A 288,358-nucleotide genomic window follows, 5' to 3' on the forward strand; every position below is an offset into this window, starting at 1 on the left:
AGCTAGATAGATTCTTGATTAACAAGGGGTTAACAGGTTACTGGGGGAAGGCCGGAATGTGGGGTTGAGGTTACATTCAGATCAGCCATGATCTTATTGAATGGCAGAGCAGGCTCGAAGGGCCGAGTGGCCTACTCCTGCTCCTAATTAATTTGTTCGTATGTGCGTAAGTTCATGGGAGCTGCTAGGGATTGGGGTGTGAGGTACTGGCGGATGAGGTACTGAGAGGGTGAGGTACTGGAGGATGAGGTACTCAGAGGGTGAGGTACTGGGGTGTGAAATACTGAGAGGGTGAGGTACTGGGTTGTGAGGTACAGAGGATGAAATACTGAGAGGGTGAGGTACTTGGGTGTGAGGTACTGGAGGATGAGACATTGAGAGGGTGAGGTACTAGGAGGGTGAGGTACTCGAGGATGAGATACTGAGAGGGTGAGGTACTGGGACGGTGAGGTTCTGGGACGGTGAGGTACTGAAGGATGAGATACTGAGAGGGTGAGATACTGGGAGGGTGAGGTACTCGAGGATGAGATACTGAGAGGATGAGGTACTGGGGCTTGTACTGGAGGATGAGGCATTGAGAGAATGAAATATTGAGAGGATGAGGTATTGGGCTGTGAGGTACTGGGAGAGTGAGGTACTGAGAGGGTGAGGTACTCGAGGATGAGATACTGAGAGTGTGAGATACTGGGATGGTGAGGTTCTGGGACGGTGAGGTACTGGAGGATGAGATACTGAGAGGATGAGGTATTGGGCTGTGAGGTAGTGAGAGAGTGAGGTACTGAGAGGGTGAGGTATTGGGAGGGTGAGGTACTGAGAAGTTGAGTTACTGAAAGGATGAGGTACTGAGTAGATGATCAGCAATGGTGGAGCTTGTAACCTCTTCCCACTCTCCCATAAGGAGACTTTTTCTTTAATCCCTTGTGTAGTTTTTTAGTCATTTTGACCCAATATTTGGGCCAGAAGTCAGAGACTTGAGCACATATCCTAGGCTGATGCACCAGTGCAGCTCTAAAGGAGAGGCTCAGTGGGTAGCAATCTGGTTTCAGAGTCAGGAAGTCTTAGGTTCGAGTCCCACTCCAGCGATTCAACCCCATAATCTGGATTGACATTCCAATAAATTACTGCGGGAGTGCTGTACCGTCAAAAATGCCATCCTTTGGATGAAATATTAAACCAATGGCCCTTCAGCCCTCTCAGGTGGACATAAGGGGGAAAAAACAATCCCACGCTGCTATTTCAAAAAAGAGCAGGGGATGTTCTCCCTGAGGTCCTGGCCAATATTTATCCTTCAACCAACATCACTTAAACAAATGAACTGATCATTTTCATACTGTTGTTTGTGGGAGGTTGCTGTGCGCAACTGATTGCCCCCATATCCTACATTACAGCAGTGACTACACTTCAGAAGTACCTCATTGTAAAGCATTCTGGGACAACCCAAGGTTGTGAAAGGCTCCTCTTTCTTTTTCCTTCCCAGTCTTATCAGATGAAGTGTTAAACCATGACTCCCCTCCTGCCTGCTCAGGTGGATGTAAAAGATTCCACGGCACCATTTCGAACAAAATTAGCACGAGTTCTCCCAGCAAACGTTCTCTGCTTAGCCAAAGACGACCAGAGACAGGTTAATTGGTCATTTATCTCATTGCTGCTTATGGGACCTAGCTGTGTGCAAATTGCCTGCTGCATTTGCCTTCAGAACTACACTTCATAAAGTAATGTATTGGCAGTAAAGCAGTTAAGGGTGCTGGGTGAATGTGAGAAGTTACCCTAGTGTCTGTTCCACTCCGTAGGGAAAGAAGTTGGAAAAACATATGAAATTACACCAAGTCTAGAGCACAGAAATAGACCATTCAGCCCAAGTGGTCTGTGCCGGCATTTATGCTCCACACCAGCCTCCTCCCATCCACTGCATCTCTCTCTATTAGCACGTCTTTCCCTCAAGTACTTAGCCAGCTTCCTCTTAAATACATCTATGCTATTCCTTGTTGTTGCAAGCTCGGCCTTCTCACCACTCTGGGTAATGAAGTTTCTCTTGAATTCCCTATTGGATTTATTAGTGATTCCCCTACATTTATAACCTCTTGTTTTAGAGTCACCCACAAGTGAAAAATTCTTCTGTACATCGTCATCAGTCTTAAAGACCTCTATTAGTTCACACCCTCAACCTTCTTAGTTAGACAGAATTTTGATCTACAAGGGGATCAAGGGTTATGGGGTACAGGCAGGAAAGTGGAGTTCAGGCCACAATCAGATCAGCCATGATCTTACTGAATAGCGGGGCAGGCTCGAGGGCTGAATGGCCTACTCCTGTTCCTAATTCATATGTTCTATTTTCTACTGAAAAGAGCCCCAACCTGTCCAACTTTTCCTGATAATTATATCTATTCAGTCTGGTGTCATTCTTGTGAATCTTTTTTGCACTTTCTCTGGTACCTCTTTATCCTTTTTACAATATGGAGACCAGAACTCCTCACAGTACTTCGTCTGGTTGAACAAATTGATACACATTTAATGTAACTTCCCTGCTTTTCAATTTGATCCCTCTAGATGTGGCTCAGTGCTTGGACTGCTTTTTTTTTAAGGCCTTGTTAGTTTCCATTACTTTTAGAAGTTGTGCCTAAGTTGGCTGGCACTTTTCCTCCATTACTACACTGACTACACTTAAAAACATGAAGTACTTAGTTGACTGTAAAGTGGTTTTGGACAGCCGAAGATTATGAAAGGCACTGAATAAATGTACAATCCTGAATTGGGAAAGGAGAGAAGGTCAGAATTTGTAAAGGTTATTTTTAAATATGTCATGGGCTATTTTCACTGCTCCACCACATCCCCCACTGCCCCCCACCGCGCCATCCCCCTCCTGCCCCGACTCCAACCCTTCATCTCCCCTGTACCATGACTTCCAGGTCTGGCAGTGTGGCAGGCAAGTTGAGATCGTGCCCTCCTCTGTTGTGGGGCACGTGTTTCGCAGCGACACCCCATACACCTTCCCAAATGGATTGCAGGTCGTGTGTCGCAACCTGGTGCGACTGGCCGAGATCTGGGTTGACAAGTACAAAAGCATATTTTATCATCGGACCTGGAAAGCAGCAGAGATTGCGCAGAAGGTGACTCTTGCCGAGAAAGTTGGGATAACGCGGGAGCTGCCTCAGCAATGGACTAGGTGGGGTGGATTCAAACAAAGCAGTCGGGGCCATTTGTAGAGAAATTTCGAGAGCAGTGAATAAAGCGTATGGGATCCTGGGCTTTATAAATGGGGGCATAGAGTACAAAAGCAAGGAAGTTATGATAAACCGGTAGAAACACTGGTTTGGCCTCAATTGGAGAACTGCGTCCAGTTCTGGGGCACCATCTGGAAGGATGTGAGGGCATTCGAGAGAGTGCAGACAGTTTCACAAGAATGGTTCCAGAGATGAAGAACTTTAGTTGAGTAGATATATTGGAGAAGCTGGGATTGTTTTCATTAAAGAGAAGGCTGACAGGTGATTTGATGGAGGCATTCAAAATCATGGCAAGTATGGACAGGGTAGATAGGGAGAAACTGTTCCTGTTGGTGGAAGGATTGAGAATTGAGAGGATGGTGGAGACAGGGTCAGTCGAGGCATTCGAAAGGGAATTGAATCATTATCTAAAAAGGAGAAGTTTGCAGGGCTACAGGGAAAAGACAGGGGCATGGCAGTAGGTGAATTGCTCTTGCAGAGAGCCAGCACAGACACAATGAGCCAAATGGCCTCCTTCTGTGCTGCAAACATTCTATGGTTCTAATTGAATGGAACAGTTAAACTTGTATTGAACCTTAGTTAGAGCACACATGCATCACTGTGAGACCACACAAGTACCACAAGGTCGCATGTGGAGCGTCTGGGACCACACTAGGGATACTGCCCAAAGTTCTGGTCTTCATATTATATAAAGGATAGAGAGGCACTGGAAAAAAATGTTTTACAGGGATGGTATCAGGGAAGATTCAATAAACCGTGCCTGGTTTCTGTGGGAAAGAGGTCAATAGGTGACCTGATAGAGTTCTTTAAAATTATGAAGGCGTTGAAAGGACAGACATAGAGGACAGGGAGGAGTTGAAAACTAGAGAACCTAAATGTAAGATGGCTACTAATAAATCCTATAGGGAATTCCAGAGCATAAGGCACATAAGAAATAGGTGCTGGAATGGACCATATGGCTCTTCAAGCCTGTTCCACCATTCAGTATGATCATGGCTGACTTTGGGCTAAACTCCACTTTCCCTTTGCTCCCCATATCCCTTGATTCCCTGAGACACCAAAGAACTGCCTTAAATATGTTCAACGATGGAGCATCCACAACCCTCTGGGGTCGGGAATTGCAAAGATTCGCAACCCTTTGAGTGAAGAAGTTTCTCCTCATCTCAGTCCGAAGTGATCACTCCCTTACCCTGAGCCTGTGCCCCAGTGCTCTAGGTTCCCCAGCCAGGGGAAAACAGCCTCTGAGTGTCTAGCCCGACCAGCCCCTTCAGAAATTTGTAGGTTTTAATGAGACCACCTCTTATTCTTCTAAGCCCCAGAGAATATAGGCCCAGTTTACTTAACGTCCCATTATAGGACAACCGCCTCATCCCAAGTACCAAGCTAATGAACCTTCGTTGTACCCCCTCCTATACAAGAGTATCCTTCTTTAACTATGGAGACCATAGCTGCGCACAGTATTCCAAAGGCCTGTACAATTGTAGTGAGACTTTTTTATTCTTGTACTCCAATCCCCCTGCTCTAAAAGCCAAGATGCCTTTTCCTAACTGCTTGCTGTACCTGCAGACTAACTTTCTGCTCTTCTTGTACAGGGGCCCATCTGAACGTCAAAATCTACAAGCTTCACACCTTTTAAAAAATATTCTGCTTTTCTATTCTTACGACCAAAGTGAATAACCTCACATTCCATCTGCTACCTTGTTGCTCACTCGCTTAACCTGCCTATATCTCTTTGCAGCCTCTTTGGGCAGAATTTTGCCCTTGGATGTGGCGGGTGGGCCCCACCGGCTTGGCAGCGGGTGGCCAGCCGATCCTCGCCACTGAAACGGGGCCCGCTACCATTTTAAGTGGGCGGGCCTTACGCCCAGCGGCATCCCAAGCAGGAAGCACTTTGCGGGGGGGGGCGGGGGGGGGAAGGGATTCCCCATCTGTCAAAGTGCGTTCTTTCACGCGTTCACGAAAGAGCGCACTCCTCCCTGAGGCAAAGGTAAGTTAAGTGTAAAAATAGAAACATTAAAAAATTATTAACATGTCCCCCTCATGTGACAATGTCACACGAGATGGGACATTTTAATAAAAAACACATAAACTTTATTACTTTTTTAACAAAACGGACATGAAACTTCATCCCGCCAGTGGATGAAGTTTCATGAATAATCTGGAGCCTGCTTGGGGTTCCTGGCCTGCCCGCCAGCCTTAAGGTTGGTCGGGCAGGTTTTTAATTACTTTAATTAGCCTGTCAGTGGCCTCAGTTGGCCATTGACTGGTCGGCGGGCGGACAGTTGACTTCACTGTCCGCCCGCCTTCCTAAGAATTTAAAGGGACCGGGATGATGTCGGGGATTCCTCTCAACATCATCCCGCATGATTTTCCCCTGCTCCCAATTCGCTGAGAGGAAAATCCTGGCCTATGTGTCCTCCTCACATCTTGCATTCCCACTTCACTTTGTATTTTCAGCAAACCTAGATAAATTGCTCTCTGCCTCTTTGTCTAAGTTATTAAAACAGCTTAGGTCCTAGCACTGATCCTTGCAGCCGCTCCACTGGTTCCAATCTGCAGTTTGAAAATTCCCCATTCATCCCTACTCTCTGCTTCCTGTCTATTGCTAACCTTCTATCCATGCTAATGTATTACCCGCAGCTCCATGAGCCCTTATCTTGTGTATTAATCATTTCTGAGACACCTTAACAAATTGCTGGAGATCCAAGTGTACTAAATCTACTGGTTCCCCTTTATCTACCTTACTAGTTATATCTTCAAAAAACACTAATAAATTTGTCAAACACGATTTTGCTTTCAGAAAATCATATTGACTTTGTCTGATCATACTTTGATTTTCTAAGTGTGTTGTTAAGACTTCCTTAACAACAGATTCCAGCAAAGATAAAGGCAAAATACTGCTGATGCTGGAAATCTGAAGGAAAAACAAAAATTACTGGAAAAACTCAGCAGGTCTGACAGCATCTGTAGAGAGAAAGAGGGAGTTAACGTTTCGAGTCCATATGATTCATCTTCAGAGCAGATTTGAACAGATTCCAGCACTTTCCCAATAACAGATATCAGGCTAGCTGGCCTATAGTTCCCTGTGTTTTTCTCTCTCCTTCCTTGAATAACGGTGTTCCATTTCCTAATCTCCAATTCACTGGGATTGTTTTAGAATCCAGGGAATTTTAAAGTATCATAACCAGTCTCTCTGGCTATCTCTTTCAGAACATTAGAATGTTGGATGTCAGGTCCTGGGGATTTGCCAGGTTTCAGTCTTTTAGATTTCTCTGGTATCTTTTCACTACTTATCTGAATATGAATATGAATTACCTTAATTTCCTCACTGTTATTAACCCCTGGGTTACCCTCTATTTCTGGTATGGAACTTGTGTCTTCTACTGTGAAGGTAGACACAAAGTATTTCTTTGATGTCTCTGCCATTTCTTCATTCCCCATAGTAATTTCTTCTGTCTCTGTCCTTAAGGACCCAACGCTTATTTTAGCTGCTCTCCTATTTATATACTTGTAAAAGCTCTTACAATCTTCACAGAATTGTCATGGCGCAGAAGGAGGCCATTCAGCCCAACGTGTCTGCACTGGCTCTCCAAATAAGCATCATTACTTAGTGCCATTCTTCTGCTTTTTCCCCGTACCCTTACACATTTTTTCTGTTCAAATAGTCATCTATTGCCCTCTTGAATGCCTTGATCGAACCTGCCTCCACCATACTTTCAGCCAGTGCATTCCAGACCCAAGCCTCTTGCTGTGTGAAAAAGTTTTTTCTTACATCACAAATCGCTTCACATCTGTGCCCTCTCATTCTCAATTCCTTGACGAGCGTGAACAGTTTCTCTCTATCCACTCTGTCCAGCCCACTCATGATTTTGAACACCTCTATCAAATCTCCTCTTAACCGTCTCCTCTCCAAGAAGAACAGTCTCAACCCCTCCAATGTATCTTCAGAACTCAAGTTTCTCATCTCTGGAACCATTATTGTAAACCTCTTCTGCATTCTCTTCAATGTGATCACATCCTTTCTATACTATAGTGCCCAGAACTGTACACAATATTCCAGCTGAGGTCCAACTAGTGTCTTTTATAAGCTCAGAATAACCTACCTGCTCTTGTACTCTATGCCCCTATTAATAAGGCTCAGGATACTGTATGCTTTAATAACTGCTTTCTCCACCTGTTCTGCCACCTTCAATGATCTATGCACATATACTCCCAGGTCTCTCTGCTCCTGCACACCTTTAAGAATTGTACCCCTTATTTTATCTTTTTTTTAAATTCCGAGCTGGTTTAGTCTCACATTCTGTTTTTTTTCCCTCTTATATCAACTTTTTGGCGACCCTTTGCCAGTTTCTAAAACACTCCCAATCCTCAGATTTCTTTATAACATTATAAGCCTCTTCTTTCAAACTAATACTATCCTTAACTTCCTTAGTAAGCCACGGATGGATCTTTCTTACTGAGTTTTTGTTTTTCAATGGAATGTATTTTTGTTGAACATTTTGAATTGTTTTTTAAAATGTTTACCACTGTTCATTTACCTCCATTACTTTTAGTCTATTTACCCAACCAACCTTAGCCAGCCCTCCCTTCATACCTATGTAATTAGCTTTGTTTAAGTTTGAGATTCTTGTTTAGGGCTGAAGTGTGTTGCTTTCAAACTTAATGTGGAATTCAATTGTATTGTGATCACTATTTCCCAGTGGATGGTTTACTATGAGATTACTAATTAACCTTGCTTCATTACACAATACTAGAGCTAAAATAGCTTAACTCCCTAGTTGGTTCCACAACGTAACATATTGCTCCAGAAAAATCATGAAAACATTCTACAACCTCATCTTCCAGACCACCTTTGCCAATTTGACTTGTCCAATACATATGAAAATTAAAGTCCCCCACAATTATTGTGTTGCCTTAGTTATAAGCTCCAATCATTTCTTGTTTAATGCTCTGTCCAATGGTATGACTACTGTTAAGGGTGTTAACAGTATTAACTACTTTAACCAGCGTCTTCTGCCCCTTCCTGTTCCTAATCTCCACCCTTGCTGATTCTACCTGATCTTCTGAGCCAAGATGCATTCCCACCTACGTCTTTCTGTCACCCTTTACTATCAGAGTGATCCCTCCTTGTTTTTCACTCTGTGTGTCTTTTCGAAAATGTTGTGTACCCTGGAATATTTAGAATGCGGAACTCAATACCATAAGGAGTGGCTGAGGCAAATAGCATAAATGAGTTTAAGGGGAAGCTAGATAAGTATCTAAGTGGGGAGGAGTAAAGTAAAATGTAGAGAGGATGAGATGAAGGAGTTGGTAGGAGACTCATGGAATATAAACATCGACAGACCAGTTGGGCCGAGCAGGGCAGGATTGGAATGAGCCAAGGTGAGGGCAGCATATGGAAATAAGGCAAGTTAATATACCAATCAGGTATGATCTCACAGAATGGCACAACAAACGTGCAGCTGAATGGCCTGTTGCTATATTCCTTCCTATTGGTTACAGCCAAGGTATCCAGTATGATGAATCTGCGGGATACTGCCTTGAACAGCCCAGGAGAAACATGGGTCACTAATAAAACAAGTGTGTTTCCTTTGCCATTGTTTATCTCACACTTTCAATTAATTAGTTGTGAAAATATTGGAGACGGGTGGGGGACGGGTGGTGTAAAATGGCTGTTTGACTGACATTCAGATCTCGGGTAATGAAGAGGCTTAATGAAGAGGATTTCCAGCATCTGCAGTATTTTGCAATTATATATTATTAATGAAGAGACTGTTAGCTTTCCAGCTGGTGGTGGGAAGGAATGTGGAGCTCCCTGAGGTTGGACATGTTGGGTGACAAATGGCAGGACCGTGAAGTGTAGGGGCACTTGGAGGTCAGAGGTCATATGATGAGGCCACCAGGGTGGTGACCAACCAGAGTTGGCAACCTGGGTCCCAATGGCCAGTGGCCAGTCATCACGGGAATTTGGCGGGACACACTTGGAGGAAGAAAATCAGTATCTTCAGGAGAGGTGGGAATACTGAAGGAACCAGTGGAGCAAAGCGAAGTAATCTCTGGCATTTCTCTCTCTTTCAGAGTTTATTCGGTGACATATCTGAGAGGAAGAGGATTAGAGAGAGGCTGCGGTGTAAGGATTTCACTTGGTACCTCCACAACATCTACCCAGAGCTGTTTATACCAGACATCCACCTGACAACATTCCCAGCAGTGAGTTGGCTGGACTTTCCTTATGGATTGATAGCTTCAGGGTGTAGGAAACCCATGAAACTTCACTTGCAGGAGCCATCAGTGTCAATGTAAAACAGCAACAACCTGCATTCGCAAAGTACCCCTTAACATAGTGAAACATCCCAAGAGCACTGTCAGAAAAAAAAAATCCACACTGAGCCACATAAAGGGATGTTCAAACAGGTGACCTAAAAGCTTGGTCAAAGCAGTAGGTTTCAGGGAGTATCTTAAAGGAAAAGAGAGAGAGAGAGTTGGAGAGGTTTAGAAAGAGAATTCCAGGATCTAGGGTCTTGGCAGCTGAAGACTTGGCCACTGATAGTAGAACATTAGAAATCAGGGATGCATAAGAGGCCAGAATTAGGGGAGCACAGATACCTCAGGGGGATTCGGGACTGCAGGCGCTTACAGGAATAGAGAGGGGTGGGAACATGGAGGGATTTGAAAACCAGGTTAAGAAATTTAAATGTGAGGTGGGTTGTTGGATCATGAGCCTATATAGGCCAGTGAACACAGGGGTAACTGGATGAACAGGACTCGATGTGAGTTCGGACAAGGGCAGTAGAATTTTGGAGACTTCAAGTTCACATAGAGGATGAAATGTATTTGGCTGGTCAGGAAAGCACTGGCAATAATATTTCAATGTCCCCTGGATTCAGGGAAGGTGCTAGAGGACTGGAGAAATGCAAACATTACACCCTTGTTCAAAAAAGGCTGTAAAGATCTGCCCTGCAATTACAGCCCAGTCAGTTTAACTTCAGTGGTGGGGAAACTTCTAGAAACAACTATTGGGTTGATAGAATTAAAAGAAAAAGTGTGGATTGATATGGAAGAGTCAGAACGGATTTGTTAAAACAAAATCGTGTTTAACCAACTTGCTGGAGTTTTTTGAAGAGGAACAGAGATGGTTGATGAGGGCAAAGCCATTGATGTGTATATGGGCTTCCAAAAGATGTTCGATACAATGCCATACAACAGACTTGTGTGGAAAGTTATAGGTCATGGAATAAAAAGGACAGCAGCAAGGTAGATACAAAATTGGCTAAGGGACAGGAAACAGAGAGTAATGGCTAATGGGTATTTTTCGGGCTGGAAGAAGGTTTGTAGTGGAGTTCCCCAGGGGTCGGTATTGGGAGCCTTGCTTTTCCTATCAAATCTTGGTGTGCAGAGGACAATTTCAAGGTTTGTGGATGACACAAAACTTGGGAGAATTGTAAACTGTGAGGAGGACAGTGTAGAACCTCACAAGAACATTGACACATTGATAGAATGAGCAGATAGGTGGCAGATGAAGCTCAATGTGGAGAAGCGTGAGGTGATACACTTTGGTACAAAGAACATGGAGAGACAGTATAAAATAAAGGATATTATTCTAGAGGATGTGCAGGAGCAGAGAGACCTGGGTGTATATGTACATAAGTCATTAAAGGACATGTAAAGAGAGCTGTTTCTAAAGCATACAATATTCTAGGCTTTATTAATAGGGGCATAGAGTACAGAGCAGGGACGTTATGATGAACCTATATAAGACACTAGTTAGACCTTAGCTGGAGTATTGTGTACAGTTCTGGGCACCACATTACAGGAAGGATGTGAACGTGTTGGAGAGAGTGCAGAAGAGGTTTACGAGAATGGTTCCAGGGATGAGACACTTCAGTTAGGAGGAAAGGTTGGAGAAGCTGGGACTGTTCTCCTTGGAGAGGAGACCACATAGAAGTTTTCAAAACCATGAGGGGTCTGGACAGAGTTGATAGGGAGAAACTGTTCCTGCTTGTAATGGATCAAGAACCAGAGGGCACAGTTTTAAAGTGTTTCGCGAAAGAAGCAAATGCAAGGTGAGAAAAAACTTTTTCACACAGCGAGTAGTTAGGGTTTGGAATGCACTGCCTGGAAGTGTGGTGGAGGCAGATTCAATAGAGGCATTCAGGAGGGCATTGGATGATTATTTAAATAGAAACAATGTGCATGATTACGGGGAAAAGGCAGGAGATTGGCACTAAGTTAAAATGCTCAGAGAGCCGGTGCAGACACGATGGGCCGAATGGCCTCCTTCTACACTGTAACAATTCTGTGATTCTGAGAATATTCAAGTCTAGAGGTAACAAAGGCATTGGTAAGGGGTTTGTACTAGAAATGGTAGCAGGCAGGAATACAGATGGGCAGGATCTGAGGAGGGATTCAAAACAGAGACCCCACAAAGCGATGAAGTGTTCTTGGGGGTCACCACACTTACCTGCTGCAGAAGGTTGCTGTGAATTGTCCCCAGGCTGATTTCCAGCCCTAAAATAAAAGCAAAATACTGCGGAAACTGGAGATAAAAACAGAAAGCGCTGGAAAAACTCAGCAGGTCTGGTAGCGTCTATGGAGAGAGAGAAAAACAGAGTTGACCTTTCGAGCCCAATATTACTTTTAATATGGGTTCCCAAAAACAGTCATATTGGACTTTAAAAGTTAACTCTGTTTCTCTCTCCACAGATGCTGCTGGACCGGCTGAGTTATTCCAGCGCTTTCTGTTTTTATTTCTGAATTCTAGACTCTTTGAGTGTGAACCATGGCTCTGTGGGTAACTCACCTGTCTCTTAGTCAGAAGTTTGTGTGTTTGAGTCCCGCCCCAGAAACCTGAGCTCACAATCTAAGCTTTTGGAGGGGTACCGTATAAAATGTAATCTTTTTCTCTAAGCTTGAGAATGATTCACAGATGAAGGGGACATAATGATAAATTTAACAGTGTGGGAGGTAATATGTTGAGGAAGTTTCTTGGAATGTTTTAGGCTCCCTCGAAGACTTTGTTGGTGAAAATCCAGGTTTGAGACTCAGTCCCAGGTCAGTGCTAAATTAGCTGGTCTCAGCCGTTGCAGGTCAAGTCTCCAGGCATGGTCGAGGGTTTCAGCAGTGTTCTCAAGACAAATCTGCAATGCGATTTTACACCAGCGACTCCTCCCAGAAGAAATTTGTAATACTCCCGTGTGTATTACTGTTGCAGCTGATGAACCGAGGGACCCAGCTCTGTTTGACCATTGGACTGGCTGGAAGGTCTGTGTTAATGTATCCCGGCCACAGTCTCCAAGAATGTCAGGTAAACGGGCGAGAGGGAGCAGGAAGTAACAGCGAGGGAAACAATGAAATTTGCCCAGTGGTGAAGTTGACCGTGGCCAGAACCTGGCATCACTGTTTCTGAGCCGTGCAGACAAGAAAGTGCCCGATCCAATCCCCAGTCTGCATTGACCACAGTCACGGCAGCCGCCAGCCATGACTCAGTAGGTAGCCTCTTTCACCTCTGAGTCAAAAGGTTTGGGGTTCAAGACCCACTCAACAGACTGGAGCACATAATCTAGGCTGACATTCCCAGCACGGTACTGAGGGAAAGCTGCACTGTCAGAAGTGCCATCCTTTGGATGAGACATTAAACAAGGTCCCAATTGCCCTTTGGGTTGATGTAAAAGAACACATGGCAGTATTTTGAAGAAGAACAGAGATGTTCTCCCCAGCGCCCTAGCCAATGTCTATACTTCGACAAGCAGCTTAAAAAAAAATCAGATTATCTGCTCATTGTTGTTTGTGGGAGCTCCCTGTGCACAAATTGGGTGCCGCATTTCCTATTTTGCAACTGCACTTCACTGGTTGTAACTGATTTGGGACTTTCTGGAAAAGCTCTGCATTAATTCAGGTCTTACCTTCTATGATAGAAGTACTCAAAATGGATTCTCACCCTTCACATGTTCTCTCTCCTCCCTGACTCCCCATTGTATTTTGAGTACACGTTCCTTGGCGAAATTCTCACCAAATCCTCCCGCCGCCTGTGCCTTCAGGCTGGGATTTTGGTGGTGCTGCTGGCTAAATGTGCCACCTACACATGGGTCGTCAATGCACCGGCAGTACAGAGATTCCACAATCAAACAGGCGAGTGGGTGGGAGCTTTCCAGGACGTGGGCAGCTGTCGAAATTCTGCAGCAGACAGAGGTTGTGGGGAGTTTTTCCAATCTGGGGTGGCTTCCCCATCTACAAACTGTCCTGAAAACCCACTTCCTGACCAATCATGGAGAGCAGTCACACTCCCCCACATCCCCACCCTGCCCTCTCTGCAAATGGAAGTTTTGGAAGATCAGGCATGCACTGGGAGGAAGCTTAACATTGATTGAATTTTCAGACGGGACGATGCAGTTCATTGGACACTGGGACTAGGTGGGATAGTGGGTCAGACACTGTCCTTTCCCCCTCTGGGACTGGGTGGGACAGTGGGTCAGACACTGTCCTTTCCCCCTCTGGGATTGGGTGGGACAGTGGGTCAGACACTGTCCTTTCCCCCTCTGGGACTGGGTGGGACAGTGGGTCAGACACTGTCCTTTCCCCCTCTGGGACTGGGTGGGACAGTGGGTCAGATAGCTACATACAAATTCAGTGCATTAAATTAATACCAGTTAGAATTGGGAACTCCAGGTATAATGGAGGGGAGCAGAACTCTGGTTGACCCCACCTGGATTAGCTGCATTTAGCTCTGAGCACCTCAGGAAGGATATGTTGGCCATGAAGCAGGTGCAGTGCAGATTCACTATAAGAATAGCTGGGCTTGGCGGGTCAAATTATGGGGGCCATTGCATAGACTAGGGTAGTATTCCCTTGAATGTGGGAGAATTAAGCGGTGATCTAATTGAGGTGTTTAAGATGATTAAAGGAATTCATAGATGAAGCAAAACTATGTCCTCTATTAGGAGAGAACCAGAGTCTCGAGCCTTTACTAAAAAGGTCAGACCATTCAGGCGCAATGCCAGGAAGCAGTTGCTTTACATAAAATGTAGTGGAAATTTTGAACTCAAAAACCCAAAACCCACAAAAAGTTCCGGCGTCATTTGAAAATTTTGAAACTTGAGGTCGATAGAATTTTATCAGCTTTTAGTATATTGAAGGCTTGTAGGATCAAGGCAGGTGGATGGAGTTAAGGTACAATTCAAAATCATGATCTAATTGATTGGCAGCAGAGCAGTCTCCAGGGGCTGAATGCCCTGTTCCTTTCTTCGTAATTACCCAAAGACCTGCATGCTGGGCAGGAATAGTGGCACCACACTTTAGGAAAGATGTGAAGACTTTACACACTTTAGGAAGGGAGCTGAGGAGATTTAACTGAATGGTTCTGGGGTGATAGATTTCAGCCACAGGACTAGGTTGGAAAAGCTGGGGTTGTTCTCCTTGGAGCAATGGAAACTGAGTAGGGGGGATGGGGGGGATTTGATAGAAGTGTACAAGATTATGACAGGTTTGGATAGACAAGGAAAACCTGCTCCCATTAGCTGATGGTACAAGGGCTGAGGGACTCAGATTTAAGGTTTTGGACAAGAGGAGGATGAGGGGGGTGGGGGGTGTGAGCATGAACCTGTCTACGCAGAGAGTGGTAGTGAGTAGGAACCTGCTGCCCACGAAGGTGCTGGAAGCGGAGATGGTCGATGATTTCAAAAGGAAATTGGATGGGCACTTGGTGGAAATAAACTTGCAGGGCTACAGAGATAAAACGGGGGAATGGGATTGGTTGGATTGCTCCATGGAAAGCCAGCATAGACTGAATGGGCCGAGTGGTCTCTCTCTGTGCTGTAAATGATTCTATGATTCCTATACAGAAGGTGCAGGAAAGGTTTGCAGGAATAGTCCCCAGAAGGCGACTGATGCGGTTCTTCGTTATTTTTTTAACCCAAGATGGAGTGATACTGAATGCTGCACTGGGCCCCTGTCTACCTGCAAAGGGAGAATACGTGAAAATGATGCAGTGTGATCCAGCGGACAGGCAACAGCACTGGATTTTCATCAGGGAAGAGTTCGACTGAGTCACTTGCCTGTCACCTCCTGGGCAGCGAGACCTGATGCGCAGTACAGTGTGCCTGTACCTGTGGACTTTAGTGCTGCCAACGCTAATCCTGGAGGTTTAATCATATCACTAAACGCCTGCTCCCAGACATCTACGATTGTTCACCCAATATGTCCAATCAGAACACAAACTCCTTACCTGATTGGTCGATTTTTGGCTGTGAGAATTTCCCGCTTCCAATATTTTCAAAACTAGTTTATAAGCTTTTTTAAAGAAACACTTATTTGCCTTATTTTGAAGCCTCTGCAAATTTTCTCCTGGAAGTTGTCTCCTGGAGGTTAATATTTATTTCTTCGTGATTTGAGGGTGATTTTGCATGACATTGGCAACTCTATGTTGGAGATTTTGAGCTGTGTTAAAACAGGAGTGTACTCTCAGGCAGCAATCCATTACCATGCACTGATCATTGTCTTTCAGAAATGTTCATTGTTGAGTTCCATGACCAGAGGCCGGAGCTACAAACTGTACAAGCTTGAGGAGTGTTCCGAGAGATATTTTAGGAAGGGCCACATCCTCTCCCTGGTTTTCCGAGTGTTTGGTCACTGATTGTAACTTTGTTTACAAATAATTTTCATATGCTGTTTCTTGTCAAAGATTAAACTGTTAAAGTGGGAAAAATATTAACAATGATGTTATCATACTCATAGGAAAAGGAGGCCATTCAGCCCCTCAGACCTGTTCTGACATTCTATTACATCTTGGCTGATCTATAGGTGTTTAACACCATCTACCCATCTTGGTTCCGCGAAATGTATCAGCATTGCCTAACAAAAATTGATCGATCTCAATGTAAAAATTTTAAGTTGATCTCCAGCCTCAACATTTTTGGGGGGTCGGGGAGAGAGTTCCAGATTTGCGCTATCTTTTGTGTGAAGAAGTGTTTCCTGACTTCACCCCTGAATGGCCTAGCTCTAGCTTCAAGTTTATACCCCATTGTTCTAGATTCTCCCACATCAGCAGAAATAGTTACTATCTACCCAATCAAATCTTTTAATTGTTAAAAGCACTTCAATTTTGCCATCCCTTATATAAGCAGATAATTACAGTATTCACTCTTGATTTATTGAACTGGAACTTTTGGCAGCCAGTTACTCCTAATTGGAATTCTGCTCCAATACCTCTCCACCATCATCCAGTTGGGTGCATTGGAACTTGCCTGTTTCATTCTTATCATAGTCAGAGAATCATCTGGAATGGCTTTTCTTCCTGCTCTAACCCTGTTATTTCGATTTCCCCAAACAATCTATTCTTGACCCCTCCTATTTCTCATCTACATTGATGCCCCTCGGCAACCTCATCCGAAGTCAGAGCATCAGTTGTCACATATACGCTGACAACACCCATCTCTTCCCTCACCACCGTCTCTCTCAACTCCTTCACTGACTTTATATTATCAGGTTGCTTATCCAACATCCAGTACTGGATGAGCTGAAATTTCCTCCAATTAAATATTGGGAAGACAGTGCACAACTCAAACTCTGTTCCCTATAGTCGCCGACTCCATCCCTCTCCCTGCCAAATGTCTGAGGCTGAAACATGCTGTTTGCAACTTAGGTGTTGTATTCGATCCTGAATATATCTGTGCAATTTCCAAAGCTGCCTAAATCCACCTCTGTAACATAGAAACATAGAAAACATAGAAAATAGGAGCAGGAGTAGGTCATCCAGTCCTTCAAGCCTGCTCTGTTATTCAATGTGATCATGGCTGATCCTCTATCTCAACGTTGTACTCCTGCTCTCTCCCCATACTCCTGACCCCTTTAGAGTCTAGAAATCTACCTATTTCCTTCTTAAATATATTCAATGGCTTAGCTTCCACAGCCTTCTGTGGTAGAGAATTCCACTTCTCAGTCCTAAATGGTCTATCCCATATCCTGAGACTGTGACCCCTTGTTCTAGACCCCTCCAGCTAGATGAAATATCATCCTTGCATTCAGCTTGTCCATCCCTGTCAGAATGTTATATGTTTCAATGAGATCCCCTCTCATTCTTCTAAACTCCAGTGAATACAGGCCTAGTCGGCCCAATCTCTCCTCATACGACAACCCTGCCATCCCAGGAATCAGTCTGGTGAACCTTTGCTGCACTCCCTCTATGGCAAGTATATCCTTTCTTAGTTAAGGAGATCAAAACTCCGCGCAGTACTCCGGCCCTGTACAGCTGCAGTAAGACATCATTGCTCCTGTACTCAAGTCCTCTCGCAATGAAGGCCAACATTCCATTTGCCTTCTTTACTGCTTGCAGGACGTGCATGCTTGCTTTCAGTGATTGGTGTACAAGGACATCATCATTTCTCAATCTATCAATATTTAAATAATATTCTGCCTTTCTGTTTTTCCTACCAAAGCAGATAATTTCACTTATCAACGTTACACTGCATCTGCCATATATTTGCCCTTTCACTCAACCTAAGTTGCCTTGAAGCCTCTTAATACCCTCCTCATCGCTCACATTCCCACTAAGTTTCATGTCGTCAGCAAACTTAGAAATATTACATTTGGTTTCCTCACCATTGATATATAGTGCGGATAGCTGGTTTAGTTCTTTATTGGTTACTTCCCTCAAAAAAAGGTGGGGGGGGCACTTTTATTTGGTTCTTTAGTGTTCATTGGATGAGATGGAGGTGGGGTGGGGTGGGGAGGAGAGGGCACCAATTTCTCCTTATTTGGTCTTATAATTGCAGCAGCCATTCATTCATTCATTCATTTATTCAAAAAAGGACCCCACTCCCAACAACTCGTCCTCAAATGTGCCTGTGCGAAAAGAAATCCGATTTAAAAGAAACGAACCGAAGGAGTAAGTAAACGGAGGTTTTTTTTTGTTTCCAAAACCACCGCGTGGAAATAAAGTTTTAAAAAAATATATATAGAAATCGGCGTGAAATGTCGAGGCGAGCACAGCGGGCAGCTGCTGGGCTCGGGGTCCTGATGCCCTGTGGGCGCCACGTGGTTTGGTGCAGTTAGAGGTGCGCACCTCTAAAAGCAGCCAGCTGCAGCTGGGCAGACGGAGAGGTAAGAGGGAGGTCTGGAGGAGGAGAAGAAGGAATGAGTAAGATTCATGAGTGCCATCATTTTAATTTGCTTCAGTGCAGCAGTTGGAGCTTTTGTTTTTTGCAACGTGAGCTCAGTTGCAGTTTGCAAACCTTTAGATTTCTTCTTCAAAGTGCTGGTTCCTCCTTTTATTTTAAAAAAAAGCAAAGACAGCTCCAACTTCTGTTTAACTTCCTGGCAACTTATTTTAGTCCTCCTGGTTATTTTTTAAAGTTTTTTCTCCCCCTTTTTAAGGCAATTGTAAAGTATTTCACTGGGGTGGGGGTGGGGGTGGGGGTGGAGAGAGACCTTGAGAAGCACATTTCACTGCTTCAGGGATTATTTAATATTGTAATTTCTTTTTAAAATAAGCTGGTTCACCCCCACCCTCCCCCCTTCCTCTCTGGAAGAAGAACTTTGAGTTTTTATTGTTGAGCTTGTGGGGAGAGTGTGTATATATGTATGTATGTGTGTGTGTATATTTTATATATATATATAGATATATGTATATGTGTGTGTGTGTTGTTGAGGTTTTATTTGATATGTATGTGTGGGGGAGGTGGTTTCATACAAAGTCTATGTGGGCCCACATGTGGAGTCAGGCGCTTTTTTTTTCTTCCTGCTGACACTCTGGTTATTTTTTTGTTTTAAACCTGTGTTTTGGAATCTGCTTCTGTGGTGAAGGTTGTGAATTGGTCGTGTTTTCTCTCTGCTGTTTCACCCAGTGTGTGTGTGTGGCTGTGGCTGGCTGCAGACTGGAGGCTGCTTCAGAGTGGGGCTCCTGCGTCCTTTGCATTGGGCCCAGTGATCTGCCTGAAGGCCGGAGTCCATTTTGCTGGCAGGGGTCAGTTACCAGACACATCGCTTCCTCCACTGCAATACTACCAAAACTCGCTGATTAGATTTTTTTCTATTCAAACACTGCCTTAGACTTTTATGTGTTAAAGTGGGGAAAACTGGCTGCCTTTTTAATAAAGGCAGAAAACGTCCAACATATTAACTGCCACATAGGCTAGTGTTTCAGATACGAATCCCCCCCCCCCCCCCCTCGGAGCCAGTGAGGCTCTTTTATTAACGATCCATTCTTTTATGAGCTTCCTCTCTTTCTGTGTCTACCTTTTTGCAGTCAGGGTTTTTAAGATGTTTTGGTTGTCGATGCTGGGGGATCCACTTATTTCTTTTTAAGTCGTGGTTTGTGCTGTGTGTGTGTGTGTGTGTGAGGGAGAAAAAAAGACAATGGGAGAGGGTCGGAAAACTCGAAGGACAAAGCTGTCTGCCCCTGCTTCTCTTTTGGGCTGAGTTGAAATGTACAGTCGCTGAATTTGTTGGGAGTAGTTGCCCTCTGGTGGGGTGGGGGAGGTGAACACATCAAAATTACCGCAAGACAAAAATCCTGGCCTTCTCTTCCTGACTTGGCTTGTGCTGGGCTATGTTTTCAGGGCTCAGGCTGTGGTACATAGTGTCAGCTCTGATAGCTGGTGTCAATAGAAAGTTTAACAAGCGGTTAGGCAATAGCTGTCAATTCCCTTATACCCTCTAACCCACAGCTTGCACCGGAGATCCACCCAATCCCTCTTGGTCCAGCTTTGTGCTGGGTAAATGGGCAGCAATGCCAATCCCAGTATCCTATCCCCATGACTGCTAAGTAACCAGTTGAGTGCTGAGTAGTAACTCACATTTATACAGCACCTTTGGGCTGCCTCGAAGTGCTTCATGGTCAGTGAAAGTCTGGCTGTTTGTTTTTGCGGCAGTTCATTTGGGGACAGCAAAGACCCCCCCCACACACACACACACACACACACACACACACACACACACACACACACACACACACACACACACACACACACACACACACACACACACACACACACACACACAAACGTGAGAGCGGCCAACTATTCGACCTCCGTGTCTGGACTGAGGGTCAGGTTTTGGCCCAGGTCATTCTGAGATCTCTTCTCCCTCCAGCTGCTCTTGGCCAATTCCCCCCCCCCCCCCCCCCCCCCCCCCCTCCTGTGTTACCCTGACAGCCTCTTTATGTATCAGCAATGGAACTGTACCCTGGCGAGAGCAAAGTGAAACCATTAACTTTTTTTCTTCACGTCTTCTCTCTCTCTTCCTTCCCCCCCCCCCCCCCCCCCCCCCCCCCCCCCCCCCCCCCCCCGCTTCCAGCAGAACGATGATCGGTCGGGCAGAGTTTCCGGAAGCCGCTCCATGGCGCTGAGGTAGGTGAGACCCTGGTTGCTCGCGAGACTTCCTTTGGGTGTGATGATGAAGCTCCCAAGTTTTACTTTCCCTGAGTTAAACTGTGATGAGAACCCCGCAGCGCACTGAATGCTTCCAGCCACACGCTGCAGCCTGATCCGCTGCCACTAGTGACTGTCACCTGTAACCCCTGCTGCCTCTTTGTTTGTTTGGCAGGTTTTGGTGACGGAATCCGGAGCAGCGGAGAGATGCAGGAATTCGATTTCCATTTTTCCTGACGCTCTGCGGAGGTAGGACCTTGGACGCTCGATATTTGGTTGATGGGCTCCCGGTTCAGCAGATATATATATCCTGATTATTATTTTTCTTAAAAATTACTCCACCGTTTTGGTGGCCGTGCCTTCAGCTGCCTGGGCCCTAAGCTCAGGAATTCCCAGAGCTTTACAGCCTGTGAAGCATAAGTCACGGTGGTAACGTAGGCAATGCAGTAGCTCATTTGCCTGGAGCATGGTGCTGCAAACAGCGTTGACAAAATTGACCCCATTAATCTGCTTTTAGTGATGCTGGTTGAGGGCCAAGTACTGGCCTGGGACATAAAAGAGAACCCCTTCTTCCCCACTGCTCTCTGAACGGTGCTGGGGAAAGGTAGATGAGGCTTTGGTTTAATGTCTCTTTGGGGGTCGGGGGGGGTGGGGATTGGGCGGGGGGGAAATGTTTCCTTGCAGGTATGTTGTCCTGGATTCTGCACTGGGCCTCGAGCTTTCCAACTCTGAGGCAAGAGAAGTGCCCACTGAGCCACTGCTGACACAACCAGATCAGCTGTAATCTCATTAGGATGGAGGAAGCAGGCTCAAAGGGCCAAATGGCCTACTCCTCTGAAGTCCTATGTTCCTATGACACATACCGATGAAGATACAACTGATGGCATTGTATCCCCTGCTCCTGTGTTCCTGACGACAAGGGGGGAAATGGTGTCATAGTGCTAATGTCACTGGACTAGTAATCCAGAGACCCAGCTAATGTTCAAGGGACATGGATTCAAACCCCACCATGGCAGCTGGTGGGGTTTACATTCAATTAATAAATCTTGGAATTATAAAGAGGTGTATGTGGAACATTCCTTTATGGGGTATGTGGAACACTCCTTGTTGCAGTCCTACTCCGGCCCCCTTCCACAACTCTTTCTCCGGTACATCGATGATTATTTCGGTGCTGCTTCATGCTCTCGTCAGGACTTGGAAAAATTTATTAATTTTGCTTCCAATCTCCACCCCTCCATCATTTTCACGTGGTCCATCTCTGACACTTCCCTTCCCTTCCTTGACCTCTCTGTCTCAATCTCTGGTGATAGACTGTCCACCAATATCCATTACAAACCCACCGACACCCACAGCTATCTCGACTACAGCTCCTCACACCCCACTTCCTGTAAGGACTCCATCCCATTCTCTCAGTTCCTTCGCCTCCGTCGCATCTGTTCCGATGATGCTACATTCAAAAACAGTTCCTCTGACATGTCCTCCTTCTTCCTTAACCGAGGTTTTCCACCCACGGTCGTTGACAGGGCCCTCAACCGTGTCCGGCCCATCTCCCGCGCATCCGCCCTCACTCCTTCTCCTCCTCCCTCCCAGAAACATGATAGGGTCCCCCTTGTCCTCACTTATCACCCCACCAGCCTCCGCATTCAAAGGATCATCCTCCGCCATTTCCGCCAACTCCAGCATGATGCCACTACCAAACACATCTTCCCTTCACCCCCCTTATCGGCATTCCGTAGGGATCGCTCCCTCCGGGACACCCTGGTCCACTCCTCCATCACCCCCTACTCCTCAACCCCCTCCTATGGCACAACCCCTTGCCCACGCAAAAGATGCAACACCTGCCCCTTCACTTCCTCTCTCCTCACCGTCCAAGGACCCAAACACTCCTTTCAAGCGAAGCAGCATTTCACTTGCATTTCCCCCAACTTAGTCTACTGCATTCGTTGCTCCCAATGTGGTCTCCTCTACATTGGAGAGACCAAACGTAAACTGGGCGACCGCTTTGCAGAACACCTGCGGTCTGTCCGCAAGAATGACCCAAACCTCCCTGTCGCTTGCCATTTTAACACTCCACCCTGCTCTCTTGCCCACATGTCTGTCCTTGGCTTGCTGCATTGTTCCAGTGAAGCCCAACGCAAACTGGAGGAACAACACCTCATCTTCCGACTAGGGACTTTACAGCCTTCCGGACTGAATATTGAATTCAACAACTTTAGGTCGTGAGTCCCCTCCCCCATCCCCACCCCCTTTCTGTTTCCCCCTTCTCTTTTTTTTTTCCCAATAAATTATAAAGATTTTCCTCTTCCCACCTATTTCCATTATATAAAAAAAAACCCACTAGAGCTATACCTTGAGTGCCCTACCATCCATTCTTAATTAGCACATTCGTTTAGATAATATCACCAACTTTAACTTTAACACCTATGTGTTCTATTGTACTATTGTTGTTGACATCTTTTGATGATCTGCTTCTATCACTGCTTGTTTGTCGCTACAACCACACCAACCCCCTCCACCTCTCTGTCTCTCTATCTCTCCGCCCCCCACACACACACCTTAAACCAGCTTATATTTCAGCTCTTTCCTGGACTCGAACTCAAGTTCTGTCAAAGGGTCATGAGGACTCGAAACGTCAACTCTTTTCTTCTCCGCCGATGCTGCCAGACCTGCTGAGTTTTTCCAGGTAATTCTGTTTTTGTCTTGGAATTATAAAGCTGGTCTCAGTAATGGTGACCGTGACAACTATCATCGATTGTTGTAAAAACCCATCTGGTTCACCAATGCCCTTGAGGGAAGGAAATCTGCTGTCCTTACCTGGTCTGGCCTACACGTGACTCCAGACCCACAATAATGTGGTTGACTCTTAACTCCTCCTTAAAATGGCTGATGCGAGCCACTTGGGTTCCAGGGCAATTAGGGATGGGCAACAAATGCTGGCCTTGCCAGCGCCGCCCACATTCTCATGAAAGAAATTTTTTAAAAAAACTTCCTTTTAACTTTTTGTTTTGCAGTGTGAAGACCGAACACCTCGGGACTCTGCATTGTGGCCCAGGTACACACACACGATGAATTCTATCCAAAACTTTAAATGTGTTAAGCGGAGTGTTAATGATGACCCTTTACAGACTAGAGTTACAGAATTAAACTTGACGACGCACACAGTGCTCTGAACGCTCGTGAACCTTGTGCTGTACCTGTTTCTGTGGTTCCTCAGCACAGAGACCCTATTTAATCTTTTTCTTCTCTCTTTTTTCTCTCTCACTCATTGACCAGAATGGATGACTGGTGTTATGCACGCATCATTCGTGTCAGAAAGAGACCATTTGGTCTATGCCGGCTCCACACAATCTGGTCAGGTTCGTGGTAACTTATTACAACCTGCGGTTGACGGTGTAAAAATAGTATTAATGATGACACATTACAGACTAGAGTTACTGAATTAAACCTGACGACACACACAGTGCTCTGAATGCTCTTCACCACTGGATGCCACCTGATGGTACGTCTTGAGGGAAAGATCAGTTGTCCTGTTCCTATTTTGCAGGTTGTAGACATGGACTGAGGAGTTGAATCATTGTTGCATAGCGAGGTGAGTCACACTTTTGTTAATGCTCTGGGAACATGTATTCAAATCCCACTGTGGCAGCTGATAGAATTTAAATTCTAATTATTTACACAACAAACATCTGGAACTGAAAGCTGGGACCATGAAACACAGCATTGTTGTGAAAACCTATCCGCCTCACTAATGTCCTTTTAGGGAAGAAATTCCTTACCTGGTCTGGCCTACACGTGACTCCAGACCCGCAGCCATGGGGTTGACTCCAACTGCCCTCTGGAATGGCCTAGCGAACCACTCAGTTCAAGGGCAATTAGGGATGGGCAACAATTGCTGGTCTTGTCAGTGATGCCCATGTCTCATCAAGAAATAATGAAAAAAAATATTGAAAATGCTGCGAATATTCCAAATTGGCCCCAGTGAACTCCAGCAGGGACTTGTCTTTCAAAATGAGGGAGTTGTTTACATAATAATTACCATATGGGGATATTAATGATGATGCTTTACAGACTAGAGTTACTGAATTAACCCTGGTGATATACACAGTGCTCTGACTATCCCCCATTGGGATCTGTTACTTCACCCTGGTTGCGGGAGCGTTTTACAGATTCTTTCTGTTCACAGGTTTATATGGGAGAGTCTCCATTCCGTGATTCCAAGTCACGTGCTGTTAGGTATGTGAATGATTCCTTACAATCAGGACTTTAACTGGGAGCAGAGGCAGTAATGATGATTCTTTACAGACTAGAGTTACTGAATTAACCTTGTCGATACGCACAGTGCTCTGAACACTCTGCCACTGTGCAGTAAGCCCAGGTAATTCTCACAGCAGACAGCAGCTCACCCTCCTTCCCTCTCCATCTTTACAGGTCAAGGGAATGCACAGCATGAATGGAAAAGCTCAAACATGTGGCTCCATACGAGAGGCAGGTGCAGGAATGTAACTTTTTTTTATAATCAAATGGTTAATATTCTGCATGTGTTTGGTGCTTGAGTTAAACCTGCTACAACACACGGTGTTGACCACTCCTGCCTCTGGCACCCTCTGCTGTACGTTATGGGGGGTGTTTACGACCTTTGTCATAGGTTGAAGGAAGGGAAGGCACTGGTGTGCCAATTGGCAACTTGTTGACGCATTACAATTTAAAAAGAACACTCTTCAGTGCAGCAGGGACCTCTGCCCTCCTGGCTCGATGGGTAAACAGTGCAGCTTGGGGTCACACTGAACTCAAAAGGTCATCTCTTCAGTCTGTGCCAAGTTTATGTTTACTTGGATAAGGGAGGCAAGTGCACCTGAGGAAAGGGCATTTAAAAAAAAAACAATGGGAGCATTAATGTTATATAGATTTAGTCCAGTGCCTCTACTTTATAACACTCATCATTGATATACATCTTGATCTTTTTGTTTCTATTTTACAGGTTGGGGAAGTGAATGAAGAGTTGATTGTTGCACAGCAAGGTGAGCGAATTCTCAGACAAGCAACACCATCCTTTTAGGAGATTCTGGTCACATTTTTGTTCCACTGACATTTTAATGTTGAAATTGTTGAGATTATTCAGGATTGGCCTCAGTGAACTCCAGCAGGGATTGATGCTTTTTAAAGATGTTTATTTTTAAATGGGGATGTTAATGATGACACTTTTACAGACTAGAGTTACTGAGTTAACCCTGGAGATACACACAGTGCTCTGACCATCTCCTCCCACCTGTGTTGTTGCTTTCTTGCTGAGTGCAGCCTCCAACAGCATTACAAGAAACTGGACACCATCCAGGACAATGCATCCCATCCACCGCCTTCAACATTCCCTCCTTCCACCATTGACGCACAGTGGCAGCAGTGTGTACCATCTACAAGATGCACTGCAGCAACTCACCAAGGCTCCTTAGGTGGCCCCTTCCAAAGCTGCGACCACTAGACAAGGGCAGCAGACACATGGGAACACCACCACCTGCAAGTTCCCCTCTCAAGTTTCACACCATCCTGACTTGGAGCTAGATTGCCAATCCTTCACTGTTGCTGGATCAAAATCCTGTGTACTTGTACCACGCAGATTGCAGTGGGTCATGAAGGCAGCTCATCACCACCTCGAGGTCAATAAGGGATGGGCACATTCCTTGAATGAACTTAAAGGGTCCTGTTTTACCTTCTTTCTGTTTTCAGGTTTACAGAGGAGGATAATAGAACCTAAAGCCGTGTGCTGTAATGAGGTATGTAAATAATTCAGTGTTACACATTGAAATCCTTGTTAGAGAGTGTTTAATGAATACGCTACACAGACTAGAGTTACTGACTTGCCCCTGATGATACACACAGTGCTCTGAACACTCGCCGGTCTGCTGAATGGTCCACAGCTAATGCTGACAGCACTGAGTAGTTCTACCTGTCTTTGCCTTCCTACAGGTTGCAGGGAACACATGAGGCCTGAGATGTCTGCCCATGAACACTGTGTAAGTGGGACGAGAATGGGAGGCGTGAACAATCTCCCTTTTAAAGTTTCTACCACCTGTGCGTGAGCTGTGCAGTCCTTCCCTCTGTGATGATGTCTGTGACCTCGCTGATTTGGAGTTGAAGGGTTAAGCTGTGCTCAAGTTGAGTGCTGCTAGATTTGTGTTATCTATTGGGGACTTGTATCTATAATAAAGGTAGCATGACTTGTGATGTTTGTTTTTTATTTAAAGGTACTTTTCCTCGATGCACTCACACACATGATGATTAGGTAGATGGATTCTCAATATTTTTTCTCCCCTTCAACTCATATTTTAGCTCCTTACTGCTTCTTTGGAACCTGCTCAGCCTTTGTTAAGGGTATAGTGGGGAACTGATTTTTGCCCCCCTCTGCCATTTTTCTATAAGTAAAATTGTGACCATCTCAGCTGTGCCCCTCCCATTAGCCCACCTGCCTAGACCTCCTTCAATGCTCTCCCCTAGCTTCGTCCTAGTTGCTCTGTATGTCTGAGCTCATCTTGCCCATGAGACACCAGCTCCTGCTCCCTCGACCCTATTCTCATGAAACTAGTCACCCAACTTCTCCTTCTGGCCCCTATGTTAACCGATACTGTACACGGTTCCCTCTATTTAGGTGTTGTCCCTCCTTCAAATCTGCTGTCCTCACCCCTCTCCCTCAAAAAAAATCCCTTGTCTTGCCCCCCCAACCCCCATTGTCATTGCAAACTACTGTCCCTTCTCCAACCTCCCTTTTTTTTGATAGAATTAGAGTAGGCAATAGTGAGTCATTAGATGGGGTCAGCTTAAGGGGTAAAAAAGCCTAAATCGGGGCTTATGTGAATGTGGTTAATAAGATTGGTGAACTGTAGATGCAGGTAGCCAAATGGAATTATTATTGCTATAATAGAGACCTGGCTCAAGGAAGGGAGGACTGCATTAAATATTCCTGGGTACGAGGTGTTCAAGAGAGACAGGAAAGGAAGAAAAGGGAAGGGGGTGGCATTACTGATTAAAGATGGCATTATATGGAGAGAGGATGTTCCAGACGGGTCTGGGACCGAATCTCTGGCTGCAGGTAAAGAATAAAAAAGGTGCGATAGAGTTGATTGGTGTAGTAAATAGACCACCTAGTAAATAGTGGAAGGGATGTGGAGAAACAAATTTGCAAAGAAGTTAAGAGAGGGGCGCAAAAGTTAGTCATCATAATGGCGGGGGCTTCAGTGGTCCAAATAAGGACTGGGATAAGAATTGTGAAGAGGGATGAGAGTTCCTGGAATGTGTCCAAGATAATTTTCTGCAGCAGTATGTTTCTAGTCCAGTGAGAGAACATGCACTTTTGGAGCTGGTTCTTGGGAATGAGTTGGCCGAAGTGAATCAGCTCAGTGGGAGAGCCTCTAGGGGACAGTAACCATTGTATCATAAGGTTCAGGTTAATTATGGAAAAGGACAAGGCACAATCCAGAGCAGGGATAATTGTGGGGAAAGCCAACTTCGATGGAATGAGAATGCATCTGAGCCAAGTGCATAGGAATCAAAGACTGGCCAAACAATGGGCCATCCTCAAAGAAAAGGTATTGTGACCAAAGTTAAGGTATATTCCCTTGAAGGGGAAAGGTAGGACAAGTAAATCCAGAGCGCCCTGAATGAGAGAAAAGAGGTGAAGATGAAAAGGAAGAAGTGCGTGTATGACAGATATCAAGTGGAAAATACAATGGAGAATCAGACTGAATACATAAGGACCAGAGGGCAAGTAAGTAAAACAAGGAGAGAGCATGAAAAGAGGCTGGCAGCTAAAATAATATGGAATCCCAAGGCCTTCTATAAGCATATAAATAACAAAAGAGTGGTAAAAGAATGATAAGGGACAAAAAAGGGGACTTGCATGTGGAGGCTGGAGAAATAGCAGAGGTGGTGAACAAGTACTTTGCATTTCCTTGAGCTTTCCGACTGAGGCAAGAGAAGTGCCCACTGAGCCACTGCTGACACAACCAGATCAGCTGTAATCTCATTAGGATGGAGGAGCAGGCTCGAAGGGCTGAATAGCCTACTCTCTGAAGTTCTATGTTCCTATGACACGTACTGATGAAGACACAACTGAAGGCATTGTGTCCCCTGCTCCTGTGCTCCTGACGACAAGGGGAGAAAATGGTGGCATAGTGGTGATGTCGCTGGACTAGTAATCCAGTGACCCAGCTAATGCTCAAGGGACACTGATTCAAACCCCACCTTGGCAGCTGGTGGGGTTTCCATTCAATTAATAAATCCTGGAATTATAAAGCTGGTCTCAGTAATGGTGACCGTGACAACTATCATCGATTGTTGTAAAAACTCATCTGGTTCACCAATGTCCTTGAGGGAAGGAAATCTGCTGTCCTTACCTGGTCTGGCCTACACGTGACTCCAGACCCACAATAATGTGGTTGACTCTTAACTCCTCCTTATAATGGCTGATGCGAGCCACTTGGGTTCCAGGGCAATTAGGGATGGGCAACAAATGCTGGCCTTGCCAGCGCCGCCCACATTCTCATGAAAGAAATTTTTTAAAAAAACTTCCTTTAACTTTTTGTTTTGCAGTGTGAAGACCGAACACCTCGGGACTCTGCATTGTGGCCCAGGTACACACACACGATGAATTCTATCCAAAACTTTAAATGTGTTAAGCGGAGTGTTAATGATGACCCTTTACAGACTAGAGTTACAGAATTAAACTTGACGACGCACACAGTGCTCTGAACGCTCGTGAACCTTATGCTGTACTTCTGTGGTTCCTCAGCGCGGAGACCCTATTTAATCATCTCTCTCTCTCTCTCATTGACCAGAATGGATGACTGGTGTTGCGCACGCATCATTCACGTCAGAAAGAGACCATTCGGTCCAACTGCTCTATGCCGGCTCCACACAAACTGGTCAGGTACATGATAACTTATTACAACCTGCGGTTGACGGTGTAAAAATAGTATTAATGATGACACATTACAGACTAGAGTTACTGAATTAAACCTGACGACACACACAGTGCTCTGAATGCTCTTCACTACTGGATGCCACCTGATGGTACATCTTGAGGGAAAGATTCAGTTGTCCTGTTCCTATTTTGCAGGTTGTAGACATGGACTGAGGAGTTGAATCATTGTTGCATAGCGAGGTGAGTCACACTTTTGTTACATCAATATATGTATAGAGACAGACAGTAGCCTAGTGGTATTGTCACTGGGCTGGTTAATGCTCTGGGAACATATATTCAAATCCCACTGTGGCAGCTGATAGCATTTAAATTCTATTTATTTACAGAACAAAAATCTGGAACTGAAAGCTGGGACCATGAAACACAGCATTGTTGTGAAAACCCATCTGCCTCACTAATGTTCTTTTAGGGAAGAAAGTCCTTACCTTGTCTGGCTTACATGTGACTCCAGACTCGCAGCCATGGGGTTGACTCCAACTGCCCTCTGGAATGGCCTAGCGAGCCACTCAGTTCAAGGGCAATTAGGGATGGGCAACAATTGCTGGTCTTGTCAGTGATGCCCATGTCCCATCAAGAAATAATGAAAAAAAATATTGAAAATACTACAAATATTCCAAATTGGCCCCAGTGAACTCCAGCAGGGACTTGTCTTTCAAAATGAGGGAGTTGTTTACATAATAATTACCATATGGGGATATTAATGATGATGCTTTACAGACTAGAGTTACTGAATTAACCCTGGTGATATACACAGTGCTCTGACTATCCCCCATTGGGATCTGTTACTTCACCCTGGTTGTGGGAGCGTTTTACAGATTCTTTCTGTTCACAGGTTTATATGGGAGAGTCTCCATTCCGTGATTCCAAGTCGTGTGCTGTTAGGTATGTGAATGATTCCTTACAATCAGGACGTTAACTGGGAGCAGAGGCAGTAATGATGATTCTTTACAGACTAGAGTTACTGAATTAACCTTGTCGATACACACAGTGCTCTGAACACTCTGCCACTGTGCAGTAAGCCCAGGTAATTCTCACAGTAGACAGCAGCTCACCCTCCTTCCCTCTCCATCTTTACATGTCAAGGGAATGCACAGCATGAATGGAAAAGCTCAAACATGTGGCTCCATACGAGAGGCAGGTGCAGGAATGTAACTTTTTTTTATAATCAAATGGTTAATATTCTGCATGTGTTTGGTGCCTGAGTTAAACCTGCTGACAACACACGGTGTTGACCACTCCTGCCTCTGGCACCCTCTGCTGTACGTTATGGGGGGTGTTTACGGCCTTTGTCATAGGTTGAAGGAAGGGAAGGCACTGGTGTGCCAATTGGCAACTTGTTGACGCATTACAATTTAAAAAGAACACTCTTCAGTGCAGCAGGGACCTCTGCCCTCCTGGCTCGATGGGTAAACAGTGCAGCTTGGGGTCACACTGAACTCAAAAGGTCATCTCTTCAGTCTGTGCCAAGTTTATGTTTACCTGGATAAGGGAGGCAAGTGTACCTGAGGAAAGGGCATTTAAAAAAAAAAACAATGGGAGCATTAATGTTGTAAATTAGAGGCACTGAACTAAATCTATATAACACTCATCATTGATATACATCTTGATCTTTTTGTTTCTATTTTACAGGTTGGGGAAGTGAATAAAAAGTTGAATTGTTGCACAGCACAGCAAGGTGAGCTAATTCTCAGACAAGCAACACCATCCTGTTATGAGATTCTGGTCACATTTTTGTTCCACTGACATTTTAATGTTGAAATTGTTGAGATTATTCAGGATTGGCCTCAGTGAATTCCAGCAGGGATTGATGCTTTTTAAAGGTGTTAATTTTTAAATGGGGATGTTAATGATGACACTTTTACAGACTAGAGTTACTGAGTTAACCCTGGAGATACACACAGTACTCTGACCATCTCCTCCCACCTGTGTTGTTGCTTTCTTGCTGAGTGCAGCCTCCAACAGCATTACAAGAAGCTGGACACGATCCAGGACAATGCATCCCATCCACCGCCTTCAACATTCCCTCCCTCCACCATTGAGGCACAGTGTGTACCATCTACAAGATGCACTGCAGCAACTCACTAAGGCTCCTTAGGTGGCCCCTCCCAAAGCTGCGACCACTGGACAAGGGCAGCAGACACATGGGAACACCACCACCTGCAAGTTCCCCTCCCAAGTTTCACACCATCCTGACTTGGAGCTATATTGCCAATCCTTCATTGTTGCTGGATCAAAATCCTGTGTACTTGTACCACGCAGATTGCAGTGGGTCATGAAGGCAGCTCATCACCACCACCTCGAGGTCAATAAGGGATGGGCACATTCCTTGAATGAACTTAAAGGGTCCTGTTTTACCTTCTTTCTGTTTTCAGGTTTACAGAGGAGGATAATAGAACCTAAAGCCGTGTGCTGTAATGAGGTATGTAAATAATTCAGTGTTACACATTGAAATCCTTGTTAGAGAGTGTTTAATGAATACGCTACACAGACTAGAGTTACTGACTTGCCCCTGATGATACACACAGTGCTCTGAACACTCGCCGGTCTGCTGAATGGTCCACAGCTAATGCTGACAGCACTGAGTAGTTCTACCTGTCTTTGCTTTCCCACAGGTTGCAGGGAACACATGAGGCCTGAGATGTCTGCCCATGAACACTGTGTAAGTGGGACGAGAATGGGAGGCGTGAACAATCGCCCTTTTAAAGTTTCTACCACCTGTGTGTGACCTGTTGAGCTGTGCAGTCCTTCCCCCTGTGATGATGTCTGTGACCTCGCTGATTTGGAGCTGTGCTCAAGTTGAGTGCTGCTAGATTTGCGTTATCTGTTGGGGACTTGTATCTATAATAAAGGTAGCATGACTTGTGATGTTGTTTGTTTTTATTCAGAGGTACTTTCTTCGATGCACTCACACACATGATGGTTAGGTAGATGGATTCTCAATATTTTTTCTCCCCTTCAACTCACATATTTTAGCTCCTTACTGCTTCTCTGGAATCTGCTCAGCCTTTCTTGAGGGTATAGTGGGGAACTGATTTTGCCCCCCTCTGCCAGATTTGCCTGGACCACTTAAACACCCATGTTTTTCTGGTCTGCTAAAACTGCTCACTATTGCAGGATTATCACAGAATGCAGAGTGAACCCTCTACTGCAAATGTGCTTTTGAAAACCCCTATCCCCCTCCACGCTCACCTCCAAATATAAGTGCAAGGAACTTGTGGATTTTTCTGTAAGTAAAATTGTGACCATTTCAGCTGTGCCCCTCCCATTAGCCTACCTGGCTAGACTTCCTTCAATGCTCTCTCCTAGCTTCGCCCTGAACTCTCAACTTTGCCTAGTTTCTCCGTATGTCTTCCTATGCTTTCTCCGAGCTCATCTTGCCCATGAGACACCAGCTCCTGCTCCCTCGACCCTATTCTCATGAAACTAGTCACCCAACTTCTCCTTCTGGCCCCTATGTTAACCGATACTGTACACAATTCCCTCTCTTCAGGTGTTGTCCCTCCTTCAAAGCTGCTGTCCTCATCCCTCTCCCTCAAAAAAACAATCCTTGCCCCACCCCCCCATTGTCATTGCAAACTACTGTCCCTTCTCCAACCTCCCTTTTTTTTGATAGAATTAGAGCAGGCAATAGTGAGTCATTAGATGGGGTCAGCTTAAGGGGTAAAAAAGCCTAAATCGGGGCTTATGTGAATGGTTAATAAGATTGGTGAACTGTAGATGCAGGTAGCCAAATGGAATTATTATTGCTATAATAGAGACCTGGCTCAAGGAAGGGAGGACTGCATTAAATATTCCTGGGTACGAGGTGTTTAGGAAAGACAGGAAAGGAAGAAAAGGGGAGGGGTTGGCAGTATTGATTAAAAATGGCATTATATTGAGAGAGGAAGTTCCAGAGGGGTCTAGGACCGAATCTCTGGCTGCAGGTAAAGAATAAAAATGGTGCGATAGAGTTGATTGGTGTAGTAAATAGACCACCTAGTAAATATTGGAAGGGATGAGGAGAAACAAATTTGCAAAGAAGTTAAAGAGGGGTGCAAAAGTTAGAGTCATCGTAATGGCGGAGGGGGGGGCTTCAGTGGTCCAAATAAGGACTGGGATAAGAATCGTCAAGAGGGGCGAGAGTTCCTGGAACATGTCCAAGATAATTTTCTGCAGCAGTATGTTTCCAATCTAATGAGAGAACATGCACTTTTGGAGTTGGTTCTGGGGAATGAGTTGGCCCAAGTGAATCAGCTCAGTGGGAGAGCCTCTAGGGGGCAGTAACCATTGTATCATAAGGTTCAGGTTAATTATGGAAAAGGACAAAGCACAATCCAGAGCAGGGATAATTGTGGGGAAAGCCAACTTCGATGAGATGAGAATGCATCTGAGCCAAGTGAGTAGGAATCAAAGACTGGCCGAACAATGGGCCATCTTCAAAGAAAAGGTATTGTGACCAAAGTTAAGGTATATTCCCTTGAAGGGGAAAGGAAGGACAAGTAAATCCAGTGCGCCTGAATGAGAGAGAGGTGAAGATGAAAAGGAAGAAGTGCGTGTATGACAGATATCAAGTGGAAAATACAATGGAGAATCAGACTGAATACATAAGGACCAGAGGGCAAGTAAGTAAAACAAGGAGAGAGCATGAAAAGAGGCTGGCAGCTAAAATAATATGGAATCCCAAGGCCTTCTATAAGCATATAAATAACAAAAGAGTGGTAAAAGGGACAAAAAAGGGGACTTGTATGCGGGAGGGTGGAGAAATAGCAGAGGTGGTGAACAAGTACTTTGTATCTGTCTTTACAAAGGAAGATGATGTAACCCAGGCTGAGGTGAGAGAGAAGGTAACTGGTACACTAGAAGAATTTACAAGTGAGAAGGAGGAGGTGTTAGAAAGTCTATTTTTAACTAAAATAGATAAAGTTACCAGGGCTGGATGAGATGCAGTGGAAATTGCTGAGGTACTAGTGATAATCTTCCAGTCTTCCTTAGACATGGGACGTGCCAGGGGACTGGAGAATTGTGAATGTTATACCCTTGTTCAAAAATGGGTGCAAGAATAAAGCTGGCAACTACAGACCAGTCAGTTTGACTTCAGTGGTAGGGAAACTTCTGGAAACTATAGTTTGGGTTAAAATCAATAATCACTTAGACAAGTTTGCAATAATTAAGGAAAGCAAGCATAGATTCCTTAAGGAAAATATCATGTTTAACTAACTTGCTGGAGTTTCTTGAGATAACAGAGAAAGTTGATAAGGGAAACACTGTTGATGTGGTGTATATGGATTTTCAAAAGGCATTTGATACAGTGCCACACAACAGACTTGTGAGCAAAATTCCAGCTCATGGAATAAAAGGGAAAGTTGGATAAGAAATTGCTGATTTACAGGAAACAAAAAGTAGTGATAAATGGTTGTTTGTCAGACTGGAGGAAGGTTTGTAGTGGAGTTCCCCAGGGGTCAGTTTTTTTTTTATTAATTCGTTCACGGGATGTGGGCGTCACTGGCTAGGCCAGCATTTATTGCCCATCCCTAGTTGCCCTTCAGAAAGTGGTGGTGAGCTGCCTTCTTGAACCGTGCAGTCCATGTGGTGTAGGTACACCCACAGTGCTGTTAGGGAGGGAGTTCCAGGATTTTGACCCAGCGACAGTGAAGGAACAGCGATATATTTCCAAGTCAGGATGGTGAGTGACTTAGAGGGGAGCCTCCAGGTGGTGGTGTTCCCATATATCTGTTGCCCTTATCCCTTTAGGTGGTAGTGATCATGGGTTTGGAAGGTGCTGTCGAAGGAGCCTTGGTGAATTCCTGCAGTGCATCTTGTAGATAGTACACACTGTTGCTACTGTGGGTCAGTGGTGGAGGGAGTGAATGTTTGTGGATGTGATGCCAATCAAGTGGGCTGCTTTGTCCTGGATGGTGTCAAGCTTCTTGGGTGTTGTGGGAGCTGCACTTATCCAGGCAAGTGGGGAGTATTCCATCACATGCCCGACTTGTGCCTTGTATATGGTGGACATGCTTTGGGGAGTCAGGAGGTGAGTTACTCTTCGCACGATTCCTAGCCTCTGACCTGCTCTTCTAGCCACAGTATTCATTTGGCTAGTCCAGTTCAGTTTCTGGTCAATGGTAATCCCTAGGATGTTGATAGTGGGGGATTCAGTGTTGGTAATGGCATTGAACATCAAAGGGTGATGGTTGGATTCTCTCTTGTTGAAGATGGTCATTGCCTGACGCTTGTGTGGCGCAAATGTTACTTGCCACTTGTCAGCCCAAGCCTGGATATTGTCCAGGTTTTGCTGCATTTGGACATGGACTGCTTCAGTATCTGAGGAGTCGCGAACGGTGCTGAACATGGGGACCCTTGCTTTTCCTGATATATATTAATGACTTAGACTATGGTGTGCAGGGCATGATTTCAAAATTTGCAGATGATACGAAGATTGTTGTCAACTGTGATGGGGATAGTCTTGAACATCAAAAGTACATAGACATGTTGGTGGATTGGGCAGACAAGTGGCAGATGGAAGTTCAATATAGAGAAGTGTGAGGTGATCCGTTTTGGTAGGAAGAATATGGCGAGACAGTATAAAATAAAGGGAGACCCTCTAAAGGAGGTGCAGGAACAGAGGGACCTCGGTGTATAAGTATAGAGGTCAGTGAAGATGGCAGGGCATGTTGAGAGAGCAGTTAACAAAGCATATAGTATCTTAGTCTTTACTCATACGGGCATTGAGTACAAGAATAAGGAAGTCATGTTGAACTTGTATAAGACGCTAGTTAGGCCTCCCATGGAGTACTGCGACCAGTTCTGGGCATCATACTTGACGAAGGATGTGAGGCATTGGAGAGAGGAGATTCACAAGAATGATTCCTGGGATGAAGAACTGTAGCTATGAGGATAGATTGGAGAAGTTGGGGCTGTTTTCCTTGGAGAAAAGAAGCCTGAAAGGAGACTTGATAGAGGTATTCAAGATCCTAGGGGTATGGACAGGGTAAATACTGAGAAACTGTTTTCATTCAAGGGAGTATCAAGAACTAGAGGGCACAAATTCAAAATAAATGGAGTAAAAGTGATGTGAGGAAAGTTTTTTTCATCCACTGATGCTGGCTCAGCTAGCAAAGCTCACATCCCCAGAATGAATTTTTAAAAAAAATTCTTCAAATAGTTCCGGGGTGATGGACTTCGGTTATGTGGATAGGTTGGAGAAGCTGGTACTGTTCTGCTTGGAGAGGTGAAGGTTGAGAGGTGATTTGATAGTGATATTCAAAATGATGAGGGGTCTAGACACTGTTGATAGGGAGAAACTGTTCCCATTAGTGGAAGGATTGAGAACCAGAGGGCACAGATTTAGTGTAATTGACAAAAGAAGCAATGACAAGATGAGGCAAAACCTTTTATTACGCAGCAAGTGGTTTGGATCTGAGGGTGCAGTGGAGGCAGGTTCAATCATGGCTTTCAAACGGAAATTCCTGAAGGGAAATTATTTGCAGAGCTATGGGGAAAGGGTAGAAAAATGGGACGAGCTAAATTGCACTTGCAGAAAGCGGCTCAGAGCTGAATTGCCTCTTTCTTCCATTCCTCCTGCAGCGATTCTATGATTCTATGACATGGTGAGCATCCTATAGATTGTATACATGATACATGTACCGCTGTGTGTATGTCACACAATTATATATTGCTGAAAAGGGAGACATGTGGCTGAAGCTTTTCATCTTGTGCTCATCAGGACAAATGCCAGAATATCAAATTTTAAACAATCACAACAATTTATACTGCAGGAGAAAAGGGTGCTGATTGGTTGGCAAGTTAACTCTGATATTTTTTGTAAGTCAGGTAGCTTTAAGATCACAGTTGCACTATCCTTGCTCTGACCATCTGTCTGCACCGCCTGAGGAGTCATCTGCTTGTTAGTCAGCCTCACTCAGCGGAACAAGCTGTAATTGTGTGACATTGCAGTAACAAAAGCTCAGTCAGCCACAGGTTCAGGCTTGTTAGCTATATTCAAAGGTGATGTGTGATTTTTGGTATTGTGAGCTTAACCCTCTGAATGCTACTATTGAATCAAAATTGTCAGGTTAGTGTATCACGGGATATAGAGCTAAGAAAGCTAAATGGGGTGAGATACATATCAAATATGGCCTAACTGAATGGTGGGGCAGCCTTGGGGTGGGGGGGGGGGGGGTGGGGGGGGGGGAGAGATTGGGGGGGGGGGGGGGGGGTGAATGGCCTTTCACTGTTCCAATGTCTACATCATCTAGTTCCTTTACAATGCTAAAATCAGCAATCATATCAGCTCTCAACCTTTCTTTAGCAGTGCGAACATGCCAAGGTGCTCCACATTAACAGAGTCCCGAAATTCTCTCCAGCATTCTTGTTCCTCCCTTCTGTATCCATGCAATTGTTGCAGTATCCTTTCTGTAATGTGGTGACCAGCATTTCAAATGCCACTGCATTCGTGGATTTTTTAAGTACCTCACTCTTGCAGTTTAACCTTTTAAGATATCTCAGTCTCTGATTTGCTGTTTTGACAAGGGTCATCAACCTGATACATCGACTCAGTTTCTCTCTCTCCATTGCTGCTGCATGATTTCTGGGTATTTCCAGCACTTTCTGTTTTTAGATCTGATATGCTTTACTCATTGCCACTGCACCATACCATCAATTCATTGTCAGTCAGGTACCTGCCCCCACCCCCCAACTCATGTTATTTTCTTTCCATTTAAGTATACATTTCTTCCTGGATCATGTTTTTGTCCAAATGTGAAGCAATTTGCTATTCTCTTCATTGAACCTGATTGCCCAAGTCCTACATCCAGTATAGCCAAATCCTTTTGGCACTTATTTGGCCCAACATGGGAGATGGTAGTAGCATTGTGGTTATGTTGCTGGACTAGATCTGAGGCCTGGCTATGTGCCCTGGTGACACAAGTTCAAATCTCCAACATAACAATTAATTCATTTGGATTTAAAAAAAAAAACAAATGGACTGTAGCAAAGGAAATCCACCATCACTTTCCTGATCTGGCCTACATAAGTACTAGTCTACTGATATAACCACTACACCACTATTGCCCATTACATCCCTTTTAACATTAGTTTTGCTTGTGTACAGTTTGGTCCTTGCATTCAGAAGGAACTTCACAGCTGCTCCTTGCTGCCACCCATCCTAGGCTCATCTAACAAGGCTAGTCGAGTAGATAAAGTTGGTCTTCTTAAAATTTGGCAGTTGTGTTTGTGTTTTTAGTAACCACTCCAAAGTTAGCATGCAGGTACAGCAAGGGGATTGGAGTACAAGAATAAGGAAGCCTGGCTGTAATTGTAGAGTGCTTTGTGAAACCACACCTGGGTATTTGTGCAGTTTTAGTTTCCAAATTTAAGGAAGGATAAACTTGCATTGGAGGCGGTACAGTTAAGGTTCACTAGGTTGGTTCCTGGGGTGAAAGGGCTGTCCTATGATGAGATGCTGAGCGAATTGGGCCTTTTCTCTCGAGTTTAGGAGAATGAGAGGTGATCTCATTGAAACATAGAAGATTCTGAAACGGTTTGACAGGGTGGACACTGAGGGGTTGTTTCCCCTGGCTGGGGAATCTAGAACACGGGGCATGGTCTCAGGATAGAGGCCCCATCATTTTGGATTGAGATGAGGAGAAATTTCTTCACTTCAAGGGTTGTGAATCATTGGAGTTCTCTACCCCAGAGGGTTGTGGATGCTCCATCATTGAATATATATTAAAGCTGGGAATCTCAGGGAATCAGGGGAAATAGAGTGTGTGGGAAAGTGGGAGTCGAGGTAGAAGATCATGATCATATTGAATGGCAGAGCAGGCTTCAGGGGTCATGTAGTTTGCTCCTGTTCCTATTTCTCATGTTCTTGCCATGTCAAATGTGACCCCTTTCTGGTACTTAAAGCATCTCCAAGCATTGTGTCAATTTGATCGTTGTCACTCATAATCAAATCTAAAAATGTTCCTCCCCCACCTTGTGAGATCTTTTTATAAATGGGATGGTAAAACAGGCTACCCGTCTCTCCAAATCCCTTCACTGCCTTACCAATGGAGATAAATCTACCTCCCTGTTTCCTGCGCTGCCATGAATTTGGGAATTTAATTATAGATGATAATATTCAATCTAAGTATCACATAAAATAAGGATAGAAAAAAAATAGTTGATTTTACAGGAGGTACTGATTTTTGCAGAGCCTGCTCCAACTGTCTCCCACCCTCTAATCTCCACTTCACTGCGTCTCTCTTAGGCAGGTCCCCGGGATTGAGGATGACTCGCTTCCACACTGGTTCGATGGGTTCGGAGGTGGCTGATTAGTCCAGTGCACATTCTGCAGGCTCTGCCACACGCGGGCTGGGGGAGGGGTGTTGGGTTGGCAGGTTGTTTGGAGGTTTGTGCGTTCGACTTCACCTCTGCCGGTTCCCGACGGAGTCTCTCGACGTGCTCCCAGATGAGCCTTGTCCACTTTGGTTGGACTACCCATGTGCCGTCGGGGGTGTTGGACCCCTTCAGGGACGCTTTGAGGACATCCCTAAAGCCTTCCCGCTGTCCTCCTGCCCCGACCGAGTTCCGAGTATAGCAGTTGCTCCGGGAGTTCAGTGTCAGGCGTGATCCACCCAGCGGAGCCGGTTTTGAGTGATTCGCGGCTCGATGTAGCGCAAGTTGGCTTGGAAGAGGATGCTGTTGTGGGACCCTCCTTTCTTGCCACTGGATTTGGAGGATCTTGGGAGGGGACCGCTGCTGGGCCTTTTCAAATACTTTAAGGTGCCTGCTGTAGGTTGTCAGAGTCCTGGGGATCTCTGCTACCCGGTAAACCATGACCTTAATTGAAACATATTCGATCCTGAGAGGTCTTGACAGGGCGGATGTGGTGAGGATGTTTCCTCTAGTGGGAGAATCTACTACTTGTGGTCACTGTTTAAAAATAAGAATTTAGAATAAAGATGAGGAGGATATTTTTCACTCAGAGGGTCGTAAGTCTTTGGAACTCTTTTCCTGAAAAGGTGGTGGAAGCAGAGTCTTTGAATATTTTTAAGGCAGAGGTGGATAGATTCTTGGTAAGCAAGGGGGGTGATTGGTTATCGGGAATGTGGGGCTGGGGTTACAGTCAGATCAGCTATGATCTTAGTGAATGGTGGAGCAGGCTCGAGGGGCCGAGTGGCCTACTCCTGGCTTCTAATTCGTACGTTTTATGGCCTTAGTCTCGCGTTTGAGATCCAGGTGGCCCTCAAACACTCTTGTCCTCAGTTACCACGGCCACAGAAGCTTACTGTAAGATGGAAGCGGATAATGGAACAAAGAGAAGCAAAAAGCCACGTATCTACTCGTGGCTCCGTGGGTTACACTCTCACCTCCAACTCAGCAGCTCGTGGGTTCGTGTCTCTCTCCCCTGACTTTCAGTTTCTAACCCTGGCGGAGGGAATGCCGCCCTGCCAGGGGTGCAGCCAGAGGGGATGTTGAACTGGTGGGCCTGCCTGCTGGATGCTTAGGATGGGCGGTATTTGGAAACAGCGCGGAGGAGGAGGGACTGTGTGTCTTGCTTTATCCCTCAGCCAGCTGGTGCGCCGTGTGTGGGATCTTGCCGTGCGTAAAATCACAGCCACGTTTCCCTACCATTATAACAGGAGAGGGGCGGGGAAGAATGCCTAGAGGAGCCTCTTTGAGGTGAATACAGCAATGCAAAGTGAGGCAGAGAGTTGGGACCATGTACAGAGGGGGTGGGGGGGGTTGCAAGCTTGCGATGGGCCGAATGTTGTGCTGCGAGAGCCTTTTTTTTGTTGGGGGGGGGGGGGTGCGTGTGCTTAAAGGGCTCAGAGCGGTTGCAGAGGAGGTAAATGTCCAATTCGACGTGCAGTTGTGCATTTTGACCGCAATCGGCAGCTGAATAGCTCCTTCCAGTGTGTGTATGTGTGTGTGTGTGTAACATGAGCTTCTTACGTTTCCGTAAAGTCCCTCCCTTGCATTAACGTCAGGAAGAATTTCTGAACGAGGGGGAGGAGAGAGGAAGATCCCAGATTCTCAGCTGTTTCCTCTCTGGCGTTGGCGGAGTTTCACCCACCCCTCTTGTCCCCCACCCGCCCTGTTCCTCCGCTGTATGAGCTTTTATTGCTTTGCTTTCCTCCTGCTCAATTTCATGGGGCTAAGAGCGGAAAGAAGCAGCCGGGACGACGAGCACAGCCCCACTGGGACGCGGAGCCGGGGCTACAGTGTAGCGAGCTCTCCCGGGATGAAGAAGCTCCGCTGGCTCCTGAACTTGCTGCCCAACTTGGCTGCCCTGTTGACCAGCGCCGTGGGCTGGCTCAGGGCTCCCCTCCTCTGGCCCAGGAGGTGGTGGTGGCGGTGGAGGAGGAGGAGGAGGATGATGATGGTGGTGGTGGTGCAGGAGGGACCGACCCAAGCCTTGGAGCCAGAGGTCAGCTTGGAGGAAAAGGAGGGTCAAGGGGTGGAGGAAGTGGCTGCTGCGCCCCAAGCCCAGGCCGACTGGATTGCCCCCGCCAGGAGACGCGAGGTTCCCCCCGAGCACTTTGAGATCTCCTTCAACTTCGTCAGGCACCTCTTCGACATGACGGTGGTGGGCTTCCTCTGCCTGGCCTCCCCGGTCTTCCGGGTGGTCCTGGACGTACTGGGCCTCCGGGGCTTGCTCAAGCTCTGGCTCCATGGCATGGCGCTCTTCCTGGTGGCCTCCTACGGGATGGTGCTGGTCCTCTGGCTGCTGCAGGCCTACATCGTCCAGCTGGCCCTGCTTTTTGGCGCGATGCAGCTCATGGTGCTGGGGGTCAGCCTCCGGCAGCAGGAAGAGGTGGAAACGCAGGACTCGGAGGGCCCCGTCACCCCACCAGTCCCCTGAGGTCGGCCCGCCCGGGGTGGGGGGGAACGGTGTCCGAGGCTTGTGCGTGTCCGGGTGTGTGTGTGCACGCGCACCATGGGAATTAGTAACGTTTTTAAAAGACAATGGAAAATTCACGTGACTCCTTCTTGAGGTGAATCGCTGCCTTTATTTTTCACTTCAGCGAACATCTCTCAAAATGTGTGAGGGCACACACACAAGTTTCTATGATGACTTTGTGACTTTCCATCAAGATGTAAGATTGACACTTTTGCACATGTTGTTAGTGGGGTGGGGGGTTGGTGGGTGGGGTAGGGGGATGGGGGGGGTGGGGGGGTGGGAAGGAATTTAAAGGTCAACGGTTCCTGGTCGGTGATTAAACTTGCCCCTAGGCGCTGAGGGACGGACACCAGATGGGACCTGGTTCCACGATCCACACCAGGGGTGGTGATGTTGTTTGTGGGGTGGGAGGTGGGGGGTGGGGTTGGGGGTGGGGTGGGGTGGGGGTTTGGGTTGGGGGTGGGGTGGGGTGGGGGGGGCCTGGTCTGGGGAAAGGGGGCTGCCATTGAGATCAACTCCACTGCATTAGAGAGAACAGAATTGGGAGTGAGTGTGAGTGGGGGGAGTGGAAATCGAATACCTTTGGAGGAGGGTGGCCACTCTGTGATGCTGCTCCTTGTTGAGTAGTTGGTGACCCCTCCCCCCACCACCCCCAACCCCCAGCTCTGTAGAACATTGGAGTGTGTTTTGGGCGGGGTGGGGGAGGGGTGGAGTGAGGAGGCATTTGGCTGGCATACAACAGAACACAACAGAAATGTGCAACTTGCACCCAAATGTGCCGCGATATTGTTGAAAGGTGCCAACTGCATATGGTGTCGTGGCAACATATCTTACCTTGTGTTTTCCCTGTTGCCGATTCCCCCTTTAAAATTTGAAAATGACCTTTGAGGTGTACTTACAGGGTTTCTGTGATTGTCAGCGTTTGGCCTGTGCTTTCACCCCCTCTGCTGAGCATTTACTACCAAACCCGGGAAGGGAGGGTTGGGGATCAGAAAGGTTCCTTACCTTGATGTGGTGTTGGAGTAGGGGAGGCGATGGCATAGTAATCCAGACGTCCAAGCTAATGGGTTCAAATCCCACCAGGACAGCTGGGTGGCTTTTGCATTCAATTAATAAATCTGGAATTATAAAGCTAGCCTCAGTAATGGTGACCACAAAATTATCATTGATTGTCATTAAAAACCCATATGGGTTCTTTAGTAGTCTAAACCACCCTGCCATCCTTACCTGGTGTCCACAGCAGTGTGGTTGACTTTTGACTGCAATGACCTAGCAAAGCCACTCGGTTCAAGGGCAATTAGGGACGGGCAACAAATACTGGCCTTGCCAGCGATGCACACATCCCACAAAATAATAAAGGAAAACAAAAGTGTTCTGGGCCTAGTGATTAATTTTGTCAACTGTCTTAACACATGATATTGGAGATCCACGCCAGTCTGTGCCCACAGTCAGATTGGAAGATTGACAGTCTCTCCAGCTGGTGAGGGTAAAATTTAGGAAGCACATACAGTGGAAAGGAGCTGAACGTGGGCCTCTCCATGAACTTCTACCCATCTATTCCACTCGGTTCATGCTCCTGCTGTGCTTTCCCAGGGTTTTCTACTTTCATTTCCAATTCCCAGCACTCGAAGGGTGTTCTTTACTTTTGAAAAAAAAATTAACAAATACTCTGATTTACTGAAGGTTGCTGATAAACAGATTGCATCATTGTTCTGGAAATCTCTCTCAGCTGACCCTGATATCCTGGCTTCCGAGGGATTAATGCTGCAACTCCTTCTCCTGATTAGTCCGGCAGGTTTTCCTGTTTACGGGCCTGCTGGACGTGTTGGGGTGGGGGGGGTGGGGGGGGGAGGGAGGGGGGGCTTAGGTGGGGGAGGGGGGTGGTCCGAGGGATCGTTTGGATGTAGGGCTGCGGGAATGTGGGTGAGGTGTGTGTGGAGCACATGGCCCTATCTCGGCCAGTTTCTTGCTTGCCCTACACAGTGGAGCCCCAGATGCTGCAAAACCTGCCCCCATTTAAGTTGATTGGGAGCTCCCCGTGAGGGAGAGTTACGCGTGGGTGAGCTCAATGTGGGGGGACTGTTACTCATGGGGGAGCTCCGTGTGGGGGGAGTGTTACTTACAGGGGAGCTCTGCATGGGGGAGTGTTACATATGGAGAGCTCCGCGTGGGGGAGTGTTACATGTGGGTAAGCTCTGTGTGGGGGGGGTGTTACTCATGGGTGAGCTCCGCATGGGGGAGTGTTACTCATGGGTAAGCTCCGTGTTGGGGAGTGTTACTCATGGGTGAGCTCCGCATGGGGCAGTGTTACTCATGGGTGAGCTCCGCGTGGGGGAGTGTTACTCATGGGTAAGCTCTGTGTGGGGCAGTGTTACTCATGGGTGAGCTCCGCATGGGGCAGTGTTACTCATGGGTAAGCTCTGTGTGGGGCAGTGTTACTCATGGGTGAGCTCCGCATGGGGGAGTGTTACTCATGGGTAAGCTCTGTGTGGGGCAGTGTTACTCATGGGTGAGCTCCGCATGGGGCAGTGTTACTCATGGGTAAGCTCTGTGTGGGGCAGTGTTACTCATGGGTGAGCTCCGCATGGGGCAGTGTTACTCATGGGTAAGCTCTGTGTGGGGCAGTGTTACTCATGGGTGAGCTCCGCATGGGGCAGTGTTACTCATGGGTGAGCTCCGCATGGGGCAGTGTTACTCATGGGTAAGCTCTGTGTGGGGCAGTGTTACTCATGGGTGAGCTCCGCATGGGGCAGTGTTACTCATGGAGGAGCTCCGCATGGGGCAGTGTTACTCATGGGTGAGCTCCGCATGGGGCAGTGTTACTCATGGGTGAGCTCCGCATGGGGGAGTGTTACTCATGGGTAAGCTCTGTGTGGGGCAGTGTTACTCATGGGTGAGCTCCGCATGGGGCAGTGTTACTCATGGGTAAGCTCTGTGTGGGGCAGTGTTACTCATGGGTAAGCTCCGTTTGGGAGAATTGTTACTCATGGGTGTGCTCCATGTCTGGAAGTGTTACACACGGGTGAGCTCCATGTGGGGGAAGTGTTACTCATGAAGGAGCTCCGTGTGGGGGGAGTGTTACTCATGGGGGAACTCCGTGTGGCAGGGAGTGTTATTGTTGGCGGAGCTCCATGTGGGGGACTGCCCTATGTTGGGTGGTGGGGAGCTTTGTGTATAGGAGCACTGTCCATGGGGGGAGCTTTGTGTGTAGGAGCACTGTCCATGGGGGGAGCTTTGTGTGTAGGTGCACTGTCCATGGGGGGAGCTTTGTGTGTAGGAGTCCTGTCCATGGGGGGAGCTTTGTGTGTAGGTGCACTGCCCATGGGGGGAGCTTTGTGTGTAGGTGCACTGTCCATGGGGGGAGCTTTGTGTGTAGGAGCACTGTCCATGGGGGGAGCTTTGTGTGTAGGTGCACTGTCCATGGGGGGAGCTTTGTGTATAGGAGCACTATCCATGGGGGGAGCTTTGTGTGTAGGAGTCCTGTCCATGGGGGGAGCTTTGTGTGTAGGAGCACTGTCCATGGGGGGAGCTTTGTGTGTAGGAGTCCTGTCCATGGGGGGAGCTTTGTGTGTAGGTGCACTGTCCATGGGGGGAGCTTTGTGTATAGGAGCACTATCCATGGGGGGAGCTTTGTGTGTAGGAGTCCTGTCCATGGGGGGAGCTTTGCGTGTAGGTGCACTGTCCATGGGGGGAGCTTTGTGTGTAGGAGTCCTGTCCATGGGGGGAGCTTTGCGTGTAGGTGCACTGTCCATGGGGGGAGCTTTGTGTGTAGGAGTCCTGTCCATGGGGGGAGCTTTGCGTGTAGGTGCACTGTCCATGGGGGGAGCTTTGTGTGTAGGTGCACTGTCCATGGGGGGAGCTTTGTGTATAGGAGCACTATCCATGGGGGGAGCTTTGTGTATAGGAGCACTATCCATGGGGGGAGCTTTGTGTGTAGGAGTCCTGTCCATGGGGGGAGCTTTGTGTGTAGGAGCACTGTCCATGGGGGGAGCTTTGTGTGTAGGAGTCCTGTCCATGGGGGGAGCTTTGTGTGTAGGTGCACTGTCCATGGGGGGAGCTTTGTGTATAGGAGCACTATCCATGGGGGGAGCTTTGTGTGTAGGTGCACTGTCCATGGGGGGAGCTTTGTGTGTAGGTGCACTGTCCATGGGGGGAGCTTTGTGTGTAGGTGCACTGTCCATGGGGGGAGCTTTGTGTGAGGGAGCGCTTTGTATGAGGCAGCTCTGCATGGTGTGAGTGCTGTGCATTGAGCAACTCTGCATGGCAGAGCTCCGTGTGGGAGTACACTGTGGTGGGAAAAACTCTGCCTTGGGGACCACCCTGTGTGTGGTCTCAGATGGAGCACGCCTCACACAATACGCTGCAGACCTAATCCATACAGACAGGCAAAGCTCGTAGTTCGGTCCCTGGCCTTTGTTCTGCTCATTGGCCGAGATGTAGGGTGACACCTCCTAAAATCCAGCCAGGCTCCACTATCCAGTGACCAACCCCCAACCCTCTCCTTTGCTACATTCCTGGGCACTGGATGAGGTAGGCATTGGGTTTGATGCCTTTATAGTTGGAGGCCACGTCTCCCCCAACCCCACTGCCACTGGTTGACCCAATTTTGTGCATTGATGAATGCTTGGTGGTGGGAGGTACTGGTAGATAGGGTCAGTATCTCACCATCTTTAGGACATGGATGAGGGCCGGTGGGGAGTTGGGGGCGGGTGGTGGGAAGTCAGATTTAAACTGTTAAGCAATGAACCTCAGCTTTCAGACTGTGGCTCCTCTAATTACTGCCAAATTTATTAAAACACAGCCCCACCAACAAGATAAGAGCCAGGAGAAAGTGAATTGCGTTCTTCACCACTTGTGGGTGTGCTATTTGTTTAAAAGGCTCTGTGGCCGACAGGTTGGGAGACAGAAAATTCTAGAATTATTTGCCACTAGAGACTGCGCCCAGGGTACAGTGAAGCTTAACTAAATTGGTCTCTGGGATGTCCTGTGATGAGAGGCAGAGTAAATTGGCCCCATTTTCTCTGGGGTTTAGAAGAATGAGAGGTGATCTCATTGAAACTACAAAGTTCTGAAGGGGCTTGATAGGCTGAAAGATTATTCCTGCTGGTCGGGGAATCTAAGACATGGGGGCACAGTCTCAGGATAAGGGGCTGATTATTTAGGACTGAGATGAGGAGAAACCACATCACTGAAAGGGCTATGAATCTTTGGAATTCTCTACCCCAGAGGGTCATGAATGCTCCATCATTGAATATGGTTAAGGCTGGGACAGACAGAATTTTGGTCTCACAGGGAATTAATGGTATTGGGAGCAGCCGGGAGGCAAAATCAGCTATGGTTATATTGGTCCCACATGGGAGACTTATAAATAAGGCAAATACACATGGGATACAGGGCAATTTGATAAGGTGGATTCAAAATTGGCTTAGTTGTAGGAGACAGAGGGTGATGACAGAAGGCTGCTTTAGTGACTGGAAGCCAGTGTCCAGTGGCATGCCACAGGGATCTGTGCTTGGTCTCCTATTATTTGACATTTATATAAACGACATAGGTGACTATGTGGGGGGTAGGATTAGTAAGTTTGCGGATGACACAAAGATTGGCCGGGTGGTTAACAGTGAAGTTGAGTGTCTTGGGCTACAGGAAGATATAGAAGGGATGGTCAAATGGGCAAATAAGTGGCAGATGGAATTTAACCCTGAAAAGTGTGAGGTGATACACTTTGGAAGGAGTAATTTGACAAGGAATTATTCAATGAACGGCATGACCCTAGGAAGTTCTGAGGAACAAAGGGAGCTTGCCGTGTGTGTCCATAGATCTCTGAAGGTGGAGAGGCATGTTAGTGGGGTGGTGAAAAAGGCATATGGGACACTTGCCTTTATCAATCGAGGCATAGATTACAAAAGTACGGAAGTCATGTTGGAGTTGTATAGAACATTGGTGAGGCCACAGCTGGAGTACTGTGTGCAGTTCTGGTCGCCACATTATAGGAAGGATGTGATTACACTGGAGGGGGTGCAGAGGAGATTCACCAGGATGTTGCCTGGGATGAAACATTTAAGTTATGAAGAGAGGCTGGATAGACTTGCGTTGTTTTCGTTGGAGCAGAGAAGACTGAGGGGCGACCTGATCAAGGTGTGCAAGATTATGAGGGGCATGGACAGGGTGGATAGGGAGCAGCTGTTCCCCTTAGTTGAAGGGTCAGTCACAAGGGGGCATAAGTTCAAGGTGAGGGGCAGGAAGTTTAAGGGGGATGTGAGGAAAAACTTTTTTACCCAGAGGGTGGTGATGGTCTGGAATGCTCTGCCTGGGAGGGTGGTGGAGGCAGATTGCCTCACATCTTTTAAAAAGTACCTGGGTGAGCCAAGTGCTATGGGCCAAGTGCTGGTAAATGGGATTAGGTAGGTGGGTCAGGTGTTTCTCGTGCCGGTGCAGACTCGATGGGTCAAAGGGCCACTTCTGCACTTTGTGCTTCTGTGATTCTGTGAATGGCAGAGCAGGCTCGATGGGCTGTGTGGTTTACTCCTGCTCCTATTTCTTGTGTTTTTGTGACTCCATGTAAATACTGATGTACTCCTCGGTCCCTCTATAAATACTGACCCTACCTCAGGGACCTCCTGTAAATACTGACACACTCCTGGAGACCCCCGTAAATACAGACACCCTCCCCAGATAGCCCCCCGCCATCAATACTGACACACTCCCAGTGACCCCCGTAAATACGGACACCCTCCCCAGATACCCCCACGCCGTCAATACAGACACACTCCCAGTGAACCCTGTAAATACTGACACACTCCCAGTAACCCCTGTAAATACTGACACACTTCCAGGGACCCCATATAGATACTGACATATTCCCCAGAGACCCCCTGTAAATGCTGACACACTTCCAGTGGCCCCCATAAATACTGGCACACTGCTGGGAACTCCTGTAAATACTGACGCACTCCTAGGAATCCTTGCAAATTCTGGCACAGTCTTAAAACCCCTTGTAAATACTGATGTAATCCCGGGAACACTCTGTAAATACTGATGTATTCTCGAACACCCCCTGTAAATACTGATACACAACAAGGGATTGCTTGTAAATATTGACACACCCCCAGGGACCCCTTGTAAAACTGACAGACTCCTGGGGACCACCTGTAAATACTGACACAGTACATGCTACAAATATTGTAGGTATAAATTGTTAATATATAAGGAAAGGAGTGAGTTATGGTCTAGAATCGAGGGATTCAGGTGGCTTATGTATAGAATAATGGATACCTCAGGGGGTGTTCGAGTTACAGACTGGAATCTAATCGAGGGGTTCAGATGGTTTATATATAGAATAATGGATACCTGGGGGTAGTGAGTTACAGACTGGAATCTAATCGAGAGGTTCAGATGGTTTATATATAGTATAATGAATACCCAGGAGTGAGTTACAGACTGGAATCTAATCGAGGGGTTTAGATGGTTTGTATATAGTATAATGGATACCTGAGGGGAGTGAGTTACAGACTGAAGTCTAATCGAATGCTGAAACTTGACTGCTTCATGTGCATAGTTTGACATGTGAACCTAGAATGTAACGGTTTCACTCCAGTATTAAATTAGGTTGGGGATCAGATTTGTTTTTCTGAAATTTGATGTCCAGAAGGACCTAGGATAGTATTGCCAGGATATTCTCGGCTTATTTGTGAAGCCTGTTGTTTAAAAAGAAAACATCGAAGGCAAATCTCAACAAAGGTGGCAGAATGGTGAGTAGGGCTGCTATTAGAGTCAGTGAAAGCCTTTTGCTGTCAGAACAATACTAGGTGAGATCACAGGATGCTTTACTAGACCTGAATCTGGAATAGTCAAGACTCTGATTGTAAGTGGGAATGGACCCACATTCCAGAATCACACCAGTTGGGATCCTTCTCTGGTTTATTTGTAGCAGATTAGTCAAGGGTGGTGCTAAATTCCTGTCTGCACTGTGTGCATTCATTTATATATTGCAGTCAAGAAACAGTACAGGAAAGAGAGGGGAGGGACCAGGTAGAGGGAGCCTTACTCTGTATCTAACCCCATGGTGTACCTGCCCTAGGAGTGTTTGATGGGACGGTGTAGAGGGAGCTTTACTCTGTACCTAACCTGTACTGTACCTGCCTTGGGAGTGTTTGATGGGGACAGTGTAGAGGGAGCTTTACTCTGAATCTAACCCCGTGCTGTAACTGCCCTGGGAGTGTTTGATGGGACAGTGTAGAGGGAAATTTAGTCTGTATCTAACCCGTGCCGTACCTGTCCTGGGAGTGTTTGATGGGACAGCGTAGAGGGAAATTTAGTCTGTATCTAACCCGTGCTGTACCTGTCCTGGGAATGTTTGATGGCACAGTGTAGAGGGAGCTTTACTCTGTATCTAACCTGTACTGTACCTGTCCTGGGAGTGTTTGATGGGCAGTGTAGAGGGAGCTTTACTCTGTATCTAACCCCGTGCTGTACCTGTCCTGGGAGTGTTTGATGGGACAGTGTAGAGGGAGCTTTACTCTGTATCTAACCCCGTGCTGTAACTGCCTGGGAGTGTTTGATGGGACAGTGTAGAGGGAAATTTATTCTGTATCTTACCCGTGCTGTACCTGTCCTGGGAGTGTTTGGTGGGACAGTGTAGAGGGAGCTTTACTCTGTATCTAACCCCGTGCTGTACCTGTCCTGGGAGTGTTTGATGGGACAATACAGAGGAAGCTTTACTCTGTATCTAACCCTGTGCTGTACCTGTCCTGGGAGTGTTTGATGGGACAGTGTAGAGGGAAATTTAGTCTGTATCTAACCTGTACTGTACCTGTCCTGGGAGTGTTTGATGGGACAGTGTAGAGGGAGCTTTACTCTGTATCTAACCCCGTGCTGTACCTGTCCTGGGAGTGTTTGATGGGGACAGTGTAGAGGGAAATTTAGTCTGTATCTAACCAGTGCTGTACCTGTCCTGGGAGTGTTTGATGGGACAGTGTAGAGGGAGCTTTACTCTGTATCTAACCCTGTGCTGTACCTGTCATGGGAGTGTTTGATGAGACAGCATGGTGGGAGTTTTATTCTTGAATTTGTGCTGAACCTGCCTGGGTAGTGTTTGATGGGGACACAGTGTGCCTGAAAAGATACTTGTTCTAGCACCAAAATGTTTCACCTTGAAGTGTTGAAATTTCATAAAAAGAAACCCTGTATTAATGATGACGTGAGTGCAGTATTTCTGAACTGTTTGCTGCATTCTGCTTGTAGGGTGGAGTTGGGGAGGGGAGGAATACCTGCCTCCCTCTGCCTCACCCCAGCCAGCCCACACAGCAACAGCAGAGCTAATAAAGTCCATGACCAGACTTGTCAATGTAATGGAGGCTGCCAAGGTTGAATGGTACTCTGGTGGCTGATTAACCAGCATGTAAACCTGGCTCATGCTAAACAAAGGATTACATTATTAATGAAATAAAGTGTTAGCGCAGCTGGGATGACAGGATGAATTTGATCCAAGCTCCCAGTCGTCTTTATGGACTTCGGGTGGGGGGGTGTGTGTGACCGGGATTGTAACCTGACTCACTGGGCAGGAATCCCACCGTTTTACACCCCCACCACCTGAATTTACTCTCTGTAACATCAATTGTGTGGCTGTTCTCGTAAGATGACGACTTGCAGCTTGGTGGTCTACCCTGTGTTACAACATCAGCCCCACTCTGGTATGGCAGCCTGTGCCACACTTGGTGCGGAGGCCCGAGACGGTGCACGATCCACTGGCCTCAGTTTTGTCTGGGCCCTCTTCACAGCCAGCTGAGCTTTTCACTTACTAACCAGGGGAGGCGGTGGTGTAGTGTAACGTCACTGGACTAGTAATCCAACGGCCCAGGCAAATGCTGCAGGGACACAGGTTCATATCCCACTTCCCCAGCTGGTGGAATTTAAATTCAATTAAGCGAATCTGATGGTGACCACAAAACCATTGTTGTTAAGAGCCCATCTGCTTCATGAATGCCCCCCTTTGTCTGCCGACCTTACCCAGCCTGGCCTACATGTGACTCCAGGCGCACAGCAATGTGGTTGACTCTTAAATGGCCTGAGCAAGCCAGTCAGTTGTCACCACTGCCTTCTCAAGGGCAATTAGGAATGGGCAATAAATGGTCACGATTCTGGAACTGCAGCAGAGAGTGATATAGGATGGGGGAGGGTGCATGGTAAAGCCCCCTCCCCTTCCTGTCAGTTTTGGACAGGTTGGGCTCAAATTGAGCCACATTTTCTACAATTATCTGACACGTTCTCCCTTACCGAGGTGGCCATTTTGCTCTGATGGATCCCAGAATATTTGAACTTAATTTTTGCCCTTAGAGGGCGATGGTTGACCCCACTCTGCGATCTTTTCCACAACGTTTGCAGGGCTGCCGGGTTGATAGTGGTGTATGTGTCACTGAACTGGCCTTTGTTTATATAACAGCATCTTGGAGGGCAGATGTGTGCTGTGCAGGGATATTGTTGGAGTGGGAGCGGTGGGAGGCGGAGAGGGGGTGGTGGGTGGGGGGTGGGTTGGGGGGGGTGGTGGTGGGGGGGGTCCCTGATTTGCCAGGCGGGATTCCCGTACATGCTGGGTTTTTTTTTTTAACAAAAACACCCTGCACCCACTCCCATACCCTGTCACAGCCCTGCCCTCATGTCACTTTACGTTGACTTCATTATACCCCGATCGTGTCTTCCCGCACTCCGATTGGGTGTGGGAAGGCGGGGCACCTCGAGGAGGGATGTGCCGGGCGTCCAAAGGCGGGACCCTGAAGGTGCGGTGGGCGGCAGGAGGGTCACCTGCCGAATTGGCCCCTTGGGGAGGCAGCCAATCAGAGCGCAGCGGCCCAGAGCCTGATGCAGCAGCCATGCTGTGCTCAAGAGAACACAGCATTAAAAACACGCAACCTAGGAGCAGGAATGGGCCATTCGGCCCCTCGGGCCCTGCTCCACCATTTGATAAGATCATGGCCGATCTCCCTAATTTTTAAATGGTGCCCCCTGGCTCGAGATTGCCCCCAACACAAGGGGAAACACCCTCTCAGCAGAGAGAAAGTGGGTTGGACATGAGGATCGAGCTAAGTGCAAAACACTGGGGATGCTGGAAATCTGAAACAAAAACAAAAATAGCTGGAGAAACTGACAGCGTCTGCAGAGAGGAACACAGTTAACGTTTCGAATCCGTAAGACCCTTCATCAGAACTAAGGAAAAATAGAAATGAGGTGAGATATAAGCTGGTTGAGGGGGGTGGGACAGGTAGAGCTGGATAGATAGGCCAGTGATAAGTGTGGTGAGGATCAAGCTCCCAGGCTTTCAGGCAGTCTTTCTCCCTCCCTCTTTCTCCCATCTCTGTCTATCCCTGTCTTTCTCTTTCTCTCCCTCGCGCTCTCTGCTATTTACTGCTGCTGGACTCAACGGCTCTCTGTTTGTTTTGTTTTCCTTTAACGTGACTTCCCGGTTCCCAACAAAGGGCCCACTTCCGGCAAACCTGTGACCATCAGCAGCTGAGGAGCCAAAGGGTCTCGGGAAGCGGGGGGGGAGGCGGGGTTAATTCTCTAAACATCACTGAGAGACACTGTGAAGGAAAGTGCATGGATTTAGCTGTCATGGTTACCATGGTGCAGAGCTGTGACTGATTTATTTATTACTAACTGTTTCTGACCAGAGCCGGGGAATTGATTTTTCTTTTAAAACAGGCCTGCATCCCTGACAGAATTCCTTGGTACCAAGTAGGGTTGCCAACTCTGACCAGATCTATTCCTGGAGATGTCATTGCTTGATTCACTGCCCCGCTCGAGCGAACCCCCCTTATTTCCCCACCTCAAGTATTTTTATAATGGAAAGTGTTGGATGAAATTAGAAAATAAGACATTTTTCAACGCCTGTGCGGTTGTTTTCTCTTCCGTGTCTCTCTCAGCAGTGCCCCAAGAGACGGCTCTTCAGTTCCTGGAGACTCCAGGGCAATCCTGGAGAGGTTGGCAACCCGTGAGCACGAAGCTATTTGGGTTTTGACTAAACCGCTAACTTTGAGTTGCCATGTTGAAAGTTTGAGAGTGCAGAGGACTGACTGTCGCATCTCATTTACTCAAGTTAGAGAGTATGCTGACGCATTAATTGGCAATGTTTTATTACAGATTTTTAATAAAGGGTTGAAAGAGCGAGAGTTTTGCGGGGGTGGGGCTAGGGGGGTTGCTTGGCATGACTTCAGTTTGATCTTCAGTCTGTGCTGAGCTTGGGGTCAGATGTGAAACTATATTTAGGGGGGGTGGGCGGGACTTGAGACAGTGTTAAGGCAGAAGAGAGATTTGTATTGTTTTACTTTTTCAACAATGTGAAATGGTTTGAATGTGGAGGGAACTGTTTGTTCTGCTTGGGGAGTCAGTGATACAGAACATCAGGGGAACAGGAGGAGGCCATTCAGCCCCTCGAGCCTGTCCTATATTCAAGTAGAGCGAGGCTGATTAGCATCGCAACTTCACCCTACTTGCTTTGGTTCCCCTGACTGATAAAACCCGTCAATCTTAGTTTTGAAATTTTCAGTTGGCCCTGCACCCCCCCCCACCCTCAGACTCAACAGCTTTTTTACAGGGGGTGTTTGGTGGGTGGGTGGGCGGGGTTGGTGGGGTGGTGTGGCGAGGGTATCAGATTTCCACTACCCGTTGTGTGAAGAAGTGGGTGTGGGCATTGACCCGAACAGCCTAGCTCTAGCTTTAAGGCTATGCCTCCTTGTTCTAAGCTCAGGGGCAATTTGCTTAAAGGGTTTCTGTTCTAACCTTAACACGGTTCAAGTGTGGGTTGTGCTAACCGCAGGGAGTGTTTGAGGCAGAGGCATCTTTTGAGGGAAAGGTTGATCAATATTTAAAGTAGAGAAGAATACGGGAGCGAGAAAGGTGAGTTAAGGCATTGGGATTAGTTTTGGGAACTGCTGTAGCATCAATGCTGGCGTTGACCTGCACTTTGTACCACTGGATTTTAATCGGACGCAAGAGGGCCTGAGGGAGAGAGCTGAAATGTTCTGAAATGTGAAAGAAATGGCACTTGCTGGGAGGGGTTATTTAAGGAACTTGCATTGGTGTTGATACAGCCAAGGTTCACTAGGTTGGTGCCTGGGATGGGAGCATTGTCCCATGATGAGAGGCTAAGTAAATTGGGCTTGTATTCTCTGGAGTTTAGAAGAATGAGAGGCGATCTCATTGAAACATTCAAGATTCTGAAGGGGCTCGACAGGGTGGACGCTGAGAGATTGTTTCCGCTGGTCGGGGGATCCAAAACACAGGGGGGCACAGTCTCAGGATAAGGGTCATTTAGGACTGAGGTGAGAAATTTTTTCACTCAAAGGGTTGGAAATTTCTACCCTGGATGGTTGTGGATGCTCCATCATTGAGTATATTTCAGGTTGGGATAGACAGATTTTTGGTCTCTGAGGGAATCCATGGATATAGGGAAAGGGCGGGAGACTGGAGTTGAAGCCAAATATCAGCGATGATCGTGTCGAATAGTGGAGCAGGTTCGATGGGCTGTTTAGTCTACTCCTCCTATTTCGTGTGTTCTTGGGTGGGGAACAGGGAGTGTAAATAATGCACAAATTAGACCCATTGTTTCTGCTGTGATCTGTGAAAGGCATAACGGTGGATATGAGAATATTTGGAACTAGCTCGAGGAATCACAGAATCTAGAATAATGCAGCGCAGTAGGAGGCCATTCAGCCCATCGTGCCTGTGCCACTTTGCTGAAAGAGCTATCCAAATTAATTACACTCCCCCTGCTCGTCCCGAAGCCCTGCAATATTTTTCCCCTTCAAGTCTTTATCCAATTTGCCCTTTTGAAAGTCAACCATGAAATCTGCTTCCACTGATCTTTCAGACAACGCACTCCAGATCAACAACAACTACTCGCTGTGTGTAGGGAAAAAATTCTCCTCACCTCCCCTCTCTCCGATTACCTTAAATCTGTGTGTCATCTGGCGATTGATGCTGCTCGTAGTGGAAACAGTTTCTCCTTATTTACTCTTATCAAAACTGTTCCAGAACAGGGTGAGACAATGTTATCAGTGTAACATTCATCCAAACTTTGGCATTCATTCAATTGCATACCACTGTCTGTGTATAGGTCATGTGAGAATAATACATTTACCAGCACAAAAACTGACAACTCACAATAAATTCAAGAGAAACCTGGTGTCAGAGTTGTTCCTGACTACTCGTGAACTTTAATTTAAGGTTGGTAATGCTAATAGGAGGCCCCCCCGTATAAATATTAACTTGTCTGTTTGAAGATTGCTGACAGCCTCCATTGTGGTTACAGCAGGTTCTGCCTTCGTTTCAGGCTGAACAGGTTTGGTTGATCAGGTCTGAGACAGGATTCCGGGTAAGTCCTTGGGCTGTGCCGAGCCCTTGACGTGTCAATCTGTGCGGGATGACTCATGGCAGACAGAAGAATTTTAGACTGTGTCCGGGCGGAGTTTGTGCTATTTTCAGGTGGCTCTTTAAGGATGCCAGGAGAGAGGGCAAAACCCCCAGCATGTCCACACCAGAGCCACGGAGATTGGATCGAACTGCCTCAAACCAGAACTGAGGGACGCTTGGATCGTAGGGGCTTACAACACAGAAGGAGGCTTTTCGGCCCATTGTGCCTGTGCTGGCCCTTTGAAAAAAAGCAGCCCTGTGTGGCCCCCCCTCCACTTCAGCTTTTTTCCCCATAATCCAGCAATCTTTCAGGCAGTGTTCCAGATCTTAACAACCCTGTTATATTATTCCAGTATGATTTAGGAAGTAGGTGTTCATGCAGGTTGTATGTGGGCTCATGAAGAGGCCTAGAGGCTTGTATGCTTGAAAATAACTGTTCATTAATAACACATAACTATGGAGCTATACAGAGGACACGGTCCTGGCTAGGTGCTATCTTCATACTAACTTCTACCAGACCCACTACTATACTCTACTACTCCCAAGTGACTCTCTACACCATAATGTGGGTGGTACTGTTTCCCCAGTCCCACATTAACTCTTACAGTCCCGAACACCTTAATACTACAGTATACACAACTACGCAGAGAGTGCCACATCACCCACTGCTGTGCCATGGACTGGTGCTGTATCGGTCCGCAGCACATGGTGCGATCCAAGGAATGTGCTTGCTGAAGCTCCAGCGTTCAAGTTTAAAAGTGTGTTAATCCAGGGAACCAAAAGACATCATAAACCCTCTGCCTGAAGGAATTTCTCCTTGTTTTCCCTGGCGTTTATTTTCCAATTATTTTAAATCTGTGACCTCGAATTACTGGCCCATTTTCCAGAGGATAGAGAATAGAGTTTCTGCTCTATCAAAACCCCCTCATTATTTGGAATATGTCTGTTAGATCTCCCTTTAACCTCCCTCGCTCAGAGGAGAGCAATCTCTCCACAATACTGATCATAGCATGCTCGCTCCACTGGAGCCATTGGGAAGATAGGCGTTTGCAAACCCTGTGCATGTTTTGGTATAATGTGTGTGATGGTGTGTATGTGTGTGTGTATGTACGTCGAATGTAGTTTATATGCGTGAGAGACACAGGAACCGAGAAGCAAACTATTACTTCTAGAGCTATACCTTGAGTGCCCTACCATCCATTCTTAATTAGCACATTCGTTTAGATAATATCACCAACTTTAACTTTAACACCTATGTGTTCTATTGTACTATTGTCGTTGACATCTTTTGATGATCTGCTTCTATCACTGCTTGTTTGTCGCTACAACCACACCAACCCCCTCCACCTCTCTGTCTCTCTATCTCTCCGCCCCCCACACACACACCTTAAACCAGCTTATATTTCAGCTCTTTCCTGGACTCGAACTCAAGTTCTGTCGAAGGGTCATGAGGACTCGAAACGTCAACTCTTTTCTTCTCCGCCGATGCTGCCAGACCTGCTGAGTTTTTCCAGGTAATTCTGTTTTTGTTTTGGATTTCCAGCATCCGCAGTTTTTTTGTTTTTTTTTTTTGCTTCTATCACTGCTTGTTTGTCCCTACAACCACACCAACCCCCTCCACCTCTCTGTCTCTCTATCTCTCCGCCCCCCACACACACACCTTAAACCAGCTTATATTTCAGCTCTTTCCTGGACTCGAACTCAAGTTCTGTCGAAGGGTCATGAGGACTCGAAACGTCAACTCTTTTCTTCTCCGCCGATGCTGCCAGACCTGCTGAGTTTTTCCAGGTAATTCTGTTTTTGTTTTTTATTACTTCTAGTTTACCTATCATCCTGGTAATCTGATGACTCTAATTCTGGCCCCTCGATAATCCCCAATTTTACTTGGCGCTCCGAGTTCTGGATATTCGCTCTCTACACCTCTCCCTACCTCCACTTTCTTCCTTCACGACCCAAAACCTACCTCATCGACCAAGCTTTTGGTTCGCCTGTCCTGACATCTCCGTATGTGGCTCAATGTCAGTTTTTTTGCCTGATAACGCTCCTGCGAAATGTCTTAGGATGTTAAAGGTGCTACATAAATGCACCTTGTTATTGTTGTAATGGAGTCATTGAGTAATCATAGCAAGCAATCTCTAGCAATTGGATCAGAAGATGCTTTTACATCATGCACAGAGCTGCTCTTGTCCTGCTCCTTTTGGGGCTGGCTTTCCAGTCGACAGGCTTATATACACTGGGCAGGATCGCTTCCCTGGGTTTAGCCCTCACCCTACAGCAGACCCCTACATCTACATCCACAGGTCAGGGGAGCAGTGGTTCTCTGCTGGTCAGATTACATGTACTTGCTAGTGGGGCTGCTGGAGGGGAACTCATACATCCTCTTTAGTGGCAGCCCTGTCATGTCTGAGTGTTTGTCCCCTTTAATCCTGCTACCAATCACTTTAAACCTAAACCCCCTGGTAATTGACCCCTCAGCTAGTGGAAACAAGTCTTTCCTGTCTACCCTATCTAGGCCCCTCATAGTTTAGGAAAAAAAGGAAATTAGGTCAGATGGCCAAAATCTTGATCAAAGAGTTTCACAGTGCCTGAGGAGGAAAGAGAGCTGGAGATGTGCAGAGTAAATCTCTCCCTCTACACTGTCCCATCAAACACCCTCAGGGCAGGTACAGCACGGGGTTAGATACAGAGTAAAGCTCCCTCTGCACTGTCTCATCAAACACTCCCAGGGCAGGTACAGCACAGGGTTAGATACAGAGTAAAGCTCCCTCTGCACTGTCTCATCAAACACTCCCAGGGCAGGTACAGCACAGGGTTAGATACAGAGTAAAGCTCCCTCTACACTGTCCCCATCAAACACTCCCAGGACAGGTACAGCACGGGGTTAGATACAGAGTAAAGCTCCCTCTACACTGTCCCTATCAAACACTCCCAGGACAGGTACAGTACAGGTTAGATACAGAGTAAATCTCCCTCTACACTGTCCCATCAAACACTTGGATATCTTGGAGGTTTAGAACCATAGAAAAGTTATAGTGCAGAAAGAGGCCTTTCAGCCTATCGTGTCTGCGCTGGCCAAAAAAAGAGAAAACAGAAACTAGCTGCTCATTCTAATCCCACTTCCCAGCTCCCAGTTTGTAGCCTTGCATGTTACAGCATTTCAGATGCAGACCCAGGTACCTTTTAAATGAGTCGAGTGTTTCAGCCTCAACCACCGATTCAGGCAGTGAATTCCAGACATCCATCACCCTCTGGGTGAAAAAACCTTTCCTCATATCCCCTCTAATCCTTCTATCAATCACCTTAAACCTATACCCCCTGGCAATTCACCCCTCAGCTAGTGGAAAAAAGTCTTTCCTGTCTACCCTATCTAGGCCCCTCATAATTTTGTACACTTCAATAAGGTCATCCCTCAGCCTCCTTTGTTCTAAGGAAAACAACCTTAGCCTATCCAATCTCTCCTCATAGCTGAAATTTTCAAGCCCTGGCAACATTCTTGTAAATCTCCCCTGTACTTTCTCCAAAGCAATAATGTCCTTCCTGTAATGCGGTGACCGGAACTGTACACAAAATTCCAGCTGTGGCCTAACCAACATTTTATAAAGCTCCATCATTACATCCCTGCTTTTGTATTCAACATCTCGCCTAACAAAGGAAAGCATTCCAAATGCGTTCTTGACCACCTTGTCCACCTGTCCTGCCACATGTGGACATCCACTTCAAGGTCTCTCACTTCCTCAACCCTTCTCAATAACTTGCTGTTTATTGAGTATTGCCTTCCTTATTTGCTCTCCCCAAATGCATTACCTTACACGTTTCCAGATTGAATTCCATTTGCTACTTTCCTGCCCACTCAACAAAACCATTGATACATTCTGGAGTTGACAGCTATCCTCTTCACTATCAACTACACGGCCAGTTTTTGGGTCATCTGTAAATTTTCCAATCGTGCCTCCCACACTTAAGTCTAAATCATTAATGTATACAGCAAACAGTGAGGGCTCCAATGCTGAGCCCTGTGGAACGCCCACTGAAAACCACTTTCCATTCACAAAAACATCCATCAACCATGACCCTTTGTTTCCTGTCACTGAGTCAATTTTGGATCCAACTTTCCACCTTCCCCTGTATCCCATGGGATCTCTCTTTTCTGACCAGTTTGCCATGTGGGACCTTGTCAAAGGCCTTACTGAAACCCACGTAGACAACATCCACTGCACTACCCTCATCAATCCTCCTTGTTACTTCCTTAAAAAATTTTATTAGGTTAGTAAGACACAATCTTCCCCTAACAAAACCATGTTGATTATCCCTGATCAATCTAAGTGACAGTTTATCTTGTCTCTCAGAATTGTCTCTCAGAATTGTTTCCAATAACTTGCCCACCATCGAAGTCAGACTGACCAGTCTATAATTTTCTGGACTATGCCTCGCACCCTTTTCGCAATCCTCCAATCCTCTGGGACCTTGCCTATCTCTAGTGAGGATTGGAAAATGATCCCTCAGAGCACCCGCTATTTCCTCCCTGGCTTCCTTCAACAGCCTGGGATACAATCCATCAAAGATGTAATACTGCAAAAAGCCTAGAGCAGTATAGAAAGTACAGGGATTTATCCACCTTCAAGGATGCCAGTCCGTCCAGTACTGCCTCTCTCACTATGCTGATTGTATCTAATACTTCACACTCCTCCTCTTTAACTAGAATGTCTGCATCATCCCTCTCCTTAGTGAAGACAGAGACAAAGTACGCAATGAGAACCCTGCCCACATCTTCTGCATGAACCCACAAGTGACCATGTACATCTCTGATAGGCCCTTCCCTTTCCTTAGTTTTTCTCTTGCTCTTAATGTACTGGTAAAGCACCTTAGGATTTCTTTGATGTTACCTGCCAATATTTTTTCGTATCCTCTCTTTGCTTTCCTAATTTGCATTTTTTGCTTCATCGCTGTACTTTCTATACTGCTCTAGGCTTTTTGCAGTATTACATCTTTTGTGACTGTCATAAGCTTTCTGTTTCTGCTTTATCTTACCCTGTATGCTTCTGGATAACCGGGGGGCTCTAGATTTGGCAGCACCACCCTTTCTCTTTGTGGGGACGTGGCTACACTATGCCCAAGGAATTTGAATGCCTCACAATGACTTGACACAGTTTTCCCTTCTAATAACTGTATCCAGTCCACTCTCGCCAGCTCACCTCTCAACTTTGTAAAATTTGTCTTCCCCCAATTTAGAACTTTTACTCATGTTCCATCTTTGTCCTTTTCCATAATGATAATAAATCTAACTATATTATGTTCACTCTCTCCAAAATGATCACCCACTGCTACTTCATCCACTTGCCCAGATTCATTTCCTGAGACCAAATCTAGAATTGTGCCCCCTCTCATTGGGTGTGTTACGTGATGGCTGAAAAAGCTCTCTTGAATGCAGCTCAAGAATTTTGAACCTCTGTGCCCTTCAAACTGTTTGTATCGCAATTGATATTAGGGCAGTTGAAGTCCCTAACTATTATTTCCCTTCTGGGGCTGGAGGAGATTACAGAGAAAGGGAGGGGTGAGGCCATGGTTGGGGGAGGGGGTTGGGGGGGTGGTTGAAAACAAGGTTGAGTAGTTTCAAGTCAAGATGTTGCTTCACCAGGAATCAAAATAGGTCAGCGAGCACAGGGGAATGGGGCAAAGCACGAGCAGTATTGTTCTTGGTGACCCCAGGTTTACAGAGGGTAGAATGTGTGAGACCAACCAGGAGTGCATTGGGATGGTCCAGTCTGGAGGTAACAAAGGCATGAATGAGGGTTTCAGCAGTAGATGAGCTGAGGCAGGAATGTAGTCGGGCGATGTTAAATTCTCACACACACAAAATTACATGCATGCCTACTTGCACTCACTTTTTTTTTACCCTTCATGGGATGTGGATGTTGACGGCAACCTCTAATAATCTAGGGAAACCTGAACTCAAACTCACTAACATTGGTGCTGGACCAAAAAACCCAAGGGGAAAAAAAGGTTGTAATACTTTAAATTCCGATTAGATTTGTAAACAAACAAGGAACCACATCAAATACATATTCTGTTATTGTAGGCTCATGAAAGTTTCAATAAGATAATCTTTTGAAACCCAGCCAAGCAAACATAATGAAACAGCTTTCATAACTAAAGCTTCTAGCTTCACCGACAGAACCGAGATCCATTTTCATTTCAAAACCATCAATGGAGGGGAAGAAGGTGCAGACCATTTTTTTTACCTTCAGAAGCAGATTTGTATTAAACAGCCAGATCTTGCGGTCCAATTAAATCAGAGCACAAAAAAAAATGACAGCAGAGGACATTTCTTTTACTTTTTAAAAAATCCATTATGGTACTTTCTCCATTGGAAAAATTACTGTAATGCATTTAAACAATTACACAATGCTAGTAAATGTAAGGGCCAAGTTACCTTTGCAGGACTGATCTCAGTGATGAATCGCTGTACTAAAAACACATCTACACTACATTACAACATCTAATAGTGACACTTGAAGGTGTCAAGACATTTCACACTTATCTTAAGGAATGTTCCCAACTCCTCAGCAGGCTTTCCATTCTCTCCACAAACTCTCAAACCTGGCATGCTTTGAATGGGCTTCCGAAACCCCGCACCACCAGACGAAAGTGGTGTGTGCGAGAGGAAATCCAATTTTCACCTCACCCCATTCAAAATGGGGAACCCGACCTCAGTGGGGGGGGGGGGGGGGGGGGGGGGGTGAGCTTTTTGACAACAGGCATTCCTGACCTGTAAAAAAGACCAGGGGAAAATGACCTGCGGTTGGGTAAAAAAAAAAATCAAAGTGTGGCCATTTGTGCACTGTAACGGCATTCTGCACTCAAATGAAAATTCAGCCTCAGGACTGTGTGCAGTACTCCAAGTGCGGTCTGACCAGAGCCCTGTACAACATAACCTCACTACCTTTGCATTCTACACTTCCAGAAGTTACTCCAGGTGCTTTGTTGACATTTTCAATTACATTGCGGCCCCTAGATGCCTCTTTTAATGATTTGTTCACCCCTATCCCAAGATCCCGTTGCTCTTTTACTCCATTCAGTTTATTATTTTTTAATGCGTATGTGATATTTCCGTTCTTCCTAGCAAACTGCGTCAGCTCACCTTTATCTGTGTTAAACTTCATTTGCCACTTAACTGCCCAGTCTGTAAGTTTTCTAACATTCTCCTGTGTTGTGTTGAGTTCTTCCTCAGTGTCACCTACACCCACCAGGTATTGGAATCAGAAAAAGTCATACACGGGTCTGTGATGAGCAATCGAAAACTCAACTCGCATACAGACCTGTTGCAGGTAGGCAAGAACAGGAGGAGGCCATTCTGCCCCTCGAGCCTGTTCCACAATTCAGATAGATCATGGCTGATCTGCACCTCAATTTTGTTTACCTGTCTTTGCTCCATAGCTTTTGACACCCTGAACAATCATAAACCTATCAATCTCAGCCTTAAATATTTCAAGCGAGAGGCTGATGAACTCAATATTTCATCAATCCATACTTAGACTGAATGGAACTAGACAGTTCTGAAACAGCAGGTATGCAGGCTAGTAAAATTATAACCAGTACTACAGACTTGACATTATGAAGTCTGCAGCCACAGATACTGAACTGCTTTACACCATTTAATTATGAAGACTCAGATAAAAAGTAGAGATATACAAAATTCTAATATCGGAAATCCAGATTAGTGAGAGTAATTATAATGGTATCTATCAGAGATTTTTTTTTTGATTGCAGGAGGGAGTATGCAAGAAAAATGGGGAGGGGGGGGGTGGGGTAGTTGGTGGGGTGGCTGTCATAAAGAAAACAGATGACAAGTTGGTCAAGGAATTAAGGACTTGGTAGTCCAGAACTTGAATTTTGCTGAAAAGAGAGACATGTCGCTGAAACTTTTCATCTTGGCACTCATCAGGACAAATGCAAGAAAGCCAAATTTCAAATGATCACAACAATTTATACTGCAAGAGAAAAGGGTGCTGAAGGGTTGGCAAGTCGACTCTGATTGGCTGAGATGTTGCCATGGAGAAAACAATGGGGTACTTTAGGCTCCCCAAGTTCCTGGGTAACTCAAAATAGGCGTAAGGCTTGAACATATTCCTTTTGTTTGCAGAGAATGGGTCCCTGCATATATGTAAGCACCTGCAAAACCCAAAACAAAATGTCTACTGTTAGATGTGATTCCACGGTTGGGCAGCACTTGCTTAACGATCCTGAGTGTGCTTGAAGCTACACTAGCAACTCATTTAAGATAATCAGTCAAGCTTGTAACCTGCCTCATTTATGCTGGCTAGAAGCGACATACATTCATACGCAGGGACCCATTCTCTGCAAAGAACAGGAATTGGAGTTAACTTGCCAACCTATCAGCACCCTTTTCTCCTGGAGTATTAATTATAGCAATCGTTTGAAATTTGCCATTCTTGCGTTTGTCCCGAGTGCAAGACGAAAAGATTCAGCGACATGTCTCTCTTTTCAGCAATATTAAGGATTGTTAATTCCTTTTGCTGTTTATCCTGGACATGTTGGGCTGAATAGCCTCCTTCTGTACTGGAAATTTCTGATTCATTTGGCCCCCAATGTTCAGAGTCTTTTATGGGGAAGAGAGTTCCAGATTTTGTGAGAGGGAATTATTTCTTGATTTCATTCCTGAATGGCCTAGCTATGACTGTAAGATTATGCCTCCCCTTGTTGTGGATTCTCCCAACAGAGGAAATAGTTTCTCTGTATCACCTCCATCCAAACCCTTTGTCATTTTAAATTACCGTTCAACCTTCTAAACTCAAAAGGAATATGACCCACGTTGTGCAAACCTGCCCTTGCAACTTAATCCTCGACAGCCCGCTCTCATTCTGGTATCATTTGCGCCGCCCCTTCTCTGAGGCCAATCGGTCCTTCCTGAGGTGTGGTGCCCAGAATGGAACGTGCTACTTGAGGTGCGGTGTAACAAGGGCTCTCTACTGTTAGAGCATAACTTCCTCAGTGCCGTAAGTTCCAGCTCTCCTTTCGATCGAGGCAGTGGCAGATTAAAGAAGGAAAATGCTTTCAAAGAACAGTTGGCATTTGAGGCAGTGGGGGCAGGTGTTGGCTGGGGCCGTGGATGGGAGCGACATGCATTAGGTTGTCAAGTTACAGACACCAAAGCAACAGATGTAACCTAACACTGACCTGTATTAGACAACTAAAGATTCAGGAACACCCACTTCACACACACACACACACACACACACACACACACACACACACACACACACACACACACACACACACACCCACCCACAACTATATGTATGTACATGTGCGTAATGTACTTAAGTGTGTGCCTATATAAGTACATGTATATACATAAATACACATTCTTACACACACACACACACACACACACGCATGCAATTTGTGGAACTTATCACTTGCTCTTCATTATCTTACCCAGCTCTTTCCTCAATCTGGAAATACATTTTCTATGTGAGTGTTTTATGTTTCTGCTTCTGCTTTACTTGTGTCGGCATCACAGACTAATAGCCATACTCTGCCAACGTTTATATGGGTAGCGCTAGTGTTAGGTACAATGTCCTTTTTTATTCATTCATGGGATGTGGGCATCGCTGACTAGGCCAGCATTTATTGCCCACTTATTGTCCGTCCTTCCGCCACGAAGTTGATAGTGGGGGATTCAGTGATGGTAATGCCATTGAATGTCAAGGGCGGATGGTTAGATTGTCTCTTGTTGGAGATGGTCATTGCCTGGCACTTGTGTGGTGCAAATGTCACTTGCCACTTGTCAGCCCAAGCCTGGATATTGTCCAGTTCTTGCTGCATTTGGACATGGACTGCTTCAGTATCTGAGGAGTTGTGAATGGTGCTGAACATTGTGCAATCATCAGCGAACATCTCCACTTCTGACCTTATGATGGAAGGAAGGTCACTGATGAAGCAGCTGAAGATGGTTGGGCCTTGGACACTACCCTGAGGAATCCTGCAGTGATGTCCTGGAGCTGAGATGACTGACCTCCAACAACCACAACAATCTTCCTTTGTGCTAGATATGACTCTAACCAGTGGAGAGTTTTACCCCGATTCCCATTGACTCCAGTTTTGCTAGGGCTCCTTGATACCACACTCAGTTAAATGAGGCCTTGATGTCAAGGGCAGTCACTCTCAACTCGAGTTCAGCTCTTTTGTCCATGTAATGAGACCAGGAGATGAGTGGTCCTAGCGGAACCCAAACTGAGCATCAGTGAGCAGGTTATTGCTAAGCAAGTCTGCTTGATAGCACTGTTGATGACCCCTTCCATTACTTTACTGATGATTGAGAGTAGACTGATGGTGTGGTAACTGGCTGAGTTGGATTTGTCTTGCTTTTTGTGTACAAGACATGCCTGGGCAATTTTTGACATTGCTGAGTAGATGCCAGTGTTGTAGCTGTACTGGAACAGCTTGGGTAGGGGCGCGGCCAGTTCTGGAGGACAAGTCTTCAGTACCATTGCCGAAATATTGTCAGGGCCTATAGCCTTTGCAGTATCCAGTGCCTTCAGCTGTTTCTTAACATTGTGTGGAGTGAATTGAATTGGCTGAAGACTGGCATCTGTGATGTTGGTGATCTCTGGAAGAGGCTGAGATGGATCATCCACTCGGCACTTCTGTCTGAAGATTGTGACAAGTGCTTCAGCCTTATCTTTTGCACTGATCTGCTGGGCTCCTCCATCATTGAGGATGGAGATATTTGTGGAGCCTCCTCCAGTGAGTTGTTTAATTGTCCACCACCGTTCACGACTGGATGTGGCAGGACTACAGAGCTTAGATCTGATCCTTTGGATGAGGAATCGCTTTGCTCTGTCTATAACTTGCTGCTTATGCTGTTTGGCAAGTCCTGTGTTGTAGCTTCACCAGGTTGACACCGCATTTTTAGGTATGCCTGATTCTGCTCCTGGCATGCTCTCCTGCACTTTTCATTGAACCAGGGTTGTCCCCTGACTTGGTGGTAATGGTAGAGTGAGGGATATGTTGGGCTATAAGGTTACAGATTGTGTTCAAGTACAATTCTGCTGCTGTTGATGGCCCACAGCGCCTCATGGATGCCCAGTCTTGAGTTGCTAGAACTGTTCAAAATCTATCCAATTAGCACAGGGGTAGTGTCACACAACACGATGGAGGGTATCCTCAATGTGAAGATGGGACTTCGTCTCCACAAGGACTGTGCGGTGGACACCTCTATCCATACTGTCATGGACAGATGCATCTGCGGCAGACAGTTTGATGAGGGTGAGGTCAAGCATGTTTTTTCCTCCCCACCTGCCACAGACCCAGTCTAGCAGCGATGTCCTTTAGGACTTGGCCCCCTCGGTCAGTAGTGGTGCTACTGAGCCACTCTTGGTGATGGACATTGAAGTCCCCCACCCAGAGTACGTTCTGCATCCTTGCCACCCTCAGTGCTCCTTCCAAGTGATGTTCAACGTGGAGGAGCACTGATTCACCAGCTGAGGGAGGGGGGTACATGGAAATCAGCAGGAGGTTTCCTTGCCCATTTTTGATCCGATGCCGTGAGACTTCATGGGGTCCAGAGCTGGTGTTGAGGACTCCCAGGGTAAGTCCCTCCTGACTGTATACCACTGTGCCACCACCTCTGCTGGGTATGTCCTGCCAGTGGGACAGGACATGCCCAGGGCTGGTGATGGTGGTGTCTGGGACATTATCTGTAAGGTATGATTCCGTCAGGATGACTATGTCAGGCTGTTGCTTTGACTAGTCTGTGAGACAGCTCTCCCAATTTTGGCACTAGCCCCCAGACGTTAGTAAGGAGGACTTTGCAGGGTCGACAGGGCTCAGTTTGCCGTTGTTGTTTCCGGTGCCTAGGTCAATGCCCGGTGGCCCATCCAGTTTCATTCCTTTTAGACTTTTTAGCAGTTTGATACAACTGAGTGGGCATTGAAAAGTCAACAACATTGCTTTGGTTTACACGTAGGCCAGACCAGGTAAGGACAGCAAATTTCCTTTCCTAATTGACATCAGTGAACAGATGGGATTTTAGGTTTCATGTCATCATTTTAATGGAATTCAAATTTCAGTGACAACGCCGGCAATGCCAGTACCAGCCCCTCACTCCTCCCCGCCACCTCCCCCTACCCCCCCCCCCCAACTCCTCCCTGCCCCCTACCCCCCACCACCATACAACTTTAAGTTTAATTTGTATTTGTGTGTTAAGGAAGATGAAACATGGTTCTAGTTTCATTCAGTTTTATGTGAGCTTGGAGCCAGAAAGTCTGGAGGCCCTGTTTGTATACGTGCATTTTTAATGAGGTTTTACAACACTTGAAGAGATGGGTTGCAAAGAGGTTAGTAGTTCAGTGAATTTAGGGGAAAAACATGAAATAGAAAAAAACTGTGATGTTGCCTAGCAACAGGGTTCCAGGGACACAGGGAAGACAGAAGGGCAGTTGTGTCAGTGTGTGCATGCCAGAAAGTAAAGGCACAAGTTCTAAGCTCTCTAGTGAGAAACCCTGCAAGACTGCTGGGGAACTGAGTTTAGGGAACTCATGTATTTGCTCTGAAGTTGAAGTAATAGTGAGTTTAGATTGCATTTGTGGGTCTCCAGCTGGGGAAATAGCATCTAGTGAATGCTCAGAAATCTGCCAGAAGAAACGGTTTGGAACTGTGCCAGCTTTGCAGTTAAAATAGTGGTAAATCTTCGCTGGGGTTTTGTGCCTGTAAGGATATTGCTGGGATAATAGTATCAGTTTGAATCATTTTCCGGTGTTTGTATTGAAATCTTTCCAACCTTTTTTGTCTATTGTAATATAGTTCATTTTTCTTGTTTAATAAGTGTTTTATTCTTTGTGTTAAAAATACCTGGCAGACTCCTGTGAATGTGTTCAGTAACTGACCGCCACAGTTTCTGAATAAAACAAAGTTAGGATTTATCAAGCCAGGTTTCACTCTGGGATCCGACGTGTCCAGTATTAACATCAGTTGGGATTGTGACAGCTAAACCAGGCATGACCTGCTGAAATGATATAGTCCAGGTAATGAAAACCTTTAAATGGAAATAATCTAAAGGTGGGTCTTGAAGATTTCAAATGATTTGGCTGTGACACTTCCCTTTGGCAACATGTTCCATTGTGGAATTGTCCTTGGCAAGAAAGGTGGTTGATGCACCATCTTGGAGTAGATGGTCTTTGTAGTTTGTGTGGATGGCTACTTTGTGAATTATCATTGTTGGAGGGCACCAGGTACTTGTTTCTGACAATTCTCACCAAGGCCATTCATTATAGAACATGCTCAGTCTATCTTCTCCCTCCTTCGCTATAGTAATTCCCATTCTGAATCTTTGATCAAGGATGTGACACTGGTGCATTTCCCTTACTGAATCGTGCAGCATGTCTTTGGATCACTTCAATCTTATTTATCTCTCGCTATATAAGGATCCCACACACAACTTATACAATCCAGGGCTGGATGAACAAACATTTGGTAAGCTATAACCCTGGTTACCCATCTCCATAATCTCTCCTGCCCCATAACCCTCAGAGATATTGGCACACTTCCAATTCTCACCTCTTGAACAGCCCTGCTTTTAACTGTTCCACCAAATGGCAGTTTGCCTTCAGCTGCCAAGTCCCCAAGCTCTGCATTTCCCTCCCACAACATCCCCATCTCTCTCGCCTCCTTTAAGATGCTCCTTAAAACATAACCCTTTGTCCTAATATCTCCTTGTGTGGCTTGGTGGCAAGAATCAGTCCAGTGAAGCACCTTGGGACGATTTATTACTCAAAGGGTGCTACATCAATGCAAATTGTTGTTGACAGTTCCAATCTTTCTCGTCTCCTGTGGGCTCTGACTTGGAGTTTGGTTCCACGGATGTTAATGTGCCCCAAGTGCCGATTCTTTAAGGCTCGCTGGAGCAGGAACCCCGGCTGATTTTCATTCCCACTGCTGCCATTGTCCATTATTTCTTTCAGATCAGCTATTGGATAGAAATAGATCCCATCACTTCCAAGATGGGAGAAAAGTAACACAACATTCTCCTAAAAAAGATGCGGAGAAGGGACCAAAAATACATGGGTGTCCAAACCCTCTACAACATCATCTCCCATCAGGACAGGCTCTCTGATTCTTCCTTGAACAGAGGCCCAGCCATTCTCCATCCACCATCACCTGTCTCCACTTATTCTCACTCTGAACAACTTCTCCAATGGCAATTGCTTCTTTCAAATAAAAGGTGTTGCTATGGATACCCGCAAGGATCCTAGCTGACTTTTTTTTTGTGGGGTGTGGATCATTCCTTGTTCCAGTCCTACTTGTGCCCCCTGCCTGATGTCTTTTTCCGGTAAAGTGATGACTTTATGAGTGCCTTTTCTGCTCTTGCCCAGAAATGGAAAATGTCATCAACTTTGCTTTCAAGTTGCAACCTCCCCTCACCTTTACATGGTCCATCTCCAACTCTTCCTTTCTTCCACTTTTCTGATCTGGAGACAGATTACCAACTAATATGCATTATAAGCCCCCAGACACCCACAGCAACCTTGACTATATCTCATTACATCCTACTTCCCAGAGGAATCCATTCCATTCTCCCAGCTTCTCCATCTCAGCTGTTCTGAAGATACAACCTTCCATACCAACCCTTCCGATATGTCATCCTTTCCCCTCAACTGAGGATTCCTCCCATCACTCTGGTTGGCAGGCCCATGACCATGTCCACTTCATTTCCTGCACTTCTGGCTTCAGCCCTTTCACTCCCTTCTAGATCTCCACCAAACACATCTTTCCACTCCTTTCAGCATTGCAAAGGGACCATTCCCTCGGGGACCTGTTCCACCCCAAACACCCTTCTCTCCTTCCCATGGCTCCTTTCCATGCAACAGCTGCCCTTTTACCTCCTCCCTTCTCACCATCCAAGGCTCCAAACAATCCTTCCAGGTGAAGCAGATGTATATGTGCTCTTTCAATTTAGTCTACTGCATTCACCACTGATAGTTTCAATTTTTTCATGGGATGTGGGCATCACTGTTAAGACCAGCATTTGTTACCTATCCCTAATTGGCCTTGAGGCAGTGGGTGGTGGTGAGCCACCTTCTTGAACTGCTGCAGCCTATGTGGTGTAGGTACACCCACATTGCCGTTAGGAAGGTGGGGAGCGGGGTGGTTCCAGGATTTTGGATCAGCGACAGTGAAGAAATGGCAATAGTTCCAAGTCAGGTTGGTGTGTGGTCTGGAGGGAAACTTGCAGGTGAGGTTCCCATGCATCTGCTGCCCTTGTCTTGTTAGGCGGTAGAGATTATAGGTTTGGAAGGTGCATATGTTGTATCGAGTGAGCCTAAATAAGCCACATTATGAACTGAACTGATTATCTTAAATTGGTTGCTAGTGTAGCCATTAGTTCACTCAGGATTATTTAGCACATGCTGTCCAATTACGGAATCACATCCAACAGTAGATGTTTTGTTTTAGGTTTGCAAGCATGGACTGGTTGAGTATGGTTGTACTCAGGAACAACCACAAAATCTAAAACATTCACACTAAGGAAGTGACCCACATCCACAAATTCAAATGCATACACTATCAACGAGACATAGGGGGGAAGGTGGTGGCATAGTACTCCGGATGCCCAGGGTAATGCTCTGGGGACCCAGGTTCAAATCCACCACAGCAGATGGTGAAATTTGAATTTTAAAAAATCTGGAATTAAAAGTCTAATGATGACCATGAAACTATTGCTGATTGCTGTAAAAACCCATCTGGTTCACTAATGCCCTTTAGGGAAGGAAATCTGCCAACCTTTCCTGGTCTGGCCTACATGTGACTCCAGACCCACAGCAGTGTGGTTGACTCTCAAGTATCCTCTGAAATGGCTTAGCAAGCCATTCAGTTCTCAAGGGCAATTAGGATGGGCACTAATTGCTGGCCCAGCCAGTGACACCCACATCCCATGAATGAATAAAAATAAGTATTTTGGAACACTGTCTGCAACTTTGGGAATCCTATTTTCAAGAGGAGGAGGAGTATGATTCTGGGATTAAAAACAAAAAATGCTGGAAGACGCCTTGAACTTGTCCCACCGTTAGACACTGGCTGATCGTTGTCTCAACTCCATCTACCTGTCAATATCCGTGCTGAACAAAACTATCTAGTTTCAATTTTTAAAATTGACCCCAAGCTTCTTTAGCTGTTGTGGCAGGGGGATGGGGTTTCCTGACCACCTCAAGTTGAACTCTAATTTTAAAGGTTACCAGCACAGCCCCCATTCCACTCCCTTCCTTCCACCCCCCTCCCTTATCCTGTACTGTCCCACCAGAGGAAGTATTGAATTCTTTAATCGTCTTAAAAGCACCTGGATTAAATTTCCTTTTCTATATTTATAGAAGTACTAGACCCAGTAGATCATGCAGCATCCAAGGAGAGAAATATATTAGACCTCTTCAGACATTAAACATTAACTCACTTTCTCTCTCCCTGCAGTGCTGGCTGACCAGAATGCTTTTCACAATTATCTGCTTTTATTTCAGATTTCCAGCAGCTGCAGCCTTTCATGAATGATTCTGTGACTCGAGTCATGGAAAGACATCCACTTTAGTGGCAGCAAAGATCTTTGCTTTGGGAGGTAGTAATGTTGGCATCTTCTGACTTGAGTGAGCACAGTACTAGAAGGCTTGGTGCCAAAAGGCATGGGGAAGATGGTGGCTGAGTGGTAATGTCACTGGACTAGTAATCCAGAGGGCAAGAGCTAATGCTCTGGGGACATGGGTTCAAATCCATGGCAGGTGGAATTTGAAAACAATTAATAAAAACCTGGAATTGAATGCTAGTCTCCGTAATGGTGACCATGAAATCCTGATGGTTGTAAAAACCCATCTGCTTCACTAATGCCCTTTAGGGAAGGAAATCTGCCGTCCTTACCTGGCCTGGTCTATATGTGACGTTAGACCCACAAATGTGGTCGATTCTTAACTGGCCTCTGGAATGGCCTCAAGTTTCTAGAGGGTAATTAGCGATCGACTGGCTTTGCTAGCAATGCCCACGTCCCATAAAAGAATAAACAAAGCACAAATAAAACAAGCCTCAGGTCAGCTTCAAAACAATTGCTACCTCCTGCCCAAATAGCATGCGTGTTGGACAGACATCTTGAAAAAGTGAGGTCAAGGCCATTAACTCAAAAGGAACTGATAAAATCCTGGTTGGAAATATGATCAGAGATAAATTGAGACTGGGAGAATCAGATAATCCCACAGGAGGAAACAATGCCTGTCTCCCCTGCCCCCCACCCCAAGTGGAGATTATATGAATTCTGTATATTTGCTTGCTTCCCATAGCTAACATTTTTGGGCAGATTAAATGGGCGAAGGTTTTGAGCCCAGGATTGGGAGATTGAATGTGGCCGTGCAAGGAGGAATCCAAAAGTCAGCCTTGCATGTTTTGTGCATTGCAGTTTGAACGTCACCTCTTTCTCTCCCCACCAAAGTCTTTTCTTTTAAAAAGAAAGTTGCAATTTAAAAATACTGAGGAGCAAGTTTGCTGCAGCCCTAGGAACAGCCAGTTTTTATTAGGATTATAAATTACACTGTGTGACAGTACATGAAACTGGAGCCAGGTAAACGATGCAGCAGAGAGAACTTTTCAACTCGTGACATTTCACACAACAATTCTGGCCCATCACAAATGAGGTCACACACAATCACCAAAAGGATTTTGTTCCCCCCCACCCACCCCCCCTCCCCAGCCCCTGCCCATTCTCTCCCCACTTTGTTTGCATTTCCTCCCTCCTCCTCTTCTGAACATGAGAAGTTTACAAATAGTGATAGAGTGGTACAAATGCTGATGAGCCTTTTGTATCCCTTGCATTTCACATGGTGGAGCTGTTGGACTGCTTTTGTTTTAAATTGGAGTCGATTGGGACTTGCGGAAAATTGGTCATTCGTGTGCGCTGCCCTCAGCCCTGTACTGTATCCTCGCCACCCCCACCAACCCCGACTAACTTGGTTAATAGATGAAGATGTCATTCAAAAGCAACTTTTGGGTGACAAGCATGCATCTGAACATTTCAGCAAACCACAACAAACTGAAAGTACACCCCAGAGTCTCTCACTGGCATGTCTTGTTAAAATTATATAGAGAGATATATATATTTATACATTAATAGCTTACTGCTATTTGCACCTTGGACTTTGCAATGGTCTGACACAGACCAAATGTCCTGAAGCAGGTCATTTATAGAAAATTTGCCTCCCTACCTGCAACCTTAACAGCACCTCAACCCGGACAAGCATCTCATTTCCATCATGAGCATTACATGTGCTTTGATTATTGAGACAATGCCTTAAAATACTCACCCTGCAATGATGACCATCATTTGGGTTTTTAAAAAGAAGCACTAGGTGAGGTGCACGGGCTGCTTTTGTAACCTGTGAATTCTATCTGCACTCCAAGCTTGGAAGGCCAAACCAAAAGTTATTCGGATCTTGGCTCACTGCTCTCTAATTCTCTGAATAAATGGAGGGTATCCTGGTGTTTAATGTCTCTCTGCCCTCTAGAAACAGGCTGCTTGGAAGCAGATATTCTGCATACTGGTGTTGTTGCTAGCCTGAAAGAAGGTGGGAACAGCAGGTGAAGCAACATACCAAGAAGAAGAAAGCTCGCCCGGGCTTCCTGTAGCCAGCAATCCTCCAACGTTCAGCCATTCAGGGAGACACGGAATTAGAAAGATGATCTCTGTTCTTTCCATTCGGGAAACAGGATTCCACAAATTAGCTTAGGGTTCTGCCTGGAGAGCCACGCAAGAGGTAAAAGCATATCCTGAACATTTAATGCATTCTTAAAAAGGGAATAGAACTGTTTCTGTAGGAATTTCACTCAGTGGGAGATTCATTAAAAAAAACTGCACTTGGGGCACAAAAGCAGCAATATTGTACAGCAACATTTTATGCAGTTTGAGAGCCAGTTAAAACCCTCGATTTTGAAATGTCAATACAGCCTTGCCACAATTCCAAAACCAGTGTCATAAAAGGGGAATTGAGCTCCTAGGGTGATCACTTGCTTCATTATTAGCTTCCTGGGTTTCTTGTTTGCGGTGTATTCACTTATTTAACCACACCCCCAACCCAAGCTGCCACGATACTGAATTACAGGGCACATGTTACCATTGAGGATTAGAACTTCTCTCATCCACAGACATCATTTACCAACCAATTCCCACCCACCCGTGTTGTCCCCTCAGATAGAAAGATGAAACTCACACCACTCTTTCTCACATCCCCACCCCCCCCAAAAAACCCCCAGATTATAAAAAAATGACTCGAAATATGATGGCTTTGAAGGCCACAATTGGCAAGGATGCCCCTCAGCATTGACAATAGTGCAGAAAATGCTTCCCCACCACTTCTCTCAGGTCACAGGGCCTGGAACTAAACTACATTCTCCTGGTAGTTAAGCATCAGGAAAAGGCCGGGGTGGGTGGGGGGAGGAGGAGGAGGAGAGAAATAACTCTGCATTCTATCTACTCGTGACTGCAAATCTGACAACATAGCCTGAAGAGCGAGACCTAGGTTACAGGGCAGAGGGCGACATTCTTGGAAAACCAGGATTTAATGATTTTTTTCTGAGCTCACTTGTTTATTGTTAGCCTCAAGTTTCTTCGCTCCACTGCAGCAGCCACTTCAGTTTTAAATGAGAACAATTTTATCTCACTGCCCGCTCACCCTCACCACATCTGTGCTCCCAGAGCAGTAGTGTCTACAGGTGGAAAGCGAAAACCAGTATTGGATTTGAGAGAGATTAAATGTTGAACGTTGAAAAGTCTTGGGGATGATGTCTGTGCTTTGGCGATACTGACAACATACAGCATCCAATGAGGGCGGGGGGGGAAGAAAATCTCAAACTGTATTAAAAAAAGCCACTTGCACGACTTTGTAAAACCGGGGGTCTGGGGTGTGGAGGGGGCAGCATAGAAAGGGAAAGAAAAAAAAAAGACGACATTTAGTTGATCCGGAGTGTATTACATTGCTCAGCACCATCTTAACAGCCACAGAGTAAAAACAGTAACGGAAATGGTCATTTGTACCCATCTACCACTATTTAAAAACATTCACAACCGTTTCTTTTTGCAACATTGACAAGACAGAAGCCAAAGCAGATCTGTCTGTAGTACTTTTGAAATGCTCGACTTATTACGTGGCCCTCTTACTCTAAACACCTTGTGTTCAAACCAATTCTAGTCATTATATGCTCTGTCCCTCAACAAAAAAAGCAGCTGCCTTATAAGGGATTGGCATTTATTAAGTGGATCTACAAGGACTTACTAGTTACCAATAAGATGAATGCTTCATTATGGTAGAGAAATCTAGACCTCTCTCTTCTTAAAAAAGGACTTATTAGCCTCTTCCTTCCCCCACTTCCTTCCTCCCAGTTCAGCTTCACACTCAATCCACTTATCGCTGTTGGAGTTGGCTCATTTTTTTTTGCAAAACAACTTGTGTAGTCCACTGAAATCAGTAATGTTTTGTCTTTTTTTTTTAAAAAAAAGCCATATTCCTTTTTGAGACAGACAAATAAACCCCCTTAAAAGATGTAGATTTCTTCAGTTTTGAGAGGCTGCAGTATCCAGCCGCTTGTTACAGTTTCTCATCCTGCGGCTTAATGCTCTGGGGTTTGATGGGCCCCGTTCGCACCGGCTTGGGGTTGCTCGAAGATTTCTCATCCTTGTGTGACGGCACGCTCTCTCCTTCCTGGTGCTCCTTGGCAGGGAGAGGGCCGGCATCACTGCTGTTGCGGGGGGTCACTCGCTCAAAGAACCTCTGTGTGCTCTGCAGCACCTCTGCTCGCTGCTTTGCCTAGCAGGAAATTAAAAAAAGAGCACAATTTATTGTGATAGGCCTGCAGTTTGGTCATGCATGCATTTCCGCCTGAAACTAGGTCACTTCATGAAGGGGGGCACGGGGAGCAAGAAAGGTAGCATTACTTCTGAATATTTTCCCAGAATTATCCTTTAACAAAATGAGAGGTTGGAAGCAATTTAAAATCAGTTATATTGTCTCTGACTGGTGCACAGATGCATGGGTGCAGTGTGGGGGTGAGGGGGAGGTCAAGCAGCAACTCCTAGTGCCCATCTTAAGAGGTACAAGACCTCAAACAGCGAGTGCATAAGGATATTCAACTGTGAAGGGCAGCACAGCTAAGCCCAACACTTTCCTCTGCCAACATTTACATATGCGTGCTTTCCAGTGGGGTTACCATGTGTCAGGATTCAAAACAGTACTGTAGCAGGCAATGCATTCGCACAAAATTCCAGGGAAGTGAGTCTGCACTTTTTGCTAAAACCAGCTCTCAGTCCAAACTAAAACTTACAAATAAAATCAGGAGGACAGAAATAATATTTAAATACTGAAATTACACATAGTTCTTTTAAATTTAAAATAAACTACAAGTACAGTCATGGTGAGGGTATCTCTCTGAGGTGTGGTTTGGATCGTTGTCCAATGCTTTGTGTTGGTTTTGGACCAAACAAGATTCCTCTTACATTATGAGTGACTTGGACAGAGGCTGTATTAAATTTTTCATAAAACTATTTATTTGCAACTATTTACAACCAAGACCTCATGGTTAGAAACATTACTCTCTCTACCCAGATTGTTCTGTGTCATGCTCCTTCAGAGTCCCTTGGTCATCTGATCTGTCATGTTTACATCATCATCGCTTAATTAACATAAACATTAACCCATTACTCTACATTCCCCAAGTGTACTTTCAAAAAAATTATTAAACTATTTTGTTAAACTATTTACATTCCCACCATCTCCTCTCGAAGTCTTAAACATCACAAATTGAGCCTGTTTGTACTTATGTCTCTTCCTGATCTTGTCTTTAGTACTTTCAGTCGAGGGTGATGGTCTATGCTTGGTTCTTGAACTTGTGTCCCTTCTTGAGGTGCCCGACATAGAGTCTATCTCGTCATCCCAATCTTGGTAGTACTCAAATGATTCTTTTCTTGCAGCTTTGAACAGTATCAGAGCCTGTCTGTTTCTCCGGAGAACTCCAAGTGGTGAATGAGATATGATTGCCGCTGCTGAGTTTGCTATAGGAAGATACCTTCAGCCTGGTGATCTCTTATCCATGCCTTTAGCTCAGGTACTAACATAGATAGTGTTTAGCCTTTTGAGTTTCCTCCTTATGTCTTACTCATTCTTGATCTTCTAAGGTGATGTTAGGTTGGAGATTGTGCTGTAATGAAGGAAGTCACGTCTTTAGCTTCTCATCCATTAGTAGTTCTGCTGGCGAAAGTAGTTCTACGTCGCCCTATAATCAAGGCCAAATCTAGATCATTATTTCTTTTTCATAAGCATCTTACTTAGTTCTTATGCCTCTCTCCATTTATTCATAAGCCTGCGGATGTGTGGTGAACTGGTCACATGGTGAAATCCACATTCTTCGACAAACTGTCTGAAGTGTTCACTGGCGAACTGTGGACCGCTATCCCAGACCACTTTGCCAAAATCTCGGTGGAAATGTTGATGGTAGTAATGGTTCTGTAGATTCTTGACTGCTGATGGCACAAGTATGGCACGTCAAATAAGCTCTTCCAGGTTTTGTTTGAGATTCCAGCCCGCCATACTAATTCTTGTGCCCGTGCTCTACATTTTATTATACCCAAATAACCTCCATGGAGTTTTTGGAGATTGTCTTCTCACATCACTCTCAGAATTACCAGTCTGTCATTGAAGACTAAAAAGTCGTCAATACTTGTCAGATGTTTCCGCTGCTCATACTGCCTAACACCTGATTGCTTCGGACATACTCAGACCAGCCACTCAGGTAGTATGCTCTGGGTGTCCGGCCCAAGTATGTTCCAAGCAATTAGGTGTTAGGCAATATCTGATGTCATGATTACATCATTAGCATCTTGTCTAATTAACATAAACATTAACTCTACAAAGAGTAGACCCCATTCCACCTGTTAAGACCACAAGATTGGTTACAATGCAGCAGAAGCACTACATTCGATGTGGAGAGGGGGAGTTGGTGGGGGGAAAGAATATGTGTCCTCGAAAGCGCCCTGATGTCCCAGTGTTTAGAGGTACTGTATGATCAGATACACAGCCGACAAGCACCAGGTTTGCTACCTGGTCTGCACCAGGTCAGCCAGAAGCACCACCCTTGTGGGGCAATCAGGGATCCTGTACCTGACCCCAATCTTGCAAGCACTTCCTAGCAAGTGTTGCATGTGGACTTCAGGCAAGGGCAGGCAGTGACGCCACCACATTAAAGAAGCCTACTTGAATCACCTCAACAGAGGGCACTTGGCAAGCTGTGCCCCCAGTTAAATTAGCTCTTCATAACAGAGGGGGAAAAAAGCAATACGCACAAAAACATCTTGAAAATAATCTGCAATCAGCCCAACCCTTAAAAGATGATTTTTCAAAATTACATGATTAAGTTTATCACACTGGGCTGAGACAGAAATACAGACAATATTTTTGACTGAATGGTACCGTTCTTGGCTGCCTTTCTCCCTGCACTACCCCGAGGTGGGCTGATCCCACTCTTGCTGCTAGAGGGATCCAGGCCATTGCGCCTCCTTACGTGCTGCAAGCTCTCCTGCACTCAGTGATAGCAGTGTGTAGGGGGTCATCAAAAAGCAGATCGTGTGTGAGCAAAGAATCAGAATTATTCAGCATTTGGCCAAATCAACCTTCTTTGTTTTTAAAACTATGCAGTTTGCTTTCACTGTCGATTCTGGTAGACAGCACTTACTCTTCGCTTGATCTTAAATCTATCCTTCGTTGCCACTTCATTGGCCTGCAGAATTTTAACAAATCTTTAGAATACCCGAGAATGCTTCTCACTTTTCTTTGTTTTATTTAGAAGAGTTATAACCCTCTCCAGTCTTGTCTCATAACTGGAACCTCTCATCTCTGCCCTCTTGAAAAGTGGAGAAAAAGATTTGGCAAAATGGGTCCTGAGAAAGCAGGTTGAATTACTCAGCAAGAGTGAAGTACCTTTTGTTTGCAGCGCTGTTACAACATACTACATCCAGTTTAATTTTTTTCTCCAAAATCCTGGCACTCCTACATTAAAAATAAGCCTTGGCACAACACTGCTAACAGGCTGAATCCCATTCTCACCCAGGGGGCAGGCTGCGAGTACCACATTTCAATATTTCTCATCACCCTCTAACCTACCCCATACCTTATCATCTTTGTCAGCTTCCTTGGCAGCTTTGGGTGGAAGGTGCCCATCGGTTGGTCCAGAGAGGACTTTGGTCACCAGGAATGGGAAGGTTGGGAGACAGGCACTCCAAACTGCTTGGATAATGGGGGCGTGAGGTGGCACGGTGTGGCTTACACCACTGCATGGTCACAATTGCACCTTTGAGCTGGAGTAAGACAGCATCTGAGAGCAAAGCAGACATTTACCAGACTCTGCTCCCAGTCACTCCGGGCTTGGGAAAATAAAGAATCTAGTTCTGCATCTTCAAAAATTACCTGGTTTCCAAGTGTTTGGACAAGTTCAGGCTATGGGCAGAAGGAATTTGGCCTGCAACTCTTAGGAGGAAGGGAAGACTCTGAAGGATGTTTCAAAGTTTAGAGACCCTGGGATAGAATGAGTTGAGTATGAGATGTTGCAATGAGGCTTTGGAGATGATTGTAACCTACCTGGCGGGCAGGAATCCCACAGGTTTTGTGCTCCGTTGTAATATCAGGAAGGAGTGCAAGTGCCCAATGTGCATGTTGAAACTCAGGCAGGAGCATGTACAAAAAACAAGATTCTTACCTGCTGCGACACATTCCCTCTGAAACATGGCATGGGATTGATGCCACACTGGGCTGGTCCAGGAGACTTCCCCCTGGGGCTTGTCGATCCAGGCCTGGAAAGATACATAAAAGAGAAAAGCTTATCCAATGTGTTCCCACTGACACTATGAGAACACAGCAGCCTTAGTCTCCCTGCCAGATCTTCCTGTATTCACTATACTTCAGTGCTAGAACCACCCCAGCGGCATGAAAAGGAAAAGCTGCCCCGTAAAGTCCAGTACTGCCGTCAGGAGGCATCGGAGAAGATTAATACTGGAAATGGTTTACTGGTAACTCGAATCACTCCGGAAGTGGGAAAATGCAGATTTGGTGGGATAGCATTTTTTCATGGAAGATGAACCAGTTTGCCAACTCTCCTCCTCATCCTCACTTATCTTTATGTTAAATTTGGCAGTGCCAAGGTGTGGACTGAAAACTCAAGAGCTTCTCTCTTTTAGGAAAAAAAAACAACCTCCCTCCCTTTTCTCCTCTCCTGCTGACAGCACTTTCAACAGTAGATGGTCCTGTGGCTTTCCGGTCCCCCATACCAGCCCACTGTCCTGTGAGAATGGAGATAGTGCCTCGGCTTGGTACTGGATTGCACGTGGCTTTACATCTTGCCTGCACTGAATGCCTGGCATTCCTTACAGGAATATAACTGCCAGTTAGTAAGCAATGCTGGGCAGCAGGGTGGAGAAGTTACCCAGTGAATTTTCATAAACTAGGAGCAGGGAGCTCAGCTGATTGCCCTTCTCTAACCATCCACCACCCCCAAAACCCAGGAGCTTCTGTCTGTTTAGCCTAGCACTGCTATTATCAAGTACTAATTATTCCTCTACAGCTTTGAGAACCACTTTGAAAGTTTTAAAATAATAAAGATGAAGTTTAATGTTAGGATGGAAACAGCAACCAATGGAAGTCCTGTACAAACATCGAAATCTACAGGGGATCACCTCCCAGCTTCTCACCTGAACATTGCAGGTGACGGGACAGCGTAGCCAAGTGCCCCAGGAGATGGATTCATTTTCCTTTCCAAGTGAAATGTCTTAGGATCCACTGGGTTAACCTGCATTAAAAAAGGAGCGTTTTGGTTAATATGCTTTGTAAGTATGGTAACAGGGCTGCAAACATAACTTGCAATTTTAAGCACTTAAAACGAAAAAAAAGTGAAACGTTTGATTTTTTTTTTTACCTCTCTCCCGAGAGTTGGTGCAGCAGTATGAAAACTAGAGTGAAGGACTCTTCGGGGGGGCCCTGGAGGGACGGTTTGTGCCTGCGAGTGATGCAGAGACTGCGGAAGTTGAACCAGGGGCTGCTGAATGGACCCAAAGCCAGGGACAGATAACTGGGAGCCCAACATTGGAACCAACATCTGTCAAGAAAAGCATTCTAAAATGAGCACAGGAATGAAGGCTAGGGCCTCACAGTAAACACTAAGATATAAATAAATGGCTGTGTCAAGATATATGATCCAGTTTTAAAGCCTTGAAAGACCCTGGTTAGGTAATCAGCCTTAGCACCATCTGATTTACTGTTTTGTTTTGAAACCTGTAATAGCAAACCTCAGTATATTCACCTTTACAATCAAATAGCTGGTTTACAATTGTGCATCTGCAATTCACACATGTCCACTGCAAGGACAGAGTTGTTTTCTGGGCGCTGTTTTCAGTGCAATGGAATCATGCTGCACATTGTTGGGATGGCAGCCCATCACACCTGTATTTCAGGGGGTCAGATCCCTTGATTTGTCACAGAGGGAGGGCAGAGTGTTGTCTAACTGTCCTGGCCAACGTCAACAGTGACTCAATGGGCAGCACCCTCACCTCAAGGGTTCAGGGAGTTCTGTGTTCAATCCCATTCCAAGGTGTGAGCATACCAAATCATGGCTGGCACTCTGGTGCAGTACTGAGCACGCACTGCAATGCTGGAGCTGACGTCTTGTGTGGGTGCAAAAGGCCCCAGTGCACTATTTCAGAGAAGAGCAGTATTGTTGTGTGTGAACTGGTCAATATTTAACCCTCAAGTAGTATTATCTGAGGCAGATTCTCTGATCATTATCACAGTGCAGTTGTGGGATTCAGCTGAGTTTTGCACAAATTTGCGATCGCATTTCCCATAGCACGAGTGACTACATTTCAAAAAGTACTTCACTGGCTGTACAACGCTTTAGGCATCCTGAAGTTGTGAAAGGCGCTATATAAACACAAGTCTTCCTTTTTTCGATTGGGCTTTCCTCAGCTAACACTGTCAAAGTAAATGCGTGAGCTGCTTATTCTGCTCATTGTTGTTTTGGGACAGTCCTGTAGAAGGGCTGCTGTGTCTGTCTCAGTCAGTATACTTCACAAATAAATTACATAAAATGCTTTAAAATGGCGGTAAGATAAAAATGCTATTTCTCACATCTACTTACTTCAGATCTCAACTCATTTTGACCTGCAAGAACCCTAAAGGTTTTAAATTTCACAAGTTTAATAGTTTTGATTTTTCAAATAACGTTGAATGGCTTCCCAACCACAACTATCCCCACCCCCACCCTCCCTGCAAAACCCTCACCAACAATTAGTACCAATAAAACTCACTGTAGCGGATTACCTGGTGGAGGGGGCCACTGGACATTGGTGCTGCAGCAAAGTAGCTGTTCTGATTGGGCTGCTGCAGTGGAGAGGAATAGAAGTCCGATGGCTGGGCCATGCTTTGTCTCATCTGTCCAAAAGGTCAGCCACATTAGCATTCAATGAGTTATCAGAGTACATCAATAATTCCTGTATAATGCTACATAGCCTGACAAGTATATTGAGTCAAACGTGTACTTCAGCTGTGCATAGAGGACAATATTACCCTTTCCAGGTACTCTCTTTTGCAAAGGCAGAGCTGCAGTTTAATATGTTTGTAGTTTGGGGTGGGGAGCAAGAGGGGAAAACAGCAGCCGCACTGACACATTGAGAAGTTTGAATGCTACCAGTTTAAAAAGAACAATGGCTCAGTGGGAACACGTGTCTGAATAGAGTGTAGTGACATATACAGGCGAAGAAAGATTAAGTCCCTGTTCTCTGCTGAATTAGAAGATCACAGCCAAGGTTGCAGTGCTGGACCTCATCATTGGGCTCAGTACCTTACGCTAGGGAGCACAGAGGAAAAAGTCAGAGATGGTCAGCCATCCTGTTCCGGTTCCCCATCCAGTGATCCCTGTTGCAGACCACTCACTCACGGCCCTGCCTCACATGTTAACAAAGAGCACTGATGGGCCAAGAAATTTTTTGATGCAGTTCAAGAGTTATAAGAATTGTAGGGAGTAATTTAGACTTAACTCACCAAGCAGGAAATCAATGGCATCAGATGCCTGTTTTATACCCTGCATAATATTATGGTCCATTGATGTTAATTATCTTAATATAAACCAGGAGAGTAATACTGTAAAGGGCAGAGGGGGGAAACATAAGAAATAGGAGTAGTAAGCCATTCGGCCCCTCAAGCCTGCCCTGCCATTCAATAAGATCATGGCTGATCTGCCCCAGGCCTCAACTCCTCTTTTGTGCCAGTTCCTCATAGCTCTCAGCTCTCCTATATTTCAAAAATCTATCTAACTCCTCTTTAAATACTTTGTGATCTAGCCTCCACAACTCTCTGGGGTGGAGAATTCCAGACATTCATTACCCTCAGAAGAAATTCCTTCACATCTCAGTTTTAAATGAATGTCCCCTTATGCTGTAACTGTGTCCCCTAGTTCAAGATTCCCCCACTGGTGGAAACATTTTCTCAACATCTGACCTGTCAAGCCCCCCCTCAGAATCTTGTACATTTCAATAAGATCACCATTCATTCTTCTAAACTCTGATTAATAAAGGCCTAAGCTGTTTAGCCGTTCTTGAGGAATCAACCTAGTGAATCTCGTTTTGAAATGCCTCCAATACCAGTATATAATTTCTTAAATAAGGGGACCAAAACTGTACACAGTACTCCTGGTACAGCCTCACCAACACCCTGCACAGTTGTAACAAGACTTCCCTGTTTTTAAACTTCAACCCTAGCAATATAGGACAAAATTCCATTTGCCTTCTTAATTACTTGCTGCATCTGCATGTTAACTTTTTTGTTTCATACACAAGAACACCCAGATCCCTCTGTGCTACACTTTTTTTGGAGTCTCTCTCCACTTAAATAATAGTCTGCCTTTTGATTTTTCTTACCAAAATGCATAACCTCACACTTTCCTGCATTAAACTCCATCTGCCAAGTTTTTGCCCACTCACTCAACCTATCTATATCCCCTTGCAGGTTCCTTATGTCCTTATCAGAAACATGCCCTCCCACCTATTTTTGTATCATCAGCAAACTTAGATACATTACACCCTGCACCCTCCAAGTCATTAATATAGATGGTAAATAATTGAGGCCAGCCACTAGTTACGTCTTTCCAACCCGAAAAAGACCCATTAATCCCGACTGCCTTCTGTGTGTTAACCAATCCTCAATCCATGCTAAAACATTATCCCCAATACCGTGGGCTCTTATCTTTTACAATAACCTTTTTGTGGCACCTTATCAAATGCCTTCTGGAAATCCAAATACATTACATCTACTGGTTCCCCTTTATCAACTCTGCTTGTTATCCTCAAAAGAACTCAAGCAAATTTGTTAAACATGATTTCCCTTTCACAAAACCATGTTGACTGTTTGAGTGCGTTAAGCTTTTCTAAATGTCCTATTTCTTAATAATGGACTGTAGCATTTTCCCAATGACAAACGTTAGGCTGACTGGTCTATAGTTCCCTGCTTTTTTCTCCCTCCCTTCTTGAACAGGGGCGTCACATTAGCGGTTTTGCAATCCGCTGGGACCCTCCTGGAATCCAGTGAGTTCTGAAGGGAGTTCAGGAGAATTTTCTAGATCAGTATGGTTCCAGTCCAACGATAAAGGAGGCATAGCTGGATCTGGTTCTCAGAAATGAAGTGGGCCAAATAGGGGAACATTTAGGGGATAGTGATCATAGTATAAGGTTCAGGTTGGCTATGGAAAAGAACAATCTAGAATAAAAATACCTAATTGGAGGAGGGCCAATTTCAGTGAGTTGAGAACGGATCTGGCCCAGGTAAATTGGAATCAAAGCTTAGCAGGCAAATCTGTAACAGAACAAAAGGCCGGTACAGTCAAGGTAGCACAAGCACAGAGCTTTCTGGATGACGAAAGAGAAGGATGGAGAGCAAGATGAAGCAAAAAATTGATGTAAATATGTCAGATGTTAGATGATACAATTGAGAACCAGGCTGAATATAGAAAGTTCAGAGGCGAGTGAAAAAACAAATAAGAGAAACAAAGGTGAGTATGAGAAGATGCTGAATCCAAAAGTCTTCAATAGGCATACAAATAGTAAAACGGTGATGAAAGGAGGGAATGATGCCAATTAGGGACCAAAAAAAGCTATCTTTGTATGGAGAACAAGGATACAGGTGAGGTAAAAAAATAAGGACTTTGGATATGTCTTCACCAAAGTTGATGCTGCCAATGCCACAGTGAAAGGGGAGATACTGGATGGATTAGAAATTGATGAAGAGGTTTTAGAAAGGCCGGTTATGCTTTAAGTCACTAGGACCGAATGGAATGCATCAGAGAATGCTAAGGGAGGCAAGGGTGGAAGTTATGGAGGTACTGGTTATAATTTTCCAATCTTCCTTAGATATATTTGTGGTGTCAGAGGACTGGAGAACTGCAAACGTTATATCCTTATAAAAAAGACAAGGCTAAACCAGCAAATACAGGTCAGTCAGTTTAACCTCAGTGGTGGGAAATCTTTTAGAAGTGATAACCCGTGATAAAATTAGTGGGCACTCGAACAAGTGTGGATTAATTAAAGGAAAGCCAGTGGGTATTTGTTAATGGTGAATCGTATTCAACTAACTTATTGAGATTTTTGACCAGGTTACAGAGAGTGCATGTGAGGATAATGCGGTTGATATGGTGTACATACAGTTTCAAAAGGTGTTTGGTAAAGCACATGATAGGTTTGTCAGCAAAGCTGAAGGCCATGGTATGAAAGGAACATGGAATAGATGGCACCATGGATGCAAAGCTGGCTGAGTGACAGGAAAGCTCGCTAGCCTGAACCAAAGCACTCTCTCTCAAAAGCTGAGAAATCACCGTGAGGGACTTGTGCATCACTACCCGAGAATGCATGTAGGTCGAGTGTGCACAAATCATTGCTAAATCTGGGCAGAGCAGGACAAAGGTGAGATTTGGCACTCTAGCACTACAAGTTGTCAAGTGAAGCACAAAGTGAAGCCACTGACTCTGGTGTATATCTATATTATGTGCATAATTCTGCAAACTAGCATTTGTTTAATTTGAGGTTAAAGGATTTGAGTAATGACAACATGGCACCAATACAAGTTTGGTAGTGAAATGAGCCCTTATTTAAAGGTTTTTGAATTGTCAACATGACAGTTTTTATATGACACTTTAAAAGCAGAACAGTGTATCTGAGTGTAACCACACAAATAATTCTGCCCACCCCCTCAACACATCCCTTACTTGTAGGCTGCTTCTTTCTCCATCTCAAAGTGGTTACTAACTGCAAATTTAGATGGTGGTGGCTGCCTTCTGCTTATGCACACTCGACAGTGACAGTGCTACTGTGTTATGATCAGAAGTAGTAACTATGGTCAAGTTTTACCCCCCACCCCCCTCATTATCTCAACATCATCAAGTTTACTTAGCACCCATCAACCACTACCCTCCTCAAGATCACTTTACTCAGCACAAGCCAGCAGTGACATCTAGAACCTTCTTCTCTTGTGTAGCTCAGTTCTGGAGTAGGTGGTTAATTTTAAGCTGAGAAAAGTAGTTTAAAAAAATAGTGCTAATTTAACTTTTGTCGAGGCAGATGTTGGAATCTCCTCCTCCCCCAGGTCTATGGTTAAAGAATGACTGCAGAGCTCTCCATCACTTACTAAGCCCAGAGTTGCTGCAAAGCAAATGCAATCTGTGCTGTTATTACCAGTCCTTCAGCAACAACAGGCTAAAAATTCATAAGACAACTGCCCGTTTGGTCTCATTTATCCCTCCTCACTTCTGTAAATAGCTGCAAATTGTTACTTTCAGCCAAACATCAGTGGTTCGTTCGTTCAAGATGAAAGGGAAGATGAAACCTATACAAGTTGGATGGGTTGCACCCCAGCAGGCTTGGGACCAATATCTTTGCAGGGGTATTTGCTAGTACTGTGGGGGAGGGTTTAAACTGGATTGGCAAGGGAATGGGAACCTGAGCAGGGAGACACAAGTGAGAAACAAAGACAGAAAAGTAGAAGCGCAAGGCAGAGCAGCAAATAGGGCCATTGTACAAAAAAAAAGATAAAGAGATTAAGGCACTAGTTTAAAGGCACTGTATCTGAATGCACGGAGCATTCGCAATAAGGTAGCCGAATTAACACCCAAATAGATGTAATTGGGTATGAAATGATTGTGATTACAGAGACATGGCTGCAGGGTGACCATGGATGGGAACTGAATATCCAAGGGTACTTGATTTTTAAGACGGACAGGCAAAAAGGAAAAGGAGGTGGCATGGGTTAGTTAAGGATGAAATCAGTGCGATAGCGAGAGAAGATATTGGCTCAGAAAATATTAGTGAGAGTTGTCTGTGGCTGTCGGGGGTATGGGGAAACAGTGGGAACATGGCTTTGAGATAGAGGATCAGCCATGATCATACTGAATGGTGGAGCAGGCTCGAAGGGCCGAATGACCTACTCCTATTTTCTTTGTTTCTATAGGCTTTTGAACAGTAGTGATAAGGTAGGGGAGAGCATTAAACAGGAAATTAGAGATGCATGTAACAAGGGTGGTAATCATGGGTGACTTTAATCTACATATAGATAGGGCAAGCCAAATTAGCAATAATACTGTGGCTGATGAATTCTCAGGGTGTACAAAAGATGGTTTTTTTAGGCCAGTATGTTAAGGAATTGACTAGGGAACAGGTTATCCTAGATTTGGTAGTGTACAATGAGAAGGAGTTAACTAATAGCCCCTGGGATGTAGATTACCGGGCCCTGGGGATTTATTGGCTTTTGATCCCATTAATATAGGAGAGTTGAGGGCTATGAGAGAGTCTAGAACAAGGGGTCACAATCTCAGGATACGGGGTAGGCATTTAGGGCTGAGATGAAGATAAGCTTCTTCATTCAGGGTGGTGAACCTGTGGAATTCTCTGCCACAAAATGCTGTGAAGGCCAAATCACTGAATATATTTAAGAAGGAAATAGATAGATTTCTAGACTCAAGGCATCAAGGGGTACGGGGAGAGAGGGAATATGGCGTCGAGATAGAGGATCAGCCATGATCATACGGAATGGCAGAGCAGGCTCGAAGGGCTGAATAATCTACTTCTATTTTCTATGTTTTTAACAGATCACCATGGTAATACCGGGGAAAGCGCTTATAAGTTAGGAGTATGTGGGGGGGGGGGGGGGGGGAGGAAGAGAGAGGAAGACACCAGTGGAACTGGTTAATGACCAAGACTGAATCAGAGAAGAAACCGGTTCAGGCGGCCACTGGATATGCTTCTGAAGCAAGGAAGGATAGAGAAATGTGGTGAGGTGGGTGGGATTGGGTTGCGAAAAAAAGAGGAAGGACTTCCTTGGTCTATTTCTTCATTTCTAAATATTCCCGCGATACTGGCAGTGAGCATCCCTCTAATGGACGGAACAAGCCACTTACCTGTATCAGCTGAGAGTCAATGAGCTGGGAGTTGCCCAGCTGAGTGTTGTAGATGACAGACATTGGAGGAGTGCAAGCTGCGTGCTGGTAGGGCAATCCCGGTTGAGCCTTCGCTACCTCTGCAGCCTGCACTGCAGAAAAGCCAACATACTGGCCTTTTACTGGAGCCCCTGATATTAGCGTTGAGCCTTGCACCATGGCTGCAGAAGGAGGGGAGAGTCCAGGCTGAAGATACAACTGTTGGGACCTGTCAAATAGGACAGACAGTCAAGAGCATGCAAACAGCAAATTGGGAGAATAAACACGTTGAACGCACAACAAATAATAGGAGTTTTTGTATTTGGACCTTGCATTTTCTAAAGTGGTCCACCCCAACTCATTCCCATGAATCACAGCAACTACAAACAGCTGTTACATTCCAGTTGAGTTCCAAGACCCAGGGTTGCAATCTAGGCAGGGTGACTCAAGAATCATAATTTTTTTTCCACTGCATCAGTGAGCAGGCTGTGCCAATCTGAAGACTGCATCTGCATGATTGCAGATGGCCAGTTTACTGGTCTGGTTCACAAACCCTAAAGTATCTGGGGAAAGCAGAGAAGAGTCTCCAAAACCCTCAGGATTATCCTAACCACAGCAGTGCATTCATTAGACTGCATTACTGACTGGAATGGGGTGTCAGATGAACATTAAGCCATATTTTACATAGTACTTAAAAAGCAGAGAATCAGGCAATTTGGCCCCTGGCTTGTTCTCCAGGAGCAGCCGTGCCCCCAGCCAAGCTGTTCCAGTCCAACTATAACACTGGCCTCCACCCGACAGTGTGGAAGACTATCCAGGTTATATCTGGTCCACAAAAAAAACAATCCAGCCAGTTACCATCCCCTCAGTTGACTCTCAATCAACAGCAAAGTGATGGGAGGTGTCGTTGACAGTGCTATCAAGCAGCACAAACACAGCAATAACCTGCTCACAGATACTCAGTTTGTGTTCTGCCAGGGCCACCTTGGCTCCTGACCTCATTACAGCCTTGATCCAAACATGGGCAAAAAAAAGCGCTGACTTGAGATGACTTGAGTGACTGCTCTTGTCATTCAGGCAGCATATGACTGAATCGGGGAGCCTGTGCAAAACTGGAGTCGGTGTCAAAGGGGAAAACTCTCCATTGGTTGGAGTCATACCTAAAACAGAGGGTGGAAGTGGTTGTTGAAGGTCAATCAGGTCAGCTCCAGGACATCACTACAGCAGTTCCTGATGGTGGTTTAGGGCCAACTAGCTGCAACAATGATCTTCTCTCTAACGTAAGGTCAGATGTGGGGATGCTCACTGATGATTGCAATGGTCGATACTATTCGCAATTCCTCAGGTACTGAAACAGTCAATGCCCGCATGCAGCAAGACCTGGACAACACCCAGGCTTGGGCTGATAGGTGGCAAATAATATTCATGATATGAGAGTCAGTCAATGACCATGTCTAACAAGAGAGAGAATCAAACCATCTCCACATGACATTCAATGGCATCAACGTCCTGGGGAGTGGGGTTAACCTTTGACTAGAAACTTAACTGGACCAGCCATATAACTACTGTGGCTACAAGAGCAGGTTAGAGGTTGGGAATTCTGTGGCAAGCAACTCGTCTCCCATCTCCGCAAAGCCTGTCCACTGTCTACAAGGCACGTCAATAATGTGATAGAATACTGCCCAATTACTTGGATGAGTGCCATTCCAAAAACACTTAAGTAGTTCAGCACCATCCAGGACAATGCAGATTGTCACCCTATCCACCATTTTAAACATTTACTCCCTCCACCACCAGTGCACAATGGCAGCAGCATCTACCATCCACAAGATGCACTGCAGCAACACACCAAGGCTCCTTGAACAGCACCTTCCAAACCCACAATCTCTACCACCTTGCCGGACAAGGGCAGCAGGCACATGGGAACACTACCACCTGCAAGTTGCTCACCAAATCTCTCACCATCCTGACTTGGAACTATACCATCATTCTTTCAATGTCACTTAATTAAGTCCTGGAACTCCCTAACAGCACTGTGGATGTAACTACACTTCAATCACTGCAGTGGTTCAAGGCAGCAGCTCACCAGCACCTTCTCAAGGGCAACATGGGATAGGCCAAACACTGGCCTTGCCAGCGATGCTCAAATCCCAAGAATGAATAAAAAAGACGGCTGGTATGCTCCACATGAGCCTCCTCCCATTCAACTTCATCACATCTATTAGTATATCCTTCTATTCCTTTTTCCCTCATGTACTTACCTGGCTTCCATGTAAATGCTTTATTACAATACTGCAAAGCTTATTACATCGGTTCACAACTAGAAACTGGACTTCAGTTACAGCATTTAATTCTCTTCTCTAAGCCGTTATCAGTATTTTAAGCAGCAGCCTTAATAGTAAACTGAATGGCTTTATCTGAATGCAATGAAAGCAGCTCTAAAAGGAGACCCGTACAACTGAACTGCAGGATAAAATTACAATGCAAATGGTAATGAGCTCTGGTGAAGGCTTACAACTGAAGAGTTAACAGATACGAGTGCACTTATTCTATTTATTGCATACATCAAAATCAGTCACACGTTAAAAGGGAAATTTAAAAAAGGTGCAGACCCATTGAACCTAGCGATCTATTGCCTTATCCCAATGTACATTCTGCAATGGCTAGGAAAGCCTTACCTGAAAGACTGGAGGGAATTGAACATATCCTGTGTTTGGGAGACCTGTGTTCCTTGTCGGATGCTAAGAGCAGAAACTTGGGCCTGGCCCTGAAGAGGAGTGTGAAGGGGAAGTGTGATCTGCTGGGTCGGCATTGCCTGCAATACAACAGAACAGTTTGCATCAGTTCAGCTCTTCTCTAGTTCAGCTGCTTGGAAGTGGCTTTGTGTTTGAAGGGAAGGAAACGCTTAAAGAACATGGGAATAAGTTGTCAAAGATTATTTCAAGTTGTCTTATGAAACTGGGGGAACAATGTGCATAACTTATCAGAATGGGTTAAGCCCATTGTGATACCAAACTAGACCTTGAAAGCTTCTGATTTGATCACTGATCTGTATGGAATTAATGATTAGGGGAAAACTGTAGAGGAGCCACAATTGGCCTTGGAAGTCCATGAACTTGAGGGATGGCGGGGGGATTCAATGGTGGTGCCTACTCCAAAGCACCATCCAGTGGCCCCCTGTTGGTAAGTGTGGGTATCGACACAGATGGAATCAACTTCAGCTACACTGCCCTCCAGTGAAACTCATTAGATCTGCTAAACAATGGTGAATGGGCAGACATGGTTTTAAAAAGAAAAATGGATATTCACAGACACCACAGCCTCAGCAATTCTGGCAAGCTTAACTTTGTGTGTATGTTGTGAGACCTGCATACTGGGTTCAAGTGACTGTGCATCAAGCCACTGTTCAGGCTTTAGCAATTCCACCCGTGTCAGAAGATAGTGGGTTCAAGACTGACAGACCGACTCCTGGTGAGCTGAGCACAACACAATGCTGCACCTGGATGCTGCCATTTCAAAGAGCTGGGGGCGGGGGGTGGTGGTGGTGGTGGTGGCGGCAGCGGTGGTCTCCCAGATGCCTTGGCCAATATTTTTGGCTATTTGAGTTTCAGTTGAGTTTAGTATCATTGCAATTACCACATGGCTGTTTGTGGGGCCTTGCAGTTTGCAAACCAGCTGCTGCAGTTCCTACATTAGAAAAGTAACTAGACTTCAAAAAGGACTTCATTAGCTGTAAAGCTCTTTGGGACATCCCGAGGTCATGAAAGAATTGCAAGTCTTTCTTTTCAATGCAAAAACCAGCGGTGGTTCCAAAGGTGGAGCCTTCTGAAAGCGAATGTGGAAACCTGCCCCAAGATATCAAGACAAGTGTCCCTGCACGTCTGATGGTCTGTTAGAAGCAGAAGGGCCATGTTGGTGACTGCTCGTGCCAAAATTTTCAATGCAATAGTGGATTATCATGATCTTACCCGCGAGAGTCCAGACTGGAACGCCTGATGCTGAGAAATGGAGGGAGGCATCCCGCGAGGCTGGCTGCCATAGAAATGGCTTTCCATGTAGCAAGGTGGAATCTGGTTACTTGGCGCTGTGGTAGGGGAGAAATATGGATTAATTTTGTGAAAATAACAAAATAGTTCAGGTGCTTTCTCTATCAATGAGAACACAGAATACTTGTATATTGAATTCTGACAGCAGTGAAGAAAGGCCAAAAGCAGTGTTGAACGCCTCAAGAAACTCTCAGGCTCAACTCAAGTATACTGAGCCCAGAGACATTATTACTTTGTTTGTGGAACAAAATTCGGATGACGGTTGTGGCATTGTGCTCTAAGAATTGTGGCAATTATGTTAATGACATGCAATGGGGACCTGACAACATGATTTCCACTCTTCCTAAAGGCTTTATATAAAAAAAAAAGCAAGCTGTTTCTCTAGAATCATTTTTCACCAGCAGATGGTGCTGTTGTACAGTACTATCATATGGTATAAACATTATGCTGCGAGGCACCTGATCCTATCAAAAATGAGAAAATGCTACTTTGCTATTGATTTTGACTTTAGTTTTCAAAAGAGCATTGTTTAAAAGATAATCGAATTTGTATTATGCATCTTTAATAGGCTGCTCCCCAGTGACTTCACCAGTAAATGCTCCTGCCTAGTGAGCAGCAGGGCCATCTAGGCCAGGATTTCTCAATTATACAGCACAAGAGACTGCCATTTGGCTCAGTGCAGCTATGCCAGCTCTGTATATAGTTATCCAATTAATCTCAACCCCCTTTCTCTTCCTCCATATTCCTGGGTAAACTTAGACCTCTCAGGTATTTATTAAATTCTCTTTTGAATGTTTCGGTTGATTCTGCTTCCACCGCCCTTTCAGACAGCTCATTCCAGGTCACAATAACTTGCTGTGAAAAAAAATTGAATTTCTGGGCTTTCCTGATCTCCCTGGGCTCATCAAGGGTGGCAGCGGAGACGGTAGGGGGTGGCTAAAATTTAACTTGGCTAGAAAGGCAGAAAAATGCTGGGACACATGGTGGAAAACTGTGGCTAAGAACATTTGGAGAGGACAAGCTCAGGCTGGACTCTGATGCCCTTTGTGACTGAAAACCCTGCTCCTTCACCGTGGCTCTTGTCTCGCAGTCAACACACCAATGCAGTATGGAGGGAGTGCTATACTGGTCTTAGGTACTGACTTTCACGTGAGACATTGATCCAGTCTGCCTTCTCAGGCTGACCCAAACTTGGCTCTATTTCAAAGACAGTAGTTCTCCCCAGTTTCTTGCCGATATCGATAAAATGGATTTTCTGCTTGTTATCACGTTATTTATGTGTGGGGCCTGGTTGCTGTGTTTCCAACGTGACGACAGTGACTGCACGACAGCCAATGAGATATTTCTGAAAAGGGCTCTGGGACATCCTGGAGCAGTAAACGATGCAATATAAATGGTGAGCTTTTTTCCTTCTAACTGTCAGGGTTCACACACAAAGAATGGACATATCTGAAAAATATATTGGAGCATTGGAAAAGTAAACAGAACAGGAAAGAAGAAGTAGGGGCGGGGGGGGGGTGTTGGAGGACGCAGCAAGTTTACAAGGACAAAAGGAAAGAGCTGTTAAAGTGCTTACATGTATATCAATAGCTGGTTAAACAGCTGAAATGACATGCAGAGAAAACAAATTGAAGCATAGTCAGAAAAAACGATGGAATAAAAAAACACAAACGTACAGTGACATCTAAAGAGTGGAATGAGAAGCATGGGTGAAGAGCAGACAGCAAGACGCAGAGAATAGGGGAACAAGTAAATGGGGAGAGGAGAGCGAGGAAAGTGTGCGCACAGAGTGGTGTGGGGAAAACAGCACAGGCATTAGATCAAAGTACTGAGATACTGAACCTGAGAGGGTGGCAGATGGTGCCACAGAGGCCACGGGTATCGAGTTGACAAAAGAATGGTAGTCATCAGTAATCTCAGCCATATCTGTGTTAGCCACGCTTGCAGAAACATCTTTTTCTGTGACACCTGGAGATTTCTCCCATGCTTTACGAGCAGACTCCATCTGAGGAGGAAAGAGAATGATGAGCAAAATAGCCTCTTGTGTACTTGCTGCTTTAAAAATGCAACTACCCTCTGAAATGGCCTAACAAGCCACTTGGTTGTACTAAACTGTTAGGTAGACTGCAGGACTTCAAGAAGGTGGTGCACCACCACCACCTCAAGGGAAATTAGGGATGGGCAACATGTCAACCTTGCCTGCTACATCCATATCCCATGGAAGAATAAAAGAAGTGATAAAATCAATCTCAAGAACTATCACTGGGATTTCCTCAAAGGGCAAAGGCAAATATGGAAAAACTACATTCACCCAACACTCAAGTGGTTGAACAATAGATTTTATCTTCCAAACCCAGGCTTGTGTATGGAGGCTGTAGCTTGAAAATAAGAGTACTGGTGGTGATAGTTTGAGATGAAGAATTAAAAATATCCCAAAATGAGATATTTTTGTCACAAAATAGGTATCAGGCCAGGAAGTTTCTTTTGTTGAAAACACAGATACAACACTTTACAACAAGCTAGCTGCATGTCTTTATATCTAGAGTGGGGAAGTAGCTCCTAGGACGAAACAAGGACCAAGTACCAATCGTTCAACAATACAGGATAGTGGACAAAATGGGAAACCTTCAAAACGGGAGGCATTTAGGGCATAATTGCCACATTGAGATAAAGTAGTACAGCAAAAACTGGAACTTATTGAATGACCAGAGAAGCTCAAATTAAACGAAGCATTGGAGGAATGTGACAAATCCAGGGATAATGTCAAACTTGAATAAGAAAAACAGAAGTAGAATGAAAGGCTAAGGGAGGGTATTAACAAAGACTTGTGGTAACAAAGGAACATTATGTATACAAGACGACAAATAGCTTAAAGATAGCAGCGCAATCAGATGAAAATGGAAATTTTTGCAGGGTGAGTAAGTACTGCATGAGTACTTTACCTTGGTTTGCACAGAAGTGTGGTAGAGTGCAAAATGAGAAAGTGGAGCAATTAGAATAACTACAGATAAAGATGTAGTGTTCATGGTGGAAAAGGCAGTAGGGTCTTGACAAATTGCATCCTCGAATGCTGCAGGAAGACGGAGGAAGTAGCAGAGGCTCTGACCACAATCTATCAATTGCGGGGATTGTGCCAGAGGGTTACAATGACACCTCTGTTCAGGAAGGGAAAAGGGGATAAATTAGGTAACTATATAAACCAGTCAGTCTAACATTGGTAGTGGCCAAGATTTTAGGGGCCATAAAACAGAAGGGTGGGGGTGGGAATTTATACTAATTTAGGAAGACAAGTTACTTAAGGATAGCCTGCAAGCATCTGTAAAAAGTAACCGGCTGGGGGGGGGGGGGGGGGGGGAGAGATAAATATCAAAGTTTGTCTGCGCAGCCTCAACTTTAGCCCCAATAACTTTTGGGAGTGGAACAAGGCTTCAGGGATTTCAGAGTCTTGATGTTCAAAACTATTATGGGCTTTCAAAAAAGGTAAATAGGGAAAAACTACTTCCACCAGTTAGCATTGCTTATTAAAAGGCAGTATTTCGGATCTTAAGAACAATGGAAGGAGTAGGAAAAAAAATTAAGAGGTTTTGTTAGCATATGTGCCATGCCCTGCCAGGACAACAGCAGAAGCAGAATTTTCACAGCTTTCTCTCTTTTTAAAAAGAGGGGGCAATGGATAACCATATGAAAAGAAAATATTTTAAAAAGGCCGAGGGAAGGACATGGAAATGTGACTTTCAGAGAACAGGACCAGCCAGGTGTGATGGGCTGAAAGTCCACGCTGCAAAATGTTGATTGTATTCTGGGTTAACCCTCTTTGTACTGAGTAAATGTGAAAGCTGCTGGAATAACAGAAACAATCGTTTACACATTAACATACAAAAGGAAAAACTGGAATGTCTACCATATTGCCTGATCAACTTCACTACTTGCAAGTCTCTCATCACAAGATATGGCAATGTACTTTGTCTAGAACATCAAAGTGGTTGGCTTGACCAGCCTGTCCCACATATAAATCGACTGTCGTAAAGGCAATGCCCACAGTGCAGCCAACTGGAAAACATCAGACAGCAGCAGCCCAGAAACAACACCTGAAGGCTGGGTACAAGAGTGCTTGCTCACATATCCAGGGCTTGTTGTCCACCATGATTAGGTTCCAGAGAGGCAAAACAGATGCTGATAAACTCACCCACCAGTGGTGCAATGTCCATGCTGGGACCAGGAGGCTGGCACTAACATCCTCCAATTTTGACAGCAAAATGCACCGCCTGCACTAGGCTGCTCGAACTCCAAGCATCTGTTGTCCGTCTAGCATGGACTCAAACCCAGCTCATTAATTGTCTAGCAACAATTAGCAACCGTGCTTGCAGGAAGAATCTCAGTGTCAAGGTGGCCCTAAAATAATAGTAGCCAAGAGCGAGGAACCAATCCACCTGTTCATGTGCAGACCTGGAAATTTCAAATGCATGACAGATCGATTCACAGCCTTCCTGAGCACTTTCAATGAGTAAGTCCACTGATAGAATGTGTCATTAGGGGTTGGGATTCTTCTCACTCACCTTCAGAAGTTCAAAGGCCTAAAAGGAATGGCTCTGCATTGGGAAGCCCATCAGTGATCTGCTCTGTTAAGCCATGTATTTTTAGCAGATTTATTTCCTGTCTTACCCCTACGCACATTTGGTTGGGAGGTCGGGAGAGGTTGGCGGTGGGGAGGTGGAAGGGGTTGGGATCCTGAACCTTGGTTCTGGCAACATGTTCTGTAAGTGATGGGCTCTGAAGGGCGAGAGTGCGCATGCTCTATATTGGGAATACAGATTAACCCCCGCAGTGGGGGTGTGGATTCTCTGCAAAGTAGAATTGCAGATGCAAACATGCTTCTGTACATGTTTAATTGGTAACTGAGCAAGCATTAAAAAGTGCACTGTTGTGCTCGTAGGATTCCTCCAGGTCACCACGTGAACAACTCAAAAAAACTGCCCCCCAAATTTAATAGAATTCTTTCAGGTATGTCTGGTATAGGCACTGACCTGAATCCCTCTTTAATTACTTGACAGAGTTGCTCACGAGTGACTTAGCCTAGTAGAACTGCTTGCTCTTTCTCAACAGTGAATCAGAAATCCTACCTTAAGAGTCAACTCAGTGCTGGGAAGAGATACAGGAGCCATCTCACTGTCCTGTGGTGGGGTCTCAATGGTGGGGACTGGCAGTGGGGCAGCTAAAGGCACCTGGGAAGATCAACATAAGAAACATCAATGCCCCATTCTTGATAAAATAATGAGCTGACTGATATCCCATGCGGTGAAATAGCCTACCTACGCTTACTATCTTAGGTTGATGCATGAAGAATGGGCACTTGGCTGATGTCGCATATAATGGATTTGCAAGCCAGCAGGAGTAAGCATCTTTAGCAGGGGAACAGACGGGGCAAATAAATTGGGGAAAAATGATGAAAACAGTGTCTTTGTAAAATAGGAATAAGGTCTTCAATCAATGCAGAGACGAAGGCTACGTTTTCACTTATGAAACATGACTTAGAGTTTTGTAAAACAGAATTCTGTGATACACATTAAAATGACATCCATTGAATTCTTTCTCAGCCACTTTTCACTCAACAGCAACATATTTTTCATCAATGACACTTAAATACACAGGGAATAGTTTTTAAGAATAATGGACAATTGTGCAATAGTTGCTCGGTCATGCAAAGCACACTAAGAAGTGTTTTTTAAAATATATTCCTCTGAATTTAGAAACTGGTGGTCCAGCACCCCATTAAACCCAACATTAGAGTAGCCTTACTGTTGATAAAAATACATTGGCCAGATTAGGCCACTGTAGCAGAAGTTGTCCTCACAAGAGACTCCTGCCTAAATGGGGGAGCAGGCTCACACTGTGCACATATGATGAGAACAATTACATGTAATTACTGCAGGCACTGCAATTAACCAAAATTTCTGGAAGTCTGTCTGGACCCTTACAGACCCAGTAGTTACATCAGAAAGGGTTATACCCTGCATGTGTTTAACCTGGTAGTAAATCCACCAGTTTGACATCTTAAAAGACACACTTTGCTCACTTAATGATGCCAGCTCAATTTGCTGACTGCTGGAGAACAGGATCTTGAGGAGGAAGTCACGTAAAAGGGGAAGTGGTAAAATCATGAGCAGATTAACCTGCTCTTCCGAAGTGATTATAGCTGCTTTTCCAATGGAGCTTATTTTGTTTGGATTCCAAAAGATTGGCAAAACACGTGGCAGCTTCTCTTTAATTTATACTAAATCTCTCCCCCTGTTATTGGCAGCTGAATTGTTGTTACAACCACAGCCAATATTATTTGCTGAGCAAGCCAAATTCCAGAGGGAAACTTGTCTTATTGACCGTAATTTAAAAAAAAATTTTTAAATCCTAAAATACAAGTTAAGAAAAAAACTTCAACACAAGATTAAAATTACATTGTTTTAAGATTATTTCAATATTCTCCAAATAAAGCCTACTTGGTCAGAACACACAAGTAATTACTTGGCAACAGCTCCCTTATAACCATAAAAATCTAGTAATATTACCAAGGCAAAAACTGGTCACTTTAATAAAGTATACCACGCAACTTCTCACTCTCTTCCACTCTGCTGTGGAAATCCAAGAAAGAAAGGTTCAGAAACAGGCTGCTTCCTGAAAACAAAGACTTCTCTGGCTTAAAACTGGATGGCTGCTTCAGGTTTCACACCTTTTCCAAGCACAGCGCTAGTCTCAGGACATCACCACAACACAGCCAATCCAACTCAACTAAACAAAACATCTTTCCTTAAATATCCTTTTTCCCTTTCATCCTGGATTCCATTATTTTCAAACACTCTTTGAACCCAAATTTCCCAAAATATAAAAAATCTTTCATGTTTTCCTATTGTCTCTACTTTCAGGTCAAATAAAATTTAATAACCTTCTCTTGTTTATTTATGAAACCTTTGCAAGTTTGAAAGGTCCCTTAAACTCCCTTTGAAATTTAGCAGCTGAAAAGTCCTTACTGATCACCTAATGCAAACTTCAAGACACAACTTATTTACTTGTAATTCCAACTTTGCCATAGCCTCTCATTACAAATGTATGCATCTAACCCCTTTACCTTTCATCTCTTAGATGACAAGCTGTCTTTACTAACCTTCCCCCAGTTTAATTAATCATGCAGACACAGCCTTCTTTACAAAATACCACCATATTCCCAAAAATAACATCCATCTTCACAACTGTAAGTTATTTTATTTTGTGGGTCTATCAATCGCCACTAGGAAAAGGGTGCCAGATTCAGCGCTGCAAACAGGAGGCTACTTTATTGCTGCCAACATTCCTCATCTTATAATATCTATTGTCCATATATCTCGAACCTCAAAAAAGTGCAGCAATTTTGATTCCATTTATTGCACGGGTCTCCTTCAATTCAACCTCTGCACATCTTCCTGTGAGCAGGTACAATGCAGCTCCATACTGCTTTTGGGCTTTCCTTCCTTCTTTGCACAAAGAAATAGGAGCTGGAATAGGCCATTCTGACCTTTGAGCCTGCACCACCATTCAACAAGATGGCTGATCTTCCTTCTCAACTATATCTTCCCAATATCCCTCAATTCACTTAGTGCCTAAACATCTACTGACCTTTGTCTTGAATGTTTTCAAAAACTGAGCATCTCAGGGTAGAAAATTCTAAAGATCAACTCCCGCAGTGAAGAAATTTCACCTCATTTCAGTCCTAAAAATTTGACCTCTTATCCTGAGACGATGCCCCAGTGTTCCAGATTCCCCAGAGGGGATTCAACTTCTCAGTGTCTACCCTGTCAAGCCCCATAACTTATATTTGAATTAGATCATCTTTAATTCTTCTAAATGCCAGGGAGTATAGGCCGAACCCACTTGGTCTCTCCTCATCCCAGGAAGCAGTCTAGTGAATCTTTGTTATATTTCCACTAGGGCAAGTACATCCTTCCTTAGGCAAGGGGCCAAAGCTGCATACAACAGTGCAGGTGTGGCCTCACAATGCCCTGTCCAATTGCACGAAGACTTCTTTAATTCCTATGCAATTAAAACTAACATACCATCTGCCTTTCTAATCACTTGCTGTAACTCTTTTGAGTACAAACCCATTTCCATCTGTTTCAGATGAAGTTACATTGTTTCATAGTTTGCCACTGAGAGATTGGAACTCTTGATCTTGAGGTTGCAAGCCCAGTACCATAACCACTTGGCTATTTAGGCCAAGCTCATCACTTGCTGTATCTGCATGTTTATTTTCTGTGATTCATGCATGAGACTATCCAGGTCCCTCAATGTAAACATTTCAATGTTTCTCTGCAAAACACATTGCTTTATTATTTTTTTTCTACTAAAGTGGAGAACTTCATGCTTCACATTGCATTCTGTATGCTATGTATTCTGCAGGCTAAAGTCTAAGCTTAGCAAACAAAGTGCCACTACAGCCACATCTTCAATACACTTGGTGGTGCCTAGCACCATAAGTGTTGGCTTTTCACCACACTCCTGCGGTGGCACAATCACCCACCCTACCCAAAAAGGAAAGAAATCAAAATTATACTTCATTATTTCATGGGATGGGGGCGTCACTGGCAAGGCCAAATTTGTTGCCCATCCCTAATTGCCCTTGAATGGAGTGGCTTGCTCGGCCATTTCAAAGGATAGTAAGAGTCAATTACGTTGCTGTGGATCTGGAGTCACATGTATGTCAAGCCAGGTAAAGATGGCAGATTTCCTTCCCTGAAAGGACATTAGTGAACCAGATTTATAACAATCGATAATAGTTTCATGGTCACCATTACGGAGACTGGCTTTCAATTACCACCAGGCCACCATCTCCCTGTAAATATGCATGCGTTTAAAAAGTACAGTTCCCTGTGATGGCCCAGTTAGTCAGGTAGCACATATAATAAGACCAGGAAGTCCAACATTCTAGGCCAGCATGGATTAAGTGATAGGGTTCCTATGATTGTCCTCTGGGCTCGGGATGGGGTGAAGAAGAAAAGGGCAAGGCTCCTGTTGCAAGCAACATGCTTGTGGGTGGCAAATCAGGATAGATTTGGGCTCCACACTCCATGGAAGAACATGCCATCAAGACACAGCTTCAAAGAACTGGATGAGTATTTGGCAAAGTACCAGAATGAAACTGATGCAAACATATTCCTCAAAAGACAGCTTCTTCAGAAAAGGAAATATTTGAATTCCCAATGGTTTTTAAGCCAGCCAAAGGTCAGATAACTTGCTGCTCAAGAACTCTTCTTGCTAACAACAGAGCTTAAGGACATTGATAGCTTTCAGAATCTTCACCTATGCTTGTATGTGTAAGCTAATTTACAAATATGGAATAATGGGCAGTGGATGATTGCGGGTTTACCGCTGCCCAATGTTCCCTCTAAGTTTTTTTCCAATATGTGGAATTAATTTTATGTGCACCAATATCAAGATAATTAGACCACCAGTAGAAGCAAAAAAATCTATAGGTAATAAATATTCCCTAAAAGTTACAATAGGTATGAAAGAAAGAATTCCATACCCAGCCATTGACATGGTAACATGCCAGTTCACAAATGACCAGATTTACTGAACTCAATTTTAAATTTACCATGGCGATGTTTGAACTCAATCTCTAGGTTTTAAGGTCAGTACAATAACCACAGCACTACCATACACGAGGGAGCATTTTTTTTCATATATTGAGCTATATTTTAATAATTTGAAAGAAAAGTTGAATTTGTAGTGATGGCTCAAGACAAGATAATTTGACAAGCTCAAAAAAAAAGCCAAGGAGGTTTGCCTTTTAAATTGATAGAAAATGTGGAAAATACATCTTTTATTGTTTCAATTTATTGAGTATTTACTTAAAACTGCTATGAATAGTGAAGAAAATAGCTTAGTCATTTCTTCACATCAACAAATATAAGGAGGCAGAGGTAAAGTATCTCTGAATTTGGAAAGAGTTTGGCACTTGTGAACTAGAGCTTGAAGGTCAGAAAGACAGTGTCCCCGCAAATTAAATGAATATTGAAGGGGGAAGACTACGTCTGGGACCTGGGGAAGACAGCATTGTGGAGGAGAGAGAGCAGAATCCCAGGGCAGGGAATGACTTGTTGAGGTAGTGTTGGGGGAAACTAGTGGGAAGTAGTTCATTCCACCTAGTTTTATTTTAGATTAAAAATGGTGAATCAGTTTATTACTTCACAATTCATAGACTTTTTTAAAAAAAAAAGTAAACTGGCTCATGCAATGCAAACAAAAAAAAAAGTGAATTGGTAACAGGTAGTATGTGGAAGTATGCGCGGTTTAAAATGTGCCTGAGATAACCTCATAATAACCTCTGCAGTATTATTTGGAGATCTGGGCTAGGAACCCAAAACTTTTCACTCACTCCCTAGGAATGTCCTTGTGTTTTTAAATGTGTCAAATTTCTTCAGGATCAATCTTCCTTTAATAATTTGACAAAACCAGTTACAGCAGTATGACTAGATCAGTGGTATTAAATGGCCCAAAAATCCTAACTCTTAATAAACTAAGACCTGGCTTAATAAACAAACCTGGCTTCCCCCTCTTCCATCCCCAAACCTCTCACTCACCGCTTCCCTTTGGCTTAATGATTTTCTCTCCAACACTCCCGTTCGCTGCTTCCCTCCTTGACCCTTCCTCTTGCTGCCTCCCTCCCACCCAACACTTCCCTTCTTGAACCTCTCGCTCACCATCATCCTTCCAATCCCTGCTTCCCTCATCCGGATCCTTGCTGCGAGCAAGGGGGTCAGAAGAGGCTTGGCGAAAAGGAGGAAGTGAGCAAGGAAGCATGAGGATTTGCAAGGTGATAAATAAGAGGTGATCTCACTGAAACTTAGAATTCTGAAGAGGCTTGGCAGGATAGACACAGGGGTCACTTCCCTTGGATAGGGAATCGAGAACACAAGGGTAGAGAATCAGGATAAGGGGCCGGTCATTTAAGATTTTGATGAGAAATTTCTTCACCCAGAGGGTTGTGAATCTTTGGAATTCTCTACTCCAGGGGGCTGCGGATGCCCCATTGCCGAGTACACTTAAGGCTGAGTGAGACAGAAATTTTGCTGTCTTGGAATCGAGGGATCTGGAGAGCGAGCAGGAAAGTGGAGTTGAAGCAGATGATCAGCCACAACCATATTAAATGGTGAACAGGCTCAAGGGGCTGTATGGTCATCTTCTGCTCCTATCTGTGTTCTTATACTACTTCAGAGCACAGCAAGTCAAAAATCAAAGGTGAAGCATTCTAGTCTATACAGTTCAGATTGACAATGGTCAGTGTCTCTCACCACCTATGCCAGTAGGGAATTAAGTCTGAACAGTCAAAGAGCAGTTTTGAAGTCTTAAATTTTTTTTAAAAAAATGGGGCCTTTGATAGTGCGCAACACACAGATATCCCTGTGCCACTTCCTCACTTACATTGCTAAAATTGCCTTACTCCAGCGAACTACCTTAAATAAAGGAATGCTCTATGGCAATGCAAATGTCCTGCGGGTGGGTGGGGGTGTGCATGTTCTTCAAGAGCAGCTTATGAAGTAGCAATGTTTGCTAAAGCATTGTACCAGCAAGGAATTAGAAAGGATGTGTAAATGAAGTTGCAGACACAGTACGTACATCATTGCTGGCAGCATTCTGCAGGTTGTTGGGTGGTGAACCTGTTGATCTAGGCAAGGTAGTCACAGTCAGACTGAAGTCAGAATCCTGAAAAAGGAAGCAAAATGAATAGTCTATTGAATACTAACAGACACTTAAAAATGGTTCTTTTGGTAACTTTTAATAACAGCTACCGCCTCTCCTTTAGATTAGCTTAGCAAAAATTAGCAACCTGTCTGAGCTATGAAAACAGGTAAAACATTAGGGACTGTGTGCTCTTTCGCCTGTAATGGCAAGTTCTCTCTCCATTGCAGTGGGGCCACTGCTCTTGAATTGGAGACTCCAACATTCCACAACTGCTGTACAAATCATTACATCTGCCTGTTCCAGCACGTCACATGCCCATCATTACTGTACTGCCAGTCGATCTCTCGAATTTTCCCAAGGGAATTCCAGCTTATAACTCTATGGTGATGTGCCAAGAGTATTATTAATGCCCCCACCCCCTTCACCATTAACCAGTCTCATCTCTGATCTATCAAGTCGCTGTTTCAGACTCCTATATGGAGTTAATCTTATTTTTCAATAATATGAATTGTATGTAAGGTTCAGCTGTTCCTCACTCAAGGCCAGCATTTTTAAATGAAAACTTCCTGAGGTGCACTGGCCATTATGCAGCAGCCAACTCTATGTCAGCAATGAGCTGCGCTGATAAAATTGATTGATGGCAGAATTTTAGGCAGAGTTAACTGGACAGCTTCTTGCTATTTGGATAGTGCCATGGGATCTTCAAAATCTACTTGATCAGGCAGATGGCACATCTGGCAATACAACACTCAACTCTGTGGATAGTCACCTCAAGTTTATGCACTTCAATGTTGGTGTTGGACACCCCCACCCAGAGGCAAGAGTGCTAACAGAGCCAAAATGAAGCACAATGCATGTTGGTGGGACTAGCTCAAAAGCAGGGGCAACCTGAGTGTGCATCCACTACCTGACAAAGAGGTTACCTTGCCTTTCAGCAAACTTATTAAATCATCAGCATAAACAAACCAAGGCAGATTGATAGGAGTTAAGATACAAATCAGCCATGGTCTATCAGGCTTGAACCTACTCCTGTTTGTGTTTGCATATTCCCCATTTCAAACTTGAGGGGCCAACATCATTTTTACTTTTTTGCCTTGCCCTTCCTTAGCGAGCTCCTCCGATTATACATTGCTGAGTGTACCTCCTCTGCTGTTCTGGCACTATTATTCATTCCCCATTCTCTCTGTGCTTCACTGCAAATGGTGGTTTCCATTTGGAAGCCCTGCCCTAAAATCTCTCGAGAGTTTCGAAAGATTCCTCAAAAACACTGTTCAATACAGTCGGTGTCCATACCCCCAATCATTTTCCCACTTTTCTTCCTTTCTTTTCTGCTCGGATCTGTCCTTTACCCTTTAATTACACTTGAGGGACATAACAGCTGTTACTGTTGTTGAAGAAGTTATACCTGCCAATGACCAAATTGAACATGGAATCAAACTCGCAACTCGACCATTGAAAAAAAGAATCAAGTGACTCACCTTTGCACTTACTCCAAATTGGATAGGTGGTACAGCGACCTCAGTCTCCAGCAGTAAGTCAGGGTCGGGTTTGGATTTGGGTCTGCTGCTCATAGAAAAGCCAACAGCCTTCGCAGTGGTGTCAGGACCGTCTTTCGGATGTCCTTCTCTTGCCTTCTTATTTTTTAGTGAACGCTCATTTCCTATTGGTCCAGGTTTATGATCTTTACTCAGCTCACTGGCAGATTCCTGAAACTTGAAACATAAGACATTTAATGTATAAAAGAAAAAAGGCCAAGAATTAATCTGTCCCAGCACCATAACAGGTGAACCACAAACTCATACAAAAAGGTTATTTACTAGTCTATTCCCCTTCATTAAAAGTCAGTTCATCCAAATCATTTAGTAGTTTCTAAAACACTAAGTATGCACTGGTATTTATTTTGTTAAATTCAAATGGTTGAATATTCCAGTTTTTAAGCAAAAATGCTTTCAATCATTGGAAATCAATTGCACCAGTGAAAACAAATAATTGATCAGGCTGAAGATCCACATGCTGGCCTGCTCCACTGTAGCTCTTGGCTCAGGGCCACCACCCCCCTTGGAGGTGGAGACAAATTCAGCGACCAAGCCTGCAGTGAACATAAAGCCAGGCTGTATTCTACCAGTCATCAGCACCTGCCAAAGATCACTCCTTCAGAATCAAGCCAAATGTTATTCAGATCACAGGCCTCTACACAAAACATAGTCTACAGCAAATATACATGTAACTGGCAGAGGAAAAAAAATCTGCTAAGGGATATAAACAAGACACTTCAGAATAGCCATACATGTCCTTCCATTGTCACCAAGAACATCAGAAAGGGAAAAAAATCATTTTCTTATTTAGAGACACTGCTTTTTCCAAGTGTTTAACCTGCATGCAATGAGGAAATACATATAAACTGTTCCATTACAATGAAATTCTTCAGTGGGGTGGGGGGGGGTGTCAGTATTAGGACCCTTGCTCTTCTTGATGTATATTAATAACTAAGATTTAGCTGTACAGGGCACAATTTCAAAACCTGCAGAAAACAAAACTTGCAAGCATTGTGAACAAGTTGGTAGAATGGGTGAACAACTGGCAGATGAAATTTAATGCAGAGAAGCGAAAATTAATACATTTTGGTAGAAAGAATGGAGAAAAACAATATAAAAGAAAGGATACAATTCTAAAGGGGGTGCAGGAGCAGGAGGACCTGGGGGTACATGTGCACAAATCATTGAAGGTGGCAGGGCAGACTAAGAATATGGTTAATTAAGTATTCTGGGATTCTGGGCTTTACAAATAGGGGCAGAGTACACAAGCAAAGAAGTTATGATAAACTTGTATAAAACATTGATTCGGCCTCAACTTGGGGTACTCTGCCCCCTTCTGAGTGCTACGCTTTAGAAAGGGATATGAAGGCACCAGATAGGGTGCATGAAAAGATTCATGGGAATGGTTCCAGGGATGAGGAACTTCCGTTACATGGACCGATGGGAAAAGCTGGGGTTACTTCCTTGGAGAAGAGAAGGTTGAGAGGAGATTTGATGGAGGTATTCAAAATCATGAGTGGTCTGGACAGAGTAGACAGGGGGAAACTGGTCCCATTGGTGGAAGGATCAAGAACCAGAGGACACAGATCTAAAGATGACTGGCAAAAGAAGCAACAGCAATGAGGGAAAGCTTTTTGACCGCGTTAAGTGTCTCAGGTCTGGAATGCATTGAGTGTGGAGGAGGCAGATTCAATTGTGACTTTCAAAATAGAATTGGATCTTTACCTAAAGGGGAAAAAAAAAAACATTGCAGGGCTGAGGGGAAAAGGCGGGGGAGCATCACGAGGTCAACTAGTCTTGCAGAGCTGGCATTGACACTACTGGCTGAATGGTTACAGCACAGAAGGAGGCCAATCTATGATTTTATGCACCTGTGTCCATGTATAGGCCAGGGGAGAATTTTGTATGCTGAAGTGGGCGACACATGTCAAACCCAATGACTTTAATTGCAGCAATTTATTTATTTAGTGAATGCAAATCCCTGAAGCCAAGCAACAACCCCCTCATTTGCTGAGTTGGTGATTAACCTTCACTTAGCCTGCAGAGGGGACATTCCTCGGCTATGTGCAGCATCATGTCTTTCCAGTGCATAAGGGATTTGTACTGAGGCCCCAGTGGTGGAAGTTGGTTGCACAGGGACCCTCACCTGTCCAGAATCCATCTACCAAGGACCACTCTCAAAGCCTGCCATTCGACAGATGGGGTTTGTCACAAGAGCTTGTTAGTGACTTCCCATGTTTCCCATTCCTTGATCCAAAGGATGTCTGCTGGTAGATCTTGCTCAAGAAGGGCACTTCATATGGAGTGCTGAGATGGAAGGAGATCAATAGGGGGGCCTGAACAGGTCATCATGGAGTGGCAAGTGAAGTACAGCACGGATGGTTTTAAGTGCTTGTGGGTTTTCATCAGTCAGCGCATGTGTGGCAGAGGTGTTGTTTACGAGGACAGAAAATCAGTGGAGGGGTGTTGAACAGAGTTCCAGTTACAATATGTATTGTTGCATTCAGTTATGTCAACAAGATGTACGAGAGATGACTTTTGTCAGACAGGAGCACAGAACTCTGCTGCAAAATTGATAGGGCGAGTGCTGCCGTCTGGAGTGTTGTAGTAGCAGCATCCCACCTAGATCAAGCAAGCTTGGTTAGCAGGCTGTTTCTGGTTTTGATCTTTGCTGCTGTTTTCTTCAAAAGTTCCCAGAAGGACAGAGTCCTATCTAGAGTCACTCCCAAGTATGTTGTGCTGAAATCATGGCTTAAGTCTCTTAAATGCAGTTCTTTTTTGGGCACTGGCATTGTGGAGATTGAATACACTGAACATAATTTTAGAGGGACATGAGGCACCCTGTGTCCATTGGCCTGTCCTTGTTTTAAAAAATTCATTTATGGGATATGGGCATCACTGGCTGGGCCAGCACTTATTGCCCATCCCTAATCGCCCTGGAAAAGGTGATGGTGAGCTGCCTTCTTGAACCGCTGCAGTCTATGTGGTGTACGTACACCCACAGTGCTGTTAGGGAGGGAGTTACAGGATTTTGACCCAGTGACAGTGAAGGAACAGCAATATATTTCCAAGTCAGGGTGGTGAGTGGCTTGGAGGGGAACTTCCAGGCGGTGGCGCTCTCATGTGTCTGCTGCCCTTGTCCTTCTAGATGGTAGAGGTCGTGGGTTTAGAAGATGCTGTGCAAGGAGCCTTGGTGAGTTCCAGCAGTGCATCTTGTAGATGGTGTACACTGCTGCCACTGTGCATCAGTGGTGAAGGGAGTGAGTGTTTTTGGATGGAGTGCCAATCAAGCAGGCTGCTTTGTCCTGAATGCTGTCAAGTTTCAAATGTTGTCAGAGTTGCACTCATCCTGGCAAGTGGGGAGTATTCCAAGACCCTACTGACTTATGCCTCGTAGATGGCGGATAGGCTTAGGGGAATCAGGAGGCAAGTTACTCGCTGCACGATTTCTAGCCTCTGAACTTCTCTTGTAGCCACAGAATTTATATGGCTAGTTTAGTTCAGTTTCTGGTCAATGGTAATCCCCAGGACGTTGATAGAGGTGGATTCAGCAATGGTAATGCCATTGAAATGTCATGGGGTCAGGGTTAGATTGTCTCTTTTGGGGATGGTTATTGCCTTGCACTTGTGTGGCATGAATGTTACTTGCTGCTTGTCAGCCCAAGCCTGGATATCGTCCAAGTCTTGCTGCATTTGGACATGGACTGCTTCAGTGTCTGAGGAGTCACGAATGCTATTGAACATTGTCAATCATCAGCAAACATCCCCACTTCTGACCTTATGATGGAAGGAAGGTCATTGATGAAGCAGCTGAAGATGGCTGGGCCTAGGACACTACCCTGAGAAACTCCTGCAGCGATGTCCTGGAGCTGAGAAGATTGACCACCCAACAACCACAACCATCTTCCTCTATGTCAGGTATGACTCCAAACAAGCGCTTCTCCTGGACCCTGATATCTGTTGCCAAAGGAGTGTTTCAATAGCTTTCCTGACCCAGAATGGAAGCATTCTGAATAGCTTTAGGAGCAGGCCAGTGTGTCATAGCTGAGAGGTCCAGCGGCACTATGCCTGTCTTCAGGTTGGTAATATGTGTTACATCCCTTACAGAAACCAGCTTAGTCAACATTAAGGATGGTTGCTACTTCTGGAGAATTAGTGATGCGCGACAATCAGCGCCAGTGACACCTGGACTGGCTCGGTGGAGAAAGATCAGCCAGCACGTCCACTGTGAAGTAACCCTGCGATAAAAAGAGGGTGCGGCACGTGCACAGAAACTGGAGCAGGGTGGAATCAGGTTTTACTTCACCACCATGACAACGTCCTGCCCACAATGTACTCAGATCAAGATGGATTATTATCCAAGTTACCAGGCAAGTTCTGGTGGCCATTGAGCAGCGTCAACAGTATAAGTAAGCACCCTCGGGAGCAGAGAGGAGAATACTGAAAGAGGAAAATAAAAATCCAATCACAGCAGGCATCAGCTGGATTCATCTCTTTCCATTATCTATCCTAAGACTTCGCCAAATGAGAAAATGTATTCACTAATCCTGGAAGCTCATTAGCTACACCAGTGTACTCCACCACTCAACAGTACTTTGCTGCTAGACTGGTCATATGATTATGTATCTTTGATAGGCAGAGTCAGCTGTACTTCAGCTTTTGGCATCTGACCAACTCAGCATGGAATATAAAATGCATCAATGTACAGATGGACTTCACCAGCAGGGTTGTGAGCGACAAAGCATTAACACCAATATCCCTACAAAGAGCTGTATTTGAAACCTACTTTCCAGAAGTAGTTAGGAAGAACATGCTCAGGCCATTAGGCTATTTATGGGTGGGCTTGAAATTGATCCTTATTTGCTACGGAGATCTGAACTATCATTTCGACAACATGTTCCTTTTAAACTTGCTCCTATTTAGGGCCAAGAAAAATTCTCAAGTTCAAGGAGATTGGAGGGGTTAAAGTCTGGGCAGTGCTAAACTTGTGTCTCTTCCAATTTCACCACAGCCCAAGTCCAAACCACATTTAATCGACACAATTCTCAAATATTAAAAAAAACTCCTAATGGGGCACAACTCAAACTTACAGCTAAGGCCATATAGTCAGAAGATTAACAGTGTGAATTTGGATTAACTAAAAAACCACAATTACTCCGTTATTTATCCTTGGGAGACTGATCTTCATTATAATTGTTGTTACTCCTCACCATCTCCCTCCACCCATGAATAAAAATCACCTTCTGCTGCACATACTGCTTCTTCAATGCCCACACATCTAGAATTCTCACTGGAGCATCATTTGCCTTTATTAGCTGATCCATCAGACTAAAGGAGTTCATGCAGTTCCAAGCTCATTTAGATCACCTTTAACGTAGAAAAACTCCCCAAGCTGGACATCAAGCCAACTAAGTAGTTATGGGAGGTAGGGGAAGTACGACCAAAAATTGTCAGAAGAAGTAGGTTTTTAAGTAGGGTGTGGAGAGGGAGAAGATGGGTTCAGGGAGGGAATGCCCAGTTTACTGGGCTCTGGCAGCAGAAAGCACAGCTGGCAATGTTAAAGGAGGAGGAGATGAAGATGCACAAGGCACCAGAGAATGGAGAATATTTGGGGGCGGTGGGGTGGTGGTGAGGGTGCTGAGAGAAGTTGCAAAGATAGGAGAATCATGGCCATGAAGGGATTTTAAACGAAGACAAGAAATGTTGGAGGATCAGCAGTTAACAACCCTTCCACTATAGTCAGTTAGACAGCACAGAAACAGGCCCATCGGGTCCATGACAGCCATCAAGCACCTATCTAATCCCATTTTCCAGCACTTGGCCCGTAGCCCTGCAAGCAATGGCATTTCAAGTGCTCACCTAAATACTTCTTAAATGTGAGGATACATAGTGACTTCTGTAGATCAATAGTCCATGTGCTTGCTTTGCAACAATCTAAAACCCAAGGTGTCACATTAATAGTCCTTCAGACCCTATGGTTAATGAGGTTCAACTTTCAATACTGTGGAAGCTTTTTTTAAAAAAAACATTGCCCTGCATCACACAAATCAGAAAGCCCAGTGTTTGAATGCAGTCTGCCGGGGAAAGAGCAGGGCAGCACTGGAACAAATTGGTCAAAATTCTTACTTTAAATTACTCTCCAAAGACCCCGACCTGAAAGTAAATAGAGTGCTTCCATGATGCACTTGTGTGCACACACCCAGGCTATTGGTAACAGCATCAGAAGGGCTGGAATTCCCTCTCAGAAGCAATTCGCCTGCTGAAGCTCACTGTTTAGGATCACAAATGAAGAATGGCTACTGAGAATGGGAATGGAGGGGCAGGCAGGGAGGGGTAGGAAAGAAAAGCAAGGACACTACCAGAAGTGACTGGTAATCAGTAGAATACGTGCATTCAGGAGAGGTGTTGTGTAGCAGCCAAGGTGATTATAGAGGCTGTCATGACAGCAAGTGCTATACCTTATTTTCTTTCAGTGCTCCTGACCTAGCAGGTCTCTGTCTCTGCTCTTTGGGTTCTGGGAGCTGGTTTTCTGCCGATCGAATCTCGACCACTTTTGTGCTGATCCGGTTAATAAGCCCGACACGCTCCCCGGTTTCTGTTTTCAGGCTGCTGGCTGGAGAACTACGCTGCGAGGAACTGGTTGATGAGACCTGACAGTCGCTGCTCAAATCCACCCCACTGTCAGTCTGGCTGGCCTTGAAACAAAGGGCAGAGACATACACGCTGCAGTTTAATCAAAATACATAAACTACACTGTCCTTCTAAAATGTAAGGCATTAACTCATTACCTTCTTCCTAAGCAACTGTAAATCACAACCAGTAGTTTCACTCCCACTTACGAAGTTAATTAACCCTTCAAAGACTGGGACAGTATTTCTCAACGTAAATCAATCTCTCCTCACTTCCCGAATAAGTCAGGTCCTTGTGGGAATATCATTCCAGGGATGCCAATTGCTCTCCAATACCTTTCTCAAGTGACCATTGTGTGTGAGCTTACACAGCGAGAGTCAGCAGGCGATTCAACCTTTAGAGGAGAGTTGGGAGGGGAGGAGGAAATGGGGGAACTTCAACCTGTTTCCATGACATCCAAACTTTGCAGCATTGGTCATTGAATAAACGACCAAGAAGCAGGAATCCTGGCCAATTTCCTCCCTCTAATCAGAGGGACCAAATGAAGTACATTTGCACTGCCACCTCAGCCAAGACCAGCTAATTTACAATATAAGCAAAAAAAACTGCAGGTGTCACAAATCCAAAATATAAACAGAAAATGCTGGAAATACTCAACCGGTCTGGCAACATCCGTGGAGAGAAAAACAGAATTAATGTTTCAGATGGATGATCTTTCATCAGAACTGGGAAAACAAGGCAAACTGACAAACAAGGCACGGGAATACACGATGAATGGTGGGACCCTTGGAAGTAGGATCAGAGGAATCTTGGTGCACTTGTCCACCAGTTCCTTAAGGTAGCGGGACAGGTAGATAAGGTGGTTAAGGTGGCATATGGGATACTTGCCTTTATTAGCTGAGGCACAGAATATAAGAGCAGGGAGGTTATGTTGGAACTGTATAAAATTCTGATTAGGCCCACAGCTAGAGTATTGCGTGCAGTTCTGGAATCCACATTATAGGAAGGATATGATTGCACTAGAGAGAGTGTGCAGAGGAGATTTACCAGGATGTTGCCTGGGCTGAGTTTTAGTTATGAGGGGAGATTGGAAGGTTGGGGTGGGGGGGGTGGTGGAGGTTGTACATGATTGAGGTGTATAAAATTATGAGGGGCACAGATAGAGTAGACAAGAAGGAACTTTTCTCCTTGGTGGAGGGATCAATAACCAGGGGGCATACATTTAAGGTAAGGGGTAGGAGGTTTAGAGGGGGTGTGAGGAAGAATTTTTTCACCCAGAGGGTAGTGGGAATCTGGAACTCACAGCCTGAAAGGGTGGTAGAGGCAGAAACCCTCACAACATTTAAGTAGTATTTGAATGTGCACTTGCGATGCCATGGCATACAAGGCTATGGGTCTAGTGCTGGAAAATGGGATTAGAATAGTTGCTTGTTTAACTGGTGCAGACTCAATGGGCCGAAGGACCTTCTTCTGTGCTGTAGACCTCTATGACTCTAAGTTAAAGATTTAATAGGTTTTAAACAAGGAAACGGGGAAGGGTGGGGAGGCAGGAGAGATTAAATGACAAAAGGGTTGTTGATGCAAAGCCAAAAGGGATTGGTAAAACGACAAGTGAACAAAAAGGTTTACCTGGAGGAGGTGTGAAAGGCAGAATCTTGAACTGTGGCCATCAGAAAGCAGAGTGAAAGGTTAGTGAAAGCAAAACAGGCAAAGAAAAAGAAAACAAAACAGGGGCAGAGATTACAGTCTACAATTGTTAAACTCAGGGTTGAATCTGGAAAGCTGTAAAATGCCTAAGTGAAAGAGGTGGTGCTGTTCCTCAAGCTTCCATTGAGCTTCACTGGAATAGTGCAGGAGGTTGAGTACAGAGGGGTCAGTGTGGGATCAAAGTGGATAATTAGAAGCTGGAGGGTTCACACTTGCAGTCACCCAGTCTACGTTTACCCAAGGTAAAGGTGGCCGTATTTGTGAGCAGCGAATGCAGTGTACTAAAATAAACCAAAGTAAATTGCTGTTTCACCTGGAACAAGTGTTTGAGACCTGGAATGGTGAGATGGGAGGAGGTAAAAGGACAGGTGTGCTTCCACAGGAAGGTGCCGTGGAAAAGAGTCACATGGGGTGAGGAGTGGATCATATTATCAGGGGTTTAACCCCAACATTGTCATCCAACCTGCTAACAAGGGTAGTGCTGTTATTGTCTGGTGAGTTCAACAATTTCAGACTATAACTACCACCCCTATTTTGTTTCCCCTTTGCTAGTTTTGATCTCTTGCTTCTTTTTTCTTTTGGACAGCAGCTATTCATGATTCTGTTATTACACCTCCTACAGACACATCTGTTGTTTGTTCACTTGAAAAATTCCTCCTCCCTTAGTTTTGCACCACCAACATTTTTGTCAATTAATCTTTCCGGCTCTACAACCGATCACAGATCTTCCCTTTTGCTCTTTTGTCCGCCCCACCCCCATTTGGTTAAAACCCCTTACACCTTTAAAGTTTCCCAGGCACCTGAAAAGTTAACTCGGTTTATCTCTGCACAAATGCTGCCTGACCTGTTGAGTGTTTCCAGCATTTCTTGTTTTTATTTCAACTAATTCACCAGTGACTTTGGGAAGTTGAGGGACTGGGCATGGTGGTGGGAAGTTGCAAGAAATGAACCAGGGAGTGGAGAGAAACAAATGTGGTCCCTTCTGCTTTAAATGGCTGTTACCTAATCCATTCGAGTTGTTGAGAGAAGCAATGAAACATTGTTAAGCACTTGCTTTGTATGTCTGTGATCCAGAGTGTTTGCAACTACAGGGGAGGCAGGGGGTTGGGGAGTTTTGAGATGTACCTAAACAAGTGGATTTGAGGGAGGGGAGGAGAAGATAGACCTGTAATTTGGAGAACTATTGCACAGCTTGCCCCCCAGGGACACCCATGTGCCACTGTGCTTTCTTCTAGATATTTCTGGTAACTGGAGCTTGAACTACTAACAAGGCAAATGCTAACTAGCTCCACTTAAGTAATGAAGATGATGTCCATTGCCAGTGCTTCACTGTCTACCTTGGCCTGTCAAACAGACAGGTTGCAGAAAATACAGCTACATGCTTGCACCTGCAGATTACTCCAGAAATAAATACCTCTTAGTAGAATAAGGCAACTGGAGCACGCTGACTGCAAGTGCCTGGGGAACGTTTCTTACCTCAGCACTGGCTGCCTCTGCAAAGACATTTAGAGGTTTGATCCAAGTATCCAGACCGGAGGCTGCTGGAGGAGTCAGGGAGCCAACTGCAAGATTGGAAAACATTTTTTTTTAAACAGTTGAAACCATTCAGTATCGAGAGCAAAACCACACACACTCCATCACCCCCAACCCAACCCAGCCCAGTTGGGGGCTTCTGTTTTTTCTTGATTGCTGTGTTGAACCATTTTTATGCATCTTAGATATAACCTTTCCATGCAGTGGGCTTGATTATCAGGTCGGGAAGGGTCTTTGATGTGGACAACATTGAAGTTTCTGGGTGAATTAAGCCCTTGTTGGAACTGAACTCCATCTTCTAATTGGGAGTCAGCTGTAGCCACTGGCGCCAAGTATCCAGTACTTGGATCACCAAAGGAGTGCGTATAAGACTCACTATAAAGAAATTTATACAACACTTTCATAACCCCAGGACATCCCAAAGTGCTTCACAGCCAATTAAGTTATTTTGGAAGTGCAGTTACTCTTGCAACACAGCTGCTAAATTTGCATACAGCAAATTCCACAAACAGCAAATGTAATGACGACCAGATAATCTATTTTATATAGTGATTTTGGTTGAGGGGCACTGGGGGAAACTCACCATCTCATCTCTAAAATAGCTTAGAGATCTTTTACAGGTCCTCAGTTTAACAACTCATCTGAAAGCCGAGATTTGGAGCCCAAATTTCTGGAATGGGATGTGAGCACACAACCATCTGACTCAGAGGCTCCCCACTGACTCAGAGATGACAACCTAATTTTCCCTGTAAAATTAAATTCCCAACCGCACTCAAGTGCATTGCATTTTGAATTGTAAGGACAGGAAATACAGTCAAATGGTTTGCTCCTGGAATGTAAACCTCTATTGGATCCAAAAATTTGACTGAGAACATCAGGAAGATTAAAACACCCAACTGTAGAAATGCTGCAAAGATCCCTATTTTTAAAAAAAAACAATATTACACTTTTCTTGAACATTCAGACACATGCTGGGCTGTCAATCCATCAGTGTACACAGCTCCTGGCAATATTATTCAAGCAGGAGTGGAGGCAACAAATGTTGAAGGTTATTGGATGGGGGCCATCATGATCAAACCCAGTTTATCCTCATCTATAATTCACACATGTCCACTTGCCAACAGGATTAATTCAATTGTTATGAGGAACTGAAACTCTGGCTCATGATTTATTGACCCAACCACAAGGCAGGAACCTGGAGATCTCCTACAGCTGTTTTAACTAGGTTAGTATTAATTATTTTCCATACTTTTTTTTGTCACATGTGGGGCAAGGCGATTGGTAATGTGCCCGAGATATTTTAATGAAAAACTGCAGCCAGAATTAAAGCTCTGCTTGGAAGCAAAGGCATTTCTTGCAACATGATGTGCAGGTGTTATGTACTGATAAATAACTTGCCCTACTTTTATGGTACTTTCCCTCGTCAGAGTTTCAATTACTTACAGGTTTACACATGTACCACAGGAGAAGTTTTGATTGTAAAGAAAAAAAATTTTAAATTTCACATCCACACATGCATGTTACCTTCTTGTTTACAATACGGAGACACATACCAGAACGTGTGCTGTTCCAAATCTGGGTTCCCAGATCAGCTGCATTAGTTTGACCCTTGCAGCTCTCTTCAGACTCGATGTTTGAAAGAGTCACCTTCTTCGACTGCTTTTTGGGGAAGCCGGGTAATGAAGGATGCAGAGGATCCATTGCACAAATTTTACCAGCCTTCTGGTGAATGAAAAGTACATCATGCATTAGGAAGAATCACACACCATAAGCTACCCAACACATATGACTCAGAATACATTGCCTTAGTGCTGGGCCACTTCCCTCTCCACCTCCCAAAGTCAGCTCGCAGTCATAGGCCTTTCATCTCATTGACATGTAGCAGACGGCAAAAACAGCAAATGGCCTCTGCTCACAGGGTTTCAGGTTCTACAAGCACCGTTTCCCACTTGTTTTGTTATCTGTCAGTGCCACATTCAACCAGAAGGTCCAAGCAGTCTACTTGGGTTGGGTGGGGGGGGGGGGAGAGAAGAGAGAAAGAAGGGGGCAATGAGCAGCTACATTTAATTTCTTTTCATTAAATGCAGCTGTACTTCAATTTCTCTATAGCTTCCTAACCCTTTTAGCCATAGATGTCACTGCCAATTTTCCTCTGCGGGTACCCGGTACAAAAAGGCAGCATCAAGTAAAACCTGGCAGATTTGTTGCCTTGCTGAAATAGTTTACTAACTCCATGGCAATCAGCACCAATATGTGCATTGACTGGATTATAGACCCAAGAGCAACAACGCTCAGATAGCGAGGTCATTTATTACAACTGCCTTCAAACTCTGCACAAATATATCAATAATTAGATTCTTGCACCCCCTTGATTTTGTGCCCTCTTTTTCTGTATCCCTGATTCTATTGGATAGGAGTGCCAATACTGCTACCCCATGGAGAATATTAAGCCAAGCATGATCTTGTCCTTAGCCATCTTCCGCATATATACTCTGCTCATCACAGACTCAAGCAGGCAACATAACTGATTGCATTCACCCTGCCCGCAGCAATGAGACTATCCTGTGGCTTCATCATGTTTGCTCACCATCAGTTCTCCAGAATAATTTTTAAACATGCACTGTGCTCCTGACCTGAGTTTGCCTTAGTGCAGTTACCTGCAGCAGATGCTCTTCCTTTTTGCGGCGCTCATCGTCCAGGATTCTCTTCTGTCGCTTTGAAAGAACACGGGTGAAGCCGTCATTTAAGGGAGATATGGACTCATCATCTGCAGAAACTGCTGGGTGATCATCAATAATCACCACACCTAAAACAAGAGAAAAGATTGTTTTTAAACCAAATCCTGCATATTTAATGGGTCGAATGGCCTCTTTCTGAGCTGTTCCATGAAATAGAAAATTATATTGGGGAGGCAAACAGAGACTCAAAACACACTTAAAATTGACATACAGGTTACCATTACCTCACTCCAAAAATCATAGTTAGCTTCTTCATAGGCTTGAGCATATAATGTCAGCTGACATTTCATTGCAGCACTGAGAAGGAGCTGCAGCATCTGAAGTGCTGTGACAGTGCATGAAAGATCCCAACGCAATGTGAAAAGAGCAGGGGAGTTCCCCCAGTGTGAACAGTCACCCCTCAAACCAACAGCATTAACACAGGTTGTCTGGTTACTTATCTCATGGCTGTTTGTGGGGCCTCACTGCAATTTGATTGTGGCTTTATTTTATTGTTTCACAGGATGTGATTGTTGCGGGCAAGGCCAGCTTTTATTTTCCAACCCTTACAGCCCTTGAAAAGGTGGTGGTAAGCTGCTATTATGAACTGCTACAGTGCATCTGGTGCGGGTCCATCCAGAGTCCCACAATTTTGACCCAGCAACAGTGAAGGAACGGTGATATAATTCCAAATCAGATGATGTGTGGCTTGGAGGGGAGCTTAGTGGTGGTGTTCCCATGCACCTGCTATCCTTGTCCTACTAGGTGGTACAGTCACAGGTTTGGAAGGTGCTGTCAAAGGAGCCTTGTTTGCTGCAGTGCATTTTGTAATCGGTACATACTGCTGCCACTGTCCACATTATCAACAATGTCAAAAGACTCTTTCTTCCAGAGTAGAATGAAAAAACTTGCAGCATTCTAGACTTTACACTTCAAAGTTAAACTGACTGGAGTCAGTATGACTAAAATGGTGTAACCCCCACCCCTCCAACCCTGGGGAAAGAACTGGGGAGTGAGGCTAACTATATTGCTTTTTGAAAGAGTCCTTCTATGTTTCAGCATTTCATTATATAACCCAAGCTGAATTTCTAGTGTAGTGTTGTTCAATGTACTTGAACATGGAAGGAGAGCAAGTAGTTTACCCAGAGTCCTTGTGCTGCTTGTGACTTATGATGCTACAGAATGCTTTCTGCATTTGCCTAAGATAACAGCTTCAGAAGTAAGTGATTGAAGCATTTCAAAATAATCACACAATGTGTTACAAGAATGCAAAGCTGCATTTAATATCATTCAGGTTCAACCTGTGGACCACAAGATACAGCCAGGAAAAATATCAGGATCTTATCTGAACACAGCTCTTAATGAGAGTGCTATCAATGCAGAAACAGCAGAAGCCTGATCTGCTCATCCATGTTTGGCTCAAGGCTGTCATGAGGTCAGGAGCTGAGTGGCCCTTGAAGAGCCCAAACTGTGCGTCACTGAGCAGGCAACTGATGCTTGATAGTGGTGTCGACAACCGCTTCCATCACTTCGCTGATGATCCAGAGTGGAATGCTGGGGCAGTAATAGGCCAGGTTGGATTTGTCCTGTTTTTTGGCAGGACATACCTGGGCAATTTTCCACATTGCTGCGTAGATGCCAGTGTTGCAGCTGGAACAGCTTGGCTATAGGCGCAGATAGTCCTGGAGACTAAGTCTTTAGTACTATTGCTGGATTGTTGTTAGGGCCTACACAGGATTGTAATCTTGTCGTGGGGTCAGATAACTACAAGAGTGTAGTTCTGATAATTGAACACAGATAGGAGACAGTAGCACTGTGGTGAACAATTCCCGTTCTGTCACTCCTCAAGGAGTAAGCCACAAATAATAAAAATCAACCAGCCACCCTATTCTACAGGCAAAACCTTTTCTTTTCCTCTTTAGTTTCTTCCTAGAAATGCCAACCCCTTTTTGGGGACCCTCGCCCAACTTTATACCCAGGGTTTCGGAAACCAGCATCCTGGCTGAAATCAGCTAACTCACCACAGAACTCGAAGCCAAACTTGAGACTTTTCCTCATCTGTATGGCTAAGTTCCATGCACCGCAGCATCTTACGCAGCCACTGAAGATTTTAAATGATGTATTAACAAATCATCAAATGTGAATCACCAACCATTTACCAAATAGAATTTAGGTTTGTTCCATCAAGTGAAAGTTTCATGTGCTCACCAGGCAATGACCATCTCCACCAAGAGAGAACTTAATCATCTCCCCCTAAAGTTCAAAGGTATTATCATCGCTGAATCCCCCAACATCAACATCCTGGAGGTTACCAGAAACTTAATTGGACCAGCCATATACTGTGCCTACAAGAGGTCAAAGACTGGGAATTCTGCAGAGTAACTCAACTTCTGACTCCCCAAAACATGTCCACCAACTACAAGGCACAGGTCAGGAGTATGATGGAATACTCTCCACTTGCCTGTTTGAGTGCAGCTCTAACAGCACTCAAGAAGCTTGACACTATCCAGGACAAAGCAGCCCACTTGATCAGCACCCCAACCACCACCTTAAAACATTCACTCCCTCCTCCACCAGCGTGTACCATCTATGACACACTGCAGCAACTCAGCATACATCCTTTAACAGCACCTTCCAAACCCACGGCCTCCACCGCATAGAAATACAAGGGTAGCAGATGTATGGGTATACCACCACCTGCAAGTTCCCCTCGAAGCCACTCACCATTCTGACTTGGAACTATATCCCTATTCCTCCACTGTGGGTCAAAATCCTGGATTTTCCTACCTTATACCACCTGCATCAGGTGGACTACAGAAGTTCAAGGTGTTGGCTCACCACCCCCCCCTTCTCAAAGGGATAGACAGTAACATGTTCAGAATAAACTCAAACCAAAACACATCGTCTCAACACACCCTGTTACAGAACATTTTTATGGACATACTTGCGTAATTGTTCAGATCGAACTGTGTCAGCATGTCATTCTTCTCCTTCATTTTGCTGGGCACCAGCTTGCGATCCTTGTGCCGGCTGTTGACTTCTGCAATGGCTTTCTGGATGGCGGCAGAATCGCTGGGGATGATCCTGTCCACTCTGAACACTGCACTTGCATTCTGAGGAAGAGCTGCAGGGAGGGGAGCTGTCCTTTCTTCCACTGGCCTGTCAAGACAACAGTTCAAACTCTTTACAGTACAGCCTTATGCCCTTGTCTGAATATGCTTACTGAAAGCTAAAACAGCCTGATAAATTTTCACACCTAGTCAACAAGGTTAAGTGATGTACAGACAGATTAATCTCTTCCTGTCCCCCATTGCTGAGGTCACTGATTCATACCACGATATGGTTTCAGTCAATCAGCGACTTCCAGTATTGTGCCAGGCCAGACACTTAGAACTGTACAATCTTGCAGCACAGAGCAAAACGCTTGACCCAAAACGTCAACATCAGTTTTTTGCTAAAGAAAGCCAAAATGAATCCCACTGTCCTGTGCAAACACCCTGGCCCCACACTGCCCTCTCGTTCAAATATTATCCAATTAAATGTCAGCAATATTCTATTATGGAGTTGGGTGGGTGGATGGATAGGGAGTCAGAGGAGATCAGGGAAAAGTGCAATTCTGTGCTTACTTGAAGTTTACATGAGTAGTTCCTTACAGGAGTCACTGAACAGACATTAACACTAGGAATCTTGGCAGATTTCTTCAATTACTCTCTATCCCAGATAACCAGGACCAACTACAGTATCCATACCCAAGACCCTAGATTTTGCATTCTTGATTTGTTACAAAAGTACAATTTGTTATGGATGCAAGAAATTGGAGTGTGGAATAATGGTTGGGCCTGCTCTGCAATTCAATAAGATCATGACTTTTTTTTAAAAAACCTCAACTTCAGCTTCCTGTGATTCCCTTATCCCAATTCCCACACCATAGCTCACCCACCTCCTATTCTTTGGAGAGGGCCAGTTGCGTTTCTCGCTCCTGACAGAGCCGGCACTATTTCGGTTGCTCTTGCTACTGGAATCCCCTGGGTTTGAACGCCGATTCTGTCGGTCCATTCCGGGTCTCTGGCTGGAGAAGCTGCGCTTGGACGATTCCTTCTTCTGAGTAGCATTGGGATCGACTGACTTGATGCCTCCGGGGGCATTTTTCACAAACATGCCATCTTTGTCCCGCCTTTCTGTGAAGTCACTGCTTTCGGAAGCAGTCTCCCATTCTTCGTTGGCCTGGTCAGAGTTCTGGTTGGACAGGTCGGGGGATTTGGTGCCGGCTGCGTTGCGCATGACCTCCTTGATCTCCTCGGTCTGCGGGTTGGGAGGCGGGTTTGGTGGCAAGGCTTCGGCTGGGAAAAGGCTCCTTTCTCCGTTCATTCTGGCAGCCACCTCCCGTTCTTGCTTCAGGCGGCGGAACCGTGGCGGCTTGTCCTGCTGCTGGGAGCGTCCGTGACGCCGCCTCCTCGGCGGTTTATCAAGGGGTCTCTCTGTTCGGTGAGGCTGCCCCTCGGGTACGACGGACTCGCAGACCGGTGGCGGCGGCTTCTCGGAGAGGCTCTTCTCCACTTCTTTGCCCGGGGCGATGTCAGCGGCTCTGCTTTCTGGGGCTTTCACCTGCTCTTTGGAAGGCTGTTTCTTGGGGGGGGACATCTTTGAAGGAGGCCCCCAGCCGCCTTGCTGAGGGCGGCCACCGCCACCGCGGGGCATACCTCCCCGACCTCGCCGAGACGGAACTCCGCGTGGGGTGAAGATCCTGCCACGTGAAGAGTCACTTAAGCGGGGAGGCATTTTATCGCCAAACTTTGGGGGCTCAGATCTGTTCTTCTTGTCCGAACGGCCGTGATCCGAATTCCTGAACTCCTTGGGTGCCTCTTTGGAGCTGCAGGAGACTTCCTTATCGGAGTGAGCTACATCACTGGCACTCTCATGAGTCTCGCTGCCAGTCTCGGAGCCCCTCTGGCGGCGTCGCTTGGGAATCTCTTCATACTCTGAGCCCTCGCTGCGCGTCTCACTGGGGTTCCTTGGCCTGAACGAGCCCTTCGGGCCACCTTCCTCTGTTCTGTACATGGGCTCCCTGTAGCCTCGGAATTCTCTGCTGCGGCCCCTGCCACCTCTTCCCCGGCCGCCGTAGGCACCCCGGTAGCCCCTGCCCCGCGAGAAGAATTCACCTCGCCCTCTGCCCCGGCCCCGTCCTGAATAGCTGCGGTCAAACGAATGATCCCGCTCTCTGTTCCGCCGAGGGGGTGGAGGGCCACTGTTGAAGTCCTTTGGAGGTGGTTTGGAAGGTTTCATTTTCTCAGGCCTCTGATCCTTTCCAGAAGACTTGGCCTTCCCTCTGTCATCCTGCACGTTGGAAATGGGGGGACCTTGCGAAGCCTTATTGGAGGCAGACAAAGAAGGGCCAGACTGGCTCGCTTTCAAACTAGCAGAGGAATCCTGCTTTGATGGGTCAGCCTCAAATTTGGACTCCTGTGACTTGTCCTTCCCCTTGACAGTAACTTTCTCTCCTGAAGGCTTTCCCTTCTCCATTTCCTGCTCGCTGTCTTCTCGCTTCATGTCTTTCAGTACTGGCTTTTTGATGGGGCCGGCTCTTCGCGCAGGTTTGTCCCCCATATCATCACGGTTTTTACTGCCTGGTCGCGGACCCCAACGGGTTTCAGTCTTTGATTCCTTCCGCTGAGGTCTGTGCACATCCTGACGGCTGGGTTTGTCTCCTTTCCTGCTCTCATCCTGCTTGTTCTCTTTGACAGGGTGGTCTTCCTTGTGCTGTAGAACCTCTGGGGCTTGAATGTGGGGCCCTGCCTTCTTCACAGTATTGGTAAGCTGGCTGGATTCTCGAGACACATGCATGACGAGTGATTCTACCTTTTTATCTTCATGCTGCAGTTGAGCAGTTTCCCTGCGGAGAGACATCGACTCCTGCTCTGTCTTGCGCTGTGGATGTGAATGCTGAAGCTGTGAAGGCATCTCTACCCGTCTATCCCGTTCCAGCTCTGCCTGAACACTGGGCAGGGAATTCTGCCAGGGGGTCTGTCTCTGCTCATCCATGCGTTCGATCAGTGGATATCGCTGCATCTGGGGAACATGTCGAGGCCCACTCTCTGAAACCTGGAGACCACTCACAAAAGACTGAGGCGGTCCACTGTCTCGGTGCCGGACTGGTGGGGTTTCACTTCTGTGAGTGTAAAAAAAAGTCAATGAGGAACAGATATTGTTGCAGTTGTTAAACTGCATAAAGTGTCAAATAGCCATTTATAATAGATATTACTGGACTATCAAAAATAACACCATGGACACTATACACTTAAACATGCCTGCTGCCCCACTCTTGCCGCTTCCCTCGCACTAACCCCTCCCAAATGACACCTCAACAACTGCTGACGAACTCGCCCTTCCAAACGAACAGTATTTATTGGAGCTTAAACAGGGAGTGCCAGTAATCTGTTTGGAATTTGGAAAGGGAGTTTGTGCGTGCGCTGAACATCACAGCTAACCCAGTCTCATCTTCCTTGCAAGTTCACAATTCCCAACAAAGACAGACAGCCTGGGTGAACTGTCCCCAATCTCGTTTCACTACTTCCACTATTGTTGTCTTGGCTGGGATCTGTTAACTTTGGTCTTAATGATACAGTAACCAAGTTGTATTTAGACACCTCTAACCAGGGTTCAGTGGCAACTGTAAATTAATTGAGTGCTTAATTATATCTAGGTGCTGGATATCAACTGGGGATTCACTTGGGCTCCTTATATATAGGAGAAACCGTGTTTGCTGGGGTTGGAGGTGCACATTTGTAATGCATGTCTCTGTAATTAAAAAAGTTTTAAGTGTGTGAAGATTGGGCTCCAGTTCTATCCTTCCCCACTAAGCTATCTGAATGAGAATAATTGGGTAGGGAAAATATCCGTTAAAACTGCACAAGCTGACAGTGAATAAGGAATCTTTAAATTGTCCTTACAATCTAGAAAGAAAATTATTGCAATGTTAATGTCCACATTTAGTTTCTCAAACCCAGTGGCAAGCAGTGAGGTCCCTTCCACACGGTGAAGTGAACTAGCTTTATCATCAAGACAGTCAAGGGATGTGGGCAGCTTGTCTCAATACAAGACATTCTTGAAGATACATCAACCACCACCACTACCCCAGAGTTTGTAATGTCCCTCTAATAGTGTGCCGTTCACTGAGGTTCTAGAGGGTGTCTGATGCCAAAGTACTACTTCTGAGAGCTTTGACCACAAAAGTTGGCATCTACCATTACTCGCTGTCTTGCGTAACTTGCATTAAATTGCTGTCTTCAACATAGTATAACAACCTAAGGTGCTACTAAGGAGCCATTAACAAACAAACTTTGGCACCGAGCCACGTAGGGAAATATTAAAGCAGATGGTCAAAGGTTTGGGGAAATAATTTTTAAGGAGCATCTTAGAGGAAGAGAAGGATGTCGAGGTGTGGAGAGACTGATGGAGGGAATTCCTGAGCTTAGGGACCAGGCAGCTGACATTAATGGTGAAGTGATTAGCTAATGATCAGCAACAAGGACCTTTGATGATTTTGTTGTGGCCCTGCCATTGCCTAGACATGCTGAATCGAAGTGCAGAGCCCAGCTAACTAATTATATGCCAGGGACCTTCAGGTTTGTGTGCCTCTATTTTACACACATGGCACGTTTACGCACTGCCATGTAGTACTTAAAGAAAAAAGCGGTCACATCCGAGGTGCATCTGAACAGACCTCAAGCCTTTGTCATCTTCCTCATGTGGTCTTATAGGTGAAGCCAAAGGTCGCATCTCTGCCGATGGGAACACATCGCCTGCCCAGGCCAACTTGGGGTCAATAGGAGGCGTACCCCTTGTAGGGTGTCGGTCAAAGGGTTCAGATCCAGAACCACCGCTGTCTGAACGCTCACGAGCCATTAAACCTAAAAAGAAAAATAGCCATTAATCTAGATGTAGTCATCCTGCTCTTGTACAGTGTCTGATCTAATGGTATGCCATTTTCACAAAGGACCAAAAATTCTAGTTAAAAAAAAGTGGACCCATAAGATCCAAATATAAAATCAAAAGTGAAAAGGAGAGTTTTCGGTAATACAGGGACCAGTAAGCTGAAACCACCAAGAGGTTTTCCCTCAATTTCCTCCTTTTACCTCCTCTGATACAAGCTCTGACAATTCCACAGGGAATTTTGCATTGCTATTCTTTCCCTCAAATGAAACAGGAGCCTAATCAGATTATTGCACTTCCCATCTGGGCACAATATGGCCAAGTGATTACTGTTGCATCATTTTCTTCTAACATCAACTTTAAGAACCTGGTGTCTTGTGAAACAGTCAGAGAGTAAATTTTGAACATGCTGTCAAATGAGTAGCCACAGTCCAGGAACCTTTTTCTGAACTTTATTCTTTCGTGGGATCTGGGTGTCGCTTGCAAGGACAGCATTTGTTGCCCATCCCTAACTGTCCTTGAACTGAGTGGCTTGCCAGGCCATTTCTGAGGGCAGTTAAGGGTCAAACCACATTGCTGTGGGTCTGGAGGCACATGTAGGCCAGACCAGGTAAGGGCAGCAGATTCCCTTCCCTAAAAGGACAACAGTGAACCAGTTTTATGACGATCGATGATAGTAATGGTGACCATGAAACTGAGACTAGCTTTCACTTCCAGAATTTATTAATTGAATTTAAATTCTACCAGCTGCCACCTCAACAGAACATTAGCCCTATGACATTACCACCACTCCATCTCCCACTCCACCATCTCCCCCGAACCTGCATGCAGGGCATACACAAAGATTCTTTAGAAATCAGGAGGTCAGGGGAAGATTTAATTGAGGTATTTAAAATAATGAGAGCCCTAGACAGAATGGATAAGAACAAATTTCCTGTTGCAGAAAGGTCAATAACAAGGAAAAACAGATTTGTTAGAAAACACTTGTTAGAAGGATTAGAAGAAAGTTGAAGAGTACTTCTTTTCACCCAGAGTGTGATGGGGATCTGGAACTCGCTGCCTGAAAGGTTGATGGAGGCAGAAATCCTAATTCCATTTTAAAAAAAAAACATTTGGATAAGCACTTAAGGTATCCTAAGCTACAACACTACGGACAAAGAGTGAGTAGGTAGGATTAGATTGGATAGCTCTTTTCCCGTGAGTAGCTCTTTTCTAGCTAGTACAGACAGGAGCTGAATGGCCTCCCCTTCTGTGCTGTAAATCTTTCCACGTTTATTATGTAGGGGAAGGTTTTAATGAGAATTTGCTTCACATGCTGTAGTTTCAATTGCATGACTGCCAGATTACTTTTGCAGTCCTGAGTAAGAACAAATCCCATGCGAAAGGCAGAACACAAAATTGGTGAGGTAGTTTCATATTTGTTTCTGAAGACTAAATATTGCCAGCCAATATACCAACCAGTGGGGCTATGATATGTTGACTAGGGGCCAATAAGGTTTGCATGTGGTTGAAACTGACTCTGCCACCCCCGCAGCCCAAGGACATAGAGAAAAGTCGGCAGCTAGAAATATGAAGTCACGTTTGTACCTTTTGGAAACTACACATCAGATTAGTTGAACTTGGGACAACCAACAGCCATCACTGCACTGCAGTATGACTTGAAGCACAAGCTGCTTTGCCATAAACGCAATGCCAATGAGGGTAAGCCATTTGGCTTGGCTCATTATTCAAAGGCAAACTCTGCAAGTTTCTCCAATTAAAAAGAGTACAACCTGCTATCTGATTCCAGCATTTAAACATAGAAAAGCAAGGGAAATCCCACCCCCACCCCACTTGGGAGTTCCCCACTTACCCGAAGGATGAACACCTGGGGGGAAGTAGTCAATTGGGGGTCTGCCTTGCAGCATGCGAGGATCCATGTATGGAGGCATCATCATCCAACGCGGGTCGTAACCCATCGGGGGCATTGGAGGTGGTGGTGGACGGCCGATGGAACCTGGGTACATGGGCTTCTGCTGCTGTGGGTGCATAGGCGCTGACGGGGCCATGGCAAGAGGTTGCGGCTGTGGTGGTTGCTGAGGAGGAGTCTGCTGGGAAGACTGATGCTGTTGTTGGTGGTGCTGATGCTGCTGCTGCTGCCACTGCTGCTGCTGTTTAAGAAGCTGCTCCTGAATTTTAAAGATAAAACTCAAGCTACAAATAATGCCATGTGCTGTGGTGATAAAGTTAGTACACCTTAAAAAGACCTAGAACAACTTGGTACTTTTCCTTCCTTGACTTTAAAAAAAAGAGGCGGCTACAGGAATACGGTTTAGTGGCCTGTCATCTGGTTCAGCAGACCATCCCTCATTTACAGTGAGAGTTGGCAGGCTCTTGACTGCAAGGGGCATCATAGCCAAGCCTAATGCTGTTCTCGCTTGGTCTTGTACTTGTACATTCCAGTAGAGGTCTCTGGTTGACAAGCTGGTCTTCAAATAAAGGCTGGTTAAAAATCTTGCCTAGTATGCTCCCCTGACATTACTTCCTGATCACACTTTTCTTCCAACCAGGTCTTGCTACATCAACTATCGAGGTAGCTGCAAACTCTAGCTCACAAGGCAGCATCATTGCAAGTATATGAGCTCTTCCCAATGGAGTCAGTCATCACCTTGTAAAAAGAAAACCCCCAAAGGTCTACATACACTACAAGTGTTGGAGTTAGTGGCAGGGCAGGCCTTACAAATCAGCAGTATTGCACAGCACAGGCCAGAGTCACTTTACAAGATCTCTTGCTCTACAAGCAAACGGAACTTGTGACCACAACTGCAGAAAAGTCTCCCAACACAAACAAGGTGATTAATCCAGCAAAAGGTGGACATAGGAACGCAGGAGTATTCTATTTATCCCTTTGAACTTGTTTCATCATTCAGTTAGATCATGGCTGATCGATGATCCGATTCCATTCTCCTGCCTTCGTCCCATATCCCTTAAATCCTCTGGTTAACAAATGTTCTTCAATCTCAGATTTAAAATTAACAATTGACCTAGCATCAACTGCTGTTTGTAAGGAGTTCCAAACTTACCACACTGTGTAAACATGCTTCCTAATTTGATCCCTGAAAGAATCTGGCTCTAAATTTTTCACTATGCTTTTGTACTAAATCCACAAAGCAGCAGAAATAGTTTCTATCTATCCTACTAGCTCATGGTATTAAGGGGAACCGTTGATAGCTCCATACAAATTAGGCACAAAAGATCAATGGCAGTGACTTACAGCATGATTGACTGAGGGAGGAGTAACCAATCATCTCCATTCTGGCTAGGATTAGTGTTCACTATATGCAGTCACATATTCTTCATCAACTGTGCATGGGCAGTGCCCACAGGCTACTCATTAGTTTACATTAAAAACAATGAAACCTAGCAGCATTTAACTTGGTTTTCCATGTAAACTGCTCCAATACAGGCAACCTGTGCGATTCAATCACACACGGCCTTAGATGCAGGATGGAAGAGTTTGCTTGCCACGACTAGATCATAGGAAACTTACCTGCTGCTGTCTTTGAAACCTGGGTGGCAAGGACTTCTGGTACTTGGAGTAGCCCTGGGAAGGTTGAGGTTGTCTCCCTGGTACCACTGCTTCCACCTTGGACTCAACTCTTACCGCCCCTGCCTCCTCTTTCACTTCAACGGTTTCCTTTTCAGGGGGGGGTAGGGGTTCAGCTGCAAAGCAAAAGGCAAATAAATAACTAAACAAATAAATAGATAGTAAATCCAACTTCTTCCACTCTGGTCCCGCCAGGATGTTTAGGCATGTCCCAAGCTCGAAGCAGACAGCTGCTATACGGATCAGAGTTGTCTGCAAAACAGGAGACAAATTCCCGGCAAACATCAACCAGATCAAAGCCAAGGGCTCTTGCTCACACAAGATGCTTCCAGTCCAACAGCCGGGAGTCAGCACAAAAGGTAGAGAGTGGCCAAGTTTGACGTTAAAGACATATTTGGACAAAGCTGGAAAAAACACATCTTTGTCTCCCTCGTGCAGCACATTCCCCATTCTAGTCAGGTTGTCGTGGAGGCATATCAGCCTTCCTTTAGAGGAGCGAAGCGGGCAAATAGAGGCAATTACTAAACTTGCACATCACAAAATGATGCAGAGGGTCACTCGGTGATCAGTTGGAGAATAGTGTATGGGACCCAGTGAGGGGAAAGTGGGGGTAAGATTGATAAACAGGATGCTAGTATTCCCAAAATAAATGTTAAAAAATTTAAGTACCTTGCGTCATTTCAAAGCTGCTGCTGCTGGCTGTTCGCTGCCGTTTATTGGAGCCCACGGGCTCTTCGTTCTCCTTTTCCTCTGATGCCTCCTCCTTCTCCTGCTCAGACTTCTGCCGTTTCTCAGAGGCTCCAAACTTTTCGTCGAGGCGCTTCAGCTTCTCTGCACAGGCAGCCCGCCGTTCTTCCTGCATGCGGCGCTCCTCCTCCTCGCGCCGCTTCCGCGCCCGCTCCACAGCGGCAGAGATCTCAGTAGAGGACTGCTTCCGCCGCTGACGCCAGGCTTCGTCTTCATCTTCACCCACCGGAGCCTTTTGATTAGCCAGGGCAGGGTTGGCTTTGTCCTGGGGAACTGCAGTCTGCCAGTGGGAAATAAGTGGACCTCCCATTAGAATTAACCATATCAGGGATGTCCACAAGTGTCAGCCAGGTTAAAGCTGCCCTGTAGAATGACTGCGAGCTCTCATATACAGCACAGCCCGAGTACAAGGCATCCCATGCACAGACTGTGTGCAGTAAAACACCAGGCTTAATATGGATGGATTCAAGCAACCTTAATATAGCGGAGCATTTAGTTTATTCAGTCAAAAGATGGGAACTGCAGAGGGTAATGAAGCCACACCCTTAGTCTCAGGACTTCAGAAGACAGAGAATAAAGGTTATACGAACGAGAGAGAGAGTGGCCAGAGACACACAGAGAGAGAGAGAGAGTGGCCAGAGACACACAGAGAGAGAGAGAGAGTGGCCAGAGACACACAGAGAGAGAGAGAGAGTGGCCAGAGACACAGAGAGAGAGAGAGAGAGAGTGGCCAGAGACACAGAGAGAGAGAGAGAGAGAGTGGCCAGAGACACAGAGAGAGAGAGAGAGTGGCCAGAGACACAGAGAGAGAGAGAGAGAGAGTGGCCAGAGACACAGAGAGAGAGAGAGAGAGTGGCCAGAGACACAGAGAGAGAGAGAGAGTGGCCAGAGACACAGAGAGAGAGAGAGAGAGTGGCCAGAGACACACAGAGAGAGAGAGAGTGGCCAGAGACACAGAGAGAGAGAGAGAGAGAGAGAGAGAGAGAGAGTGGCCAGAGACACAGAGAGAGAGAGAGAGAGAGAGAGTGGCCAGAGACACAGAGAGAGAGAGAGAGAGAGAGAGTGGCCAGAGACACAGAGAGAGAGAGAGAGAGAGTGGCCAGAGACACAGAGAGAGAGAGAGAGAGAGAGAGTGGCCAGAGACACAGAGAGAGAGAGAGAGAGAGTGGCCAGAGACACAGAGAGAGAGAGAGAGTGGCCAGAGACACAGAGAGAGAGAGAGAGAGTGGCCAGAGACACAGAGAGAGAGAGAGAGTGGCCAGAGACACAGAGAGAGAGAGAGAGAGTGGCCAGAGACACAGAGAGAGAGAGAGAGAGTGGCCAGAGACACAGAGAGAGAGAGAGAGAGTGGCCAGAGACACAGAGAGAGAGAGAGAGAGAGTGGCCAGAGACACAGAGAGAGAGAGAGAGAGAGTGGCCAGAGACACAGAGAGAGAGAGAGAGAGAGGCCAGAGACACAGAGAGAGAGAGAGAGAGAGGCCAGAGACACAGAGAGAGAGAGAGAGAGAGAGAGAGAGAGAGAGAGAGTGGCCAGAGACACAGAGAGAGAGAGAGAGAGAGAGTGGCCAGAGACACACAGAGAGAGTGGCCAGAGACACACAGAGAGAGAGAGAGAGTGGCCAGAGACACACAGAGAGAGAGAGAGAGAGAGAGTGGCCAGAGACACACAGAGAGAGAGAGAGAGAGTGGCCAGAGACACACAGAGAGAGAGAGAGAGTGGCCAGAGACACACAGAGAGAGAGAGAGAGTGGCCAGAGACACACAGAGAGAGAGAGAGAGTGGCCAGAGACACACAGAGAGAGAGAGAGAGTGGCCAGAGACACACAGAGAGAGAGAGAGTGGCCAGAGACACACAGAGAGAGAGAGAGAGAGTGGCCAGAGACACACAGAGAGAGAGAGAGAGTGGCCAGAGACACACAGAGAGAGAGAGAGAGAGTGGCCAGAGAGACACAGAGAGAGAGAGAGAGTGGCCAGAGAGACACAGAGAGAGAGAGAGAGTGGCCAGAGAGACACAGAGAGAGAGAGAGAGTGGCCAGAGAGACACAGAGAGAGAGTGGCCAGAGACACAGAGAGAGAGAGAGTGGCCAGAGACACAGAGAGAGAGAGAGAGTGGCCAGAGACACAGAGAGAGAGAGAGAGTGGCCAGAGACACAGAGAGAGAGAGAGAGAGTGGCCAGAGACACAGAGAGAGAGAGAGTGGCCAGAGACACAGAGAGAGAGAGAGTGGCCACAGACACAGAGAGAGAGAGAGAGTGGCCACAGACACAGAGAGAGAGAGAGAGTGGCCACAGACACAGAGAGAGAGAGAGAGAGTGGCCAGAGACACAGAGAGAGAGAGAGTGGCCAGAGACACAGAGAGAGAGAGAGTGGCCAGAGACACAGAGAGAGAGAGAGAGTGGCCAGAGACACAGAGAGAGAGAGAGTGGCCAGAGACACAGAGAGAGAGAGAGAGAGGCCAGAGACACAGAGAGAGAGAGAGAGGCCAGAGACACAGAGAGAAAGAGAGTGGCCAGAGACACAGACAGAGAGAGAGAGTGGCCAGAGACACAGACAGAGAGAGAGAGTGGCCAGAGACACAGACAGAGAGAGAGAGTGGCCAGAGACACAGACAGAGAGAGAGAGTGGCCAGAGACACAGACAGAGAGAGAGAGTGGCCAGAGACACAGACAGAGAGAGAGAGTGGCCAGAGACACAGACAGAGAGAGAGAGTGGCCAGAGACACAGACAGAGAGAGAGAGTGGCCAGAGACACAGAGAGAGAGAGAGAGAGAGAGAGAGAGAGAGAGAGAGAGGCCAGAGACACAGAGAGAGAGAGAGAGAGAGAGAGAGAGAGAGAGAGAGTGTGGCCAGAGACACAGAGAGAGAGAGAGAGAGAGAGTGGCCAGAGACACAGAGAGAGAGAGAGAGAGAGAGAGAGAGAGAGAGTGGCCAGAGAGAGAGAGAGAGAGAGAGAGAGAGAGAGAGAGAGTGGCCAGAGAGAGAGAGAGAGAGAGAGAGAGAGAGAGGCCAGAGACACAGAGAGAGAGAGTGGCCAGAGACACAGAGAGAGAGAGTGGCCAGAGACACAGAGAGAGAGAGTGGCCAGAGACACAGAGAGAGAGAGTGGCCAGAGACACAGAGAGAGAGAGTGGCCAGAGACACAGAGAGAGAGAGTGGCCAGAGACACAGAGAGAGAGAGTGGCCAGAGACACAGAGAGAGAGAGTGGCCAGAGACACAGAGAGAGAGAGTGGCCAGAGACACAGAGAGAGAGAGTGGCCAGAGACACAGAGAGAGAGAGTGGCCAGAGACACAGAGAGAGAGAGAGTGGCCACAGACACAGAGAGAGAGAGAGAGTGGCCAGAGACACAGAGAGAGAGAGAGTGGCCAGAGACACAGAGAGAGAGAGAGTGGCCACAGACACAGAGAGAGAGAGTGGCCAGAGACACAGAGAGAGAGAGTGGCCAGAGACACAGAGAGAGAGAGAGAGGCCAGAGACACAGACAGAGAGAGAGTGGCCAGAGACACAGACAGAGAGAGAGAGTGGCCAGAGACACAGACAGAGAGAGAGTGGCCAGAGACACAGACAGAGAGAGAGAGTGGCCAGAGACACAGAGAGAGAGAGAGAGAGAGAGAGGCCAGAGACACAGAGAGAGAGAGAGAGAGAGAGAGAGAGAGAGAGAGAGAGAGAGAGAGAGTGTGGCCAGAGACACAGAGAGAGAGAGAGAGAGAGAGAGAGAGTGGCCAGAGACACAGAGAGAGAGAGAGAGAGAGAGAGAGAGTGGCCAGAGACACAGAGAGAGAGAGAGAGAGAGAGAGAGAGAGAGAGTGGCCAGAGAGAGAGAGTGGCCAGAGACACAGAGAGAGAGAGTGGCCAGAGACACAGAGAGAGAGAGTGGCCAGAGACACAGAGAGAGAGAGTGGCCAGAGACACAGAGAGAGAGAGTGGCCAGAGACACAGAGAGAGAGAGAGAGAGAGAGAGGCCAGAGACACAGAGAGAGAGAGAGAGAGAGAGAGAGAGAGAGAGAGAGAGAGAGAGAGAGAGAGAGAGAGAGAGTGTGGCCAGAGACACAGAGAGAGAGAGAGAGAGAGAGAGAGAGTGGCCAGAGACACAGAGAGAGAGAGAGAGAGAGAGAGAGAGAGAGAGTGGCCAGAGAGAGAGAGTGGCCAGAGACACAGAGAGAGAGAGAGTGGCCAGAGACACAGAGAGAGAGAGAGTGGCCAGAGACACAGAGAGAGAGAGAGAGTGGCCAGAGACACAGAGAGAGAGAGAGTGGCCAGAGACACAGAGAGAGAGAGAGAGAGGCCAGAGACACAGAGAGAGAGAGAGTGGCCAGAGACACAGACAGAGAGAGAGAGTGGCCAGAGACACAGACAGAGAGAGAGAGTGGCCAGAGACACAGACAGAGAGAGAGAGTGGCCAGAGACACAGACAGAGAGAGAGAGTGGCCAGAGACACAGACAGAGAGAGAGAGTGGCCAGAGACACAGACAGAGAGAGAGAGTGGCCAGAGACACAGACAGAGAGAGAGAGTGGCCAGAGACACAGACAGAGAGAGAGAGTGGCCAGAGACACAGAGAGAGAGAGAGAGAGAGAGAGAGAGAGAGAGAGGCCAGAGACACAGAGAGAGAGAGAGAGAGAGAGAGAGAGAGAGAGAGAGAGTGTGGCCAGAGACACAGAGAGAGAGAGAGAGAGAGAGTGGCCAGAGAGAGAGAGAGAGAGAGAGAGAGAGAGAGAGAGAGTGGCCAGAGAGAGAGAGAGAGAGAGAGAGAGAGAGTGGCCAGAGACACAGAGAGAGAGAGTGGCCAGAGACACAGAGAGAGAGAGTGGCCAGAGACACAGAGAGAGAGAGTGGCCAGAGACACAGAGAGAGAGAGTGGCCAGAGACACAGAGAGAGAGAGTGGCCAGAGACACAGAGAGAGAGAGTGGCCAGAGACACAGACAGAGAGAGAGAGTGGCCAGAGACACAGACAGAGAGAGAGAGTGGCCAGAGACACAGAGAGAGAGAGAGAGAGAGAGAGAGAGAGAGAGAGAGAGAGAGAGGCCAGAGACACAGAGAGAGAGAGAGAGAGAGAGAGAGAGAGAGAGAGAGAGTGTGGCCAGAGACACAGAGCGAGAGAGAGAGAGAGAGTGGCCAGAGAGAGAGAGAGAGAGAGAGAGAGAGAGAGAGAGTGGCCAGAGAGAGAGAGAGAGAGAGAGAGAGAGAGAGTGGCCAGAGACACAGAGAGAGAGAGTGGCCAGAGACACAGAGAGAGAGAGTGGCCAGAGACACAGAGAGAGAGAGTGGCCAGAGACACAGAGAGAGAGAGTGGCCAGAGACACAGAGAGAGAGAGTGGCCAGAGACACAGAGAGAGAGAGAGAGAGAGAGAGGCCAGAGACACAGAGAGAGAGAGAGAGAGAGAGAGAGAGAGAGAGAGAGAGAGAGAGAGAGAGAGAGTGTGGCCAGAGACACAGAGAGAGAGAGAGAGAGAGAGAGAGAGTGGCCAGAGACACAGAGAGAGAGAGAGAGAGAGAGAGAGAGAGAGAGTGGCCAGAGAGAGAGAGAGAGAGAGAGAGAGAGAGAGAGTGGCCAGAGAGAGAGAGAGAGAGAGAGAGAGAGAGTGGCCAGAGACACAGAGAGAGAGAGTGGCCAGAGACACAGAGAGAGAGAGTGGCCAGAGACACAGAGAGAGAGAGTGGCCAGAGACACAGAGAGAGAGAGTGGCCAGAGACACAGAGAGAGAGAGTGGCCAGAGACACAGAGAGAGAGAGTGGCCAGAGACACAGAGAGAGAGAGTGGCCAGAGACACAGAGAGAGAGAGTGGCCAGAGACACAGAGAGAGAGAGTGGCCAGAGACACAGAGAGAGAGAGTGGCCAGAGACACAGAGAGAGAGAGTGGCCAGAGACACAGAGAGAGAGAGTGGCCAGAGACACAGAGAGAGAGAGAGTGGCCACAGACACAGAGAGAGAGAGAGTGGCCACAGACACAGAGAGAGAGAGAGTGGCCACAGACACAGAGAGAGAGAGAGAGAGTGGCCAGAGACACAGAGAGAGAGAGAGTGGCCAGAGACACAGAGAGAGAGAGAGAGTGGCCACAGACACAGAGAGAGAGAGAGTGGCCAGAGACACAGAGAGAGAGAGAGTGGCCAGAGACACAGAGAGAGAGAGAGAGAGGCCAGAGACACAGACAGAGAGAGAGAGTGGCCAGAGACACAGACAGAGAGAGAGAGTGGCCAGAGACACAGACAGAGAGAGAGAGTGGCCAGAGACACAGACAGAGAGAGAGAGTGGCCAGAGACACAGAGAGAGAGAGAGAGAGAGAGAGAGGCCAGAGACACAGAGAGAGAGAGAGAGAGAGAGAGAGAGAGAGAGAGAGAGAGAGAGAGAGAGAGAGAGAGTGTGGCCAGAGACACAGAGAGAGAGAGAGAGAGAGAGAGAGAGTGGCCAGAGACACAGAGAGAGAGAGAGAGAGAGAGAGAGAGTGGCCAGAGACACAGAGAGAGAGAGAGAGAGAGAGAGAGAGAGAGAGAGTGGCCAGAGAGAGAGAGTGGCCAGAGACACAGAGAGAGAGAGTGGCCAGAGACACAGAGAGAGAGAGTGGCCAGAGACACAGAGAGAGAGAGTGGCCAGAGACACAGAGAGAGAGAGTGGCCAGAGACACAGAGAGAGAGAGTGGCCAGAGACACAGAGAGAGAGAGTGGCCAGAGACACAGAGAGAGAGAGAGAGAGAGAGAGGCCAGAGACACAGAGAGAGAGAGAGAGAGAGAGAGAGAGAGAGAGAGAGAGAGAGAGAGAGAGAGTGTGGCCAGAGACACAGAGAGAGAGAGAGAGAGAGAGAGAGAGTGGCCAGAGACACAGAGAGAGAGAGAGAGAGAGAGAGAGAGAGAGAGTGGCCAGAGAGAGAGAGTGGCCAGAGACACAGAGAGAGAGAGTGGCCAGAGACACAGAGAGAGAGAGTGGCCAGAGACACAGAGAGAGAGAGTGGCCAGAGACACAGAGAGAGAGAGTGGCCAGAGACACAGAGAGAGAGAGTGGCCAGAGACACAGAGAGAGAGAGTGGCCAGAGACACAGAGAGAGAGAGTGGCCAGAGACACAGAGAGAGAGAGAGTGGCCAGAGACACAGAGAGAGAGAGTGGCCAGAGACACAGAGAGAGAGAGTGGCCAGAGACACAGAGAGAGAGAGTGGCCAGAGACACAGAGAGAGAGAGTGGCCAGAGACACAGAGAGAGAGAGTGGCCAGAGACACAGAGAGAGAGAGTGGCCAGAGACACAGAGAGAGAGAGTGGCCAGAGACACAGAGAGAGAGAGTGGCCAGAGACACAGAGAGAGAGAGTGGCCAGAGACACAGAGAGAGAGAGTGGCCAGAGACACAGAGAGAGAGAGTGGCCAGAGACACAGAGAGAGAGAGTGGCCAGAGACACAGAGAGAGAGAGTGGCCAGAGACACAGAGAGAGAGAGTGGCCAGAGACACAGAGAGAGAGAGTGGCCAGAGACACAGAGAGAGAGAGTGGCCAGAGACACAGAGAGAGAGAGTGGCCAGAGACACAGAGAGAGAGAGTGGCCAGAGACACAGAGAGAGAGAGTGGCCAGAGACACAGAGAGAGAGAGTGGCCAGAGACACAGAGAGAGAGAGTGGCCAGAGACACAGAGAGAGAGAGTGGCCAGAGACACAGAGAGAGAGAGTGGCCAGAGACACAGAGAGAGAGAGTGGCCAGAGACACAGAGAGAGAGAGTGGCCAGAGACACAGAGAGAGAGAGTGGCCAGAGACACAGAGAGAGAGAGTGGCCAGAGACACAGAGAGAGAGAGTGGCCAGAGACACAGAGAGAGAGAGTGGCCAGAGACACAGAGAGAGAGAGTGGCCAGAGACACAGAGAGAGAGAGTGGCCAGAGACACAGAGAGAGAGAGTGGCCAGAGACACAGAGAGAGAGAGTGGCCAGAGACAGAGAGAGAGAGAGTGGCCAGAGACACAGAGAGAGAGAGAGTGGCCAGAGACACAGAGAGAGAGAGTGGCCAGAGACACAGAGAGAGAGAGTGGCCAGAGACACAGAGAGAGAGAGAGGCCAGAGACACAGAGAGAGAGAGAGGCCAGAGACACAGAGAGAGAGAGTGGCCAGAGACACAGAGAGAGAGAGTGGCCAGAGACACAGAGAGAGAGAGTGGCCAGAGACACAGAGAGAGAGAGTGGCCAGAGACACAGAGAGAGAGAGTGGGCCAGAGACACAGAGAGAGAGAGTGGCCAGAGACACAGAGAGAGAGAGTGGCCAGAGACACAGAGAGAGAGAGTGGCCAGAGACACAGAGAGAGAGAGTGGCCAGAGACACAGAGAGAGAGAGTGGCCAGAGACACAGAGAGAGAGAGTGGCCAGAGACACAGAGAGAGAGAGGGGCCAGAGACACAGAGAGAGAGAGTGGCCAGAGACACAGAGAGAGAGAGTGGCCAGAGACACAGAGAGAGAGAGTGGCCAGAGACACAGAGAGAGAGAGTGGCCAGAGACACAGAGAGAGAGAGAGTGGCCAGAGACACACAGAGAGAGAGAGAGAGTGGCCAGAGACACAGAGAGAGAGAGAGAGAGAGAGAGAGAGAGAGTGGCCAGAGACACAGAGAGAGAGAGAGACACAGAGAGAGAGAGAGACACAGAGAGAGAGAGAGACACAGAGAGAGAGAGAGACACACAGAGAGAGAGAGAGACACAGAGAGAGAGAGAGACACAGAGAGAGAGAGAGACACAGAGAGAGAGAGAGACACAGAGAGAGAGAGAGACACAGAGAGAGAGAGAGACACAGAGAGAGAGAGAGTGGCCAGAGACACAGAGAGAGAGAGAGAGTGGCCAGAGACACAGAGAGAGAGAGTGGCCAGAGACACAGAGAGAGAGAGAGTGGCCAGAGACACAGAGAGAGAGAGAGAGTGGCCAGAGACACAGAGAGAGAGAGAGAGTGGCCAGAGACACAGAGAGAGAGAGAGTGGCCAGAGACACAGAGAGAGAGAGAGTGGCCAGAGACACAGAGAGAGAGAGAGAGAGAGGCCAGAGACACAGAGAGAGAGAGAGAGGCCAGAGACACAGAGAGAGAGAGAGTGGCCAGAGACACAGACAGAGAGAGAGAGTGGCCAGAGACACAGACAGAGAGAGAGAGTGGCCAGAGACACAGACAGAGAGAGAGAGTGGCCAGAGACACAGACAGAGAGAGAGAGTGGCCAGAGACACAGACAGAGAGAGAGAGTGGCCAGAGACACAGACAGAGAGAGAGAGTGGCCAGAGACACAGACAGAGAGAGAGAGTGGCCAGAGACACAGACAGAGAGAGAGAGTGGCCAGAGACACAGACAGAGAGAGAGAGTGGCCAGAGACACAGAGAGAGAGAGAGAGAGAGAGGCCAGAGACACAGAGAGAGAGAGAGAGAGAGAGAGAGAGAGAGAGAGAGAGAGAGAGAGAGAGAGAGAGAGAGAGAGAGAGAGAGAGAGAGAGAGAGAGAGGCCAGAGACACAGAGAGAGAGAGAGAGAGAGTGGCCAGAGACACAGAGAGAGAGAGAGAGAGAGAGAGAGTGGCCAGAGACACAGAGAGAGAGAGAGAGAGAGAGAGAGAGAGAGTGGCCAGAGACACAGAGAGAGAGAGAGACACAGAGAGAGAGAGAGACACAGAGAGAGAGAGAGACACAGAGAGAGAGAGAGACACACAGAGAGAGAGAGAGACACAGAGAGAGAGAGAGACACAGAGAGAGAGAGAGACACAGAGAGAGAGAGAGACACAGAGAGAGAGAGAGACACAGAGAGAGAGAGAGACACAGAGAGAGAGAGAGACACAGAGAGAGAGAGAGACACAGAGAGAGAGAGTGGCCAGAGACACAGAGAGAGAGAGTGGCCAGAGACACAGAGAGAGAGAGTGGCCAGAGACACAGAGAGAGAGAGTGGCCAGAGACACAGAGAGAGAGAGTGGCCAGAGACACAGAGAGAGAGAGTGGCCAGAGACACAGAGAGAGAGAGTGGCCAGAGACACAGAGAGAGAGAGTGGCCAGAGACACAGAGAGAGAGAGTGGCCAGAGACACAGAGAGAGAGAGTGGCCAGAGACACAGAGAGAGAGAGTGGCCAGAGACACAGAGAGAGAGAGTGGCCAGAGACACAGAGAGAGAGAGTGGCCAGAGACACAGAGAGAGAGAGTGGCCAGAGACACAGAGAGAGAGAGTGGCCAGAGACACAGAGAGAGAGAGTGGCCAGAGACACAGAGAGAGAGAGTGGCCAGAGACACAGAGAGAGAGAGTGGCCAGAGACACAGAGAGAGAGAGTGGCCAGAGACACAGAGAGAGAGAGTGGCCAGAGACACAGAGAGAGAGAGTGGCCAGAGACACAGAGAGAGAGAGAGAGAGAGAGAGAGTGGCCAGAGACACAGAGAGAGAGAGAGAGAGAGAGAGAGAGAGAGAGAGACACAGAGAGAGAGAGTGGCCAGAGACACAGAGAGAGAGAGTGGCCAGAGACACAGAGAGAGAGAGTGGCCAGAGACACAGAGAGAGAGAGTGGCCAGAGACACAGAGAGAGAGAGTGGCCAGAGACACAGAGAGAGAGAGTGGCCAGAGACACAGAGAGAGAGAGTGGCCAGAGACACAGAGAGAGAGAGTGGCCAGAGACACAGAGAGAGAGAGTGGCCAGAGACACAGAGAGAGAGAGTGGCCAGAGACACAGAGAGAGAGAGTGGCCAGAGACACAGAGAGAGAGAGTGGCCAGAGACACAGAGAGAGAGAGTGGCCAGAGACACAGAGAGAGAGAGTGGCCAGAGACACAGAGAGAGAGAGTGGCCAGAGACACAGAGAGAGAGAGTGGCCAGAGACACAGAGAGAGAGAGTGGCCAGAGACACAGAGAGAGAGAGTGGCCAGAGACACAGAGAGAGAGAGTGGCCAGAGACACAGAGAGAGAGAGTGGCCAGAGACACAGAGAGAGAGAGTGGCCAGAGACACAGAGAGAGAGAGTGGCCAGAGACACAGAGAGAGAGAGTGGCCAGAGACACAGAGAGAGAGAGTGGCCAGAGACACAGAGAGAGAGAGTGGCCAGAGACACAGAGAGAGAGAGTGGCCAGAGACACAGAGAGAGAGAGTGGCCAGAGACACAGAGAGAGAGAGTGGCCAGAGACACAGAGAGAGAGAGTGGCCAGAGACACAGAGAGAGAGAGTGGCCAGAGACACAGAGAGAGAGAGTGGCCAGAGACACAGAGAGAGAGAGTGGCCAGAGACACAGAGAGAGAGAGTGGCCAGAGACACAGAGAGAGAGAGTGGCCAGAGACACAGAGAGAGAGAGTGGCCAGAGACACAGAGAGAGAGAGTGGCCAGAGACACAGAGAGAGAGAGTGGCCAGAGACACAGAGAGAGAGAGTGGCCAGAGACACAGAGAGAGAGAGTGGCCAGAGACACAGAGAGAGAGAGTGGCCAGAGACACAGAGAGAGAGAGTGGCCAGAGACACAGAGAGAGAGAGTGGCCAGAGACACAGAGAGAGAGAGTGGCCAGAGACACAGAGAGAGAGAGTGGCCAGAGACACAGAGAGAGAGAGTGGCCAGAGACACAGAGAGAGAGAGTGGCCAGAGACACAGAGAGAGAGAGTGGCCAGAGACACAGAGAGAGAGAGTGGCCAGAGACACAGAGAGAGAGTGGCCAGAGACACAGAGAGAGAGTGGCCAGAGACACAGAGAGAGAGTGGCCAGAGAGAGAGAGAGGCTAGAGAGAGAGAGGCTAGAGAGAGAGGCTAGAGAGAGAGGCTAGAGAGAGAGAGGCTAGAAAGAGGCTAGAGAGAGAGAGAAGGGCTATAGAGGAGAAGGGCTAGAGAGAGAGAGAGAGAAAAAAAATTATTTAAAGTTTATTCATGTTTAGTCATTTGATGATTCAAAATTATCCAGTGGTACACAATCACATTACCCTATGTGCCTGTCCACAGGCAATCTGAAGTTACAAACCTCACGTTCTTCAAAAGCAGCCTCTCCAAGACATTAGGCTGCCTCACAGTCAGGGGTCAGATCCCTTACAAGAGGTTCCAGCCTCAAAAAGACCCTTCTCTCAACCATGACTTGCTGGGCTATGGACTCCCACCTCACATCTCAAATTAGAAGACTTTTGTAGCTTTAAAATAGTCAGTGATTTGCCATAACCTACTGCTAACCCTACAAACCTGGTGTATGCTGGGGGAAGCGGCCTGCCTGTAGATGCTGTACGGCCCTTGAGCAACCTGATGCTCGTGAGGTGAGCACATGCTTGTTCTTCGACCCTAAAAAGACACAGTCACTGAGTTTAAATGTTGGATTTTTAGCCCAGTGGTAGGCATTGGTGGGAATGAGGGGTAGGTTGTGGTTAGGGTGGGTGAAGGGGGAAGAGATGTAGGTTTAAAAAGGCAGACTTGCATATCTAAAATCTTTTGCACAAATCACCAGAAATAAACTCTCTCCAAACATCAAAGATCAGTGGCAAATTAAACTTTTCTTAAATTACATTTTTTCTAGGATTTTGCACTCAATGTTAATGCTGAAAGAATACTTTGCATTTCAAACACAGTGCCAGAATCAAACAGTTCCATGTCAGATACAGTACAGATTGGAGTAAAGTTCCCTCTACACTTCTCAGTGAGCACTCCTAGCTCAGTTCAGATAGAGTGAAGCTCCTTTAGGCATATTCAAGCCAGATCCAATACAATAGAGTAGAAACTTCAAGGAATCAGGAAAAGATGCTACACTGAGACAATTACGTGTTTGCATCAAAGAACCTGCATTGATTGATGTTACAGTAAGATGGATGGGGGCTTTTTCATCTTTTCTTTTTAAATACTGGGATACAGTTAGCAACACAGCTGTAAGTTGCTCTCAAGAATGTTGCTAAGTGGCTACTCCTCATTTGTAAGCCTCGACAGCAAGCATCAACAGGCTGACTGTGGAGCACAACTCAGTCACATACTCTGCCATTTATAAATGTGTTTTCCTAGCAGGAATCCCTGGAAATTAACTAGATTTCCCAGGTCAGTTTCAGCACTTGAACTGATGCCCGGATTGTGTTTCAGTGGAAATTAAAAATCAAACCTGGGCACCTCCTGAATCTTGATCCAGAACCACACAATGTGCTGCGTTTAGCCCACTAAGCCATCAGGGGCAATTAGCTCAGAGTATTGGCACATGGAAGATTTTAAATTGGCCAACCTGTCAAAGCAATAGTTGATGCAGCACTGAAGCCTTTACATATGGTTATTTAATGAATCTCCTACCTAGCAGTTCCCACCTCACCAGAAGTGACACCTGTTCACTCATCATGTCTGGCCTGGAAAACTGGGATAGGGAGATATCACACAGCTACCTGCAAAATGGTTCCCTCAGTCATGAAGCAGAGAAGTGCTGCTATAGTTTTAACAACTAGTATATTGCAGAAGTAAAGATTTTACTTGTGAGTTTTGCATGCCCTCTAACCGGCCCAACAATCACCTCAGCCGCAAACACAAACAGGCACCCTCCCCTCCCTGTCATTTCCACAACAGCAGCCTAAGTAGTTACCGACTTAGTGCTAACTAGTGGTAGCTTCATCCTTGAATCTACAATCTTGAAGAAACAGACTGGATGGTTCGAACTCATTTCACAGATGAGTCTTCCATTTCCAACACTGACATTTTGCCATGCTGAAATTGGTGACAAAAAAACGCAGCTTTTAAGTTGTCACTCATGAAATCAAAGTTTATCTCAACAGGGTTTCAACTAACTCAATTCCAATCATCAAACAATTTCAAAACAATAACCCACAGATTAGATGAAGTTTTTAGTGCCCATTTGCTGAGATTACACATCTTGAAAAAAAAACTCACAAATACCAATAATAAAAAGGTGGCAAATTATATGGACTCTCTTGGCCACGTACCTGGTGATCCACAGCAGGGCCCCAGCTGGCAGAAACTCTGGGTGGTTGTGACCCGGGTGGCCCCAGCTCTGTCTGGGCAGGGGCCGGACCTTCGCCCCGAGCCGCTTTGACTGACAAGTGCTCCTCTGAGGGGGGCTCCTTCCTGTTCTCAGAGGTGCGCAACTCTTGCCGATCTGGCCGACTCGTCTGGCCATCCCTGTGCAAACGAATAAGACTGTTATTTTCAGCTCCACACACTGCAAGCCTTGCAATCACTCGCATCAGGGTAACCAAAACACCACAAAGCATTTATAAATCAGATGGCCAAAACACAAGAATGGTCATTTCCGGCCGGGGAGCAGAACATCGAAACAAAAAACAAAAAGCTGGAATCACAGAAAGATTGGATAGCAGAGTTGCCGTGGCTTGGGGTGCAGAGGGCCTTAAAACTCACCTGAAGGGAAAGGCTTCAGAGTAGAGAAATAGGTAACAGAATGACCCTGAACCCACAATGTAGACCTTGAAGAACCCAGTAAGCTCGATTAGAGAAAAAAATCTCAAAGAAATGAAGAAAATAGGTTGTGTTTGGGAAAACCGTTGGGACTAGTTTACTTGACTCCCTGGACTAATTACCCTCTTATTGCAATGCAATGTAATCAAACTAGGGCCTCTGCAAAGGATTTTTCCAAAGCAAATGTGTGTTATACATATGATTCTATAGGGTTTAGCCTTTTTAGCACAAGTTCATTAGAAGAGCTTATAAAAAAATTAACTGCAGTATAAGAAAATGTAGTGTTAAATAAAATTCACTTTCTCCAAATTCTATGCTTCTTTGTAATCATTGGGGTTGATTAATGCTTCTCACACTCACCAGTTATCAGATTTCCCCTTTTCGGCATCATCGTCATCTTCATCATCACTGAATTTTAGCTTTTCAGTGTAGTCTATTTCCTCGTGTGCTCCTGGAGAAGAAAAGATGCACATCAACAAAGTGGAACATGCAAATGATCAACGTTAGCCTCAATTTTCAGATTCATAACTAATTGTCCCTGGTCCGGATCAATAAACAAACTGTTTAAAAGGGAGTTAACTATGCATTTCCCCTTCTGAAAGGAGCATAAGAGCAGGGGTAGACCAGTCAGCCTCTCGAGCCTGCTCCGCCATTCAAATAGATCATGGTCGATCATCTACCTCAATGCCATTTTCCTGCGTTATCCCATAATCCCTTGATGTCATTCCCAAACACAACCTGTTTTCTTCATTTCTTTGAGATTCCTAGACATTTATCGATCTACGTCTTGAACATTCTCAATGACTGAGCCTTCACAGCCCTCTAGGATAGAGAATTCCAAATATTCACTACATTCTGAGTGAAGAAATTCTTCCTCATCTCAGTCCTAAATGGCTTGCCCCTTATTCGGAGACTGTGTCCCTGGTTCTAGACCCAGCCCCCAACCCCACCCTGTCTGGAGAAGCATGCTTTCTGCACCTACCCTGTCAAGCTCCTTAAAAAAATTTTTTAAGTTTCATTGAGATGCAACATAAACTCCCTCTGCTCCCACCATCCCAGGAGGTGAAGTTTCTCCAGTTACTACAGCTTAGCAACAGCGTAATCACGAGGTTTTTTCTAGTCCCCAGGCTTCCAATTTTACGACAAATATCATTGCTATTCCACCAAGTCACGTACCAACTATTGCCAGCTCAGGGTAAATTCCGCAGACACCCAAGTACACTGAAATGGATGGAACAGAGCCATTGTTGCAACAGGCCACACTGTGGCACTTAATCCTTCCAGCACCACTGCTGACAGGCTTCAAGAGTTATCACCTAATCTACTTTGTGGCACTGCCTGCTTTGCGTTTGCCACACAAAGTGAGAAACTAATCCAGTATCTGACAAAGTCAAATTTGAAATCCAGCCACTAAAAAGATAGCTGTCAACCAATAAAGATGAAGGTGCCATCCCTAAAACCAATGGGAAGTTGAAAAAAATTAAGTAGCTCCTTCGATTAGAAAAAGTATATATTTTTTGGTGTCTAATCAAATATAGAGTTAAAATTAATAGAACAGAGAATGAGGGGGAGGAAAGGGAGAGGGATAAGTGAGCCAACAGAATGAATGGTTAAAATAGTTCATTTTTAATTAAAATTGTATTTGATGGACTTTAGTGGCTTATGGTCGATACTGTAATAATAGTGGTTCTCCCAGCACTTTACAACAATTAAACTATGCCACTGTCTGTTTCAGTGCCATGGCCCCTGCGCTTGAAGTTTAAATACTGTTTGGTAGAGGGAGACAGAAGTTCCCACAGATTTGCTGGTAGCTGAAGAATTAAAATGAAGGTTGCAACAGGGAATTTTCTCCCAGCCCCTGGAGATTTACCAGCCCATCCATCATCAGTCTCGTTTTCAAGCTCATCAAACTCTTTCAAGTCGTCCTGTTTGAGGATGGAGGGTCTTTTCACTGCTTCTGACATCCGTGTTGGATGTTGAGGAAGTCGAGGTCCTGGAACACGAGGAAACCTATGCAGATATGCAGATGACATGTCTGTTATTTTATACACAGGTAAACTGCAAAGTAAAAAAAATCGCCAGATAAATATTAGTTTGATTCAAACCCACAGTGGATGCATTTCAAGATTCTCCCTATACAAGAATTTTGGTTTCTAGTTCTCTTCCCACATTTCAATTGGTGCATGACGCCAGGATACAGTTCCCAAGTACTACAAGCTGGTCGTTTGCTAGCATCTCACTCCTGTGATTTTTTTTTCCCTTTCCAATTTTAAGTGCTCCATCAGTTGGTTATTGTGCCTGTAGCTGCTAAGATCGCAAGATCTGGAATTCTCCCCCTCCCAAATTTCTCCACTCATCTTGCTTTCAGATCCTACCTCTTCAACCAAACTTTTGTTCATCTGCCCAGATCGTCCGTTTGTTTAGATGCTAAATTTTGTTTCATAATGCTCCTCTGAACATTTTCCTCCATTAAAGGCGCTATATAGAACCAGAATGGTTACAGCACAGGAGGCCATTCAACCCGTTGTGTCTGTGCCAGCAATTTGGAGAGTCCTGCTCCCCTGCCTTTTTCCCGAAGCCCTGTAATGTTTTCCCATTCATATACTCATCTAATTCTACATTAAAAGTCTCAAATGAAATTTGTTCCAACCACATTCTCAGACAGATCCTAACCACTTGCTGGATAAAAATGTTCTTTCGTTGACAAAATAATCAACAGCAATCACCTTAAATCGATGCCCTCTGACCTTTGCACCAATGGAACCAGTTTCTCAACATCTATTCTGTCAAACACGTCATGATTTTGAACACCTCTATTAAATCTCCTCTCAACCTCCTCTTCTCTAAGGAGAACAGCCCCAGATTCTCCAACTGAAATCCCTGGAAGCATTCCTGTAAATCTTGTTTGCATCCTCTCTAAAGCCTTCCTGGAGTGCAGAGCCCAGCATTGAACAGATTACTCCAGTTGAGAGCAAACCAGCAGTTATGCTGCATAGTTCCTGACTGCAGTTAACAGCAGTGTATGCCATTTAAGCATTTCAGGAACAAACAGCTGTCCTAGCTCGCACCAGCCCAGGTCCACACTCAACTGTACAGCAAAGTTAGATAAACCAGGAACCTGCCTCCAAGGTGATACCCTCCCCAGTTATAGCAACTCCAGTCTGCCTACCCAATAGCTGCCAGCAGCACAGCTGCAAGAAACTGAACCAATTACCTTCCTTTGTCTAAAAGGCTCAATATCTTGCCAAATGTCCACTGAACCACTTATTATGCTTTCTTTACATATGACAACCAGATTTAAATGCTCGAAATGGAAGATGAAGCCTTACAAGCATGGAACCAAGAATTTCAGAGCATAAACAGAGTTAGGCCAAATGGCCAGTTTGTGTTGCAAACTATGCAACTCTACAGTCAAATGAAATCCATGGAAAAAAAAATGGTTGTGGGAGGGGAGCAGAAAAAGAAAGAACAGGAAAAAAGGGTCAATTTTAACCAAACTCGCCAGGCAGGAAATCCAAGCGATTGGCTGTGCCTCTGGACTTACAACATTTATCTCTACTGACTTCCAAAGTGAGCAAAAATCTGGTGTCAGTTTTGCACCTGATGGATGGGTGGGTTAGAAAACTAGTGTGTACTTCCCCTGTAAAATATCTGAGATTTAAATGCATTTTGCCATCTTGTTTGCATATTCTCCTTCCCAATCACTGGTACCTTTTTTTTGTAAAAGGAAAATGTTCTTACCAGCAACAAATGCTGCCCAGACCAATGTTGGTTTATGACTGAAGCTAAATCAGGCTTCAAATTTTAAATAAAACACTACAAATTCAATGTTACAAGTTATAAAACAATATGGTAATTAAGAAGTTGGAAAAGGGAAGTCAGTAAAGAACTTAGGAGGCACCTTTCAGGATATCACAGGGACCAATTAAGTACTTTTTGAAGTATAAGCACTGTTGTGTTGAGACCCAAGGCATAGCAAAGTTCCACAAACAGCAATGAAATAAACATCCAATAACTTCTTTTTTGTGATGGCTGAGGGATAACATAGACCTAGACACCAAGAGAACTCCTCTGCTCTCTTTGTATAGTGAAATGGATAGTCTTTTACACTTAGCTGCTGGAGCAGTGCCTTGGTTTAATAATCATCAAGCAGTGCAGGACTCCCTCAGTATTGCACTGATGGCCATTCAAAGCTCAGCTGCCTGTGTCTGAAATCACAACAAGCCCCCTTCACCCATCATCCCAGTGCTTAGCGATTGACATCGATTCCTGGTTAAGCATCACTTCAGGTTTAAAATTCTCATCCTCGTTTTCAAATTCCTCCATCACCTCACCCCTCCCTAATCAAGTCCCTCAGTCCTCCAGGATATATGCGCTTCTTGAATTCTTCATTTGCAATCTAATTTGTTTGACCATGCATTCAGCTGCCTAGGCTCTAAGTTCTGGAATTCCCTTCCTAAACCATTCTGCTTCTTCTCTCCTTTTAAAATGCTCCTTCAAACTACCTCTGACCAACGCTCCCCGTCAATTGCATGGGAGTGGGACTGTGGAACAAATCGGGAATGTGACACACAAGCATGTGCAGCAATCTTAAAAGGACTGCAACAAGCAGGCCATACACAGCCATCAGAAATTTGAGGGGACACTGCCTTGGACAAAATTTTTGGTTACCTGTTCCATATCTCCTTCTGTGGGTTGGTGCTATTTTTGATTTATAATGCTTTCGTGAAGCACCTTGGGACGTTTTGTATTCATGTAATGTGCTCAAGTCTCTAGATTGGGAGTTGGACCTATAACCTTCTGACTTCAGAATGCTACCATCGAAACAAGTCTGACACCAGTACATAAAAACACCACAATTGCATGGTTTCAATTCCTTAAGTACTAACTTTACCTTCCGTGCACACAACTACAATCAATCCTTTAATGAAAAAAACTTACTTGCTGGCATCGGGTGGTGGGTATCTGTATGGTCCCTGTGGTCCGTAAGGTGTAGGAAATGGTAAACCACAATATGGGGAATACATCTGAAAACAGTAAAAATACAATAGAGAGGGATCAAGAGGTTAAGCTACTAGATTTTTATTTAAAAAACACCCAGGCCAGATAAAAGGCAACCAGGATTCTCTCAGTCATTCAAAAGAAAATGTGTTTTTGGATAGTCTTGTCATGACTCAGGTATTTCAAAATGCTACAGCTGCACTTAATTTGAAGTGTAGTTACTGGTATAAAAGGAAACACAGCCATTTTGATGAACAATTTATGAGCTAATTTGTTTCTGATGGCTTTGATGGAGGCAGGAATGTAATCCTGGCATCTGAGCCTTCCGCTCTTCTATGAAAGGCTGTGGCATTGTTTAATGTTCACCCAGAACTACCATAGCATCGCACTTTTCACAAAGCACCACTCCCTCACAAATGCACTAACGTGTCCGTGTTCAATTCCCAAAGCAAGGCTCGAATTTGCAGCATTTTGACCCAGAGGCCCATATACTGTGAACTAAATCAAGCCAAGGCACAGGGTGGTTCAAAACTTCAAGGGTTGACAACTGGGACACAGTTAGTATCACTTTGAAGTGTTTAAGTTTGCTTGGTCACAGGTGATAAAGTACATCAGGTGTACAAAATGCTCACAAATGCCCAATTATTCCTTTGCATGGACTAGATGGAGCTGACTGCTAGCTAGCTGTCCTGGCATTTTCTATGGTCTAGTCCCAAACTGAACAAAGAACAGCCAACATACAATACATCCTTCAGCAGAAACTCTGTAATCGTTGTGGTATTTTCAACAGGCAAAAATAGTTTAAAAGTTACAGAAAGTTGCAATAACAAAGTTGCAATAGGAAAGTTTCCTATTCAAAACTATGGAATTTCTCATTTCCCTCAGTTTTTCCCTCCTACAATCTACAGGTTCTTAAATTCAAGCTTGACAACAAACTTCAAGTTGATTTATCCATTCTTCTTTCTATTTCTACTCTTTCCAAGCTTGTTAGTGTGGTCTTCACCTTTCATCTCTTTAACTGAAAACTAAGGTAACGTTTTAAAAGCAAATTTGTCAGTAGAAAAGGCTATATTGGAACTTAATTCACCAGAACTTAAGTGTGAGCTGCCTGCTGCTCCATGGATGTCCTGGTGTGGTGACCCTGCCAATGGGTACGCTTTTTAAACCATTACTTTATCATTTAACTCACCCTTCTTACTATTGCACAACCTAGGTCATATACAGCACTGTGGCTTTGAATTGCCACCAAAGGTATTTTTAAAAATAAGCAAACTGACCGACACCCTGATCCCATTAAGAAGCTCCAGTAAGCAATGTGAAGTTAAAGGGCAACTGCAACATTATGCGAGCTTTCCATGATATGCAAGTTAAACAGTGGTGTTACTTACTAAGGGAATTCTGTCACTAAATTTAAACCAGTCCTTAATGCTACAGCCAGAACTGCCAGAAACAATTCACACTCTAGGAGAAATAAAGCCTTGATATTAAACAGGGGAACATATAAAGTAGGGGATACATTATGAAAAGCTGCAGGATAGGTTTATACCCAGTTAGTGAAAATAAGTCCCATTAGTTCAAGTGCATGTAAATTAGTTTTCTTATTCGTTCTTGGGATGTGGGCATCGCTGGCTAAGCCAGCATTCATTGCCCATCCCTATTTGCCCTTGTTCAGAGGGCATTTAAAGGTCAGCCACACTGTGGGTCTGGAGTCACATGTTAAGCCAGACCAGATAAGGATTGCCAACTCCCCTCCCCTAAAGGGCATTAGTGAACCAGATGGGATTTAAAAAAAAACAATTGGCAATGATTTCATGGTCCTCATCAGACTTTGAATTCCAGATTTTTTATTGGATTCAAATTCCACCATCTGCTATAGTAGGATTCGAACCTGGTTTCCCACAGCATTACCCTGGGTCTCTGGAATAATAGTCAGTGATAATGCCACTCTGCCACCAACTCCCCATATGCAATAGCATTGTGTGTGAACGACTGGCAACTGACATCTGCAAGTTTTCCGACTGTTCCCTTCCACCCTCCAGTTCTCCTCCCTTCCAAGGTCTCAGTTACTTACAAAAGCCGGCATCATCCCCCTGTATGGTGGAGGGTATGGCTGGGGAACTGCCTGCTGTGGCACACCGACCCCTGGTCTAGGTGGTTGTTCGGCCATCCTCGCAGTCACCTTCTGGTCGGCTGAGGATGCTATAGAGCTTGCTGCTTCTTCTGGGCTTAGCTCTTTGGTTTCCCCCTCGATCAAAGAGCCACCCGGAGCACCCAAGTTCCGCCCACCACCCTCCCTCCAGCTGGTCACATCTGTGGGTGGAAGGAGAATGGTAAAAGCAAAAACATTAACATATGGTACAGAATTTTAGGGAAGCCAACACTTCAAGAGCATGATTCAAAGTGAGCAGATCAAACTGCACAGGTTACATGGTCCTCCTTTAAACTGAACTCCAATACAAGTTATTTTTGTGCGAATAATCTGTCCCTACTCCCGACAGCATTGATTCTAGCCGAATTCTGATCTTAGGGGCATTCGCGCCAAAGCTATCATTCTACATGACAGCCCACCAGCTAGAGTCAGCAGGTGACTGATTTAAGCATAGCACAGCCAAGTCCCACATGGTATGGAGTGGTAACCCTGGCCAGCTCCACCCCCCAGCTCCGGAGGCAATTAAACCAAGAGGCTAGGCAAGTAACCTAAAGCATTTTGTTTCAACACAGTGCCTTTCCTGGCTGGCTTGCAAGGGCAGAAGAACCCAAGAAACTCCTGTTACCTCTTTGCTTTAGAAACTTCCATGCAGTTTGGAACAATATTTTTCTTTTTTAATAAGGCATAAAGGAAACCAACATCAATGAGGGAAGGTTGTCTGAAATTTGAACTTATTTATACTGATCTTATCCCCCGTTATACATATAATTAGATGACCACATCTGTTACCCATCTTGACAGACAAACAGTAATTTCAAGCCTCTCTAATAACACCTTACTTTAAAGATCAGAGTTCTTGCTTTTAAAGCAATCATGATTCACTTCTGAAAGAAATCCCTTAATGACAAACACCCCCCACCACCCCACCAAAGCCAGAGGGGCCACGGGGCCACCTGACCAGCTTTTTATAAGTGCAAGCTAGTTATGACGTGCCAATCTTATTTTTTTCCTCTCTTGCTGTGGTCAAGTAGAGTTCAAATAAAAATGATGCATGAAATTATACAGTCAGCAGCTGTAAAGTGAAAGACACATTAAGTCTTTCTGGCACAGATCTAACCTCAGTTCTGATGAAATTTCTATTCCATAACATATTTGCTGCCTTGATGTGCTGTACATTTAACTTCTTTCAGATTTCCAATATTTAAGGCTCTTCAAGAATGAAGAACACCACCTTATCAAAAAGACAGGCTAGTTCTGAGAGCACGGCATGACAGTGTCAAATTACCCACCCAATATTGGAGAATATGAAAACCACATATTCAAGGGAGAAGGTGGCCCACCAGTACTTTCTCAGAGTAATTGGGGATGGGGATTAAAAGCAGCATTACCATTGTCACCCACATCCCAAAAGGCAAATTAAAAAAACCTTGTTGGGAACTTGTGGCAAAAACCTAAACAGCACCTTTATTTTAGAACCATCTTTCTGCCCCAGTCTATGTGTAGTTTGACAATCTCAAACAGGATATCCATACAGATACTGCAGTTGTTTGAGCACCCCCTGGGAGGAGTATTGTTAAGTTTGTTGGAATGGGTGCGCGAAACAAAAAAAAATCAAATCCACATTCTCGTTCCTCACCAGTAATATAGAAACAGGAGTAGGGCATTCAGTCCCTCATGCCTGTTCCATCATTCAGTTGGATCTGCATCTTAACAATTTTCCTGTCTTGGTTCTGCAACCCATAATATCCTCAACTAACATCAGTTTTGAAATTTTCAATTGATCCTTAGTGTCTATAGCTTTGGAGGGGGAATGCCTCAGATTTCAGCTGACCTTTACATGAAGTTCTTCCCAACATAACCAGCAAACCTTTCTATAAAGTACAGGTTATATGAATCATACATGGAGAGGATTGAACTGGACTGCTGCTCTGTAGTAGAACAGCCTGCCAAAACTCAGCTTTAAGGGTCACTCACAAAACAATGGCTACCAGGGAAAGGAACTGGAGGACTCCTAGCAGCTTTGGTTGCTTTTCCAAACCACATCATCTCACACACTATAAGCAATTCAACAAAAGATCCACTTCCCTAGAGAAAACTATGCTTTGATTCCACACGACCAACTAGTTTTTTAAAAAAATGTTTGGAGTTCTCCTGTAATCACAGCATGAAATCTCACACTTTGGCCATACCTCAAATAAAAAAACTACAGCAACTGCAAACCACTGGAGGCAAGAGACTTACTTTGAGGGCGGAGGCTTGGTCCGGGCCCATACGACTGATCTGCAATGTCCCTTTCTCTGCCAACTTTGTCCTGATCTCCAGCCGCTTGCAGGGTTGGAAATTCCTCGCGAGAGAATGGCGACTGTTGGTTTGATCCCTTTCCACCTAAACACAAGAGGATTTCACTAAAAATCATTTCATCCAAAAACAAGTAGAGATCCCCATTTCAGCAGACAAGCATTTACATAGACCCTTTCAAGCAGAGAGGTTTCAAAGCACCCCACACAATGATTTCTTTCAGAGCATCATAGAACGACATAGCACAGGTGGCAGCTATTTGGCTCATCAGGCCTGCTCCGGCTCTTGAGTAGAGACATCCAAACATTCCCACTTGCCCATTCTTCCCCTAGAATCCTATAGTTTTCTTACCCTCCCCCCCACTTCAAGTATTTACCCAACTCCTCTTTGAAAATTACTACTGAATCTACTTCCACCTCCCTTTCAAGCAGCACGTTCCTGTATGACTGATAAATACATCCAAATGCCTTGCTACACCAGCAACTTTCCACAAACAGCATTGATGCAAGCAATTAACCTTTTGCTTTCTACTTGGTTGAGGATCGAATATTGCCCAAGATACCAGAAAAACACTTCGCTCAGATCTTAATATTAGATGTGCTAGCAATCTTCAGATTAGACCCAAGATGATTCTTTTAAAATAAGCATGCATAACAACATGGGATCAAACTTTACTAATAGATATTCTTTCTGAACAAGTCTGAAGGAACTATATTTATTTGATTGCGAAAGTAGTTATTTAAAAAAGTGTCAGGGAACCTTCAACTACCCAAGAATAACAAGGTCGCAAACCCTGGCTTGCACATCTTCTGAAGGATGACACCCCAAACAGTATAACAGTCCTCAAGTATGTTGCAGTGTCAGCCAGATTATCCATGCAAATTCTGATGTAGGGCCTCAACCCACAACCTTCAAAGCCAGGGGAGAATGAGCTAAGTGGACACGTTACAAGTAAAACGACAGTCTGAGCCAATGCAAATACCAGTTCCAAATCCCAACCGACTGAAGCAGAGTAAGACAAGGCCTCAAAGCAGTATTTAAGTTTCATCGATCTGAACTAGAGCTAGATGACTTTATTATGAACATGCAATCTCAATGTGGGGGTCAGATCTTAATATTAGATGTGCTAGCAATCTTCAGATTAGACCCAAGATGATTCTTTTAAAATAAGCATGCATAACAACATGGGATCAAACTTTACTAATAGATATTCTTTCTGAACAAGTCTGAAGGAACTATATTTATTTGATTGTGAAAGTAGTTATTTAAAAAAAAAGTACCCACCTGTACACCAGGCAACATAGCCACTATAATAAAATCAGCCAATCAGGTCACAACATTGACATCACAATAGTATCTCTGATCAGATAATTTCAGTGTTATTATTTCTAGCTTAAAAGAAATAATAAGATACACAAATTGGCTTAAACAATCTCAGTTCTTGGATTGGGCAGCACAGTGGCTTTGACTGTTTACCTCTAAGGCATAGCTTCATAGCCATCTGACAAAATCAGTACTAGTTTTCTACCTTGCTCAAAAGTGGCCAAGGATAATGGGAAAGCGGCACAACAGGAGATGATCTCATGAAGCTGATAGACACATAGTATGGGCAGAAAGCAAGAGTTTTGCTCTGCATTTTTCACTGTTCTGTGCCTGACCTGGGAAGAACCAAATTGGCAAGTGTTCCATTCCCAGTATGTCGTTTGAGAATTCTATGCTCAGAAAACATCCCTTCATCGATTAAAAGGACCTGGTTTAATTACCTCAGTGGAGACTGAAAAGTTCGACATGATCTGTCTCTCAATTATCCTGACATAAGCTTCAAGTCTTACCCTATTTATAAGTGGGCAAAGGCCTGTCACAGAAAACCTGCCTATGACTCAACAAAAGAAGGTAATGAGGTGAAAATGGATGCAATTGCCAAAGGGCCTCTCTCAGTGCAGTATATGGATGTGCCTCAATGCCAACAATGTCTGCTGCTATCTCTGAACCAAGGAACTTGGTCGAAATCAGATGTCATCTAACTTCGAACTGGGTTATTGAAGTGAAATCTTCAATTCTCAATGAGAAGCACCATCAGTGGAAAACTGAAACATTTAACACTGCATAGATGTACAGCAGACCTGTAGGACCGTCACCATCACAGTTATGAATCACTCAGCTAATAAGCAGTATTTTGGCAGGTTGATTTAAACTCACCATCTCCTTGTGCACCATGTGTAACACTCGCCTGTGCCCAGGATTTTGCTCCGCTTTGTGCTGAAGGGGTGGCCTGCAATTAATAGAGAAGAAAAAATTATGGCTATTTACTTAACCTCCAACACAATTTTGTGTTTAGGTTTTTTAAAACAACAATGTAGTTACTCAAATTTCACAAGTATACCTTCAACCTGGGTTGGAGTTGACAAACTGATTACTTGTACTTGTTCACAGGCTGCAGAAACAATTCAGCAGATAGCCAGGGATGCAGCCACAAAGTGTTGTGGTGGCGGCAGGGGTTGGGGACACAAAGATGCACATAGTCTGTTTGGGGAATTTTACAGCATAGAGGGAGCCCATTCAGCCCATCCTACCAGTACCAGCTCTTCATCCAATCAGTCCCAACCCACCATTTTTCCTCCTGTTCCCCTGCAATTTATTTCTCCTTTTTCAGGAAATATCCAAGTCTGTTTTGAAGGTTCCTATTGAATCTACTGCCAGTGAATTCTAGGTCATCATAACTCACTATAAACAAAATTCTTATCTCCCCCTGACTCTTTTGGCAATTACATTAAATCTGCATGCTCTAGTTATTGATCCTCTCACTAGTGGAAACAGTTTCTCTATTAACCCTATTGAATCTCCCCTCTGCTCCAAAATCTCTCATCCCTAGAATCATCCTTGAAAATCTCTGCATTTTCCACAAAGAGAGCATGCGATTCTTAAGAGGCAAGGAGGGGCCAGTGATTGTTATCTAGGCAAATGCAGAAGTATTTCTATCAGCAATGTTGCACAAGAGACATGAGGTAAAAGACTAGCTAATCTGTTTCCTTTATAAGATTGAAATATCCTAGAATGATAGAAAAAGTTACAGCACAGAATATGGCCATTTGGCCCATTGTATCTGTGCTGACTCTCCAAAGGAGCAATTCATCCAGTGCCACCCCCCCTGCCTTTGCCCTGTAGCCTTGCAAATTTTTCTTTTCAGACAATGATCTATTTCCCTTTCGAAAGCCTCAATTGATCCCCTCCTCCACCACACTCTTGAGCAGTGCATTCTATATCCTAACCACTCACTACGAAAAAGATTTTCCTCATGGCAGCATTTCTTCTTTTGCCAATTACCTTAAATCTATGCCCACTTGTTCTTGATCCTTCCACCAATGGACACTGGTTCTCCCCATCTACTCTGACCAGACCCCTTATTTTGAATACATCAAATCTCCCCTCAACCTCCAAGGAGAACAGCCCATCTCTCCAATCTTTCTATGTAACTGGTTCCAGGGATGAGGAACTTCATTCTCGTGAATGTTTTCTGGATACAATATAATACTTCACATCCTTCCTAAAGGATGGCCCCCAGAACTGGATGCAATATTCCAGTTGAGGTCTAACCACTGTTTTATACAGGTTTAACATAACGTCCTTGCTTTTGTACTCTATGTCCCCAGTTCTAAAGCCCAGGATCCTGTAAGCTTTATTAACCACTGTCAACCTGTCCTGCCACCATCAATAATTTATGTACATATATACCCAGCCACTGCTCCTGCACCCACTTTAGAATTGTACCCTTCATTTTATATTGTCTCTCTGCACCATTTCACACCACATCAATAGCATTACCTTCATCAACCCTCTCTGTAACCTTATCAAAAAACTCTAGCACGTCAGCTAAACACAATTTGCCCTTAACAAATCCGTGCTGCCTTAATTAGTCAACATTTTCCCATGTAACTATTAATTTTGTCCTGAATTAGCGTTTCTAACCTCAGTGCTTCCCCACCACTGAGGTTAAACAGACTGGGCTGTAGTTACTGGCCCTATCTTTACACCCCTTTTTTGATCAAGGGTGTAACATTAGCAAATTCTCTAGTTCCCTGGCACCACCCTCAAGTCTAAGGAAGATATGGCCAGCACCTCTACAATTTCCAGCCTCATTTCCCTTGAATGCATCTCAGTTGGCCCTGATGCCAAATATTGGCCAGAAATTCCTACGGACCTCTGACCACTCAGAGGCAGAAAAAGCCTCATTTCAATATCTCATCCAGAGGATGCCACCCCCTCCACACACCAGTGTGTCAGTCTAGGCTGAGCTCAAATCCTGGTTAAGGGTTTGAACACATAATCACCTGATCTACAAGCTGAGAAACCTCATCATTTTGTTGAGGGGGGTGGGAAAGAGACCATCTATACTTTATTAACCAGAAACGGTAAACTAAATATGTCGTTGGCACATTTCAACACCAGCCATGAATCAATGCTAGATGCCCACACAAGCAAACGCGAACTACATGCAATACCTACCTCCTGTGGAGCTGCTACCACTGCTGTTGCTGCTGCTGGACGTTTCGGCTGACTGGAGCCAGACGTCTGTGAAGCCGGCGGCAGCTGCGATTCCGGCTGCTGAGCTGTTGATGCATCGGTACTGAAAACAACAAAGAACAACCTGGAAATGCTGAACACAAGTTTTTACCCACTTTATCATTCAAAATTATACCGGAAGGAGAGAAAGAATACACACTATTAAAAGGAGTATCCAAGGCTAGTATAGCTAGCTGCCAAGAATGGAAAAGATGCCACTCAAACTAGTTGTTAGCACTGGACACTGCAATCCAGACCATGGCACCAATGGCTAAGGAACTGCACAGGATGGAATATAAGAGTAGAAATGCAGTTGTCAGAGGGGATACCATAGTTGGGTGGAAAGAAAGACATTTCTGCAACCTTCATTGCGAGTACCGCATGGTAAGTAGCCTCTCTGTTGCCAGGGTAAAGGCTATCACAGACAGGGCAGAATATTCAGGGGAAAAGGGAATAAGCCAGAAATTCTGGTACATGTCAGTACCAACGACTGAGACAGCATGTACTGGAGGTCCTACAGTCAAGTTTTCAGGAGCTAGGGAGGAATTTAAAAAGTAGGGCCTCCAAGGTAGAAATCTCCGGATTAGTTTAGCACTGGGCTGACTAGACTAGAAAGATAGGGAGGATCAATTCATGGTTTCAAGCATGGTGCAGGAGAGAGGGCTTCAGATTCTTGAGACATTGGGATCAATTCAGGGGCAGGTTGCACCTCAACAGGACTGGGGTCAATGCCCTTGCAGGGTAGTTCACTAGTGTGCAACTTTAATTATTGAAGGGATGGGTACCAGCATACAGGAGAGGGAAATAAGGTACTTAAAAAGGAGAGTGTGTTGGATAGTGCTAGCAAAGAAAGTAGTATTACATTTGGTAGAAGCAGACTAAGAACAACTAAGGGATACAAAAACAGATTTAGAATGCAGGTATGGAAAAGCAGAACGTGGTGAATTAATCTGACACTGTAGTGCTGGAAAGAGAATGCCACAAGGGGCAAAGACAGAATCCATTTGGTTGGAGTTGAGAAGCAAGAAAGGTATGATCACATGACTGGAGCTATTCCATGGACCTCCAAATAATGAGGCAGCTAGGGGAGCAAATCTGCAGTGAAATCAGAAATGGGCAAGAACTACAAAGTGGTGATATTGGTGAATTTAATTACCCAAATATCAGTTGGGATAATGTAGAGTAAAGAAAAAAAGGAGGAAGAGGAATTTATGAAATATGTTCATCAGAATTTCCTTGACCAATATGTTTTCAGTCCAACTTGAGGGGAAGCATTTCTGGACCTGATGCTGAGAAAATGAGGTGGGTCAAGTGAACCAAGTGTCTGTGAGGGAATACTTGGGCAGGAGTGATCAAATGTAGTATAAGGTTTAGATGAGCAATGGAGAAGGAAAAATCCAAAATAAAACATCTAAATTGGAAGAGGGATAACTTCAATGGGATGAAAATGGATCTGGCTAGGGGAAAACGGAACCAAAGATTGATAGGAAAAAAACTTGATCCTTAAACAACGGGATTTTTCAGCAAGAGGCTAAGTACATTCCAATAAGGCCAAAAAAATAGTTGGGGAACTAAAGCCAAAGCTCCTTGGGTAACAAGGGAGATAGGGAATATTGTGATGCACAAAAGGTGAATTCTTCAAGCAGGAGCCAAGTCAAATTCTATAATGAGGTGGGGAAATGAGGAGGAAAATGAAATAGGTAGACAGAGAATATTGTAATAGAATGGCCCTTCTCTTGGGTCAACTTCACTTCAAAAGTCAAACATATTCATCATCTGCAGTGTTTGGTAGGGTTTCAGTGGGCATGAAGCTGCCTGCTAAGACTGACCTGCACCCAGAGATTCTGCTGCAAAGAGGACAGGATACCACAGATGATGAATTTGGACTTTAGATTTTGCCTGCTTGCATTTTCTCTGAGAACAAGCTTGCTTTTGAGGCTACGCCATATCTTTACTTGGTTTCTCCAGGTTCAGTGATCCTGAGCAACTTTCTCCCAGGGCTCAAAGTCGATATCAAAACTGCTCTAAGTGAAGCCTTTGGAACATCCATGTGACACTTTCTTTGACTACTATGACATCGTATCCCAGACTCAAGCTCGCCATAGAAGATTTGTTTTCGTAAGCTGGTGTCAGGCATTCTGGCTACATAACCAGCCCAACTCAGTTGCAACTGTCTCAATATAGCATGGATGCTTGGCATGCCAGCTCAGGTAAGAATCTAGTTATATATTGATTGTATTTTATCCTGCCACCTGATCTTCAGAAGTTTCCTAAGGCAGCCAAGTCTCGCATGCGTAGAGCAGAGTGGACAGGCCTATTCTCTATAGACTTTTCAGTTTGGTAGGCAGACTTACTCCACTTCATTCCCAGATTGATGTTTGAAGTCTGTCAAAGGCTACACTTGCTTTGGCAATTCTTGCATGTGTCTCATTGCCAATATAGACAGTTTGAGAGTGTGTGCTGCCAAGATAAGCGAACTTATCCACTGACGACAGGTTCTGGTCATGGACTAAAACCCTGAGGCTTGGGATAGGGTTTTTCTGGAGCGGGCTGGTACATTACTTCACTTTTCTTTGTGCTGATCATAAGAACGAAGTTGTTAGGATGTGTTGGAGAACACGTCGATGCTACATCACATGTACCACTTTAAAGTGCACTGTCATCAGCAAACAGGAGGTCGCAAAGTTATGTCATTGGAAACCTAGATCTTTGCCTGGAGTCATTTCAGGTTGAACAATTACCTGTCCATGTGATATTTGATTTTGATGCCAGGATCACCATCATGGAAGACACTGAAGCTGATGGTACTCAGGCTGGGTGGTTTGGGGGGGGGGGGGGGGGGGGGGGGCAACAGATTTAAGTTTTTGGGCAAAAGATGTTTGGTTTTGGGGGGGGGGGGGGGGGGGTTAGAAAAGAGAAGAGACGGGAGTAGCGATGCAACAAAGAACATTTTTAAAAAACCTCAGCAAGTGGCAATGTCTTGGAAATTGCTGCCTATGAGAATGGTGGAGGCAGAGAAATGAATAATTTGAAAAGGAAACTGGATGAGCACTTGAAGGAAATAAACTTGCAGGGTTACATGGTAGAGCAGGGGAAATGGGACTGATTGGATTGTTCTACCAGGAGCCATCATGGACTCAATGGGCTGAGTAACTTCTTCTGTATTGTCATGAGTCTATGAGGCTAGTCCATTACTAGCAAGGCAATGCCAAGTTTGGGGCTTAGGAGCCTTGTTGTAGGTAATGACAACTCAGGAGAGCTCGAGTGAGGCCTTAAAAAAATCAATTCAGTTTGAAGGGACTCTATTTCAAAAGGAGGGTGCAGGGAGGAAAGAGTGTGAATAAGCCCTGTGACCCTCATATTACCGTTAAAACAGAAGGAGGACTGACAATAGAAAACAGTTGGTGAAAACATTTTAAATATAAAACAAGTATCTTTCTTCCGACTCCATCAATTCAAAAAAAAAGACTGAATTCAGTTATGCCACCGATTAATATATGAAGAAACCAGAAAACCTCAGCCGCTGCAGCAGTGAGAGAAGATTAAACCATTGCATTCACAGCTGCAGTTTTATGTCCACATCTGCTCGTGCTAGCACTTCCCCCATGAGCAAAGCCAGTGCTACAGGTTTTGCAGTAAAAATAAATTGAACTGCACAAATCAGCCATGAACTATGGATTGTGGGGCACACAAAGAGAGAAAAAACACAGCCCTGAATGGAAAGCTAATAAATATTTAGCACTGGCTACATGAGGTGATTTTTGCCTGCCCTTTTCACCAATAGGATGCTCTGATACAAACAGAATGCTCAAAATTGGTCAATAAACTTTAGGCTAATTAGCCCAACTATACATAAAGGAAAAGAAGTGAGGTAACAGAACTTCCAATCTTCTCAGCCTACACCTGAAAATGGATATACGTATGTACATAAGGCATGCAGCACACAAACAGGACTCCAGCACTCCATTCCAGCCTCCGCCATCTTTCTCCATCTAAATGTATCATTGCAAGCCTCTATTCTCTTCTCCTTTATATGCTTGTCTAGTTTCCTCTTAAACGCATCTACACTATTTCCTTCAGACACTTCCATGATAGTCAGTTCCACATTTTAACCACACTTTGTAAAAAAAGTTTCTTCTGAATTCCCAATTGGATTTCTTGGTGACTATCTTGTATTGTTAGCCTCTAGTTATACTCTTCCTACCATGAAAAACATTTTTTCTGTACCCACTCTTTCAAAATCTTTCATAATTTTAAAGATCTTTATTAGGTCACCCCCTCAGCCTTCTTTTTTCCAAGAATAAAGAGACCTGGCCAATCACTCCTTCCTGATATGTATACCCACACATTTCTGGTAGCATCATTGCAAATCTTCTCTTCACCCTCTCCATTGTTTCTATATCCTTTGTATAATATGGTGACTAGAACTGTACATAGTACTCCAATTGTGGTCTAATCATAGTTCAACATAGAATTGAAAAGTAGGGAAGTTGAACATACTGGTGATGCAACATTTCGTGATTGGTCAACCTAGACTTGCACCTTCCAAATAATAAGTGACCTCTCATGCTTCCTACCAAAACACACCTCACATTTGTGTGTGAACTCCATTTGCCAATTATTTGCCTATTCTGCAAGTTTATTCATGCCTTCCTGTAATTTGTTGCAGACCCCCTCATATTTGACTACCCCTCGCAGTTTGGTATCATTTTCAAATTCAGAAATTGTACTTTTGATTCTGAAGTCTACATAGTTAAATGTAAATTGTTAACAGCAGTGGGTCCTGACAATGGTCCTTGTGGAAAACCGCTTCCCAGCTTCTGCCACTCTGGATAACTACTTTTTACTCCCACCAACTATCAGTCCATTCTGATACCTGTCCCCTGACATTCTCTAACCTTATTCACTGATCTATTATGGGGCACCTTATTGAAGGCCTTGTGGAAATCTATTACATCAGGCGCAACTGGGTGCAATTCAATTCTGGCTGCAACAGAAACACTGGACCTTATTTTAAAGAGGGTTACAAAGTTTTTATTTAAAAATAAAAAAAACTTTATTTCCTTTCTATTGCTCCATTTGCTAGCATGTCAGACCAAAGGGAGTAGAGATGGCAAATGGTATAAAAGGTGAGGTCTGTGGCCTGTGTTTTGGGCACACTGCAACAATGAGCAGCAAATCTCAACATACTGGGAGGATTTGCTGTCTACGCACAACAGGTAACCCAAATTGCTTGCCCTATTAGTGCATAATTGTTTTCAACACCAGTAGGGACTCTTGTTTGCAAAAGCGTTTTTTTCCCCCCGAAGATGACAACAGGCATTTTCCACCAAGAAAATTAGATTATTGACTTGAACAAAATTTTAAAGAGCTGCAAGGAGCAAATGGCCACATCACATGTAATACAATTTAATCCTTAAAACCCTACTAGAATTCTAGAGCAGCGAGAAAAAAAAATCTGAACAGATACTTGCCAATCCATGCTGATGTACAGAAATCTGCTCTGAGAAAGTGGCCAAAGCTGCCCAAGTAGACTTCTGGAATGCCCTCAATATTCTGAGTTTACAATCAATTTGGTGGTGGTGGGGGGGCAGGGGTGTAGTGAGGGTTAAAGTACAGCTGGAATTTTAGTTCAATTAAAAAAAAGTGGTAAAGCAGAAACTTGCAAATGAACAGTGCTGTTACTTTTAAGTAGCATCCTAGATTAGGTAGCAGCTCACAGGATCAGCAGAATTTGGTCTGATAGGATTTGATACTCAGAATTTGCACCTTTATATTGTTTCGTGTAGTACACGTCAGGAGCATGACATGTGTACCACCGATGGCATACTGCTAACATAAAACTATAAGAGAACTCGAAAAGTCTTAACTTGGGAATTAAACACGAGCAATTAAAGAACGGTACTGACAGCTATTAAGGGGCAACAATTTCTCAAGTGTTAATTTTAAATGGATGTGTTGAGTACATTAAGTTTTTTTTGCTATTTTAATGGATCTGTTCAAAATATGTGGATTACTGACTGCAAAAATAGTATGGAGAAAAATATTACTGGAACATTTAAAGCAAACCGTTACAATAGCACAGAGGAATTTCTAAGTACCAAGTGAATTCTTATTTAAAAAGATCATAATTATGGATGAGGATGGCAATGCAGCCCGGCTGAGCTCATCCGTCCAGAATGGATGCAAAAGTTTCCCACTGCAGCATTCATTAGTCTTTTTTTTAAAAAAGTGATTCCAGGGTTTTTTCACCTCCAAAGCTTTCTCCAGGAGCCCATTTCATATGCTAATTACTGTTGGAGAAGCATTGCACGCTGTCAGTCCCAAATTTGCTATTCGTAAGTTTAAACAGAATTGAAATTGAATTCAACAAGTCTTACTCTGGGTCTTGACAACTGCTCATTTTAAAACAAGAAATCAGGACTAATTAGAAACATAAGCAGAAACAGACAGAGATAAAGGCTCATGAAAATGAATGGGCTGAGGGAAAATGTAAAAATGAAACAGGTTTTAAGTCAAAAATATCTAGACTTGAAATACATGCAACTGAAGCCTTCAACATTATGAAGAGAACTAATGCAAGCAAATCATTCACTATGTCAAAGGGATCATGTATTAGGAAACCCAAATTAAAAATTAATAAGCCAGGAGCATGTGTGACAACAAATGGATTCCCCAAAACTAATTGCTCAGAGGAGAAAGTAAACCAGAGAGGCCACTGAAACAGACAGTACATTACAGACAATTAGATACCTTTAGGCAGAGAGAAGGAAATGAGAGATATGGTGATAAGATTGAGAGTAGGCTTGATCAAATAAAGATAGCCTCTTTTCCTGTTCCATCATCTGCTCCCATCCTTGGTCACTGTCTGCACAAAAGGTGATAGCTGATGGCAAGATTCCAACATAATTTGAAGACTTAGAAAGTACCGGAAACTGTGGCTACAGAATGTCAACAAAAGTGCATTATTAGCATCACGAAAACAAGAACACAGCACAGCCTCCAGCCCCCAAGGTTCAAGGGCCACGCATGCAGTCAATACACTTACCTCTTTTGGTCTTGCGATTCTTGCTTGCTTGCCCATCCTGTTCCGTCTTTTGGTACTAAAGAAATATTGGGGTCATTGCCTTTATTTTCCGCTTTTAAACTTGGCAAATTTGCAGGGGGTGGCATGCGCCGAGCTGCGGCAACTTTACCGAGACTCTGCAATCCATGACGTGTGGTGACTGGCAAATAGGAGAGAAAAAAGAGAAAATGTAAGCAAACTCATAGCTGCCATGCAGAGGAAATATTGCAGTGGAAATAGTGAGAGAACATACAATTGCTCTGGGAAAATGAAAATTACTACAAAAGTTCAGGCCTGCATAGAATGCTAATCTACACAAATAGGCTCCAGCTTGAACTACTAAAACACAGCCGTGCCATATGGGCTCCACCTTTACTCAACTAGTTAATCGCAAGTACATCCAAACAAAAAAAATGTGGTAGTCTGACCAATGGCATTCCTTTTAAAATGGGAATTACAAAGAACTCAAAATCCTTTTGCTTCCTTATTAATTTTAAAAATACTCAGTTATTTCCTCTGTTGTCTCAGTAGCAGATGCTACTGGGTTTAAGTTAACTAATCTCAGCATTCTGAGTTAGCTGGCTGCTTTCAAAGCAACCTTCTCTAGGATTTCCACTTTGGATCCGAATCCAATGACTCCTATACAGACTCAAGAATAGGGGAAGTGGTGGTGTAGTGGTATTGTCACAGGATGGGTAATCCAGAGACCCAGGGTAATGCTCTGGGGACCTGGATTCAAATCCCACCATGGCGGATGCTGAAATTTGAGTTCAATTTAAAAATCTAGAATTAGAAGTCTGATGACCATAAAACCATTGCTGAATGTCATAAAAACCCATCTGGTTCACCAATGTCCTTTAGGGAAAGAAATCTGCTGTCCTTACCTGGTCTGGTCTAAATGTGACTCCAGACCCACAGCAATGTGGTTGACTCTTTAGGGATGGAGAATAAATGCTGGCCTAGCCAGCGATGCCCACATCCCATGAATGAGTACAAAAAACCCCACAAATTTACCTGCCACATGTGGAAGACAGCTTAGACACAAGCAACAGCTACAATCTTTGAGTGAGGAGCAAATAATTGGATAAATTATTTGGTGAAAGCCCTCAAAAAGCCTAGAATGGTGGTGAAGGAACTGCTTTGACCCAAAATACATTTTTGCACCCAGGATTTTCCATAGCCAATTTAAACTGACATGTACTGAAAACGTTTGAGGTGCAGAACAACACAAAAGATCAAACTGAGTAATGGTTAAAATATTAGAAGCACACAAATCGCAAAGCCACCAAACCCCTCGAATTAAAAAAAAAAAATTCCTTCATGGGATGTGAGCCTCACTGGCAAAGCCAGCATTTGTTGCCTATCTGTAACTGCCCTTGAAACTAATGCAGGCCAAGTAGAAAAAAAAATCAAAGGCAAATCTTGGCAATGATTTTAGGTTTAATCTGGTTGCAGAGTCATGAGCAACACAAGAAACTAATAACCCAGTTGATCTGAGTGTCCATTCACATTCATGCACCTTTCCAGCCTCAATGCACCTGCACGTAGATCAGATTAAAAGGAAGATTTCAATTAAGTAGCACATCTATCACGACTTTCATCCTCTAAACTACTTCACTTCAAAAAAAATTGATTGCATGTGAAGTGGCAATTGTGTAAGCACACATGTAGAACGGAATGGAGCTGAATGCTAATTTCAACAGGTAGGGGGAAATGAACCTTTCAAACCATTCAGGATTGTCTCAGCCATGGCGCAGTTGGTCACATTCTCACCTGAACACAAGCTTCTGGCTTCAAGTTCCACGCCAGGACTTCAGCACAAAAATCAAGGTCAAGTACCGAGGGAGGGCTGTATTTTGGACAAGACTTTAGACTGAGGCCAAGTCTGCCCCCTCAGTCGGATGTAAAAGATCCAATGGTACTACTTTGAAGAAAAGCAGGAGAATTATCCCTGGTGTGCTGGCCAATATTTATGCGCCCCCCCCCCCAACATAAAAAACAGATTATTGGGTCATTATCACATTGCTGTTTGTAGGAGCTTGCTGTGCACAAGTTTAAGGGGAGCAGTGGAATCTCTATATTTCAATACAGCTTGTCTGAAGTAGAAGATTCATAAAATGAAGGAGGAGAAAATAGCTTATAAACATCAATTTAAAACTAGATCTAGTGCGAGCTTTAAAACAGATGGCCGAGAGCATTATAGACCGGGACACAGTACCAGGCACTTGCTATTTTCTGCCATCAAATTCAAGCACCTCCAATTGGGTAAAATGAATTACTTAAGGGCTACAAATTAACAGCACCATTAACAAATCAGTAACTATGCAGACATGTGCAATAGATAAAGAATAGAAAAGGGCTTCCCAATGAAGAGCAGACATCTATCTCACTGCAAAATAGTCTTAATCAGAAACTGTTCAATTATATGGCAGGTCACAGGAAAATAATTCAGAATAAAATAAATTATCGGGTGGTAATGGCCCAATTCTAAACATTTTGTTTTAAATCACCCACCAAGCCTTGGCCAGACCACCTCTGTCCCAGCAACTTTTGAGCACCCCACAAGTGGAAGTGCCCAAAAGCATCCTGGGCTACCTCATCCAGAAAAGAGCCCTGATGGAGCGTCAAGTTAATACCAGTTAAAACACATCTCCAGCTCTGGGTTGCAGTTCAGGCCACAATTAAGTGGTGAAAGGTGTCTATGCCTGCTGGATACAAGTGACCCAATATGGAATAAGTTTTGGATAGTTTCAACTTTAATGCGTTATTCATTGTAGCAAATTACAATACTGAACTGAACTGACTTTACTCAAGACAAAAGCCAGTGTGGAAAATACAGAAGCCCATCTTGGTGCAGCAAGTGATGTGGTACGTTATTGGAGAAGTGGGCCCCACTCTACACCTGACTGCACTGCCAGCCAATCTGAGACTACTTCATGCCTCAAGTGGAAAAATATCCCACTTTCCAGCAGTTAAATACCTCAACTAGGCACCAAAAGGAATTTTTCTTCACGAACCAACGGTACCAAATACGCAGCAAGTGGTTAGGACAGGAATACACTGCCTGAAAAGGTGGGCGGCAGATTAGAGAAACTGATAAGCACCTGAAGGGCAAAGATTTGTAGGACTATGGGGAAAGGGCAGTGAGTGGGCAAGCTGAGATGGTCTTGCAGAGAGCCGGCACAGACTCAGACGAAATGGCTACTTCCTGTGTTGTAATCATTCTCTGATTCCAATTCCAAAACGATTGTTTTTTTTTCCAGGCTCACAATCGCCCCAAATTAACATACACCAACTGTAGATTTCTTTAAAAGTTAATGGTGTTTGGCTCCATCAGTTAGAAATCCTCCATTTTGGAAACAGTTGATGCTAAAAGCATTGAAAAAAAATAGCAGGGATCTATGTAATCAATCAGAAGCTGGTACAGCGGCTAATTTTGAATAGGCCGAGGCCATTTCCAGCACCAGCCGAGATCAGCACAACACAGGCTGGATACCAAATTAGACATCTATTGATCGGATTTACTCCATGCCATACAAGGCAAAGCAATTACCAACACAACCAGCAGGACTATTCATACTTTAAAAAAGGTATTTATATTTTCGCCTATCCCTACAGAAGTAGCAGCTGACCCTCTAAGTCTTCTGCATTGTTGTTCTCCACTGAGAGTTGCCAACTTCCCACTTTAATTGCCGTGCCTTTGCTCCACATTTACAACTGGTATCTACTGCAGTAAGAAAGCCAACTCAGCAGCCAACCTGCAGCTCAATATGCCATCACAACAATGTGTGGCTCAACAAATATTGCCAAACTGTATAAATTCAGTGTCTTTGTTAGCATTGAATGTAACCAGAAAGGTTGGGGCAGTTGCACCAATGGAGAAACTCTGAACTACAATGTGCTCTATAACATATTATAGGTGTGCCAGGTCCACATGAGCTTAATTCAATTCTTTTGCATATCAAGTTGTCAACAGCAGTCAGTGCCACAATATCTGGGGGGTGGGGAAGCAGGGAAGGAGAGAGAGGAAGCAAAGAGAAACCTAAAGCAGTGAGGGGGAGCAACAGGGGAATTTGGGCCTTCTACAAGCGAGACTCCATAAAGACCAGCAAGGCCATTCAGCCCCTTGAGCAGGTTCCTCCATTCAGTTAGGTAATGGCCATTAACCTTGAGATTTAAAATTAATTGAGCTGGCATCTTCTGCTTTTGGTGAGTAAGAGCTCCACAGTGTTATCACCCTTGGTGTGGAGAAGTGTTTCCTAACTTCTCCCCAAATGGCCTGTTGCTTATGTCCGCTTGCACTAGACTTGCCCAGTCTGAGCAAAGAGCTTTTCCTCTATCATCTTCATCAATTCTTTTTCAAAATCCTAATTTTCAATCAATGACCACCTAACTTTCTATACCCAGAGAATCAACAACTTCTGTCCATTATGTTCTAATCCTCTACTTATAAATGCTAATATTTCAGCAGTTACTTTGATTCTCTTTTTGCACCTGACCAATACATTCTAGCAAATGTATACATGGACTCCCAAATCTCTGTGAATCTCCATTATTCTAGCTTTCCATCATTTAAAAAAACGCTGATCAATCATACTGGGTCAAAATGGATGACCTCTCACTTGCCAGCATTGAAATTCACCTGCCGGTTTTCTTCACTCTATGCTCCTGACTACATTACTTACTATGCCTCCAATCTTTGTGTCATTGGAAAACTTGACTATTTGGTTCACCATTGTGCAACCCAAGTCATTAATAACTATATTAGATAGTCGAGGCCCTAACAGACATCCCTATGGGATGAGACTAGTCGCTTCCAGGGCATACTCATTATTCCTACTCTGGTTAGGCAGTCGAAGACAATCTCCTAACCACCTCATTAACTTGCTTTGAACACCATAAGGTTTAATTTTAGTCAACAGTCTCGTGTGGACCTTATTAAATGCTTCCAGGAGGTCCATAAACTCGAATAATAGACTTTCCTCTGCCTTCTTCTTAAATTACTACCTCAAAAAATTTAACTCAGTTCATTATACCGATACATCACCTACCCTTTACAAATCCATGTTGGCTCTTAATACAGCTCAAATTTCACTGAGTGTTCAGACACTTTGTCCTTAATTATAGGTTCCTATAACTTCCCCACAACTGATTTTAGACTAACAGGTCTATAATTGCTTGGTTTCGTAGTTCACTTTTTTTAAAAACTGGAGCTACCCACGATAAGTGAAAGGCACCTTGCAGAATGGAGCCAAAGAAAAAATATTCAAAGTAAAATAAACTGGACCCCACAGATACTATTTACAGCAGGTGGCCCCCATGGTGCATGAAAAGTGAAAAAGATCAGGGTCCACTATTTAAGCAAGAAACTTACAATTATATTGCATCCTTCACATCAGCACAGCCCAAAAGGGCTTCACAGTCAATTAATTTTTGTTGTTGAACTACAGTCACTGTTGTTATTGTCATGTAGGAAAACAGATTTCAACTGGTTGGGCAGGAAGGCAACATTAAGTTGAGGGGAAAAAAAGCAAAATGTAAGGATAATGTTATGAAGCCAGACTATTACTAGAACTACAGTAAGGCTTGTAGACATAATGGCTCTTGCAATGCCAACAATGTACTTACTGCACAATGGGAAACTGAGCTAGGAAGATTGCAGCACCAATCCATGGTCTCTGGTACAGTGCCACAATTGGCTGCAATGCCCTGGTTTTAGAAAATGAGGAGAAAGGGAAATAAAAAAACTGGCAAGGCTCCTGCTTCTGATGCCGATTCAATACTTTGTTGGAAAATGAGCCTCTTGTGTGTTGATGTCAGGTGAGGACAGGGCTCTGCTCAGCCACATGCTCTACTAAGCATGGTTACTAGGGCAAGGTGGGGCAGGGCATCAACAAAGTAGAAGCATACTCCAGCATGAATCAATGCCATGATGTATTAAGGAAGTTAATTTACTCTGGGGGAAAAAAGCCAATAATAATAATAACAGGGATTGATAGCAGCAGTAGAGATTGAAAACTTGGATACATTCGATAGCAATGCTGTGGTGTGCACTTCACCCTGTGACACACCATTCAGCAGATGATTTTTTTTCTTTTAAAAAGCCATTTGCAATATGCAGTCTGGTTAATTTTCTTCAGAGTCTCCACCCAGCTTATTTAGTGCATTATCAGCATACGAAGGAAAACCCAATACATTTTGAAGATGTGCCAATACACACTTTTCTGCTATACTATGGCTTATTCTCACCAGAATTTTAACTTTGCATGACAGTTCAAAAGTGTTCTCTCAGGCACAGCCCATATTTGAAAGTGTAACTAAATTATAGATTTTGCACCATGTTTCTAACAATTTAAAAGTACGCACTGAAAAGTTCAACACCCAGATTTACACCGAGCTAAAATGCTACTGACAACTGTCCTCCATTTTTCACTTGTGGCACCATTTGAATTATCCTCACTCTCAGCTTATGATTAGTATCAGCTCACAACAAGGTACCAACTGGTCTCAAACACAGAATATGCCTGCAAAGAATGAGAGGATCTGGGTAGCAATGAGGAATCGTGCAATGATAGACACTGACGTGGATCCACAGATGAGCAAGACATCATGTGGCATACAGAACAAAAAAGGTGTCAGGCTTAATTTTCTATTATGGATCAAATTAGCTGATGTTATTAGGTGCCTTCAGCTGTCTGGGCCCCAAGCTTTGGAATCTTATCCTAAACCTCTCCCTTTCCCTCTTCTTTTAAGATGCTCCTTAAAACCTACCTCTTACACCAAGCTTTTGGTCATACGTACTAATATCTCCTTACCTGGCTCAATGTCAAAATTTGTTAGGCAACAGTCCTGTGAAACCCTTTGGGAATTTTATTATGTTAAAGCATCTATATAAAATGTGATATTTAGTTGTTAGGCTAACATCTACATCACGACTGGCTGAGAGCTGGGGAGGATAAAAAAAGTCAGTCAAGCCAAGTGATCTCTCTGCTGACAGTGAGTGTGTAGGCATTGGATGGGGTCAGGATTTGGTTCTGCTGCAAGACACTCTATGAACAGCATCTTCAGCATCTCTCCATAGAGTACAACACCAATATTTGAAATAAATCTACTGACAACACTATATTAACCAGGTGGATGGTTTGATCTCACTGTGCCAGAAGTAAATATGAACACAAAAGGTGGGCAAGAACAAGTCCATACAGGTTTCATTAGAATTGCACAGTAATCTCCGTCTTGTGTTACCTGTGGGTTTCTGGGTTTCTAAGGACTTTCCTTTGTAAGTATCAAACAGGTTGAGCGACGAGTACTTGGTTTTTCCATCCTTTCCCTTTGCAGTTTGCCCCAAACGATCTGACATCTCGCTGGAAGGTCATTGAGTACGGTGGTTCCTTTAGGCACCCCTTGAAACGTGCCTCCTTGCTAAAGGAGAAAAGAGTTATATTCAGATCTGCTGCCAGGACATTGGCTGTAAACATTCACTCTTCAACAGTATTCAGTTAGGCAAAGCAACAGGGCAGTGCTTAAAGCGAGTGTGGTAAGGAGTTGTACTTATTGGGAGGATACTAGGTTAAATTCCAAGACTGTGTCGAGTTACCTGATTTCAGCCAGCTGGGCAGTAAAGGATAACTAGGATTACAGCTGCTTGAGTTATAGGAAAGGAAAAAAGAAAACAAACCAGCCAGGACCGCTGATCACTGTCCAATGATTCCTGCCAGCAAACATGGATTAGAGCTGGCCACCAAACTACCACCAACCTTGCTCTTTGGTTATACAGTCTACTGACACTTGAGCCTCATGCACAAGCAACCATTTGGTAACCTTTGGCAAAGACTAACACTGGGGAAAGAAAGAAAGAGGAGACAGACAATACACTGAAGATAACAGAATGGCTACAGCCCACAAGAGGTGGGCGTGCCATTCAGCCCATCATGAACAACCGAGAGAGCTTCGTTACCAATGGCTAAAGCCGTATTAGTTTCATGATGCCAATTTACAAGTCCCATGTTTAATAATAAAACTGACACTTCAATCTCCAATTGTCACATTAACCAGCGATGACAACATGGAAATTAGAAAAGGGGGTCAGTCAGCCCACCTATCCAGTTATTCTCCAGGATAAGATGTGTTCTCATATTTTATAGCACCATACATTTAAGTTCTCCCCAGTACTGAAATTTCATTTTACAGGAAAATTCAGTACAATTCTTGATGCTTTACTCTGCTAAACATTACTCTGTAATGCAATACGAGAAAACCAAACGTTTCTACACAAAGTCCACATTTAATAAAGGTTTTCTCATCAAGTCAAGGTGCACTGGAGTGCCTGAGTGTTACAACTCCCATGCCACATGAATTTATTAAATACTATTTACAACATAAGCAGGTCAGTTGACAGGCTTCACAACAGGTATCCTGGGAATGAAATTTACTTGAATCCTTGCAAGCCTCAGAGTGCCCTCACACACAGCCTTCTCAGCAGACACACCCCTTCACTTCACATTGCTTCTGTGACTGCCAAGAGCAAGATCACGGCTTCAAAGATCCTCTGCAACTCTAGTCGACGACTGAGTTCCTACCTCTTTATAGAAGAGACTAAGTCTAATGTCAATTTCTTTTCCTCTTCAGAAGGCACAACACGTTAATGGAAACTGATAATATATATTGTCACCTTAATTAGAATATATCATTCTTTTCAGATGTTCATGTGTTTGGGGAAAAATAAAATCCTTGCTGACAGAAGGTATGAGAATTGACTGACCACTTGACTTGTCGGAAATAATGAACAATTTGGGAAGTATGTTCATAGACCCTGAACTGACATTAATGTTTACATACAATCCAAAACACACTTAGCTATGGACCATTTTGTCACTTAAATGACTTACTTTGGGTGTATGTTCTGTGATTCAGCAGGGGTGTCTGGATCCTGATTAAGAAATCTCAGCCTGTAAAACTTCCTAATCTAGCGACAAAACCCAACAGTAGCATCCCTACCATTTGTCCAGATGAGATCAGTCATGACACAAATTGAACCTTCATAATTTGTTTTGCAGATGCTCCTTGCTGGGTGTGTGTAGAAGTGGCACAAATTGTCACTTGCAGAAAATACTGTTCCAATATCTGCCCAAAGCCACCAGAGGGTCAAACAGCTCATTATAAAAAGGGCTGCCAAACAGTTGTCATGTTTTTATACCTTAGACATTTCCCTAGGGCAAACATTTTTGTCTTCCAGTGTCCCAACGTTCCAGTAAGCTCAACGCAAACTGGAGGAACAGCACCTCATCTTCTAGTTAGGCACTTTATAGCCTTCCAGACTTAACATTGAGTTCAACTACTTCAAACTATGGACTCTCTCCTCTATCTTCATCCTTTTTCAATCCCTTTTAAAATGTTATTTATTTTTTATCCACTTAATTTTCATTCATTGTTTTATCCCCTTATCACTTTTTCCATCCTTTTCTCCCCCAACTCCTCCCTCCCCCCACCCTCAAAAGGGCCATCTGTTACTTGTTCCATGCTGTCCTTTCACAGAGTGCTTATCCTTGTTCTACTAACATGTTCTGCTTTCTTACCTTTATGTCACTATCAGCACTTCCTTTAGCTCTTACCACTACCATCGACACTCCCTTTGTTCTTTAGTTCCTGACATCTTTATCAATCTCTCCTTTGCCCCCACCTTCTTTTGGCCTTCTATCCAGCTTCACCTGCCCCACTCCGCCTTAAACAGCATAAATTTCATCACATTACTACTTCTCTTTAGCTCTGAGGAAGAGTCACAGAGACTCGAAACGTTAACTCTTGTTTCTCTCTCACAGATGCTGTCAGACCTGCTGAGTTTTTTCAGCAATTTTCTATTTTTATTCCAATAGCTGTAGTGTTTTGCTTTTACATTTTTGGTCTTTATTTGCCTCTTGATAGATACATATATCCTGGTAAACAAAAGGACAATTTTTGCTAACTAATTCAAATCAGAATGAGCCTTATTTGGAAGGAATAAAAACCAACAGCACTCTGGCTTCTAAGTGTTGAGAATTACAGCCTCATTCCAGGAGCCTTTTAATAATCTAAAAATGACATTTCAGAACAGCACAGTGGAAATCCGGCACTGTCAAAGATGCTATCTTTCAGCTGAAATGTTTAGACAAAACTATTTCAGTGTTTCCAATGGATGCTTGAGATATTGTGGTACGAATTCAAGGAATAGCAGGCCATTCTTTCGTTCTGGCCAACATTCTCCTTCCATCATGAGTAACTGCTCATTTACATAGTTAGATCCTATGGGCACAATTGCTTAAATAAACATTAATGCATTTCCAAAGCACCATGTAAACAATGAATTATTTGTAAACATGAGAGCAATGATAATGAATACAAGTCTGTATTTGCAGGAATAATTATGTGGGGCGCGGGGGGGGGGGGGGGGGGGGGGGATGCTTTAATTAAAATTTTAAAAAATATGTATTTGCACTCAGCCCTCTGATGACATACAAGTTTCAAGGTGTCAAGTTGTAAGAATCTAAAATACCAGTCATACCTCAAATCGTAGTTGAATCCCACCGGCACAAAAATAATTACACATCCTCTTCAAATACTGAAACCATTTTTAAAAAATCTCAAACTCTTTAGGACATGAACTATGTTCATAATCAGATGATCACTTGTACAAAAGTAAAATAAAATAACTGTTAACTTGACTGCAGGCAGATGCTTATAATCACCATATCATACACAAGCAGCTTGATAAATTGGTGTGTTGGTTGACAACCATTTCAAGAAACTGCTTTGCAATAATGCCCAGTAGCCCTCATGCTATGGAAAACACCTGTATTGTCATGTGTAACTTGACTCTGTTGAAATGTAGAAAGATAACAGCACAGTCTAGTTACTGTACACTACAAAAGGCCAACTAACAGGGGGAAAAACTGTATCTCTGCTAACTGCTGCATTTCCCAAGTGTAGTAAAATCTTTAGGTGGATCACAGTCTCTGGAAGCAGCTCTCCCTTTTGTGGTTATGGAAGGCTTGACATTCACAGTGTGGCATGCAGTTGGTTCAGGTAGAACAGAATCCCTCAGAATCACAGTCATGATGAACTAATATACATGAGTGAACTGCAAAGACAATTGCTTTATCAAGAATTTTTTCTTTTAAATTTATGCACCTTGGGTGCTGGGCACTTTCACTTGCAGAGGCTTAGTGATTTTTACCAGCTCTAATTTGACAACCTCAAAAAGTTGCCCAATTCAATCTTGACGAGGAAGAAAAATCCTTGAGGCAGCTGACCACAGTCAAAAAACTTAGAGAATCTGCTGCCTGGTCCAAAATAATTTAGACATTCTTTGGTGATCGGTTAATCTTGCCCTCGAGGTGAAGGTAGGTTATGTATTTTTCCACTTTAATCCCCCAGTATTAGCCATCAAGTGAGTTAGAGCATTAAAACAAAAAAAAAACACATTCCTGAGATATGGACAATATGAACAAGGCAACATCTATTGAGAGCTTTCAGGGTGGGACCTCTTCTCTAATCACTGAACCGGATCAGAGTATAAATGCTAAAAGGACCACATTGCAAAGCTGCTGGTACCGTGTCCAAACTGGACTCTCCTCCGTCATCCCATCCAAAAGAGAAATCCCTCTTCTCCCCCTCCAACCCAGGGCAACCCTATTACTTATCACAATGTGGTAAGAAGGAACTTCACTTTCGAAATCACAGTCTCAAAATGTACCTGCAGCAGCTACACAGATACCCAAGCGTCATGCTAGAACTCATTATCTTTAATACACGGGATCATCTTTGACAACTGATGCACTACTGTTAAAAACTGAACTGGCTGGCAAACTTGTGGTTAATCCCATACAAAGGTGCTGCTCTGAAACTCTCCCAAGTTCCCAATGGGGCTATCATATTCCAAGCAGCTGTACTGTATTCCATTACAGAGTGAATCAGCCCAATTCTGGATCACTTTTAACAATGATAATTCAAAGTTTCTGAAATAACAGATTCATAATTAAAGTTAATTCTTATGGCACTTTCAGTTTAAAAAAGGCCCAATTTAAGACCACAAGACAATTAAGGATGAGGAATGCTGTTTGCTGCATTTACACTTACTGTACCACATTAATTTTTTAAAAAATGTTCAGTGAGAAGGCTGTTAGAGTTTGTCATTTTTCTGTGCTGCTGCTGACGCCACTTCAGTTTAATTGGAGCAAGAGCCACCAGCACGATGGGCATCTTTAACTTCTGTTCCCAAACAGTTCCGAAGAGTAGTAATTTTGGACTCGAAGTATCTCCATAGATGCTGTCAGACCAGTTGCATTTTTCTAGCATTTTGTTTTCATTTCTGATTTCCAGTATCCTCAGTACTTTCTTCTAATTTTATTTTGCAATTCCTTTAAATAAACATTAGTATGTTTAACAGGGTAGATGAGGCCGACTTTCCTGACTGGAGAGTTTGGAATGAAGTGTCAGAGACTTTGGTCATTCAGGACTAAAATAAGGAGAAATTTCTTCATTCAGAGGATTGAGAATCTTGGAATTCTCTCCCCTAGAGAGCTATCGGTACTCAGCTACCAAGTATATTCAAGACCGAGATCAACATATTTTTGGACACAAATAGAATCAAGGGATATGGTAAGAAAGTGCATATGAGCTAAATCAGCCATGATTTTATTGAATGGTGCCCAAAGGCTTGAGGGTGCATACTGCCTGCTCCTGATGCTCTTAAACCAGTAAGCATTTAAATCAGTACCACAGACCCAGCAAGAAAATTCTGGCCTTGGAGAAGCCACTCATCAAGTTGCATTAGTGGCTCGTTCCTCCACCACACAATGCTCTCCTCCCCTCAACTGCAGCACAAGCTTGTGTTGCTTCAGTCAAGTGACAACCTAGTGTATGCAAAGGTCAAATGTTACAAAGCTACACAATTGTGGAACATGCACGCATCTTGGTGACGAGTCCTACAGTGCTCCCAATGTTGCCCTTAGGGGCAACATAGTCCCAGGTCCTCAGGAGCAATGTGGCCAGGGCTAAGCAGCAGTTGAATTGGGATTGCTTTTGACACTAGATTTTGCCAGTGCCTTAGTGAGTTAGTGCCAGGCAGTTTGATGAGTACAGTAAGGACAGAAGGATTGCAGGTTGTAACTGGCGAGTTAGGCAGCTCTTTTCCTTGGTGTCAGGTATTATTATAATAAACAGAAAAGATGAAAACTTAAATAACACCAAGGATACCTATATAAATTTGGAGGCTGTAAATAGAAGCCATCTATTGGAGACAGCAAAGTAGAATGTCACAGCATTACCCAGATAATGTCAAGGAATCGCTGAATTCAAAGTTCCCTTTATTGACAGGAACCTTACCATTGTGGAAAGATCTATCAAAGTGTCCTACCAGGCCTGTATCGAGAAATGTAACCTACAGATGACATCATTTCTGTCTGATATAATATGTATGGTGAGGTGTTATTTTTGAATAATTAATTTTAAAGTCCTGGTAATCTTCCAATGATTACATTAAATATTTCCACATGCACACAAATGAAAAACATCACCCCATTAACAGAGATCGTGGTTAAAAACAACACTGTGGATATATATTTGGTTTCCTCTCCACCTAATTCTGAGTGACTCATGCTGGTACATGGTTCTGAACCAACTTCGTGCACTTTGCCTATGTGCTTATTTATTTGCATCCTCAAAGGGCTGCAAACGCTCAATCATTGAACAAATTTAAGATGGAAATAGATTTTTGGATACTAAAGGGAACTGAGGGATATGGAGATAGGCCAGGAAAATGGTGGAACTCAGGTCAAATATTAGCCACAATCTTACTAGATCCATACAGAATGGACTGTATGGCCTATGTCTGCCTCTATTACTTGTTATAACTCAGTACCATCTCTGTGTCCTTCTGAAACAAGTCATCAGGCGTTCCAAGTTATGGATATATTAAGGAAGTGTAGTTCTGAGCTCTTGTAATGGAAATTTCATCTTTGGGGCTATGATAAACAATTCAAGCTTCACCAAACAAGTGCCATCTGTTAAGATTAGGCATTAAAATAATCAAAAAGCTGTACTGAGGAAGCCTCTGTTGCAGCACACGTTTTCCTAGTGACTGATAAGGCAAGTGGTTAATGGGTTGAGAGTAAATTGGCCCAACAAGGGAATCAGTTCACAAAATACACAGTGATGATCATGTCCATTTAAACAGAGGGTGCGTGTTAAATTGTATCAAGATTTGTTGAGATCTTCCAGGCTGTTTAGAAGGATCCCAACATAAATTCTCTCTATATTTCTATATTTTTTTTTAACTCTGATGAAGGGTCATACGGACCTGAAACATCAACTGTATCCCTCTCTGCAGATGCTGTCAGACCTGCTGAGTTTTTCCAGGTACTTTTGTTCTAGATTTCCAGCATTCACGGTATTTCGCTTTTACTTTATTATATCACATCAGAGTAGTCCCAAGATCAAAAAAGTCAGGAGTTTTTGAACTCTGCAACTGCAGCAAGTATCTCCACAGCACTCATTTTCCAGAGAACACACTGGCTGGTAATGGAAATTTATAGGTGATGTAAACAGGAGTTAAGTGTATTAACATCAGGCAGAAAAATAAATGAGATGGTGTTCATCAATGATGCTCAGAGAGCACAGCCTGGCTCAAAAATTGTTCTAGAGGCAACCTAGTGCTCAAGAATCCGTACCCTGAGGAGAGAAAAATCAAACATAAATCAAATTCTGCAGCCCACATCCATTTAGGCAATTATACAGGGATTGCATATGCCTCAGCATTACTATCATTGCACATCAGTGGGATGGAAAACCTGAACCAACATCAGTCAGAATATTCATTGCCAACACCAGACAAAAAGCAGCTACCACAAATCAAGGCTCACAACGGCTATAAAATCTCACTAACATTTATAAGCTTTCTAAAAACAGGATGAGTCTCTCAGTATTGCTGAGTGGTAACCATCTGGTCACCAAGATTACAAGATAGCCCAGCAATGGACACGTAAAACTTTATTCACTTGAACAATGAAATCGGGTAGCACAATTATACATTTTGCCTTTCCAAACTCGGGTTAAGGCTGGAGAAACTGGTGAAAGATGGGTGGATATAGGTCTCTCATTGATTATAATAAAGCAGTGGGAGTAATTTAAAATGCTAACACTCAAACTCAGTGTTGAAGCATTTTGGGTTCAGTGCGCCATAGACAAAGTTGCACTGATACCAGTACGTTAAGTTGGTCTAGAGATAATACACCCCCAGATACCAATTATATAGAGTGCTATTAAGTATCTGATGTCACAGCAAACAGAAAATCATCAAAATATGTTGGCTATAATAGCAATGGCAATAGAAGAGGTGAATGCAAAACTAAACTGAATGAAAAGGCTCAAGAGCAGACACTAAAAACAGCATTGATGGTGGAGAATGTGCTACAAACACTTGGGTTTTGGATAACGGTACAAGCAGTTCAAGCTTTGCTCTGGTGGATTATGCAATTATCCGAATCTTAAAGTACTCCAATCCATCATTAATGATCCACTTACGGATGAATCGTGCAGCAACTTCACACTCTTTGGCAGAGAAAGGCTGTGCACAGTAAACTCAAACATCTAGGGAAGTGATTTCAAAACATTTATCATGGCAGGTTAAAACAAAACCAGCATCTACAAAAGAACTGCAAAGTGAACGCAGCTGAGGCTCTCCAAGATTGATAAGTAGAAACAGTGATGTGCGCTTGTTAATGGTACAACAGTGTCATGGTAGCAGAGCTTCATAAGGATTATTAAAGGACAGAACCAAGGTAATGCCAAGTTTGAAATAAAAGAGGAACAATGCTGGAAATACTCAGCGGGACAGGCAGCGTCGGTGGAGAAAGAAACAGTTAACATTTCAGATCTGTGACCTTTAACAGAACTGCAAAAAATTAGAGTTTTAATAGAAGGGGTGGGTGGGACAAAGACAAAAGCTTGGTCTGTGATAGGGTGGAAGATAGCAGTGATTGAATGACAGAAAAGTTAGTCTTACAGGGCCTAAAGGAATGGCAATAGGGCAAAAAAAGAAACAAAGATGTAACTACTATGCTACTGACAGGTAGGCTACTGCCCAAAAGTCAAAGTAAGTGAAAAACCAAAACATGCAAAGTAAAATGATCCACAATATTTATCTTGTACTCTAACATTCAGAATTATAAGTGGTAAACATGCACTGCATATTATTGGAAGATGCAACCAAGACAGATCCCAGGGATTGCTCAGCAGCCCACCTAGACATCAGTGACCCTTTGAGTCACAACATCGCATTAAAACTCTCTCTCCCTCATGAGGGATTTCAACTCTTCACCTTCAAAGATCTGGCCTCCAAATTCCCTCAAAGCCACTACAACTCAGACTGCCTCTACAACTGCCCACCTCTTGTCCTGAGACTGCATTTGACGGGATTCACAGAGCTGCATTCCTTCTAATTACTGGCACTTTCAATTCTTGCGCAAACCACTAGCTTCAAGAAGTTGGCACTGCCCTCGGGTTCCTTCAAACTCGAGTCTCCTGGTTGCATTGAGTTATAAATGGCTCCCTGGGCTGCTGAGCCCCAACTGCCTCCAACAGAGCCAGTGACCTTCCACCATTTTCTAAGCTTCCCAGAACATCTGAACTGCAAACCATACCAGGTCCAAACTGGAACTAACCCCTCTCCCTACGAATGCACAGATAAATTGAAACCAGAGAACCTTAAGGTCCACCAAACTCATGACAACGCAGCCTTTCAGGGTTCACTGGGAGATTTTAAATTAGTTTAGCTCCAACTCCCAAAACATCTTTCTGGACTGCACTTCTCTGCAAGCAGTGTCGACATCACATATGAACTAGGAGTAGGCCATTCAGCCCCTCAAGCCTACTTTGCCATTCAATAAGATAATGGCTGATCTGACTGAGGCCTCAACGTCACTACCCTTTGATTCCCTTGTTAGTCAAGAATCTACCTACTTCTGCCTTCATGATCCTCCTAGAGAAAAAAACATTTTCTCATTTTTAAAAATAAGGGGTCTCCCATTTAAAGCCGTGTCCCCAAGTTCTGGTCTCTCCTTTCAGCATCATATCTCCAGTTCTTCAGCTAAGTAAACCAACCTGCTGTTTCATGGCTCTATCTCTTCTATTCTGATTCTACTAAACAAGCATGGTAACCTTCTGAACTGCCATTTTCTTGAAGGCGGTCTAGCAATCTCTAAAGCCCAGCATTTTAGTTACCTTACCATAACAATCTTCCCAGAACTAATCATTACCTCTAAAAATATTAGCACGAACAGTGAACTAGATATTCATCTGAAAACAGAAGGAAACAAATTGCAATACTGCTACACCGAGCTATTTTTGTGACTAGTGACCCATTGGGAACCCTTTGGGTCAAGTGTGATCTGAAGCTCAATTTCAGCAGTAATATTAGAAAAAGAAACTGACTAGGCTGACACATGTCATTTGCTAATTTTTAAAAAATAAAATGGAGCCTATCACAGATGCTGCAGGTTCTGCTCCTATCTAAATAGTATAATTATGGAATAAACATGATCATCAAAAGGGGGCTAAAGGTGCCACAAAAAAGAAAGTTACAGCAATATCCAGTCAACAACCTTATCCAAAGTCTAAAGTCTAGCCCAGCAAGAGGAGTAATAAGAGTTTTTGCTTTACAACTTGGACAGAAGTGCACTGCCCAGTGGAGAGCAAAGCCATACTAACACCAGGTCCCACATTCAAGCCCCCAGTCTATGACATGTCAGGAGTTGAACCAGGGCTATAATTAGCATTAGAATCAAAGGGGTAGCAGCAATTTAAAAAAGATTATAAAAAAAAAAATCAGCCAGATTTCTCCACTTCTATTTGCTACCTCCTGCTGTAGACTCTGGACATGGACATTAGGAAAGGGCACAACAAAAAAAGGTCAGGCTTGACTGTCACGATCACTTTGCAACTAGCTGGCCAGTATTAACTTCCGAGGGGCGTGCATGATGAATGGCCACTCAATTAAGATATCATAGGTGGTGGTTGGCTTCCACGGGGTCCGTATGAGCTGAAACAAAACCGTGAACTTGTTCCCTGTATCGAGTTAGCTGCTCAGGTTAGGGCAGGACACGGGTGCCTCTGAACTGGAAAACAAGAAAAAAATCAGCCAGAAGTCCCAATCAATCCTGATCTGGATCAACAAATCTGACCTGAAAGCTTGTTCGTGTGTGAACGGTCGACGAGGGCAGGGTCAGAACGAGCTGTGATGTTTTCCAGTGGGTGAACAACCTGCCAAGTCTCACCATATGAACAAAGACTTTGAGCATCCAGCAGCCAAATAATTGCTCTTGTGCATGAGTGAGCACTTTGGGGGTTTGGCAGTAGAAAACAAAGGAAAAGTAACAACTGTTGACCCCGGAAGCATTTTACTTTGCCAGCATCATCTTTTGCACAGCATTTCAAGGTTTTCCCATTCTTCCATTTTCTGTTTCCTTTAGCCTCAGCATGCTTCAATTATTCACATTTCTTTCCAGTATTTGACCAAGCTCATCTGCTACATTGTTCCACTGACACTCCCTTGTACTAATAATTTTCTCCATTCCTCTTCTCTTTATCCTATCTTCCTGTTCAACACAAGTTCTGAAGTACAAGTCCCAATTGTGAACGCTGTTCACTACAAATGCTGAATCCTTCACAATGTCCTCCAACCCCACAAATCTCCAAGATGCCTACACTCCTGTGAATTCCAGCCTCCTGTGGACTGCCACCATTGGTGGCTGTACCTACAGTTGTCTAGGTCCCCAAGCTCTGGAATTCCCTCTCTACATCTTCCCACCTTGCTTTTCTCCTTCAAGGAACTTCTTCAAATCTACCTCTTTGACCAAGTTTTTGGTCATCTGACCCAATACCTCTTCATGTGGCTCAGTGTTGTATTTTGTTTTATAATGCTCCTGTGAAGCACCTTGGGGCTTTTCAATAATTAAAAACACTATTAAAAAGACACTGTTGTTCTGGTGATTCCTCACTGCCCAGCCCTAAATTTGCATCTTTCCATGACTTCCACTCATGCCCTCTCAGTTCATCTCATCCACAAAACCTAGCTCATGCTCTTCCACTAAATTACTAGCCATCCAATTCCCCCTCCTGGCACCAATGTTAGCCAATATTGTTAATGGTTCTCTCTTCAGGTGGTGTTCCTCCCCCCTTCAAATCTGCCATAATTTCCCCGCTCCTCAAAAAAAAAAATCAACCTGTGACCCCAATGTCTTGCAAACCATCTCCAACCTCCCTTTTCTCTCCAAAGTCCTTGAACGTGTTGCTGCCTCCCAAATCTGTGCCCATCTTTTTGGAACTCCACATCTGAACCTCTCCTATTAGGTTTCTGCCCTTGCAACAGTACCAAAAAAGCTTTGTCACGAATGGCATCTTATGCAACTGCGACTGTGACAAAGGAAAACAATCCCTCCACATCCTTCTCGACCTGGCTGCAGCCTTTGACATGGTTGACCATGCCGTCTTTTTCAATCACCTCTCCACCTTCATCCAGCTGGGTGGGATTCCTCTCACTTGGTTCCGTTGTCTATCCAATCGTAGAGAATAGCCAATGATTGCTCTTCCTGCTCCCTCACCATTACCTCTGGTGTCCCCCAAGGATCTGTCTTTCACACCCCTTGCCCTGCCCCCCCCCCGACCACCATCCCTCATGCTGCCCAGTGACATCACCCTAAATCATATACACAGACAACATCCAACTTCACCCTACCACAACCATCTCTCTCAATCCATTCATCATTTCTAAATGATCGGACTGCTTGCTCAACATCCAGTACTGAACAAGCAGAAATTTCCAACTAAATACTGGGAAAAGCAAATCCACTGTCTTCAGTCCACACCTCAAATTCCATTCCCTAGTCACTAACTTCCCTCGAAACTCGGAGGCCGTATTAGTCTGCTTGTAACTTCTGCGACATACTTAAACCGAAGGTAAGCTTCTGACCACACATCTGCACCATCACTAAGATCATGTTCCACCTCCCTAACATTGCCACACTTCACACCTGATACATCTAAACTTGACTATTCCAAAACACTCCTAGCCAGCCTCCCACTTTCTATCCTTCATAAACCTGAGGTCATCCAAACCTCTGTTTGCCCATGTCTTTACTCACACCAAGTGCTGTTCATCCATTACTCCTATGAGCGTCGACCGACACTGCCTCTTATAAAGTGCATACTGCTTGTACTTTCTGTAGCAGTGCTGCATTACAGCAGAAATCTCATTTTCATTAGTTATGCAATCCCTCAATCTTAAAATTCTCATCCTGGTTTTCAAATCAATCCATGACCTCATTCCTCCCCCATCTCTAATCACCTCCAGACCTGCACCCCTCCTACACTGTAATCCCCTCCAGCTCTACAACCTTCCAAGGCATGTGCTCCTCCAATTTGAGCCCCTTGAGCATTTTTGATAATCACTCCACCATTGGCAGTGGTGATGGTGCCTTCATGTACCTAGGCCCCGAGCCCTGGAATTCTCTCCCTAAACTTCTCCATCTCTCTCTTCCTTTAAGAGGCTCCTTGAGACCTGCCTTGGACAAATTTTTGGTTACCTCCCCTTATATCTCATACGGCTCAGTGCCAGCATTTTTTTCCTTAACGCTCCACTGAACTACTTTGGGACATTTTACCACATTTAAAGATGCCTTTTAAATGCAGTTGCTGTTCTTCAAAGCATCAAATGAAATCCAGCACCAATTTTAAAATCAACCAAGCATGAGACTTTACTCATGGCAATTCAACCCAGACAATACCTCAGCATGCTCAAGGAGGGTTTAACTAGTCGGTCATGCAAAAAAGAGCCACGCAAATGCTTCACTAGCTTCTCTTGACCCAATGGATTCTTTAAAAACGGGTTTGAGGGAAGTCTGTATATAGTGTGATGATTGAAAACCAAAAAAAGAGGGGAAAAAAAATCAGAGCAATAGTGCTTCAGATCAAGACTAATAAACTTTGCTATCACTAAGTGGCATTCTCAATGAACCAGCCAGGGTTCCATCTTGAAGTTGGTACAGGTGCGTAGAGATCACATGACATTCTACTATGGTATCACACAGACAAATCATTCACCCGATCCAGTCTTTTTCTCCACAATCTACAACGACTAATCCCTACTTGCCTATTCAGTCCCTATACCCTTCCAAATTTACTCTACTCATTTATCAGCTTTGTGGAAATAACGAATCACTATTTGTCTTGCAACCTTGCACAATCTTCAAGACTCCTGTAAAATAATACTTAGCTGGTAGTGAACATGGTTCCAAGGTTTACTGTTGGAGGGTGGTGAGCTGTGAAATACAGATCTGATTATTGCATATTGAGGGTATCTTAATTGTAATAACACACATCAGACTGCAATGTACGCAGAAGCAAATGTTGCCTATTGACACTTAAGTGCTTTGGGAGGCTTTATTACATTTAAAGGCGGTATTGCAAGTTGTTGTACTTCAGCCAACCCTGCCCTAGTGATTCTTTTCCCCAGCAGGATTATGAAGTGACTTTGGGAATGAGTAATTTTAATCATAATCCCCAATTGTTTATAAATTTAATAGGATTATTTCTCCCAGGTACACAGTGACAGATGTCTTATTTTATGCAGCCAGCAAACAGGAGGCAACACAGGAAGGACAACAGAGAAAGCTAACTTTTGTACAGGACAAGAGCCAGTTAGGAAAGGCCAGACGCATTCATGCCCCTCATCTGGACTACAGGTAAACAGGCCAGAGCAGCAGGTACAGAGATGTTAGATCCTACTGGAACTTGCACTGAAGTAGTCAGTCTTTTTTTTTTTAAAAAGAACAATAAGAAACTGAAGTATGCAAAAAAAGTACGAGAATTATTCCTTTTCATTTTAACTATAGGCACTCCCATCCTTGTTCTGTGATTCAACATCAGTATTCCAGTGAGAACAGAGGGGTAAGGTAAACACCCAAATCCTGGATTCAGACCACAAGAGCTAGGAAACTGATCTCTAGAGTCACAGGAATTTGTTGAGGGAAGACTTCAGTTGTGGCAAGAGAGGATCTCAAAATGCACATGTACAAGATGGCAAGTGGCAAAGGTAAATCGATAAAACTGCAAAGTCAAACGTAAAAGAGGGTGTAGATAAAGACCAAACTTCCATTTACAGAGCACCTTTCAGAACCACAGCATATCTCAAGGCACTTCACAACCACCAAATTATTTGAAGTACGGTCACTGTTGTAGGCAAATACAGTAGTCAACGACTGCATGGCTAGGTTCCACAAATAACCAATGAGAGGAGTGATTAGATGAGTTGAGGAGATGTCAGTTTGATGGATAAATGCTGGCCTGGATACTGGATGAATTCCACAACTCTTATTTGAATCTCACCGCTGGGAAGTTTTATGCCACCCGAAGATTCTCAGTTTTAACACCTCCTCTGGAAAATGGTGCCCCGTATAGTAACGTGGCAGGCCTGGATTATCTGCTTAAACTTCTGGAGTGGGGTTTGGCCCCACAACTTTCTGACTACGAGCCATGGTTGACATCAATGTAAATAAAACAGCTAAACTGAAGGATGATATGGGAAAGTCCTTGTCAAAGATTTTTTTTTTTTTAATTCATTCATGGGGTGTGGGCTTCACTGGCTGGGCCAACATTTATTGCCCGTCCTTACTTGCCCTTGAAAAGGTGGTGGTGAGCTGCCTTCTTGAACCGCTGCAGTCCATGTGGTGTAGGTACACCCACAGTGCTGTTAGGGAGGGAGTTACAGGATTTTGACCCAGTGACAGTGAAAGAATGGTGATACATTTCCAAGTCAGGGTGGAGAGCGGCTTGGAGGGGAACTTCCAGGTAGTGATGTTCCCATCTATCTGCTGCCCTTGCCTTTCTTGATGGTAGTAGTCATGGGTTTAGAAGGTCCTGTCCACAGAGCCTTGGCAAATTCTTGCAGGGCATCTTGTAGATGGCACACACTACTGCTATAGTGCAAACACTGAATTAGCTGTCAGATCGTCTGGCAGAACCATGGCCCAGATGTAGCACCCTCAACTTGGAGTCAGAAAGTTACGATTTCAAGTAACATTCCAGAGACTTGAGCACAAAATCTAGGCTGACATTCTAGTGAAGTGCTGAGGGATTGCTACACTGTGGGAGGTGCCATCTTTCAAATGAGACATTAAACAGAGAACCTACTTGCTCCTTCAGGCAAGCACAAACATCCTGTGGCACTATTTCAGAGTAGAAGAGGAGTTCTCCCCAGTGCTTTAGCTAATATTTATCCTTCACTAACATCACGACTGAAAAAACAGGTCATCTGGTCATTTGTCACATTGCTATTTGCGGGAATTTGATGATTGACCAGAAACTGAACTGGATCAGCCATATAAATACTATGGCTCCAAGAACAGGTCAGAGGCTGGAAATACTGTGGCAAATAACAGCTCCTGACTCCCCAAAGCCTGTCCACCATCTAAAAAAGGTGGAAGTCAGGAGTGTGATGGAATACTTTCCACTTGCCTGGATGAGTGCAACTCCAACAACACAAGCAGCTCAACACCATCCAGGACAAAACAGCCAGCTTGAGTGGCACCCCTTCCACAAACATTCACTCCCTTCACCACCGACACACAGTGGCAGCAGTGTGTACCATCTACAAGATGCACTGCAGAAACTCACCAAATCCCTTAAGGCAGCACCTTCCAACCCATCAATCTCTACCATCTAAAAAAAGGACAAGGGCAGACACATGGGAACACCATCACTTGCAAGTTCCCCTGCAAGCCACTCACTACCCTGACTTGGAACTATATCCCCCATTCTTTCACTGTTGCTTGCTCAAAAACATTGTACTCCCTTTCTAACAACATTGTGCATGTACCTAAACCAGACTGACTACAGTGGCTCAAAAATGCAGCTCACTGCCACCTTATCAAGGACAACTAAGGATGGACAACAAAATGCTGGCCTTGCCTGAGACACATATCCCATTAAAGAATTTTTTTTTTTTTTTTTTTTTACAAACTTGGTTCTGTGCAAAATGGTTTCTAAACCACGACTGACACTACAATTAAAAATGTACGTTATTAGCTGTAAAGTACGTTCTGCTATCCTGAGGTTGTGGATGTAGATACGTAAATCCAAACCTGTCTTTCTTTAGGATACATGACAGAGGACTGTAGATGCTTTCTGGTTGAGAGGGGCAGACAGCTGATTATCACAAGACAGCGTGTGAAAGGCCAATGTGATTCCTTTGGGCTCTCTCCATGTTGCCACAGAGATCCAGCACTATCCTTGCTGTCCAGGGAGACTGACCACCTACCTCCATGGTTTTCCCACTCTAAAGCAGCCAGAAGGCATCTAAATATAAAACTATCCATCCTGATTTTCCTTCTAACTGAGCCTATGCTGTGGATCTCTCCCTGCAGCTCCACTAAGCTGACAACCACACAGCAGAGGTGATGGAGGAGAAAAGGATGCAGTTCCAAGGTGAGAGCTGGATATGGGAGGGTAGCAGCAACCCACGAAGAGGGCAGGAAAGCAGATGAGCCAACGCCACGCCACCAGCCCTAATTTATAAGCTTTGCGCATGCAGGAACATGGCAGAGTGAAATGTGTTACCTTTGAAACATAGGGAGCTAAGTGCACTGACCTTGTGTAGCAAATTATCCTTAGACCAAGATACGTGTTTGCTTCGCTCAGTTCAAAGTTGCAACTGCACAGTATTAAACGCTCATAGGATAAATGGCCACTGTTTAATTCCCACCGCAGCACACCCTAACTATGACCCCCTAAATCAACAATGTGCATTTATCTTGTGCCTTCAAATCTATGAAGCAGAGATTAAGCCATCATTTCCCAAATGATCACACCAGATCACTTCTACAGATTGCAAGCCCTATCCTAACACTTAACTTCCAGATATTACCCTCAATATTCAAACCAGGTCAGGGTTTTTTTGGCTATTTGCACGTATAGAAATTATAGCTGTGATAGCAGAAAGATAATGCCACGATGCACAGCTTCAGCTGTCTGCCTGTATATGAGGAAAATAAGTCATTGGAAAAAAAAGTCAAGATGCCGGCAGTCCATTTACCCACTGACGTCAACCAGCAGACAACAGTAAAAGCCATTCTCTGCTATGCGACTCCAAATTTCAACCGGATAAAACAAGCAGGCATCCCAGTTTAGTACCGATTTGCTGCACAAGGCCAGTGATCCTAGCTGGGTCAATGGTCGGTTTGCTGTTTCAAGTTAATATGTTTCAAAGCTAACACATAGATGTTCATTGTGCTGTGCCTTCACACACGTGAGGATTCTTGTGCAAGGTGTTTACAAACGGCCCTGAGCACACGTCCATTAGCTGAAATACAAATGCATTTTTGTGTCCCATTATGTTAGGGGCAGGGTTACCCCATGTGGAATGTACTGTACATGATTCGAGGTCAACTCCAACAGCTTTAAAAACAAAAATTAATTCTCAATGCCTCTCTTAAAGGTGTCAACTTAAGCCAGGGTACAAGTTCCAAGGGTGCCAGAGGCTCTTCAGTATCTTAGCTAACTGGTCATTCTTCAGTATTAACTTTGTGCGAGCTAAACAGCATAAGACCATTTGAACTGATGGGGCATCACAATCAAGTCCAACCCATCTCACCCCACATCACACCCACACAAGCAATTAGGAACTCAATTTAGGTAAAGCAATTTCCCAAGGTTTATGCAGGTCTACCTGCAGCATCTCTTGTCCTGCCAAGTCCTACCCCACCTCAGATTAGTTAACTGGAAGCCAACCAGAAATCAAACACAATTGTCTGGTCTGAGCAGCTGCTTCCAAAGAAAGACAAGTGAGTTGGTATGTGAGCCAGAGGCGGAATATACATCACAGGGCCTTTAAATCAACTGCAGAATTACTTTTAACTATACTATGAAAAAGAATACTGCAGCAAGCCACCAGGAAACATCACGTCTTACAAAACACACTGCCTCCCTTTTAATCCTTAAATCTTCAAATGCTTCAAAAGAGAAGAAAGCACAAAGGTTGTGAGTACTACTGTGTTGGCCACAGATCATACATCAGACACAATTAAGTGGCTGGATTTTCTTTTTGCAAAGCACTTCATGTCTAGCTGCATTTTTCCTGTGCAAAATATCATCTGTGTCTAATCTCTGCATCAGTGGAAATTCCACCAATGTTACAAGTCAGCTTAACTGACAATTGCCCTTCCCAAAAGTAAACTCCACAGACCATGAAGATGCCCAGTCCATTCCCTGGTCTGTGCTGAGTTAAACCACTGCAGCCAGACAGCAACTACAGTGCTAGTGTGCCTCAAGGCCAAAAAGAGAAAAGAAAAAAGACCCAGGGTCCCTGCATCTAATCACTATCCAGTGTCTTTAGCTTGATGTTTGGATGCAACATCTCTCACACTGCCAACTGGCAGTCTATGCCCAGATTCACAAAGTGCCAGCTGTGACTCAGTTGGTAGCACCCTTGCCTCTGAATGCCGTTCTGGGTTCAAGAGCTTGAGCACAAAAATCCAGTGACACTCCAGTGCGGAGGCGCCACTCCAGAGATGACATTAAATCGATGCCCCATCTGCCTGCTCGGGTTGACATAAAAAGATCCCATGGTGTTTCTTCAAAGAAGAGCATGATTATCAGTGTCCTTGTCAATATTTATTCATCAATCAACATCAAAAGAACAGATTATCTGGTCATTATCACTTTGCTACTTGTGTGAGCTTGCTGTGTGCAAATTGGTTGCTGTGTTTTCTGCAGTACAACAGTGAATACACCTGAAAAGTACTTCATTGGCAAGTCCATGGTCGTGAAAAGCACTATATAAATGCAAACTTTTTTTTTAAAACAAAACTCACTACTTGCAAAATGCCAGTGGGTTGCTGCTGCTCGTGAATCCATACAGCAGCTGAGTAAAGCCTTCAGGACCAACAGGAAAGCGTTACAATTTTCAAATTTCCAGCACAATTGACAGGATCCCATTTGCTTAAAACCCTAATTTGACTAATTCGGTCACTGTATAAACCTGCACAGCCTAACTAAAAGGTAAATTTGAAAATGCAATCCCCAAAAGTCAGCAAAAGCCTCAATCCTTTTGACACATTCAGGTGATTATAAGCTCGCAGCCCTGGTGAATGTGAGAAAACACCTTCCAGTTTACAAGCTTGAAACAAATCATTAACTTGAATCCTGTGTCCCAGTTTAAGTGAAGCAGTGGAATGCTACCACTGGATCTCAAACTGCAATTAGCCAACTCAAATCCCATTTCCCTCCATCTTCCCTGATATCCCTTTTGCAAACGCTTATCCAATTTGGTTTTAAATCTCTGCTCCAGTAGCCACATGGTAAAACAGGCTAACTACTCTGGAAAAAAGTTAACTAGCCCCTATATAACTTTCCAATCATAACCCTGAGCCTACAACTGCTTGTTACACACATTGATCTTTCTCCAGAACATCCACTTTCACAAAATAATTTCTTACTGCAAAAAAGGTGCAGTAAAAGCATGCCAGTTAGCAACCAGACAAATCGCTGGGGCACATCTTCCTCTGTTCACTGACATTAGTGGAGAAAAGTATACTCTGGTATTTAAGCACAGCAGAGAAACATCACCCTAACTACACAGCTAAAATTATAAACACACAACAGGAAGCAGCAGCTGGGCGAGTCAGTCCATAGGAAGGCTGGACACCTTAATATAGAACATACTCTCACTCCCCAGTTTCTACAATTTCATATAACTGCAAACTCTCACTAGTGATCTCAGACAAAAATCCACCTCTCATTTGTCAGGTTATTAAAAAAATGATTTTACAAGAATGCTAAACTGATCCCAATGGAACGAGTGCCATTGCTCCAAAATATGCATACCAAGAGTTTTGGCAAAGGGTCCCAGCTGAAATTTTAAGTCTCCATTATTTTAGATTTCCAGGTCATTTTCCTTCCAGTTATACAACAGGAACTGTTTAAGATAGAACCTGCAAGAAAGCAGAGAACGCTGTCCCTCTTGAGGCTCATTTGGTAACTGTACTGCAGATAGAGGCAAGCAAGGAAGGCTCCAGGTACAATTGCATTGAATACCATGGTACTCAACAGGTGTTCCAGTTGGGGCAGCTGATTTGCTTCAGCATTTTTTGAGTGGAGGGAGGGACAAAGGACCCTTCTCCCACTCATTATCCAGTGACTACCATGCTGGAAGGTGCGTCATGAGTCTAATATCTGCAATGCCACCATGATTCAGTTTATTTATGAAGCAGAACTCTTCCCCGATTTTAAAACTGATCCTGGGGAGCGGGCGATGTGGACAAAGTCTTTATTCACCAGCTGTTCAGGTTGTTGGACATGGAGCTCTTCCTACTTGCTTTCAGAAGAGAAAGTGCTTTGGACAAAAGGGAGGGAAGGAGGAAATAATGGAAGCAGCAAAACAACACACCAGATTTCTTTTCACATGAATAGAAATAGACACCATGATCACTGGACACTTGGATCCCCAAGAGGATATTCCACAACAGAAAATACAAGCCATAAGAAATACAAGACCAGCAAGTAGAGATTCAAAGACCAGGTACACACAAAAATTGGTGCCTTCAAGCACTTATGCCAAGATCACGTCACAATGAGCTGATGACTCAGCCGAGTCCCACATTTCAGATAAAATAGCTGTTCTGGTTAGAACAAAGCCACAGTAAAAGGTGACTATTTATCAATCCTTGCCATACAGATCTCAGCTTGCAGCCTCCACTGAATCCCTCGCCATCTGACAAGGTCACCGGCTCAGAGACAAGTGGTGCAAACGCAGAGTAGAATAGCCAAATGCCAGATTTAAGCATATGCATATATATATATATATATATATACACACACACACACACACACACACACAACTTATTTATACATCAGCTGTAACAAAGTTAAGCATCCCAAGACATCTCATCAAGAAAAATTTGACAACAAACCATAGATGATATTATATAGCCAAAAACTGGGTCAAATAGATAGATTTTGAGGAGGGATTTAAAAGAGAGGGGGAGGTAGTAAGGGCAGAGTGTTTTATGGAGGGAATTTCAGTGCTTGGGGCCTTAACAGCTGAAGGGACAGCCCAATGGTGGGGCAAAGGAAAGTGGAAAGATATTCAGTTGTTGGAGGAATGCAGTCCTCAAAGGGTTGTAGCACTGTAGGAGGTTAGAGAGGGAGATCCTGACACAAGGAGGACAATTTTAAATTCAAAGTGGTTGGACTGAACTTGGAGGCTAATGAAGGCCAGTGAGTAGTTAGGGGCGATAGGGGAATGGAACTTGGTGCGAGTAAGGATACAGACAGAGTTTTGAGCGAGCTCAAGTTAAGTGCATGGAACAAGTAGTCAGGCCACCATGACAGCACTGGAGTAGACCACTCTGATGAGGGTTTCAGCAGGCGTGGAACCGGGCAGTACTACAGATTAAGCGTGTTGACGATGGAGAGGAGGCCAAGCAGGAAGCTCAGCTAAGAGACAAATAGGATGCCGAGGTTGCAAACAGTCAGGTCTATCTTCAGACATACTTGTACTGGTCTTAAGAGTCTGCCAAATATTAAAGTAGTCTCTTTCCCTCCTTTACAACATCTGAGTGACAATAGTCGAGGATGAGAAATGACAACTGGGAACATCATTGCTTTTGTATTCCAGCTGTTCCATTTCAGTATCTGACAATCAAAGCCAAACTGGTTCTGCACACAATGGGTATTATTCATATGAAATGGAATTTTAAGAAAACCCATGTTTAGCACAGTTAAAGATTTATTGTATAACGACTGTAGCAATGCATGAAACAGACAACCTTTTTCCTCAAACATCAAAAATGAGATTATTCTGCCAATGTCCTCCAAAGACGCATTTCCTGACAGTCACTGACGCTCAACTTATGATACGACTGGATACGAGAACACAGGAAGAAAAAGAATTTGCACTGAAGCTTACCTAGGTCAAAATGTTGTACCGGCAGGGCCTGCGTCAATCAGAAACGATTAAAGAATTCACAACTCTTACCCAAGAACACAATCTTCACCACCATTTTCTACCTACAAATGGCTCGATACATGAGTGAGATCTGAAGAAGCTACTTACTCAGCCGAAGTCAGTGAAACTTTTTGGGTTCACTTACATGAGTAAGAAACAACTTTGGTGAAGTTTGTGTTGAGCCCTGGGGCCTGGGGACCTGTCTCCAGCCAGTACTACTTATAAAAGGCTTATAGTGACATCACAATAACGATTGCAGCCATCCACAACCCAGGATACGAGACAGGCAACCAAGGAGTTGTACGAAGTACAACACACACGGGAGGAAAAGACACAATCGATCCCATCAGAGAGAGAATTAAGAAAATCTAGCCAAAATTAATCTCTAAACAGAAGTCAACAATTCAAGCCTTCCATCTGCCTAACGAAAGCCCCTTCTCATGAAGGCTCTTGCAGGCAGTTTTAACGGACAGATGTCACTTATTAAATGCATGGTGGAATACAGCATATAAAACAGTAATAAGGCAGAATTTTTATTTTCACCTTATAATGGACAGACTGGAATCTCCAAAGTTTCTGCAAACAACTTAAAATTTGACTTGCTCGGTCACTAAATCAAAGGCCAAGGTTACATAGAGCAACCAATCATTTTTGTAGGGGATATTGCCAAGGTGACTGGTAAAACAGATCGAATTCAAAACCAAATCTTCAACACTAAAATCCAGAATCATTACAACAAACAGAATTCAATATACAACACGCTCAGTCATTATTATATTGTGTGGCCTAACAGCTAGTACATGATTTATAAAGCCCAGGTGCCAGGTTGTAGTATGTTATTTGATCACTGACATGTTCAGTCACACAATCCCTCCGTTATATAGCAACGAGGAAGGAACTCTTTTAAATATTAGTACAATCACCATAGGTGGGGAGGAAATGGAAAAAAGGTAGGTGTATCAGGTATTATATAACACACTGCCAGTGTTACTAACCTTTCAAATGAGCCACATTAAAACATCAAGCACAGGAGAGAGTTTCAACATTGTGGTATGATAAATACACATGGTTTCAAGACACTCTTGAACAGAACATTCTAGAAGGATTCCGAAGGCTTTTACTTTAGCAGGGATAAAGTTTCTGTTAGCTCAGTGGTGTTATTCTTGCCTGAGTCAAAAACTCTCAGCTTCAAGCCCCAGGATTTGGCACATCATCTGCATCAGCATTTCAGTGTGGGGCTAAGGAAGTGCTGGGTGCCATCTTCCAGATGAAATACTAAAATGAATTGCTCTCTCCCTGATCACAGTGCCGGGGGGATCTTTTATAGGCATGAAGATAAGCGGGCAATTCTCCTGGTATCCCGACCAATGTTTATTCCGCCACCACCATCGCCAGAAGGATAACCCAGTGATCTACCTCCTCTTCTTGTGCAATCATACTGTACAAAAACATGCTTTTGCATCTGCCTACAAAACTGAACAGTGACTACACTTCAAAAGTAATGGCAAGGCATATTCAAATGTCCCCAGGACATCAAAAATGCTAAAGGCAAGTTTTTTAAATTATAAATTATAAGTGTACTTAAAAAATCTTCTATTACGCATGAGATAGGTATTATTTTTATATTGATTATGCGCTCATTGTCCCCTAGTAGCGGTTGGTCATCATAACTTTTATTTCCATTGCGTTGTGTAATGAACGGATCAGAATATTTTACTGGAAGGCAGGCACTTGTGGCGGTGGGGGGGGGGAAGAGAAGGTGGGAAGAAAGTTACAATCATTGGCAGAGGGATTTTGGGAGAAGTTCCACAGAACAGGTGCACAGGAAGAAAGAATCTACTCTGCTGGGGCAAGAGTGCACCAATGTTAAGAGCAGCAACAGGAGCACGACATTGCATTTAAGGAATTTAACAAAATGAATTTAAATCATATCATAAAAATCTTAAACAGCATGAACTGGGCTGTGTGTGGGGTCAAGGATGGTAAAGCTAATATAGATTAAAGAGAGAGTTGGGAGAGGGCAGCTTTAGCACGAATATACACAGCAACGTTGCAAACCACACACTCAAAATCCACTACACTACACATTTCTCTCAATTTCAAAAAATGAGAAATTAAAAGCCCTTGCTCTCTGTATCAAGATGACCATTAAAGGGAAAGGGGGGGGGGGGGCAGCTTTACAAAAAGCAGGAACCCAACTGTCTCAGTATCCATAACCCAGCAAATGAAGTATTATACTCCTACATTAGGGACATTGAGAGAAACACAGAAAAGAGACACCACCACACTCTCTCTCACCCCCTAATTCTGGCTATTTCCACATCCAGAAAAAAAAACCCCACAATCACCCTCCTACCCAAAGGATTATAAAATTAAATACTACTTGAATAAAAAGCACGAACTCAAGACAAACAGGTGGGGAATGAATATTTAGTAAGAAAATTCAGTCCAGGGGTGAGAGGGGTTATTTGCAAATTCGCATCAAGACAGGATTTAAAATCGAAACTGGGTTCTGACCTCCCTCATGTAAATATGCTTTCTACTGGACATAAAGATGCATATAGTTACTTGATAAGGCTTGTAAATGGAGGGGAAGGAAGGGGGCGAGCGAGAGAGAGGGAAGCCTCCACTCCCTCTCCCTATCTGTCCTGGGGAAAAGGATGGTTTAACAATATTTCCCACCCCTCACTCAAACCCCAGCCCTGTGGCCGAGCTGCCGGCCGGTCCCGTCTGAAACATCCTCCAAACAAAATGGCGCCCGGCTCCAGGCCGGATCCTCCCCGGCACCAAACATTCAAAAAGACTCTCCAAATAACCGTCCAACCGGCAACCATCCGCTCGCAATACTCACCCGGGTTCCTTCTTCCGGGCCGACACTATCAGGATAACGAATGAAAAAATAAATAACGCGGCGCTGGGCTCCGGATGGAGACGGATTGTAAATCTCTGCGGCCAACCGGCCTCTTTCCTTTTTTTTTAATCCCTTCTCTCTATTTCGCTCTTCCCTTCCCTCCTCCCCCCCCCCCCCTTGATATAATCATTGAAAAAAATACCCGGCTGCCTAACGGCTATGGCTACGTCGGCCCCGCCCCTCCGTCCTTATTTAGCATTCATGAGTCTCAGTGCGGCAGCACGGCCCGCCAATCGGGTGCCGGGTGATTAGCATATATTTGACATGCTGCAGCCGGGCCGCGCCTACCTCGGCCGGAATTATCCTCCGGGGAGGGCGGAGCCCGTCGCGTGACGTTAGCATCTGCTTATCATAAATTAGAGTGTCGTAGAAATGGAGGTGGGGTTGCGCTCTCAGCCAGGGGGCGGGACATACGGGATGCGGGCAGGCGGACAAGATCTGACCCCCTGGTACATTCCTTACGGCCAGCCAGCACTTCGCCTCCTAGCGACAGGAGGATTCAACGTCAGGCTGTCTTTTTTTTACTAAACTCCCGCTTTCATTACTTTTATTCCTTTTTGCTGACATTTTCCCCCCTCTTTCATTCACCCGCTCACTCATGTGACATATGGATGCATGAGTTCTTTGGTAATCAGAAGGTTCTGGGTTCAAAACCCGCTCCATAGACTTGAACATAAAACCTAGGCTGGCAGTCAGGATAGAATCAAATAATGATTACAGCACAGAAGAAGGCCATTCAGCCCCTCATTGCAAGATCAATTCACCAGGTCCTATTTCCCCATAGCCCTGCAAATTTTTACTCTTCAGGTAATTATCCAACTCTCTTTTGAATCTCAAATGTCTTTTGAAAGTCCATGCACACAACATCAACCCTCCCTGTTATCTCATCAAAAAACTCAAATAATCTACATTTGATATTTACCTATTGCTGGAAAAAAAACTCTTGTCAAAGCTATTTGTCTTGCACTCATGAGCATCTGCTATCTCTGCTGCTTTCCTTTTAATACTCAGTTCCTCCACATGAGTCATTGCATCTTTTACTGCTCCAGGATGACCCAGAGCCCTTATCAGAAATATCTCAGTGGCTGTCATGCAGTCACTGTGGTCACATTGGAAACACAGCAACCAGGCCCCGCACACAAACAACGTGATAACCAGCAGAAAATCCATTTTATTGATATCAGCAGGAAACTGGGGAGAACTACTGTCTTTGAAATAGAGCCACATTTGTGTCAGCCTGAGAAGGCAGACTGGATCAATGTCTCATGTGAAGGTCAACACCTAAAACCAGTATAGCGTTCCCTCCGTACTGCACTGGAGTGTTGACTGCGAGACAACAGCCACGGTGAAGGACCAGGGTTTTCAGTCACAAAGGACAGCAGACTCGAAAATCAGGTTGGTAGTGGATCCCAAGAAAAGGAATTTGTGGAATGTCTATGAGATGGCTTTTTGGAGCAGCTTGTGAGCCCACTAGGGAACAGGCAATTCTAGATTTAGTGATGTATAATGAGGCAGGTTTGATAAGGGAGCTTAAGGTGAAGGAACCCTTAGGAGGAAGTGACAATAAAATGAAAGAGTTCACCCTGCAATTTGAGAAGAAAAAGCTGGAATCAGATGTAACAGTATTACAGTTGAATAAAGGCAACTACAGAGGCATGAGGGAGGAGCTGGCCAGAATTGATTGGGAGATTAGCCTAGCAGGAAAGACAGTGGAACAGCAATAGCAGGAGTTTCTGGGACTAATTTGGGAGACACAGCAAAAATTCATCCCTAGGAAGAAGAAGCATACTAAAGGGAGGATGAGGCAACCATGGCCGACAAGGGAAGTCAGGGACAGCATAAAAGCTAAAGAGAAAGCATACAATGCGGTGAAGAGCAGTGGGAAAACAGGGGACTGGGAAGCCTACAAAGACCAAAGGACGACAACTAAAAAAGAAATGAGGGAGAAGATTAAATATGAGGGTAAACTGGCCAGTAATATAAAAGAAGATTGCAAGAGATTTTTTTAGATATATAAAGGGTAAGAGAGAGGCAAAAGTGGACATTGGGCCGCTGGAAAATAATGCCGGAGAAGTAGTAGTGGGGAACAAAGAAATGGCCGAGGAATTGAATAGGTACTTTGCGTCAGTCTTCATGGTGGAAAACACGAGTAACATCCCCAAAGTTCAAGAGAGTCGGTGGGGGGGGGGGTGGGCAGAGGTGAGTATGGTGGCCATTACCAAGGAGAAGGTGCTAGGAAAACTGAAATGTCTGGTGGATAAATCACCTGGACCAGAAGGATTACACCCCAGAGTTCTGAAGGAGATAGCTGAAGAGATAGTGGAGGCGTTAGTGGTGATCTTTCAGAAATCACTTGAGTCAGGGAGGGTTCCAGAGGACTGGAAAATCGCTAAAGTAACCCCCCCGTTTAAGAAAGGAGTGAGGCAAAAGACGGGAAATTACAGGCCGATTAGCCTGACCTCGGTTGTTGGAAAGATTTTAGAGTCCATTATTAAGGATGAGATTTCAGAATACTTGGAAGTGCATGGTAAAATAGGGCAAAGTCAGCATGGTTTCATCAAGGGGAGGTCATGCCTGACAAATCTGTTAGAATTCTTTGAGGAGGTAATGAGTAGGTTAGACAAAGGAGAGCCAATGGATGTTATCTACTTGGACTTCCAGAAGGCCTTTGACAAGGTGCCGCACAGGAGGCTGCTCAGTAAGATAAGAGCCCATGGTGTTAGAGGCAAGGTACTAGCACGGATAGAAGATTGGCTGTCTGGCAGGAGGCAGAGATGGGGATAAGGGGGTCCTTCTCAGGATGGCGGCTGGTGACTAGTGGAGTTCCGCAGGGGTCAGTGTTGGGACCACAACTTTTCACTTTATACATTAATGATCTAGATGGAGGAACTGAGGGCATTCTGGCTAAGTTTGCAGATGATACAAAGATAGGTGGAGGGACAGGTAGTATTGAGGCTGCAGAAGGATTTGGACAGGTTAGGAGAATGGGCAAAGAAGTGGCAGGTGGAATACAGCGTGGGGAAATGTGAGGTCATGCACTTTGCTAGGAAGAATAGAGGCATAGACTATTTTCTAAATGGGGAGAGAATTCAGAAATTTGGAGTGCAAAGGGACTTGGGAGTCCTAGTCCAGGATTCTCTTAAAGTTAACTTGCAGGTTGAGTCAGTAGTTAGGGAGGCAAATGCAATGTTGGCATTTATTTTGAGAGGACTAGAATATAAAAGCAGGGTTGTGTTGCTGAGGCTTTATAAGGCTCTGGTCAGACCACATTTAGAATATTGTGAGCAATTTTGGGCCCTGTATCTCAGGAAGGATGTTCTGGCCCTGGAGAGGGTCCAGAGGAGGTTCACGAGAACGATCCCAGGAATGAAAGGCTTAACATTTGAGGAACGTTTGAGGACTCTAGGTCTGTGCTCGATTCAGTTGAGAAGGATGAGGGGGGATCTGATTGAATCGTACAGAATACTGAAAGGCCTGGATAGAGTGGACGTGGGGAAGATGTTTCCATTAGTAGGAGAGACTAGGACCCAAGGGCACAGCCTCAGAGTAAAGGGAAGACCTTTTAGAACAGAGATGAGGAGAAACTTCTTTAGTCAGAGAGTGGTGAATCTATGGAATTCATTGCCACAGAAGGCTGTGGAGGCCAGGTCATTGAGCGTAGTTAGAACCGAGATAGATAGACTCTTGACTGGTAAGAGGATCAAAGGTTATGGGGAGAAAGCTGGAGAATGGAGTTGAGAAACTTATCAGCCATGATTGAATGGCGGAGCAGATTCAATGGGCTGACTTGCCTAATTTCTGCTCCTATGTCTTATGGTCTTATGAGTTCTCACCACTAAAGGAATTGAACCATTAAATTCTTCCAAGAGAATTACTTCATCAAAACTAGAAAAAGTTTAAGATGTTTTGAGCAAGGATGGGTGGGAGACAGGAGAGAATGAATTTTTTTTCATTTATTTTTTTCATGGGACTTGGGCATCGCTGGTGAGGGCAGCATTTATTGCCCATCCCTAATTGCCCTTGAATTGAGTGACTTGCTCAGCCATTTCAGAAGATGGGCAAGAGTTAACCACGTTGCTATGGGTCTGTAGTCACATGTAAGCCAGGGAAGACCAGGTAAGGACACCAGTTTTCTCTCCCAAAAAGATGTTAGTGAACCAGGTGGGTTTTGTGACAATCCATGATAGTAGACCAGCTTTTAATTCTAGATTTATTAATTGAACTTAAACTCCATGAGCTGCTATGTTGGGATTGAACCCACGTCCCTTAGAGCATTAACCTGGGCCTCTACATGTCCTGTGACATTACCATTATGCCACCATCTCCCCCGCCACAGTAGAGTTAGTCCTCCCAGGGCCAAAGAGAATGGTGATGGAGCAAGAAAAGAAACAGAGAAATAAAAGATGTGCCCAGAGCAGGTGTGTTGCAGTCTGAGAGTGAAAAAAAGAGCAAAACTGAAATGTGCAAAGAAAAGGAAACAAATCTGAAATTGTCGAACTCAGTGTTGAGTCCAGAAGGCTATAAGGTGACTAATTGAAAGGTGAGGTGCTATTTCTCAGGTTTACGTTGATCTTCATCAGAGCAGTACAGCAGACTGAGGACAGAGATGTCAGCTCAAGAACAAGGTGGAGAATTAAAATGACAGGCTATGGGAAGTTCAGGTTCGTGCTCTAAGACTGAACGGAGTCTTTCTGAAGAACAGTCACACAGGAGACCACGTTGTGACCAGTGAATACAGAAGGCTAAATTGAAAGAGGTACACGTAAATCATTGCTTCATCTGGAAGGAGTGTTTGGGCCCTTGGATGCTGAGGAGGGAGGGTGTAAAAGGGCAGGCGTGACATCTCCTGTGTTTGAATGGAATGATACCATGGGAAGATGTAAAGACAATATCATTTTTCCTAATATTACTGTGGGATACTGCGAAGCAGGCTTGTGGGGGTCGGCGAGGGGGCAGGGGTGGGGGGCGGTGGGTGGGGGGGGGGGGGGGGGGGGGCGGGGGGGGGGGGTTGCTATATGTGTGTGTGACTAATTTAATTAAACTAATGACAGTCAGACTGCAAGATTTAAATCATCAAAGGGGTTAAGTGTAAAAGCAGACATTTTGAAATGGAGGTACATGAGCTGAGATGAGGTCCCGGTAGATACAGCATGAATGGGAATTTGCATTAGGAGATAAGTGAGAAGTGACTTGTTAGCTGTTGAATTTCAAAGAGACATAACAGGAAATTTTACAACTGGTAAAAATAGTAAATAAATAAGGCAAATTTATTAAGTTTATTTTGCCCCAAAGTGCTGGCCATATGACGACATGAAAGATTTTTATATTCCAGGAAAGGTAACTTCTAAAGAAACTTCAGAACAATGAGTTTAGAGATAAAGGGGGAGAAAATACATTTAAGGGAAGATTGAAAGCTGTATGAGGGGAGTGACCACGTGCGATCTTGAAAGGTGTGCTCTGTGAAGACAGACCTGTGAAAAGCAGTCTTTAGCCATCCAGAGAACTGCTTGCTTGTTCGAGAAAGCAAGGTTTTGTTTTAGCCTTGGATTTCCATTGTCGAGTGAGAGGGAGAGAGAAGCTGTGAAATATCTCCCTTATAGCAACAGTGGGTGCCTTGCAATAATATTGCTGGATGTTTTATAGATTAAGAATCTACTTGGACTGTTGTCTGGAAAATGGAGTTTATTTGGGAGTCTAGCTAAGTTGAAATCTTTTGTAAAATGTTGTAAGACTTAATTTAACTGTGTACCTGTAATCTTGTGTGGTTAAGTTTTCTTTTCTTTTGTTAATGAATGTTTTAATTTAATATTTAAAACCTCCAGAAGTGGTAGTAGAATCTTTATTTCTAACTCCAGTGCATATACCTTCTCGTAATAAAATACACATTGCAAACAGTTATGATAGCTTGGCCAAGTTTTCCTTTGGGATTTGGTCAGCCCGGCAATTGCCACCTACCATATCATAAGAAAGCGAATATGGTTTTGGGGTGATTGTAGAGTGGATTGTGGTGGTGGCATCATGCTGGATGTGACAGAAATAACAGAAAATGATCCATTGAATATGGAGGCTGATGGATGGAAGGTGAGCACAAGGGAACTCTGGAAACCCTACCATGATTCTGGGACGGAGGGGGAGGGATGAGAGCAGAAATGCGGGAAATGTGGAGGACACAGTCAGGATCCTGTCGACCATGGTGAATCAACCAATCCTCAGTTGGACATTTCAGAAATGTTGGTGTGGAATGTTGCATCATCGCAACAGATGCAATGGAGATGGAGGAACTGGGAGAATGGAATGGAGCCCTTATAGGAAGTATAGTCAAAGTAGCTATGGGAGTGAGTGGGCTTATAATGAATATTAGTTGTTTACCTATCACCAGAAATGGAGACACAGATAGTCAAGGAAGGAAAGTAGAGATTCGAACATAGACCATGTGAAACTGAGAGAAGGGGGGAAATTGGAATCAAATTTGATTAAGTTTTCTAACTCAGGGCAAGAGCAGGACACCCCACTGACACAATCATCTATGTACCAGAAAAAGAGTTGAGGGTAGAGGCCTGAGTAGAAATGAAACAAGGAATGTTCCATATACCCTACATAAAGAAAGGTATAACCAGGACCCATTTGGGTACAAGTAGCAACACCTTTTATTTGAAAGAAGTGAGATTAGTTAAATGAGTTCAATGAGATAACAAGATCAGTTAGGGGGAGGAGGGTGGTTCTCGATGGAAACTGGTTTGGGCCTCTGTTCAAGGAAGGAGCGGACAGCTCTCAGACCATCCTGGTGGGGATGGAGGTGTAGAGAGATTGGATGTCCATGGTGAAGAGGAGATGGTTAGGGCCAGGAAATTGAAAACTTTTAAAGTGAAGGAGGGCATGAGAAGAATTATGGATGTAAGCGAGGAGAGACTGGACAAGGGGAGAAAAAATAGAGTCAAGGTCATGAGAAATCAATTCAGTGGGCCAGGAACAGGCTGAAACAATAGCTCCAGCAGGGCAGTCCTGTTTATGGACCTTGGGAAAGAGGTAGAAGCGAGCTGCATGGGGCTGGGGAACTATGAGGTGGGAAGCCGTGGAGGGAAGATTACCAGAGGTGATGAGGTCAGTGACTGTTCTGGAATCAATGGCTTGATGTTCAGTGGTGGGGTCACAGTGCAGGTGGAGGTGGGAGGAAGTGCCAGAGAGTTGGCACTCAGTCTCTGCAAGGTAGTGGTCAGTTCAGCCATATAAATACTGTGGTCACAAGAGCAGGTCAGAGGCTGGGAATTCTGTAACTCACCTCCTGACTGCCCAAAGCCTCTCCACGATCAGCAAACCACAATTTTTATGTTGAGGTAACAGAAAGAGTTAATGAGGGTAATGGTTTTGAGGTAGGGTACATGGCCTTCCAAAAGGCGTTTGGTAAGGTGCAGCAAAGTTAAAGCCTGGGGAATAAAAGAAACAGTTGCACCATGGATACAAAATTGGCTGAGTGACAGGAAACAGAGAGAAGACTTTTGGCAGTATAGAACTTGCGTATTACTGAAAAAAGACATTCAAAGGTTTTTGTCTTTTACTCATCAGGACAACAACTTATACAGCATGAGAAAGAGAGTGCTGATTGGTTGGCAAGTGGACTCTGATTGGTAGAGACATTGCCATGGAGAATGCACCATTGATGGTGAATGGCAGTTAACTGCCAAGCATTGTTTGAAATTTAAACCAGGCAGCTTGACCCTGATTGGTCAAGACATTGCACTGAAGAACGAGTCAGCGAATGGCTGTCACTTATTTTGTTTAGCTGAAACAGGTGCAATGTGTATACATGTTCTTTCTGTCTGCAAAGAACATGGCCCTGTTGTATTAATATATGAAGTTTTTTGTAACTCTTTTTCTCATACAGTATAAATTGTGGTTTTCCCCTTACATTGGTATTCTTACGAAGTGTCCTGATGAGTGCAAGCCACAAAACTTTGACATGTCTCTTTTTTCAGCGTAACAGAGAATATTGGACTGGAGGAAGGTATAAAGTGGAGTTCCCCGGGGATTGGTATTTGGACCATTGCTTTCCTTGATCTATGTTCATGACCTGGACTTGGGTGTACAAGGCATCATTTCAGAATTTTCAGATGACATGATACTCGGAAGTATTGTGAACTGTAGGAGGTGGGGGGGTGGGGAGGTGGGGGGGTGGGGGGGGTGGGGGGTGGAGGGGGGGGGGGATGGGTGGTGGGCGGTGGTGTGGTGGATAGCGATAGACTTCAAGAGGACATAGACAGGCTGGTGGATTGGGTGGACATATGGCAGATGAAATTTAATGCAGAGATGTGGGTTCAGGAGTAGAGGGACCTGGGGTGTATAGGTACGCAAATCATTGAAGGTGACCGGGCAGGTTGAGAAATTGGTTAAAAAGGAATACAGGATCTTGGGCTTTATAAACCATAAGACCATAAGACAGAGGAGAAGAAATTAGGCCATTTGGCCCATTGAGTCTGCTCCGCCATTCAATCATGGCTGATAAGTTTCTCAACCCCATTCTCTCGCCTTCTCCCCGTAACCTTTGATCCCCTTACCAATCAAGAACCTATCTCTCTCCGTCTTAAATACACTCAATGACCTGGCCTTCACAGTCTTCTGTGGCAATGAATTCCATAGATTCACCACTCTCTGGCTAAAGAAGTTTCTCCTCATCTCTGTTCTAAAAGGTCTTCTCTTTACTCTGAGGCTGTGCCCGTTGGTCCTAGTCTCTCCTACTAATAGAAACATCTTCCCCACGTCCACTCTATCCAGGCCTTTCAGTATTCTGTAAGTTTCAATCAGATCCCCCCTCATCCTTCTAAACTCCATCGAGTATAGACCCAGAGTCCTCAAACGTTCCTCATATGTTAAGCCTTTCATTCCTGGGATCGTTTTTGTGAACCTCTTCTGGACCCTCTCCAGGGCCAGAACATCCTTCCTGAGATACAGGGCCCAAAATTGCTCACAATATTCTAAATGTGGTCTGACCAGAGCCTTATAAAGCCTCAGCAGCACAACCCTGCTTTTATATTTTAGTCCTCTCAAAATAAATGCCAACATTGCATTTGCCTTCCTAACTACCGACTCAACCTGCAAGTTAACTTTAAGAGAATCCTGGACTAGGACTCCCAAGTCCCTTTGCACTCCAGATTTCTGAACTCTCTCCCCATTTAGAAAATAGTCTATGCCTCTATTCTTCCTAGCAAAGTGCATGACCTCACAATTCCCCATGTTGTATTCCATCTGCCACTTCTTTGCCCATTCTCCTAACCTGTCCAAATCCTTCTGCAGCCTCCCCACAGCCTCCTCAATGCTACCTGTCCCTCCACCTATCTTTGTATCATCTGCAAGCTTAGTCAGGATGCCCTCAGTTCCTCCATCTAGATCATTAATGTATAAAGTGAAAAATTGTAGTCTCAACACTGACCCCTGCGGAACTCCACTAGTCACCAGCCGCCATCCTGAGAAGGACCCCCTTATCCCCACTCTCTGCCTCCTGCCAGACAGCCAATCTTCTATCCATGCTAGTACATTGCCTTTAACACCATGGGCTCTTATCTTACTGAGCAGCCTCCTGTGCGGCACCTTGTCAAAGGCCTTCTGGAAGTCCAAGTAGATAACATCCATTGGCTCTCCTTTGTCTAACCTACTCGTTACCTCCTGTTAGAATTCTTTGAGATTTGTCAGGCATGACCTCCCCTTGATGAAACCATGCTGACTTTGCCCTATTTTACCATGCACTTCCAAATATTCTGAAATCTCATCCTTAATAATGGACTCTAAAATCTTACCAACGACCGTGGTCAGGCTAATCGGCCTGTAATTTCCTGTCTTTTGCCTCACTCCCTTCTTAAATGGAGGGGGGGGGGAGTTACATTAGCGATTTTCCAGTCCTCTGGAACCCTCTCTGACTCAAATGCTTCCTGGAAGATCAGCACTAACACCTCCACTATCTCTTCAGCTATCTCCTTCAGAACTCTGGGGTGTAATCCATCTGGTCCAGGTGATTTATCCACTTTCAGACCTTTCAGTTTTCCTAGCACCTTCTCCTTGGTAATGGCCACCATACTCACCTCTGCCCCCCGACTCTCTTGAACTTTGGGGATGTTACTCGTGTCTTCCACCGTGAAGACTGACGCAAAGTACCTATTCAGTTCCTTCGCCATTTCTTTGTTCCCCACTACTACTTCTCCAGCGTCATTTTCCAGCGGCCCAATGTCCACTTTTGCCTCCCTCTTACCCTTTTTATCTAAAAAACTCTTGCAATTCTTTTATATTACTGGCTAGTTTACCCTCATATTTAATCTTCTCCCTCCTTATTTCTTTTTTAGTTGTCCTCTGTTGGTCTTTGTAGGCTTCCCAATCCCCTGGTTTCCCACTGCTCTTCGCTGCATTGTATGCTTTCTCTTTAGCTTTTATGCTGTCCCTGACTTCCCTTGTCGGCCAAATTAGTCCCAGAAACTCCTGCCATTGCTGTTCCACTGTCTTTCCTGCTAGGCTCATCTCCCAATCAATTCTGGCCAGCTCCTCCCTCATGCCTCTGTAGTTGCCTTTATTCAACTGTAATACTGTTACATCTGATTCCAGCTTTTTCCTCTCAAATTGCAGGGTAAATTCTATCATATTATGGTCACTTCCTCCTAAGGGTTCCTTCACCTTAAGCTCCCTTATCAAATCTGCCTCATTTCACATCACTAAATCTAGAATTGCCTGTTCCCTAGTGGGCTCCACCACAAGCTGCTCCAAAAAGGCATCTCGTGGACATTCCACAAATTCCTTTTCTTGGGATTCACTACCAACCTGATTTTCCCAGTCTACCTGCATATTGAAATCCCCCATGATCACTGTAACCTTGCCTTTCTTACATGCCTTTTCTATCTCCTGGTGTATCTTGTGCCCCACATCCTGATTACTGTTCGGAGGCCTGTACATAACTCCCATTATGGTTTTTTATCTTTGCGGTTCCTTAACTCTACCCACACAGATTCTACATTGTCTGACCCTACGTCATTTCTTGCTATCAATTTAATTTAATTTCTTACTAACAAAACAACCCCACCCCCTCTGCCAACCTGCCTATCTTTTCGATAGGATGTATATCCTTGTATATTTAGCTCCCAGTCCTGATCCCCTTGCAGCCATGTCTCCGCGATGCCCATCAAATCATACCTGCCAATTTCAATCTGCGCCACAATCTCGTTTACCTTATTTCGTATACTGCATGCATTAAGATACAACACCTTCAGTCCTGTATTTCCCGTCCCTTTTCTCATTGTCGTCCCTTTATCTGATGTGCTTGAAGTTAGATTCCTAGCCCCTCCCAAACACTCTGTCCTATTTTGTGTTCTGGGGACTTTAATAGCCTCTCCTGGGCTCTCCTTTTTTTCAGTTTTTTCATAATTTTCCATGAAGTTGAATCCACCCCCCCCCCCCCAAACCTGCTAACCTGCTGCTTTGTTCCCCATTAGTCATATTTCTTGGAGTTTTACCCTTCCCTCCCCCCTACTTTCTAGTTAAAAGTCCTGTTGACCACCCTATTTACTCTTTTTGCTAGAACATTGGTCCCAGATCGGTTCAGGTGGAGACTGTCCCAACGGTACAGATCCCTCCTGTTCCAATACTGATGCCAGTGCCCCATGAAATGGAACCCCTCTTTCCCACACCACTCCTTTAGCCATGTGTTTACTTCCCTATTCTCGCGTCCCTATGCCAATTTGCATGTGGCTCGGGTAGTAATCCGGAGATTATAACCCTTGAGGACCTGTTCTTTAATTTAGTTCCTAGTCCCTGTTAATCCCCAAACAGGTCCTCTTTCCTAGTCTTATCTATGTTATTTGTCCCGACATGGACCACAACAACTGGATCCTCCCCTCCCTCTCCAAAATCCTTTCAAGCCGGTCAGAGATGTCCCTCACCCTGGCACCAGGCAGGCAACATACCATGCGGGTCTCGATTCTGCTAACAAAGGATGCTATCAATTCCCCTAATTATAGAATCCCCTACAACTACCACTTGTCTTTTTGCTCCCCCCTCTTGAATGGCCTCCTGTGCCACGGTGCCGTGGTCAGCTGGCTCATCCTCCCTACATCCCTGTTCCTCACCAACACAGGGAGCAAGTACCTCGTACCTGTTCGATAAGGTCAAGAGCTGAGGCTCCTCTGTTCCTGAACACAGGATCCCCCTACCTGCCTCACTTGCAGTCATACCCTGCTGACCCTGACCACTGACCAAACTTGAGGTACTTAATCTACCGGGTGTGACCGCCTCCTGAAACAAAGCGTCCAGGTAACTCTCCCCCTCCCGGATGTACCGCAGCATCCGGAGCTCGGACTCCAGCTTATCAATTCTGAGCCGGAGTTCCCCCAGCAACCAACACTTGCTGTAGATGTGGTCACTGCGGCCTCGCAATGGGACCTGCCAGCTCCCAGAGCATACAGCTACAGCACATCACCTGCCCAGCCATCTCAGCTTACAGAGGCATAGAGTACAAAAGCAGGCAAGTCATGATGAACCTTTGTTAAAGAATAGTTTGGCTTTGATTGGAGCCATGCATCCAATTCTGGGCACCATACTTTAGGAAGGATGTGAAGACATTACACTCAATGCAAAACAGATTCAGGAGAATGGTTCCAGGGATGAGGAACTTCAGTTACGTGGATAGATTGGAGAAGCTGGGGTTGCTTTCCTTGAAGAAGAGAAGGTTGAGAGGAGATTTGATGAAGGTGTTCAAAATCATGAGGGGTCTGGATAGCATAGGTAGGAAAAAAACTGTTACCAAGCAACACAGATATAAGGTAAAAGAAGCAATGAGGAAAATCTTTTTTTAAACAGCGAGTGTTCCTGATCTGGCCTGAGAATGTGGTGGGGTGGTAGTGGTGGTGGTGGTGGGGGGGTTGGGGGGGTGGGGGGTGGGGGGGGGTGGTGGTGGGGGTGGAGGTGGTGGTGGTAGTTGGGTGGTGGGGCCAGGTTCAATTGTGGCTTTCAGAAGAGAATTGGATCATTACCTGAAGAAGGAAAAATTTGCAGGGCTACTGGGACAGGGCAGGCATGCGGAACTAGCTTAGCTGCTCTTGCAGAGAGCCATCATGGACACAATGGGCTGAACATCCCCCTTCTGTGCTTTAAGCATTCTACGATTCTATGATAACTATTGGCAAGGACTAACTGGGGCCAACTCCCTCACTCCTCTTTAAACTCACGCCAAGGGATCACGAAGGAGCAGATGCGGTCTTGCAGTAAGGTCTTATCTGACAGGCGGCAGCCTTAACGGTGTAGCACTCTGTCAGTACTGCACGAGGAGTGTGCATCAGGGATTATCTGCTCAAGTCTCTGGTGTGGGACTGGAGAAACTGGAACAGTTCATCTTACTGAAGGGAAGGTTAAGAGGAGATTGGATGGAGGCGCTCAAAATCATTAATGGTTCAGATTGAGTAGATAAGGGGGAAGGTTTTCAGTGGAGTAATAGTCTGTAAGCAGAGGACACAGGTTTAAAATAATTGGCAAAACAGGAAAATTACCATTTAACAATGATGCTGGATTCTCCCATCACTTTGATTGACGAGTGTTTGGAAAGGAGACCAATTGTTCCCCATCTTGGGTTGGTGTTCATTATTTTTTCTTTATTCTTTACATAGGGATGTGGGTGTCACTGGCAAGGCCAGCATTTGTTGCCCATCCCTAATTGCCCTTGGCTTGCTCAACCGTTTCAGAGGGCAGTTAAAAGTCAACCACACTGCTGTGGGTCACGTGTAGGCTAGACCAGGTTTGGATAGCAGATTTCCTCCCCTAAAGGGCATTAGTGGTGGGTTTTTACAGCAATTGATGATCAGAACAGGCTTTCATTTCCAGACTCATTAATACCACAGTGGGATTTGAACCAATGCCCCCTTGCAAAGTATGGGCCTGAACCTTGAGGGTTACAAGTCCCGTGACATTACCACTACACCACCCTAGCATGTGTAATGTTAAACCAAATCTAGATTTTCAGATTCAATTGCGGACCCATGATACATATGAAATGATTATTGGAGGGGTGAGTGACGGCCTTGGCTTTGTGACACAACTCTGTTCGTCTCAAACGTTGAGATTGTTTGATGAGAGAGACTTCCCTATTTGGACCTGTTGGGGCCCAACTTATAGGCTCTGGGGTTGGCTTCCCGAATGTCCTTGTGTCTGAGTTTGGGACATCCTGTGGTGCTGTAGAGTACCCCTTTCGGTAAGTGGGAATCCTCCATGTGAGCAACCCGACCGACCCAGTGAAACTGAACTCTGATGACCATTCTCTTAATACCAGGTATGCGGCACCTTGCAAGAACTTTGGCGTTCAGGATTTTGCCCTGTCATTTGGAGTTGCAGACAGATCTTAAGCAGCGAAGATGAACTGCATCCAGTTGAACTTGTATAAGACACTTGTTCGGCCTCAGCTGGAGGACTGCGCCCAGTTCTGGGTGTTGCACTATAGGAAGGATGTGAAGGCATTGGGAGAGGGTGTAGAAAAGCTTCACTGGGATGGTTCCAGGGATGCGGAATTCCAGTTATGAAGATAGATTAGAAAAATTAGGACCATTTTCCACGGAGATAGAAAGCTGAGAGGAGATTTGATAGAGGCGTTCAAAATCATGAGGGGCCTGGACAGAGTAGATGGGGAGAAACTGTTCCCACTCGTGAATGGGTTGCGAACGAGAGGGCGCAGATTTAAAATAATGTGCCTTAGAAGCAGAAATGACATGAGAGGGAACTTTTCGCACAGCGAGTGGTTGGGGCCTGGGATGCACTGCCTGAGAGTGTGGTGGAGGCAGGTTCAATCGAGGCATTCAAGAGGGCCTTAGACTGTTACCTGTAAAGTAAGAATGTGCAGGGTTATAGGGAGAAGGAAGGAGAATGGCACCAGGCAAATTGCTCATTCTGAGAGGCAGTGCAGACACGATGGACCGAATGGCCTCCTCCTGTGCTGTAACAATTCTGTAATTCTGATTCTGTGTTTCTCATTGCTTTATGTGGTGTCCAAGCCTCACAGCTACAGAGAAGTGAGGTGAGAAACACTGACTGCTAAACTTGGATCTTTGCTTTGGGACAAACTCTGAGTGCTCCCCAAAGCCTGTGGGTGAACCTGCCAAAGTGCCAAGCTTACCTTTACCAGGCAATGAGCAATATCATCGTTCAGCTTGGTGTTGTTGGAGAGGACACTCCCGAAATAGCTGAACTTCTGAGCTGAGTTGAGGGGTGTATTGCTGATTGTGACTATGGAGTCTTGGAGTGAGTGGCCAGGGGCAGGTTGGCATCAGTGACCTCTGAGTTCCTATTGGCTTCGGAGACTTGGCCAACCTCCAGCAGGCACCTGCTGGTGAAGGCCCACCAGTGGTGCCTTTGTAAGACCCTCCAAATCCAATGACAAGAAAAGTAGGTCCAACAGCAGCGCCCTTTCCCAAGCCAACATGCCCAGCAATGCGGGGGGGTTAGGGGGTGCTAATCACTCTGCTGGGTGGGACATGTCTTCCCGTGTGCCTGACTCCAGACTCCTGAAGCAACTGCTCTGCTCGGAACTCGGTCCTGCCAGGGGATCCCCAAGGAGGGCAGCGGAAAAGCTTCAGGGATGTCCTCTGAAGAGGTCATACATCCCCGATGGCACATGGGAGTCCCAGGCTTGTGACCGTTTAAAACGGAGAATCATTCCCGAAGGTTCATTCAGTACACATTGAGAGACTTTGCGGTCTTGAGAATGCACAGAGGCAATGTCGAGGCATCGGAGAGTGCGCGCAAAGCTCCAGTCACCTCATCCAGCTGACCCCGCATGTGGCAGGGTCCGCAGGTTGCTCATCAGACCCACCAGCCACCTCAGAACACATTGAAACGGAGTGGAAACCCGTCATTCTCCACCCTGAGGGACTGCCCAAGAAGAAGAAGGAGACATAAATTCTCTGACTTTTTCAGACTTATTGTAAGGCCAAAGCATTTTGAGGCTTGGGCAAAGCAGTCAGCAAGCAGCTGGATGTTCTCCAAAGTGCATGCTATGAGAGTAGTCTCTCTCTTTCTCTCTCTCTCACAGCCTTTTCATCATCGTCCAAATAGATCCCACACCAAGTTACCCTCTCTCTATCCCCCATCTGCTCGTGTCTCACTGTCTCACTTTGATACACAACAGACTTGGGAGCAAAGTGATAGCTCATGGAATAAGAGGGACAGTAGCAACATGATTACCAAGTTGGCTGAGTGACAGGAAATAGCGAGCGGTGGTTAATAGATGCTTTTCGGGCTGGAGGAAGGTTTGTAGTGGCGTTTCCTGGCGGTCAGTGTTGGGACCCTTGTCTTTCTTGGTGTAGATTAACGACCCAGACCTCGATGTACGGGGCACAGTTTCAAAGTGTGCAGATGACACGAAACTGGGAAGCGTGTGAACCACGAGGAGGTGAGTTTAGGACTTCAAACAAACATAGACAAATTAGTGGAATGGGTGGACAAGTGGCAGATAAAGATCGATGCGGAGAAAAGTGAAGTGATTCATTTTGGTCGGAAGAACATGGAGAGAATGTAAAATAGAACAGAGGGATTTGGATGTATATGTGCATGAATCACATAAGGTGGCAGGACAGGTTGAGAGAGCGGTTAATAAAACATACAGAATCCTGGGACTTATTAATAGGGGCATAGAGTACAAGAGCAAGGAGGTTTTGCTGAACATGTATAAGACTGTAATTTGGCCTCAACTGGAGTGTTGTGTCCAGTTCTGGGCGCCACACTTTAGGAAGGATGTGAAGGCATTGGAGAAACCGCAGAAAAGATTGACAGGAATGGGTCTAGGGATGAGGAACTGCAGTTATGAAGATAAATTGTAGAAGCTGGGACTGTTCTTCTCAGAGAAGGGAAAGCTGAGAGGAGATTTCCAAAAGAGGTATTCAAAATCATGAGGGATCTGGGCAGAGTAGATAGAGAGAAACTGTTCCCACTCGCAGGATTATGAGGAGAAGGTGGGAGAATGGCATTAAGTAACTTGCTAATTTGGAGATAAAAACAAAAAAACTGCGGATGCTGGAAATCCAAAACAAAAACAGAATTACCTGGAAAAACTCAGCAGGTCTGGCAGCATCGGCGGAGAAGAAAAGAGTTGACGTTTCGAGTCCTCATGACCCTTCGACAGAACTGGTTCTGTCGAAGGGTCATGAGGACTCGAAACGTCAACTCTTTTCTTCTCCGCCGATGCTGCCAGACCTGCTGAGTTTTTCCAGGTAATTCTGTTTTTGTTTTGCTAATTTGGAGAGCTGGTGCAATCATGACAGGCCGAATGGCCTCATTCTGCACTGTAACGATTCTGTGATTCGGTACTGGGTTACCTCCGCTGTGTCTCCATCTGCTGGTGTCCCTGTCTCAATGCAATCAGCTACCCGCCTCTCTATCCCCATCTGCTGGTGCACCCATCTAACTGCACTCAGTTACTCTCTTTCAAGGCCCTTCAAGCCTTATCCGCCATTCGACAATCATTGCTGATGTGATTGTGGTCTCAACTCCACCTTCCTGTCTGCCCCCCAAAATCCTTGACTCTATTGTCTATCAAAAATCTACCTAACTCAGCCTTGAATAAATTCAATCACCCAGCCTCCACTGCTTTCTGGGGAAGACTATTCCACAGACTGACGACCCACTGAGAGAAAAAAATTCTCCTCATCTCCATTTTAAAAGGGTGACCTCTTATTCTTAAAATTCCGAGTTCTAGTCTCCCTCACAAGTGGAAACATCCTCCCGGTGTCTACCCGATCAAGTTCCCTCAGGATATTATATGTTTCAATATAATCACCTCTCAATCTCCTAAACTCCGATGGGTATAGGTCAAACCGTGCAACCTTTCTTCATAAGCAGTTTATATCCTTGTCAAATAAGGAGACCAAAACTGTAAACAATTGTCCAGATGCGGTCTGCACCAAGGCCCTGTACATCTGTGGTAAAACTTCCCTACTTTCATATTCCGTTCCCACTGTGATAAACATCAACTTGCTATTTGCCTTCCTAGTCACTTGCTGAACTGCTTACTAACGCTTTGTGATTCATGTATCAGGACACTCAGATTCACCTGTACCACTGAGTTCTGTAGTCTCCCTCCATTTAAATAGTATACTGCTTTTCTCTTCTTTTTGCCAAAGTGGATGAGTTCAAGTTTTTCCACGTTCTACTCCATTTGCCAAATTTTTTGCCCACTCACTTAACCTGTCTATATCCATTTATAGACCATTTACATCCTCTTGGCAATTTACTTTCCTACCTATCTTGGTGTCATCGGCAAATTTAACCACCATACATTTGGTCTGTTCATTCAAGTCATTGATATATGTTGTAAATAGTCGAGGCCCTAGCACTGATCCCTGTGGCACTCCACGAGTTACAACTTGCCAATCCGTAAAAGATCCACTGATCTCTACTCTCTGCTTCCTGTTAGCTATCCAATCCTTTATCCATGCTAATATGTTACCGACGACACCTTGTGCTCTTATCATATGCAGTAATCTTTGATCTTTGCACCTTATCAAATGCCTTTTGGACATCCAAGTACACCACATCTACAGGTTCCCCTTTATTCACCTTGCTTGCTATTTCCTCTAAGATTCCTAATAAATGAGTTAAACATGAGTTCTCTTGCACAAAAGCATATTGACGCTGCCTGATCCCATTATGATTTTCTAAGTGTCCTTCTATAACCTCCTTAATAATGGATTCTAACAATTTCCCTATCACGTTAGACTAACTGGCTTATAGTTTCCTGCTTTTTGTCTCCCTCCTTTCTTACATAAAGATGTGACATTTGCTGCTTTCCGATCCACTGGGACCCTACCAGAATCTAAGGAATTTTGGAAGATTATTACCAGTGCGTCTACGATCTGTGCCACCACTCACTTTAAGACCCTAGGATGCAGGCCATCCGGTCCTGGGGGCTTGTCAGCCTTTAAATGTAATGGTTTCCCCAGCACCTTCTCCCTGGTGATGGTGATTGTTTTAAGTTCCTCCCTCCCGTTCACCTCTTCATTTTCAAGTACCTTCGGGAAGTTTCCTGAGGCAGGGTCTTTCCTGGCCCCAGAGTGGCAGGTCCCGTTGTGGCGGATGCAGTGATCCAGCCAAAAGCCCATTGACCGGAAGATCCCGCCTTAAGTCTTCCACAGAAAAGGTGAATGTCTGTTCAATGCCTCTGCCATTTTCCTTGTTTTCCATTACCAATTCCCCAGGGTCACTCTCGAGAGGACCAACACTAGTTTTAGTTACTCTTTTCTTATTCAAAGACTTGTAGAAACTCTTACTATCTATTTTTATATTAAGTAGCTTTCTCTCATACTCTACCTTCTCCCACTTTATTTTTTTTTAGTCATTCTTTGCTGGTTCTTAAAATCTGATCAATCTTCTGACCGACTGCTGCAGATTTGTACAGTGTTTCTTTAAATTCGATATTATCTTTAACTTCCTTATTTAGTCACGGATGGTGCATCCTTCTCAAAGAGCCTTCCTTTCCCACTGGTATAAATCTTTGCTGAGAGTTATTCAACATCTCCCTAAAAGTCTGCCACTGCATCCCTACTGTCTTACCTTTTAACCTAACTTCCCAGTTTACTTCAACCAGCTCTGCCTTCATATCCTTATAATTACCATTATTCAGCTTTAAAACACTAGTCTTAGACCCACACTTCTCCCCTTCAATCTGAACACGAATGCGAAATTCTTTCATGTTATGATTCCTGTTACCCAGAGACTCTTTTACCAAGAGTTCATTAATTAATCCTGTCTCATCTAGAATAGCCTGTTACCTGGTTGGCTTTAGAACACACTGTTCTAAGAAATTGGAAACTGTCCCAAATGCACTCATTTTTCAGGCTTTGCCCATCTGGTTTGCTCAATCTACATGTAGATTAAAGTCACCCATTATTATTGTAGTACCTTTCTTACACGCTCCATTTATTTCTTCCTGCACTCTGTAACTACTTTTTGGGGCTTATAAACCACTCCCACAAGTGACCCCTGACATTTTCTTACCCAAGCTGAATCTATGTCTTAAAAGCAAAATACTGCAGATGCTGGAAATCTGAAACAAAAGCAAAAATTGCTGGAAAAACTCAGCAGGTCTGCCGGCATCTGTGGAGGGAAAGACAGAGTTAATGTTTCGAGTCTGTATGACTCTTCTTCGGGACTAAAGGGAAGTAACAATATGGCGAAATACACACTGTTTAATGGGGTGGAGGCGGTAGGACAGGTGGTGAACAGGGTGAAAGAGACAAGTGGAAATCCTGTCGGAGAGAAGAGCAGTACTTCTTCAAGGTAGGCATACCTGAAAGAGAAGTGGCAGTCATTTAAACACAAGATAAAAGCAAAATACTGCGGATGCTGGAAATCTGAAACAAAACATCCGTGGAGAGAAAGACAGAGTTGACGTTTCTTGTTCTTTCGAGCTAAGGTCATCCCTCATTATTGTACTAATGACATCCTTAACTAACAGAGCTGCCCTGCCACCTTTTCCTAGCTTCCTGCCTTTTTGAAATGTCAAATACCTTTCAATATTCAGGTCCGAGCCTTGGTCGCCTTGTAACCATGACCCTATAACAGCTATCAGGTCATACATACTTTTTTTGGTGCTAACAATCCATCACTTTGTTATGTATGCTGAGTGCATTCAGATACAGAGTCTTTAACTCTGTCTTTTTACCATATTTACAAAGAACAAAGAACAAAGAAAAGTACAGCACAGGAACAGGCCCTTCGGCCCTCCAAGCCTGTGCCAATCATATTTCCCATCAATTAAAACATTTTGCACTTCCGGGGTCCGTATCCCTCTATTCCCATCCTATTCATGTATTTGTCAAGCTGCCTCTTAAACACCACTATCGTACCTGCTTCCACCACCTCCTCTGGCAGCGAATTCCAGACACTCATTACACTCTGCGTAAAAAATTTGCCCCACACATCTCCTCTATAGTTTTCTCCTCTCACCTTAAATCTATGTCCCCTAGTAATTGACTCTTCCACCCTGGGATAAAGCTTCTGACTACTCTGTCCATGCCACTCATAATTTTGTAAACTTCTATCAAGTCGCCTCTCAATCTCTGTCGTTCTAGTGAGAACAATCTGAGTTTCTCCAACCTCTCCTCATAGCTAATAACCTCCAGACCAGGCAGCATCCTGGTAAACCTCCTCTGCACCCTCTCCAATGCCTCCATATCCTTCTGGTAATGTGGTGACCAGAATTGCACACAATATTCTAAGTGTGGCCTGACCAAGGTTCTATACAGCTGCAGCATGACTTCCCAGCTTTTATACTCAATACCCCTGCCAATGAAGGCAAGCATGCCTTATGCCTTCCTGACTACCTTATCCACCTGCGTTGCCACTTTCAGTGACCTGTAGACCTGTACACCCAGATCCCTCTGCCCATCGATGCACTTAAGGATTCTGCCATTTACTGTATAATTCATGCCTGTATTAGACCTTCCAAAATGCATTACCTCATAGTTGTCCAGATTAAACTCCATCTGCCATTTCTCCACTCAAGCCTCCAACCGATCTATATCCCATTGTTTCCTTTGACAATCCTCTTCACTATCTGCAACTCCTCCAACCTTAGTGTCACCTGCAAACTTACTAATTAGCCCAGTTACATTTTCTTCCAAATCATTTATGTATACTAAAAACAGCAAAGGTCCCAGCACTGATCCCTGTGGAACTCCACTAATCACAGCTCTCCATTCAGAAAAGCACCCTTCCACTGCTACCCTCTGTCTTCTATGACCAAGCCAATTCTGTATCCATCTTGCCAGCTCACCTCTGATCCCGTGCGACTTTAGCTTCTGTTCCAGTCTGCCATGAGGGACCTTGTCAAAGGCCTTACTGAAATCCATGTATACAACATCCACTGCCCTTCCATCGTCGATCATCTTTGTCACTTCCTCGAAAAACTCGATCAAGTTAGTGAGACACGACTTCCCCTTCACAAAACCATGCTGCCTCTCACTAATATGTCCATTTGCTTCCAAATGGTAGTAAATCCTGTCACAAAGAATCTTTTCCAATAATTTCCCTACCACTGACGTAAGGCTCACTGGCCTGTAATTTCCTGGATTATCCCTGCTACCCTTAAACAATGGAACAACGTTGGCCATCCTCCAGTCCTCTGGGACCTCACCCGTAGCCAGTAAAGATACAAAGATTTCTGTCAAGGCCCCAGCAATCTCCTCCCTTGCCTCACTTCGTACTCTGGGGTAGATCCCATCTGGCCCTGGGGATTTATCCACCTTAATATTCTTCAAGACGCCTAACACCTCTTTTTTGACCTCAACATGATCCAGGCTAGCTACACACTCTTCCCTAGACAAATCGACCACTAAGTCCTTCTCTTTGGTGAATACTGATGAGAAGAATTCATTTAGTATCTCCCCCATTTCTTCTGGCTCCACACACAGATTCCCACCTCTGTCCCTGAGTGGGTCTACCCTTTCCCTGACTACCCTCTTGCTTTTTACATATGTCTAAAAGGCCTTGGGATTTTCATTAATCCTGGTTGCCAGTGACTTTTCATGACCCCTTTTAGCCCTCCTGACTCCTTGCTTAAGTTTCTTCCTACTTTCTCTGGCTTTATCTGCTGGCGCATGCTAATGTTTGTACTCTCTGTCCCTTTCTGCCACACTTTGGTTATCATTACCCAATCACTGCCCTGCTCTATTATCTTGTTGTTTCCCTTTAACTTACCACATATACCCTCACATGATCCCTTCCCCCCACTGTAGAGTTAAAAGCCTTCTCTACTGCCCTAACTATAATACTCACCAGAATACTAGTCCCAGCATGGTTCAGGTGAAGACCATCCCAATGGTACGTCTCCCACTTTCCCCAGTACTGATACCAGTGCCCCATGAATTTCTCCTACACCAATCTTTGAGATACACATTTAACTCTCTAATCTGATTTACCCTGTGCCAATTGGCTCGTGGCTCAGGTAATAATCCTGAGATTATTACCTTTGAGGTTCTGCTTTTTAATTTGGCCCGGAGCTGATCATACACCTTACGCAAAAACTCTTTCCTGGTCATTGGCACCGACATGGACCATGACAACTGGATCCTCCCCCTCCCACTGCAGGTTCCTCTCCACCCCAGATCAGATGTCCCGAACCCTGGTACCGGGCAGGCAACATGATCGTGTGAATTCACGCTCTTGGCTACAGAGAGCTGTGTCAATTCCCCTGACTATACTGTCCTCAGCTACCACTACATTCCTAATAACTCCCCACCCCTGGCATGAATGGCTTCGTCTACCATGGTCAGTTTGCTCGTCCACTCTGCAGCCACCCCTTCCATCCATACGGACATTAAGAACCTCAAACCTGTTGGACAATTGCAAAAGCTGAGGATCCTCCACTCCTGCCTTCTCGATCCCTATGACTGCCTCACTCACAGTCACACCCTCCTATCCCTGACCATGGACAAAATCAGAAGACCCTATCCTAAGGGGTGTGACCACCTTCTGGAACAAAGTGTCCAGGTAACCTAACCCCCTCTCTGACGCATCACAGTGTCCGGAACTTGGCCTCCAGCTCATCGACTCTGAGTGGAAACTCCTCGAGCTGCAGTCACCTACTGTGGAGGTGGTTGCTGTGGGTCACACTGGCATCCACCAGATTCCACGTACACAGCTGCAACATCTCCGTCTGCTGCGGCCCTGTCTCACTGCACTCAGCTACCCCTCTCTCTATCTCCGTCTGCTGCGGCCCTGTCTCACTGCACTCAGCTATCTCTCTCTCTATCTCTGTCTGCTGCACCCCTGTCTCACTGCCCTCAGCTACCCCTCTCTCTATCTCCCCCTGCTGGTGTCCCCATCTCACTGCACCCAGCTACCCCTCTATCTATCTCCATCTGCTGGTGTCCCCATCTCACTGCACTCAGCTACCCCTCTCTTTATCCCCATCTGTTGTACCCCCGTCTCACTGCACTCAGCTATCCCTCTCTCTATCTCCATCTGGTGGTGTCCCCATCTCACTGCACCCAGCTACCCCTCTCTATCTCCGTCTGCTGCACCCCTGTCTCACTGCACTCAGCTATCCCTCTCTCTATCTCACTGCATTCAGCTACACATCTCTCTATCTCCGTCTGCTGCACCCCTGTCTCACTGCACTCAGCTATCCCTCTCTCTATCTCCGTCTGCTGGTGTTCCCATCTCACTGCATTCAGCTACCCCTCTCTCTATCTCCGTCTGCTGCACCCCTGTCTCACTGCACTCACCTACCCCTCTATCTCTGCTGGTGTCCCCATCTCACTGCACTCAGCTACCCCTCTATCTCCATCTGCTGGGGCCCCAATTGCACTGCACCCAGTGACCTTCTTTCCATAGAATCATGGAAGAGGATCAAAGAATGGTTACAGCACTGAAGGAGGACCATTCCGCCCATTGTGTCTGTGCACACTCTCTGCAAGAGCAACTCACCTGCTCTCAATATCCTGCCCTTTACCCGTAGCCCTGCACTTTTATAATTATCGGATTCCCTTTTGACAGCCACGAAGCAACCTGCCTCTACCACACTCTCTGACAGTGAATTCCAGGTCCTAACCACCTTCTGCAAGATTTTCCTTATGTTGCCTCTGGTGCTTTCATCAGTCAGCCAAATCAGTGACGCCTGGTTCTCAACCCTTCTGCCAAAGGCAACATTTTCTCTCTAACCACTCAGTCTACACCCCTCATGATTCCAAACACCTCTATCAACCTTCCCCTCAACCAGCTCTTTACTAAAGAGGACAAGCCCAGCTTTTCTGATCTATGCCCATAACTGAAGACCCTCCCCATGACCTGAGATCATTCTCTTGGCTTTCTACTGAATTATGGGGCGGCCAGTTATCATAATTTTCCTGTGTGTTGTGTTGCATTTTCATCTCTGCATCTTGATCGATCCCACGATCTCCTGCCTCGTTTAGTAAAAAGGTTCAAGCAAAAACAAAACAAAAAGAGAAATAAGACATTACTATAAACCACCAGTTTCCTCTCTAGGACTGACTGTGCTGATAGAGAGGAAGCTTGGAGTGTAAGTGAAATTGAAAACATCTGCAGAATAATTGGAAGCCGCACAGTTACAGGACGCTTGAGCTATGCTGAAACCATTTCAAAGTTCAAAGTTACACTAGATTAAAGGGCTGGTGGGGATAGACTGAAAGAAAGGAAACATTTGCAGGGCTATGGGGAAAAAAACAGGGGAGTGAGTCTAAATGTAAAGCTCTTTCAATGAGCTGGCACAGACATGATGGACTGAATGGCCTCCTAAGCTGTATATTCATGAATCCGTTCTTTCTTTTTCCCTGCTTTAATGCTCTATCATGCACTTCTCCTCATTAAACTGCATCTGCCCCTTGCCTGCCCAATTCCCTTAAGCTGTCAGTGCCCTCCTGGGCTTTCTTGCATTGCCAAACCTTTACTTTTGGTCTGTCTCCAATTCCAATATTGTATTCCTCATGTCCCAGTTCATAATTAACATGGAGCCAACACTGGCGATATGTCACCTACAATCTTCTGCCAATCCAAGGATTGCCCATTAACCCTTTGAGGCCTTTGGTGGCTATTTTAACCAAACTTTTTTTTTAACTCTTTGATGGGGTGTGGGTGTCACTGGGAAGGTCAGCATTTGTTACCCATCCCTAACTGTCCTTGAACTGAGTGGCTTGCAAGGCCATTTCAGGGGGCAGTTAAGAGTTAAGTGTAGGCCAGACCAGGTAAGGGCAGCAGATTTCCTTCTTTGAAGGGCATTTGTGATCCAGATGGGTTTTTATGACAATTGACTGTAGTTTCATGGTCACTATTACTGAGATTAGCTTCCAATTCCAGGTTTTATTCATTGAATTTAAATTCCACCAGCTGCCATGGTGGGATTTGTGCCACCATCTCCCACACCCTGGGTGATATTATCATGGGATCATGTGGCGCGCCGGTATTCCGCTCAATATCGCTCTTCATTGACTTCATTGAAGATTAAAAACAGGTTGGGATGTGAAACTAATGTTTCACCCAATCCCGTCACTTTCCCAATGGATGGGTTAGATTAAATATGCTCCTTGGAGGCCATAGAATCATACATCACAGAGAGAGAGAGACCATTCAGCCCATTGTGCCCTGTCAGCTCTTTAGTAGAATTATCATGCCACAACATTCTGCTCTTTCCCCATAGACCTTTAATTTGTCACCTTCATGTGTTTAGACAATTCCGTTTTGAAAGCTATTATTGAATCTGCTTCCACTGCCTTTTCAGGCAGCGCATTCCAGATCATCACAACGAGCTGTGTCCAAAAAAATGTTTCTTCACGTCACCTCTGGTTCTGTCAACTACCTTAAACCCGATCCCTCTGGCTACTGACTCTCCTGCAACTGGAAACAGATTCTCCTTATTTACTCTCTCAAAACCATGATTTTGAACACCTCCATTAAATCTCCTCTCTGCGGTTGCTGCTCTGAGAATAACCCCGCTCATTCATGCAAGTGAAGTCCTTCACCCCTGATACTCAAGAAGTTTGACACCATGCAGGACAAAGCAGCCCGTTTGATTGGCACCCCATCCACAAACATTCACTCCCTCCACTACCGACGCACAGTAGCAGCAGTGTGTGTACCATCTACAAGATGCACTGCAGGAATTCACCAAGCCTCCTTTAACAGCACCTTCCAAACCCATGACCACTACCACTTAGAAGGACAAGAGCAGCAGACCCATGGGAGGGCCATCACTTGCAAGTTCCCCTCCAAGCCACACACACACACCATCCTGACTTGGAAATATACCTCTGTCCCTTCACTGCCGCTGGATCAAAATGCTGGAACTCCTTCCCTAAGAGCACTGTGGGTGTGCCTACACCACAGGGATTGCAGCGGTTCGAGAAGGTAGCTCACCACCCACCTTCTCAATGGCAATTAGGAATTGGCAATAAATGCTGGCCCAGCCAACAACGCCCACATCCCATAAATGAATAAAAAAAATAACTCTAGTAAATAAATCTCTATTGCACCCCTCTTCCGAGGCCTAGATGTCCTTTCTAAAGGGCGGTGCCCAGAATGGCACATCATTCTCCAACTGAGGGCGACCCAGTGCTTTAGAAAATATTGCACAATATTTCCATACGCCTTTGGGCAGATTCACGAAACAGGGAACTGCTCCTGAGACAGCTGCTAAGCAGCTGGAGATGGTGGTGTTATGGCGATATCACCGGACTAGTAATCCAGAAACACAGCTTAATGCTCTAGGGGAAACAAGAGTTCAAATCCCACCAGGGCAGCTGCTGTCATCTAAATACAATCAATAAAAATCTGGAGCCTCTAGCTAGCCCCCAGTCATGGGGAGGGGGGGGGGGCAGCAACCATGACAGCTATCACTGATAAGTTGCAAAAGCCCATCAGGTTCACTAATGTCCTCTGGGGAAGGAAATCTAAGAGTGAGAAAGGGTCAAGGGTCAAAGACAGGATGTGGTCCATCAGGAAGTAGTGCTCACCCACAGACTCCAGTCTAAAAAAAGAACCAGCAAATGCTTGGCTGACAGCCTGAACTGGTCTGGCCTACATGTGACTCCAGACCCACAGCAATGGGGTTGACTCTTGGCTGCCCTCAGTTTGATGGTAACCAGGGTGGGCAACAAATTGCCAGCAAGACCCATGTCCCATGAATAAATAGTGGGGGTGGGGGGTGGGGGGGGTGCTAAAAAAACTGGAGCTTTATGTTTTATACTTGGTCTGCGTCTGCCCTTTTCCAATATGGGCCCAGTGATGCTTTGTTAGCCTGGAAACGTTCGCCACGTTGCACTGGGTTCAGGCTGTCAGCCAGGCACTCACTGGGATCTTTTTTTAGACTGGTGAGTGTGGGCGAGCGCCACTTCCTGATGGACCTCATCTTGTCTTTGACTCTCTGTAACACTTGGTGGTGCCTGAGCTGCAAAGCCACAGGCCAGAACCGAATGCAAAACGCATCAGTTGAGCTGAGGGCCCAGAACAGGACTCATGAAAGGGAAACTGAATCACCCCACCGCACCCCAGGAGGCGCCGAGACAAATATTAAAAGTGGAACTTGCAAGTTGGCTGGAATTGACTCTGATTCTGGGAATCGATTGGGCAGACCTGTCAAAGAATAAAACCCAGGCTCCAGGCCGTTCCCCTGTTGAAAGCCCCCACTCCCTCCACACCACTCCCCCTCCCCAACCCCTCCGCACCACACCCCCCCCCCCCCCCCCCACCCCCCCCCACCCCCACCCCCCCCACCTCCTCCGCACCACCCCCTTCTGGGCAGCAGGGGTTTGGGTGACCTCAAGTTTATGGAGGGTAGAATGTGGGAGACCAGCCAGGAGTGTGTTGGAGTACTGGAGTGTAGAGGTAAAGAAAGGATGGATGAGAGTTTCAGCAGTCGATGAGCTGAGACAGAGGTAAAGAAGGAAGACAGAAAGCGGAGGAGTGAGTGTGGTGGGTGGGAAGAAATCAGACATGGGCTGTGATGTGAAATGTACGGTATCTTAGTCGCCCGCTAGAGATATGGTCAACTTTCATAAAGCTGAACCTAGGCCCTGTGGCATATAAAAACATGGAAACTTGCATTTATATAGCACCTTCCACAACCTAATGGCACCCAAAGCACTTTACAGCCAATTCAGAACTGTTTGTGAACTGCAGTGACAGTTGTAATGTAGGAAACGCTGAAGCCAATTTATGCACAGCAAGATCCCAGAAACAGCGACATGAGAATGACCAGAAGTGATAGTTGAGGGATAAGTAACGGTTCAGGAAATTGAGGGGGATCCCCTGCTCCTCCCCCCTCCCCCCAACCACATGCTAAACGGTGCCACCTGAGTGGCAAACAGGGCCACCCCTCGGTTTAAAGTTTCACGCAAAAGACAGCACTTCTGTACTGCACTAGGAGTATCAGTTTAGATTTTGCGCTCGGGTCTCTGGATCGTGGCTTGAGCCCGCAATCCCCTAACTCTACCCACAAAGAGCCACACAGCTGATATGAAATTCAGCGCACCGGACCCTGTCCAATCTAGAGACCACCACAACCCCCCGCCACCGAGATCTCCTCCCCACCTCCCTCCAAGAGCACCACATCCCCTCCCAACCCTTCTGCCACCCGCACTGAAATCAGCTCACTCAGCAGACTGCCTGGGCTTAAGCCTAGCTCATCATTTTCGGGTCACTCTGCCTTAAAGCAGGTCGGGGGTTTGCAGTTTCATTTTAAGTGAGAGTCGTTGTGAAAGTTCAGAGAGGAATGTTGTTGCCTTTTTAAGGGGGGGGTGGTGGGGGCGGTGGGTGGGTGGGGGTAGAGCGAGGGTTGGGGGGAATGGAAAACTAAAGTGTAAGCATCTTTCAGTGACATCACCAGAAGGAAGTTAAACTTCTCCTTTGGACTCATTGTTTCCTTATGGTTTGATTAAAAAAAAACACTCAAGTTACTGTCCAAAGACAGAAAGACTGAAAGGCGAAAGTAAGCTCAGCGATGAACCCTCAAGGTAGGGAATAAAAAAACTCAACTGCTCTCTGTCTGTCCTTTGCAGATGCTGGTGGTTCTGTTGCGTATCTGCAGCATTGTCTGCTCGCGGTTTGAATCTCCAGCGTTCTTTTGATAAAGGCAATCTGTTCACTGTGCTCATTTATGCTCCTGTCGTCGGCCTTGCTTACCTCTGTGGACGGGCCTCGAAGTAAAGTGGGGGGGGGAGGTGGTGGAGGTTGGGGAGGTTGGGGGTGGTGGGGAGAGGGCCTGGTCCCCGCCGCAGGTTGTCAGCTGCAAAGGAGGGGCTTCATTCGCAATCATGCCTTTCGCAAGCTCAGGGTGTCAGCCCTTCTCCTCCCCAAGATGGAAACGACGGGCGCTGGTCCGAATTGGCCTTGCTCACCTTAAAGTGGAACCCCAGTTTGGACCAGTCCCCGTCGTTTGCAAGCTTCATCGTTTTCTTTCTCCTCCTGCGGGGAGCCCCAAAGCACTTCGCAGCCAGCGAGGTACCTCTTGAAACTCAGCCGCGGTTCTCGATGTCGGAAACAAGGCAGCCAATATGCTCACGGTCAGCTCCCAGAATCCGATGGCAACTGGGTCATTTTTTCTACTTCCCAACCGCTGTTGATTGAGGGGGTTAAAAAAAAAAGTCATCACGGGGATAGCAGGGAGAACTCCTCAGCTCTTCCCTTCCTCAAGAAAGCACTGCTGTGGCATTTTATGCTCTGCCGGAAGGCTGGACAGGGCCCCGGTTCAACGTTTCACCCGACAGTGGTGGGGTAGCGCTCCCGCGGTACTGCACAGGAAGCCTCAGCCCTGTGCTGAAGCCTCAGCAGTGGGATGTGAGCCCCACAACCCTCCTGAATTCCCAGGCGACAGTGCTACCTGCTGAGCCCCAACTGCAACATTGGGACCCTCTGTTGCCCCTGCGCTCACTGTTCCACATTGACTCCCAACAACTCCCACTGTCCCACACTGACTCCCAGTCAAACAGCATCTTAATTTTAACATTCTCATCCTTGTTTTAAATCCACCCCCCCCCCACCCCCCACACACCCCACACCCCATCCCGCAGCCTGGCTCTCCCCATTCCCTGGGATTGTTTCAATGCTGTAACCCGAGTTGCTATCTGCAAATCGTTGAGCAGTTTGGGAATCCTCTGGAGCTTTGGAGCGCCGCAGACACTTTGGGTAACTCGGCGTTTCCCTTTGTTGAAATAAAAATGTGAACAGATGAAAACTGACGTGAGAAAATAACCTCCAGCCCATGTTTAACACAAGAGCCTCTGAGCTGTTCGCAAGCTTTCTGCCACATTGTGTTTCCTTTTGAAGGACAGGGCGTTGCAGGCTTATTGCTGCTCAGGCTACAACATTATTGCCAACCACAGAAGCACATAACTTCAAAATGAACTCGCGACGTCTTTGAAGGGTTGTTTGCTGCGTTGTCCGGTGCGCTTGCATGAGCCGGTGGTTTTTCTGTTCTTAAGCTGTTTCCATTCAGAATCCAAAGTCCGGTAGTTAAGAAAGCAACAATGTGAAGTTATGTAGCGCCCTTAACCTGTTAAAACATTCTAAAGAGCTTTGCTGGAGCGATTGTACAAATTTGACACTGAGCCTCATGGTAGGACAGCTGAACAAAATGCATCCCCAAAGAGCTGGGATTTAAGGAGCCTCTTGGAGGAGAGGCGGGGGAGGGGGGGGGGGGGGGACAGGGGGTGGGGTAGGGGTGGGAGAGAGAGAGGTGGACAACTTTGGGACGGGGGAATATCCTGGAGCTTAGGACCCAGGTAGTTGAAGGCATGGCCAGCCAATGTTGGAATGATGGAAAATCGGGGAAAGTGCAAGGGGCCAGGATTGGAGGAGCGCGAGAGCCCAGAGGTTTGTGCATCTGGGCTGGTAAACCCGCCTGTAACCTCCGGGTGTGCTTGGAGCAATCAGGAATCCCGGGAGTCGAGTGTGAGGCTCCATCTGTCCGAACGCCTCGGCCTCACTTAAACGTGTCTGCACCGCGCCATGTCAGAGGGCAGAGGTCAAAAAGGGCGGCAGGCAGCGGGAAGTTTCCGGAGGAGCAGGAAATCGGGCGGATAGGCAGAAACTGCAGGAGCACCGCACGGGGGATGGTTCCAGCTTAAAGCTTAATGCTGGCTGGGAGGGAATGGGTGGGGTGGGGTGGGGTGGGGGGGGGGGGGTGGGGGAGATCCAAAGTTGTGGGAGGGGGGATAGGGGAGGCTGGGACCTGGGGAAGCCCAAGAATTCCATGCAGGGACCATGTGGAGCAATCCTGATTCCACAAGGAATCGTCACCAAAGGAAGGAATGAACACTTCCCTTGGCTTTTTTCGTCCTGTGTGCTGCCTCCCACAAGGGTGTGTCAGCAGCTTTGACCCTGTTTTCGGGCAGAAATTACATAGCAGGGGGCCAAAGGCATCATCAGGCTGCAAAGCCAGCGTATTAAAGTAGGAACAAAAACAGAATTACCTGGAAAAACTCAGCAGGTCTGGCAGCATCGGCGGAGAAGAGTCATGAGGACTCGAAACGTCAACTCTTTTCTTCTCCGCCGATGCTGCCAGACCTGCTGAGTTTTTCCAGGTAATTCTGTTTTTGTTTTGGATTTCCAGCATCCGCAGTTTTTTTGTTTTTATCTCTGTATTAAAGTAGGACCCAGCCTGCCCAGGGTAGGGAGGGGCGGAGGTGGGAGATACCTCCCGTGTCTAAAATATCCCTGGTTGAACTGATGTCAAGCGGTAACATATGAGGACTGCTGCATGACTAAACCACACCGCCCCTACTCCCTCCTCCCGCCCGCCACTTTAACTGTACGTTCGCGCAGACTGCGCTGGGTTAAAATCGGGGTGATTGCATTCCGCTGCCGCTCAACCCCTGCAGGTGTCAGCGGCAGCGCCCCCTGGCCTCCGAATCAGAAAGCTGTGGGTTCGTGACCCCCGGTCCAGACAATTGAGCGCACGCACAGTCGAAGCTGACGGTGCAGTACGACAGAGTGCCACACCGTCAGAAGCGTCCCTTTTATTTTTTTGCTGAGACATTAAACCAAGGACGTGTGGGGCCCCTCAGGTTGATGAAAAAGATACTTTCTGGAAGGAAAGCAGGGGGGTGGGAGATCTGGTCGATGTGCATTCCTCAACCAACGTCACCAAAAGAACGGACTGTTCATGATCTCATTGCTGTTTGTGGGACCTTGCTGCGCGCAAACCGACTGTGCTACATTTTGCTACCTTTGCGACTCAGAAAGCACTGAATTGGCTGTAACGTGCTCCGGGCCACCCTGGCGTCATGAAAAGCAACACAGAAATGCAAGTTCTTTCTAATCTTCCTTTTTTTCGCTCGTCCAGCAAACCTCAGTCGCAAAAGGAACTTCACTCCGGGAATGAGCGTTTATCTTTATCTAAGCAGGCGGTGTTTCAAATCACCCAACTGAACATTCATATTTAGTTTTCAGGAAAAGCGCCTGAGTGGGCATTTTACCTCCTCTTCAAGTCTTGACAATGAGCTCAGCAGTTACGGACCATAACCTCATTTTTTATTGGATGGCAGCTGTTGCTGATGAACCTCTATCTTCCTTAATATTGAATTCAACAACTTTAGGTCTTGAGCTCCCTCCAACATCCCACCCCCTTTCTGTTTCCCCCTTACTTTTGTTTTTTCCAATAAATTATATAGATTTTTCTTTTCCCACCTATTTCCATTATTTTAAAATATTTTTAAATCTTTTATGCTCCCCCCACCCGCACTAGAGCACTTGAGTGCCCTACCATCCATTCTTAATTAGCACATTCGTTTAGATAATATCACCAACGTCGACACCTATGTGTTCTTTTGTTCTTTTGTCTGTGACATCTTTTGATGATTTGCTTCTATCTCTGCTTGTTTGTCCCTACAACCACACCCCCCCCTCCACCTCTCTGTCTCTCTATCTCTCCGCCCCCCCCACACACACACCTTAAACCAACTTATATTTCACCCCTTTCTTGGATTCACTCAAGTTCTGTCGAAGGGTCATGAGGACTTGAAACGTCAACTCTTTTCTTCTCCGCCGATGCTGCCAGACCTGCTGAGTTTTTCCGGGTAATTCTGTTTTTGTTTTGGATTTCCAGCATCGCAGTTTTTTTTGTTTTTATCTCTATCTTCCTTGTTTACTTTGCCTCAGGGCAAGTCTTTTCTTTCTTTACTTCTCCCATTACCATCTCCTTTTGCATTTCACAACATCATTCCCTTTGTTGTTAAACCTCTCTTACCTTCCCTCACCATCATTGATCTTCCCTTTTGTTTTATCTCCCTCCCCTCCCTTCCCCTAAGCCTTGTTTCTAAACCCTTACTTCTCTAAATACTCTGGGTTCTGATGGAAGGTCGCTGACCTGAAAGTCTGTTTCTCTCTCTCTGTCTCCACCGATGCTGCCAGTCCTGCTGAGTGTTTCCAGCATTCTCTGTTTTTATTCCAGGTTTCCAACCTCCGCGGTTAGTTTGCTTTTGTCTTCATGTTTCATTCACTGACACTTTTCTCTTCTAGGAATGCCCACCTTGCAGAGGCTCAGCTCTTCTGTCTGACGGCATTCCTGCTCGTCTCTTCTATCCTGTCTGTTCACCTTCGTTGCTTTCTGTTTCCCTTCTCATTTGGTTAGATAGTCCACCAAAACTCACTTCCACGGTCACTTCTCCGCCCTGAGCAAATACCTCCACCTTATTCCGTATGCGTTCCAAGTAAAATTCCAACCCTTCATGTTGCGGATCCGCCCCCGATTACAGGTGTCTCCTGGACATTCAGAATCCTCCCAGTCGTGGTTCTCTCCACAGCCTGAGATCCGCAGCCAATGCCGTGTGTTTCCACGTGTGCAATCTCAGCCTCTCCCTTCAGCAGCACTGACCCTATCTCAAAGCTGGTCCACTTTTCCCTTTCATCTTTCACCTCATCCAGCACTTTGGCAAAAAGCTATTTTCCTTCAAGGACCGCTAACCTCAATAACCCATGGATACCAACGCCTCTCCAGATCCTCCTCCCTCTTCACTTCTCTCTGACCCCATCCCTTCTTCCAGCATCACCTCTCACTATGTTTTCACCCTCTGACCTTCCTGTTTCTGACTCTGAATGATCTGTCCTCAGCGAAGGACTCAGCTTCTTTACGCCCAATGAATTTTGATTTCGACACGACACTGAACTCTCCCGACGCCCACACCTCTGGTCAGGAGTCTTCGTCCCAGCTCAGTGACCCTCTTACCTATCTCAAGTATTCTCCCTTGACCTGGGCCACTCCCTCTGGCCTCTTACCCTCTCTCGATCTTTTCATCGAGGATTGCCGGTGCGACGTTGGCTGTCTCAATTTCTCTGCTCTTCTCATTCACCCCAACCTGTCGCCCTCTGGACTTACAGCACACGGATCTCTCAGGCCCAACCCTGACATTGTCTCAGACCTGCTGACAAGGGGGGGCGGGGGTTGCCATTGCTGCCCGGTGATTCAGACTCTGCCTTGCGGAGGCTGAATGTCAACTCTCTGACATTTCCTCCTCCCTCCCCGACTCCCTCCAGAATATGATAATGTGGTAGGGGCATTCAAGAGGGAATTGGATTATTATCTGAAAAGGAAGAATGTTCAGGATTACAGGGCAAAAGTGGGAGAATGACACTAGGTGAATTGCTCCTTCAGAGAACCAACACACATGTGAATGGCCAAGTGGCCTCCTTCTGTGCATAACAACTCTGCCACTCTATGGACCATGACCCCACCACCGAACATCAAGCCATTGTATCTAGGACTGTGGCTGACCTCATCTCCTCCGGAGATCTTCCCTTCATAGCTTCCCACCTAATAGTGCCCCCACCCCGGACAGTCCACTTCAACCTCCTTCCCAAAATCCATAAACAGGACTGCCCTGGTGAACCCATCATTTCAGACTGCTCCTGCCCCATTGAATCGATTTCTTCCTATTTTGACTTCATTTTTTTCTCCCCTTGTCCAGTCTTTAACCACTTCACCTGCGACTCTTCTGATGCCCCCCCAACCCCACCCCTCCCCACCAACCCAACCATCACCCCCCACCCCATGCTTGTCACTTTAACATTTTCATATTTCTTGGCCCTAACCGTCTCCTCTTCACCATGGGTGTTCAATTCCTCTGCACCTCCATTCCTCACCAGTAGGGCCTTAGGGGTCTCAACTTATCCCGACTAGTCCACATCCATCATCACCTTCCTCTGCCTGGCTGAGCTTGTTCTCACTCTGAATAACTTCTCCTGTAACTCCACTCAGTTCCTCTGAATATCAATAATAATAATATAGTAATATGGGTACCTATATGGGTCCTAGCTATGCCTGTCTTTTTGTGGGATATGTGGAACATTCCTTGTTCCAGCCCTACTCGGACTCCCTCCTTTATATCTTTTCCCAGTACATTGATGACTGCGTTGGTACCGTTTCGTGCTCTCGTCCTGAACTTGAAAATTTCATCAACTTTGTTTCCAATTTCCACCCTTCTTTCACCTTCACGTGGTCCATCACTGACTCTTCACTACCCTCCTTGACTTCTCTTGTCTCCATTTCCAGGGATAATCTATCAACCAATATTCACTATAAAAACATTGACTCCCGCAGCTACCTTGGCTACACTTCCTCACACCCTGCTTCCTGTAAGGACTCCATTCCATTCTCTCAGTTTCTCCCTCTCTGTTGAACTATTCTTGATGATGGCAACTTTTGTGTCATTGCTTCCAACGTGTCTTCATTTTTCTTCAGCCGAGAGTTCCCCCGCCACTATGGTTGACAGGGCCCTCAACCACGTCCATTCCAATTCTTGTGCTTCTTCTCTCACCCCTACCTCTCCCTCCCAGATCCATGATAATGTTCCCCTTGCCCTCACCTTCCACCGCACCAGTCTCTGTACTCAATGCGTCACCCTCCACCATTTTCACCAAGTCCAAAGTGATGGCACTGCCAGACACACCTTCCCCTGCCCTCCCCCTTTCAGCATTCTGAAGGGACCATTTCCTCCCCGCAACACCCTGTTTCACTTCTCAGTCACCCCTAACAACCCCTCCCCTTCCCATGGCACCTTTACATGCAAGCCCAGGAGATGCAGTACCAGCCCCTTTACATCTTCCCTTCTCACCATCCAGAGCCCCAAACGCTCCTCCCAGGTGAAGCAGCGGTTTACTTTTGATCTCTGTCTCTGGATAGCGGCTTTTTGTGGTGATTCTGGTATTCCCATTTACACCTTCTCTAAACCCTCTTTTGTTTCTTTGCTTGGTCTCATGACCATCCCCCTTTGCCCGGCACCTTCATGCCATTCGTGGTTTAATCTCCCCTGCCTTCCCCACCATCACTGACCTTCCCTTTTACATCTCCGGGTACTCCCATTGCTGATGAAAGGTCACAGAGCTGAAACATTGACTCTGCTTCCCTCCTCCACAAGTGCTGCCAGACCTGCATTCTCTGTTTTTATTTCAGATTTCCTGCAGCTGCAGCATTTTTTTGCTTTTGGTGTTCAGGGTTTGGACTTAGTTTTGTTGGAAGCTGAACTTGAAACAGTAACAGAAGGAGAATTAGCAACAATCATTTCACCAATTCAAAACAAAAATAAAAATACCTGGAAAAACTTAGCAGGTCAGACAGCATCTGCAGAGAGGAATACAGTTAACGTTTCGAGAACATATGCCTCTTCAACAGAGCTAAGGAAAAATAGAAAAGAAGTGAAATATAAGCTGGTTTAAGGAGGGGGTGGGACAGGTAGAGCTGGATAGAGGGCCAGTGGTAGGTGGAGATAGCCAAAAGATGTCATAGACAAAGGACAAAGAGGTGTTGAAGGTGGAGATATTATCTAAGGAATGTGCTAATAGGTGACATTAAGGGTAGAAAGCAGGACGAGCAAGGTACAGATAGCCCTAGTGGGGGTGGGGTGGGGGGAAGGGATCAAAATAGGCTAAAAAAATTGTATGGAAATGCACTTAAAAATAATGGAAGTAGGTGTGAAAAGAAAAATCTATGTAAATTATTGGAAAAAAGGGGGATCGGAAAGGGGGTGGGGATGGAGGAGAGAGTTCATGATCTAAACTTGTTGAACTCAATATTCAGTCCGGAAGACTGTAAAGTGCCTAGTCAGAAGATGAGGTGCTGTTTCTCCAGTTTGCGTTGAGCGTCACTGGAACAATGCAGCAGGCCAAGGACGGACATGTAGGCGTGAGAGCAGGGTGGAGTGATGAAATGGCAAGCGACAGGGAGGTCTGGGTCATGCTTGCAGACAGTTCACCAATTCAACCTGAATAATCACGTATTTTAGAAGGGGCAGTGGATGACATGAGCAAGGGCTCACTTATGGCCAATTCGTCAATGCCCTTGAGGAGATGAACGTGGGCTATCTTCTTCAATCATCACAGTCCATGTGGGGTGGGTTTATTGATGCTGACCCGGCAAGGGGGAAGGAATGGGCGTGAAAGTGTAAGGTAGGATAGCGTGTGGCTTGGAGGGAAATGTGGAGCTGGTGGTGGAGATGAGGTGTGCGTAATCCATCGCTCTCCTAGCTTGAACCTTCTAAGTGGCAGTGGGGGTTTGAGGGACTGAGTGGGGGCTCATTCAATGTAGAGTCCCCGTTGCCTGTTCTTCTTTCGCAGCCAGGGTTTTGACATGGTTGGTCCGGCTAAACCTTTGGCCTGGCATGACCCTCAAAAGATGGCAATGCCAGGAAAAGGTCAGGGTATTACGGCTGGTGTGAATGTGTCTTGATGTAGACTGCCATGGGTTGCTTCTTTCCAATGAAGGAACGGCTGGAAAAGAACATGCGTTAAATACTTGAAAAGAAAAAAATTTACAGGGCTATGGGGAAAGAGTGGGACTAACCGGATAGCATGACCAAAGAGCCACAATGGGCTGAATGGCCTCCTTCTTTTCTGTACTGTTCTATAATCTATGAACACTGGAAGAGTTGTGAGCGAGGAAGTGTATTGTGAAATTTTCATCAAACAGCCCAACTCCTGGCCTTATGATTGAGGTCATTGATGCAGCAATCAAAGAGGGCTATGTGAATGTAATTTCCCCTGTGGAACTGCTGTTCTAACATCCTGGGAGCAGTGATGATTGGTGTCCGTCAACTACAACCATCTCGCTTTGTCGTGACCATGACCAAAAGCACATTGACCTCATGCTTCCTTTTGTGGGGAAGAGCATAACTGGAGGCCAGCAATCTAAGATAGTCATCAAGAAATCCAATAAGGAATTCAGAAGGAAATTCTTTGCCCAAAGTGTGGTAAGAATGTGAAACTCACTACCGCAAGAGGTGGTTGAAGTGAATACATAGTATAATATAAGGGGAAACTTGACAAGCATATGAGGGAGAAGGGTTAGGATGGTAGATGTAGTTGAGGAAAGATGGGAGGAGGCTCGAGTAAAGCTTAAAAGCAAGCAAGGACTGGTTAGGCCGAATGGCCTGTTTCTTTGCCATAGACCCCATGTAATAGCTCACAGCCCCATCAAAACTCCAAAGCCACAGCAACTACCTTAAGTCATTTTGCTACCCAGAATCCTAAACCTTGATGATCTTTATCTTTGTGAGTTACAAGTTGATGACAGTTTACTTAGACGTTCTAACAACATCTAAAATTTAATTTTAACCACTGGAATACATCCCAGGACAGGTACAGTATGGGTTAGATACAGAGTAAAGCTCTCTCTACACTGTCCCCATCAAACACTCCCAGGACAGGTACAGCACAGGATTAGATACAGAGTAAAGCTCCTTCTACACTGTCCCATCAAACACTCCCAGGACAGGTACAGCACAGGGTTAGCTACAGAGTAAAACTCCCTCTACACTGTCCCCATCAAACATTCCCAGGACAGGTACAGCACAGGGTTAGATACAGAGTAAAGTTCCTTCTACACTGTCCCATCAAACACTCCCAGGGCAGCTACAGCATGGGTTTAAATACAGAGTAAAGCTCCCTCTACACTGTCCCCATCAAACACTCCCAGGACAAGTACAGCACAGATTAGATACAGAGTAAAGTCCCCTCTACACTGCCCCATCAAGTAGGTACAACATGGGGTTAGATATAGAGTAAAGATTTTATTCTACTGTCTTGTCCAGATTCCTTTTTTCAATATTAGCTTTTATTTTTCAATTTTTCAGGTGGTAAAGCCTTTGGAATCCTTAAAGCAAAACAGGATGACCGCCTGGAAGAAATCAATAAGGTACTGAGAAAGAGAAAGAAGGGGAAGGTGCTCAAAAACATGGGGATGAGATAAAACAATTATTCTGCATAAGCTTGTGCTCATTGAGGTAATGGTCATTAATATTGGGAAGTGAAAGAATGTCTATTCCAGGCACCAACTATCAGCAAGAAGCATCTACAAGACAGTTTCAAAGACTCCCAGGGGGAGGCGATGGTGTAGTGGTATTATCACTGGATTAGTAATCCAGAGAGCCAAGGTAATGCCCTGGGGACCTGACATGACAGATGGTGGAATTGGAATTCAATAAAAATCTGGAGTTAAAAGTCTAATGATGACCATGAAACCATTATCGATTGTTGTTAAAAAACCCTCTGGTTCACTAGATGTGACTAATGTCTTTAAGGGAAGGAAATCTGTTGTCCTTACCGGGACTGGCCTACACGTTACTCCAGATGCAGAGCAATGTGGTTGACTCTTAAGGCCTAGCAAGTAACTCAGTTGTAACAAACCGCTACAAAGTCACAAAAAAGGAATTAAACCGGACGGACCCCCCGGCATCAATTGAGGCAACAACAATGGCAATCTCAGCCCTGTCGACCCTGCAAAGTCCTCCTTCTGGGGTCTAGTGTCAAAATTGGGAGAGCTATTCCACAGACTAGTCAAGCAATAGCCTGATTACATAGTCATCCTTACGGAATCATACCTCACAGATAAGGTCCTGGACACCACTCTGGTTATGTCTCACTGGCAGGACAAACACAGCAGAGGTGGCAGCACAGTGGTATACAGTTGGGAGGGAGTTGCCCTGGGAGTCCTCAACATTGACTCTGGACCCCATGAAGTCTCACGGCATCAGGTCAAATATGGGCAAGGAAACCTCCTTCTGATTACCACGTACCGCCCTCCCTCAGCTGATGAATCAGTGCTCTTCCATGTTGAACACCATTTGGAGGAAGCACTGAGGGTGGCAAGGATGCAGTATGTACTCTGGGTGGGGGACTTCAATGTCCATTACCCAAGACTGGCTCGTTAGCACCACAACTGACTGAGCTGGCTGAGTCTTAAAGGACATAGCTGCTAGACTGGGTCTGTGGCAGGTGGGGAGGAAGCCAACAAGAGGGACAAACATACTTGACTTCATACTCACCAGCCTGCCTGCCGCAGATGCATCTGTCCATGACAGTATCGGTAGGAGTGACCACTGCACAGTCATTGTGGAGACGAAGTCCCACCTTCACATTGTGGATACCCTCCAATGTGTTGTGTAGCACTACCATCGTGCTAAATGGGATAGATTTGGAACAGATCTAGCAAGTCAAGACTGGGCATCCATGAGGTGCTGTGGGCCATCAGCAGCAGCAGCAGAATTGTACTCGAATGCAATCTGCAACCTCATGGCCCTGCATATCCTCCACTCTATCACTACCAACAAGCCATGGGATCAACACTGGTTCAATGAAGAGTGCAGGAGGGCATGCCAGGAGCAGCACCAGGCATACCTAAAAATGAGGTGTCAACCTGGTGAAGCTATAACACAGGATTAGTTGTGTGCAAATCAGCATAAGCAGCAAGTGATAGACAGAGCTAAGTGATCCCACAACCAATGGATCAGATCTAAGTTCTGCAGTCCTGCCACATCCAGTCATGAATGATGGTGGACAATTAAACAACTCACTAGAGGAGGAGGTTCCACAAATATCCCCATCCTCAATGATGGAAGAGCCCAGCACATCAGTACAAAAGATAAGCCTGAAGCATTGTCACAATCTTCAGCTAGAAGTGCCGCGTATCACAGTCCCCAGCATCACAAATGCCAGTCTTCAGCCAATTCAATTCACTCCATGTGATATCAAGAAACAGATGAAGGCACTGGATACTGCAAAGGCTATGGGCCCTGACAATATTCCTGCAATAGTACTGAAGACTTGTGCTGCAGAACTTGCCACACCCCTGGCCAAGCTGTTCCAGTACAACTGCAACACTGGCATCTGCCTGGCTATGTGGAAAATTGCCCAGGTATATCCTGTGTACAAAAGGCAGCACAAATCCAACCCAGCCAATTACTGCCCATCAGTCTACTCACCATCGTCTGTAAAGTAATGGATGGGGTCATCAACAGTGCTATCAAGCGGCACTTGCTTAGCAATTACCTTCTCACTGACACCCAGTTTGGGTTCCACCACGATCACTCAGATCCTGGCCTCATTAAAGCCTTGGTTCAAAAGTGGACAAAAGAGCTGAGCTCCCGAGGTGAGGTGGGAGAGACTGCCCTCGACGTAAAAGCTGCATTTGACTGAGTGTGGCATCAAGGAGCCCCAGCAAAACTGGAATCAATGGGAATCAGGGGAAAAACTCTCCGCTGGTTGGAGTCATACTTAGCACAAAGAAAGATGGTTGTGGTTGTCATCTCAGCTCCAGGACATCATCTCAGGAGTTCCTCAGGGTAGTTTCCTAGGCCCAACCATTTTCAGCTGCTTCATTAATGACCTTCCTTTCATCATAAGGTCAGAAGTGGGGATATTAGCTGATGATTGCACAATGTTCAGCACCATTTGCGACTCCTCAGATACTGAGGCAGTCCATGTCCAAATGCAGCAAAACCTGGACAATATCCAGGCTTGGGCTGACAAGTGGCAAGTAACGTTCGCGCCACATAAGTATCAGGCAATGACAATCTCCAACAAGAGAGAATCCAAGCATCGCCCCTTGATGTTCAATGGCATTACCATCACTGAATGCCCCACTGTCAACATTCTGGGGGTTACCATTGACCAGAAACTGAACTGGACTAGCCATGTAAATAATGTGGCTAGAAGAGCAGGTCAGAGGCTAGGAATCATGTGATGAGTAACTCACTTCCTGACTCCCCAAAGCCTGTCCACAAGGCACAAGTCAGGAGTGTGATGGAATATTCCCCCACTTGCCTGGATGAGTGCAGCTGCCAAAACATTCAAGAAGCTTGACACCGTCCAGGACAAATCAGCCCACTTGATTGGCACCCCATCCACAAACATTCACTCCCTCCACAACCAATGCACAGTAGCAGCAGTGTGTACCATCTACAAGAATTCACCAAAGTTCCTTTGACAACGCCTTCCAAACACACAACCACTACCATCTAGAAGGACAAGGGCAGCAGAGACATGGGACAGCGCCACCTGGAAGTTCCCCTCCATCCTGACTTGGAAGTATATCACTGTTCCTTCACTGTCATTGATCAAAATCCTGGAACTCACTTCCTAACAGCAGTGTGGTTTACCTGCACCTCATGGACTGCAGTGGTTCAAGAAGGCAGATCACCACCACCTTCTCAAGGCAATTAGGGATGGGCAATAAATGCTGGCCCAGCCAGCGAAGCCCACATCCCATGAATGAACATTAAAAGAAAGGTGGAACATGGTTTATATGCAGAGTAAAACTCCCTCTATACTGTCCCATCAAATACTCTCAGGACAGGTACAGCACAGGGTTAGATACAGAGTAAAGCTCCCTCTACACTGTCCTATCAAACACTCCCAGGACAGGTACAGCACGGGGTTAGATACAGGGTAAAGCTCCCTCTACACTGTCCCCATCAAACACTCCCAGGGCAGGTGCAGCACGAGGTTAGATACAGAGTAAATCCCCAAGTCGATTTGTTGGAATCGTAGACAACAGCGTTGCCATTCAGTAACCAGCACTTTTACCACTGAAAGTCACAGGTTCAAGTCCCGCTCCAGAAATGTGGTGATCAGGTTTTTTCGCCTCCTGGTGCAAAAGTTGAGGCCCACCTCCACTTGGCCTGCTTGCCTCGAGGTCATTATCAGCTGTTAATTGACTTGAGGTGTGCATGCTGCCCCAGCTGGAGAGGAAATCCTACCCCTGTGATCTGTCAGCCAATCAAATGGCTGATGGCCTCTGGTCCCACCAGCACCACCAGGAGCAATGGCCACTGGTGGGACTGCAGTTAGTCTTCCAGGGAAGTGAGGAGGCAGCAAGAAAGGGAGTCTGGTGTCTTGCAGGGGCTGGTCTTGTAGGTGATGGGGCTAGAGGTCTAGAGTGGACAGGATGGGCAGAGGGATGGAAATTTGTGAGGAGGGAAATACCTTGGAAAAGGGGTGGTCTCTGATGGGCACAGAGAGCCTGAAAAGTGGGCACCCGGCCCCACTTTTGCCAGGCCACCAACTGGTCAGGTTTTATCTGGCGAGTTGAACACTTGGTGTCGGTCTCCCTCGGTCACTTAAGGGCCTCAACTGGCACATGGGTGAGTGGGCCGCCTGATACCTCCCCGTCGCTGGTAAAATTGCAGTGGGTGGTGGGTGGGTAGGGGCCGTGAACAGCACTGCTGGAACTGCACTTAGTTTTGGGGCCCCTCCCCACCCTGCCCCCTCCCATCCTGCTCCGGAGGGAGTTGGGGGCTGCTGTCAAATTCCAGGCTTTGAGTACGTAATCCAGGTCAACACCCCCAATGAGGTCCTGAGTGGGCCTTTCCATTGCCCTGCAGCTATCCCAGGGTGGGCATGAGCTATATCCCACTGCTCTATCCAGACAAAAGCAGGGAAGTTCCTCACTGGCCAGCTTTTATCACTTGATCGAAATCACTTAAAAAAAAAAGGGCAGATTAACTGCTCTTATACCTCAGTGCTATTTGTGAGCTCTTGCTGTGCACAAATGGACTGCCACATGCGTCTACAAAACTAAGCATTGGCTGCAAAGCACTTTGGAAGTTTGGAGGATGTGAATGGCACCACCATAATTCAGGGGTCAGCTGAACTTGAACAGGAGGAACAAGGGTCAAGCGGCCAAAAGAATACCTTGTTCCTGATGTGCTAATGCTAGTGTATATTAATGACTACTAAGCTGTTTAAATGGAGGAAGTTCCCCAGTGACTCAGTGAATAAACTGTACCCATCTGAGGGGGTTAGCACCCTCCACCAGCTCTTCCTGAGTCTAGTAATTCTCCAGGCGGCCTGGTCCCATCTGAGTTCCCATATCCTCTGAGGAGAGGTTGAGGAGAATGGGCCTAGATTCTTGAGAGTTTAGAGCAATGAGAGGTGATCTCTTTGAAGTATACAAAATTCTTACAGGGCTCGACAGGGTAGATGCAGGAAGGGTATTTCCCTTGGCTGAGGCATCTAGAACCAGGGGACACAGTCTCAGGGGAAGGGGCAGACCATTTAGGACTGAGATGAGCAGGAATTTCTTTACTCAGAGGGCAGTGAAGCTTTGCAACTATCTACCCCAGAGGGGTCTGGAGGCTCAGTCAATAAGTATGTTCAAGATAGAAATTGATAGATTTCTCGATATTAAAGACATCAAGGGTTATTGGGATAGTGTGGGAAGATGACGTTGGGGTAGATGATCAGCCATGATCTGGTTGAATGGTGGAGCAGGCTTGAGGGGCTGAAATGGCTCCTATTTCCTAAGTCACTAGGAGAGGATTAACCCTGTCACTCAACTCTCCCCATGTACACTTCTGGGTGATCTCAGGATTGTGATTGTCCAAGGCTGCAGAGCTTACAAAATCGACCACATTAACCACAACACTTTTCACTTCCTGTGTCTGAAATGTTCTAAACCCTGACAGCTGTGTGGTCTACTGTCAGTATACAGAAGACAAGAAGCGTATTCCCAACCCTGCTCTGGAGCAGGGTGCAGTGAGTAACATTTCCTGTGTGGTGAGTGTGTGGGTGCGTCGTGGATCTGACAGCCCTGTTACGTTTCGTGTCTGCTGCTAAATGTGAGGCGTGTAACAGTCAATTGCAGGGAAGAGGGAGGAATTGAAACTTAAAAGCACAGCAGAATGGAATGTAACAGCTTATACTACAGAGAAAAAAAAAAAGAGATTAAAAAAAATCTTTTGTAGGATGTGTGGCTGTTGTTGGCTAGGCCAGCATTTATTGCCCATCCCTAGTTGCCCTTGAGAAGGTGGTGGTGAGCTGCCTGCTTGAACCACTGCAGTCCATATGGTGTATGAACACCCACAGTGCTGTTAAGGAGGGAGTTCCAGGATTTTGATCCAGCGACAGTGAAGGAACGGTGATAAATTTCCAAGTCAGGACGGTGAGTGGCTTGGAGGGGAACTTCCAAGTAGCGGTGATCCCATGCGTCTGCTGCCCTTGTCCTTCTAGGTGGTGGTGGTTGTGTGTTTGGAAGGTGTTGTCTAAGGAGCCTTGGTGAATTCCTGCAGTGCATCTTGTACATGGTACACACTGCTGCTACTGTGCGTCAGTGGTGGAGGGAGTGAATGTTGATGGTGGTGCATGGGGTGCCAATAAAATGGGCTGTTTTGTCCTTGGTGGTGTCGAGCTTCTTGAGTGTTGCTGGAAATTTGCCCTATGCAGCAGCAGAAAATGGGCAGAATCACAGGGGTTGCATATTCCATGCCCCCCTCTCCCACCACCTATTCGTTGTAGACACTGGGGGCAATTTAAACCAAACCTGCCTATTGGCGAGCTGGGGGGGTGGGGTTGGTGGGGAGAAGAGGTGAGGTGAGGGAACTGATGCAATTTTTAATTTTTATTCACTCATGGGGTGTGAGGGTAGCTGTCAAGACAGAGTTTATTGCCCATCTGTAATTGCCCTTGAGAAGGTGGTGCTGAGCTGCCTCCTTGAACCACTGCAGTCCCTGTGGTTAGGTACACCCACAGTGCTGTTAGGGAGGGAGTTCCAGGGTTTTGACCCAGCAACAGTGAGGGAACGGTGATATATTTCCAAGTCAGGATGTGGCTTGGAGGGCAATTTCCAGGTGGTGGTGTTCCCATGCATCCGCTGCCCTTGTCCTTCTAGATAGTAGAGGTCGTGGGATTGGAGGTTCTGTTGAAGGAGCCTTGGTGAATTCCTGCAGTGCATCTTGTAGATGGTACACACTGCTACCACTGTGCACTGGCAATGGAGGAAATTAAAGGTGTTGGATGGGGGCTGCTTTACCTTGGATGTTGTCGAGCTTCTTGAGTTTTAGAGTTGCGCTCATCCAGGCAAGTGGAGGGTATTCCATCACAGACCTGACTTGTGCCTTGTAGATAGTGGACAGGCTTTGGGGAGTCAGGAGGTGAGTTCCTTGCTGCAGAATTCCCAGCCTCTTACCTGCTCTTGTAGCCACAGTGTTTATATGGCTAGTCAAGTTCAGCTCCTGGTCAATGGTAACCCCCTGGATGTTGATGTGAGAGGATTCAGTGATGGTAATGCTATTGAATATGGTACTGACTGCCAAAAGTCACCCTTTCTGAGGGGAGAAAGCCCAAGTTCAGAGTTGGGGCAACATAGCAAAACAACATCACGATTTGAACAAAGCACGTCAACAACTTGCATTTATGTAGCGCCTTTATCATCATAAGAAACAAGGCACTTCACGGGGGCGATTAACAGGCTGAATCTGAGGTGGAGGCGCATAAGGAGATGTTAGGACAGATGATCCTTTGACAATTTAGTCAAAGAAATAGATTTAACAGAAGTGCAGAGGAGCTTAGGAAGAAAATTCCATAGCTTGGCGGCCAGGCAGCTGAAGGCACTGCTGCCAATAGTGGAACGATTCAAATCATGAGAGGCACAGATGGGCGGTGTACAGATATCCCGGAGGGTGTTAGGCGCTGGAGGAAGTTACAGAGAAATAGGGAGTGTGTGCAAGGCCGTGAAGGTGATGTAGATTAGGCAGCTGTGGTGAGGTGAGGTCAGGCAGTGGTTTCAAAAGCCTGGAGATTGTAGAAAGGAAGTAAGACTAAGGGAAGTGAGAAGATCCACAGTTTGGAGATGATGGGATGGAATGAGTCCGAGAAGGACACAGTGCAAGGAGTCGGGTGGGTAGAAATCTGACTTGGGCAGTGGTACAAAACAAGCCATATCTCATAGACCATGTGTGGCGCTAAATTGTTCAACTGTTCTGTGCTTGCTTGTGTGATTCTGGTAACTGCTTGACTGGTTAAACCTGGGTGTTGATTCAGAGCAAAGTAAACAGGCACTACAGAAGCTGCTGTAAGCGTGAATGCAGACATTTTGTGACCGCAGAGATGTATCACAGAATCACAGAATTGTCAGTGTAGAAGGAGGCCATTCAGCCCATCGTGTCTCCACCGGATATATTCAAGCACTGTAAGCCTTGCACACTTAGAAACTAGTGTCACCTCTGCGTTCCTCTGAGGTATATAAAATATACAGCACCATCTGTCAAATTTTATTCGACAATCACACCGTTGAAGCATCTTGGGACATCTTACTACATTAATGATGCTATATGAATGCAAGTGGTCATTGTTGAGAGAACGTTTGTCGGAAATGCAACGTTCCATTTCTCAGCACTAATCACTGAGTGCCAAAATTCAGAGCCGGAGGCAAAGCCCTGGTCATTACCGAAGTAACGCTGGTTCAAAATTTGCACCTTCTGTTTGCCTCTCTGAAATTGATGCCAACGATGACTGAGCTATTTCTTCTTTTGTAGGAGTTCCTGGAAAACCCGAAGTACAAAACCGATGAAGACCTGGAAGATAAGCTCAGGGCTTTCAAACGTAACTCTTTTGCTCATTGCTGTCCCAATGCTTGCTGTGGATTGATGATCTGAGATTTTAACCTGAGGTGGCGGATTTTAACCTGTTTTGTTGGGACTGGCAGTGGGGGGTGAGGTAGTGGTGGGGTTGTGTGGAGGGAGGGAGGGGGGGATCTTTATTAAGTTGCTGCCCGGAGAATTCAGGCAAAGAGTGATGGACGTTCTCAAGTATGGTTCTAATTTCCCTCACAACAGGCCTGAGAAAGTCATTCAGGCACTGGCTGCCTCAGAGCAAGCCCTCTGTGACCTACATTGATCCCCATCCTGTAGTGCCTCGATTTTAGAGTTGTCATCCTTTGTTGTCAAATTCTTCTCATTGCCTCACTCTTCCCCAATCTAAGTAACATCCATCGGCCCTCCAACCCTCTGAGATCTCTGCATTCCTCCAATTCTCACCTTGAGCATCCCTGATTTTCATCACTCCACCATCAGCGGCCGCTCTGGGTCCTAAGGTCGGGAATTCCTTCCCTAAACCAATTACACCTCTCTCTCCTCCTTTAAAATGCACCTTAAAACTCTTTAATCAAGATTGGATAATCATTTTACACCTCCTTTGATTTTACGCTGTATTGGAGCCAATGGAAAGTTAAGGGGGAGCTCGATCAGTACATGCGGGAGAAATGAATAGATCGTAAACAGATCAGATGGCTGCCTTCCGTTTCATGAGACGATGGTTTGCGCCTTGGCGGTCAACTCTGCATTAAGCATCGCATGGTGTGGTTTAGGAGCCCCACTCTGGTACGGCAGCCTGTGCCGCATTTGATGCAGAGGAAGACAGTGGGTCGAGAAGGTGCAGGACTCACTGGTCTCTCTGGGCCCTCTTCTCGGCCTGTTGAGCTTTCCGTTCCTGCTTGCTTCTTCCAATGCCCTTCCTAACAGTCAACCTCCAGAGGTCATGGCCATCGGCGACTGTCTCCCAGTTGCCAGTGTCAATGTCTACCACCTGCGTATCTCACTTGCGGGTGTCCTTGCAACTGGGGCTTGGACACCCAGCAGGTCATGATCCAGTGTCCAGTTTGCCGTACAGAAGGTCTTTGGGTACACAGCCAAGAACCAACCAATGCACGTGGCTGAGCCAGTGCAGACTAGCGTGGAGTGTAAAGGCCATCATAGACCTGTTGGGCTGAATAGTCTGTTCCTGTGCTTTAAGTTTGATGTGAAATTGGACAGGGTCCAAATCAGACTTCTGACCTGAGCCTGGGCTGGGTAGGTTAAATCTCTGGCCAGATATTTAATTTCCATTGAACCTCAGTAAATGTTCTTTCCTTTCATTGCTTTTCAGTGAAATATATGGAATTCGACCTCAATAACCAGGGAGACATTGGTAAGTTTGTTTTTCTCGGTAACCGCCAGACATGGTGAAAGCCTTTTGAACTCTTTCTCCCTTTAACTGGTGTCCTGCCTATGTTACTGTCCCACCTTTCCACAAGGGCCTCAGCGAACACATCTGAGGCTTTGAGAACTCTCCCCATCAGGAGAGTATTTCACCTTTTCCTGTTGGCCTGAGCTCTTCAGCTCCCCTCACCTCCATCCTGACAATTGGCTTGGAAAGTTTTGGGGCTGGGCTGTCTCTCAGAGGTGTTGCAAAGAGCTTTTCCCATTCCAGATCTGCCTCTTTCCTTTTGGCTTTGGAGCCCTTGTTTAACTCGGCCTCCGTCTGTCTCCAACCCCATTTTCGCATGGAATCACGGAATGCAACATGGCACGAGGAGGCTGTTCAGCCCATCATGCCTGGGAGGACCATTGTGAAAGAGTTACCAGTTAGTCCCACTCCCCCAGCCCCTCTTTCCCTGTTGCCCTGCAGATTTTTCCTTTTTAAGTTATTTATCCAATTTCCTTTGGGAAGCCATGATTGAACTTACTTCTACTGCCTGCTCAGACAGTGAATTCCAGATCACAACAACTTGCTGCATAAAATCAAAATTCTTATTATTTCCTCCCACCTTCCATCCTGCCCCCTCCATCCCATTACCCCCTCTCCCCATCACCCCCTCCCCCCATCCTCCTCCACTCTTCATCCCTCCCTCCAGCCCCCTTCATCCCCATCTCACCTCCACCTCCACCCCTGCCTCTATCAACCCCTCCCCATCCCCCCTCCACCCCCCATCCCTCCCTCCACACCCCTCCACCCCCATCCCCCCCTCCACTCCCCTCCCCCATCACCCCCTCCCCACATCACCCCCTCCATCCCCCCATCCCCCCTCCACCCCCCATCCGTCCCTCCACACCCCTCCACCCCCATCCCCCCTCCACTCCCCTCCCCCATCACCCCCTCCCCACATCACCCCCTCCACCCCCCCATTGCCCCCTCCATCCCCCATCCCTCCCCTCCACCCCCCACCCCCTTCAAATCTCATCCCTCCCACCACCCCATCCACTCCCCCACCCCCCCAACAACCCCCCCCAATCACCCCCCAACCCCCAACCACCCCCCAACTACCCCCCCCAACCACCCCCCAACTACCCCCCCAACCACCCCCACCCCCACACAACCACCCCCACCCCTACCCAACCACCCCCAGCCAACTACCCCCCCAAACAACCCCCCCACCCCCAACCACCACCACCCCCCCCCACCCCAACCACCCCTCAACCACCCCCCACCCTCTCCAACCACGCTCCCCGATAGGTCACTTTTTAATTTCATAGAATGGTTGCAGCACGGAAGGAGGCCATTCAGCCTGTCCTGTTGGTGTTGGCTCTCCAAAGGTGTAATTTACTAAGTGCCACCCTCCCTGGCCTTTTTCCCAAAGACCCTGCACATTCTTTATTTTCAGAAAATAGCCCAGCACCCGACTCCCCTCAAATGCCTGGATGGAACCTGCCTCCTCCACACACCCAGACCCTAACCACTCGCTGCGTGAAAATGCTTTTCCTCGTGTCACCATTGCTTCTTTTGCCAATTATCTTAGATCTGTGCCCTCTTGTTCTCGATCTTTCCACCAGCGGGGAACAGTTTTTCCTTTCCTACTCTGCCCAGACCCCTCATGATTTTGTATTCCTCTATCAAATCTCCTCTCAATTTGTACCCGGGGTATGGTTGATACCGGCATGGTCACCTTTTCTATCTTGCACGCACTTCATTGCTCTGATGAAGGTGTTGAGCCTTTTCCATAAATATTAGAAGTCAACCACATTTTGTCGGGCAAGGCCGGATGGGGCAGGAGTGGTTATGTTTTTGCTGAAAAAAGAGACATGCCGAAGCTTTTCATCTTGCACTCAGCAGGACACTTCGCAAGAATACCAGCAAAAGAGGAAAACAACAATTTATCCTTCATGTGAAGAGAGTGCTGATTGGTTGGCAAGTGGACTCTGATTGGTAGAGGCACTGCCGTGGAGAATTCACCAGTGATGGTGACTGACTGTTAACTGTCAAGCAATGTTTCAAATTTAAACCAGCCAGCTTGACCCTGATTGGTCAAGGCATCACCCTGAGGAATGAGTCAGCAAATGCCTTTCACTTATTTTATTCAGCTGAAACAGATACAATGTGTGCACATGACCAATCAGGGTCAAGCTGCATGGTTTAAATTTCAAGCAATGCTTGACAGTTAACTGTCCATCGCCATCACCTTTACCAATCAGCACTCTCTTCATGTACAGTATAAATTGTTGCGTTCCCCTTATATTGGTATTCTTGCAAATTGTCCTGATGAGTACAAGCTGAAAAGCTTTGACATGTCTCTCTTTTCTGCAATACTCAAGTTCTGTGCGGTTACATTTTACTTGCTGAAGGACATACGGGTTCCCAAAAGCCTGGAAGCTTTTCTGGCCGTTGGGTTGCCCAGTGCCATAGTTTGAATTTTCAGGTCCTGACCTTTGGTTTACGAGTTGGGTACCATGCCCACAACATGACCCAGTCCATCATGGGCTGCTTGGCGACGGAGTGATGGTGCCTGAGGCAGAACCCAATCCCTCGGCTGGTGGTTGCACATTCCGACAGGAACCTCCGAGGATGAGGAGCAGGGGCAGCGGCAAAACGTAGAGGTCTCCGAGAGGCCAAGGGTAGGGGTCAGAGGGCAGATGCGAGTAAGACCGTGTCATTTCAAACCTTCCCTCTCCTCCTCTCCCCCCCCCCCCCACCTCACTCAGATATCATGGGGCTGAAGAGAATGCTGGAAAAGCTCGGAGAGGCCAAGACCCACCTGGAGCTGAAGAAAATGATCAAGGAGGTGGCAGGAGAAATGGGCGAGACCATCTCGTACTCGGACTTCGTGAAGATGATGCTGGGAAAGCGGTCTGCCATTGCTAAAATGTAAGTTCTTCTTCAAACAGTTCAGAGAAGGTTCACTCGGCTGTTCCTGGGATGAAGGGGTGTCTTATGAGGAAACGTTGAGCAGGTTGGGCCTGGGCTCATTGGTGTTTAGAAAAATTGACAGGTAAACTTATTGCAATAGATAAGATGCTGAGTGAACTTGACGGGGTAGACACTGAGAAGATGTTTCCTCTTGTGCGGGAGCCTTGAACTTGGGGACTTTGTTTAAAAATGAAGGATCTCCCATTTCAGGTGAGGAGGAACATTCACTAAAAGGTCACGAATCTTTAGAATTCTTTTTCCCCAGAGAGCAGTGGAGGTTGGGCCACTGGATATATTCAAGGCTGAGTTAGGCAAATGTTTGATCTACAAGAGAGTCTAGTGATATGGGGAAAGGCAGGAAAGTAGGGTTGAGAACTCAGCCAGGTCTTATGGAATGGCGGAGTAAGCTCAAGGAGCCGAATGGCCTACTCCTGCTCCTAATTCTTGTGTTCTTGTGGGAAAATGGGAGAGACTTTTTTTTTTACATACACAGCACATATTCTGAAGCGTGTGTGTGTGTCACATATTCTGAAGCGTGTGTGTGTGTCACATATTCTGAAGCGTGTGTGTGTGTGTCACATATTCTGAGGAGTGTGTGTATGTCACATATTCTGAGGTGTGTGTGTGTGTGTCACATATTCTGAGGTGTGTGTGTGTATGTCACATATTCTGAGGTGTGTGTTTGTATGTCACATATTCTGAGGTGTATGTGTGTGTCACATATTCTGAGGTGTGTGTGTGTGTCACATATTCTGAGGTGTGTGTGTGTATGTGTGTGACACATATTCTGAGTTGTGTATATGTGTGACAGATTCTGTGTATGTGTGCGCGTGACAGATTCTGTGTATGTGTGCGTGTGACAGATTCTGTGTGTGTGTCTGTCTGTGTGTGTCACAGATTTTGTGTGTAACATACTCTGAGGTATGTGTGTGTGTGTCACATATTCTGAGATGTGTGTGTGTGACACGATTCTGAGGTGTGTGTGTGTGTCACACATTCTGAGGGTTGTATGTGTGCATGATGTGTGTGTATGTTTGTGTGGCTGGTGTAGGTGGGGGATTGCAGGGGGATAGTTAGTGGAAATTTGACTTGTGCAGCAGCAGAAAATGGGTAGAATCACATGGGCTGCCTGTTCCACACCCCTCCCCCACTCATATTCAGGTTCATTGCAGATTGTGGGGGCCAAGTCTGTCTATGTTGGAGGGGCAGAGATGAAGACAATGGGCTGAGGAAACTAATGTTTTTTTTAAATTTTATTCACTCATGAGATGTGAGCGTAGCTGGCAAGACAGATTTATTGCTCATCCCTAATTGCCCTTGAGAAGGTGGTGGTGAGCTGCCTTCTTAAACTGCTGCAGTCCATGTGGTGTAGGCACACCCACAGTGCTGTTAGGGGGGGAGTTGTGGGCTTTTGACACAGTGACAATGAAGGAACGGCGATATATTTCCAAGTCAGGAGGGTGAGTGAGTTGGTAGGGAACTTCCACCTGGAAGTTCCCCTCCAAGTCACTTCCTAGCCTCTGACCTGCTCTTGCAGCCACAGTATTGATATGGCTGCTTCAGTTCAGTTTCTGGTCAATAGTAACCCCCAAGATTTTGACTGTGTGGGATCCAGCAATGGTTTGCCATTAAATGTTGCATCTAATATTCAGTTTAATCTCACCCTGACTTCATTCTCCATTAAAATTGACAGAGAATTATATAAAATACACTGTTAAATCACAGTTTTAATTCACTGCCTGTGACTAAACTGAATTTAAATGGCTGAAAAAGGCTTATTAAATATGGGTTGTGGGTGGATCCGGGATCTCACATGGTGCTTTTAAAACGAGCTGGAAATATTGGTCACCCTGCCATTAGGTGAATTGTGCTGGAAAAAACCCCTGCCCAAAGGAGCAGAAACTACAGACTGGGAGTTTATCTGCCCATTGGACTCCAGTCCCAGCTGAACAGTCCTTATCCTACTCACTGGTGATAGTGTCTCATTGTGTGTGATGGTGGTTCCATTATTCACTCAGGGGTGTACAGTGGGTCAGGAACAGAGCCAGACTATCACAGTTCTTATAGGAAAGTGTTCACCCTCACTCTCTAGGCTTCAGATAGCCTTGGCTCTTTCAGAAGAATCCCTCGACAGGCTCCCTGGAAAGGTCTGCATGACCCATGCCTGCAAGTCAGTTTATTCTGTACCTCACCCCATTCTGTATCCAGTCTGAGTGTGTTAGATGAGGACAGTGTCGCGGGAGCTTTACTCTGTATCTAACCCTGTGCTGTACCTGTCCTGGGAGTGCTTGATGGGACAGTGTAAAGGGAGCTTTACTCTGTATCTAACCCCGTGCTGTGCCTGTTGTAGGAGAATATTTGATGCTGAACTGGGGTACGCAGAAGATAAAATCCTTTCTCATCTTATATCAATAATAAATCTCACTTTTAGTGATTCATGGGTGAAATGAAGGCATGTTTTTAAGATTCAGTATGTGCTGAACTAAGCTAAGGTGATGACATTGCTCTTGGCTTCTCTCTACGCAGAATCTTGCTGTACGAAGATAAAGCAAAGGAACCTGAGAAGCCCACTGGACCCCCGACAAAGAAAACCTTCAGCGACCTCCCATAATCCTCCTCTTTGCCAACGTTGGCCTCAAGATGAGTTTCTGACCCACATATGCCCTCCACCACTAAGGCCACCTAATCCCACCTCTGTAACATTGCCTCGCTCTGCAGCTGCCTCAGTTCATCTGTTGTTGAAACCATCATTCACGCCTCCCATCCATCCAAGCCTGACGATTCTACCGCGCTCCTGATCCGACTGCATTCTGCCCTCCGTAAACTCGAGACCGTCTACAACTCTGCTGCCCGCGTCCTAGCTCGCTCCAAGCCACGTTCACCCGTCACCCCTCTGTGCTCACTGACCTATGCTGGCCCCTGGCCCAGCAATGCCCCGATATTTAATGTGGCCGTCCTTGCTTCAGGTCCCTTCAAGGCTTCGCCTGTCCCTATCCCGGAACATGGTCCAGCCGTACGACCGTTTGCGATCTCTGCCCCTGGCCAATCCTGGCCTCCTGCGCATTCCTGATTTTCTGTGCTCACCACTGGGGGCTGTGCCTTCAGCTGCCCGGGACCCATGCTCTAGAATTCCCTAGGAAACTGTTCTCGGTTCACTGTGATGGGAGAACGGTGGTACAGCTTGGACTTCAGAGCCTCACCGTGCCAAAGTGAGAATGCAATCAGCCATTCTGTCAGGCAGTGACTGCAAAGCAAAGGAGAGAAAGGTTTGCATAGCACATTTTGCGACAATTGGCTTGGAGTTGGAGCTGAGATGAGGAAATTTCTTACGGAATGCGTTTCTTGGATCTGGGACGCACTGCCCGAAAGGATGGTGAAATCAGGTTCAATAGTAACTTTCGAAAGGGAATTGGATAAACACTTGACATGGAAAATATTTACATTGCTTTGGGGTAAGGACAGGGGGTAGAGTGTAATTGGCTATGGTTCTTTCAAAGAGCTGGCACAGTTATATGGGCCAAATGGTCTCCTTCTGTGGCCCATAAGCTACCCCTGATTTCCTTGTCAATATTCAGCCCCAGATCAACATCAATAAAAGCGGATGACCGGGTCGTTAATTCATTGCTGTTTATGGGAGCTTGCTGTGCATAAATTGACTGCCGCGTTGCCTGCATTACAACAGTGACTACACTTCAAACAGCTTTTGATTAGCTGTGAAGCTCTTTGGGGCATTCTGGGGTTGTGACAGGTTATTGGAGGAGCGCACGTTACCTTCATATGGGAGAAATCTTCGAATGTCTGATCACCTCTACAAATTTGGAGAATGTTACATTCCCATCCAGCAATTTCCTGTTTACAAACACCACTCTCTGGAAAATGAGACTGAACAGTTGCAGAATAAAAGAATTTTGGAAACATTACAGTTCATTTCGTTCCCATCCTTGTTCAAACTCCTGCTGACTCACCGAAAGAGCTAAATCTAAGGGACAGTTGTAATGGTGCAGAGTGCCTTTAAAAGGATTGGGACAGTCCTTGTGGTGCAGGGTCCCTTTAAAAAGTGGGGATAGTCCTGGTGGTGCAGGGTCTCCTTCAGACAACGGGACTGTTCTAGTGGCATATTGTCCCTTTAAGAATTTGTTACTGCTCTGGTGGGGCATGGTCCCTTTAAGAAGTTCAGGCTGAACCCTTCCTCAAACTCAGGGTTCACCAGCTGCCTGGAGGGTGGAGATGGCTGTGAACCCTCTGACCATGAGCTTGGGGGAGGGGAACAACCAATCATGGCATGGTGCGTGGGAGGGTTTGCGATGTCATAAATGGGGGAGGTGCCAGAGGATTGGATAGTGGCAAATGTGACACTTATTTAAGAAAGGGTGTAAGGACATTTTAGCAACGACAGGCCAGTCAGTAGTGGGTATGGTTTTAGGAACAATATTCAGGGGAAAAATGAACAGGTACTTGAAGAGGTTTCGGAAAGATGTTAGTGTCCTTAGAAGGTGCAGGAGAGGTTTCCCAGAATGGTTCTAGGGATAGGGGAATTTAATTACAAGGGTCAGGTTGTTCCTCCTGGAACAAAGGAGATCGTGGGGAGGTTTGGTGGGAGTGTACATGATTATAACAGGTGTTTCGATCAGGTAGAAAGGCATAAGTGTTACCATTAGCTGATAGCACAAGGATTGGGGGGAGAAAAAGAGTTAAGGTTCTGGGCAAGAGATGCAGAAGGGATACGAGGAGGAACTTCTTTTATGCAGCAAGTGAGTAATGACCTGGAACTCGCTGCCCACGAGGGTGGCAGAAGCAGAAACAGTCAATGATTTCCAAAGGACATTGGATGGGCACTTGAAGGAAATAAACCAGTGGGGCTACGGGGATCGAGCGGTGGGTGTGCGTGTGGGAGTGGGACCGAATGCATTGCTCCATGGAGAGCTGGCATGGACTCGATGGGCTGAACGGACTCTTTCTGTGCCGTAAATGACTCATTGCCTCTATCCGCCGGCCATGATTGTGCGATGAAATCCTCCAGACATTTATTTGAGTCAAAACAAAAAGGCCAACAGAAATGAGAAGCGACTTCCGTTCCCCGTCTGAATCCGGAAAAATGAAAGCTTGACCCGAGGAAGAGTTAAAAAAAATCTCGGTTAAAGCGGGTTGCGGCAGTGCGGATGTGCCGCGTGTTCTCCCGGAGAGCGATGCAGGTAGCCTGTGCCACAGGTAGAGGCATTTCCCTACCGCAGGACAGTCTTGGAGCTGCAAGCCGCCATTGCTCTGACAATCTAAACTCTTTCCATCTTGCCTCTCCCCTCCTCAGATTTGAGGTTTGAAAAGGGCTCTCTTTGTAACAGTGACGCCCACCGTGAATTCCATCTATAGGATTCATTGCCACAGAAGGCTGTGGAGGCCAGGTCATTGAGTGTATTTAAGACCAAGATAGATAGGTCCTTGATTGGTAAGGGGATCAAAGGTTACGGGGAGAAGGCGGGAGAATGGGGTTGAGAAACTTATCAGCTATGATTGAATGGCGGAGCAGACTCGATGAGCCGAATGGCCTAATTTCTGATCCTATGTCTTATGGTCTTATGTTGAACAGGTACTCTATGCTTTAATGAATGCATTGTGACTCTCAGGTTGTATCATTGACCACCTATCAACTCAAATGAGAAGGAATTGCCTTCTGTTGATGTAGTACCCCCATTCCCCAGCAGAGGGTGAGGCTGCATCATTTGAATCGCAAGGTGAACCAGCAGGTTGGGTTGATTTCCTTTGAAGGAAGTGAACACTCCAGCCTATCATCAATTATCTGGTGCAGTCCTGGCCAATAACGGCTGCAGTAGATCCTGAATGGAGCAACATTGTAATTTTTGAGAAAGAGCTGACAACCTTCAGGCTGGTCATTGTAGGTGGTGACCTCAACTCTGCCGATGTGGCTGGACGATCCGATAGGACCAACAGCAAACTGGACTCCTGATTGAAACAGTAAACGACACCAAGATGTGCAACCAGGGGGTTGACAGGGGGATGGATATAGAAACTGGACATGAAACTGTTGACCCCAGGAAACATTGAGGAATTCAAAGGGATTACAAAGTGCAGAGGACCATGAAATCCCTCTTGAATCCTTGATGCTCTGGTGGGAAATGATCAAGCTGAACGTCAAGAGGTTTTTCATCCTTAAAGGTGTTCAGTAAAAGAGACAGAGGGAAATGTCCCAACTCCAGAGAAGCATGTACAAGCTGCTCCTGCTGCTGTCGAAGGGGATCGACATCAAGGAAGATTTCCAAGCGGTGAATAGTCAGTGGACCGTGTCTTAAGCGTAGAGGCCCCCAAGATCATCTTCTGGTCCAGCGCCCTCTCCTTGGAGCAGGATGTGACGTGGTCACGTTTCTCCTTCCAAACAGTAGACAGAGGGATTTCTGTGAGAAACAGCCCAAAGAAAGAAGATGGCTCGGTAACTTCAGTGCAGACTGATACACTAAAGATCAGCAATATTTTTATGCTGGGGAGATGGTTGGTGTACTGGCAATGTCACTGGGCTAGTAATCCAGAGGCCCAGGTGAATTCTCTGGGGATGTGCATTCAAATTCAATACATAAAAACCTGGAATTAAACGCTAATTATCAGTGATCATCGATTGTCATAAAAACCCATCTGGTTCAATAATAACCTTTGGGGAAGGAAATCTGGCCAATGTGTGACTCCAGACCCACACCAATGTGGCTGACTCTTAACTGCCCTCTGAAATGGCTGAGCAAACCACTCAGCTCAAGGGCAATTAGGGATGGGCAACAAATGAAGCCTCGCCAGTGATGCCCACATCCCACGAAAGAATAAATAAGATAAAATCCCACAGACAGCATGGCCTCCCAGTCCTTCCTGTCCTCTATCAAAGAGGCCTTAAATGACAGCAAACTGCTGAGTCTGGACAAACCATTAACACTGGACAAGCTGACAAATGCTATCAGGTCCGTCAGGAAGGGTTAAATTCCCAGAAGCAATGGCGTATCGGCAGAGTTGTATTCGACCTCTGTGGGACTGGATTGGCCCAGACCTGTTGTAAGTGTACCTGAGTATGTCCTGGCCAGCAGCATGTCAGAATCCATGAGGAAAGGCATCATCACCCTCATTTACAAGTGGAAGGGGGAGAAGGGAAAAACCATAAGTTGGGAGCCCATTGCACAGCGTAACATGGAGTGCAAAATTCTGTCCAAGGCCAATGCAATTGGGGTCAAGTCCACTCTGGAGTTGCTGGTCATGCCTGTGCTGTACCCAGCAGGAAGATTTCGGATAGTCTTGTGCAACTCAGGGATATGATTGCCTAAATGCAGGATGAGGGAGTGGACACCTGCCTCATCCTCATCCTTGGACCAGGAGAAGGCCTTTGACAGAATATCGCACAAGAACTGGATGGACTGAGCAGACCGTCAAAGTCAGTCTGGCCTCATCTCCAGAACACAAACAAGCACCAAGGCATAGCTTGGCTGGCGGTGAGGAAGACCCTCCCCATCAGGTCCTTCATGCACGCCTGAAGTCTCACCACCTCTGCATGCTGCCCCTGAGGCTGTGATGGGGAAGAAACTGTCATTGACCTCCTTCTGGAACGTGCCTTTGCAAAACAGGTCTGGAAAAAAGATGCAGTGGTTTTTGTTAAGGTTTATCCTGAGCAGCTCCATGATTCAGGACTCTGTGCTATACAGGGACTCACACCGGAATATCTGTCTGATCCCAAAAAGGGTCATAACATCTTGCATTACTTGGGCTGTAAGATGTGTTCCCTGATCCGATTCTATGCTTCGGGGTAAACTCCAATGGGTAAACACCTTTTCTAATAGGATTTTCGCAGTAATTTTGGCTGTGTTTGTTCTGGTCAGAAAAGCTTCCACCCATTTAGTGAAAGTATCCACTATTACTAAAATGTACTCGTATCCTCCTGGAGTGGGAGGAAGGTGTCCTACATAGTCTATCTGAAAATTAGTCCAAGGCCCTTCTACTGGTCTAGTACGTCAGAGGACCCTTTTCTTAACATTTCTATCGGGGTTGTGTTGTGCACAGATCAAACAATTCTTGACATAGTATTCCACGTCACCTTTCATTCCAGGCTACCAGCACACCTCCTTTATCTGATCCAGGGTTCTCTCTGTCCCTTTATGTCCCAATAAGTCATGGTACCAGTGGATATTTTGGTTTTGTCCCTGCTTTGGCACCACAAATTTTCCCTCACATAAAACCACTCCGTCTTGAATATAGACCCCTCGTGCCTTTTGTATGTGTCCGATTCTGCTCCTTCTATTAGTTTTTTCAATTCTCTGTCCTTCCTTTGCTCCTCCGTTAAATCCATTACTTTAATCTGCTTCTCTGTCTGGCCCCCGATTTCCGCAATCGGCGGCTGTCATTCCTGTCCACTTACTGCAACTCGTTTGGCTGGTTCATCAGGTTTCCTGTTCCCTTTGGGAGATAGTTTTGAATGAGCTTTCACTTTTGTGACCCCAAATCCTTTCCCCTGTGCTTCTTCAAAGATGTACCGTAATAGCGGGGACGAAGGAAGGGGCCTTCCATCTGCTGAGACAAAACCTCTCGCTTCCCATAGGGGCAAATGTTCTGTGAGGCTATTACAGACATATGTGCTATCAGAGTATATGACTGATCTAGGCGGAAAGTATTCCGGGTGACCAACCACATATGCGACGGTTTCTAGTTCTGTTGCCTGCGCACTCATGGTTTTAGATAATTTCAAAGCCGCACTAAATCTTTCCTGTCTGTGTACATCACCCATGTATATCCCACAGCCAGTTCTCCTTTCCTCATCCTGCACTGATGAAGAGCCATCCACAAAAATGTTAAAATAGGGTTCTGCCTTTCCAGTTTCCTTTGTTTTTCTGCTTTCAGGCCCTGTCTTACTCCCTCCCTTTTTCTTTGATACAAATGGGCCCGTGGGGTCATTTGCTAACATCAATTGACATTCATGTTTTTCTCCCTGTTAAACTAAGTTGTCTGCTAACATAGTGATGGTTTTTACCCCCGTTACAGTTATATTTCTCCCTTGCAGCAACAATGTCCATCTAGCGATTCTATTTTGGCTAACTGCACCATCCTTAATCCTTCCGTCTAACAGTAGCTGTACGGGGGTGTGATTTGTTAATATTGTAAGTGGGTTTAGTCCCACTATATAGGTAAAATGCTGCACTGCCCAAAAGACAGCTAGCAAGTGTTTTTCACATACCGTATACCCCTGCTCTACTGATGAGAGCATACATGAGGCGTACGCTACTGGCCGTAACATCCCATGTGTCTCCTGTAATAGAACTGCTGAAAGGGTGGTGTCTGTGGTAACCACCTCCAGTTGGATTTGGGGTTTTGAGAGCACTAGTGCTTGCTTTAGAGCGGTCATGGCCTGGGTGTGTTCTGCTTTCCACTCCCAGGCCACATTCTTTTTTAATAATTCCATTAGCGGGGCTGCTTTTGTGGTGAATCCATCAATGTGGTCCCTGCAATATCCCACCAAACCCAAGAAGGACCTTAAACCTTTTACATCCCACGGAACAGGGAGTCTGCCAACCGTCTCTATCCTTTGCTTGTCAATGTCCCTCTTCCCCGGTGTCAGAATCATTCCCAAGTAAGTAACTTTTTGTTTCATGATCTGCACTTTTTTAGGGTTAATCTTTAATCCCAAGTCATGTAACTTAGCAGTTGATAATGTTCCTTTTTGGTTTTAGTTTGGAGGAGTAAGTTGCACTACTGCACTAGACATTCAGGCCTCAAGAATCCTTTTAACCTTTCCCTCAGCCGTTGATGAAATATGGACGGGGAATTGTGAAATCCCTGCGGCAGGGCGGTCCATGTATATTGCTGTCCTTGGAAAATAAACACAAATTTATATTGACATTCTTTCTCCAGTGGAATAGACCAAAAACCGTTACTTATGTCCAAAACCATAAACCACTGCGCATCCTCATTTTGTCGAACTACTGTCTCTGGGCTAGTTGCTACAGTAGGGGCTGTTAACAGGGTGACTTTATTTAATTCTCTGTAGTCTATCGTTAGTCGCCAGCTATCATCAGGTTTCCTCACCGGCCAACTAGGCGTGTTGTTAGTAGAAGCTATTGGTCTTAATATCCCTTGCTGCAGCAGACTCTGTATCACCTTCCCTATCTCTTCTTCTGCTTGTTTTGGGAAACCGTACTGCTTTTGTGGTTTGGGGTCTGGACCTTGTATGCACACACTCCCAGTCATTTTCCCACAATCATGTTTATGTCGGGCAACTACTATTGAGTTTTGTGCAATAATTTGTTGTACTTCACAATTGTCACTCATTTCTCCTGGTTCTATCCACATTTCCCCGATCGTGCATATCCTATCCTGATATTCCCCCACTGGGACGAGTGTGTGATTTATACTGCCTATGCCCAAAGGCATTTGCCAAATCATACAATTAATGAGATCAAAGCAGTCCCGCTTTGGCAATATAGTCACTCCCTAATATATGTTCTTGACCTCTGGGTTATTTGATAAGGACCACTGAATGCTCTATCAATATGTCTCCCACATCGACTTCCAATTGTACACTCACATATCCTACTAGTGAATGCCCTCTGAATCCACTTAGAACAATTTTGTTTTGAATTTTCCAAACTACGTCATTGATCTGAGTGGTGTTAATGGTGGTGTGGGATCCCCCTGTGTCCCAAAGGAATGAAATAGGGCCCCCTCCAACCCTATCATTCACTAGGCGTCTCCCCGTGTCATCCCACCGCATATCACACACCCATAACAGAGAGGCCTGAGACCGTCATAGCAGTTAACTGTATCTATCTGCCCGTCTGCTAAATCATCCCAATCTATATACCCTTGAACACTTTCTTCACTTCTTCCGGGTGCAAAAGCACACTGTATGCCCCTCTGTGCGGCTAGCTGATCTTGCTGCTTCACTATCAGTTTCTGACACTTTGTGCGATCACCGGTACTGCTCCTCTTTTCCTGAGCTGCTCTGTGAATCACATTCATAACAGTTTTTAAATTACTACATTGTTGCTTCCATCCCTCCACCTCAGCTTTAGCTGCTTGGGCTTCTCCCTCTCTCTTACTCTTTTCATTAGCCAATTTTTCGCACTGTAACTGATATTGGTTCATGTGCATCAAATCCGCAGATCTCTGTCCCTTTAAATCAGTTACCTTCTCACTAAGGCGGGCTATCTCCTCACGGAGTTTCTTATTCTCTTCCTCTAGTTTGTCTCGCTCTCTCCTAGCCTGCTGTCGGCATTCTATCCTTTCCTCAAATAAACATCCGATCGCTACGGACTTCTGTATCTTTGTAAACTTCTTATCCGACATCTCTGTTTGCACAATTCTCCAAAGGGCTTCCCCAGCGGGTTTTCCCTTGTCACCAATGTGATCCGCATACTCCCCGTATTGCGGCCACTTCCCTATTACGTATTTTTGAAGGAGTCCCTTCCAGTCAAAACAGTTCAAGTCACCAGGGCGTGGAGATTCCCTTTGATTCATCATACATTAACAGCTATGAATTAACCCAAACTCCTGTTCTCTGTGTACTTTGCCAACCTGGTTCAGCTCAAGTCTCCCACTGACTCAACGGAGAGATTTATCCTCGAGCCCACCCAGTGACGCCAAATATGTTGCCGGCGGTCACCAGTAATGGTTATTGGCTTAGTACAAAGAGGAGAAGAGTCAATTCTCTCTTAACTCTAAATTCGCTTTATTCATGTCGTTAGATTATCTACATATAGCTTATACGTCTGGTTAAATATAGACATGCAGTGTACAGCAGGTTATACAGTTTTATACCCAAAACTGGGATCTAAACGCACACCCACTAAGTTTCTCTGACACTCCCTGAGTGGTCACAGAATATAAAAGCTAATACCTGAAAAGGAGAGCTGACGCTGGCCAGGCGTTCCGTTCTCTCTCTCGTGTCTCTACGTTGCTGACGTAGGTTCTTCTGCTTCTGCGATGGTTGGTCTCTGCAATCTCACTGCTCCACACCTGAAATCCTTTCAGTCTTATACTGAAACTCACCTTTGCAAGCTGTGCTGTCTCTTTCCCAAAGGTTTAGGCCTGCTTGCCTGATCTGTGGCACATTCTCATTAGCTCAGTTCCAAGACTTGCAGGATCACCTCGTTTCTCCTTTTCTAAATAAGGACTCATCACATTTCCTTTGTCTTCAAGACACTCAGCTACTTTAAAACTGGTTCTAGCCAGTTCGGAGCCAGTGACTGAAGTCAGGTTTCAAAAGTTACTCAGGCCAGCAACTGGACTCAGGTTACTTCAGGTCAAAAGTTGCTTTTGCCTGTGTTAGCAGTTCAGCTGCAGCCCCTGGTTAACAGGGAGTTGGCTGCAATTGATTCACTAAAACACAATGACGCAACATAGAGGGAGCTTTACTCTGTATCTAATTCTTGCTGTACCCGCCCTGGGATTGTTTAATGGGACAGTGCAAGGAATGATTTACTTTATCTCTGACCCATGGTGTATCTGAACTGGGGTGTATTTCAGTTAGATTGAAAATGTGGTTAGAGTGTCTAAGTAAATAGTTGTCAACTTTCAGTTAAAATCTAGTCTAGGTTGGGGCTTGGAAGACAGGTGGAGGTTATCAGGGTTGTGCTTTTAGGTAGCAATGAGACTTAGGGCTGATGATGGGACTTAAAGCAGCATTTTGACTTTGAACTATTGAAAGGACTGTGGATTGTTGGTGGGGTTGTGGGCATTGCTGGTTAAGGTAAGTAACTTGTACCTTAGAAAAGCAACAGGACTAGTTTTGAGATTGTTTTAGAAACCCATCTAGTACACTAATATTTGTTAGGAGAAATAGATTGCCAACATTATCTACATGTAACTCCAGTCACACCCTAGATTATTGACCTTTCATTCCATTGAAGCAGCTTAGGTGCTCTTCAGTACTAAAGTCAAAGTGCAAAGGTAAGGGAAACTCAGAAGGACCTACTGACAATGACCCAGGCAACATACCAGTGACCTTGCAATGTTCTCCTCACTCACACCTCAGGGCTGGCAGAGATGTCCCATACTTTAGTCAGCAATCTGCCATAGTCCTACTCATAGTATAACTGCTGTTGGATATATTGCTGGGTAGAAATGGCCTAGGGATCTTCAACATTGATCTCTAGATCCCATGAAGTCCCATGCCTCCAGGTCAAGGCCATCTCATGCTGGTCACCACCCAATACCTGCCCTCAGCTAATAACTCCTCCAGTTTGGATTTTCCCTGAATCATTTTACACCACACCTCACACACTTTCGATACAGATATGGGATTCATGAACTGAAAGCTGGGGAGAAGCAAAAGGAAAGGTCCTCAACATGAAGGTGAGTGGGGTCAAAACACTCAAGTGCTTTCAGTCTTGACTGAAACAAGGGGAGATTGTTCTGGTCAGACATCAGTCATCACCGGTCCTGGGATATTGGAACAACAGGTCCACAGGGGAAATGACCTTCACACAGCCATGTTTGATTGCTTAATCGATGACCTTTCCTCAATCATAAGGCCAGGAGTTTGGTAGTTTACTGTTGATTTCAAAATGCCTATTCCCTATTCACAACTCCCCCAGCGTTCATAGATATAGAATGATACAGCTCAGAAGGAAACCGTTCAGCTTATTGTGGGTCTTTTGTGGTGCTATCTAGTTAGTCTCACTCTCCTGCTCCTTCCCCATAGCCCTGTAATTTCCCCCCCTCCCCTCCTCCCCCCATTCAGGCATTTAAGCAATATATTTATACAGCCGTCCCTTCATTGTCTCTAGATGCGTATCCATTGTGGGATGGCCCATAATCCCAACCAACTTGGACTTCAATGACTCAAGAAGAAGTTTCACAACTACCTTCTCAAAGGCATCTAGGAATTAGCCATGAACACCTCTGTCAGTCCACAAGCATCACCCGAGCATCCAGTCTCCTGTCATTTCAATTCTCCACCTTGTTCCCAGTTGACCCCTCAGTCCTTGCAGCATTCAAACGAATGAACAGCACCTATTTTTCAACTTCTCAGTTTACAGCCTTCTGGACGCAACACTAATTTCAACAATTCCAGATCATAAATTCAGTTTTTTCTCTTTGATGGCAGCCAAGCTGATACATCAATTCTGTTTTTCTCTCTCCACAGCTGCTGCCAGACCATGATTGTTTCCATTTTCTGCTCTCATTTAGCAATATGAGGAAAAACTTTTTCACGCAGCCAGAGGTTAGGGTTTGGAATGCTCTGCCTGAGAGTGCGCTGGAGGCAGCTTCAATTGAAGTATTCAAAAGGGAATTAGACTGTCATCTGAAAAGGAAGACTGTCCAGGGTTGTGGTGAGAAGGCAGGAGGATGGAACTAGGGCAGTTGTTCATTCAGAGAGCCAGTACAGACATGATGGGCCAAATGGCCTTCTTCTGTACTGTAACACATCTGTGATTCTGATTGCAGGTTTCCAGCATTCATTGTGCTTTGCTTTAGCGTTTGGAATATGAACTTTGTTTTGTTGGAAAATTGAGTTTGAAACAATAGCAGAAAAAGAACAGAGAATTAGCAGCTAAAAGTTAACACAGTAAACCTGAGCAAGCACACATTTGTAATGGGGGCAGTGAGTAACATTTGCAAGGACACATTCATGACTAATTCTTAGGTGCCTTTGAGAAGGTAGTTGTGAAACTTCTTCTTGAGGTCACAAAGTGATCGCCCGGTCTGCTCTTGTTCTCCCCAATGTCCAGGAGAATTGGAGATCATGAGCAGCGAATATATGATACTAAATTGGCAGGAGTACACTGGAATCACTCTTGGAAGGAGTGTTTGAGGCTCTGGATGGTGAGGAGGGAAGAGATGAAAAAGCAGGTGTTGCATCTCATGTGCCTGCACAGAAAGGTGCCATGGGGAGGGGAGGGGTTGTTGGAGGTGATTGAAGTGTGGGCCAGGGTGTTATGGAGGGAATGGTCCCTTCAGAATGCTGAAAGGGGAGGGGAAGTTGTGTTTGACATCATACTAGAGATGGCAGGAATGGTGGAGAATAATCATTGTACATGGAGGCTTGAGGGATGGACAAGAGAACATGGTTCCGGAAGGAGGCGAAGCGGTCTGAGCTGGGGACAGGAAATTGGATGGCATAGGCAGGAGCCATGTTAACCACAGCTGGGGTGACTCCTCAGTTGAGGAAAAAGGATGACATATCAGCAGTGCTGGTATAGAAGAATTACATCATCAGAACAGATGGGGCACCGATGGAGAAATTGGGAGAATGGAATGGAATCTTTACAGGAAACAGATATGATGAAGTGTAGTTGAGTTTGTGACTCTTGGTCGATAACCTATCCTCAGAAATAGAGACAGGCAAGTTGTGGAAGGGAAGGGAAGAGTTAGAGATGGACCATTTGAAACTGAAAGAGAGATGGAAATTGGAAGCAAAGTTGGTGAAGTTTTCCAATTCAGGGTGAGACTGGGAAAAAGCACCAATGCAGTCATCAATGTATCGGTAAGAGGGGTAAGAGGGGGTGGGGTGCCTGAGTAGGACTAGAACAATGTAGGTTTGACATATCCTACAAAACGGTAGGCATTGCTAGAATGAATGGTGGGCAACATATAGCAATATCATTTATTTGGAGGAAGTGAGTGAAGTTAAAAGGTAAGCTGTTCAATGTGAGAACAAGGTCATCCAGTGGAGGAAGACGAAGGTGATTAGGGATTAGGTGCGTTTCCACTCAGGATGAAGCATTGAGTACTAAAGTCATCCTCGTGGGTATGGAGGTGTAGAGACATTGGTTGTCAATGGTGAAGAGGAGATAGTTAGGACCAAGAAATTGGAAACCTGGAAACTGTTAAAGTAATGGAAGGCATCAGAAGAGTCACCCCATGTAGGCGGGGAGGGACTGCACAGAGTGAGAAAAAAAATGGAGTCTTCTCTTTGGACCACATTCCTTTTCTTCCAATTTCTCCACCTCCATTCCATCTGTTCCCATGATGCAACCTTTCACACCAATACTTCTGGTATGGGTTATGAAAGATCACACCATTGTTCAACACAAATATATTCCACCGAAGAACAACTCAGCAGGAAGGACCCATTCGTGGCTCACTCAGCAAGTTAAGGATAGTATTAGATTAAAAGGAGAGGCTTACAATGTTGTGAAAAACAGGAGCATGTCTGAGGCTTGAGAACATTTAGAAACCAGCAAAAAGCCCCCAAAAAACTGATAAGGGAAATAGTAGAATACGAAGGCAAACCAGCAAGGAATATAAAAACGGATGGTAAGAGCTTTTATAAAAAGTAAGAGAGTAGCTAAAGTAAATATTGGCCCCCTTATAAGCAGAGGCAGGAGAAATTATCATGGGGAACCAGGAAATGATGGAGGCATTGAGCAAATATTTGGGGTCTGTCTCCACAATAGAAGACACAAGTTCCATACCAGAAATAGATAATAACCCAGGGGATAAAAAAGCATGGAAATTAGGGAAATTATTATAAGCGGAGATAAAGTATTGAAGAAATTTAAGGGGCTAAAATCCAACAGATCCCATGGACATGACAGCTAACACCCTAGGGTTCTAAAAGTGATAGCTGTAGAGATAGATGGTGGATGTTCTAGCTATGTTTTTCCAATATTGCTTAGATTCAGAAATGTTGCACCACTTTTCAGGAAAGGAGAGAGAAAGAGAAAGCAGTGAACTACAGGCCAGTTAGCCAAATGTCAGTGATGGGAAAATGCTGGAATCTATTATTAAGGAAGTCTTAAGAATGCACTGAGCAAAGTATGATTAGAACAAGTCAACGTGGTTTCTAATTTGAAGACCTGTTTGACAAACTTATTAAATTTTTTTGAGGATGTAACTAGTAGCGTAGATAAAGGGGAACCATTGGATTTAATACACCTGGATGTCCAAAAGGCATTAGATAAGGTGCCTCACAAAAGGTTAATAGGCTCATGTGTTTGGGGGGTAATACATTAGCATGGATAGAGGGTTCTTAAAATTCATTCATGGGATGTGGACATTGCTGGCTAGGCCAGCATTTATTGCCCACCCTTAATTGCTCTAGGAAGGTGTGGTGAGTTGCCTTCTTGAACTGCTGCAGTGCATATAGTGGTTTGATACAACTGATGGCTTGCTAGGCCATTTCAGAGGGCATTTAAGAGCCAACCACATTGCTGTGGGTCTGGAATTGCATGTAGGCCAATTTGCAGTTTCCTGGCCCTAAGTGCCTCCTCTTAAACATGGACGTTGTCGCGAGGCATAGCCTCATGAAATATTTTAAAAATGTGATTTTTCAACTTTCAATGGACTGGAAATTTTGAAAATGAGACAAAACAAATTACTTAAAAAATAGGGTGAAGGTGAAAAACAAATACATCACCGTTAGGGGAATGTAAAGAAAAAGACGTTTCCTATAATTCAGACACCCCATCGAAACTTGTCACTGTCTTAAGGAGAGACATTAAAATGCAAAGTGCTGGCTATTGAAACAATGGCTTCCACAGGCAGACACACCCAAAACCCCTTGAAAATGCACAATGGGTGAAGTATTTCAGGGCAAGTCTGCCAGCCACTGCGGAGAGAGCTTGCAAAAACATGTCAGAGGTTCGGAATCCTGCAGTGAGTAACTCACCTCCTGACTCCCCAAAGCCTGTTAACCACCTACAAGGCACAAGTCAGTAGTGAGATGGAATACCCTCCACTTGACTGGATGAGTGCAGCTCCAACAACACTTAAGAAGCTTGGTACCATCCAGAACAAAGCAGCCCACTTGATTGGCAACCCATCCACAAACCTTTACTCCCTCCACCACTGATGGACAGGTGGCAGCAGTGCGTACCACCTACAAGGTGCACTGCAGCAGCTCACCAAGGCTCCTTAGACAGCACCTTCCAAACCCATGATCGCTACCAAATAGAAGAACAAAGGCAGCAGATACATGGGAATACCACCACCTGGAAGTGCCCCTCCAGGCCACACACCATCCTGACTTGGAAATATATCGCCGTTCCTTCACTGTCGCTGGGTTAAAATCAGGGAACTCCTTCCCTAACAGCACTGTGGGTGTACCTACACCACATGGACTGCAGCGGTTCAAGAAGGCAAGGTGCAGGAAATGGGTCAGACTCAGCTGTGGGCGCTACCAACCACAGTGTTTTATTCTGTTGTTAACATATTCTGCTATTTTCAGACAGCACTGACCTTTATTCTGCAGGGGAATTTGACATTTTTTGAACCACAATATCGCTTTAACATTTTGAGAAGGAAGATTTCACTCGTGCCTATTGAGGACATGATGTAATAGGCAAGAAGCTTTGACCTCTTGTCTCAGTAAAATTTACTCTTTCTTCTAAAAACATATTGATTTGTTTTTTTAATATGATTTTCTTGTAATATAATGTTGGGTTTCTATGCGTGAGTTTAATTTTGTACAAGGGGTTGCATATTATTGTGAATTAGGGCTGGTTTTCTGGTAAATGAGAATTAGTTCTTTCATTGTACTTGAGTGTTGCTTTTTTGTGCTTGGAAACCCCAGAGATAAAATCTCTGTGCATAAATAGAATTTTAACTCCCATGCACACAAATAAAATCCTCCATATGCAAGAAGAAGCAAATCACCTTGTGGGTGGGGATTTGTTTTTGCGTGTATCAGGATTTATTTCTGAGGCTTTGAGATTAGTTTGTACTTATGCTCTGCATGGCACAAGTCAGTAATGTGATGGAATGCTGTCTAAATGCTTGGATGAATGCAGTTCGAACAACAGTCAAGGAACATGGCACCATCCAGGACAATGCAGCGCCCTTGATCAACATCCTGCCTATTAACTTAAACATTCCAACACCAGCACACTGTGGCAGCAGTGTGTGAATCATCTACAAGAGGCACTGCAGCAACCCACCAAGATTTCTTCAATGGCATTTTACAAATCCACAGGGCAGAATTTTTTGCCTGTTAGGTGGGTGGTGCGGGAGTGGGCATGGGCGGCCGTGGACCCGATCACTGCCCGTGATTGTGTCCGCGCCACCATTTTATGTGGGCTGGCCAATGAAGGCCTGTCCAGCGTGTTTGCTGACTCCTGTGGATACTGGGAGTGTGCGGGAGGCAGCGAGTGTGCATAGACTGCTGGGTCCAATGGCAACCCAGCAGTCTGTTTAAAAGAAGGCCTGGCAGCCTTTTGTAGGCTGCTAACATTGGCCAGGTCAAGGGCGCATCACAGGGGGTCAGGTGAGCAGGCCAGGCTGGAGGAGAGGGCAGAGGAGCAGGCCAGGCTGCAGGGTAAGCCAGAGGCGGCCAATGTACCCCTTGTTTTTCAGATGAATGCCTTGCTGCCCTCCTCAAGGAGGTGGCAGCACAGCGGGAGGTGTTGGGCCCTCAGGATGGAAGGAGGAGGCCCCCCCCAACATGACTAAATGTGCCTGGGAGGAGGTGGCAGAGGTGGCGGAGGTGGTGAGCTCCTGCAACATGGTGTGGCACATCTGGATCCGGTGCTATAAGCGTTTCAATGACTTGTGCGCTCTGGCAGGGTGAGTACCATGTCAGCATTGGTCACTTAATCCAGCAGGTAGCCTTAGCCTTTGAGGCCCCTCCCCCACGTCTTATTGTGGTGACAGCATTGAATCATGTAGGGCATTTTTCCTTCGCTGGGTGGGCAAGCAGATAGTGCCCATGCTTAGATCAGCCTGAGTGGTTCATGAGGAGATGAGTTCTCCCATGTGTTGCTCTTAGTCGTACATGACTAGTCTGGGGGCAACCTGCAAGAGATGCAGCTAGGCGCATACTCCGAACTTCAGCACATGTCCTATTCAAGGTGATGAGATGGTGGAAGGGGAGACTCAAGGTGTTGTGGCAAAGAACCATCTGCTGCCCTCTACGCTGCACATAGTTGTGCATCCTTGCTATGGGAGCAAATGCCATGTGGTTCCTAAAGTGATGTATGCAGCATGTCTCCAAGGGTCTGTTGGGGGGTTGGGAGCAGGCGTACTATTTTTCTGTGAGTGAGCAGCAGTAGCGGGGAAAGGAGGCACTGGCGGCCTGATATGGCCCACTGTGGTTGGGGTGCGGTGTGCCCATGCAGAGTCCATGTGCAATTTGCCATAATGAATGGTGTTCTCTCTTTCTCAGGAGAAGAATGCTCATAATGCCTCAGAGCATATGAGGACTGGAGGCGGCCAGGCACACCTCTGAGCTGGAGAGGCGGCATGCACCGAGGTCAACTGGTGTCGGTGAGGCCGGGGTGGAATGGCCAGGTATTTGAGGCCAACAGTGAGATCCTCAATGTCCTCCCAACATCCATAGCACTGATGTTTGTTAAATTAGTTATTGTTGCAACATTGCTCGGTCACAGAGTGATAGAGTCAGAGGTGTGAAGCACAGAAAAAGGCCCTTCGGCTCATCAAGGATGCACAGGTCAAATATGTTCCTAACTATTCTAATCCCATTTTCCAGCACGAGGCTCATAGCCTTGTATGCTATGGCATCACAATTGAACATCCAAATACTTATTACTTGTTAGGAGGGTTTCTGCGTCCACCACCCTTCCAGGCAGTGCATTCCAGATTCACACCAACTTCTGTGTGCAAAAGTTGTTCATCACATCCCCTGTAAAAATCCTGCCCCTTACCTTAAATCTATGCTCCCTGGTTATTGATCCCTCCACCAAGGGGAAAAGTTCCTTCCTGTCTACCCTATCTATGCCCCTCATAATTTTATACACCTCAATTATGTTCCCCCCTTAATCTCCTCTGTTCCAGGAGAAATAACCCCAGTCTATGCAATCTCTCCCCATAACTAAAACTCTCCAGGCCAGGCAACATCCTGGTAAACGTCCTCTGCACTCTCTCCATTTGAAATCTCTATATGCGTTTGAGAACTGAGAAATCCTCAGACTGCTGTTTTAACATCAATTGGAAAGGTTACAAACAGCCTGCTGAGTAAATAGTCATTACCAACTCTCAACTCCACAAAGCCTGTTTGATTTTAAAAATCTCTGATCAATGCCTGCCAAATGGCCATTATGCTGCAGTATCATTTGTTCAATCAGTTATCTATTATCTCCAACCAGAAACTCATCAGAACTGAACAGGCCACAAAGGAAACACCTTCTCCGCTTTGACTTCCCTGAATCACCTGCGGTTCATCATTTCTATCGTTCTCATACTGTAAAACTTTTTTTTCCCTATTCCCCTTTAGTGTATATGTGGGTGTGTGTGTTTTGGAGTGGAAAGTGTGAAATAAACTAACCTGTTGAGTGAATCATAACCGCGTTAAAAGCGAAATACCGCGCCCGCTGGGAATCTGAAATAAAAACAGAAAATGCTGGAAAAACCTCAGCAGGCCTGGGAGCAACTGTGGAGAGAGAAGCAGAGTTAGCGTTTGGCGTCCCCATGACTTCTTCAGAGCGAGTCATTACGCGAGTTTGCTGCAGATTACGCAAACCGCATACTTTAAAAAGTAGGTCGAAATACCTTCTGCTTACAGACAGGTAATAAAAGGGAATGGGTACAGTTTGCCTGTCTTCCTCCTGTCCGTAACAACACCCACGGACAGAAAAATTAAACTTCCTTTAGAAACAAGAGCCAACCCCCAAATACAAAGTATCCATTTATTCTAAAGGACACATACAAATATCCCGCCTTATTTTATAACTGTTCTGCCTTGTAGGCAGGAAACTATTATATAGATCCCATGCAGCAATTTCCATTGATTTTTTTTAAAGGTTGAAGCTGCAGGGGTAAAACAATTAACCATATATCAAAAAGAAATCCACTGTGTCCTTAAAAATCCAAATGGGGCTTGACATGTTGAGCAGCAAGTAGATCCTGTTCACTGACACACAGCTTCCGTTCATATCGCGCACGTAACTCAGCAAAATGCCGCACGCCCCGACTATCAAACGACATTTGACCTCAAGCCACTTAAGGAGAGATTAGGGCACGTGACCAAAAGCTTGGTCAAAGAGGTAGGTTTTTAGGAGTGTCCTACGGGAAGAGCGGAGAGTGGAACAGGAGAGAGGGAATTCCAGAGTTTAGGGCTCAGGTAGATGAAGGCCTGATCGCCAGCAATTACAATCAAGAGGCCGCAATTGAGTGATCTCAGGGATCTGAATGAGTGTGGGGCTGGAGGGGGATTCAGAGGTGGGAGGGGTGAGCTGTGGAGGGATGTGAAAACAAGGGTCAGGATTTTACAATCGAGGCATTCCCAGACCAGGAGTCAATGGGAGCCAGCGTCAGCAACCAATATAAAACATCAAGTCATAATCAGCTGAGTGATCACTGCCTTTAAAAAAATTATAATTCGTATTATCTTTGAATTTAAGCACCGTGAAACTCTCGCCCAATCTTCCGCCTCTGTACTGTGAAATGAGGCCCAGTTATTTGTTACAAAGTACCGCACTGACCGGGGTGGGGGTGGTAGGAAGCCCAGTTACAAAAAGCATTGCAAAAAAAAAAGCGAAACTGGGTCACAGATGTCAACATTTCAAGTTGGCATTAAAATGTGGGCGAGGGTTAAAGTCTCAGTTTCATATATTATGGAAAATTACATAAACGGGGTGTAGCCTCGCTGGTTCCGCGGGGTTGGTGACGAAATAATATCGTCGTCAAGAAACCTTCGCCGCACATAGATGAAGATATCTTGTCCCTGTTTAAAGATTTGATCCAAATGAAAGTTTCACTGCTTGAGGGAGCGCACCACCGTCATGTAAGTGATGCGATTGCATTTAGACAATCAACGAGTCACTCAATGCAGGTTCTGAAAGCCGCAGGTCCTTGTTAAAACGCTCTATTATGCAGGTCGTGATTCCTCATTGAGGCACGGTTCAGTGAGTGCTGAGCGGACTACTTTTCTAAGGGAGCTGAGCTGCTTTGACTCTCCGAGAGTGGGGTGCACCGGGGCCATCGGCTGAGGGCATTGCGATTTTTCCTGCTGGCCCATAGGCCAGAGAGCAACTTTCTCCTAAACTGTCATGAGGACTCGAAACGTCAACTCTTTTCTTCTCCGCCAATGCTGCCAGACCTGCTGAGTTTTTCCAGGTAATTCTTTTTGTTTTGCACCCTGCAAAGGTCGGGGGTGGCGGGTAGCAGGATCACTTGCTTTCGCCTTGCTTGCAGTTTAAGATCAAGGGACTTGTGAATATTTGGCAAGTAGGCAGAAATTGTGACTCATGTATTGTTTTAATGCAGATGCGCCCCCGCGTTTAGAAAACAGCTTCGCCTCTGTAACAAGTAATCGTATCTCTTGTAAGAGTTCTCAATTTAGTCCCTCTCCCCCACACGCCCTTTCTGCCTAGCCCGCAAATTTGTGTGTGCTAAACTATTTTATTGGATTTAAGGGCATTTTGCTTTTGCCTGTGTAATAGGCGTTGGGAGTTTGAAGTTCATCGGGGCTAATTTTCTTTCTCCAGATGGCGGTTTGCGGCGATCTCATAAATCAGTTTCAGAATATTTCTTGCATGCCTTCCTTTCTTTAGCGAATCTAAAAGGAAACGTTCTAGAAAATACAGAATGAATCTTCTTGGACACATCTACAATGTTGCCGTACGAAGAAGCCAGAATCATTCCTGCGCCGTCCCCGCGTCATTTATTAACTGGAGCGGTTCAGTTGCATTTCGCTGCAGGCTTGCTTATCAAGGGAGAACTTACTGCTCTCTCTCTCCCTTCTGTACTCTCCCTACTTTGTCTCCTCCTTTCCCCCTCTCCTTTTTCCTCCCACCCCTTCCCCTTCACATTCTCCCTGCTCTCCCACCCACTTTCCTCGTCCTCCTTCTTGTTTCCCCAGCTCCCCTCTCTCGCTTTCCCTTCCCCATCTCCCCTCCTCCATCTCTTCTCCTTGCAATCTGGCCCTCCACGCCACCCCCCTGTCCCATCCCTCCTTCCCCCCTCCCCCTTACCGTACTAACCCCTCTCACTGCCTGTTCCTCCACCCCTTCCCCTCCCTCACCCCATCCCTCCACAACCCTTCCACTCCTCGCCTCTTCACTTCCATTTACTACAAGTTCCTCCCCTTCTTCTTAGTCTCCCGTCCCCTCTCTCCTCATCCACCCTCTTCACCCCATCCCCTTCGCCATTCCCATTACCCCTCCTCTTCCTCTTTTCCCGTTCCTCTTCCTACTCCCACTCCCTTCATTATCCCCCTCCTCCGATCACACCCCTTACTGTCCCTCACTTTCGCTCCCCTTCCGCATCCTATCCCGTCCACTCCCCTCCTCCGCTATTCCCGCCCTCACCGTGCCTCACTGTCCCTCGGCTCCCTCACTCTCCCTCCCCGTCCTATTCCTCTACCCCTCCCCTCTCCATTCGCCCCCCCTCTCCTTCCCTTCCTCCCCTTACCCTTCTCACCTCTTCCCTTCCCTTCTGCCGATCCACTCATCCCCTCCTCCCCTCCCCTCAGCCTCACCCCCACCCCTTCCAAAACGTGTAGCTCATTTCACCTGGAAAACCTAAGAACATAAGAGGTAGGAACAGGAGTCGACCATTCGGCCGACCAACTCTACATAAAGCTGATCTGGTAAAACAGACATTCAAACCTCAATAGCCTGTTGAACAAAGTACCCGCCTGAGCAATGTTGAGCATTCTTGCTAAATCGTTAAAATTCCTTAGTCTTAACACTTTTTAAACTTCTTTGACCTAAATGGGGACTAGGTCGGTGAGTAAAGGAATACCAGCTCGAGAGCCTGGCATTTTGAGTGAAGACCTCTTCAAGGCCTGCTCGTTTTCGCTTTCGGCGGGATGCTGGTACCGAGAATGAGGAACAAACCGGCTGTTAGACTGGATGCACACCCCCTCGAAACTAAACAGCGGGCGATGCAGCTCTGTTGCCGAGGGCTATTTCACATGCTAACGATATAGGAGGAACTTGCGCTTATCTTAGTCTTACTGATATGTGCTCCCATCCCCTCTCCCCAAAGCGAGCTCCCATCAACTCTAGAAGCGAGGCCACTCCAATCGCGCCGCCAAACCATGAGGAGATCCCGGAATATTGCTCCTGGGAAACATCTCATGTAAGCAGGATCAGCTGAGTGACCGGACCGTCTATTTCTTGGGAATGTTATCGAAAAATGTAGTCAGTGTCACGGCATTTCGAGCGCATCCTGAGCAGCCCGCTTAAGATCTCACGGGAGTACCTCTGATGATGCAGCACTCCCCCCAGTACTGCACTCAGGTTTTGGAGCGCTGAGGTCTGTGTGGGTGGGGGTGGGGGTGGGGATGGGAGCTTGAACCCTCGAGAGTCTTTTGATTCCAGTGCCACGAGAGTCAGCCATCCAAATGAATTCCAGCCAACATCATAATTCACGCAAGACGCAGCGGGCTACATTCTATGATTCTGACACGGTCCCAGTGCATTGGGGAGCAGCAGGACCGTGACTCCCACTATTCCAGAAGTGGGAGAGCGAGAGAGAGAGAGAGAGAAAACAGGGAACTACAAGCCAGTCAACCTGGCATCAGTCACCGGGAAAATGCTGGAATCTGGGAGCAAAGAAGTGGCCTAAGTGGAGTTTAGAAAAACATTTATGTTCAGGCGTGGTTTTATGAAAGGGTAACCGTGTTTGATAAATTTATTAACGAATTTTGAGGATGAAACTAGCACGGCGTAGAAAGCCAATTCAGTAGATTTGGATTTTCTAAAGACATTCGGCAACGAACCACAGGAGAGGTGTACATGATAGGGGTTCATGGGGTCAGCGGTAATTTATTAAGAGAACTTTGTAAAAGGCAGAGTGGGAATGCACAGGTCTGTAAAACGCTAGTTAGGCCGCAGCCGGAGTTCTTGTGTGCAGTTCTGTTCGCCACGCTACATAATGTGATTGCACTGGAGAGGGTGCAGAGCAGATTCACCAGGATGTTGCCTGGGCTGGAGTGTTTCAGCTATGAAAAGAGACTGGATAGGCTAGGGTTGTTTTCCTTAGAGCAGAGAGGGCTGGGGGTTGGGGGGGGAGCTGATAGAAGTATACAAAATTATGAGGGGCACAGATAGGGTAGATAGGGAAGAAACGTTTCCCCTTAGCACAGGTGTCAATAACCAGGGGGTATAGATTTAAGGTAAGGGGCAGGAATTTTAGAGGGGATTTGAGGAGAACTTTTTTCACCTAGGGGATGTTTGGAATCTGGAACACACTGCCTGAGGGGGTGGTAGAGGGCAGGGACCCTCACAACGTTTAAGTATTTAGATGAGCACTTGAAACGCCATCGCATACAGGGCTACGGGCCAAATGCTGGAAAATGGGATTAGAATAGATAGGTGCTTGAAGGGCGGCACTCACACGATGGGCCGAAGGGCCTGTTCCTGTGCTGTATAACTCGACGACTCTGGGTCATTCTCAGGCTGGCAGGCTGTTACTGGCGGCCCCGTGCTGCAGCCGCAGTTATCAACAATCTCTATTAACGACGTAGACGAGGGGTCTGAGGGGTAAGTGCTGACATACCAAGCGAGGTGGGAAAGTAGGTTGCGAGAAGGAGGCAAAGAATCATGCGGGAGGGACATGAATTGGCTAGGCAAGCGGGCAGGAAAGTGGGTGGAAAGTTGGTGGGTGATGATATGGTGAACCGTTAACACCAGAACACAAAGCGCCAGAGATAACGCAGGTTACATTGTCCTGTTCCTTAGAACAATAGCGACGAAGGAGATGTGCTGGGAGATGTAGTTAGCATTCACATAGCAACTTGAACCTGGCAAGGCTTCGGCAAAGCGCTGAACAGGAACTGGGCTTCAAGTAAAGAAATCGCATCGACTTCAAATAAGACCTATTAGAAATAAAAACAAAAAAACTGCGGATGCTGGAAATCCAAAACAAAAACAGAATTACCTGGAAAAACTCAGCAGGTCTGGCAGCATCGGCGGAGAAGAAAAGAGTTGACGTTTCGAGTCCTCATGACCCTTCGACAGAACTTGAGTTCGAGTCCAGGAAAGACTCTGAGTTTTTCCAGGTAATTCTGTTGTTGTTTTCTATCAGAAATAAAGTTGTGTGTGTGTGTGTTGGGGGAGGGGGGCGGTTACATTTTGAAAGCTTTGCCCTGTTGGCTGATTAATTTCAGTCCCCCGCCTTCCCCCACCCCACCCCACCCCCCACCCCTGTCATCCTGTCATCTGTATCTTGACCAGGAAACAGCGGCCCCCTTCATGCAAGCATACCAGGTGATGTTTGAACGCTCAAGCTGGTAATGTACCCTGGCCTCTCTCTCTCTCTCGGCAGCCCGCCTTTACTCGGACGAGGGGCAGCTCTCCGCTGGGACAAAAATGCCCATTCCCATCTGTCCCATTCCTGCCGTACTCCTAGCGGCGTGTCTCTTCACCGCCGGTAAGTCAGCCGCCTCCTGTTCAACAAATCCAAAAAAAAAACCGAACCCCGGCTGATAATTGGATGGGGCGGGTGGTGGCGTGTTCTGAACTGGGCTTCTGAAAGGGTTCTCGGCGCCTTCGCACCCCTTAGGAACAACGTGGAGATTGGGTGTTTTGAGGAGGGGCGGAGGGGGACGTAGGGTGGGCCGGGGGTGGGGGGTGGGGGGGGGGGGGGGGGGGGGGGTGAAGGGGGGGGGGGGGGAAGGGGGGGGGTGGTGGGGGAGAGGGGGGTTGGTGGGTGATATTAAGGTTTTAGCGGAGTCCCGGTGGAGCTCCCGTTTCTGTGCTGGAGGGGGTTCCAATGAATCCGGGAGATTTCGGGAACTCCCGGGGCTGATGCCATTTCTGCCAGGTGGCAGCAGACTGGCACAAGGGAGGGGGGGGGGGCGAATGTCGAACGGCGGGTGCAGCGGCGGCTGATGTGACCCCCGTCCCGTTTTGCCACCCACTTCCCCTTCCCCCCCCCCCCACCCTTGTCCTTAAAAGGTGTAAAATGCAATGCCCAGGTGCACGGCTCTATGTTTGGGACCCTCCCCTCCCAGCTCCCCCCCCCCCCACCCCCCGGATGGTTTTGAAAACCAGCAACAATGAAAACCCAGGGCAACAAGAGGAGCGAACACACTTTCAGGCAGAGAGAGAGGGAGGGAGATTCTAGTGTCACAAGTGCCGGACTCCAGTTTGACTTAAGGTTAAGGGAAAGAAATCGAATGGAAGAAACGCGTCAAACAGGCCAGATCATGATAAAGTTAAATAACATCTAGAAGCGGCGAGGAAGAATGGCTAAATCGGAACCTTTGTCCCTAACAGGAATTCACTCCAAAGCGCAAGAGGTTAAGCAGACGCCCCCCTCAGCGAGTCTGGTGGAAGGCGACAGCGTGACTATGAATTGCATCATCGATTTCATTGGGCCTAAAATCTACAAATGGCTAAAAAATGACCTGCAAACAGACCAAGCTATCTCAATGTATGGGCAAAGAGTAGAAGAAGGCATGAAGGATTCCAAAGGTCAGAAATTGTTGCCGTTTCTGCGGATCAAGAATCTCACAGAATGTGATTCGGGAACATATTATTGTGCGGCGGAAAACCTGGGCAGAACACTTAAGGGTGCAGGGACGAAACTTACCGTAACCCGTAAGAGCATGAGATAATTTTCATTGTGTGCGTGTGCGTGTGTTCGTGCTGATATGCACCTGCGTGTGTGCGTGTTTATCTCCCTGTATGTTTGAGCGTACGTACGTGTGTGTGCATGTATGTGCTTATCTCTGTGAGAATGTACGAGAATGTCTATGTATTTGCCTTGTCAGTGTACGAGTGTACATATAGATTTGACTTGCTATTGCATGTGCAGGTCTGTGTGAGATGGTATGTCTTTGTGAGAATGTGAGCCTGTGTGCGTGTGTATTAGAGCGGTGCGTGCGTATGTCTGTGTGAGTGTATGTTTGTGGATATGTGTGTATTGTGCACCCTTACGAGGATATTTGTACTTATGTCTGTGTCGGTGACATGTGTGTGTGTGTGTGTTTCTGGGAGTATGCATATAACTTCATTGTGATGGTGTGTTTTGTCTGAGTGTGCCCGAGAGTGTTTCTGCAAGAATGTGTCAGTACAAGTGTGTGAGAGTGTGTATGTGTGTTTTTTGACTGTGTGTGCCTGTGAGTGTTGCAGAAAATCGGCATAAATGCACCCAGGACTGTTACTGAGAACCCACCATTTAATGTGAAACAACCACACTGAGTTTGAATGCAAGTGCACGGAAAAAAAATCAGTATTCATTTCCCGAGGCGCCAATGCTTGTCTGATTTTTCTTCCTACTATCATTTTAGGTGTTCCGCAAAGTGCTCAATGCAACTCAGTCAGTTATATATATATTGGAGTGTCGGCTGCAGTGATAGGAGTGCTTTGTATTTCACTAATTATAGTGTCTGTACGTCTCATTCAAAGAAATAAAGGTATTTATTAATGTATTTAACTTATTATTATTACTTCTACTATAGCGATTGGCCCACTGTCCTACTTAAATTTTAAATGCACTCATTTCATCCTCCCAGGGTCCTCATAATTTCCAAATGAAGTTTTCTGCTACCTTGTCCTGCTTCAACTTAATTTACTTCCGTGGACTGCAAAATCAATGGATTCATTCGGTCCTCCGGTTCTTCCGAAATCTCCTGTCTTTTATTACCGTTATTTTGTGGTTTTCCCCCTTCCCACAACAGGACCACCACCGCACACCCCCCCCCCCCCCCACTGCTCCCCTGCAAGTCCTATACCACCCTGACTTGGGCATCTATTGCCGTTCCTTCACCTGCACTGGGTCAACATCCTGTACTCCCTATCCAGCAGCACTGTAACCCTTCATGCAGATGTTTCAATATCACATTCTCCAAGGCAACTAGGAATGGACAATGAATGTGATACACACGTCCCAAGAATAGATAAAAAAATAATTTATTATAAGCAGTGACATGGGTATGTTCATGAATTCAGGTATAAATCATCAACATTATTTCAAATCGTGTTTAAAAGTACTTTTGTGAGTGCAGGTATAAAAAAATACCATTCCCAAACATGTTTAACAGTTTCATGAGTTTTGATTTTCATTACCAATTTTAGGCAGTGGTTAAGATTTAATGGACCATCAAAAGGGGTAATCACTCAGTTAGGGTCATGAAGTTTAGTTTATAATTTGTTCATTGAATTGAGCCATGTTTACACAGGAGCCATGACACAAGAGTTATTATTTAATACAGTTACATGCTTACCAGGGAATGACATCTTCCCATTTATTCTGATTGTCCAGTTACAAGTTAAATCCCCATAAGGAAGTCAAATGATCAGGTTTGAAATTGTAAATGACATACTCAGATTTAGATATAACCAGTTTATGATTCTGTGTGTTTTGTCCTTTGCAGCTTGCATTGCTCTTCAGAGGTAAGTTCATAGGTTACTTCTGTGTGCTTTAGCTTTCTGCTTCCTCCTGAACTGTGATGAGCCACCTCACTTGGGTCATTCTTCAGTGGGATGTGGACACTGCTGGCAAAGCCGGCATTTGTTCACCATCCCTAAATGCCCTTGAACTTAGTGGTTATTCGGCCATTTCAGAGGGCACAAGAGTCAACCACGTTGCTGTGGATCTGGAGTCACATGTAGGCCAGACCAGGTAAGGATGGCAGTATGTTAGAGAATACAACAATCAATGAGAACTTCATAAAACTGAGAATAATTTAATTCTAGATTTTAAAAAAATCCACCAGCAGCTATGCTGGGATCTGAGCCAAAGGCAACAGTTTGGATTATTATTTCAGTGACTTTACCACTATCTCCCTGTCAATTTGCTCTCTGATTCCTACCTGTGTTGAAATGAAAACTTGTCATGTTGCAGCGTCCAGGCTGAATATATTTGCTAACAATGTGCTTTCATCCTCCATAGGCAGTTCGTTGCATACATCACTGAAAAGTCAGCAGGTAACTGATTTCTCACTTGCAGAAGGGAATTCATAAGATTACAAATTGAATTGACTGAAAAGTCCTTCAGCTTATTCTAACTCATCATCTCAGAACACCAATGTTACTGAACATTCACACAATAATCCAACCCACAAATTAGGAGCATGAGTAGGCCTCTTGGCTCCTTGAGCCTGCTTTGGCATTCAGTAAGATCATGGCTGATATGATTTTAACCTCAGCTCCACATTTACACCCTCCCCTGATAACTTTTCAAACCCTTGCTAATCAAAAATATATCTACCTCTGCCTTAAAGATATTCAGACTTTGCTTCCACTGCCTTTTGAGGAAGAGAGTTTCAAAGACTCACGACCCTCTGAGAGAAAACATTTTTACTCATCTCTGTCTTAATGGGTGTCCCCATATTTTTAAACAGTGACATCAAGTTCTAGATTCTCCCACAAAAGGAAACATCCTTTCCACATCCGTCCTATTAAGAAGCCCCAGGAGCGTATACACTTCAATTAAGTCACCCTTACTCTTTTAAACTCCAGTGGATACAAGTCTAGCCTGTCCAACCTTTCCTCATAAGACAATCCACCCATTCCAGGTATTAGTCTAGTAAACCTTCTCTGAACTGCTTCCAACACATTTGCATCCTTCCTTAAATAAGGTGACCAATACTGTACACAGTACTCCAGGTGTGGTCTCACTAATGCCCTGTAAAACTGAAGCATAATCTCTCTACTTTTGTTTTCAATTCCCCTCACAAAAACAATAACTTTCTATTAGCTTTAGGAATTACTTGTTATAACTGCATACTAACTCTTTGCGATTCTTGCACTTGGACACCCAGATCCCTCTGCATTTCAGAGCTCTGCAATCCCTCACAATTTAGATAATATGTTTCCTTTTTATTCTTTGTGTCTAAATGGACAGTTTCACATTTTCCCACATTATAATCCATTTATCACACCTTTGCTCACTCAATTAACCTATCTATATCCCTTTGTAGTCTCCTTATGCCCTCTTTACAACTTACTTTCTTACCTATCTTTATGTAATCAGCAAATTTAGCAACCATACCTTCAGTCGCATGATCCAATTTATATCAATTGAAAAGAATTGAGGCCCCAGCACCCATCCATGTGACATACCACTTGTTACATCTTGCCAACTAGAAAATGACCCGTTTATGCCGACTCTCTGTTTTCTGTTAGCTAGACAACCTTCTATCCATGCCAATATGCTACCCCCTACACCATGAGCTTTTATTTTCCACAATAACCTTTGATGTGGCACCCTATCAAATGTCTTCTGGAAATCTAAGTACAGTACATCTACTGGTTCCCCTTTATCAACAGCACATGTTACTTCTTCAAAGAACTCCAATAGATTGGTTAAGCATGATTTCCCTTTGATAAAACCATGTTGACTTTGCCTGCTTACCCTGAATTTCTCTAAGTGCCCTGTTATAACATCTTTCAAAATAGCTTCTAACATTTTCCCTGTGACAGATGTTAAGCTAACCAGCCTGTAGTTTCCTGCTTTCTGTATCCCTGCGTTTTTTGACTAAACGAGTAACATTCACTATTTTGCTGTCTTTGGTAGTTTGTTATTACTGAAGTGACTCAAGCATCTTTGCCTCAACCATTCTTCCTAGCAATCTTTCTCTACCAGTTCTCCCCTTGACAAGTTCCATTCCATCTTTAAAGTAAATGGATTTACTATTTTTTTGCAGAATTCAGTGCCTTACATTAATATTTACTGAACATAACTTGCCACTGTTAAACCCATCCTGCTCTTCTTTCACTGAACACAACTGACATCAGTCTAATCCCAACCCCTGTGCTCTCCCCTACAGTTTGATGTCCTCTTTGAAACAACGACTTTACATTGAGTCTAGGTCACTTATGAATATCAAAAATAATAAGGGTCCTTCTTGCACTGCTGAATACTTTGCTCAGTTGCCACCCATATCTCTGTTCAGTTCCTTTAAACACTAGGGCAATGTACTATCCTTGGTCTACACCCATCATAATGTATAAAGGAGTCTTACATGCAATGCTTTACCGTGGAAAGTCAAAGTGTGCTATGCCTCATGGCTTCTCTCTTCGTCAATTTGGGAGGTCATCTCCTCCAAAATACTTCACGACATTGAACAGGCAACGTTAGGCAGCCATCCATCTCATGTGCATTGGAGATCAACTCTGTGTTCAGTAAAATGTCAGTATCCGCTCCAGAGCACAGGCCTGGACAAAATTTAAAGAGACCTTGTACTACTGAAATGTATGGGTTCCCTCATGACCTCCTCAGTTGAGTCCAAAAGGAATGTATAGCATGACATTTGGCACCAGTTTGGTTGTAGGTGTTGCTGGAATGATTACAGAGTTAGGCATCAGTCTCCCTTTGAGGTCTACTCCAGATTTTCTCTCAGGGCTTACTGTCATTTCTCCTGAGGTAACCCCAATGAAGTGGAACCCATAGCCGGGTGTTTGGTTTAAAAGTCTTCACGCTGGTGAACCTCTTCACTGCATGTCTGGGGGCCATGCCTTCTCCAAGTTCAGCTGAAGCTTTGATCTTGGGGCTATGAGGGGCCCAGTTTCCATGTGCTACCACAGAGAGATGCAGCAAAAGATATGCCAATGGAGAGGCTGTGTACTGTTTGCTTCTACAAGTATTTGATGTATCTAAAGCATTTGAATAGGAAAAGAGTAACTAAATCTAGTGTTGGTCCTGTAGAGAGTAAGTCTGGGGAATTAATAATGGAAAAAAAAGAGGCATTAAAACATATTTTGTGTCTGTCTTCATGGTAGAGGAGTTAGAAAACTTCTCAAAGGTTCATGAAAATCAAGGGATGATATGGAGGGATGAACTTAATACAATTACTGTCAACAAGAAAAGGGTGCTTGGCAGACCATTGGACCTAAAGGCTGACAAGTCCACAGGATTGGATGGCCTGCATCCTAATGCCTTAAAAGAAGTGGCAGCACAGGTAGCAGATGAATTAACTATACTCTTCCAAAATTCGTTAGATTTTGGAAAGGTTCGAGAGGATTGGAAGATAGCTAATAGCCTTTATTCAGGGAGGGAGAGAGGCAGAAACAGAAAACTACAGGCCAGTTAGTTTAACATCTGTCATATGGAAAGTGCTAGAAACCATTATTAAGGTGATTATAGCAGGATTCTCAGATAATCACGATTTGATCAGACAGAACCAACATGGCTTTGTGAAAGAGAAAAAGTGTTTAACTAATCTGTTACATTTTTTGGACAAAGTAACATTCAAGGTGGAGAACCGATACTTAGATTTCCAAAAGGCATTTGATAAGATTCCAAACAAGATAAGAGAAGATGGTGTAGGGGGTAACATATTGACTTGGATGTGGAATTAGTTGGCTAACAGGTAGTAGAGAATGGGAATAAATGGGTCTTTTTCGGATTGGCAAACTGTAACTACTGGAGTGCCAAAGGGATTAGTGATGGGTCCTCAACTATTTACAATCTAAATCAATGACTTGGATGAAGAGAGCAAATTTGTGGTAGCTAAATTTGCCGATATACCAAGATAGGTAGGAAAGTAAGTTGTCAAGAGGAGGTAGAGAAGATATGATGTATTGTTTTATCACCTTTTTAGAAGACAGGAGATATATTTGATATAAACAAACTCGGTGCTATTTTAAAGGAGACACAGGAGCAAAGAGACCTGGGGGTTTACATAAACACATTCCTGAAGATGGCAGGAGTTGGTAAGATTGATAAGAAGCACATTGGAAGCTTGGTTTCATAAATAGGTATGTAGAGCATAAACGCAAGGATATCATGCCAAAACTTCAGGATCCATCGGTTTTCAGCCTCTTAAGCCCGCCGCTCCACCAAATATCAAAGTCCCGGAGCACATGAGAACTCTATTTGACCACAGTTGTTTATTTTCAACTCCCCCGTGAAACGTTAAAGAAACCCTCGGTTAGCATATTAACTATTTAGCTTCATGCTTAAATCACCTTAATTCACTCAGGGCTTGACACTCCTCCTGGAATATTCTCTCAGCATTTTAGTATTGGAACAGATTTTTTGTCCTTGGCTTTTTGCCTTGTTACAATATAACTTGCCAATTTTCTTTTGGCACCAACAGTCTCGTTGAACTACTTCTGTGTTATTTTGTACACGACTCAAGGGTCTCAAATTCCCTTCTTGCAAACCTTGTCCTTGTTTTCTCCTATATTTTCCTTTTTATTTCTTCGGCGGCAGCACTTTTATTTTTCCGCCTGATGTACTCACGCTTACAATTGTCCTACATTTCCCTTAAATCGATTCTAATTGATTTCCGTTCATACTTCACTGAAATAACGTTGTCAGATGTTTCCTAGGTTT

At 45.4% G+C, this 288,358-nt stretch overlaps 4 protein-coding genes and 1 long non-coding RNA gene across 17 annotated transcripts in view; 4 read left to right on the forward strand and 1 right to left on the reverse strand.

Moving 5' to 3' along the window:
- The first annotated feature begins 18,227 nt into the window (after positions 1-18,227).
- LOC121291732 lies at positions 18,228-32,417 on the forward strand. 6 transcript variants are annotated; one of them, XR_005946058.1, is made up of 19 exons: positions 18,278-18,314; positions 20,508-20,560; positions 20,757-20,830; positions 23,593-23,633; positions 23,855-23,937; positions 24,126-24,170; positions 24,765-24,814; positions 25,010-25,070; positions 25,560-25,599; positions 26,303-26,349; positions 26,543-26,589; positions 26,821-26,858; positions 29,162-29,202; positions 29,407-29,498; positions 29,688-29,732; positions 30,385-30,434; positions 31,182-31,227; positions 31,925-31,971; positions 32,165-32,417. It is a non-coding gene; the product is annotated as an uncharacterized LOC121291732 (long non-coding RNA). The 6 variants fall into 6 exon arrangements; XR_005946056.1 differs by lacking the exon at positions 26,821-26,858 and having other exon boundaries at positions 18,228-18,314; XR_005946060.1 differs by lacking the exons at positions 25,010-25,070; positions 26,821-26,858 and having other exon boundaries at positions 18,273-18,314; positions 20,511-20,560.
- Positions 32,418-41,531: 9,114 nt separating this feature from the next.
- Positions 41,532-42,641, forward strand: c19h6orf47 (chromosome 19 C6orf47 homolog). Its single transcript, XM_041213430.1, has one exon. It carries the CDS (start codon positions 41,626-41,628, stop codon positions 42,376-42,378), a length of 753 nt encoding a protein of 250 aa, XP_041069364.1. The 5' UTR covers positions 41,532-41,625; the 3' UTR covers positions 42,379-42,641.
- A 34,013-nt stretch (positions 42,642-76,654) lies between these two features.
- On the reverse strand, positions 76,655-200,906 carry prrc2a (proline-rich coiled-coil 2A). 4 transcript variants are annotated; one of them, XM_041212503.1, is made up of 34 exons: positions 200,756-200,906; positions 175,122-175,298; positions 167,859-168,036; positions 160,754-160,874; positions 158,450-158,522; positions 156,194-156,337; positions 153,875-154,113; positions 151,744-151,829; positions 148,673-148,812; positions 147,163-147,253; positions 146,313-146,508; positions 144,592-144,687; positions 132,407-132,764; positions 131,681-131,853; positions 130,004-130,319; positions 127,943-128,129; positions 124,163-126,388; positions 123,167-123,381; positions 120,163-120,311; positions 119,059-119,227; positions 117,449-117,534; positions 114,094-114,330; positions 107,579-107,806; positions 106,035-106,121; positions 99,515-99,616; positions 96,237-96,399; positions 94,317-94,432; positions 93,027-93,163; positions 90,331-90,577; positions 84,216-84,326; positions 82,816-82,995; positions 82,592-82,689; positions 81,604-81,697; positions 76,655-77,666 (listed from the first exon to the last, which is right to left on the reverse strand). In XM_041212503.1, the coding sequence occupies exons 2-34, from the start codon at positions 175,234-175,236 to the stop codon at positions 77,448-77,450; spliced, it is 7,377 nt and encodes a 2,458-aa protein (XP_041068437.1). In that variant the 5' UTR covers positions 175,237-175,298; positions 200,756-200,906; the 3' UTR covers positions 76,655-77,447. The 4 variants fall into 4 exon arrangements, with proteins under 4 accessions (XP_041068437.1, XP_041068436.1, XP_041068438.1 ...); XM_041212502.1 differs by having other exon boundaries at positions 107,579-107,812; XM_041212504.1 differs by lacking the exon at positions 144,592-144,687 and having other exon boundaries at positions 107,579-107,812.
- Positions 200,907-230,184: 29,278 nt separating this feature from the next.
- LOC121291574 (allograft inflammatory factor 1-like) lies at positions 230,185-257,172 on the forward strand. Of its 2 annotated transcripts, XM_041212955.1 has the most exons (6): positions 230,185-230,286; positions 240,394-240,455; positions 248,851-248,917; positions 250,238-250,279; positions 253,048-253,210; positions 255,779-257,172. In XM_041212955.1, the coding sequence occupies exons 1-6, from the start codon at positions 230,274-230,276 to the stop codon at positions 255,861-255,863; spliced, it is 432 nt and encodes a 143-aa protein (XP_041068889.1). In that variant the 5' UTR covers positions 230,185-230,273; the 3' UTR covers positions 255,864-257,172. The 2 variants fall into 2 exon arrangements, with proteins under 2 accessions (XP_041068889.1, XP_041068891.1); XM_041212957.1 differs by lacking the exons at positions 230,185-230,286; positions 240,394-240,455 and having other exon boundaries at positions 248,880-248,984.
- An 18,652-nt stretch (positions 257,173-275,824) lies between these two features.
- The window catches only part of LOC121291731 (T-cell surface glycoprotein CD8 beta chain-like), an 18,916-nt gene continuing 6,382 nt past the window's right edge, over positions 275,825-288,358 (forward strand). The window contains exons 1-5 of one of the 4 annotated variants that reach the window (XM_041213235.1): positions 275,825-275,906; positions 281,350-281,673; positions 282,366-282,491; positions 283,452-283,470; positions 283,970-284,004. In XM_041213235.1, the coding sequence (XP_041069169.1) occupies positions 281,424-281,673; positions 282,366-282,491; positions 283,452-283,470; positions 283,970-284,004 (430 nt within the window). In that variant the 5' untranslated portion in view covers positions 275,825-275,906; positions 281,350-281,423. The other 3 variants (XM_041213236.1, XM_041213237.1, XM_041213234.1) reach the window with 3 other exon arrangements.

This window comes from Carcharodon carcharias, chromosome 19 (assembly GCF_017639515.1).
Source record: "Carcharodon carcharias isolate sCarCar2 chromosome 19, sCarCar2.pri, whole genome shotgun sequence".
Lineage (NCBI taxonomy): Eukaryota > Metazoa > Chordata > Chondrichthyes > Lamniformes > Lamnidae > Carcharodon > Carcharodon carcharias.

What these genes read in the sequence shown, in the direction of transcription:
- c19h6orf47 (XM_041213430.1), top strand. Translation starts at nt 41,626, where the DNA reads ATGAGCTTTTATTGCTTTGCTTTCCTCCTGCTCAATTTCATGGGGCTA.
- LOC121291574 (XM_041212955.1), top strand. An exon ending in GCCTGGAAGAAATCAATAAG is followed by an intron (nt 240,456 to 248,850) that starts GTACTGAGAAAG and finishes CTTCTTTTGTAG; the next exon opens with GAGTTCCTGGAAAACCCGAA. An exon ending in CAATAACCAGGGAGACATTG is followed by an intron (nt 250,280 to 253,047) that starts GTAAGTTTGTTT and finishes CACCTCACTCAG; the next exon opens with ATATCATGGGGCTGAAGAGA.
- prrc2a (XM_041212502.1), bottom strand. Translation starts at nt 175,236, where the DNA reads ATGTCAGATCGTTTGGGGCAAACTGCAAAGGGAAAGGATGGAAAAACC. An exon ending in CAGCTTTGAAATGACGCAAG is followed by an intron (nt 131,854 to 132,406) that starts GTACTTAAATTT and finishes TTTGCTTTGCAG; the next exon opens with CTGAACCCCTACCCCCCCCT. An exon ending in AATTTGGAGTAAGTGCAAAG is followed by an intron (nt 106,122 to 107,578) that starts GTGAGTCACTTG and finishes TTCCTTTTTCAG; the next exon opens with GATTCTGACTTCAGTCTGAC.